Below are 288,358 nucleotides of genomic sequence, written 5' to 3' on the forward strand. Positions count from 1 at the left end.
GATGAAAAAAGTAATTTTAACATCACAGATTTCAGAAACTATTGCACATAAAAGACAGCTGTACAAGCCACTGCAACGAAAGTTGGAAAAATTAGGCAAGATTGTCTTGAGAAATGGATAGCAGTAATCCAAGAATTGCATACCAACTGTATGATACAACACTCAGGGCAGTGAAGAGAGAAAAAAAAAAAAGCTGGGGTAATTATGCAGTCAGACAGGCTGCCATAACAGCCATACAAGAATAATGAGGTCTAGGAGCCTCATTTTTGGGAGGACAACAAAAGGGTACAAAGAAGTTCAGTTATGCAAATTGCAGTGACTGGAGATCCGATTAAGGAATGCATTGAGTAAACTTAATCCTGATTGGATCCTTCCCCTGGATCGAAAACACTCACGCAGCAGGGGCGGGAATTAATTGTCAGATCAAACTTCCCACAGCACCACCTGTGCAGTTTTTTATTTTTTGGTCTTATGGTGTATAAGCATGCTTTCATCGTTTTTCCACTAATATTAAATCGTAAAAGTAAGAATAACCAAATAGTTTAATCTTAATTAAATTTTGGAGATTTATTTTAGATTAACAAAATGAAAATGTTCGTGAATGCAGTTTTTATTAAAAAGTTCCAATTATCACATACACACGCGAGAAATTTTATACCGATTTTTAACAATCCTTTCTTAATTTATTACGAATATATTGGATGACAGAATTTTACTCAATGATGTTGTTTATTTATACATATTGGGAATGGGTTTGCCTGAATGCAGTAACTAATTTCTCCATCTCAGAAAAGGTATCAATTTTAGCACATTGGGCTTGGGGGATACTAATGTTCTAATCTTACATATTTAGCGGTTTTTAAAGTTTTCTGATGACGGAGTGAGTTGAAACAAGAAATACTTTATCGCTTACAAACATTTATGAAAGTAGATACTTTCTAATGTAAATTTCCACGCACTTATTCTATAGAATTATATATTACATTGATGCTCAAATAAAACTAAATAGTATTCATTAATATTTGTTACCAAAACTTCTGTTTATGGCTTTTATCATTCTATTGATTTCAAGATATCTATCATTGTGAAGACATCACAGCAACACTGAGAATTGCAAAGTTGTAAGAAGACTGGAGATCCAAACTCTGACTCCATCTGTATTGGTGAATAGACGGGATTCAGGCGCAATGGGTCACGGTGCTTCACTGATAGCTAATATAGCATAACACGTTTAAAAGCGCGCTTCACTTTCACCGATTTTACATATCTACGAAGAACTCCCACTGCTGTAAGGCGTACAAGTGAGATCCTTGATTTTGTATTCAGTTTTTTTTTTTTTAATGGACGACAATGAGCTGGGAATTAAGTCTCTCGTTCTCAGAATGAGGAGGCGATGTTGTACCTGTATTGCTAACCACACTCCGTCAGCAGGGAGTCTCTACTGATTACCCGTGCGGCGTTTTTGGTTGCTATTTCTGTAACTTTAGATCAAAAGGTATCATTAAGACAGTTTGAAACGAAGTTTATGCTAATCAAGTAAAAGGTTTCCGATTTATATATTGAAGACAATGTAAATGGTTCAATGTTATTTTACAGAAGAATTAATGCAAATCTTAAGAAAAGAACACATTTCTCTTAGGTTTCCACCAGTTTTAAACAAAACCTGAATGTGACTTGTTACCGATCTCATCATATATAACACACACAAATTTTTACATGAACAAAGAACCTGCTAGATTAATGAGATTCAGTTCCGCAGTTAATGACAGCGAAGATTAGTTGGAAACCTTTTAAAATCTCTTCATAATCGAGACGAACACCAGAACTTATAAAAGTTGGCGCTACTTTACTTCAAATACCATTTATTCAACTGTTTTCTTTAGGAATAAACTACATTTTATTTTTCTTGGCTTTATAATCATAACAAATTATCCAGTCGCGTATAGCACTAATGCTGTTCGACGAAACTCACGCGAGAAACTACGGCGCTAACCCCTGCACAATATACCGAACTCCTGCATTTATTTTCGTCATTACAGTACGTTTCGCTGCACACATAACGTGCAGCATGTTGTAACCATAGCGATAGGCTTTAATGACCACTCAATGAGATATGAGGAACCAAATATTCAGATAAAACCATTACATTGGTTTCGAGTGCTTTCGTTCTGCCCCTCAAATGGAAGATCACTTTGATCGAAAGTTATTCGAGAGTATAATTTGTGTTTTGGCTTTACGTTTTTTATTTCGCATTAGTTTCTACTGTTACCTGCAACCCTGGGTTGTCCACAAAGATGTCTGTTATTACTGATGGTATCGGTTGCAGTCGTCATCCCACATTACCAGCAGATTTCGGTTCGTTGCCAGCAAAACACGCAAATTATGAAATATGTAAACAAGCAGTTTCTAATGCTTCTAGATGAGTGGAGTAAGATAAACTCAAGAAATCGATCGTGGTGGCTAGCTTACAATACAAGGGGGGTTTAAAAAGTTTTGTATTCACTGAGCAATAGCTGTGATAAAAGGTTGAAACAAACACCGTGTATTACACTTTTTGAACAGTCACCAGACGATGTGATGCAAGTTTGTAGAAGTCCTGTAACTGTCCTTCAAACCGCCTCATCGTCATCAGCAGCAAAGGAAGAAATCCGAGAGTGGAGGGGGGGGGGAGATAAGCAGGATGCGTCAATATTTCAAATCCACATTTATGGGCACACTTCACTGCGGCATGCAAGGAATGCGCAGGCATCATACTGAGCCCAAAAAAACTGACATCACGTTGTTAGCGCCTTTGCCTTTTTTTGGGGGGGGGGGTTTGATTCCGCGTATTTCCATTGTTTAGTTTCGGGATCATAGGGGTGGATCCAAGTTTCATCCATGGTGACTAACCGTGAAAAAACTTCCCTTTCTTTTCCTGGCAAATCGATATTTCATTTACACATTGTACCCTTTCCTTCTTCTGGTAAGGGAACATTTAGCAGACACTTTATTCATATGCAACTGTTGATGGATGATATTTTCCACGGACTTTACACTAATTTGGAGCTCTGCAACTATTCCTTTGACGCTAATACGGCGATCTTCCAGGATTAATGCCCAATTATTGCAATACTCTCTTCTGTTACAGCAGATGCTGGGCGTCCTGGGATTTCTTCACTTTGAATTGCTTATACTAATATTCAACAATAATTAATCTGCGTAGTCTTCTCCATAAACAGTGACTATTTCTTCGTGGATCGTTTTGGGTGTTTTCCCCTTGTAGAAAATGCAATTCCACTTTATCCATCTGCAAAGGGAGGAAAAAAAGTCAATTATCAGATCGAAACCAAAATTGATCTTCACAACTACTTCTGGGTGAATACAAATCTCTTTTTGAACCCACCCTCGTATAGGAAGGGAATGCATAATTGTCTATTCAGCGTACTTTATCTAACAGCATTGGTCATATAAATTGGGTCTTGTCAGACCAACAACTTTATTACCGGATACTCTGCCAAGTCCTGGAAATACCCTCTCTTTGGGGAAGCGGCCTTCAGATTCGCAAAATCAAAAAAAGACTGTTGATATTAAACTGTTATGACACGTTAAAAGCATGATTAAGAGCCAAACCTCAGTGGATACTCTTAAGGACTACGGTACGTTTTTTTAACCTTAAAGATGTTAAACCACTTATCACACTCTTTCCTTCTTCTGGGTGTGATATTTTTTCATACAATATGCCATCTAATTTATGCCAATCAGTTTTGTTTCTCTTGTTATTTTCAATCTGTGGTATATGACCCTTTGTTTTTTATAGGTGCAAATTTTGAAAAAGAAAATATTGACCCCGCCAGACTTTGTATATCTCTTTCATCATTACTTCTCGAATGTTTTTTTTTTTTTTTTTTACTGTCTCAGATCAGTACAAGGTCTTTGTGGTCGTCAACCCTTATTTTTTCTTAACACCCACTATCTTTTCGTATTTAAAATGGCAGTATTAACTAGGTCTTGAAGGTTCTTTCCGAACATTAATAATAAGGAACAGTTTTCTTTGATAAAAAGGCATAAGATTGCTTTGTCACGTTCGGCAAGCTTCTCCGGAAGAACAAAACAGTTTTTTCTTTCTCTCTTGAAATTCAGAAAGCCTTGAGAGCTGTGCACCAATGTAGGAGGTAAAAATTTATCACCATCAGCTTCCAATTAGAATTCTGGAAATAACTGCCATAAAGATGTTGAAGACAATGTTGAAAGCATCTCCAATTGTTTTTGACTTATTTGAAAACAGATTTCCTTCTGAATGTCATAACATCGCTCTTCGTATCGTTTCGATTTTAAGTCAACAAAAAATAAGCCATAGTGAGGTTTGTCACAAATCAGATAGTTGAAGAATCTTCAGTGAGAGGGAGGGCCGCATGCTTGAGACTTTTTAGATCTAACTTATATTTCTCTACAAAAAGACAGATAATTTTTATTAATTAAACAGAGTAGCGAATAATTTACACACCAATCCAAAAGTAATTTGCTGGAAAAAAACCAATGAAATATTCATTATAGTTAGAGAAAAACGTGTCGGTTTAAGCAACTGAAAATCCATAATCGCAAGAACTAACGTTACCATTAGATGTTTAGAAAACGTTCGATATACATCAACTTTGTGACGTTCATCACGTCTTTGAGAAAAATATGTAAATCACTATTACATTAGTTGCAACCTTATATTGTCCCACAAATGGGTAACTCCGGTGGACGACACCATTTCATCGTTTTCCTCTAAGCTCCTACAACTCAGTAGCTAACCACTTTCTCACTCCATGTCTGGCCCTCGTGGGTAGCACATTTGGTAAATCTCTGTCCTCCCCCACCGGGTGGAAAAAACCTGAGTTCGAATTCTGTCGATGAAGTGAGGGAATTTTTACGGGCCTTCTGATTTAGTCGGTCTCAGGCGAGGGTAGCATGTTTTTTTTTCTCTCTTGGAAACTGGGGTTTTCGACCAGAAAACCGGCCTCGGGACACAAGTAGTTTACACAGTATATAAGAAGCAATATAGCCTTAGGCGCCGATTCTCCTAAAACCCAATAACAACAACTCTGTCTGAATTAGAGGAATCACATTTCCCTTCCACAAAAGTGGGCAATTGTTTTCATTATCCTCCACATTCTGTGGTAAAAAGCACAAGAAAAGGTAACTATAATTCGAGAGATTAGAATCCCATACGATTCCTTCTCTTCATTCAAATTGGTGAAGAAAAGGAAAAACTTCTTTGATCCGCTACAGTTGTCGAATGCACAAATTTGCTTTTTCAACCCTTTCTCCTCACATCAAGGGATGAAAATAAATTCAAAAATAACTCGCAGATCAGTGTTTTCTGTATTCTTATGAAGTACACGATGTCCAATTTAGCCTATAAATTTAAATGTTGCACTGCAAGGTCAATAAAACAGAAACATTATCAATTATAATCATAAAAAATGCCCCGTTTCAATTTTTAAATATTTGTGGAAATAACGTATTACCCTCTTTCCACAAATGTTTATTTTCATCCTGTTGGGAAGTGATCTAGTAACAAAGACAAACGTAGTGAACTCCATTGCAGTCATGCGTTAACATAAATAGCCACCAATCACCATCAAAGTGGTACCAAATTTCTGAAGGTGGAAAGTATCGCTTGTATGCGATAAGAATTTGAGTCAGTGTATTCAATCAAAATTTCAAACAATAAAAATCGATAGGGATCCAAATTGCGTTTGGCTGGTTTCGTTGCACCTTAGACGAAATGGACGTAGCTTAGCTAGTAAAGAAAAATTTCTTTGAAACTAAAGGTGTCTGACGACGTGTATAAAACTCTGCTCTGTTAAATCATTCCAAAATAGTGCTGAACATTGAATGGAAAAAGATCAGATAACAGCATAATACAATCTATAATTTTATTGTCGTATTTTTTTTTCTGTGTACAAGAAGATATGACCGAGGCATTGTCTACAAAACATTGTACATTGACTTGAGGAGGTAATGCTGTTTGCTTCTCGAAGCTGCTTTTTTATATATATTTTTTTCGATTTCCCTGCCACAGAAACAGCATGATTCAAATGTCAATTGGTCTTTACCAGCTTGATTCGAAACTCTGGGTGGAAACTGCTGAACAAGGGACGATGTTTCACAGTGCATTTCTACTCACTTTAATATCAATCGCAGTACTCGGCCATTACAGCGCTTACTTGCTGTACAAATCGGTGAAATTCTTCAGATGGTTTATTTGGGCTCACGAGATTCAATGAGTAGAAACGGAACAAGTTGTGATGGTTGTATCAAGATGGCAGAAATGAAATCATGCGGTTCTTTTCTATTATTTCTTAGAAAAGTGAGTGCGAAGCACACATAAGTATGTATTTGTGCATTTGTGTTGTGCTTCGAAGGTTCCTCGTTTTTGTTTGTTTATTTACTCTATTTATTAATCTCTTCTTTTTATTTACATCGAAATCGACCCTTCGGTACAGGAACTGACGTTACCAGTAACGTCTGCTGCTGCTGATCATTAGACGAAGACAAACTACGGATACTATTACCATAGATGTCGCCACAGTTGCATCCACACAAAAAAAAAAAAAGAAAACCCTCACATCGACAATGAATACGCCTAGGAAATTTCACACGTGACGAACACGGTTGACTGCGATTGGTCGAATAAAACTCTTCGCTTTTTTATCGAACTTATTTTGTATGGACAAGCCGTTTTCCAATGCGATGTTTTGCGGATCCTTTTATTCCACAACCCTGAAAGATATTTTTGTTCGAGGTTCTTTGAGCACATAAATACGGATAACCAAAATCTGTGTTGTTCGCATTTTATTATGATTATTTTCAATCGGGAGTGAAGATTACATCTTCTTATGAGTCCAGTGTACAGTTATTAAAAAAAAAAACTACCAGTCAATGAAATCAGGGTTACGTTTACTTGAATTCAAGCGGATGTTGCAGTTAGGCCCATCACATCTCTAGGTCTATGACAAGGTGCCGGAGGATAGTCGGGGTGAGAAAAAAAAAAGCTCATTATAAAACAGATCGTCCTTTCGACAGCTTTGACTTAGATATTTAATCATCGTAGGAAGTTCATTGTCGCCACTTCCTTCCAAAAGATGTCCCGCTACGTCACGTGTCAGACTTAACCCTCGACGGTGGAACTTTCGTCCTTTTCCAGACTTGCGTTTCTTCTTCGTCCGCGTATCGATGAAACTCCTCCGACGGCAGAGAAGGAAACGCCAAGGGCACGAGCAGAGGAATGGTGGATACCGTGGTGTTGTCAAACGAGAGACACGTCACATGGCGACGGCGGCCGCGTCCGCTGGCGGCAGCGGCTCCGCGGGGTGGTCGACCACGTCTCGAGCGGACGGGCCGACACGGAGGCTGGCATCATTCGCTCGTCGGACTCGAAAGCTCGGAAGGCGTACCGGGCAGGTGGGAGGACAAGTTGCTGGGAGGCTGGTGGAGAGGATCTTCGGCTCCGCCTAAGTACGGCGGCAATTGATGCGGCGGTCCATGAACTGCCGCTGGAACGGAAACGGTAACGTGATGGTTGGGATCAGGGCCGGAGTCTCCGTAGCCATGCATCTACAAAAAAAGAATAAAAACATAAATAAAACACCCTGCATCTGCATAGCAAATTAATTAAACTAAATATATTCAGCAACTTGTTTTATCATTCTCTTTACAGTTAGTAGGTAAATTAGATACATTGTCTTACTTTCCTTAGCAGAAGAGATGATTTATACTATTATAGATTAGTCTGATCCTTAAATTTAGAGCTCTCATTTTTTTTTTTTTTTTTTTTTTTACAAATGCAGTCTTCCTTGATAAAATCTTTATCATAAATTATCACTCGAAAGGCAGACGCAACTGGAGTGAATAAGCAAGATTATCTCTAGTTACTTTTCTTTCTTCCAGGTGATTACCACAGATATTCTGCAGCTTTATTTCGAACGTAGTCGAATTTCATTTTGTCAAAATGAACAGAACCAGGAATGTACCTTCTTACCAGAAGCAAGTTTACAGACGGAAAAAGTAAATAAAATAACACGTTGAGGAGTGTTTTTTAAAGGTGGCAAAGTACTGTCGAATTTACTCGGGTAGATGCGAGGAAAATCTGGTACCAGGACTGCCAAATAGAATTAAGACTCTCACGGATTATGAAAACGGAATTCGCCATCGTTGAGTCTTGCTTTGATTGGCATCATTTTTTTTTTTTTTTTGACTGACGAGAGAAAAAAACCCACATTTTTCAAGATGAACGAACAACTGTAAACAATGTTACCGGGGGGTAGCAGTATATCTGCCAAATGCATGATCATTGGAAGAAATGAATTGTCGAATAGTGATCACTCAGCTTTGCAGAAAAAGAGATCCAACAAGATGGTGCAACATAAGATGTGTGATTGCTTTACTGTGCAACGTTTGTTCAAATTCCTCCTCCTGCGTGATGAAGACTTCCTTTTGTAAAACTATTTTTACAAAAAGCAAATGAAACAGTTCAAGGGAATTTAAGCATAACTCCGATTTAGAAATACCGATTACCACAGCGAACAACTGTATTCACTTCGAACAGGCCATTTTCCACCATTTGTCTTTTGTACAGAATTTGGAACTTATAGCAGAATTGCCTTTAATTTATTGAGGAATCAACGATTAGCCGCTGGCAGTTTAGGGGTACGTTGCAATATATATTTCCTAACGTTTTCATAACTTGAATACAAAACATTATCAATAAACATCAGTATTCATATTTAACTTTATATTATCAATAACAACTCTTAACCCTCAAGGCCATCTACCTGTGCTGCCACTTTCTTAGGTACACCCCTGCTGTGCACATAAATGGTTTGTCCCACAACGTTGCAAGTCACATGACCACAGTTGTGGATATAAATGCAGCAGAACAACTTTTGTAGTATCATTTAAGCATACAAACCGTAGCAAGAATGGGGAAAAGGAGTGATCTAACGGACTTCGAACGTAGCATGGTAGTAGGTGCAAGACGTGCTGGATAAAGCATCTCTGACACAACAGTTCTCCTGAACTTTTCACGCACCACAGTTTCAAGGGTGTATCGAGAATGGTGCAACGAACAGAAAACATCCTCTCAACGGCACTCCTGTGGAAAAAAATCGCCTGTTGATGAGAGAGGTCAGAGGAGGATGGCTAGAATTGTGGAAGCAAACAGACGGGCCACAATGTCGCGCACATCACGTCAGAATACAACCTTGGTGCGCAGAACAAAATATCGCAATGGACTACAACAGCCGACGATCACATCGCGTACCTTTATTATCAATGAAGAACAAGAGAGCACGCCTCCTATGGGCACAGCAACACTAGCACTGGACTATCGAGGATTGGAAAACAGTTGCTTGGTCTGACGAGTCGAAGTTCCTGGTGCATCATGTTGATGGAAGGCTCAGAATTTGGCGGAAACAACATGAATCCATGGACCCCTCATATCTGACGACTACTGTGCAAGGTGGTGGAGAATGTTTTCTTGGCACACGTTGGGTCCATAGATTCACGTCTGAATGCCACATCGTTGTTGACCAAGTGCATCCGTTCATGTTGACAGTTTATCCTCAGTAAGATGGTTATTCCAGCAGGATAATGCGTCGGTACACAAAGCCCGAATCACTATGGAATGGTTCCAGGAACATGACAATGACTTTTCTTTGCTGCAGTGGCCCGCTCAATCCGCAGATATGAATCCTATTGAACATTTTTGGGATGAGCTGGAAAGGGCTGTTCGCTGCAGGCTTACATCTCCGTCGAATCTCAAAGAATTGCGTGACACACTCATGTCTGCACAACGTTTTCAGCATCTTGTTCAATCCTTGCCTAGACGAATTCAGGCTGTTTTGAAGGCTCAACACGCTACTAGGTATGTGTACCTAATAAAGTGGCAGCACAGTGTATCTTGGCAGGGTCTGGAGCCTTAACCCCTCGGCCACCCTGGCAACATACAATAACCATCTCCCAGGTTCAATTACGTATCATATTAAAAATACAAAATATTTGTTAAGCAATCAGCAACTTTAACCTTACCGGAAGGAAAGTTCTATCACTCTTGTCACATCGTGTGATAACAGAATGAGGCTTAGAGGATCTTTTCAAATTGAAAGGTAATTGTTGCAAATATATCGGTTTTAGAAAACCGGTTCAAACCGCAAGGCAGTATACTTTATTATGAAAATTATTTACATTTTCATAACTTAAATTCCTTTTTTGTAAATTTACTAAAGATGGAAATTCAAAATAGTAAGTAAAAACGTAAAATTTCATCAGGACAACTCCAAGTCAAATACGTATGAACAACAGTGAAAACAAATGGAACTGGTTTCCTTTTATAAAAGTTAAACCTCCAGAAATACTGTGGGGATCAGCTTTTAGTGAAAACAAAAGTAAGGAATGTACAACTGTCCAATAATTTCATCCAACGAATGGTTTATCTCGTTTCCTCTAAAGTAGTTGCAGAAATGGGATTTATGCATATAATGATTCGTCGTGATACAAAGTCACTAAAATAGATTTACAGTAAAAATTATGCTGGTTTTATTATATTGTTTACGATAGAAACAGGATAACAGGTGCTATACTTCAAAAGTAAGTTGGGAAGGATGGATGAGCGGCCAGGAACACTTAATACACGAATTAAAATTAATGTTTTCTCTGGGATTCATTTTGTTAAAGCGTAGTGATTATTTTTTAACGTTAAACCCTGTGCTTCTCCACTTTTCTACAATGACATGAAAGAAAGTAGTTCCTAATGATGGGGGAAATCTTGCAACTTATTTGCATGAGTGTTCGAATCAGTCTATTCTTAAGTGAGCAAAATTACTCAAATGGTCCACTTCTGTTTTGAATCCTGGTTAAAATAAATTTAATCCTCGCAGCGAGAATAGATGTGCATCTATTCTGTTGTTAAAATTTGACTGGTTTGTTAGCCAAATAAAAACAGCACTTTCTGAAAAACTGTGTTGTTAAAAGCAATTCATTAATATGACCATACAATAGCCCTCTTTTGAGTTTCGTTTTAACAGCAGTGACTACTGGACACAAACAATATCTTCCATAGTGTATATTTGAAGTCTTCATAAATTAGCATGCAGCATTGCAGAAATTATATGTCAATGGTAATTTGTCTGATGCGCAACGCGAATTTTGTTGGGGTGCTGATGTTTAACCCTTGCCCTACTTTAAGAATGCAAAACGCAATATACAGACAGAATATTCAACCTGACCTTACAAAATCCATACTTAGCAAAGTTTCCACATCTTCAGATGTCTTGCTATTAGCTTTGTCTCATTATGAACTCTATTTCTCCTCATCTTTAATCATTTTAAACGGCACTTGCATTGAACAGACAAGTACTTGTATTTTCTATATTTCTCTTTCTGGACCCTCCCTTTATTTATTTTATGAACTAACACCTTCTCTACCCTATCAAATTGATATCTTGATTACATTCAAATTATTTGAAACCCAACTCAACCTTCTACGGGTGTTTTTTTCTCAGCGCAAAGCTAATTATTCCGTATCCATCCTATACAGGAGGGCAAGAAAGTAAGGTTCTCTAAACGAATCTTGCTATGATCTAGAATCGAAGTATTTCTTCAATTACCCGGATGCAATTTTGAGACAGATTTCCACCTGATATAGACAGACAAACTACTGGTCTTTCAGTATATCCTTCAACAGACCAATTATCCACCAATTCATAATTTCTGTTAGTCTTTCCCATGGTTCCGATATTTTTTTTTCCCCTAAGAACAAACAAAAATTATATATCCCCGCCCGCACTGACCAGTGGTGAATCTTACAATTTATTTTATTCCTAATCTAAACAGAATTAGAATTATCCAAATTAATTAAATATTCACACTTATTATTTTCTAATGAGCTTAAGTAGTGTGGAATCATACGATATGATAGTAATAGGTATATATATTATATTATAATATGCATAATAACCTATTGCTATCATATCACAGGCCAAGTACTGAAGTTTCTGACATCCCTTCTTCAGAATCCATCAAAATGTCCAGTGGAAAGCAGACGTATACTAGGCAAATATAGGCAGGCGTGCCACAAGGGGAGCCCTGTCTGGAATTCTTTTCACAGCTACAATTTACCCGCTAGTACAGACCAGATATGTCACCATATGCGGATGATTTCAAGCTCTTAAAAAATAAAATCAAACAATGAAGACACAACAGCAACCATCAACAAGACTTTATCAGAAATAAGGCAGTACCTCATGAGATTTGACCTGCAAATCCACCATCATGGTCTTCTCACTGAAACCCACACCAACCATAATTCAGCCGAAGTCTTGATCCCCTGCATCGAAAAGCAGAAAGACCTGGGTGTGACCTTTGATCGAAAATTAAGATTCCATCATCACATTAAAGAACTCTGTGCTAAATTCATCAGGAAACGGTGGATTGCCAAGCAGCACTTGCTACATATTCATAACACAAATCTGATAAGGACGATGATCTTCGGAGGTGTACTGTATGGGGTAAAGTTGTGGGGCTCGTCCGCAGACATAACAATCAAACCAATGAACACCGCAGAATACTAGCTCCTGAAGTGGGCTACCTGGAAGTGTCACCTCCCACCACAACTTTACACAACACAGATGGCCAAAGCACTGAATTTAACCAGATTCACAGCCTTAATGAACGAAAAAAAGACTAATCCTCACCATCAAAATGATCGCTGGAAGAATCTCAGCACCCAACATTTGGGACACCGTGTGCTGGCGGATCCTCCAACCAGCGCTCCACTCCAAAGCTTCTTGCTCTTCCGTCGAGGTTGCATTTTGAAGATCAGAAGCTCCATCTAGCTAAGTCCTTTGACGCCAATCTGTGCAAAATCGTTGATGACAAAAATTACGGAAGGCGCAACCTAGATCTGCACGTGTGTTCCTCAACCATCAACTCATGTCTGCACAACGTTTTCAGCATCTTGTTCAATCCTTGCCTAGACGAATTCAATGACGTTCAATCCTTGCCTAGACTGATGTGAGGTCGCTCCGACTAGGCAAGAATTTCAGGGAAACTGTCCTGTGTTATTTTAATTTGATGTATTATTGTATTTTATTTTCAACTAAATTCAATCTGCTGTATGCTATTTATTTATTACATTTCCTGCGAGATAATATCTCTGCCGCTTGTTAATCCCTGGCTTAGGGCCGTGAAGGGTTTGTAAGGGTCGGGTATCTGCGTGTACCTAGGAACCTTACAATAAAGATCATATTTATATACACTACATTCAATGAATCTAACAATCTGTATGCAAATTTCCGATAATTCTTAGGGTGTTATAAATTCATTATTCACTATCAATCCACTTTATACTAAAAAAAACAAACTATACTGGAATGAATTTTGCTTCGAGACCCACTAACACAATCATCCAAATTATTACAAGATGACTATTTTTTATATCCTCAAAATATACAAATTTTCGTCACTTCCTAGACTGTGGCTTCTCTGATAATTAGCAACTCATCAATGGAAAGCCAGACATTTCAAAATTTTGCAATACGAAGATTCATTACTTATCAGAAATCGAATTAATGTGAATTAGAGCCTTCGGCTAATATTCATACTAATTCATTCTTTCACTCGCTTGCGCCATCCATACTTCCTGTTTCAAGTACTGATTTAGTTTCTTCCACAACCGTACAACCTTTCAATTCGGAGAATTTAGATTTTTCAGGTTATGGGAAGAGAAATACAGAGACCAAGTTTCGTATCTCAAAATTTATATCCGCTCTGTTTAATCATAATTATCCAAATACCATTTTTGAAACTCTAGTGCTGCAATATTAACTCTCTCTCTCTCTCCATCACTTCCCCCCTCCCCTTCCAGACTAGCTCAAAACACACCACCTTGAGAAGCAGCAGTCAGTGTCTTTAACTGGCAAGAAGAAGTAAAAACGACCACTCACATTTGAGCCACGGACCCCACCAACGCGCATGTTTATACATTAGATGATGCGCAGATAAAGAAGTTGTCATTTCTCCTCGTGGAACGCTGCTGGCTTTTAAAACTGCTAAACACCACTGCGGCCTAACACCACGTCAACATCCCGAGATGCGAATGACGAACAAAACACGAATGACTTTTCTCACTTGCTCCCGGCAGTACTTGTCAGAATAGACACATTGTTGGTCCCTTGGGATGTCTTCGTAAGGGCTGGACCTCCTGGTTTTTAAACGTACAGGCGAGACCTCCATAAAATAATGCTACGGATGATAGACAGCAGACGAAGGTAGGAAGATTACAGAGCGGAACATAAGGCATCAAAGACTAGCCGAACGGCTTTTGTAAGCAGTGAGGAGGCTTTATTGTATGTGTGTGTTGAAAATAAAATGTACTAAAAAATAAAATAAAAAACAGCATTACCCTATACCGGAAGGGATGAAGAACTGAAAGAAAGAATGGAGAAAGAAAAAAAAAAAAAAACTGTCTTAATGGTACATATGCAGAGGTAATAACCCCAAAGTCCTAAATCGAGCACATAAGCTCAGTAACCTGACTGTAGAACAACGCTAGTGTCAGAATTGTGTTCAGTAATTACGCATCAACGAGATTTCTAAATTAATTTCCGCGTTAGTTCAGAAAAACAGTTTTATTTTAAATGCGAGTGAAGTTATTTCCTAATAGTCAAAGCCAATATATAATCGAACTTAAAACAGTTCTATTTATTTTCAGTTTAATGACACAAACGGTTGAAGTACGATGTTGTTATTGATGGAAAAGAGAAATATTGAGAACGGTTGCGTTTCTCAATTTGGTGTGCAACAATAGAAATACGCGCGCACGAGTGCGCATGATAGGCAAGCTCGTTGAAGCGCATGCCTTATTTACTAATACGACATAAAAGCTTTGTGATCACAACATATCCATAGCTATAACGTCGCGTGACAAAGCAACATGCTGCTAATGCACGCACTCACTTTGCTTTGCAGCAGGTACCGAATATGTATTGCTGCCGTTAGCGCTTCGTTTTACTGTTCTGCTAAATGACTCGCACAATTTTTTTTTTTTTTACCTAGCTGAGTATTTCAAAAGTTTTTTTTTTTTTTTGCGTTATGATAAAATGGTTGTTTGCTCCCACAGCATCAAGCTGTTTCTAAGAAATCTTTGCAGGTTTGATAGCATTTCTATATATTGAGCGCCAAGAGAAACAGAATCGGAGAAAGCGCTACTTAAAATAGCAAAGCCATAAAATTTAGACATTGTCACTTTTTAAATCAACATATCTATATTCATTTCGGCAGTATCTCAATAACGGCCTATAAACTAATAAATTTCGCGGTATTATGGAGACCAGTGTGGTTACAAAAACTGACACTGGGAATGCCTACATAACGTACAATTTGATACCTTCGAAGTTCAGTTACGTGTGATGCATTGCGAAGATTAAAAAAAAAACGGCATTCTGGCAGAAGCCATAAATTTCCTTTGTGTCTTTATATTTCTCCGCGTTTACACAACATTGAACTAAGCATTAGTAACTGTGGGTTAGGCAGCGACTATAAGACAACATTAAGATGAAAGAGGACAAAATATTCCAGCGAAATTATCAACAAAAAGTCCCTCCATCATAGGTCCCATTAGGTGTTCCTTTATTTTTTTTTTTTTGAAAGTGCAGTAAATTTAGAAATATCTTTGATGTTTGAAGTTCGCCATTTGGAATAATCTGTAAAAATTACAGAGAGGTCAATTACATTCTCAATAGTGGTTTCTGTTCCTGACGTATGTCACAATTAGGAACTCAGTGAGGTACCTCCCTTCCCCTTCTTTCTGTTTCCCTTTATTAGGAGGTGCATTTATTGATACTGTCCATTTAACGGTACGAGAAGTAAAAACAGAAAAATAAATTAAATTGCCCCTCATTATTTATAATATATTTCTTCCACGTTTGCAGAAAATAGTCTGATCTCTCTTTAACAGCCAGTAATCTTATGTAAACAAGTAGGAAGGGTTATTAATTAATAATTTCTAACATTAAATTATTAAATCAAATAGCTGTTGCAACAACTTCTCTTTTTGCTTCTACGTTTCGTTATAGTGAGGTCGACAACAGGACTGTTTCTTCAAAAGATTATTCGTGTTGTTTTCTAATTTCGCGTGCGTGATTTCTTTAGGAAACCGAGATCCAATCTTAAGCTGATGAATATTAAATTCAGAGTTGATGGTTGTGCGCGCAATCGGCAGTAAAAATTAATTTCAAGGCACAGAAGGGCAGCGTTATCATTTGATGACAACCTTGCCCTTCTGTGTCAATTAGCATCACAGAGAACTGAGTAGTGTTATATCCATGGACATCGCCAGAGAGAGGAAAATCCCCACAGATAAAAATCCGGCGATATTCTTGATCAACAGATATAGATCCATTGTAATGTTCTACATACATAAAACAGAATGAGAAAAATTCGCACAATTCTACTCACCTTCTTATATGGGACAATTCGACATTTGCATGTTGTTTATTTGTTTCATATGAAACTGGAAGAGCACTCATTCTGTGTTCCTCATACAGAAAGTTAGTCCGCATCCGCAAGGTAGTATAATTTATATTCTTTCTTCTCTTTTTTTTTATCCATCTAAGAGACAACTTTTTTCTTTATTCTTTTATCATTTTTTCCGCTTTTCATGCACGCCATTATTTTTTCCTCTCTCTCTTCCTCTGCTAGTTTAAAGCGATCTGCAGTTACACACTAAAAGAGGTGGACTGGCTGCTCGTGTCTGGACTTCGTTACCCGGTGGCTGACAAGGCGTGGGAAGAGACAATAAGCCGACTGCCGACAAAATGGAAGCGGGGTACATGGAAGGATACTGCCCGTCAGGTCTGCTTTCTGTCATCCACAAATCAATGGTCGCTGAATATCCTCTACCTCCCTCTTCTTTTTTCCTCTCCTTTTGGCACAAAAGAAAATCACCCCCCCCCCGCCATCCGAGATGTGATATCCAACCACAACGTCAGTTAGGGATATTTTAGTCCCACGGAATGCATCCAGTCCGCGAAATAGAAAGCAGCGTTCACGTCCTTGTCAAAGCACATAAAATAAGCTACACTGAATCAGTGCCTCACAATGCATCTTTTTGTTAGGAAAATAGAATATAAGCCGAACCTCTGTGGTGGTTACATCATTGTGGATGACCCTTAAAAAAAGGGCAATGATTGACAATTCAGTCGAAACTCATCATTTATCTGCAATCTGATTATTATAGAGTCACTGGTACTGAAAGGCATAATATCAACTGTCCTTCTCTCATACCAAAGAATAAACTTTATTTTTGATGTCTGCTCGGTATTGCAACTGGCAGCCATCCTCCCAAACCTTCCTGGTTTAAATCAGTACGAGTAACTCTTAAAGTTGATAATCCGTGTTATATTTTTCTACATGATTAAATGGGTTTTATCTAACCAAGGCCGATGCAGCGAAGTGGTCAAGCAAGAGCGAGGATGCATAAGTACCCTTGGTTCAAGCAAGCATGAGTACTAAACAGGGTGCTGCTTCTTGTATTCTCTCAATCTTGTCAATTCCCCTGTGCGGTCGTCCCAGAATATAAACAAAAAATTTATTTATATATCTGTGTGCGCGTATATATTTTGTGAATTATTTCTTTCAGTTTGATTATCTTTGTGAATACTGGTTTTGTAGAAACAAGTTGAAAGGATGGCACTCTATACTGTGGTCAACGGGCAACGTTTTATTGAACAAACCTGCCATGGTCATTTCTGAACGCAACACTTCTTGTTTTAGGAAGAGACTTTGTCAGATAATAGTCTTCACCACACTTTAATGAAACTGCGTATCCTATTTTTGTACTTCTCTTTAAGTACAAAAGATGGTTCTTGATCATCAATGGATTTCACTACTGATGAACAAGAAATCTTTAATTGCATCCTAATCAATGAAATACTACTTCAGCTTCTTTGAAAAGGTTGTATTTCGTGGGAGTCTTCCCTGGTTGCTTGGCACCATATCGCCACCCGTTCGGTGAGGACTGGGTTCGATTCCTATAGAAATTATTCAGGTTTCTTTGATGAGGGTTGCAGTTAGTGAATATCAGGCGGAGGGAGAACTCCCGAATAACAAGCAAATCAACCCACGAACACACACGTGTACAGCGTAAGACATGCAGATGTAGTATAACTGTGGACTGACATTGCACGATTTCTTCGAGCCTTATACACCATAGTTATTATATAACCTGGATATATTTCGGCGATTAGTGAACCATCTTGATTAGTTTTATTTATTTTGCCAGTTCTAATCCTATCTTCATATATGAAGAGGAGAAATCTATATTCTCACTGCCGTGTTTAACACAAAAATATTAGTGAATAAAGCATGATAACTTCCTAGCTTAAACATTAACATATCAGTAGGATTTTATAAGCATCTCCTTATCGACCCATCAAATAACTTTTATAAGTAGCAAAGAAGGGGTGACAAAGCATCATATTAGGAAACTGGTCGGCGGGTTGCCAAGTAGTACTGGGCGTTAACCAAACGCACGAACTTGAACTAATGCTTTTTTCACCGTAAGATTTTAGTTAACGTGGTTGAATCTTCGTGTTTCGTCCCTTCTTCAAGTTTTACTTATTACTGAATAAGACGGAATTATTTTTGTGCGGTTTCTTGCAGTATTTCACAAATTTGCCACAGTTTTAGTGGGAAGTACTGGATTTCTAGTGCTGAACTAAAGATTCCAAATTAAAATAAATATATTTTTTAACCTGTACAGAGAATATTCCATATTCTGCAAACCTTGCTAATTGAGCGAGCAGACAAGTTATTAATCAGCAACTGTAGTGTATAATTCCCCCACCCCACGAGGAGTCTCCCAATTTTTCATTCCGCAATATAACTTTCCGGTGAGCACACGCTTCTGATGGCATGAAATACATCTCAATCTCTAGGCCTGTGGAACTTGGGCAATGAGTAAACGATGGCTTAAGATTTTCATATTCCAATTTGGTTACTGTTAAGAATGAACTTCGGATTAAAGTAAATGCTTAACTAAAGTAATAATATTGCATAATGACCAAGAAAACTTGCATTCGTTTTGGATTCCCAGCAGGGATTTGAACCCTCCCACTACCGCTCTCCAAAAACTGCTATTAATAATATCACTGGCCGAAATAATTAGCGCATAAAATAACTAGTTGACAGAACGATAAATTACAAATGAGGAGAGTGGTATTTTTCTTAGGAAGAAGTAAAAAAGAAATTCTAAGCCGTCCAACTGTTATTCATCAGCTGTATTTAAATGTGCGCCAGCAAAAGACTTTCATTAAATACCGAATCGATAGTTACAATTCTAGTGAAAATCAATTGTTGGGTTTATCTGGTTAGTACAGTCAAGACAGGGCAACGATCCCGAACTAGGGAAATCACGGTCATCGCTCCCTTACGCCTTTTCTCATTCGTTTTCCGTGTGGTGTTATGCGCAGTGAATCTCCCGGAGAGAAAGAGAGAGTGCTTGGATCATTGCCAAATTTCAACCCGGTGATTCATTCACTGAAATCTTTTCTCTTAATACGGAATATAACATTCATAAATTGTCAGGATTCGTAACTGGAATGCACATGCCGTGTGGATGTGGGTCGGAGGAAGACTGGATAAACAGAAGAGATGTGCGGATTGCCCGAATGTGCTGTAGAAGCCAGACAGACGGGAAGGATCGGTGACTGAGCCGAAGAAGAAAAGAACCGAATGATTGATGAATAGATATCTCGAGCTTCTTGTACACACTATCGTCGTTATATACCGCTTGCCGCACATCTCGAGATATCAAGTGAGAAATGATAAATTAACCGCGAATTAGCTAAAAGGAGAGGTAGTTTCTCTAGAGGAAATTCTCCCTCCGTTAAGCAATGGTGATTTAGAAATGCATAATTATGAGTGAGTGGGGGCGCAGTGCCGTCGTCCATCTACACCATATTCAACAAGTGGATGCAATGTTATGAAGTTCGATAATCACAAACCTAAAAAGGAATAACCGTTGACATTAAAGGCTACAGTCTGCGTGTCTCTCAAGTACAATTCCAATAATAATTTTCAAGATCAAAGAGGCTTTAACAGCTCCCCTGGCCATCTTGTTGTACCTCAATACCTTGCAACCTCGACATCTGAAATTCCAAGGTAACTACCGAAATTTATGTTCTGTATTTCATGGTCGATTTTCCAGTACCGCTGGAAGGAATACCTCTGCTCAAGGCAAATTAACTCGACCACCACTTTCTGCTTCATTAGCTCGGATCGAATCCAGGCCTTCCAAAACGTAAAATAAGTGGTACAGTATAATTGCACAAGACCAAGGAAAAATTCCACAAGTTGTACATAAGAAATGGGTGGAGCTTCCGATAAGTGTACATTTTTCATTGGTTTTGGAACCAAAGATCACGAATGCTATTAGTATTTCAAAAGCCAAGAAATAATTTTGTAATATTTAAAATTCCAGTATGGCTGTTGCAAACGTGGATTGTTTTATTCTGATAACAATCAGGTAAATCTGCTGCACTGAATTTGTTGAAAATACAAAGTAGCCTTATTTGCCCCCCCCCCCTTTTATTTATCTGTTTATTAGTAAAATTAATACCCAATCTTGTGAGAAGTGCCACTCGCTATGCAGTTTTATTCCACTGTGACCCTTTTTGCACAACCTTTTTTGACACACTTTCAACGTTGCTATAATTTAATATTGTTGTTATAAATAAAATCCTCCTTACCACAGTCTCTATCAAACTACCGAGCAGTAATTTTATAGCATTCGAAAGATATTTGGATCTCCTCTCAAACACAGTCTTTAAAGTTCACCTTAAGCCTATCTGTAATTACAAATAGATTACTGATTAACTGGGATTTCTACGATTAGATTCTTATAAAATTTAAGTGGACTTTGCTCTATAAAATACGTTACTTGTATTTCCACACAAGAAAATATCTTAAATTCAACGACTGCCCCTCCCCTCTCTAGTGATGCAATACATACTTGTTTCTTTATGAAGCATTAATCCAAGAGAAAAATCACGTTAAATGGGATGGAATTTGTTTTTTTTTTTTTTAACTATGCTGAGGACACTTGCTGCCTCAAGAAATAAACTGATATCATTTTGGGATACTGCGGTGAGCTGCTATTTCAAATTGCACAAACGTCTGGCCTATATTTCTCAACTTATTTTCCCTTCATATATCGGTGTGACTTACTCCCAGACATGTGCAAATCCAAAAAAACTTCTGCTTTATTTTTGTAGTTGGCATAATGCCAAAAGTAACACACTTATAAAATTACGTGAAGCATGCATCCATTTTTTATCAACAATGCTTTTTGTTGTTTTTTTTTTTTTTTGTTTTTTAGAAGCGCATGCTAATCTTATTTAGAACTTTTCAAATTTATAGCAATTTATAACTTCTATTATACTTATAATTATTTAGACTAATTCAGGCAAATAGAATGTCCATTACAATTTACAGAAAAAAAACTAACCCAGTTCTTTTGGGAGTAGTATAGTGAGGTTAGGGTTATTTTGTTTTAGGTTGTTAGTATTTTAGTTCTACAATCTCACTTACTTGGGAGGTCACGACGTCACTGACAATAAATTTCAGCTGTAATAAATGTAACCAAAAAACAAATCAGTGTTATCTGGTGTCCAATTCTGATCTAATTAAACTAAATTACAAAAAAAAAATTCACTAAACGGATCAACAACGTCCGATTATAATTTATATTTTTATCAGGTTTTAGAGAATTGATCGAAAAATAAGTTCCATCTTTTCTACTGGAGGAGTGCTGACCATTACAGCCAGTGCCAAATGAAAATTTGAAACTCAGTTCTACGAAAGATGTTGGCAGGCCATTATAACTACATGAAAAGGCACTGAAGGAACAGGTAAAATTAACGTTACGCATTTCATCATGGGTAAATGAGTTCATCGTTAGGTGATAGATAGGAACATAAGGTTATGCCCACAACCAATGATTTCTGGCCTTATTTTTCGATTAATTCTTGTATAACACGGATTTGCTCAGCCATTAGATCAAATAATTGCACAATGTTATTCAGAGTAGACATCAAGCCACTTGGGTATTTTAAATCGCAGCCATTTATTGGCACGAGGACATTTCATTGTAAAATGTACACCAGATGCAAAAAATTTAGTGAGTTCTTTTAATAAGACGAATTGGCTGCTTATCAGAATTTACACCAATATTTTTTATAAAGTTTAAAAATAAATCCCAAGTACATTAATGTCCATTCTGCAAAGATGTAAGTAGTATTGATACTAAAATTTAAAACATGTTAACAGTAGATATAGTCGTTTTTGTTGTGAATTGAAAAATGCAAGGTAGAGATGGGAATAAATCATCTACGTCATTAACTTTGATTAAACAATATTATATTTAGACCACTTGACTCAGAAACAAAAATAAAACGCAATAATTCCCTTTTCAGATACCAAGGGTGTCTGATATGAAGGAAAAAAGGATGTTTAAAGGTTTATCCCTATTTACTATACAGTGTAAAATAGTAATTGTAAAGAAATCATTCAACAAAGATATTACCAGTCTGTGTGCGTTCACTCGCATACACACACAACCCAAGGGAAAGAAAGGGCAGAGCAGAAGTGTGTGTGATCAATTTTGTTGATACCTCGAGCGTTCAGGGTGCATTTTATGAGGTGACGAAGCAATGTCAACAAACCCGTGGAAGTAGATGTGCAGTTTTGTGTAAACACTTAAAGCAAGCGGCGTGATGAGATACAACATTACTTAATCAAGTGATGAACACGTGACCCTCGCTAGATTTAATTCTGATGACTGTCTCGTTCGGGTGGACACAACAATCTCGCTCTTCCGCTGTGCGATTTCTTTTCGACATCAGTGTCCGCCATAAAAGCGGTCGTCTTTGCCCTCCTCCCGTCTGGTGAAGCGCACGCTTGCGTGGCGTTCGTGTTTCTGTAGGCCCTCGTGACGTGAGTCAAAACGAAACATATTCAAGAGATAATCCCATAGCCCAAGGCACTGGTGATTGAAATAACTCCTTAATCCTCTTACTGCCACTTCAGTACCGTAAACTCAACCCGGCGTTCATGTCGATGGGTGAAGTCATGTTTATGTAACAATTCTGTATCTTGTTGCCAAGAGCCATTCGTAGGCGTTCCCTCCCGTTCTGTCCCTGGCCATCTTCATATCTTTTGGCACTTTTTCCACATCGGAATACATAATCACGCCCTCTTCTTATTATTAAACCTAGCGCCTTTTATTATTAAAAGGCGCACAGATTGAGAACGCCAGAACAGTTCCGTGAGTGATTTCAAACCAAGTTTGGTCTAAAGTAAACGGAAGCGGATTCTTGGTGAGTTACGATACGAGTCCGCTTTCTCCGCTAACCTAGTGGCACTCATTTTGAGAGTTGCATGCTGAGAAAAGACTTTTTTAAATAGAATGTTACAGGAGGATAATATCTTAGTCGAATATACTGAAATTATATTTACGAATTAAGCAATTTTTTTGCCCCGATTATTAAAAAAAAAAAAAAAAAAAAAAAAGACTTTACCGATTCTATTCTATTGTTTTATACATATTTATTGTTATAATTGCTCGTACAATTCTGAAAACCTTTGAAATTTCTTGTCAGCACCTACTCAGAACCAGAAATTATCAACCTTTATAAAACTTATATTTGGCAGCCCTAGATAAAAACTTCAAGCAGTTTATGTAGTAGGTGTGGCTATCTTTATTAATCACCAGTCGGATATTTGAAAGGATAAGATGGCGTATATTTCACATAACAGCTTTATAAAAACTAAAAATAACAAAGCGTCTGATATAGATGATCAACGAGTCTGGAGTCATGCTTCTTGCAAAGTTAATTACTTCTGCAACCAGTTCACCAAACCTAACCAACATAATAGCTCCCACCAACAGTTCAAATCCAAACTCTCCAGACTAAAACAAATGGACAGGATGTTCCCCAATGCATCCCTTCACCTCAAATTATCACAACATTGATTGTAAGAGGTTGCTCAACTCTGAAGCCTACAGGAGTCTCATTTCCAAACAAATTATGACAAATACAAACAAGTGCCTGCCTGCAACCCAGTAACTACATCCGAGAGCCAAATCTGATGTTCTGCAATATATATTTTTGATCATTATAATTCATATTCGTTGTTAATGTATATATAGAATATGCTATGTATTTTTTGTTATATATATATGTGTCTCCTTTGTACTGAATTTTTGCCCCTAGCCTAGTGCTGTGATGGGCTTGCTGTAGTTGCAATAAATGAAATTTATTATTATTATAAGCGAGTTACAAAAAGATAGTTTGCTGACGAGATCTCAATGATTCAGGTATCATCCCTTTTCACCATTGATGTCTAAAACCTCACCGTTTTATTAGTTATCTGTGGTCAAATTAGCGCATAGTTAATTCATGAAATTTTTACTTTTCTCTCTAATGTTCCGCGCTTTATGGTCTGCCGACTAGAATTAAATTCCATGGAAATGTGTCTGTGGCTAAAAGAAGAATAGTTGTTGAATACCTGTCACCAATCTCATTTTAATGATCGTTTTTGGCACGGTTTTCTTTCTTGAAAGGCTACCTCTCTGATAGGGACTGGACTAGCTGCTGAGCAGAACAAAAGATAGATAGAAACAAACAAACAAACAAAGAGAACCAACCACAGTCCACTGGCTCAACAAGCAGATGTGATCATCACAACAGCACACTTATCATTGGCATTGTCTTATATGAAGTGGGATAATTATAATAAATTCGAGTAACACACTTATGTACAGGTTATACGAAGTTAATGAGGAACCGATATCTCAGAGGAAAAATATAAATGAAAGATTACACGTGTTTTCCGACACAAAAAAATTCTCCAATATGCATTCGTAATATCTCTTTTTGCAAAGTGCGTGCATAAATTTTTCAGATAAATAAAATGGCCATTTGGAACCCATCTTGCAAATAAATTTTGAGGAGGGTAGGGGAGGATTCTGCCCCGAAGTGTGCGTGCACGTGTAATACAAAACTTTCCGACTATGGTCAATTCAAATATGCGCAACGTATTACAAGCAGAACTGGGCGGGGGTTAGATAGCCAGCAGTTTACATCCGGTAGATCTGATAGAATATCTTCCGGATCCTGAGTGCCAGAGCTGCATGCCTTGGTCGCCCTCCCATCGTCTCGCCCAACGCTGACAAGACACCCCAGACTGTTAATCGGCCGCAATAAAGTCACCGGGGCGCCAGTTTCATGAGCAGACCAATGCCACCAACAACCTCCGCCGGCGGCAGTAGATTTGGCCGGCCGTACTGGAGAGGTCGCCGGGGAAAGAGAAGGTCGATCGACGAACTGCGATATGTTTGAACGGCTCTCCACCTAATAGTTCTGGCGCCGGGAAGAACATTCGGTTGTTGTTGTTTCTGTTTTTCAGCACAGGGAAGGAAGCGTGTCTGCTTCTTCGTTACTATGATAAAGTTGCGTACATCTTAAGAAGCCAGGTAGCAACGAAATGAGAGGGGGAGAGAAAGAAGGAAAAAAAACAGAGCCGAATTTAACAGGCAATTAGATATACTTTTAAAATCAGCATGAAGATATGCATGGCATGCTATCAACTCAATAGTAACTCCATAGACGAATTTTGGTTGCACTATAATCGGTGAGAATATTCTCCCGGGAAGTGGCAATTACCCATTTTACAAATAACCAAATAAAGTAACCAGATTTTCTCTTATACAGGAAAAGCTTCTAGACGAGCGAAGTATTTGTGCGCATTATATTACTAATGAGGTTCTGGTCTTTCACTGTGTGTACGCGGACAGATGCGAACTTGTATTTGATTTCCTTGAGCCAAAAATTTATATAGTTGGCTTTAGGGCATTTATGATTAATATGCCATGGAACCCGATACGAACCATACACAACTTTCCTATTAAAGAGCCCACAAAATATTGGAGAGACTGGTTGCTGAATGGACTGTTTTTTTGCTCTAAAAACCAGCTTTACCCAACAAGAGTCCCGACCCGGCCCTTCCAGCTATCAACGATTGGGTTTTCATCACAGAAAGAAACTTTTTATACACAGACATAAACAATCTTTTATTGCACCAGGATGAGGACTGAAAAGTAATATAAATCATGTCACAATATACAGCAAAACTAACAAAGCTGAGTTTTGTGGGGCAAAAAACCTAATCCTCCTTTCTCATTGGAAAGGAACTTTTGTCATTATATTAGTTTTATTACAATCGAGGAAAATTCTGCGATCCCTTCTTCTCTCTCTCTTAAACTACTCTGATCTCGAAGTATACACAGGAAATTCATTTTATAATGTAAAATGGTGAGACCGCTGATGAAGATCCTGTGTGAGTAATAATTCAAGTTTCGTTGAATGCCTAATTTATGTTTTTACTACCCTGCAAGTGACAAAAATCATAAAACAGCCAGAAAGTTGCTGAATGTAAACACTGTGAATAATGAGTACTCATTATTCACAGTGTTCAGAATTATTCCATGAATAGAATACATCGCTCATTAAACTACCACGCAGTTTAAAGTTGCAATAGTTTCGAATAAATTCACATACCGAAACTTAGTGCAGTTTCATCTCCAGATGATATTGATGCAGAAAGATATTACGAGGAGGCCCTGAGGGTGAAAGACGTTTACTACACACACAGTATAACGCGTTGTCGTTGCCTTTATATCTAAAGACATCAGTGTCAGAAAGTACGATGACAAACTGCATCATTTCACGAAACAAAATAGAATATACTGAAAGGTACTGGTGCAGCCTCGATTAATCTGTGCAGTAGATTAAACACTCTTCAATGAAACGTTGGAAACCGTTGTAGTAGGTGAAAGGCGAGGTTCGCATATCTCAAACTAAGACTCCTTGAATAGCAGAAAAATACGTATAAAAAAAGATAGTGAGGAAGGAGGAAAATTTCTATAGGAACGGGTCACATGTAATTTATGAAATGTCTTCGAGGATTTTTCCCCCCTTTAATGTATGAAAAGGTGGTCTTCGAATAGTACCGTTTCTTTGAACAACTCCACCAAACCAACCATATCCCTGCCCATCTGTGCGACAGATCTAGGATTGTGGTAGTTTCGTCACTAAGATATACCCTAGTTCAAGATGAAACAGTGGATAACTGGCTTTCCTACTTTCATTGCACTCCACAGATTAGGCCTACTGCAAGATGCAAGTCGCTGCATCTTCGGCGCCACTCCCGACTGTACAGAAAAGAGTACCAAGACTTGCCCAGTACACAAGGAGTGAGAGTTGTCATGGACACACTCTCTCTCTCGTTCACATGCATTCATACATAAACACACACCCAGGAGAAATGGCTACTGCTGATACCTGCTTTACATTGATCACAGAAAACAGCACGTGCAACTCCATCGTTTTGCCCAGATCGTCGTATACGAGGTAGCTTCTAACATACGCAAGAAGCACGGACGGTTTATTCCCTCATCAACGACTCCGAACAAAGCTCGAAGTGGAATTCGCTCAGAAAGCTGTAAACAGAACTTGTTCGGATTCCACCGCCTCCTCAAATCGAAAAGGGCTTTAGCCCATTTTGGCACAGCAATAACAGAGAATCTTCGTCAACTGTGAGAACTGCAAGTTTAAATATATGAATCATGATAACGGCGCTGGTATTAAAAAGGAGTAATATACCACTTTAAAATGTGTTGTCTTCGTTCATCAATTCATGTTTTCCTACTCAGTCCTGTTATGCTGATAATAATGGATTTGTTGATCCCGATAAAAAAAAATTTAATACTTCATCACGGTGTAGTGAATAGCGTATGTAACTTGTATATTATGCCCAATCCAGTAGACGAGACAAATACTGGTGAGAAATCTGCTTTAAAGGTGGATGTTTATTCCAATTAAAGGATCTGTTTAACCAATAAGGATTGCTGGCTTCTGTCTCTCCAATCTTAGAAACTCCTATAATTATTATCTAATGATTATAAAATTGTTTCCTCAACTGTATTAAACACAGCAGTCTAAAAATAAATCTGCTTCCAATTAATTCATTTGATCGTTGGACTTCTGAAATGGCTATTTGAATTCGTATTTCTATATCCCTGAATCGTTTCGGCCAATTTCACTCATGGGTATGGATGAACAGATTACAAACTTTGTTCTCTAAAGTTTATGCAAACAACCAAAAGATAACAGGACTTGAGCTTGACATTTAGAATAAAACTGAGTATTCTGATTATTATTAATTCCCATCTAGAAACAGATGCCGACTCAACAAATGCTGATAGTCGCGCAGTACAAAGCGCAAACAGTTCTTCTCGAATAAAAACTACCGCCGAAACTCTTGGACGTATGCGCTAGAATTAAGACATTTCATCCCATCTATAGGGGACTAGTCAGCACAAAAAACCATTTCCACAGTTAGGCCTCTCATCATTTTTTTGACAAGCATGGTTCCCCCTCCTTTTAGGCGCACAGCGACTAGAGGAGGATCGGAACCCTTCTCCAAACGAAGGACGAAACCACTATACTGTCGAGGTTGGTTTTTTTTTTTTTAATCTGGGAATAGTTGCTATTTAAAAAAAAAATTCAATTAATTTATACATAATGAATAATCAGTTGGAAAACCGCGACAAACCTTTGTAAAACTCTGGTGCCACGAACTTTTAAGTATGAACTATAAACTAAGAATAAGTTCCAATTGGGTTGTCAACTCTTATACCCCTGGGTATTTATCCACTCATTGATGAGAAGCCAAATAGCTTCGAAATAGTGCTGTCACTCAACTGAAAATAAGTAACAATAATCTTCTCTAATGGGGAAGTGGTACTTATTTGAAGTAGAAAGAGGGCAACAACTCGTTGTGAACGATTTCACGATATGTGATGTTTAATAATGATGCTAATCTACAAACTTGGATTTATCTAAAATATTCAGCTATGTAGTAATGATCGAATGCACTAACTAATGCCATCGTATGAACTATAATGAACTTTATAAATAGGGAGAAGAACCGATCATCAACGGGCCAGTTGCTTCTGCAAGAGTGAAGTCTTGTTTTGTAGATAACAGTGGATAAACTTGGTTTGTTACGGATTACATTGATACACAGTTGTTCAAGTGATATACACTTCAAATAAAGAGCATTTATATTTCTCCCTTGGAGCAGTGCATTTTCATTAAGAGTTGTGAAATACCCAGGCAACAAGTGAGGGGCCTGAACATTATGAGATCAATGAATTTAATAGCAAATTTGTTATTTCCACGTACAAAATGAATCGGTGGCCCAAAATTATGTTCTATAGCTTTCGTTGCATTTGACTTTTTGCCATAAAAGTCCGACTGCTAATTGCTGTTTATTCATGGGCCCCTATACCAGGGTTGAGCAGTAAGAGAGCGTTAGAAAGAGATTTTTCCTAGAATTTCGCCTTCCAGTCAGAATATACGTATTACGATAAGCTAACAAATTATAAAGGGATGGGGTTCCACGAAAAAATGTCTTATTTGGGGGTTTCCAGTATTGAATCTAGGAGCAAAAGAAGTGGGCTCAGTAATCTGTTTCAGTAGGTGAAATTCAATCAAAAGGTTAAACGACGATTTCTTTAAATAGAAATGACATTGAAATCATATTTTCAGAGTATTACATGATCTCAATACAAACTAAGTCTCAATTTCGATATGGTTTTCCTACCCAAAGAAACGAGTGGTAATAGCAAGTGCTGAAGGCTCCAGCTAGTATACAAAGGGTACTAGGAAAGTTTTGCAATACAGCTTTATTTAATTTTTTCAAAGTAATTTCCTCTACATTCAATACACCTCTCCATCCTCCGAAACCAATCTTTAAACCAGTTCAGCCAAGTTTCACTAGGGAGTAAAGCACACTCGTTGTCCCTAGCCCGTAGAAGGTCCTCATCACTGGAAAACCGCCTCCCTTTTAGCTTCATTTTCACATGCGGGAACAGTGCAAAGTCGCAGGGAGCAAGGTCTGGACTGTAGGGAGGGTGCTCGAGAAGTTTCAGTCCTGTCGTGGTCAAATATTCGGTGCAGGCTTTGGCGCGGTGAGCTGGAGCACTATCGTGATGGAGGTACCAGGTGTCCATTCTTGACTTTGGCCGCAGGTTCTTCATAGATCCAATGACTTTAGGCAGGCATTGTTCAGTATACCACTTAGCTGTGACTGTCTTCTGCGTGTCCAAAACGACACGTTCCACAATTCCACTCGATTTGAAAAATACAGCTATCATTTTCTTCTTTACAGATCGGGATTTTCTGACAATTACGGGTGTGTCGTCATCATCAAAGACCCAAACTTTGTTTTGAGCCTTGGTCGGCAGATCGTAATAGTACAGCCAAGTCTCGTCACCTGTCACGATGTTGTTCGTGACAGGTAAACCTTTATTAGAAATTAAAACTGTTCTTGAAATAACACCCCGCTAACCAAGCTTTCTTGTTTGACTTCTACACCCACCGGAAAGCTAAATTTTTTTCAATTTTCTTAGGTTCTCGCAGTGGTAAACAACGTTCGTTTCAACTTGAAATTCTTGAAACACAATACTGTTTCCCTAAAGAACTCATCTGATTCTTAGATGACTTATGGCCTAGAAACGTTTTTCTTTCTGGCGAAAAGAACTTTGGGCAATTTCTTCCAAACCTCCTCGTTTCATCGATGTTCGACCCTTGTTCATGCCCATATCCAAGCATCTTAAGAATTTGCTCGCGCAACTCCCTGCCAACTGATCAACAGTCTGCATCGCAACCAAATGGTAAAAAAAATTGCAAGATGTCAGACTTTTGCTGTTTTCAAAAATAATCTTTGTTTATTACAATCTGTATGCATCAACAATACTCTTCCTGCCTCCACAAGGTGCCTATCCAACCGTACTTTAAATTTCAGACTGTCCACCAGGATCACTCAAAGACAGTTTATTGAAGTGGTCAACGTGTTGGATAACTGTAAACTTCGAGGTGCAATCTATTAGTTTTTATTTATTTCTATCCTCAAATTGCAATTTATATACATGAGACATTTGGCGACAGAAAAAAATAATAATGATGTTAAATAGTAAGGCGATGTATATGATAAACGAGCATTTATTGTATACAATAGCCCTCGTTCTATCTGACGAGGGTCCACTGTATACAGTAAATGCAGCCAGAACGATTGCTTAGTTTCAAGATATACGATATCTTCAAACTAGCAATGTACGACTTTCAGAGAAGAGTCTGTTCTCAAGTGTTCATCAATAACTGATGTTTCAGTCAACAGTGTCATATATCTACTGAAATGGCAACAGAAATAAAAATAATTCGGATCGATACTGTGTGTCCAGAGAGTAGGATCGCCATCAGATTCTTGTTAATGAATCAATAAAGTAACGCAGTACACGAATAGATCACAGCATTAGACATCACTTGGGACAGGAGTAACAAATTTCAACAGAAATATAGATCTAGAATGGCACTTCCAAGGACTGCTTAGAATAGGTGCCCGTCTGTAAATCCCTTACCATTCCAAAACAAGAAACGACATCTTCAGTTGTGCTAGGTGCATAAAACATTGGGCTGTGGATTTTAAAGGTGTTCATGCACCTGGCGCAATTTCTACTCAACCTATAATTTCCCAATGAATGCAAAGTGTTTGGATGAGTTCACGTTCTTCAGAATATGAAGAAATACAACCATGGCAGACTGCACTCTGTAGGTACTCATAACATCTTCCTCGGGCGACTTAACAGACATCTTTCGGTGTACAAACTTTCATGGATTGTTCGAATGCAAGTGACATTATCTCAAGTTACCATTGAATGCTTCACATATTGATTGTTTACTTCAATAACGGGGTATAAAAGTCCATTTATCAAATAACGTGTGTAAATAAGGAATAATTTACGACATGCAGGGTTTATTAGAGGATGAATGAGCCAGAATCCTGATAAATCTAATCTCCATAGTCACTTAATCGTCAACGAGCTGGATATCAACAATGCTGAAGATACTGAAAGGACTTACCGACTGGCTCTAATTGACAGACTCATCAGATGCTATGACTTTGTGACCTGCTATTACTTAAATATCCCAGTGATGCATCAAACTGACAGAAATAGTAATGTGACTAAATGGGCAAAACAATTCAACAGTTGTTTATAAGTCAGACTATAATGATACCGCCAAAACTGCGAAGTTGATTCTTATTCCAATAAGACGAAGGTGTCTGTCTGTATTTTGTGAAGTAATCGCTCCTTGAATTGTGAGAACGGATGAAGCAGGCAGGTGTACCTTCAGTAATTTTATCCGTCTTAGCTGTGGTATTTTCCGTTTTATAGTAGGTACTTGTTAAATAATTACTGCTAAACATGGATAAGTTATAATGCACATCGGTGCAGCATTGAATGAAAAGGACTTCTTTATTTCATGGGACAGATCATATTCACATGATCTGCCCCATTAAATGAATAAGTCCTCTTCACAATTTTTGTTGAAACGTCTCGCCTTTGGTTGATAAATGAAAGATCAGAATCAGTCCATGTTTTTAGGTGATGGGAGAAAGTGACAGGGACAAATTCAACCTTCATAATTTGCAAATGTGAGGAGGAGTATAGAAAAATTGTACATAAGGGTAACGCAGAACAATCTTTTGTAATAATCTTTGGAGGGGGAGATATAACTTCATTCTTCCACCCTTGGATGAGTACCGTGAAGGTAGAAAAGTGATATAACCACTGTACTGTCCAGACAAGGACGGATGTTATAGAACCGTTTCAAATTCGCAAACCAATAAAAACTTTAAGCCAATAAAAATCTACATTTCCTTACAGGTTTTTCCTCCCTCTTCATTATTCAGTGCCTTTCCGACAACAGAAATCCAGCATACCTTAATGAATACAAGCTTAATATTTAAAACAAAGAACAACAGACATAAAAATGTTAAAAAAGCGGCATAAAAAAGTAAATTACCTGACTAACAAGCTGCTGGAAGTGCGGTGTGGTGGGATCGATATCAGATTGCATAGCATATTCTGTTAGGGCTTTCCACGGTGGCTGGTATGTTTGGACTTCGACAGGATTGAGCTGGATAGGACTTTCGTGACGCACCGGACTGGACGCAACCATCGGTACCCCTCTCATAGAACCAAGGTTTAGTTGCCGTCCATCCTTAATAAAGAAAACAAATGACAAATCGTTTATATTTTCAAACATCAGATAAAAATGTAATATACGTTCAGAAACAGTCAGCAAATGAAACTTTAAAAAAAAAAAAAAATCTAAGAAGTGATTTAACAATATTGATGTAGATTTTGTTTTTCCCAAGGGCTAAAGAGTTTTAATTCGTTTCTTTGGCAAAGGTTCAGTTTGGAATCGGACATACGATGTAAATGGTGAGTGCACATTCAATTCGCGAGTATACACTTTGCAACTGCACCGTGAGCAGTCGTTATTTAAACTTTCCTTACTAATTTCTCGTCAGCCTAATTTTACGTTCTTCTAACTTAACAGCGCCTACTAGATATCGTTGATAGTGGGAATCTGCACTTTTATCGTTGCGCGACTAATCTCCATTTTAACTCAAGAATGTGTATGCGCTCGTTGGCACCCAAATGGGGTCGGTTTAGAAGAGTAAATTTACTGGAAAAGGGGTGACAGTCACATGACTCCAGTTCATCTTTTCGTTCGGACATTAGGCAAGAGATCCGACAGTGACGGCGAAAGGATGCTACTGTGCCAACCCTTCCATTAAAGTACTTGTCATCAACACGACGAGGGCAACGCCCCAAGAAACGGAACTGCCTCCATCGGCAGCGTCCATTAGTCTTTCTCCCGTAGTAATGACTGTAGGAAACATTTCGCCAGTTAATTATGTGTCAACTCAATGTAGTCTGGTGAATGTGCAATACTGGGAAGATGCGGTTGTTCTGTGTGTATGTGCGGTGTGCGTGAGAGCGCGTTCGCTGTGTGTGTAAACCCCTTCTTACCTCCCCTCCTTAGGAAGTTTCTTCTACCAACTACACTCGGGGGGCAGTTAAAAATGAAGCCAAAATTAGTCATTTTCCATACGAACACATTAATATTACAGTCGTAAGCTGGGGTTCTTAAAAAAAAGGTACAGCGAGACAAAGTAATGCCCGCGCAAGTCGGTGGGATAATTTAATAACAAGCTCATCATTACAAAAAGTCTCTTACCACGCGACTTCATTAGACAAGTCTTTCTTTCGGAGTTGACGACTTCAAGGGATTCGTTAAGAATTCATTAAAGATTATGCCAAACATAAATGTATGTTGCCATGCGCGCAATTTTTCTTATCTTCTTCGTGATTTATACGCAAGTTGGACGCTTAATTTTAGTGATGTTTTCTATGTACATTATGTATTTTTGGTGGCGCTAATTAGCAGTGATTTGTTAACACGACTTGCTCATTTAGTACGGTTGTTAGTGTCTTAGAGAAAGAGGCTGCTGGACGTTGGGTTAATTACTTATTTTCTTCTCCTTCGATAAGGGGAGGGAGGAAATAAAAGACTTCGCGGTTATGCGAATGAAAGATTTTATGTTACTCAAAAAACCGATAAGACAGAAATAATTTTCTTCCCTTTTATTTGTCTTTCAAAGAAGTTTCTTTTTTCTTCATAATCCATATTAATCACGACCGCTCGTTACGAGTTAACTTCCAGGCTATGTGCACTCTCCTGTGACGAAGAAGATAAGAAAGTTTCGTTCTTTTTTCCGAATTTATTTAGACTTTTTTGTGCAGAGAATACACCACTAATATCTAAACATATTTTAAGGTTTTTAGTCATCTGATCGCTACTAACTTGGAGTTGGATTATATATGCATCTCTACGTTTAGAGTGCATTATTATTTTGTGAATGACCTTTGTGACGGTATTTTCCAACACGATGAATATCACAGGGATTAAAAAATAAAAGCTAAGTGCAAGATTAAAATAGTAGTATGAGAGAAAACTAAGCTAAAATTAAGAACAGGATAAGAATTAAAGAATAAAAATATAAAATACTACGCGTGGATTATCATAAAAATAGCTGCGGTATTGTCATGTCCTAAGTCAAAAGGAAATCAAGAAATGAACACTTTAAAAGGAGCCAATGCTCAGACTTAGTCCTTGTAAATTCGCAGTAGCAAACAGTAGGAATATGAAGGGAAGATTGAAGTTCTGGAGACGACCAGGGATTTCAATGGTTGATCACATTCGCAACACTGCACGTTAGTGAAAGAACTAAAATCGGTGGTTTAATCTTATCCTGTTGAAAAATAACTGTAAATGGAACCAGTCCTGTATTTGTATTTTTTTTTTTTTTTTTTTATTTATTAATTTATTTTATTGTCTCTGATTGGCCTGTGTAGGTCAGCGTCAATGATTTTGTTCCCTTGCGATTTTAGTGCAGGAAGAAAACAATCAGCGATCCTTAGCCGATGACAGGAAAGAGACTGCAACATCAAGAATAACTGCAAATACTCTTAAGCAGAATTCCACATGGGTTCCAGTAACGTTGTCCCATAATTTGTTCGTTTAGTTGGTGGGTAGTGCTTAATATTAATACTAATATTTTACTTTTTATTAATTTTCTGAATAAATTTAGTTTTTCAAAATCATTGCACTGTCTTTAAATTCGAATTTGGGGCTTTTGGCGCACATTACTTCGGTGTCAACGGAACATTCAGTGAGCTCCTCAAATGAATGAATATCTCTTAAGAACATAGCAGAAGAACCTCGAAAGTGAATGAATCGAAATCTCTTTATTTTTGATTTCAATGGAAGTGGTTGAAGCCACTTCCATTGGGATTGACGATTTAAGAATATGGTTGCTTTAAATTTCCCGAAAGGTAAACTAAGGCGGTGAGGCCTCAGTTTATTGCGTGTATTCTGTAATGATTTGGTTATTTTGTGAGAAGAAAGAAATCCGAGTTTCTGGAAAAGAAAACCACACAACGCCTGCATGAAATTCCCTCGCGCCCTGAAACCAAGTAATTTGGCCCACTCTAAAAAACCAAACTCTTCTACACTATGGAAATACAGAAATCATGACCACCGTGTCAGCAGCGAGAAATTGATCAGAAGCGTCTTTTCACAAATACGCATGAAGAATGTTACTGTTTTTGTTATGGAGAGCAATTTAAATTAAATTATTATTCTGATAACAAGGTTTGAGTGTTCAGCAGTCATTACAGGAAGAAAAATGTAGAATATCGTCGTTTTTTTTTTTTTTTTTTTTTTTTTTCGCATGGAAAGCATGGATGATTTAAAGGTCAGGAGGCCAATAGAAACTGAAAGTTTTCTTTTTCTTCCTCTCATTGTTTGACTATTGATGTCTACATTACTCCAAAAAGTACGGATGGGTTGAAAAGTCTTTTCCGAACCCATCCATACCAACCATAAAAAAAAAAAAAACCTAATATTCTTTATTCCTGGTTATGTTAAGGAGTTACTTCTCAACCTGTCGATGGTTAAAAGCGTACGCTAGCTCTAATAGCTTCCCATAAGTATAACGCGAACTGCTAAAGAACGTCCGAACTCCACCGAATCCAGTCACTTATTCTTTCTATTTCTGGTCCTGAGACAACTCTGCTCCACACACAATTCCTGAAAATTGTGCCCATTGTGAACAGTTATTCTTGTTTCCAAACCTTCAAACCCATCCACGGTAGTTTTCAGATGACTGAAAAAGTAGAATGAATTTAAATTGAGGTGTCGGCTTAATAAAATACGTCCAAAACAAAACAAAATTTACACGGTGACATTCTAAAGGTTTTCATTATTGGTCTAGCACTCTCATTTAAATATGCGCTCCTGTAAATTAACATCTCTCTCGCAATGAATATTGAACGTTAAGAAAGAAATAAATAGTTTAAATTAAAAAAAAAAAAAAAAGTTTAATTTCAGCGCACGATCAATGACTATTCGTATAGCCTCCCCCACTTTCACAGTCTCACTATTCGGAACATTTTCTGCATGAAATTATATATATATTTTCCATTACTGTTGCCAATATAAAATAATTTAGAACTTTAAAATTCGTTTTTATGAATGCGCGAGGAGCTAATCATTTGCTATCAAATGATTAGCTCCTCAATTTGAGTTCTTGCGTACGGCTCGCTCATCGAATGATTAATACATAATAAATCACCCTCCCCATCCCACAGAAACGTCCGATCTGAGTATTTGATGTGTTAACGACAAAATGATTGGGATGACACTGATAAATGAAATTCTAAGGTAATGCTCCTTCTCTTAAAAAGGATAATCAAAAAAACGAAATAATACTGTAAATAATCCAGGCTGTATTTTAATTAGGGAAAAGTCATCTTTCAGATGGGTCACCAACCTTAAAAAAGGTTTTTTTACAGACGTGTTTTTAATTATTTATTTTTTGTGAGCAAACCTGCACCCAATTCTCTCTTGGCAGAGACACGTCGTGCTATCAAATACGACGTGTATCTGCCCATAGATTGCCGTCCTCATAGGTTGGTTATTATTTCAAACAAAAAGTTTAAACAAAAAGTTCCCCGGTGAAATTCACCTTGGACTCATTCAGCTTTAAGCTTTCCTGACCCTGTTTGGAAGCTGCAAGATTGGATGATGATGATGCACGAAACCGATCAATTCGAACAGATCTGCATGTGTAAAACAGTATGTGTTCTAAAACATCGGCTGGTTTAGCTTATATAACGAAAAACCAGTTTCTGTGTGGAAAACTCTTCAAACCGGCTAATCTACCCCTGACAAAATCTCCATAAATATTATTGTTTTTTATACTCGGGCACGACCACCAGGTTAAAGGAATTTACAATAAATCATGAATACAATCGTTAATCGTATTTAGTACTCACGGGCTTGCACCACGGGCCACTCAAAGAGCCCGTGCTACTGAACTCTCGCTTCTGACCATTCGGCTACGTCGTCAACAGATGTCAATCCAAAACCTCTCCATTAAGCATGCGAAATCACTGACAGAACCCTGACGAACAACAACTCCAATTTCAGCGTTAGTTGTTCAACGGACAGCTACAATAAAAACTCATTAAACACCACCCTATTTTTTCATAGTCCTTTTTCGAATACCTGGATACTGCAGTAGTGGTACTGCAGTGTTACAAGCCATTTATGCTTTTTATTGGGCTGTTGATAGGACTTTTTATAATGACCTGTACAAGTTTCGTAGAAGCAGAACTTTATTCTTTTATGTGCCAAGAATATTTAGAATTCTAAAGAGCAAATACTAGCAACGTTGCAGATGGAGTTGAAGAGTTCCTTGCAGACCAAATCTCTATAAATAAAACTGATGCAATGCAATAGGGAGTGTTCTGAATTTGAACTGCCTACACAACTTTCGTTGAATTGTTAAGAAGGGACCTTGCGTACCTTAACACGTCAAACCGGGGTCATAATGGAATGCATCGGCGTGAGTGAAAGTGTAATATCCACTGCACATTTTCATAACCCCCCACATTTCCTATACATTTTGGTTTACTTGATATGATTCGAAATATCCGCTGTATTCATCTATTTTTAGACAAACGTTTTCGATTGTTTCCAAACCAGTCATCAACTGTAATTAGGAGATTACCTCAGCACTGTACAAGCAATATTTCAAAATAACAACTGACCATTGTGACTGACCCACTGTTTTCCGTCCTTTGGAAATTAATTAATGGTGTTAAAAGGAATGTAGGCTGAAAACAGTTCACTAAAATCAGACAGCTTTTGTCCAATGATTTAATGCTTCGTGCCAGTAAATGTGCCACATCTGATATTCTATTAGGCCATTCAACAAAGCAATGTCGTAGGAATGTTGCACAGAGCCCTTTTATTTCGGGAAACAGAGAACATGTTGATCAACTCGCCCAGTAAACAAATCAAATTATTCTAGACTTAAAATTAATCTTAATGGGAATTCGATTCATCTAGTAATTTTAAAATAATTAGCATCTCAATATCTTTTATTTGAAACTCTAGAAGAGCCTGCGTGTAGTAACATAACATGACTCCACTCAATCTGTACAATCATGGCTCATTATTTGAGTCTGAAAATATAACACAAATAATGAGCAATGGAAGTAAAATAACAGTTCCCATTGCATCTATTTAATGATTTCCTAAATGCGATTTACTGGCATTCCGGGCTTACGTCCGAACCTCGTTTATTAAAATCGTTAGTGGATCATCAGGAGATCGATATACGGAATCCAAACAATACGTCCACAACTCAACTCAACAGGTGGAATAGTTAATACGTAACAAGACTGAGAACTCACTACGTTGTCATATTGAGTTATGCTATGCGAACAAGAAGGAAATAGTCTGAAACATCTTAGGTAATTCCCTCTGTTCGCGCAGTTTAAAGAAAACTCATACAAAAATTTGTCTATCCGAAAGCGAGTGTGTTGAATAAAATTGTTGTAAATCAGCAACAGATGAATGCATGGTGGTTTCTTTTCAGTAAGAAAAAAAATATTAAGATGATTATATACCCTTCTTGATTAGGAGTCTAAAATGACTGTTACAAGAAAAATTGTTGTAACTTATACAGTTTGATTCTTAATTAAATAGGAAATGGAAACGAACAAATGGGACGAAATACATAATCATGATAAGACTTCTTCCGTTACAGCTATACCGAATCTTAAATACATTTTTGATTGTATTTTGACGGTTCCTTCATACCAATCTTTGTCAACACCGCTCTTTTATACAGATAATTTATATCATTTTATTCTAATGTATTCCCTCCCCCGTTTTTGCCCAATTACATGGCAGGAAAGACCTTCTAAGACGATACAAAAATAGATACGTACAAAAAAACTTACAGTCCAAAGTTCAGGTTTTAATTAACTGTCAGCTCATTTCCAACTCCGCAACGTCATTAATTAAAATGACCATCGTAAAACATACCAATTAATAGGAAAGACAAATAATAGAATCTTCCAACGCCGGCATGGGCTTCAGTCGACCTTATCTTAGCAGCACAAGGAACTGCTTCCCACAGACGCCAAAATCTTTGAATTTGGAGGTACCAGGAACTCCGCTGGGAAAATCCTGGACAGCAACCGAATATTAAATACAGTCGGAATGAGTTTAGTCTACGTGCACCCTTCCACTTCAACAACAGTGGGATGGGGTATATAGTATGACTGACTGGCTCTTATACTCCCCCCCCCCCCAATTGCAATTACGGATGTATATACATTTCTGTAGTTAAACAGATCATGAAATACACCATGTTACGTCCTTGTACATGTATCAAAGTTTTATGATGACAGCTGAATCTCATCGGGAGTATGCAAAAAATTACGCAATCAACGTACAGTCAAATTTGTAAATATTGTAGCCCACATTGGGAAATATTTGCAGGTTTCGTGCAGTCTATTGCTGCTAATCCTGCTACGACTACGTGACAGAAGAATTGGCATTACAGCCACTGTTGATTGCACTCTTCGCATAAACTGCAAAAGCAGCAGACCATTAAACAGGGTCTCGATCCACATGAACGATGATATAAGCAGTGCCCACATTGAGGTTCGCACTGTCTCCTGGACGATGAATATTTTATGGCAATTCTCTCTATCCAAGCGATGTGTAGAGGGAGCAACCACCGTCGACAACTGCTAATCTTTCACGGCAAGTCTGCCACCAGTGACTGGTTCATCACTGTGTCCAAAGCAAAGTTTTTGACTACAACCTTTTCATGGACAAGAAACTTTTTTCTTTCGGCATAGAAAAAGACAACTATGGGCGCTACAAGTTTCTTGCAGCAATTCTCCAATATGTGGGTTTTCTTTCCATGGCGCTCATCTCGCTGCCTTACAGTAATGTATATCAACTCGTACATTTCCTCCACACACTGCTACGCGAGCTCATATAAGAGGATCGTACGTGATTGGCCACACTTCACCTCACCGAGTCCATTCTGCAACAATGGTTTTGGGAAAAGGACATTTAGCATGGCTGGAACACTCACCTGGCTATTGTGGCCCACTGGATGGTAATGTACACCCAAAAAGTGCGCACCTCAACGTTATTTTCTTCCACGGGTATGTTTAGCGATAGACCAGTTCATGTGCACTTAATGACGGTGAGCTCCTGCTGTAACACTTTTGTGAAGTCAAAATGTGAATAAAATTCACAATTACAAGGTACCAATTCTTACCGCATGCGTTCGTCTTCCATGGTAAATAGTAGCCGTCACTTTTTTATTCAAATGAAAAGGTCTGAGTTTATTTAACGTCAAAGAATTTTGGGTGGTTGAGGTCGAGTTAGTTGATACGAGGCGGAACTGCAGATTCTCGCGACTTCTTTTTAATTAAACAAAAAAACTCACACCACAGAACATGTGCTTTCACAGACATACTTTCCTGTTTCTCCACAGATTCTCTTACAGAAACTTAAGAATTCTCTCTCCGCCATGTTGGTTATTATTATAGTGTGACAGATGATACTTTCAAACTAGCAGAGGTGTTCTCCATGAACTGCAAATGCACTGTTATTTGGTTTGCATTTTAATGATGCTATTGTTGCTGGTGTAATACAGATTCATTCATAAACACGCCGTGTAATAGATTCATTGGAGTGAAGTCAGGCGATGAAGAATGCCAGAACGCTGCTAAACCTGAACGATTAAACAAAAAGGCATATTATTCACTTTCTGGCGGATTATGAAAACTACATGAGGAACTGTAGCATCCATTCGGAACCCGATCCTCTAGTCTATATTCAATGGAAACAGTGGTGTCTAACATTTACCCAAATGGATGTTGCGCACCTACCCTGAAATTTGTTAAAAAATGTGGTCCACAATGATGTCACAAAGCAGACCCACACCGAACCAGGAGTGTTCGATTGGCGTATCTAAGTAAGAGTAGTCTGGGTCCAGCAATGGGCATGGCCATCAAAGAACAGACAACTACAAACCAGGATTTGTCTGGAGAATGTTTGTCCTGATCTCAAGTGGCATCTGAGTCAAACTGCTTGTTATTGCACAAACTATGCAACGCCAGTCTGGAATCCTCCTAATAAAATATTCAAGAGTTAGTCAAACGGGCTCATGATGACTCGCCACGAATACCAATCGTATCTTCCATCTTAGAGGTTAAAGATAGGACTGCGTTTTTTTATTTTTTTTTTATGTAGTCCATTTAATAATGCTAACTATTACAGTTAATTAAAATCGGGATCGCTTCCCACCTAGTAGCATCAGGCAAGTTCGGGAATTTTTAAAAAGTATCGCCTTAGTTGTATTTCTCAGGAGGAATTTAAATAAAGAAATTGTAACATGCATTTAGTTGATCATAAAAATGAATGGTTTATTTCAGGCCGTATTTCGTGCTCCGCAAATATTTGTTAGATACATTTGAAGGCGTCCGTTGATCAGAGATTTTTCAGTAATTTGTAGAGCTCACCTCCAACGTCAAATACTCGTACTTCATCAAGAAATACATATAATTTTAAATAGTAACTATGAATAAAACTGGTCCAGCCTAATAACATGCTACTACTTGTACAGGAAATATATATATATATATATATATATATATATATTTCTTCCCTATTTTTTGAAATAATGCAGAATATAAATACAGTTTATTACATAACTATCGGACTGCCTTAAAACCTGCTACGAATTCGCAAAATATAAATTTTGAAAGTGATCTAATCTCGTGCGCTCTGCTCTGGATTTACAGAACGTACAATATTCGATATTTACCAGAGATTGTTCCATGCTGAAGATGTCGAACTTTTCATTTTATCGATAAAAAGCATCCTCAGATTACAGAAACAGAAGTAAATAAAAAGGGCGAGAGCCACGTGCTGACATTTCTAAACATGGAACAGCGCCATTTGTAATCTAGGTAGCGATTTCAGCAATCGTGGTAGTGCCGGCCGAGTCTGATAGGTTTTGAATCAAATGTGGATTACGCTATTGCAACAACCCGATTTAACTTTTATAGTTCTTTTTATGCATATCGGAATATTTGTAGCCCAATTCTCTGCTACTCGGGCTTCAGTTTCTATCAACTTTGTATTTATTATTATCTGTCTGCGTGAGATTTCATTCACCAGAAAGGAGTTCCACGAAGAAGAACAAAATGCGCAAAACCCAGAAAGAATTTCCAAAATTAGATCTTGCAGAGTGTACAACAAACGTAAGGTCATTTATCCATACAATGTACTTATCTTTCCGCTTTTATAAGTTTAGAAAAATATTGAGTCACTTTGCAACCCGAATTTGTGCATTCCGGCCTGGCTTAAATTATCATTGTGGCGAGGCGAAAAGAAGTGAGGGAAAAAAAGAAAAAATTCCCTTCCGTGTACATCCATTTAGGTCTGATCCGACCTTAAGCTTCCGAACTCACGCCATGAACCACCGCTAAATAAGCTTATAGACCTATTAACTGATCAATAAGCGTATGGCTTAATAGAACGTCGATCCTGTACCCAGCACGCCTGTCCATTACCCGCCATTGACGTTGATGTATCCTGGGGCATTAAGTCGCATTTTTAAGTAGCTCTGTGCTTACTACCGTCTGTCCGTGTGTGTATGTGCGTGCGTGTGTGTGTGGCTGGCTAGCTAGCTGCTCGACCAACACCGTCAATATGCCCACTTTCGCCACGGGTGAAAAGAGCGCGCGCGCGCTAGCGTCTCTCTCGCTAAAGCCACTTGGAAGTGCTGCCGCACACAAATGGAAGGAGCGCTACTGTTGGGGGAAGCGCGGAGAGATGGGGGGAGGGAGGGAGGAGAGAGAGAGAGAGAGAGAGAGAGAGAGAGAGAGAATAGACTAACCATCTCTGGGCATAGTTAATGGCCGTGTTCACTGGCGTCGGCTGTCTAGTGATTTATGGAATTAGAGTAATATTAATCCAGCCAGGAAGGCATTATTGTCGGCAGAAAAACTTTAGTCACTGTCATTCGCACGGCTCCTTCCCCCCCCCACAAGAAGTCACACAGAGATGGAGGGATAAGATTAATACGTAAAGACACCGAATCGAAAGAACCGCAATTAATCACGAATGTATCAGTTATTAAAAATAATAAATGAGTATCGCGTCTTAATTCCTAACACGATACCGGTCTTTGATGTAAAATAATGTTTACAGATTAAGATGGCGAACGCTGAACTCTTAAGGATGCACCAACTTCGCGCTTAAGCTTCAACCTTCATCCACGCCTTCATATTTTTATAAATTTGAAAAACTCTACGAGTTTGACCAGTGATGAGTTAAGACAAATAATCCGAAATGAAATCCTCTTTATATAACGTAAAAAAAAAAAAAAAAACACCTCTTCCCTCCTCAAAACTATAAGGAAGTAACCGGGCTGAGATTTCCCCCCACCCACACACTCAATGTGGCAGAATTTGTCCAATTTTGCAGTGCCCGTTATAGGTTGCTTATATTCAAGCGTTTAGGGCATAAGCCTCAAGCTATGAAGGAGTCTAGACTATGTATAAATATAGTGCAAATGCATCAGGAATACATAGCTATATCTGAATAAATCAGATTATTAATAAAACGGCATCGTTTTAAGTTATATCTCATATTGTGAATACCTTCACAACGAGTTGCCATGATATGAGATATAACTTAAAACGATGCCGTTTTATTAATAATCTGATTTATTCAGATATAGCTATGTATTCCTGATGCATTTGCACTATATTTATACATAGTCTAGACTCCTTCATAGCTTGAGGCTTATGCCCTAAACGCTTGAGTCTAAATACATGATACACCATCAGGCATCTCTCATATTGTGGAGTTATACTTCATAACTGTTTTGCCATCATTGCATCACTCGGGTACCTACCCACCCACCGAAGAAGGGCCAAATAGCCCTGAAACGGTGCCGTCTGGGTGGTGGTATCCATCTGAGAATAAGTAACATTAGTCTTCTCCTTAGGTGAAGCGTTACTTATTCGAAGTAGTGCAATATCATGGCAACTCGTTGTGAAGGTATTCACAATATGAGATATAACTTAAAACGATGCCGTTTTATTAATAATCTGATTTATTCAGATATAGCTATGTATTCCTGATGCATTTGCACTATATTTATACATAGGTTGCTTATATTTATTATTATTAATTATACTTATATATTTTAATCATTTGAGAGACTGTTAGAATGCATTAATGTCATTTTATTATTGCAAAATTCTTAACTTTGTTAAACTGCATTGTTCTTTGAATAAATTCAAATTAGTTTTAATGCATTAAAACGATAAGAGAATATCCCAGTGCCCTTGATAAGGAATTACATTCGTCATTCACTTTCACTCGTGATTTCTGATTGTAATTTTGTAAAGTTGCACTGATTTAGTGCATACCCGCCCTTTGATGACACGGAAACCCTAAAATTGTTTATACAAAACCCAGAATAGCTGTCAGATTAGTGACACCTTTAAAAAAATCGCAATAGCGAGGCAACTTGTTGTGCGGGTGTTGCACATATGACAGAACTGATGTCATGGGAAAAAGTCCAAGTTTTTCTTAAGACAGACTTCTTGCGTGTGATATGAAAAACACTTTTCCTGCTTTTCTTAATGAGTGCTCTTATATTTTCAAAAATCGTACAAGACACATTTACAGACAACAAAACTGAAATGCGCCCGAAACCTATTCAAGTAGGATTAAGATAGAGTGGATGGGGCTACCGACGCTGCACCACCACCCGAGTGTTAGTGCTGTTGGAGACGAATCAACTTCAAAGGAGTTCATATATCCATTTTTAAACTGCATTATTCTTTGAATTTGTTCAGTAAAGAGGCAGTCTTCTTGTTTTCTGCTGTATTTAAAGACAGAGCCTAACTTTTGTCGTCAATCCCCCGGAGGAGACATGTAACTTGTCATCTATATTTTGCGACAGGATATAACACCGAAGTAAGCCTCCGTAGCCAGGCAGGCAGGAGCAGCAGTGCGTAGCACACGCTTCTTGATTAGACCGTGACCACCAACAAACAAACAAACAAACTGAAGTAACTACTGTACACGACAGAAAATTTCGCAAACAAATTCAAGTTAGGTGAACTGGAATCATGTTCCCTTCATACCATCTGACCACAGCCCTGGAAGCTTCTATGCAGATACTCCAATTCAAGTTCTAATTGGACAAATCTCATCGCCCTCAATATTGGGCATTTGCTGCTGGCGAATCCCACCTCCTGGACCAAGCTAGACCTCATCACTAGTGCAGGTGTTCACCTGCACTCGTCTAAATTTCGATGTCGAGTCATACCATATCAGGCGCTGCATGTCATGCATAACCTTGATGCGGATCTCAGGAAATTTGTCGCACCTACATAAATAGAATGTACACGAGGCGCACCACACCTGTAGTAGTAGACGTCCAATTAATGATTGACACCAACGATCTCGCCACAACCACTTCTAAATAAGATGATTGTGTTCAACTAGCCAGGGCTATAAACGTTGAGAGCCGAATCCAATGAAGCGTAAACTCTACTCTGTCAAAAAAAAAAAAAAAAAAAAAATGGTTTTAATGATAGTGGAAGTTGAGAGGACAGCTACCAAAAATTCCAAGTAGCGTCGAATAAATTTTCGTTACCTTGAGATTCGCCTTATTAAATTTGCCAGAATTTAATTAACTTTATTTTAATTGTACTATTGTTTACTTATTGTATATGCATCACATGTCAAATAACTTGTTAGAAATTAACTTTATTTGTTAAATTTAATCTAATTGCGAGCCCCTGGCCGTGATTAATGGCATGGACTCATCTAAATGTCGAAAGCGCGTGCTACAGGAATTCTGGTCTATCTTGACTCAATTTATTTCCACAGGTACTCAAACTGGTTCTAGATCTAGTGACCAGGGAAGCCACTCCAGCAGCAGAGTTCTCTTGTGTTCCTTCCAGTTCTGTACAATCCTGATCTTGGGACATGGCGTATTATTCTGTGGGAGAAGAACCCATTCGCAGATGAATACACTGTAGCCGAAGGGTTGGTTGATTTTTAGGGATTTTACTGGGTCAAGTCAAATAGTATAAAATATATAATTAATTAATATAAGAATAATAAAATTGATATAAAGTAATAAGAGAAAACTGTAGAGAGTTCTAAATGAAATTATAAAAATTAATAAGTTGTAAATACTTGAATATAATATCTGACACGCTCTCATCCAATAAAATCGGAACGTATATGTATGGCTCTGTTAGAGTGGTGAAACACAAACGGCGATCATCACTAAAAGATGAAGATTCGATTAAAATGTGCCAATCTGTTAAAATGACGTCGCAGTATCTACAGATACGATGATCATCTGCCCTGCAGATAGGAATACATGAGATGACAATGTCCTGTGCACAGCCGAGCAAAGACTACTCTTGCGCTGAGTAGATTGCCAAGTCGTAATTACAGGCTTCATTTGAAAGTTTATTTGTAGTGCCCTTGCGAAAGTCATCTGTTATAAATTACTCACATGCAGTCTGTATACAGGACTAAAGAGCGGTCGTTCTGAGGCACCGCTGGTTTGATTGCTATATCATGACTTGTGATCCCAATGTGTTTAGGAATTCGGCAAAAGCGAATATCAAAGTCTGACTCTGAAGGAAAGTGTAACTTTTGTTGTATCGAACACAACACTGGATGAGGAGTGAATTTCATTTGATAGATCATTAGAGTCAGTGTATACCATACACCTTTCGTATTGGTGGCCTTTTTCTATGCTCCATATCAGACTATTTCACGCAGCTCTTCTGTGTATACATGTATACCATAATGGGGAACTGTCTGCAATTAGATTCCCACTATTAATGGGGAGTTTAATTGTTGAGTGTTTCTCGGAAAGCGCACAAGCAGGCCTCATGGATACTTCACACTTTGAGCCATCTGTATACATTGACAAGAAGTCAGAATATTCAGCTGTGTGTGTCAAATAATCATAGCATATTGCACTGATAGCTAGTGACATCTAAGCATCGATAGGAATCCACTGATTTTGACAAAAATTTCGCAGCCATGCGACCCCTAGTCCGTCAACCAACCACTTGCCTGAGTTGTTCACGCTACCCGGGGTGAATCCATTGACTCGTGCTGTTTTCGCAATAATCTGATCCGAATCAACGTGAAATAGCCAGCGGCGGGATTCATTGGACCAGACAACGCTTTTTCCATTCTCTACTGTCCAGTGTGTTCATGTTCTTGAGCAATGTGTTAACAGAAGTGGAGCCCTATTTGGCCATTAGCTGCAATACCCAATCCTTGACAACGTATGACATTTCCAGGGATGGGGTATTGTTGTGCATTCTGAGATGCTTCTTTGGGTACCGCTGGTGGATTGTTATTTGACTCACTGTAGCCTTTTTGTGGATATCAACGAGCTGTCTCCGACCACAGGATCGTTTGGCTGGATGCTATTTCATTATTGGAGAAATCTCGATACACCAGAGAGACAATCACACTTAAAAGATCCCAACAGGTTTTCAGCATCCGACCATGCAATATTCATGTACTGATTGGGAACAGTATTCCAAGCGCGGTTTTATAATTGCCTTAATACAGTGGGAGTATGATCTCCCTCTCTCTACAAGCTCAGAGAACTCGTAAGGTTCGACAGTAGCGTAACTTCCAAATCCTCTTCTTCTTCCGCATGTTTTAATTCAACTCCACCAAGTCAATAAGTGATTTTTGGGTTGCTGTTCCCTAAGTGTAAGGAACAGCGATCGTTGAAGCTGTCCAAGCCATCCTGAAGGAGCGTTGATTATTAACCACTCTTCAGATCTTATCATATACAAAGATATCGCCCTTCGCCAATGTCACGTGTGAAAAATCACAGAGTAGTGGTTCTAGAACCGATCCTTCAGCTACCCCACTTCTAATGCTCGCCAGTTTAAAGAGAAACCATTCATCACAACCCTCTGCATCATGACCTGCATCCACCTTACAATTTCAAAATTTTACTCGTCATTTCAACATGTTACAGCTTATACAGTAGCTTCACATGAAAGACTGACTCAAATTAAAGAATTAAAACGCATGAAACAAGATTATAAGGAAAAACACCTTGCTAACTTATATTCTGATTCTGAATTAAATGGACAAAAAAAAAAAAAAAAACTCGGAGCAGATGGGAGGTGCTTGAAACAACTTTTAAAAGTCTCTCCACTTTCTTGATTTGTCCACTTGAACTTTTACTGTGACATGCCTTAAAGGTAGTGAATAAATGCGCAAACTGCTAACGCAGTGCAAAAGTTATACATTAAGGACAAAATGTCTCAAAGTGTATAAAGAATTGGAAATTGGTGAAATAATGAGACCTTCAGCATGTAATCTGCTTTTATTTTCTTAAAGAATTATAGATTATTCTCGGATGTTTCGTTGTATTTCCTGTATCACTTCTTCATTAAATTTCTATAATGATGGTGTTCAAAAAGGACCGCGTTACAGAAATTCGCTGTAAAACCTGTTACAATAAGTACGAAGAAACGTCTGAAAATAATCTGAATTCTTTAATAAATTAAATGCGGATTACACTCCACGCAGGCTGAAGTGCTCATTATTTCACCAATTTCCATTTCTTGATATACCTGTGTCCCATTCCGGTAAAAAAATATTTAAGAAAAAAATTCAAATTTGAAATCCCGGTTAAATCAACAAATACCGACTAAGTATATTAGAAACAAGATTCCATTCTCATATACGAGATCCAGGACTTTAATATTAGTAAATACAATATATACAGGAAGGGCAGAATATCAGAAGGTGAGAATGGGATTATGCTTTTGATGAGAGGGGTAAATGGATTCAGGAAGAACATGTCCATTGGATGAGGAAAATCAGGACTCTGAATCAGTTTGGAGTGAATAACCAAACTTGTAGAGAGGTGCCAAAGACCTAATGAACATACTGGGTATGAGGATCAGCTATATGCGTGTGCACATCAGAACGTCTTATTACAGGGGGGAAATTATTCAGACAAACATTTCCTCTTTTTTTTTTTTTTTTTTTTTTTTTTTGAGTAGGACTTTACCTAGAACGGACCGACTACCCCGCTAGGTTACTCCCTCATCTTTACTAAAATTTCTATCTAAATTTCTTGATGGAGAAAGGAAATTCTGTACCGAGTATACAATGAACCCAAAATGCTGAGCATTGTTTCTTATAAGAAAAAGACAAGAAGACTGCTATTGTTTTCAAACCGTAAAGTAGTGAGAATCTTTGAGAGTGAATGAGAATATTCGCTGCACCTTATAATTAATGGGTATCCTCCTTGTTGCTCTCATCTTACGTTATCTGCACTCCAATACGCTCCAATGGATTCTCGTACAAAATCTCGTACAAAATGCACTCTGATCACAAAGAAACGCTATGAGGTCTCGCAAACGATGAATCTCATTCAATGTTTATTTATTTAAAAGATGCTCGTATAGCAGGAATAATTCTAAATTCGTATTAAGAGTCATCGGCAATTTAGCATCACGCACAGACCAACACGGAACTGGACTGGTGCAACCAAAGCTGGTCTGAGATTTACGGTTTTCCAAGGTTGCCTTAGAAGTCCTTCTGCAAACAGCGTTCTCCAGACAAGAGAAAACAGCTGGCGGGTGGCATCTGTTCGATTCCATCCATTGGAAATGCTTTTTCAATAAAATGGGATTCAGTTGATCACGAGGTCTTCGTGGAAGCACAGTTCGTTGAATCGCCGTCCTCCCCACACAGGATGGAAAAGAACCGAGTGCGAAACCAGTCGATGTCGCGAGGAATTTTTATGGGCCTTTTTTCACAACACGTCTGAGTTTGAGGGTCTCGGGCGAGGGTAGCATGGTTTCTCCTCCTGGAAACTCGGGTTTTTCGTCCAGCGAATAAAAGACATGCAATTTACAGACAGTATATACGGAGCATTATAGCCTTAGTCGCTGTTCTCCTAAAAAAAAAATCCAACAACGATTGATATTCGGCATGAATGTGGTCACTCACAAACAAATTTTTTATACAGGCAGATTTGAGAAATCTGCATATTATATTATTATTATTTACAGTGTCTGAAAGTTAGCATATTGCAAAAGCAATCCTCTAACAGAATAATTTGTGAGATCTCTTGCGGGATCATAATTCATTAAATCGTCCATTCTCTGACTTGTGTGTACATGCGCGGATATGTTTGTTAATGACTGAAAAAAATCTGAATCTCTCGTACTAAAACCTACCATGAGAATTGAAAATGTTAAGGATTTCAAATCTGAAATCTTTAACATTTTTGTCACATGATAAGGGACAAAATACGGTAATTTGATTACTGCTACGATTTAGGTTTCTAGCTTATGATACTTGTATTTAAGTAGTCACTGATCACAGAATTTTCCTATTAGACTTTGTTAAAAAAGATATTAAAAATACCGCCATGAAAGGTACCATACGTTCCATCACTTAGTTTGTCTTGGAATTCATGGCATATAGAAAAATTCGCCTTTAAATAACGCTGTGCTGCAAATGAAATAGTACTGTTCGAGCTCCAAGATTATCTAGTACGTCTGGGACTTAAACTGAATTCTCAAAAAGCAGCTCAGATGACTTTCACAAAAAGGACTATTAATGAAATTATGATGGAGGCTTACTTTAAAAGACCACCTCAAGATGGCCAGTCTAAAAACGCTTGCGGCGTACTGGGCAACCGTCAGGAGTTGGTCGATCTTAGGCCTCGGGAGTTCCTCTTGGAATACGTCCGAAGAAATTTAACATCCGTACCGCTCTACGCTTCGGTACTCTGGTCAGGAGCTTCCTCTACTCAACTGAAGAGATTCCTGGGGATTGAATATTGGCGCCTGAGATGGCTAAACAGGGAGATTGGCTACCCTTCCACAATTTCTAGAAGTGTGCGCTATATAAACCTTGGCATGAAACCCTGGGAAACCATAGGAATCTACACACCTTGGCACAACTTCTATGCGGCCAAATGGATTCGCCTGATATCTAGGATGTTTCTGCAAATCCTCGGACCTCACAAAGAACCCGGTGCAGTTCAACACTTTGTCTACAATCTTGTCTGCAAAATGTGCAATACCTTAGGTCAGTGTTCCCGGCAAATACGTCCGGAATGTACAACTCCCTGGGAATTGATGCCTCATCTTTCTGCAGCTCGAAGTGCTATAGACAGGACATAGTGAAAGAACTCTATAAACACGAACAATAAGCGCTATGTGAGAAGAATTCCTTTTCTGGATTAACCACTGTTTTTTTATTGTTTGGTATTTATTTTATTGTTTAATGTTTTGATTTTTACCTTACGTTTTTGCAATCTGTTTTGATCCCTTGCAATTCCAATGAATGCATTCAACTGGAATTTGCATAATGTACACCCTTCTAGCAGAACCAGGCTGTTCCAGAGATGCCCATTGATGTGGAAATAAAATGATATTCAAGTTTCGTACATGTAGAAAAACGCCTACATGTACAGAGAGAAATTGTCGATGCATGATTTTTATCGTTTTGCAGGCAAGTCTGTTGTTTTTTCCCGAAAATCAAAATAATGCAGGAAAATTAGAGTATCAAAATCTTCCCCACACAATATGGAGATCTTCAAAGCATGCCATTGACATACTCGTCGCAGAGCGCGTTGATCTTAGATCAGTAGTTATGTGAAAGCGTTTATTTCTACTGCCAGACCGTTTTTTTTTTTTTTTTTTAATAGGCCTGTACCTTTGGAAACATGAAGCAAAAACAACTGCAAAGATTCTATAAGATATGAACACTACCCGAAAGCCTGCAGAATATTTGTAGACTAAATATCCAAGTGACACCGATCTGTCATTAATTCACATACTCGTGTTTATTAAATAATGTCTTATATCCGACTTATGGTATTGCATATTATCATTAATGAGATCTAATTAGATTGCCTGACCACATTGGGATTTTATTTGGCACTAACGGTAAAATTAATGCTTCTGCGAGTAGATGCACATGCCAATTTCAAATGGCGATTATGTATGAACACTGAAAATGGTTATTGCTATCTAACATCAAAGGGCCATATTTAGATAATCAGTTTTGGTATCTGGAATGAGCCGAGCATTTGGAGTTATTATAAATATATAAACATACATCGAACATTTTTATTTAAAAATAAAAATCTTTAAAAATGCAATGATAAAGGACAAATCAACATTATTCTTCATCACCAGAATTGCTTGGGTTTCATTGATAACGCTACACCCAACCACGATTCATGGTTGATATTCCGGCGTTTGCTCATACTCCCTGCGTTTCACTGAACTTTGAACATACGGCCGATGAAGATGTAAGGTTTTTATTGGAAACGTCTGGCGTGCATATTTAAAATAAATTTCGACTTCGAACTTGGTTTGGTATCTTATGATTGATCGTATATGTCATTGAATATTACTAGATGTCCTTCCATTGAGGGAAACAAAAAATCTAATTCATCAGATAATATTTTGAGTAAAATTAAAGATTTTTTTTAAAGGCCAGCGTATGTATCTAAGTACAAATGCATTGCACTACTGACACTGCGTTTAATTTTTTGTTCTTAGTATACTACTGGGACGAACAATAATTAGGATTCCTTATAAATAGCGAATAAAACAAACCTCAAAAATATATAATGCGCTGCCACGATTTTAAAACTAGTAAAGGTTGTTAACTGAGGAACATACAACAAGGTCTTTGAGGAGCACAAGAGTTGCACTTCCAAAGAGACTGTCACGTCAAACCTAAATGAAATTATCAGCCTCAACAGTAGGCAACAGAATCTGAAAACGTGACGTCGGACATGGTGTCAGTAGTGGTGGTAACAAATATCACCTGTCTGATAACTTCCTAATAATTCTCCGAGGGACAACTGAAGTCTATCTTCCTGGTTGATAACTATGCATGGCAGAATTAATGACATGAGGGAGGGCTAAGAGATAAATTACTGAAAAGTGTATCGCGAATGTGACACATTAGAAACATTTCTATAATTCCCCACTTATTTCCAGTTTTACTTTAAAATTGTGCACTATATAAAGTAAACTTGCATAAACATTTTTAAAACATACAAAATAATCATCATTTTATACAAAAAATAAAAACAAAATACTAATTACAAACAAAACAAAACAAAAGATTGTTTTACCAAGTTCCCAATGTTTCTTAATACCAAATCTGCACTTTTGAAAGGAAAAGCAATTAAAAATCTTTTTTTTTTTTTAATTACTGGTTTCGACTTATTTTTAAGTATTTTTTTCTTTTTCTTTTCCCGCGGTAGGGTCACTTAGTAAAACAAACTTATTTTAATATTTTTAGGAAGAGAACAAAGTGAGGCCCTACCGGGGAGGCTTGCGGGGAGGAATCGGACTCGGACATCGAGACCAGCAAAAACTGCGAATGACAAGAGAGCAGTGTCAGTGTCAATGCATTCGTTACTGTTTTTACAAATATATAGCAAGAATAAAAAAATTAATAAATTTATTATTAATGATCTGTATGTATTTTAACTAATTGGTTAATTATTGATTATCAATAATAGCATAATAAATCAGTGTCCAGTTTCATATCAATGGATTTAGGTTTTAAAAAAAAAAATTCTACAATTCTGATAGGTTTCTCTCCTTGGATTACTATTGCACAGTTAACAGTTGGAATAGAAAAACATTTTATGAATTGAATAAATGCTTCAGAGTATATTAATTGAAACTCAAATTAAACTCCCTTCGTCGATGGTAATGCATAGAGTTGTGCAAGATCACTCCCCTCATGGAAATACGAGGAAGAGGTCCAAAAAACATTTCTATTCGCCAAGAAGTAGTTGTGATAACTTGAAATCCATACAGCAACCACACAAATTTTGGTTTCTATCTGACAATTCATTTTGTAATCACAGCGCTGGATAAAGTGGAATACAGATCAATGATTCAGTCCCTCTTTCTACAATGGAAAAACACCCAAAACAATCCCGGAAGAAATGGTCGCTGTTTATGGAGAAGACTGCCCAGGTTACGATGTTGTTGCATTTGTAACATCAAGAAGAAATCCCTGGACGCCCAGCAACTATGTAAAAGAAGAGTGTTGCAAAAATTGAGGCATTAGTCCTCGAAGACCGCTGTATTAGCCTCAAAGAACTAGCTGCAGAGCTCCAAATTCGTGTAGGGTCTGTGGAGAACAGCATCCTTCAACAATGGATATTCTCCACAGACTTCTACAAAACTGGCCTGTGGAAGTGTATTGAGAAGTGGTAAGAATGTGTCACTTTGTTGGGTGACTAAGTTGAAAAAATGTAATGCATGGTGTTTGTTTCAATCTTCTGTTAGAACTACTTCTGGGTGAATACAAATCCATTTTGAACCCCCCACCCTCGTACAGAGCTAAATCTGCTTTCTCCTACACAGGACGGCATCACTGTTGCAACCCAGATTTTACAGTTTAGCCTTGTTTTTATGTTGTGATGTAGCATACGAACTATGTATGATTGGAGACAAAATCCTTCACCGATAAATAATATGAGGGTCACTATTACAAAATAAAACGTCTTATTTCGTATAATACCCGAAATGACAAATTTATCTATTTGTCATAAATTCAAATAAAGATTGTGAATGACTAAAACATTAGTAATAAAAGAAACGTTTATGAACAAATGAATATTTAATTGATGATCCTGACACATTTAAGATCATTTCAAGAATGCACAGTTCACAATAGCATTTCAAATATCAAAGTATGGAATTGAGTTTACTTGAAAATAGAAAACCTGCATACTCTGAAGTTGCAGCACTAAACGAATTCGCTGGTTTTAAAAAGATGCTGTTAAGAAGCCAATTCATATATCAGAACAGGCGAATATTTTTAAATTATTTGTTTGTATTGGTTAAATCTTAAAAATCTGTTGTGGGAAATCAGCAGTTATGAGGATTATCCATAACAGTCTGCAGTTTCACAGATAACGTCCATTGAGCAATTTCCAGCTGGACCAAAATTTGACAACTCACTCATTTCTGTAGCATTTTCGTGGTACAACTATCGCAACAAATTAATTTTAATAATAAATAAATCTTTAATAACAAATAATTTTTTAAGTCCTGTTTTCTGTTAATAAAAGTAGGTTTCCTGTACCTATCTAACCGACAAGGGACGTCCTCCGATACCAGAAAGAAATAATTGTTAAATATATTCGACGAAAATTTGTCACTGGTATTGCTAATCGAATTAGTTTTATAAGAATTGAACAACAAAAGTATACAATGCTCACTGAAACTGAAGATATATTATTCCTAAATTTTGCATTAGATGGATAAAACCAAGTAAAAAAGATTTTAAGAATGCATTCCATGCTGCAAAAACTGGTCGAATATGTTCAGAAAAAAATAAATGACAATTAATTAATTAAAATGAAAAATGGTTAGCTGTAAAAATATTGTCGATTTCTTTAATAATAAACAGTAAAGCCAATTAAACTCTCGGAACGAAATAATTAAGTATTTAAATACCTATATTAAATATTTAATGATTTATTTTACTTTGTTGGTTCATTTATTTATTTTGCTTTTCTCTCTCAGGTGCCAGCTGTGGAAGTTGGAACTACTGAAGAAATTTCAGAAATGCTTAAAACGAAACCATAAGAATGGGACGAATAGAAACAGATTGTGAAGACGGTCTAATAATTGACCACATGCACTGTGCTGCCACTTTATTAGGTACACCTACCTAGTAGCGTGTTGAGCCTCATTTGGCCTTCAAAACAGCCTGAATTCGTCTAGACTTGGATTGAACAAGATGCCGAAAACGTTGTGCAGGAATGGAGTACCATGCAGACATGAGCGTGCCACGCAGTTCCTTGAGATTCGACGGAGGTGTAGGCCTGCAGTGAACAGCCCTTTCCAGCTCATCCCAAAGATGTTCAATAGGATTGAGATCGCGGGGCACTGTAGCAAAGAAAAGTCGTTGTCGTGTTCCTGGAACCATTCCATAGTGATTCGGGCTTTGTGCACCGGCGCATTATCCTGCTGGAAGTAACCATCTGACTGAGGATAGATTGCCAACATGAACGGATGTACTTGGTCAACAACGATGTTTAGTATTAGTAATGGCTGCATGGTACAAGAAAGTCTATGGCTTATGCTGCACAAGCCAAAAAAAAAAAAAAAAAAACCGAATAAAACAATGATAAAAATAATAATAATAATAATTAACCCTATCATCCTATACGTTTCCCTCACCCGAAGGTACTATCCAGATGACCTTTGAATTTCCCCAAACTGTCAGCCTCTACCACCCATGTAGTAAACTTATTCCAGTAATTTATAACTCGCTGGCTAAAATAAAACTTCCTGCAGTCCAATCTAGGCACGATGTGGCATTCAGACGTGAATCTATGGATATCAATGGAACCAACGTGTGCCAAGAAAACATTCCCAACATAATGCTGCCCCCACCACCTTGCACAATAGTCGTCAGACATGATAGGTCCATGGATTCATGTTGTTTTCGCCAAATTCTGAGCCTTCCATCAACATGATGCACCAGGAACTTCGACTCGTCAAATCAAGCAAATGTTTTCCCTCGATAGTCCAGCGCTGGTGTTGCTGTGCCTACAGGAAGCGTGCTCTCTTGTTCTTCGTTGATAACAAAGATGCGTGATATGGCCGTCGGCTGTATTCTGACGTGATGTGCGACATTGTTGCCCGTCTGTTTGCTTGCACAATTCTAGCCATCCTCCTCTGACCTCTCTCATCAACAAGCGATTTTCTTCCACAGGAGTTCTGTTGAGAGGATGTTTTCTGTTCGTTGCACCATTCTCGATACACCCTTGAAACTGTGGTGCGTGAAAAGTTCAGAACTGTCGTGTCAGAGATGCTTTGTCTCCAGCACGTCTTGCACCTACTACCATGCTACGTTATAAGTCCGTTAGATCACTCCTTTTCCACATTATTGCTACGGTTTGTTCGCTTAACTGATACTGGAAAGGTTGTTCTGTTGCATTTATATCCACAGTTGTGGATATGTGACTTGCAATGTTGTGGGACAAACCATTTGTGTGCACAGCAGGGGCGTACCTAATAAAGTGGCAGCATAGTGTATAAGAGGTCGAAATACTGTAAATATTTTTAACATGATTTTACAGTCAGTTCGAATTGCTGCGACATCATAATTTCAAAGGTTTCGTGTGGGTTACATCAACTGACACCGAAGACATTCTATATGAAACCTCTGGGGACCATTAGTAATGCATATATACACACATACTGGCCAAAAAAATACGTACCTTTGTATTAAGACAGCACAAACAAAAGAGACGAATATATGCAAAGAAAACTGGCGTGGAGTGATGGCATGTTGCCTCGTTGAGTACAAAGACTGCAACAGGCTGTTCAACTGCAATAATCTAAACCCAGAATGGGGAAAACGCGTGATCTATCAGACTATGAAAAAGGTCTTATCGAGGGTACACGTTTAGTAGGAGCTAAACTTGAAGAAACGAAAGACATTTCTCAAAAGCAAAGGTTTTTAATGACTGGAAAACAGTCGATTTTTCCACATCTGAAAGCCGCAAATGTGACAGAAAAATAATACTTCAAGAGCGAAGCTGCGTACTCTACCGAGGACTATATGGAAAAATAGGACATCCAAATAACATCTGAATTCAACCAATCCCAGAACTGCCCTATTTCAACCCGTACCATGCACGGGGAATAATGGTACTATAATTGAAGAAACTGGGTATCGACAGTCACCTGCTTATTCAGAAGCCTCGTTTCAGAGGAAAACAGAAAATTCCGATTGCAGTGGTGCCGAGAACGTCGTGATTGGACAGTGGAACAATGGAAAAAAGTCATGAGGTCAAATGAATTACACTACATTTTGTTTTGAACTAATGGTATGTAGGCAGAGTGTGGGGTGAACCTCCTGAAGATACGGACCCTCATGCCTTGTTAAGACAACCCAAGCGTCTGCGGGTGGTATCATGGTATGGGGATGTTTCGTTGGCGCAGACTGGGTCCATTGCTACCGGTGGAGGGTCGAAATGTCATCCAGAGAGTAGCTGTAGTTTGTATCAGATCTACTGCACCCTGCAATGTTACACCTTCATTCCGAATGACAATGCAAGAGCGCATCGTGCCAGAATGGTTCGGAGAATATGACACCGATTTCCACCATCTTCCCTGGCCCCATTTATATTTATAATTTTAAAATAAATAACATTTTATTCTGTTTGTTTCATAAAAACAGGATACTATTTGCCTTCTACAAAAACTTAAGGATGGCATAGACTTCTTCCTATATTAAGAATTAAAAATACATGATAAAGGTAGAAAAATTATTGGGACCACTGTGGATACTAAATTTTCTTAATTTCTTTAAATGATACTTGAGAAATTTACTTCCTTCTAATACATTTAAATCATACCTGTGCATAATCATTATTAACTAAGTTCATTTAAAACTGTAACGTTAGTATGTTCCAAGTGAGCTCCTCTATGTGATGTGGCATTCAATTATAATTTTGGGCAGATCTGGGCATTTTTCAATGATGCGCCGTGTAATTAACATTATAATTGTAAACTACATCATAAAGTTAGCGATCTGAAAAATTTTAAAATAAATGTACATAAACAATTTGTAAATTCAAATACAGCTGTGGAATTTCTTAACATTTGTATTGACCAGTGGAATATAACCAATGAGGAAAGCTCTGAAAATCCAGTTTTTTACCTAAAAAACCGGGTGTGCGTGTGTATGTTTGTATATATAATTAATCCAAAGATATCTTTCCCCATAATCCCAATTAATATTGGGAGATATACGAGCCATTCTTTGTTTTAGAGACAACACATTCGTTTTATGTTTTTTCTAGTAATTGTGGGAGTTGCAAGTTGATATTTAAGACTAAAAACAAGAGCATCCAGAGGAAACCCTCGCCTCCTCCCCATTACTCGTGCAGTAAGAAGGGAAACAAAAAATCCATCACTTGTATAATTGTATGGCGTCCATGTTCAATTCCTCTCCTCCCCAGAGAGATTGAACATGGTCACTTCTCTGCAGACAGGCTTACCCAACAACGCTATTTTTGCCCTTTCCAGTGAGTAATTGCCTCTCATTAAATATTAAATGTCTTTATGGATTTTAATCTCGAAGTGCTTCAGAAAATAAATAAATAATATCTTCCTCTTTTCAGTCGAAACTTACTCGGTTTCTCCAGACCAAATCCTAATTTAAAAAAACGGACTTCAAAATAAGAGTCTTAGCGAATAAGCTATGTCGATCAACGAAGTGCACGCGCTTGGCTACATCAGTGTGGCATAGCAAAAACAAAGATCCGTTCCTGAAATATTTAAATTAGAGGAAAAGCTTTAAAAACTACGCACGGGATAATTTAAAATATCGTTGCAGCGCTTGATAAAGAAAAATGCAAGAAAACCTGGTGCAGAACGGATCATTCTGAAGAGCAATTTTTCAGGTAAAATAATCATCCCGAAGTTAGTGGTGGTGGGAAATGATTTATAGATAACTCCTTATCTAAGATTTCGCGTGAACTCTGCGGCCACCTGTAACATGCAATCCTCAGCGGATGCTGACGTGGTTTAATGCTTTAAGGAAGATGGGCAATTTTAAAAAGAGTCAATAACTTTCTGTTCTCTAACTTTTAGCGGTACGAACATGTACAATTGAAATCAATTGCCTTTAATCCAAACGGTTTTGCCGATATAGTACAAAGACAATGATTGTAATCATTAGGAATTAATTTTCTGCTTATTTACTTTAATATTTTTTGGCCTAACAACAGAAAGACGAAATAATGCAAGGAATCCATTCCCCGAGTAAGATGGAACCATTTTTAATGTAATTTCATACTCAGTTTTGGTGATATATATATATGTATTGATTCAATTATAATACTAAAGTGAATTTTAAACATGTAACAATATTAATCAAATTAAATAATGAATTTTAACTTAACAGAAGACTTATTACTTAAAAAATAACCTTCATTAGCATAATCTTTAAATAATAATTTTCATGAACAACACACAATCGTTCATATGAAAAAAAAATTACAAAAATATAAGCATCTTTTGGTGGTTTAAGTATAGTCAAAATCACATCCACAGATGCCAATTCTAGTCATCTGGATTTCAAGCTACCAGAATTGATGTCTGCATGTAGTTCTTTTGTTATGAAAATTTATATAATTAGCTACGATTAAAAAAAAAAAAAATAGTCTGTTTAGAAGCTTACTCCATATGACATGAAATCTCCGAAGAATCGCTGTAACACAGCTAGAGTACCCCTATAGCACTACTAAGATAATTTAAAGATGGAGAGAAATCATTAACAAAGGTCCATGGTTGAATCATTTGATAACCAATTAAAACATTAATACTGCTACAGAGAGCGAACACGGCTGCATGACTGAGGAATTGTGTTGACATCATGCGTGTCTATCACTGGGTTCAAATCAAAATACTTGTATCTACACGAGCACTTACACCAGGGAACCATCTTCGTGTTTGGGTATATCGAGTCCTATGAGTGCTCTCATCAGAACAAAAAACATGATATGCGCATTGATATCTCTTTAGAGATAAAGAAATTTGTCCCTGAAGATGAGGATTCCTTGGATAAGATAAAAGCAGATGAGCCCGGGCTACGATCTGGAGAAGAAACAGTAGAGCCCCCCATGTAGAAACGACCAACTTCTTCAACACCAAAGAAAGCAAAGGTAATGCTACCCGCTGGATAGAGTAGTGGTCCTGACTTTGACATTACTGAGATGGTGTACCAGCATGTCGTACCACTCAGTACAACAATCATTCTATGCACTATATTTGTTTAAAATCCTGCTTGCACATATCCGTCCAAAACGTCCTAATCACCTATCGATAGTTGAATGCCCCATCATAACAATATTCTCTCAATAAATTATACATAGATATTTATTAGAACAACATAAGGGGCTCTATATTCCATTTACATCATGGCACATTCACGTAAGTCGAGTTCACAACGAATGATTTTTGACAAGCATGTTGCCATTAACATTATCTGACGATCACTTACGCCTGAACCAAGGTCAGCTCAAACGCTTGTACTGCAACCCCCGTTGACCACGTAAATCGTCATTGTTTCATCAAGGGAAACTATTCCATGCAACCACTGACTGGAGCCTTGACCGACTTTTTCCTACATTAAAAAAAGCGTTAAAGAATGCGTTACATCAAACAGGGATTCTTTCTAAGTGTGGGGGGGGCAACAAAGTTTGGATGTACACTAAAAGTAAATAATTTAAATTTAATCCTTCCGATTTGAATTGTTCTTGCAGAGAAGATGAGAGTAAATTAGAATTTAAGAAGATGGATTAGTCTATCGAGGAGTGGTAATGAAGCTTTGCTAAATATTAGTCATATACGCATTTTATTTATTTAAAGGCTGAAATCCAGTCGATTAAATCTCAGCAGCTTTATATTTATTTGAAATTGGGTATGATGCTTAAGACTAAATTTTGTACAGGACGTACAATTAAGTAACAATTTTGTTTTCACATTCACCCTTCAAGACGATATCTTAGAGCTCACTTGTTGTCTCCATTTTGCTGTCATCATCATCATCTGGAACAGTGTTCAGCGATAAACAGAAATTTAAAATTTATAGAAATTAGAAGAAAAGTTTAACGGTCACCGTTGAAGAACAAATAAGTATAATAATACTCAACATAGTTTTTTTTTTTTTTTTTTAGAAAATTACATTGAGTTTATAGATACAGTAATACGATTGCAGTCTAAAAGAACTGTGTAGTAGATTTAAAGAGAGTAGTCTTCCTTTTTTCCTCCCACTCTCCCACATAGACATACCGACCGTACTTAGGGAAAATGAAATGGGGAAATTGCTCGCAAGCCTCGAAATATTTCAACCCAGTAGCCAAACAAAGAGTTATCAGTTATCAAATTTTCTGAAATGGATGGATTCCTTTCGCTAAGATACGGGCATCCGCATCAGTCTATATGGGTCCCAAAGGAAAAATTCTTCACTAGCAGTCACATAGAAGATGACCTCTCACATGTTTGTCATTTACTTGGGAAAGTGGATCCTACGCAACAACAGAAATGCTTTTCCCCCAAGGGATCCTTTACGTACCTTTTGCTCCTTTGGTCGAAGTGTCGCCACAAGATATACCACTATTGACCAGCTTATGGGTCTGATGGCCATCTACGTCACCGTACAAACAACACACGTGAGTCTAGAGGCGAAGGCATCATTAGTCACGATGTGGTCTGAAAATCGTGCGATCGCGTGTCAGACAGAACTGGGAAGTCGCACGCGATCTCAGTGCAGGCATGAAGAGATGTGGTGCGGGGGAAGTTGCAGAAAAGCAAAAACGGGGGAAGGAGAGCGGAATATGGGGGAGATAGAAGTAGATGGATGAGAAAACAGGGACGCAGGTAGCTTGTTTTGTCAACGCATTGTCTCCCTCCCACCGGGCTCCGATGTCCAAGGGTAGCATTAAGGAACACGCCATATTTGTCGGAGTCAAGAATTACCCGATAATTATGACTCCCTTCCACACGATCGAGCCTCTGCATTGAGGTTCACTGAAACAAGTAGGATGCCACATACGTGGGTAGAAATGATTCAGCACTCACTTGTATAGCGCAGTGTACATCGAGAGAATTCTACTTGTATTATACAGCAGGAAATCACACAAACATTGAAGAAATAGGAACAGACAGAAATGAAATTTTTTTATCATTTTGATCAAAAGTTCAAAATATATATAACTTCAAAATGATTGAATCTTAACCATTCGTTTCTCAGTACATCTGCAACATTTAATAAACCTTCATCGAGAAATAAATAAAATAGTTCTATAAAATTTCCTGTTAATTAAGTGACTTCAAAATAAAAATTTATTGAAACTTCATTCGCGAATGAGAATTCAGTTAAAACTAAAACTTAGTAGGTATACAAGCAACAAGTTTTCACCTCTTTAAGACAATGGCATCCTTCACACTTGGCGTCATCGATGAGTTATAATTTCCCCTCGAAGGTTACAAATTATCAATCCGAATAGTGTTGTTGTTGTTGTTATTTGGTTTTTAGGAGCATTAGCAACTAAGGCCATATTGCTCCGGGATATGCGGTGGTCATTCCCTGACCTTTCCGCATCCTCCGTATTTGGTGGTGACGGGCTCGAACCCCGGTCTAATCAAGAAGCGTGTGCTACGCACTGCTGCTCCTTCCCACCTGGCTACGGAGGCGCCTCCGAATATTGTATTACTCAATAACGCCGTTTTAACTTTTCCGTGAAGTCAGAACGCCATTATTGAGTAATACAATATTTGGATTGATAATTTGTAACCTTCGAGGGGAAGTTATTTATAACTCATCGATGACGCCAAGTCACCCAATGCTCGTAAGTAACTTTACGCCAAGAAACAAACCAGGTGGGGCCTAGTTGTAACGTGCAGGCCAGTGCCCTCAAGTTGCGAGTTTCAGCTCGCACTACCCAAAATATGTAGGTTATGCTTTAAAATGATGGACAAACATTTCAAGATTAAAAGAGTGGTGCCTACTTTATGGCAGGCATCCCTGACTATCTGGTGCCAAATAAAGTCGGCCAAACCTTTGAGGGTTCATGTCCGTTTAGCACAGTGGAACACAATTTTGTGTGCTCATAAATGGGTTGCAATTTTTTGCAACCCATTATTTTACACTTCAACTCCTTTCTAGACTGTGTTATTAAGGTTTTCAACAGAAGGAGATTCTCCTACGGTTAAATTTGAACGCTTTGAATAACTGATTCACATTCTTTGCCGAGTTGATCTTGATGACAAAACCTGGATGCGCTATGGAAATTCTTTTCGCTAGTTTCTTTCAAACCATTTCCTGTTACCATACTGGAACTCATATAGGAAAAACTAAATTTGTATAGATTTGAAGAGGAAACTAATTTGAACCTTAATGAAACTAAAGTGGATTTCTGTTAACGTATGTACCCATATTATCCTTATCCTTAATACTCAATCTAGACTTTCACTACTGGAGCCTGATCAACTTTAACTCTTATAGAGTTAAATTAATTTAAGAATTTTCTAACATATGCGTCGCTAAATTTTCCACTTTTCATTATGGTACTACTCATCGACTATTACTATTAATTTTCGTCATACTGAAAATAGGATGGTGACCATTCGGAATTCTGTAAATAAATTATCGAGGATTGTAACAGATTGCAATGAACGTCTTCTATAGGATGTGACTTCGATGTCTTGAAGACGGACCTGTATTATGTTGTGTCCCCATTCCTATTTTTTCCCTGCGGGTGTCCCTGACCTAGACTCCCCATGAACTCAGGATCGTGCTGGCGCTAGCTGGTTTTGCAATGCCTTCGTGGGTGCGGGATTGCTGGCGTCTACTGGTCCTGGACTCTACCAGTGTATGTAGAATTTTGTTTATTTTTTTAAATGTATTTTATTTTTCCTTATATATTATAATGGTCAAGTGGCGGGGTCTGAATTTAGAGGCTTACTTTATTTATTTATTTATTTATTTTATTTATTTTTTTTTTTTTTTTGGTAGTTGTTGGCGCATCAGCTTCTGTGGCCATAATGCACTTCCCAAGGTTTTTGCAGTACTTTGATCCAAGCCCGAGGCGGAATTCGAACCCGCGACCTTTGGGTTGCCAGGCAGGCAGTTTACCCACCCTGCTAGCCAGGTCAGCTACAAAACTCTTAGATACCTATTCCTTCCACTCGCCTATTTCTACTTCTGACTTCGTTGTTTATTCGCTCATTTTCGTGGCGTTTTACTGAGTTCTGTTTCGTACTGCAGCGTGGTTGAATTAACGTTCTGGAACAGCCCAGTTATTTATAATTTCCAAAGTCAGTGATGATATTCGCAAAGTTATCAACGATGCGAATTTACAGATTTGTGAAATCATCAAGTATCTGAAAGATCTCAATCTAACTATAAATGCAAGCAAATCTGCTCAAATTACTTATACCCAACCACATAGAAATAAGTCGCAGATGTCCCAGGCGCCTCCGTAGCCAGGTGGGCAGGAGCAGCAGTGCGTAGCACACGCATCTTGATTAGACCGGGTTCGAGCCCGTGACCCACGAAATACGGAGGATGCGGAAAGGTCAGGGAATGACCACTGCATATCCCCGGAGCAATATGGCCTTAGTTGCTAATGCTCCTAAAAACCAAAAAACAAACAACAGATGTCCCAAATGTTTATGCTCGCAAAGACCTTGGAGTTGTTTTTGATAAAAATCTCTCCTTTAATGCCCACTATTTATATGTTACTCAAAAATTCAAAAAGCAAAATGGTTAATCAAACAAGAAACAGCAGCAATTCAAGCAGAAAAACAGTCATTAAGCATGTTCAAATATGCATCTTTTCCATTTTGTCCTATGCTCCCGAAAACTGGTCTGATGCTCCTCAAGTAACCGTCAAGATTTTCCTTGCCATAGAATATTGGGTTCTTAGATGGCTCAATAGTAAGCTTCGTTTTCCCCATACAATATCCAGGCAACAGCTTTATGAAAACTAAAAAAACAAAGCCTCGGCAACAGACGATCAACGAGTCTGGAGTCATGCTTCTTGCAAAGTTAATCACTTCTGCATGCGATTCACCAAACTTAGCCAATATAATAGTTATCCCCAACAGGAAAAATTCAAGAAACCAGCAATTTAAATCCAACCTCTCCAGGCTCAAACAAATGGACAGAATGTTCCCCAATGCATCCCTTCACCTCATAAATCATCACAACATTGATTGCAACAGGTTAATCAACTCTGAAGCCTACAGGAGTCAGATCTCCGATAAAATGAAGAAAAATAATCCAACCCAGTAATTGCAACTGAAAGCCAAATGTCCTATTCTGCAAATTCTTTAATTCATAACTATAATTCCTAGTCACTGTTAATGTCTATATGAAATCTGCTTTGTACATATACTCGACTATTTTATGTTATTTCCTTTGTATTATTATCTGCCCCTAGCCATGTGCTGTGATGGGCTTGCAGTATTTGCAATAAATGAATATTTATTTATTTATTTACATAAGATACTATAGATGTCTAGCTACCGCATACAACCCTTGAGTAGCAGATCACGAAGTCAGCCTGGAGTTTCCTCCGGGAAAGTGATGATCATGGACTTTCAATATTTTCAGCATATAGATGGAGATACCGAAAGTCCATGATGCAACAAAAGCTTTCCTATAGGAAAATAAATCTAAGAATATTTTATAAAATATTCTTAGATTTATAGCTGGGGCACGCAGTTTCAATGGTACAGGACCTTGTCAACTAATAAAAATTGCCGTCCAAGAAAAAATAAAATAACAATCATTAATGTTGTATTCGTGTAGACAGAAAAAAAAAAATAAATATTCAGTGGTTTATGATAACTGAACAAAGTACGAATTAAATATCTCGAAGTAACGCTTCCTTTTCTTTCCTTCTTAAAGGATATTGCACCGATACAGTCTGTTGTTTAAGAAAGCCTCTTCCCTTTAGCATCTTACTTTCATACCCCCAACCTTTCTTCATTTATCTTCGTTAAAAATGTGCGGAAAGCCTATTTAATTGAAACTTTCGACAATAGCCACATGCGAAGGGTTTTGAAATGTTAAAAGCAATTACTCTCACACTACTGATAATTTGAAACATCTGAGCATGCGCACAGGGGTTATTGGACTGCCACAATGTAAACCATGTGATCAAACTGCTGCAAAAAAGTGCCCTTTGATTGAGCAGCCCAATGAATGATGACGAATTTAATTCTAAACATTGTAAATTTTATTAAAAAGAAAAATCTCTGATTGGATTCCGGAATAAGGTTGGGTTTTTTGAACAAAGTTACAACCCATGAGTTCCTTCATTCTTTTTTATGATCATTTAACCGATCAGATAGTAAAATGAGGTACCTAAAAAGAATCTCTTATTTTTAGTAATAAATTAATAAAGCGCACTAACTAGCAGCCATTGGGCTTTAATTATGGGTATTCGTGGCAAATAATGGAAACTAAAATCCATTGGATCCAAGACCAAACTTTAGAAGCATGGATGGATTGTTAATAAGTAATGCAGGAGAGGTCGCCAACCCTTTTTCACCATATGAGCTACTTTACAAAATAAGTTTTGTAGAATCATTATAAAATAGACAGATTCATAAAAATTTTAAGTAAATTTAAAAAAACAATCAGTATTTAAGGATATTTCTGACATTTGGTTTTCGCCAGAAAATATTTTAATTTATGTATGACGATAGAATATTTTCCTGTGCAAGTTGGATTCTGGACGGTCTAAGAGTAGAAAGCTTGCTTCTTGTCCAAACGGTAATCGAGCATTCTGATCGCTTGTCAAAGTTACTGGCCGCAACTTTTGCCCGCCTCTGTTATCTTTCTATTGCTATCTCAGCTAGAAACAAAGCAGACCCGCTAGCATCCTACTTTTCTAACTCTTCTATTGATAATCTAGGTAAACCATCTCCTATCATTCCTGACACACCCCATTCAATGCCTCCTGTGGTCCTCCGTCAAAAGGATGTCAGAAGAATTTTGAATAGTCTTGATGCTAATGTAGCGCCAGTTCCTGATGGTATTTCTCCACTTGTTCTCAAAACCTGCACTCCTTGAGCTTATTCCTGTTCTCTGTCGCTTCTTACACTTTCTTATGCCAAAGGTGTTTTTCCATCTGCTTGGAAATTTGCTCCTATCCAACCAGTTCCTAAAAAAGGGTGACAAATCCCTCCCATTCAATTATCCCATTGCACTTCTATTCTATCTAAAATAATGGACAAATTAATTTAACTGACAACTCTTTAAGCTATCTAGAAATCTTCCATCTGATCAATGATCGCCAATATGGACTCTGTCAGCGTCGATCCATTGGTGATATACTGGCCTATGTTACCCATCTATGGAAAGGTTTGCTGAACTCAAGCAGTTGCTCTTGACATTTCAAATACTTTTGATCATGTCTGGCATAAAGGTCTTCTAAATGAGCTTCCATCTCATGGATGGCCAATTTTCTGCAACTGGATATCCAGTTTTCTCTCTGACCGCGCACTGCAGGTGATGGTAGATGGTCCGTCTTCTAACTTATCCATTAATACTGGTGTTCAAGTTTCAGTTCTTTCTCTAACTTTTTCCCTCTTGTATATTAATGACCTCGCATTGACTGGAAACCTTATTATAGTTGTGTTGATGATAGCCACCTTCCAGTTTAAGAAACCTTTCCCTGCAAACAGCTTAAACTTCTCGAATATCTACTACCATATTCCATAAATGCTTATCTCTACTAATTCTCCAGTGGGGCAAAGACAACTTAGTTCATTTCAATCCTACTAAAACTCAGTCCTGTCGTATCTCGAAAAAAGGATTCTGCTGCTATGCTTATCTTAGACGACATAGATTTCTAAAAACTATCACATATCTCTATTAGGGATTACCGTGACCCTCTAATATCCCTTGGCACATCACAGATATTGCTTCCTCTGCATTTAAAAAACTGGGTTGTCTCTTTCGCTCTCGATGTTACTTTTCTTTTGAACAGCTACTCACTCTGTACAAATCTCAAATCCGCCCTACCATGAAATATTGTTTCCACTTCTGGGGCGGTGCACCATAACCTGTCTCAGGCTTCTAAATTCCATTCAAAAAAGAGGAGTTTAGTTAACTAAATCACCCATCTCTTACAAAGTCTCTTGCCCAAGTCTTGGTGCCGGACGCAGTTATGGCAAACCCCCATCTACCATTACGTTCTGCGCTATACAACCTCTCCTAAAGAATTATTTTGCAAGGAAATAATATTCAACCTATTAAATTCGCTGAAAATAGAGCCAGCGAAATACTGGCAGAGCAGGCAATATGGAGCGATGATCTATCCGAAGCCCTCAACTTACTTCAGTTATAAAAGGGGAAACACCCGAAGGAAACTCATTATCTTTTTCGGCTTTGTCCCACCCCACTCCTAGGATTAAAAGACAGATGTAGTAAATGTGTAACAGGAATTATAATACATAATAACAGCCTATTCAAATCGTATTGAAATCAGGTAACATAAGATTAATGTCTAACCACGATTTTTGTAAAATATCGTAAATAATTCAGTGAATATTATTATAAATATTGTGAATAATTGTGATTATTCCTTTTTGTATATGCTTCAACCCGGTCGGTTCTGGGGGATGAAACCAAACCTATGCAGAAATAAACAGATGGAATGAATAATTTCTGTTTCTGCTGATGCTTTTTCTATAGATACTACCATGGGCACTGTTCTTCTGAATTGGATTCTATAATTTCCCCTCCACCTGCCAAACCAGTCAGCATTCTTTTTACAGTCCAACTTCAAACTCACAGAACCAACTTTTCCTCATTTATTCCTTTAATTCCAGTTTTCTGCAACAACCTCCCTTGGCACATTCCTGAAACTTAAACTACAGAAATTCAAGTCTGATGTCAACAAGTTGATGGTGGTTATTGTTATTTGGAGCATTAGCAACTAAGGCCATATTGCTCCGGGGATATGCAGTGGTCATTTCCTGACCTTTCCGCATCCTCCGTATTTGGTGGTCACGGGCTCGAACCCCGGTCTGATCAAGAAGCGTGTGCTACGCACTGTTGCTCCTGCCCACCTGGCTACAGAGGCACCGATGTCAACAAGTATCCTCTCTCTCATCTTCTTAACCTCGAAACGAAGTTTTTAATGAATTTTGGAAAATTTCAGTAAATCATTTTAAACGAGTTAGATATAAAATTTCATTAAAACTCAAAACCGGAGTCAGGTTATTACCAAGGACGAACGAACAAAGAAATAATAATGGCGGATTTCTATTGGCCCGATTTTAACGAAATTTGGGACGGCTCGATATTTTATTTATCTCCTAAAAGTCCCAAACAAAATCTTAAGAAACTCAATCTATTAGGAGTCGAGTTATTACACGTGGGCGGACAGACGGATAATAAGAAAAGATTAAGAAATTTTCCATTATAAAAATATTTATGAGCTATTTTTAAAATAACACCATTTCTTTCGCTAGTTTTATTGTCGGTAGCAGTAGCCGTAGTTGATTTGATCACACTGCACCCAGTTTCATACAAAAATGAAAGCTATTAAAATTACACAAGTCTACGGGCGCGAGACGCCACCTAACTCCCAACAAAGATAAGTTCGTCCTAAAAGTTCCTCCTATATCACTTAATATCACGCATGGTGCTTGTTTTTTTTAATGTACGCATTTTCCAATTGCATATTATTTGGTACAAAGTGTGCTTTGATTTTCTTTAAGGTGGTCCTTCAGTGAATTCTGGATTCAATGATGAGTGATTTGTATCCACTCAAAAAAAAAAAAAAAAAAAAAACCGACAGCAATAATAATATTTAAAATCGATTCCATAATTTCCAAAATGTATTCAAAGTAAGCATTTAATGGCTGGTGTATCCGTAAACTTAAATGTAGAGCAAATAATTCAAAGTGAGAAAAAAAAGAGGAAATTGAAGTGACAGAGACAAAATAAACAAAACTGGAAAGTGGCTAAAATCGATAATACAAAGCAGACTAGATTGAACCAAAGAAAAATAAATACTAATAAAATAGGAATAACGAAGAAAAACCAACGGTTGGATTCGGTCTTTTAAAAACTTCCAGAGTGAAAAGTCAAAAGGATACGGAAACCTTAATTGAAAAGAATCCTCCTCCACACGATCTATCATTATCCGACACTTTAAACAGTCATTTGTATTACTGGACATTGCATTAACAAAGAAGAGGAGAATTTCGTCCAAAGTTCCATTTGGACAACAAAAACAGCCAGATGTGATTCATGCAGAGGATTCCACACCGAATATGGGTGGAGACAAGTGCCGAGGACAGACGGGTGTGTGGGGGGGGGACGAGGCGAGGGATACCGTAGCCATCGTCGACAGTCTTCACAGGTGAAAGAATATCAATTTGGCCTTATGCATCAGCGGACGCGCAAGTACACAAAACTATTTCCTCTACCCCGCAGAACAATCCCATCTTTAGCGACGTGTTCTGCATGTGAGGTTGCCAGAGTCCCACGCCCCCTGGCGCACGGGAAAAGTGATTTATGCATCGACCGGTGGAGTCAAGCGAATCGTCTCCACCTCTTCCTCCACGTGCGCTGTCGCGCGAGCGATAATAATAATCACGTGCCAGGGACGTGCACGAGAGGAAATCGACATGAAAGAAAATATGACATTTCGAGGATCAAAATATTAGGGCTTTCGTGGCACTGCAGATCGATGCGTGTGGAGGGGAATGGGGGGGGAGGAAACAGGTATGACGGAGTAATTCGTGCTTCCCCCCTGGTCATTTCTGCGGATAGACCTCTACCTTGCCCTAGCAGATGCATCATCGCAGCAGCACCGACTCCCGAGTGTAGTTTGGGGCAGTACGTTTCAGAGTTTTATAGTTGGTTCTTGTTGCTCCCTCTCCAGCTCTACTTTATGCGCACTTTTATCGATATTGTATCGCGCATACAGCCCGCTATTAGATAAGAACACTTTGGCCAGGAAATGATATCCCTCTTCATATGCATCGTGGGTTATGAGCCTTTTGTTGTGCCTCTCCATAACGACCGGTAGTTTAGAAGTAAAATGGTGGCGATTCATTGTTGACTCGATGCCCATGCGCTGTTCCATTCTGAGCACGTGACCAGCGCGTACGTGGTCCATGATGAATACGTGGAAATTGTCGCAAATCTTTTTGATAGGAGCATCGTAACAAGCAAAAGGCATACACCCATAAGGGAAAAAGGAGATCAGTGAATACGATGTTCTCATAGTGATAGTGAAACTTCTCGAAATAAAATGGCAGACAGCTTGTACCCTGAGTAAATGTTGCGCAACTATCTCGCCATGCGTAACCTTTAAAACTGAATTTGTTTGAGGATTTAATAGCTGGCGGATATCACTGAATAACTTTATCTGTGTATGTACTAAAGGACAACTAGATCTGACACATCGGCTATTGTTATGTATAATACAGTGTGAATTACTGCTGGAAAGAATAGAAAGGTGGAGAAACAGTTCGATCTCGTGGCTTTTTACAAAGTGACAGCTATATGCAGCTCAAAGAAGATAAAAAAGCAGCAGGGACATTGCCAATTCTTGATAACGCTTAGAGTGAGCTGATTTATGTTGTATATGAACAGCACTTCATGCTGAGGAAGGCCAACGTATCCAGTATTGCAGGTTTCATCGCCCTTGTAGTGACATCTTCCGATTGTCAAATAGGCTGCTTCCAGTCCGAATAGCAAGCTGTCCCACTATGTCATCCATATCATACCCGACAAATGAAAGTTTTGACTCCGTATTTATACAGTGCTAGCTCGAACTCGCGATATACTGAAATCATCTATCGTTGTAACTGGCTCATTGGTAGCTCATATTTTTATAATGGTTTATATTTTAAAGGTCGATTTGCCTGTTTAACAGGTTATAAAATCATGGTTCGAGAAAATCGGATTTTAGACAAGTTCCATTTTTTATTTATTTTTCATTTTTTGTGGTTAATAAAAGTGAAAATCAAACCGTTATCTTCTCATCAATTACTAAGGTTACAGCTTTTAGAACACTTAATAAAACTTTACAGTTTTACGTTCTCTAAACTTAAAACAGTTCAGTATAATTACAAAATGTACATATATATATTTTTAAAGAGAGTTTCTTCTCCCTATACATATTTACCTCCTCACAAGAGACACCACGTTCGCGAGTCTTACGTAACAGTACACGCGAAGCGTGCACGGGCTGTTTAAAGTTAACAACACTATTAAAACTACATTTAATCTAGGAATTTCTCTTTTCCATACAATCTGTATGGAAAAAGAAATAATTGCCGGATTTCTGTTTGAACAATTTTGATTAAATCTGAGATGGCTCCAGAGTTATTTCCGAAGGAAGTAAACATAAAATTTCATCCACTGAAAGTGGAATTATTACATGAGGGCGGGCAGACGGACAGACATGAAGACAATAGGAATTTAGCATATATATAGGCGAAAGCGCCCAAAAATAGGTAAACAACAGTTGGTTAATTATTTTAATAAATTAATTTCTTGATTTGCTTTCAGCAGTGGGTTAAAATTCACAGAACAAGAGGAACAATTTCAAAGCAGAAAGAATGCATTCCAAGAAGTTCATAGTTTTTTTTTTTTTGTTGCTGTTTGTTTTAATAAGGTTCATATTTAAAAAAAATGAACTTTCTGGATAATATTTTGTAGGGGAGGAAATATCTTATAAACGGGTTTAAAGAAGGTCAACAAATCCGCATTACTTGATAATTTGGTCCAGTGTCGCAGTTTTCGGGCAATCACTCGCTCTGGACCCCTTTGTTCGCTTCGAAATTCGCTGTACATACACCGGTCCATTAGCCCAAACAATACCTGGAAGTAGTTGTTGCATAGCCTAAAGAGCATTAGGTGCAAATGATGCACCTTCAGAAAATTGCCAGTTTGTGGCTGGAAAGAATTCTTCTCCAACTGGCCGCCTGGATTTAAAGGGTCCCATTTGACGATTACAAGGATAGAATTACACTGCTTTTTGCAACATGCAAAGCGGTTTCGGTACATTAACTTCCACTCTCGTAAGATGGCGCTGTGCGACTCACAGCGCCATCTTATAAGAGGAACAGGAAATACTAAACAGTCGCCAGAAATTTTGACTCGTAAAATGCATTAGGGTGATTCACCTGGCTCTGCGCTCCCATTAAACCGGGCTAATTCTGGGGTTTTTTTTGTACGCATCTCTTCTCTCGACACCTGTTTGTGTAACGAAAGGTCTATTTGTATTCCAACTGCATAAATATTGAACGGTTTCGATTTCTTTTCTAGAGTAAACTTAATAGCTCGCAGCAAGATTATCTTCTTATTGTCATTAAACCTAAAGTGCATCCCGCCAAAGCGTTTTCTGTATATCTAATGCACACTACCTTGTCATGCAAGGCATTCCTATTGTGTCCATACAGTAATAAGAAGTCGTACTTCGCATTAGTTACAAAATTATTTGCTTCGCAAACATTTTTTTCAGATACAATTAATGTAAAAATACTGTTATAAAACACGAAACTGGTTTTAAGTGGCCTCTTAAATTTTGAGCCCCCGAGTCATAATGCACATAGCTTACTAAGAACAAGATGCTGGGAGGTAAAAAAAAAAAGAAGGTAAAATAACTCTTTCTTTAAAAATAAAAATTGATTATTGAGACGTTAACAGCCAGAATGTTCAGAGAGAGTCAATGAACGTTGAAAAGAAGGGAAGAGAAGTGGGTTTTAAGCTACGAGGATGCCGTTTGAATCTTTGAAACTGTTTTTGTTTCTTCACAGCAGGATCCAGATCACAAAGAGCACTTAACCATCTTTCTCTCTCTGTGTCTGCGTGTGTGTGTTCATCACCTCATTGCAGTAGTTAATCATTTCTAGTGCAGCAGCTGCACGAGCTGATGTGGGTCAGAATTACGCTGAAGTGGTCTCCAAGTCCACTTGACACACGTCCCCTGCCGTGAGAAAAGTGACCGAGATCCTTTCCTGGTGGAGAACAAAACACCATCCCAGCAGGATGGTGATGGTTGAAGAGGTATTTCCCTCCCCCCCCTCCGAAATCTCACAAACCCGAAGAAAGACTGGTATTTTCGGTATAACAACAGCTCGCTGCTTTCGAGGGTACACCAAAATAAAAGCCAATAATGAACTGTCCGTGGTGTTCGGAACAAAGCCCATCATATAGATCGGAGACGGGCGGCGGTCCGCACACGTGCCTACTGCACCGATTGCGTCCGATAATCGCCGCCGTGGGGAGAGTCCTCACTTGCGAGGGAGGCCGCCGTCGGTTCTCCTCCTGCCCAAAACGCCCCCGACAGAGAAACTCGGGAATGCTGCTGAACGTTCGGAGGGTGTTCCGCGAAAGAGAAAACCCGTCGATCGGTTTCGCGTGAGGTGGGGGTGCTACTACATGAAGTGGACTTTCAATCGTGGCCCGGTGCCAATTCCGGACGCCGGAAAAGAGTGGGTGATCGAAACGGGGCACGTGCAACACGCGTACATGCAGGGGTTTTTCCCGCCGCCACGGTACGCGAGGCCATCTGCCGTGGTTGCAAATGAGCGTGGACAGGAAATCGTATCTGCTCACACCCCCGCTGATACAACGTGTGACACAAAGGGACGATGGTGACGGTTTATAGAACGCAGAAACAACGGCTTTGCAGCAAAACAGAGTTTTTCATTATTTCCGAGATGCATTTGGCCGCGGTTTGCATACGGGCACATGCGGGGCATCACTTATTCATTAACTGCGGGAACAGATCACACCCACACTGATTATACGGCCTTTGCTTACGAAATAAAAGCTTTCCATTCATTAACGGCCGTGAGCCGTTACCCCTGAAATAAACTCTACCACACTGCTCTGCTGTTCTCTTGGGAAATACAACCAGCCTTCAAAAAGTTGCGATCTGCAAAATTTCGCCGAGACGTTCTTTAAGTCAGCAAGGTCCTTGCGAGGAAAAATCTGCTCGACCGAAATCTCCTTGGGATCCCAGAAAAATAGGTTAGACAGCTACTTGTTCAATCATTTCTTTGTTTTCTTAAAGCTGAACACCATCCCAGATGGCGTTTGGTTTCCATCGATTTCTTTCATCTCGTCCATTAATTTCAATCCTCAACTTGCACTCTCCCTCCTTCTCTCATTCGTTTCTTCCACGACAAAACGATGAATATTTTTTCGGTATCAGCGCAGGTTTTCTGAATGGGATACGCGCGAGAGTATTCGCTTTGAACATTTTATTTCGGTATTCATAAGCCATCATTCACGTGTTGAATCAGCTGTAAGCCCGTAGACAGGGGCAAGCCTGCAGACAGGATGTTTACTTTATGGTAGATATAAAGCAGACAACTGCGGTCGCTCATGCGTATATACACGCAATCACACGTGCATACGGTTACAACGTGTTTGACATCTGTCGATTTCATAGTCCCTTGCATAGGAAGCAGTGCTACGCCAGATTGACCCAGTAAAGAAACTGAAGGGAAAACAATCACCAAAAATGCTTTTCTTAGCATCTGAAGAAAAGAACTGATGGTGTCGTGCAGGTGAGGGAAAATAAATGGATCAACTAACTTCATGAACATTGAGGGAAGCGTTAAAAAGCAGGAACTTGCCCTGCTTTTTAAGGTGAAATTCGAGACCAAGGGCTGTTTTTAGCTTTTTTATTAATCGAAATGTCGAAACAATTTACATAAGCCTACAGTTTTCTTAAATAAGAGATTAGAATCGTTTACTTAAAAGCATCTCCCTTTTTGAGAAACTAATCATGACGCCCGATTCTCATTCATCAATCTGTTTCACTTCAGTTTAACATTGACAGGCTTCGGATGAAGTCCGAGTGCCCAAAGGATAATAAAACCATCGCTTAATCAAAAGAAAAACTCCAACATTCCTAAAAAAAGTGGCTTTCAAGGACTACTCAACATGCTTAACTTTTCCAATGCACAGCCTGTTGTAAATAAGTATCCTTTCCAAATCCGCATGGTCCTTTTGGACCATACGTAAATGTTTAAGGTTTATTTTTTCAAATGTGCAGTCTGTTGTAAATAAATATCCTTTCCAAATCCACATGGTCCTTTCGGACCATAAAGAAATGTTTAAGATTTAGTGGGAAGGCTTCTTAAGAATAAACCTATATTTAGAATGGTAAAATGCCCGATTTTATATTTTACGTAATATCAGGAGCATTATTGCATTTTTTAAGATCTGTAAACGCCTAATGTTCTACCTTAACGAGTGGTGAAGGCCCACTTATGACAAGTAGGCCGGTTCCTTAATGAAGCAGGCAATAAAAGAACGGAAAGAATTTTATTCACATAGAACAGATGCCCAACTCGTGCATCTTCATCAGAGACATTAAAGCATGGTTTGGCACCAATAACCCCTCAAAAGGATAAAATCCTCAGAAGGAATTTAACTTGAACAACCTGCATTTATTTGACGAAGCCTTTTTTCCTTTCTTCTTCTTAACTAAGTTATCTGGTCTTTCCTACTCTCAGATTTATAGTCAAGGACACCGTGGTGGAATTACGACTTATTAACCTCCGGTGCGGTGCAACACAAAAATCCGTGTTTAACATTTCTAAACAGAAGCCTCGTAAAAAGTGAAAAGGCCAATCCATTGTCCATTACCCTTTCATCATTTCTCATCCGACTCATATAAAACCTTTGAGAAGTTTTAAACTTCTTTTAAGGTGATTAATGATGTCATAAAATTAAGAAAAATTTTAATTTTCTTGCAAATTAACTCGCGATTTCTTTCAAACAATCTGCTGCAAGAAGCTTTTTTTCTATCTTTTGTTCAGAAATAACTTTTTTCCCCGCATAATTGAACTCATGCCAACTTATCCTAATTGTTCTGTGACTGCTGTCACTTCACGTAAAATAAAGTAGTAAAAACATGGCGCAGTGAAGCCCACGTGTCCTCCGATTTAATTTTCGTTTCTTCATTAATGTAACATCATTTTAAAATAATTTCTCAATTGGGATCAACCACTACTTTGAGGACCGCGATAAATAACTTTGTTTTTAATAAAGGTAAATATTAATCGAAATCCGTGTCTCATTTATATTAACAATAAGTTTTTGTTGTCATAACTGTGACAGCGTGACTTCTACTGTCAAACAACTCATTAAATTCCTCGGTTAACGCAATTTCGCACTACGTAGTTTTTCTATTAGAGATTTTCACAGCACAGAACGCGCATTACTGCGACTTTCCAGGCGTCCACAACACACTAATTTCTCTGGAGCTGTTCTTCGGAGAGTGCAATAAATTATGGTAAGTTGTATTCAACTCTGGAGCTTGTTTTTTTTTATTTTTTTTTTTTTTTAAAGTCTCCATTAAAATTAAGGGAGCAAATTTCCTAATTAGAGTACGATTCTGTTTTTTGGGGGCAGGAAATTGACTCGAAATATGTCGTCTCCCTTTCAGCATCCCATAATAAATCCACTTCTAGGGCTAACATGTCTAGAATACATGAATTCACTTAAAGATCTGCGCTCTAACTTGCTATCCTTTCTATATCGATGCCATTATTTCTGCGCATCAAGGCCAGTTTGATATTTTTTTTGCTCATGCGTTTGGTTCAGATAAAGTACTTTTAATGATATTTAGGCTTTTTGACCATATCTCACAAAGCATTTTAATAAATTCCCATAGAATTATTTTATAATTTAAACAGAAATCGCAAATTAATGCAACCAAATAAGATATTTATTCAATAAGAATGCGCGACCAAATATTGATTACCATTCACAGGACATCAGTTACAAATTTATTTTAGAACACTGCAGAGTTAAGTAAGGCGGTAAATACAAACTCTTCTGGCTTCGATCGTCTAGAACAGCGTTTCCAAACATTTGTGACGCTGACACACCATGTATGTGAAAACATGCAATTCAGCACCCCACCTTTTTTGTTCCTTGTCTTTAAGTAAGCTGGTCAATGCAACGATACGCAACTTCCTTTGTTTCGGGATACAAAACAATTTGACAAAAGTAAGACCGGGGAAAGATTTTCTGAAATTAAACATAATCCGAAATCGGCATCGTTGAAAGGGCAAGAACATGCCAGAACTTACCAAACCGAGCGGATAACAGAAATTTATTTATTTTCAAAACTTTCTCCATTTGACAGTATCAAAAAAAGTCTTTCAAAGGAATTTTTCTGATAAAGATAAATCTATTCTATATATACTGTCTTATAATCAGTTGCTGCTCCCTTGTAGAATAATTCGAAATGAGGTTATGAACTTTGTTCTTTTCTGGCCTATTTCCTGATACATCTCGCAATCAGCTTTCCCTCGCAGCCTTAAATTGCCGAATACCCCTGCGTGAATATATAAAAAACAAAACACTTGCTTCCTTTGAAGATAACTTATCACCGCCACAGACTGTTCCCGTTAGAGCGCACTATTTTCTCTACAACGCCTCGCCCTTCCTTCGACATCCTCCATCACGATTATGGTATCAAATATGCGGACGCGTGTACGGCAGGGCAAATCCGTCCATGTGCGGCATCGCGCTAGCTTAACTATACGGAAAATTAGCAACAACCGTGGCAAGATGCGAGTTTCATTTGTCAGGCTTATGCCATGGCCCACCACGTGCGCGTCCGCTACCATGCGTCGCTCCACAACAGATGGTTAGAAGTCAGGACGGTGGAGGTGCACATGTTCTGCCGATCCTATCTCTTAACGGCAGGACAGCCGCTCCCGCAGCGGAGGTTATCAGACTACGATCTCAGAAGATCCGGCTAGGGTGGTTGGCCGTGGTCGTTTGTGCCACGCATGACGTGGACAGCGATCTGTTCCACGAGCAATAGGTTATCCTAAACAGACTCCGTGGTATGGGGAATTATCAATAAGCACAGTGCCTCGAACCTGTTCCTCTGTAAAGAAACAGATGTACGATTTTAAACGCATGCAAGCACGTACACACCCGAATATACAACAGAACGAAGATAAGGACCCCCCCCCTCCCCACCACACCAAAAGAAAGAAAAAAAATCAGCGTTGAAATATACTGTACATTAATTCTCCCAAAGCCCTTTTTAACGCATCGCGTGCCAGACTTTTTGCGGAACACGTGGGAGTCATTTCTCAGAGCTTGCTTGTTACTGGACTACCTAATTTGGTGCTTAAAACGAGAGCTATTTGAAACCGAAGTAATATGTTTTCCTCTTGGTTATTTGTTTCGATGATTGTGGAATTCCTTTTGCACGTAAATCAGGGAACCATTTCTGGAATCGACGAGGGCCGTTGATATGTTAATACGTTTACGTGGAACCCATGTATAATTAGAATAACTCAAAAGGTGAGCGTTCCCTCAGTGGTGTACAGGAGACCGAAGAATGTGTTAAAGCGAATGCATTACCTCTGGCTCCTCCTCCCGAATGAAAGAACTGCGCCCCTTTTAACATTAAAAGTAGTTTGTGTACTTGGAAATTCATCGCATAATTTTTTTTTTTTTCCTACTTTTGCTCCATACTGAAAGAGAATAAGCGATTTCTAGAGCTTTATCTCATTTTTACCAGTTTTATAAAAAGGTCCGTTGATAAACGACATTTATCTCAATTATATAAATTAAGAAGCTATTTTTTTGAAGTCCTTACAACTTCCAAACAAGGATCAGCAATTTCATTTAGTTTACTAAATGAATAAAAGGTTGTTGTTTTTTTGAGTCAAAATTTTCAAATTTCGTGCAAACTGGAGGCTAAATTGTTTAAATTGCATGCGGTTTATTTTTAATAGATTTAGAAATAAGGACCGATTTTTTAAATCTTCAATATTTATAGTTTTAAATACTTCGAGCTAATCGATGCTTATTTTTTGTTGTTGTTGATTTAAATAATGTCAACTGCTAGTTAAACACTGAAAAGGAAAAAAGGAATTTTCATTTTTTTGTATCAAACTTTGAAGAACACCTACAAAGTATAAATTAATAACAATTATCCAAAGTTATTATTTTACTATTAGTAAAGCTGTTGAAATGATTATTAAGTGACTAATTCATATTTGCTTAACTGTATTTTTCTATACATACGCAACAGATAATTTAATAAACTAAAATAGTAATTATTAATTAAGTAATAATACATAAAGGTATCTGTTTTCACTTTACTGCACATTTTTCCTATATTATTTTTAATAAAAATTTAAAAAACGCAACGTGTTTTGCGATCTTCTGTAGTTTAATAAATAAACAAATAGTAGCGTATCTGAGATCGTAGTATGCAGTCAACATTTTTGTAATATGCTTCACTTATTTTCTTCTGAGTTTTAATAACAATTGAAGAATAACGTTTTACTGTGATTAATATACTAATAAAATAGAGATAGTCACGATTTATATATGTTTAGTAAACTAATATACGGGCACTGATTAAACCGAGAATATTTCTTTTCTGTGGGTCTGTCCTATTGCCGATTTAATCCGCCAGATAGCGCTTGGCAACAAACATAATATACAGTGCAAAAATTACAGTGTACGTTAAGTGGTGGCCTATTGAGAGGGGGAAGGCGATTACCTGATTTCTACTTAAGTGAAATTTAGGGTGACTTAAACCTTTCTGCAAGAACCAAACTATAAAATTTCATGAACATTCGTCCACTGGGAGTCGCTCGCTGTTACATGTGGACGGACGCACAAGACAGCGAGGATAATAGGGCTTTAATGCAAAGCAAACGACTGAAAATAGAATCAATTTTAGAATTTGCTTCCGAATTGATCAAGCCCAATTAGTATTAGTCAGATGGTGCAAGAGAGGTTCAGACTTTAGCTGCACCAGTCAAAATAAATACTTATGTGATTCCATCCACAAGTAGGTACCTATCCAACTGACCTTGAAACTCCCCCAATCTTAAGTCTAAACCACTCATGGAAGCAACTTACTCCAATAATTAATAACTCGCCGTTTATTCGAAATTAACTCTAATAACCGACCCCCCCCCATACATATTTAAATGAAGGCGTAATCCTCTGAAATTGCACTTCAAAAATTGAGAGCTTTTCAATATTTTAGATTTACGATGTAATTTCTAGAAGTTCATGAAAATAAACAAACAATATAACTAATAATCTCGCTTGTCTATAATGTCTTTATCTTTTCAAATTAAAAAAATAAATAAATAAAATAAAAAGCTATTAAAGGTCAGCAAATTTTCATGGGCTTTTAGCTGATTTCGTTGTTTATTATTACCTTCAAAAGCACTGAATTAATTCATTAGTAACGAAGTCGTGCCCAATATTCTATGTATATTTGATTATTTAATTAACAGCAGCATTTATAATTCATGCACTCACAGTATACAACAAAATCAACAATGATGAAAGTGGACAATGTAAGATGTGATAAGGCCACCCCTCGGGAGTTCTCACTCACGAAATCGCAACCACCGTTTACTTGCTTATATTTGTTATCATCGCTTTTCCCCTTCCGTTATATGCAACCCCCGATTAGTTATGTCATGCACCCCAAGGGATATACGTATCACACCTTGATGAACACTGCTTCAACTCCTAAATGCCAGTGGAGACTAGTTAGGTGTAGTAGTCCTCATTCATCCATAACGTTTGTGTGACAACTTTCATGATTGTTATTAGAGAGGTCATGGAACACACCATGAATGTTAATTAGTTCAATGTGTGTACTTGGTTATTACATTCTGAAATCGAGTTTTCGCGGATTTTTCACTCCATGGCCGAGTTAAGTCGGTCTCAGTTGAAAGATACATGGTCTTCCTCTCGGATTTTTCATCCAGAAATTCAGGATGAACCAACACAGACTTTCTTGCTTTAGTGTAAAAACGGTCACTAGATTCGGCTTGTCCTAATGTCGATCTATATCAGGAATTCCCAACTTTCAAGATGGTATAGATCAAACAGTAACATACGTCAATAAAAATCCATTTTATTTTTTTAGCCATGGATCAATTTAATTTTAAGAAACTCCCGTTTTAAAACTTTTTCTAACAAATTGGTTTTCTCATTTTTGTTTATCAAATCTCCTAATTCATTTCGGTGAGTATAATACTGGATAAATACATAGATAATCTGGCAACTTGTACAGGAGAGGAGTCAGTGTTTTAGTCTCTTGAGATTTTTCTCTAGAGCCTCTCTAAAGGTATTTTTAGATGAAATCTCCTGTTTATGGAAGAACTGGGGAAACTTTGTGTAGTTGCCACGTGTTCAACGCATACATGTTTCATTTATAGTCCAAGGCTGGAGGTAACAATACCATCGAAAATCTTTCTGCTCATCTGGTGTTGCCTAATAAACGCAACATAAAGCTGTATTTGCGTGTAATATCCAGTGGATGAGTGTGTGCTCGCACGCGTGCGTGAACAATATTAGAGCAGTAGACAAGGTCGCGCAGAGAGACCGACGCATGGTTTCAAAAATTAATAAAATAATAACGGTAGATGATGATAGTGAGTAATGAGAGAGTAATGGGTCTCCAGGGATGTGTTTAGACGGCGGAACTGAACCAAAAGTGTGCATGTGTGTGCCTGCCGGAGTTGCGTAACAACCGCACAAAATTACGCAAGCCTCTGAGGCTCCCTTGGTTGCACCGATGCCCATGTTAGGATGATTAACATGTCTCGCCCCACCAGGGAACAAGCACATGGCTTAGGTGTAAGTAGATTAAGGCGGGAGGGAGGACACTGTTTGGTGCTTCTGAGTTACGGATGCGCTCACGTTACAGTTTATGTGTATCTGGATGGAACCACCGAGGGTTAATCCCCAAAACGACCTTGGGGAAAAAAAGAGAAGTCACCTGATTTCCCCCCGAAAACTTTGGGCCGAAGATGACTGGAATACGATAATCTTTTGCCCCGCAGTGAGTTATGAAGTTACTTGATTACAAGGGTTGCCGGGAAGTGGGGGAGGAGAAGTTGTGATTTCCCTGGAGTATCTCCATTTTTAGAACATCTGGCGCGTAAGTTTGCGGTGAGGAAATTGGAACCTGTTAGATAATTTGTATAAACACCGTTATGTAGGTTACATCGCGCTGCGTTTCGTATCACGTGTTGTGTGTCATTCGTTTTAAGGCTATTGCCATTGAGAAAACATCAGTACATGGATTAAAAAATGCTTCGATATAATTCGCGAATTTAATATCATTAAAACTAGTGCCCCATTTAATTTGCGATTGCGAATTAAATGTCGAATAATAAAGCCACACACAAACAAACCCCGGCTGGAGCGGACTCCTTTATTTAGAAAGAATTCTAAGGCAATTAAGAGTCACTATAAATCTAAAGATTAGAGAGGCTGATTGATAAATGGAAAGCCCTGACTGTATGCTAGCCATGGTTAAAATTGGTTCTACATTCCGCCTTTGCATAAATACGAGCACCTTGGCAGTCAATAATGCAACGTGCCAGAATTATAAAGCACAAATACCCAACACAAGGCAGAATTTACGTATAAACAGACATTAAGAATTGCGTGTTGTGAGGTGCGGTATCCACGAATAAATACTTATTTAATGGATTTGAAAAGGTGCATGATCGTGGAAGGACAGAAAAAGCACCTAAGAGAATTGAGGGCGAACTTCTTGCATGGATCCTTTGCACAAGGAATCTAGCAAAAAATAGCTTCTGTAAGTCGAATTTGATACACTACTGGATGACTAACTGATAGTCTGCGCCGAAATGCATTTATGGCACTTAGTGAATCAGTGTGTAAGATGCAGTTTGGGAGAGGTTGTGGGTTCAGTGCAATACGTATAGTCGTTAACTGGGCGGTAACAACTGGATTCAAAAGGCAGTACTTCAGACTTTGAAAATTAGAAAAGCGTACTGCAGCACCTACCTTAGATATTTATGAGTAATGAGGAATACTGCAATGAATAGGCTACATGTTGGAATATTTCGGTTGGGTAGATTGTTTTTCTCCAATTGCTGGAAGTAGTTATCACATTACAGTGAACATGTTTGCGATGATGGTCGTATCATAGTGATCTCTTGGAATATGCTATCAAGGTTCAACCCCCATTCTGCTATAACATTTTGTAACCTAATTCCGGCTGGTTTATTCATCCTAGGTTTATTTCTATATAGAATATTCTATTGTGGACTGAAAAGATATTGCTACGTGGGGTAGTTAGGAAGAATTTTTGCAGGATGGGTTTCTAATAGCATGTCTCCGAAGGTGAGGTTCATATGCTTCTGCATACAAGCTCTGCACAGGTGATTTGTCTGTAGGTTCCTAAGGTGTGTATGGGATCTAGTTTCTGCTAACGCTGGTTCTGCCAAAGCTGTAGACAGGGACCCCATAATGTAGTCTACATCTGATCAGTGTTTGGTACAGGTATAATGATATGCGACGATCAGCTCCCCATGCCATTGCGGATATAACTCTGAGAGTGTTGTGGTTTTTAAACAGACTGCGGAGATATTTTGACGTCATCCAGAAAGTTAAACTTACTGTAAAGAAGTAAGCCGAGGAATCTAACACTATATGCAAGATGGATCATGTTGTTTTCTAATCTGATTTCAGCTTCAGGGTTGATTTTGTGTTTTCTGAAGAAGTGGATTGCAGTTCTTCTGATATTATGTGACCATTGTTCTTGAGCCATTTTTCTTAGTTATTATTATTATTATTATTTTTTGTTATTATTCCTTGCAGCTGTTGTTCAATCATATACATATTCTGTAAGTGGCACGATATGGCAAGGTTGTCTACGTAATGATACGTTTCAACTGCGTCTGATATATATATTTTTGTTCAAGTGTTGCTACTAATCGTAAACAAAATTGTGCTGAGGACCGATCTCTATGAGACTACCTCTTCTTGCGTATATGTTTAGGATATAGCGTTTTGATATCTGACCGCAAAGGTTTTATGGCTTAGAAAGTTTTGAATAAATTTCGGAAGATGGCCTCTCAGATCATAACAAGACGTTCATTCCGAACGAAGGCATTTCGGATGTTGGCCTCCGCTTTTATCATAAGATCAAAAGGTGATCTGGCTTTACTAAAGCCATTTTGATGTACACTTAATTGCTGTGTGTCCAAGGGCCATGATAGTTATTACCTTTTTTTTTTTTTTTTTTTCCCCCCCTATACAACTGGTAAGAGAAATTAGACGGTAGTGGGCTGGGTTTAAAATATCATTCCCTGGTTTGGTAAAAACTACTGTGTCGCCACGTAATTGGATAAGAGTTTCAATTAAAAATTTTGCTGTACAGTGCCAGTAAGGTGTGTAGAGATTTTGCAATAAGCTGTTGGATCATCTGTTCTTAGCTAGTGCTTTCTAAGCTTGGGTGGTGAAATGCTGATTATAGGGGCATTGTTGGGTAGAATCAAAGCTTAGTTTGCGTTTTTCTATCGCCGCTTTGGGTCTCTGATAGGATTGCACATACGAGGATGTTACTGATAATTTGGCGAAAGTCTCCCCCAAGAGTAATTGCAATTAGATCGGGTGTTGTAATATTTTGTCCATTCTAGTGTATTATTACAGATGGTATAGAATGGAGTACTTGCGAAAAAGGTTCCACGCTTCACTTTTCGCACCCCCCCCCCCTCCTTGTGTTTCTACATCATTCCACCAATATGTACTATCTTTTTATTGTTCCTCAGATGCCTGTGGGATTGCAGTTTCTGCTGCCATTAGCATCTGACTCGTTATGTATGCTACAACATCGTCTGTGGATTGGGAAATGGCAGTCAGTTTATTTAATACAGCCAAAGATGTATATTCGCCCAATTAGCTTTTTGAAATTTTCGCTTTGTTCGTGTGTTAAGCTGTGGAGCCTAATCTGTTAATATTCTGCGTACCAAGGAAAATTACTTTTTTAGTAGGTTTTCAGTAATTGCTCATTCAAAAAGTGGATACAGGATTGGTGAACAGAAGGATAATGAAGCCTCCATATGAACCCATATGGAATCGTGGCATTTACGTCCCCTGAAAATGTAAAAATCGTGGGAGTATATTTTTTTTATTTTTTTTTATTTCTTTTCTGTTGAAGTACTGCTGCATGTGATCTTGTTATAGTATGTAATGGGAACTGTTATTTGCTTGCAAATATGTGATTTTATGTTCAGTTTTGCATTTCTTCTCCTTTTTCTGTTTCATAGTACATACTGAGTATAGTGAGTTACCTTTACTATTTGGACACCATAGAATTTGTACACGACAAGCAGTATGGACATGTTCTTTTAATACACAGTTGCCATCCCTCGGCATACTGTCTGCGAAGGCCCAAAATTTTGACATTCAAAACATCTCATTAGTTCGGAATATATGAAAGAATTTAACAATTCAGACATCCTGCCTCTTCATTAGCTGGAGGATTTGTCTTCCATGACATTTTGGTCTTTTAGCTTTTGGGCAATTTCCTCGTCTCTTAGGTGAATGAGATCCGCCCCCCCCCCTCCTGCTCTGACACCGTTTTAAGTGTTTAATGGTAGAGTGCGGGGAGACTTGAACAGCAAAGCTTTGCTCCAAAGGTTATTGGAAAAAGCAGTTGAGTGCCTATTATTAAATGTTTCAATGAGGATGTCTCCTGATTTTAAACATCACACCGTTTTCGATGTGACATTTAAAAGCAGGGGACCACATTGAGGAAACTTCCTCAATGTGGTTCTGCGGATGGTATGTATAAATTGTGTACATCCAACTATTTATCAAGATAATCATTTGTATATCCCGTCTGATAACTTCCGTTGGAACGTATATATTCACCAGCTACGAAAAAAGTGTGTGAAAAAAAATAGCATATTTGACAGTGATGTGAACTTGAACTGAGAAGCCCCACAGCTATACCCTAGAATTCAACTTTGCACGTTCTTCTTGGAGGAAAAAATGAAAATAAATGCTTCTGGAAATATAAACTAAATAAATATTACATCTTTCCCATTGTCGTATTCTTCACGAAACAAAGACTTGGAAATTTCCTGTACCACGCTTGTCCTAAATACAGTAACATCCAGCAGCGCAAAGTGGCCTATGGCTTTCTCAAATCAGCAATGACAATGGCTGGCAAAATGGGAACGTCAAATTGAGCATTTTAAAACAACAACAAACCTCACCTAATACGAATTAGTCCCCCCTCCCCCATACGAATGGTAGGGCATTTTTGGGGGGAAAAAGTTATTGAACTTTATGCATGGATATCATACAAGGCTGCAGACATCATGGTAATTGGGGTTATCTACTAGAAATTCCTTGAAAGACAAGATGCATGTGGAAATATGCCTAACAGCTGTGACTATCTGGCCATCATGGCAAAACAGGTGAGTCCTTTGATACTTATGTTAATACAATACAATATACAAGGTGAGTAAAATACAAGTACGTATTAATAAGGAAATGTTCAGAAGATTTTGCCCATATTTATAATACACGATAAGGGATTAAAAGATATTTTGACCGGTCATTTTTAAACGAAATGCTGGATGAGGGAGTCGAGACATGTGCGCCTGCTTAAGGCGCAAAAATAATTGAATGCTCATATGATATAATTGTTTGGGGGGGGGAGAAGAATACTCAGCAAAACAGTCCTCTTCAATCGAGTCAACCAGTATCAGGCAGGGGTTTCCCCCGGTTTTTCAGTTAGCCCAACAAACAAATCGGCCCATGAACACATACTTCTGCAAGTAAATGCACGATATGAGGGACCAGGCTCCAGTGCAGTTAAAATAATTCGTACTTCCGAGTAACTGCCTGGACGCAGAGATACATCGGTTTGGCATGAAATCAAAATGCACCAACATTTTGATCGTGCATATTTCCATATACCTGCGGATGTCCTTATGTCGATTTGATCAAATCTGCAATGTCATGTATATTGTATTAAAGGAAAAAAACTTGAATTGAGATAATATATCCAAGGTTCATGAAAAAAGGTACAATATATATATATGTGAAAAAGCCAGTGGAAAATTCGAGCCTGAAACCTATTCAAATGACAACAGGCATCAATATTTTTCTTCTATAAAAAAAAAATATTTTAAGGTAGTTCAAAAACCTGAGAGGAAAAAAAAGGTAGAACACTCACTGTTCAGGAGCGCTATCTTATACTTTCAAGTGAACTTGCTTATATCTAAATAAACAATCTTCATTGAAAAAAGGGACTCGCTCATCCGTTGTTGAATCTTTTAATAATTCAATGCCAATATTTCGAATATTCTATTTTGAGAACTACAGAGTTATATTTAAATAGCCTGAAAAAGGAATTAAAATTACATGCTATGTATATAATCATATAAATCTACTGAGTAACAAGTTTAATCATCTGAACTAGCAGGCTAAACCGCACCAGGTAGCAATGTGAATCAAGGTAATAAAACAAGCATCCATTTTGTACTTCAGCCTGATGATCCAATCAAACACAAAATGGTGCGCACTATTTTCTGTTTTTGCATATTCCATTTTGCAAGCTCAGCTCTGAATGACAGATTTAATTATTAAATTTATTACCGTTACTCGCAATGAGCATACTTTTACTACTGTGTAAGTGGACTGGAGAAAGGACCACCATAGTTGTTTCTTACAGTTTAAGATGTGGCAAACTCCAATTCTTTCTGATATTATATGCAGTTCGGTGATATTTTATTATGTTATCGTTAATAATTGAATGAATCGCCTTCGTGTACTGATAATCAGCTGATCAGTCACACGCGTATCAAAATATAAAAAGACAGAAAGTGTTTTAAATACAGGTTTTTCAATTATAATACGTATTCTAAAAGTATATTACATAACCATCATAAGATAATATAAAAAGGTAGATCTTTTATGATCTAGTCCACGGATGGCAAAATTTGTTCCGCCGCAAATCGGTTGAAACTTTTATAAATTGCTGCAGATTAGTGCAATATATAAATGGGGGAAGCACGCGCACACACTTCTCTTTACATAGATTTTTTAAACATAGTTAACCGAAAGAACTACAAAAGAGTGACAAATTCCCATGTAACAGAAGAAATAAAATACCGTATTAACGTGACTTTTGGGGGTTATTTGGGGGTCGAGGTCAGTCAGACGCCACGCATGTCATGGAATTAAATTTTTATTCCTGAATACGAAATAAAGACGTAAAACTAATACTTCATGAGCCATAGGTTGCCTAACCCTAATCTAGTCACTGGTGAATCCGAGGATGCATAGGGGCAGAAAATTCCAACAGCGATATTCCATATCCTTGCGCAATTAACGCACTTGATTAATTTCCTAGAAAAACACTCTTCCTCCCCCTAGTTTCATAAATTCCCCCAATATAACATTTCTTGAAGAAAACCACACAAAAAAGGAAATGGAATCTAGCGATTTCTTCAATGTCACTTCCACAGAACACTTCCTTACCTTTTCTTGTGCTTGCATTTGCTTCATCATTATACTCTTCTTCTTGTCTTTGCATCTTTTGTTCTGAAACCACACCCTAATCACACGGGGAGACAGTCCTGTCATTTCTACTAACTGTTCTTTCATAAGAGCGTCCGGTCGAGGATTGGCGGCATAACACGTACGTAACGTGTGAAGCTGTTTCTCGTTCAGGACAGTCCTTACACGTGTAGGTTTGTGGTCTGAGTTCTGTTTGTGAACTTGTGGCCTCACCGAATCCCGATTCCTGTTCGACTGCATCGGCTCCGCATTCGCTGTATTTGGAGAGAAGAAAATGCAAAAGCGTTTTAAAAACGAGAAAAAATACATGACAAATACATCAAAATGATTCTATGAATTCTAGATTTCATAATGATACATATAAAAATCAAGGGTTTTTCAATTATCACTGTGTTAGCTTTACTGGAAAAATGTGATGTCAGAACAAAATGTGTCTTTCCACCCCAGCAGAGAAATTTCCAGTGAGTCCATGGTTCCGACCATGCAAATTTATACCGATCAACTAGGTTAAAACCTTAATTCAACATCACTAAAGTGAAATACGAGTACGTGGCAAGGTGATACGAACAGTTTTAACAAAGAAGTGGTTGTCACCTTAAACGCGAAAATCGTTACTCCTGGTTTGAACTATCTTAAAAGTATTCTTCCATTCCCCAAAAGGCAGCGAATCCTTTGGAAAACTTTACAAAACGAATTTATCAAAAAAATTTTCTATTAATTTATTTATTTCCATCGATTTTCACGTTAAAGTTTCACATTAGTTTAATTGTCAAAACCAAATTCAATCTGATTTCTCTTCATGGTTTGGACTTTATGATCTAACACCTTAAAAATCAAGCGTTAAATTGCAGAAATATTGTATTGTTTCTTTATCAAAATAATCCAGTTTCATCTATTATTTTTTGTGAGGATTCCAATCTTTCTCTCTCAGGCCAGATATTATTTTAGCAGTATCTGTCCTCAGATATTACTATATATTATTGTAATAAAGTTCTTTAAAGCTATTGTAGATATACTGTACTGTTTATTTTAAAGCATTTTCAGGTAATCTTTGATATCGAGCCATGGAAATAACATTTCCACTTTCTATAAAAAAATTTAAGTAACTCATTGAGTCGAATACAATTAAACAATTCCTTCTATCTAACTAGGGAAGGAATTAGAAACCCAAACAGTGAAACAAGTGGATTCGAAAAGGAAAAATTCTTGAAAAGAATGAAACCGAATCCAACTGAAAAGAAATGGAGCAGGCATCCTCAAGAGGTATAGCAGCCCTGAACACAGTTTACCTGAAAAGAATCTGACATTGATTTATTATAAGACTCTCATTTGGGAATCTCGACAATGAAAATGAAATTTTATTGACCGCCGGTGTACACTGAGCAGTAATCATGAGTAAAGGATTCACCATTCAATAAGAACTACTGCAGTGGAAAATGTATTGATACCTCAATAAAACTCGCTATCTGAAACCTTAACTGCTGTTTTAGTGTGGGTCGAAAGTTAGGACACTTACACTAATTAGGACGAGCCCGGTGGATTGGCATCCAAACACGTTTCTAGAAATCGAAGACACTGAAACTGTGTGTGTGCGTGTGTTGTGCACGAGAGAGAGACTATTCATGACGTAGTAAGACGAAGAGTAGAGTACTAGTAATCCGACCGAGCCGCTAAACTACCTCCGCATCCGTTTTAATTAACCGGGAGAACGCACAACGCGTCAAGATCGGATTTCTCTTCTTTCTAAGCTCAGCATGAGAACCAATCAGGTGTGTAAATAGAGACAATGTAGACGCAGCCGGTTAGCCTCCACGGACAGGACGCTGGTCTAGGATACTGGCGAACACTGGGCCTGTGTGCTAACGTTTTGGCGTCTTGTCACACACGGAATAGCAAAAGACTGCTGTCCCGTCACTTTCTATCAACCCAACAACAAAGAATCCCCTTGAACACGTGACTCAGCCCCGCAAGGATGAGTGAGAAACAAACGAGAACCAATAGAGAGGGAGCGAAATGCACACACAAGACAGACAATTCGATTGACAGAGAGACGACACAAGTGAAAGAAAAGCACGCATGTACAGAGAGAAAGAAGACCTAAAAAAATAGTGGTTAGTTCTTGCATTACGTCCTGCCTAACTACGAGAGTATATTAAAAACGCTTTCCTTTTAATTCATATTCTAATAATTTTTCCCAAGAAATTGTCGCATCTAATGATAAATTATGAAACAGCTGCAAGCGAGAAAATAAAATACATTGAAATAAATTTAAAAAGTGTGGAGTGGACCGGAAAGAAATATCCCTCACCCTCAGGGGTTGGGGACTTTAGTAACCGTACCAAGGGCTTCAACGTCTGCCCACCCCCCTCGAGATTTTTATTCGATATGTTCCTGTTCTACCCTGAAGAATAACTATTTGATTGTATTTAAGTCAAGTACTCCAGATTGTGAAATACTTGGATCCATATCTTTGTAAACACTCTTCTGAAATGATTCAGTTCCCTCGAAAATTCGCCAACTTACATGATAAACTACTATTTCTGTTATGTAACATTCAATAGATAGAAATGGTGTGCAGCAGTCTATTAAATGTTTCCTACAGGACACGGTGAAGTAAGATCTGTTCATGGTCTGATGCGAGTTAAAACTAGTGATGGGCATATTTAAATCGATCCATTCGATTATACAAATATCATTCGATTGCTTAATAGTACGTAATATTCAGTTTACGCGATTATACTCATATCATTCGATTGACGTATGCGTAGTCAAAAAGTACCCTCTCGACTTCACACACCGATCCCGGTGTTTCTCCAAGACCAGAATTTTTAACTTTCCAACAAACGATCAACCAACCATTCTACCTTCAAGTCTTGGAAGGTTTAAGACAATGCATTCGACGAAGAAAGGTGTGAATGTAGCAGTGATGGCAGCAAAAACTGAAGAAATAATAATTCAACAATAAATATATCGCGATTTCAAAATCTCTCTATTGAGATGTAAAGGAGCTGATTATATACGGCATCTTGACAAAACTAGACGTTGCAAGAAATGTTCCCAAGCAGGTGCTTGGGAACATTTCTTGCCTGTACAAATTATAAATCGGTAATTTGGATATCTAACTATCGAGGAGAGGCTGAAGTGGGGTTTTTATTTAAAGTGACGATGGACTATTTGGAGTGAAAGTACGTTCGACTGAAATTCATATCTCCAACGATTTTCCATCAAAGTACACACATAATGGCCAATACCGGAAGTCGTGTTCGTTCCGGTAAGGGACTTCGGTTGAAACCCGTTACTATGGGAACCAGCGTGTGTGCGCATCGTCACGGTCCGATTCTGTAAAGGCTCTACTTTTAGCTCGTCCATCAGCGTCGGCGCAATTTGTCCTGCCTGTCAGAACCCGCCCAAATTTACAGTTCTCGATTGTCCTCGTCTTGGTCATCTGAAATAGAGGCCTCTGCTGGTGTGAACCGTACCTAACTGAGGTTCGCGTGCCCTACTCGCTGCCCGTGCGAATTTCGCTTGCCCTCGTATCCAAATGGGAGCTATTCGCGTGTGGGAAAGGTGCCAGAGGCTGAAGTAGAACAGAAAAGATGTGTGTGTGTATAATTAACCATAGACAATCTGTTTTGTTCTATAATTGGCCTTTTTTTTAGTCTGTCATACAGTTCCCGAGGGAAATCTATTGAGAGACTTCACTCACCCTCCTACCTACACAGTTCATGCCTAATCCTCACCCTCCAAATTTTTTGTTGTTCGCGAATTAATCTTCAATGTCAAATTCTGTTCCAGTTTAATTTACCCAAAGTGCCTCGTAAATATCTATTTCGTGAGAATGCCAATTCTTACCATCTTATTTAATGTCTTATTATACTACGGAAACTTCAGGCAGCTGACATCCCAAGCACTAATTATCTCATTAATTCAGCAGGGAATGCTATGCGTAATTAGTCTATTTTGTCTATACATATGAAAGTATTATCAAGAAGTGAAATAAGAAATAAAAAGGTTAAATCTTTAAAATTCATGTCACGCGCATGCACACACATTCTTCTTGATCCGATTCTCGGATCGAGAAGAATCCCTTCACTCTAGGAGAAGGGTCCACGCCCTTTAACGACCCTAATGTGCATCATTATGATTTTATGCAGAATGGGAACCACTGGAAAATGTACAATAAATACTTCCACACTTATGAGCAACAATCTTGGTCTCAAAATATACAGAGCAGAACTAAACAAAAGTGAGATTTGTATTTCTGTTTCCTGAACCGAAAATTTGCCCAATCATGAAGATTCATACATCCACCTACATAACTACAACTCCCCCGTTTGCTAGCACTCCAGCGAAAATCGCTTTCTGTGTGAGAGAGTGAATGAGAGAGAGAATACACTGTGTATGGTAATCCTGCTGCATAGCACATAAGATTATGTAAATTATTGGCTTTACTTAGCCAACCCACTGATTGGCAATTAAAGTAAGTGGGCGCATTAACAGATAACCTAAAGGTAGATTGATTTAGGCAACCCATTATTCAGGTAGCGGACGTCAATCCCAAAGGAATTCACATACGTTTGGTGATCTCAAATATTCCTTCATCCATTCAGTTACGTACTATGTTGTGGCATGAACGAAATAAAAGTCTAATAAAAGGCTTACCTAAAAATTGGGTAAAAATACCCTCCGAGTCTTTTTGGTTTCTTATTTGTACGCTACCACTGTATCCACTGCGGAATGGTAGTAAAGTAAAACTGCTTTAATTAGGAACAATGAAATGTTTGCGATTCTCAAACTCTGTGCAACATTCCTTTTGTTCAGTAAGGGTTTGATTGATCCCAGGATTCATACTAAAAGTATATTTTAATACAGGACGTTTTCCACACTATGGATAATTGAACACTTCGTTTCCTCCGATGCTTTTCCTGATTGTTTCAGTTTCTTTTAGGTGACTCACTTCAGTCTCAGACTTCACATGTTTACTTGCCCATAAAATTTAAATCTTGCTCTTCTTCTATGTATTTCAGCAAAGCTAGACATCATCGGTTGACCTGTCAACGCTCAGATGAAGGCGATGCAAGTCGTGGATTCACTCAGTATTTACAGGAGACGATGCATTCCTAAGATCATTAGGATACAGAAAGCAAAATATGAGCCGATGATGCCATCTTCCTGGTTTATTTCAGCGGAGGAAAATCTGCGAATTGTTTCCTCCGATGAGAGAAAACTGTTGAGTACGGAAGGACCACCTAATCTTACAGACATTGTGAGCCGAGTGCAAAATACAATTTACAGTCCTCTTATACCAAAGAACCTTTTTGCTGGAAGTTTGCCAAATCCTCTGGATGAAAAATATATTTTAAAACACAGCCACTCTATTTCAGATTAGATCAATGAAAGTACAGAGTTGCTAGCGATCAGCATCGTCGCCAACAATATTCCGTGTTGATTTAATGTATTTCTCTCCCGCTAACCCATATCGGATTGATGTTACGTGTTAAAACAGCAAACTGTGGGTGGATGAGGTGGGGGGGGGGATAAGTTTCTGCGCAGGAGCATATTTGGATAATGAATGCTGATAGCAATCTTTTGCTAGAACGTTTTATCTCAGCACAGTTTACTCTCCAGTATCAGCAACATGAAAAATTATTGCATCTACCACACAACGAAGTGTGCACTTAGCCTTCATATCAGAGATGGATATCTCTCTTAAACGATAGATCAACAACCGTTCTAGATAGTGAATAAACATCGCTCTGTGAATAAAAATTTTTCAGCTTTGATAAACAGCTTCTATTTCCTTCTTCATTCGATCCTAGACTTTCTTTAGATCTGTCCGCCTAGTTCTTTTTTTTTTTTTCCTTAATATTTCTTACTTCCTCTCCATTTTCACACAGAACCACTATCGGCATCTCTCACTTGTGTATCTTCGAGCACAATGCACTACGTAATATTTCTTAGTCCTGTTCAACGCGTCTAAGTCTCGTCTAGAAAGAAAGGAAGCGAAAAAGATGCTGCGAAGATGATAAATACAATCGGATGCAAACAGAAAGGAAAGAGATGGAAATGGTATAGCAAATGAAGAAAGCGCCTAGCAAAAATAGACTGAAACGGATAGAAGCTTTTGATCTGTCTCATTTATGTAGCCTGCACTTTCGTAGTGGTTACTAAATAGAGATAAACAGAGTTTTGTCATTTCGTAAAGTGTGAAACTGGCATTAACCTTCGCAATCCGCTTTATTTTCTAAACAGAAATCAGATTAAAATCTAGTTTAATTAGCGAGTACTGCAACAGAGACAAACAGAAGGTGAAAATAAATTTCTTTTGCAGTTTTGATTAAAATCTAAACTGAAAATTAGTAACAATACTGGAACTTAAACAGCTTTCATGTGTTTTTAAATTACAGGATGATTACAATTACAATGTGTAATGTCATCTCAGTTATGCGAAATTCATATAAAAATAAAACACAAGTTTCCATAATAAAAACTTGAAATATTGAAACCACATTTTTTTTGTTATTTAACATACAGTATTATAGGAGATTTAACTTTCAATATTTAAATATAATGAATATTTTGTTAAAATAACTGGCGGCAGCCACAGCAAATGGTCTGTACAGAGGAAAGTGTAACAATATATATGAAAATAAACATAATCAAATTAATGGTGGTTTGCAATTCCAATTGTATCACATCACTGATCACATTTGGAGTACGCAAATATGAGCTTGTCAAGGAACTCGAGGTCTGTTAATTATCATTAATTAATTATCCATCCTTATGCCATTTCTCGTGTCCTTGAGAAAAGGCACAAGGATGAATTCTCTGCCGTAACGATTATTCACACCGAAATGCTTCGGGTATTTTTGTAACGAAAGAGATATGCCATCTCTATGAAGGAGATCGCGAGTCCCAGTTCTTTTCCTGTCGTGGGTGCTTCTTCTGTAGCTGTTCTTCACCTATATCAAGTTTATTCTTTAACACGATGTAGGTATAATTGCGGTTGTCTATCGACACATTTACACAGCTGAAACATTTCAGAAGTTGCTTGAAATAGCAATGCAGAGTTTAATTGAGCAAGTGAGCTCCCGTTAGGTTTAGCACTGATGTTAACTGTCCATTTTATGTAAATGCAGGGAAAGCTAGCACTTAAAGTGCTTTTAATGATCTATAGATGGGGCGTGAGTTTTTATACGCTACCTCTGCTTTACAGAAAATTTCCGATTTCTCCCTCATAACGTTTATCAACAATCTTGCATACAGATATTTATTTAAAGTATACCCAGTAAAATAAAATAAAATAAAATATTTCCAGAAGCTTTCGGAACTCGTGTCCCTTTCTCAACTGACAGAATTTTTAAATACATTACAAGCAAACTGTGGCACGTTACTCATTCGTCATTGTTGTAGCACGGACGTGTGCTGCCTTGCGCCAGTGATCATCCATCAATAAAACGGTTGTCTCCAGGATTGGATGTATACGCATGCCTTTCTGGCGATTTAATGCCTTAGGGTTGTTCATTATGTTTAGTGACTCTAGCCATAGGCGGTGGCGAAAGTGTCGCGCGTGGTCCACTATCTCAAAGTCGCGCTTGGGGTCAAGATCGTGGTTGGTAGCCCAAAAATGTTCTGCAAGCGCGGACTGGTCAGTTTCGGCAAGCCGGATTGCTCTGTCGTGTTCCGTGAGGCGATCCTGGAGACGTCTCGATGTCTCACCTACGTAGCAACTGTTACAGGCCCTACAGGTGATACGGTACACTACATTGCTGCGTAAGACAGGTGTGACAGGGGTCTTCACACTGGAGACAAGTGAACGTAGGTTCCTACCTGGTAATTGTACACATTTTATGTTGTAACTTCTCAGGATCTTCGAGATACGTCCTGACACTCCTGGATAGTACGGAATGTAGGCGGATGATATGCCGACTTGCTTCGGAGGTCTTGGGTTGGAAGTAAGCTCTTGTGCCTGTAACAAGCATCTGTTTAGTACATGGGATGGATAACCGCATCTGGTTAAGTCCGCCTTCACACGGGAGATCTCGTTACGTCTAATTGTGTCGGTGCTGGAATGGCTCCAGGCCCTGGAGAACAGGGTGCGGGCAGTGCTATTGAGATGGCTTGGAGCGTGGCCGGACCCGTAGTTGGTGAATTGACCGCACCACATGGGTTTGCGGTATACTGAGGTCTCTAGATGTGGGCCTACGCGATGCACTAGCACGTCCAGAAACGGGAGCGAACCGTCCACCTCTGATTCTACGGTAAACTTGATGAAATTGGATAGAGAGTTGAGGTATTCTAGTAGTACCGTTTCAGAACCACGTGGTATTATGGTAAAAATATCGTCGACATATCTACACCACGTTGTAATAGGTGTAGGTGGGTTCTGGTGTATCTGCTTCTCCAGATCTTCCATGGCGATGTTAGCTACTACGGAACTGACAGGGGCACCCATAGCAGTGCCATGTACTTGTTTGTAGAGTGAGTCTTCAAAGGTGAAGATGCTGCTAGAGAGGCATAGGTTGAGGGCGGTACAGATGTCATCAGTGGATAGTGACGTCCTGGATTGGAGGCTTAAGTCGCTCTCAAGGAGCCTTCTGGCGCAGTGCACGGCCTGTTGGACGGGAATCGAGGTGAATAAAGAAACCACGTCAAATGATGCCATGACAGAGTTATCAGGGATTGAAATGTCCTTAATGGTGTTAATGAATTCACTGCTGTTTTTAACGGTGTGAGATGTATTACCTATAAGAGGCGAGAGGAGGCTCGCGATGTGTTTGGACAGTTCATACGTTGGGGCACTGCAGCAAGACACTATAGGTCTGAGAGGAATACCCGGTTTATGGATCTTTGGTAATCCGTAGAATTGTGGTAGTTGACAGCCAGTACCACGCAGAAGATGGTGAGTCGCGGTCGGGATCTTCTTATCTTTAAGCCATGCGTGGACAAGTTTATTAACATTTGCTTCCAGACGTTTCAAGACTTTAACGGGAGGATCAGGTAGAGGTTCATATACGTTAGAATCGAGTAATAGGGCCAAGGCTTTCTCTCGGTAGGCTGATCGGTCCAGCACAACAGTCCGGCGCCCTTTATCCGCAGGAAGTACAACGATGGAGTTGTCTTTTCTTATAGATGACAGGGCGGCACGTTGGCGGTGGTTGAGGTTTGAGCACGTTTTTCGAGTGTTGCGGAGGACTGCGGCAGTCTTGAATCGGATCTCGTTGGCAGTTTCTTCGGGAAGGTTGGTAATACTGGCTTCTATGCCCATAGCGAGCTGTGTGATGGGAGGTTTCGATGGTATAACGGCGAATTTCATACCGTTTGATAAAACACTCAGCTGCTCGTTGGACAGTTGTTTGTTACTTAGATTCAAGACGAAAGAAGTCGTGTCGTCTGAACGAGTGTTCGTCTTTAAGGAGTTAGTTTCTATGCTCAAGTTTATGAACTTGCGCTGTTGGCGTAAACGGTAGGTATCCGAGGTCTGACTAGCCCGATGGCAGATGGTATGTATAAGGTTTGTAAATACAATAGGCGAGACCTTACCTTGTATATGTTGTAACAGTCTGGACTTGTTGTAGTCAGCGTTCCTGATTTCATGGTGGAGATGGGATATCCATAAATTTAACGTGCGCAGGCTGAAGTTAAAGCAGGCACGATCCATATGAGAGTTGTGGAACGGGGCTTTGTATCGGAACCCTTTAGGTATAATTCGATTGCTTTTGCATCTGTGGGCGAAGCGTAAATGTTGCCTGTAGCGAGCTATTGAGAGGAAGCATTTTTGCAACTGTGCACAATCGTTGTAGGTATTATGGCCATAAAGTGATCGAATAGTGACAAATGGGCCTGGAGTACTGGGGTCCATAGTTTAACAGATATTTATTTAAAGTATACCCAGTAAAATAAAATAAAATAAAATATTTCCAGAAGCTTTCGGAACTCGTGTCCCTTTCTCAACTGACAGAATTTTTTAAATACATTACAAGCAAACTGTGGCACGTTACTCATTCGTCATTGTTGTAGCACGGACGTGTGCTGCCTTGCGCCAGTGATCATCCATCAATAAAACGGTTGTCTCCAGGATTGGATGTATACGCATGCCTTTCTGGCGATTTAATGCCTTAGGGTTGTTCATTATGTTTAGTGACTCTAGCCATAGGCGGTGGCGAAAGTGTCGCGCGTGGTCCACTATCTCAAAGTCGCGCTTGGGGTCAAGATCGTGGTTGGTAGCCCAAAAATGTTCTGCAAGCGCGGACTGGTCAGTTTCGGCAAGCCGGATTGCTCTGTCGTGTTCCGTGAGGCGATCCTGGAGACGTCTCGATGTCTCACCTACGTAGCAACTGTTACAGGCCCTACAGGTGATACGGTACACTACATTGCTGCGTAAGACAGGTGTGACAGGGGTCTTCACACTGGAGACAAGTGAACGTAGGTTCCTACCTGGTAATTGTACACATTTTATGTTGTAACTTCTCAGGATCTTCGAGATACGTCCTGACACTCCTGGATAGTACGGAATGTAGGCGGATGATATGCCGACTTGCTTCGGAGGTCTTGGGTTGGAAGTAAGCTCTTGTGCCTGTAACAAGCATCTGTTTAGTACATGGGATGGATAACCGCATCTGGTTAAGTCCGCCTTCACACGGGAGATCTCGTTACGTCTAATTGTGTCGGTGCTGGAATGGCTCCAGGCCCTGGAGAACAGGGTGCGGGCAGTGCTATTGAGATGGCTTGGAGCGTGGCCGGACCCGTAGTTGGTGAATTGACCGCACCACATGGGTTTGCGGTATACTGAGGTCTCTAGATGTGGGCCTACGCGATGCACTAGCACGTCCAGAAACGGGAGCGAACCGTCCACCTCTGATTCTACGGTAAACTTGATGAAATTGGATAGAGAGTTGAGGTATTCTAGTAGTACCGTTTCAGAACCACGTGGTATTATGGTAAAAATATCGTCGACATATCTACACCACGTTGTAATAGGTGTAGGTGGGTTCTGGTGTATCTGCTTCTCCAGATCTTCCATGGCGATGTTAGCTACTACGGAACTGACAGGGGCACCCATAGCAGTGCCATGTACTTGTTTGTAGAGTGAGTCTTCAAAGGTGAAGATGCTGCTAGAGAGGCATAGGTTGAGGGCGGTACAGATGTCATCAGTGGATAGTGACGTCCTGGATTGGAGGCTTAAGTCGCTCTCAAGGAGCCTTCTGGCGCAGTGCACGGCCTGTTGGACGGGAATCGAGGTGAATAAAGAAACCACGTCAAATGATGCCATGACAGAGTTATCAGGGATTGAAATGTCCTTAATGGTGTTAATGAATTCACTGCTGTTTTTAACGGTGTGAGATGTATTACCTATAAGAGGCGAGAGGAGGCTCGCGATGTGTTTGGACAGTTCATACGTTGGGGCACTGCAGCAAGACACTATAGGTCTGAGAGGAATACCCGGTTTATGGATCTTTGGTAATCCGTAGAATTGTGGTAGTTGACAGCCAGTACCACGCAGAAGATGGTGAGTCGCGGTCGGGATCTTCTTATCTTTAAGCCATGCGTGGACAAGTTTATTAACATTTGCTTCCAGACGTTTCAAGACTTTAACGGGAGGATCAGGTAGAGGTTCATATACGTTAGAATCGAGTAATAGGGCCAAGGCTTTCTCTCGGTAGGCTGATCGGTCCAGCACAACAGTCCGGCGCCCTTTATCCGCAGGAAGTACAACGATGGAGTTGTCTTTTCTTATAGATGACAGGGCGGCACGTTGGCGGTGGTTGAGGTTTGAGCACGTTTTTCGAGTGTTGCGGAGGACTGCGGCAGTCTTGAATCGGATCTCGTTGGCAGTTTCTTCGGGAAGGTTGGTAATACTGGCTTCTATGCCCATAGCGAGCTGTGTGATGGGAGGTTTCGATGGTATAACGGCGAATTTCATACCGTTTGATAAAACACTCAGCTGCTCGTTGGACAGTTGTTTGTTACTTAGATTCAAGACGAAAGAAGTCGTGTCGTCTGAACGAGTGTTCGTCTTTAAGGAGTTAGTTCATAAACTTGAGCATAGAAACTAACTCCTTAAAGACGAACACTCGTTCAGACGACACGACTTCTTTCGTCTTGAATCTAAGTAACAAACAACTGTCCAACGAGCAGCTGAGTGTTTTATCAAACGGTATGAAATTCGCCGTTATACCATCGAAACCTCCCATCACACAGCTCGCTATGGGCATAGAAGCCAGTATTACCAACCTTCCCGAAGAAACTGCCAACGAGATCCGATTCAAGACTGCCGCAGTCCTCCGCAACACTCGAAAAACGTGCTCAAACCTCAACCACCGCCAACGTGCCGCCCTGTCATCTATAAGAAAAGACAACTCCATCGTTGTACTTCCTGCGGATAAAGGGCGCCGGACTGTTGTGCTGGACCGATCAGCCTACCGAGAGAAAGCCTTGGCCCTATTACTCGATTCTAACGTATATGAACCTCTACCTGATCCTCCCGTTAAAGTCTTGAAACGTCTGGAAGCAAATGTTAATAAACTTGTCCACGCATGGCTTAAAGATAAGAAGATCCCGACCGCGACTCACCATCTTCTGCGTGGTACTGGCTGTCAACTACCACAATTCTACGGATTACCAAAGATCCATAAACCGGGTATTCCTCTCAGACCTATAGTGTCTTGCTGCAGTGCCCCAACGTATGAACTGTCCAAACACATCGCGAGCCTCCTCTCGCCTCTTATAGGTAATACATCTCACACCGTTAAAAACAGCAGTGAATTCATTAACACCATTAAGGACATTTCAATCCCTGATAACTCTGTCATGGCATCATTTGACGTGGTTTCTTTATTCACCTCGATTCCCGTCCAACAGGCCGTGCACTGCGCCAGAAGGCTCCTTGAGAGCGACTTAAGCCTCCAATCCAGGACGTCACTATCCACTGATGACATCTGTACCGCCCTCAACCTATGCCTCTCTAGCAGCATCTTCACCTTTGAAGACTCACTCTACAAACAAGTACATGGCACTGCTATGGGTGCCCCTGTCAGTTCCGTAGTAGCTAACATCGCCATGGAAGATCTGGAGAAGCAGATACACCAGAACCCACCTACACCTATTACAACGTGGTGTAGATATGTCGACGATATTTTTACCATAATACCACGTGGTTCTGAAACGGTACTACTAGAATACCTCAACTCTCTATCCAATTTCATCAAGTTTACCGTAGAATCAGAGGTGGACGGTTCGCTCCCGTTTCTGGACGTGCTAGTGCATCGCGTAGGCCCACATCTAGAGACCTCAGTATACCGCAAACCCATGTGGTGCGGTCAATTCACCAACTACGGGTCCGGCCACGCTCCAAGCCATCTCAATAGCACTGCCCGCACCCTGTTCTCCAGGGCCTGGAGCCATTCCAGCACCGACACAATTAGACGTAACGAGATCTCCCGTGTGAAGGCGGACTTAACCAGATGCGGTTATCCATCCCATGTACTAAACAGATGCTTGTTACAGGCACAAGAGCTTACTTCCAACCCAAGACCTCCGAAGCAAGTCGGCATATCATCCGCCTACATTCCGTACTATCCAGGAGTGTCAGGACGTATCTCGAAGATCCTGAGAAGTTACAACATAAAATGTGTACAATTACCAGGTAGGAACCTACGTTCACTTGTCTCCAGTGTGAAGACCCCTGTCACACCTGTCTTACGCAGCAATGTAGTGTACCGTATCACCTGTAGGGCCTGTAACAGTTGCTACGTAGGTGAGACATCGAGACGTCTCCAGGATCGCCTCACGGAACACGACAGAGCAATCCGGCTTGCCGAAACTGACCAGTCCGCGCTTGCAGAACATTTTGGGCTACCAACCACGATCTTGACCCCAAGCGCGACTTTGAGATAGTGGACCACGCGCGACACTTTCGCCACCGCCTATGGCTAGAGTCACTAAACATAATGAACAACCCTAAGGCATTAAATCGCCAGAAAGGCATGCGTATACATCCAATCCTGGAGACAACCGTTTTATTGATGGATGATCACTGGCGCAAGGCAGCACACGTCCGTGCTACAACAATGACGAATGAGTAACGTGCCACAGTTTGCTTGTAATGTATTTAAAAATTCTGTCAGTTGAGAAAGGGACACGAGTTCCGAAAGCTTCTGGAAATATTTTATTTTATTTTATTTTACTGGGTATACTTTAAATAAATATCTGTTAAACTATGGACCCCAGTACTCCAGGCCCATTTGTCACTAATCTTGCATACAGCAACGAGAACATAACGGGTAAATGGAAGAACTAAGTATTATGGCGAGTCTTTCCTAAGTAGATTAAAAATAGCAAGGGGTGAAATCGGTGTTCTTTAAATCTGCTACTGTAAATGTTTATATTATTTTGATGCTTTACTTATCAAAATTATTCTTCTAAACAGGACTAACTCTGGACTTGAATTCCAAAGTGCGAGTACTACTACATACTGTACTCGCAAAGCCAGTTTTGTTCACAAGCTGTCTGCCAAAATGTAGGAAATGTCATCGGCCTGCACGTTTTTAATCAGAACTATAAATAAAATAGCGTTTGAATTAAAAATAAGTGCCACAGATTCCGTCATAAAAATTGTATTAAGTACAACGTAATTCCTATAACAATCATAAAATATGGATTTTTATGAATATGTTAATTTATGCGCTTAAAAGAAGACCCTTAAAAAGATGGTTTTGCTCGTGTTTCTCCTAAGTACAGCGAATCACGTACGACATTAGGGTGAAAAAAAATTTGGACCCTATATTGCCACGTCTTGATATTAATACCTTCATTTCTTTTTAAGGGACTTTGTTAGGTTAATATGAACTTGTTGAGTGATGCTGTGGGTTCACGTTATGGTGTTCAAGTTCGCATGCAGCGATATCAAGTTCAGCCAGGTCAGAAGTAAATATTTTTCATTAGCCGATATTATGGAATTGAACAGAACTTAAAACCAACAAAAAGTAATGACAAAATAAACTTAAAATACAGTCATAACAACATGCTTAATTTATCCGCTGTCTATATGACATGCAATAATTAGTTAACGCAGTACGAACGTTCCGGATCCGAAATGGAACACCCACTGTCATTGCAAGAAGTGCAATAGAAGAAATGTAGCCATGATTTTTGTGAAGTTTAATGAACCATCTCAATGACAACTTTGTTGGAGATGTTTCTTAACTTAGTTTCGCCATCCCCTCCAATGAGAGAGAGGGCACTGCGGTCTCAGAAAAATCCTTAGAGCGAACGGAAGAGCAATTTGACTTTCTTGCTCAAAATAGGTCAATTGAAGGGTGAGTCGGCGTGTTGTTTCATAAATATTTTGGCTGTCAAGTCGGTTGAAAACTTGAAGTTACGTTTTTCATATCAAACCTTCATTTCACACCAATCAAAAATGGAATGGGAATATTATTGAACCTGGATGTTTCAGGAAAACTAAGATTGATTTATTTATATTATCATTACGATTTGAACAGGTAATGGAAAGGAGTAACAAAAGCGAAGGGCATTCCACAGAAGTATATATCGTTTCAAATATCGTATCCAATATTGTAATAAACTAAATCCCAAAAATTCAATTGCAGATTCTACGCATGCTTTTTTGTAAAATGTCTGAAATCATGTCATGAGTTAGATGTAGTTTCCCAACCTGAAATTCAGTATTGTCCTACATCCTCGCCTAACCAATATATCAAAAAAATAATAATAATAAATAAATAAATAAATAAAAATAATCTTGTTACTGTTAAGCAATCGCTGATAAATTGGAATATCACCTCCAAAATCTCCTTCAATATTAATACACATCTTACCGTAAAGAACTAACTCACCTATGCTGACCATTTCTAGCATCTTTGAAAGTATTAACTTGAAAAAAAAAAAATTAGGAACATGGTGGGGGGACTTGCAGAGTGACCAATTCAGCAACACTTTTACATTTGTTTCTCACTAACGTCTGAGTCAATTCAGGATTATTTCGTCGATTGTAAAACGTCTTCAAAACAGTTCAGAGGTCAAAACAAAATGCGAAACGTGCTTTTTTTTTTTTTTTTTTTTTTTTTAATTCTTTACCAACCGCTATTCTTACCTGCCATTTGTAACCCCGACTTGCCATTGCTATTGCCATTCGTAGCTCCATTGCCTCCGGTGCCATTTCCCATGCCATTTCCGTTAGTATGGCCGTTTGGTGTGCTAGTTGTTTTTTCTACGACCTCGTGATCCGCTTTGCAGAAGAGGCCGTCTTCCCGAAGAGCGAATTCATCCCCGGGTATGAGCTGCCGGGAACAGGCAATGCAGCGGAAACAGTCGATGTGGTATATCTTACTTCTGGCCCTCATGACGAAATCGTTTTTACTAAAACTAAGGCTACATTTGGCACACTTGGCCCCAAACAACCTGCAACGAGAAAACAAAAACGGTCACTGCCTGAAAGAAACCCAAATGTCACATTAACTTAAATGTGTCAATTCTCCATTTTTTGAAACAAACCGAGACATTAATGCTACTCAAATATGAACTTAAAAATACTGTGCCGGTCTGAATCTGTTACATCAAACATATCTAACTACATAAAAATTGAAACAATATAATTTTTAACCGTGGAAAGAGGCTGTCTGAGGCTACGCCATTGAAACTAATCTCAAAATTCTAAGGTTGAATTAAAACGAATAACCAATTAAACGATAGCAGCTTTGGTTGAAAATTATACATTATGTTATTCTTTTGTGATGTAGTTTGAAAATTTTTACGCTGAGAATCAATCAGACAATGAATATTTGAATCACAGAAACCTGTCCTTTATAAAGGGGAGAGGGGGAAGACACAATTTAAGCCTGGCCTTAGCTTATGACGTATACACTTTAAGCGGAAAAACAAGCGTACAACATAATTCTAAATCTGGCGCAGCATCTGCGACTACAGGTCAATCACAGATGTTGCAATTGCTACAGCTTGTATAACTGTCCTTGAAGATTGACGAATACCTGCAAAATGCTTGTTCATAATGTACGCATATGTTAATTCAGTAAATCGGAATATTATTATTTATTTATATTATTATTATTTTTTTTTTTTTTTCTGTTTATACTCCGGGACGACCAAATGATTAAAGGTCATTTGTCTTATGAGGCCTGTTAGTTTTCGTTGGATCCTTAGGCGCTGTAATTTTCCAGAGAAGCAGGGCAGTTGGCATTTGCAGTGAATATCTGAGGCATCCAACTAATTTCCGTACTAAAGCAATTACTGGTATTAAACCAAGATTTTACAATCCCGAAAGCAAATCGAAATTCTTCATTCAAGAAAACTTCGGTGTTCCGCAATTAGAAGAAAGTGGCCATCAGAATTGATGGCTATACCTGAAGAGAGGATTGATATCTTTGATATTGAAAGGCTAGCATACTCCAGGGTTAATAAAACGGAATCGCTGTATAATAAAAAGTATCACAGTGGCAAAGTTCTGAAAGTGAAAAAGAAATTATCCCTTGAAAGAGCTGAATTAAAATCCAAAGCTCTCTTCCCAATCATCAAAAATAAAGTACTTTTGGAATATACTGTACATTAAAAAGAAAGCATATTACTTATTGAAAAATGTTTATTCTATAATCAACTCTATGCTAGGCATAACACTACATAAATAGATTAGCAAAATAACTAAAATGTATTAAGTATAGAAGAAACAGCAAATACTGTGCAATATAACAGTAATGGATCCTTTCCCAACAGAATGGTAAAATATCAAAAAATAAATAAGCACATTCGCTTTCCATTCACAAAGTCAAAGTAAACAAACATAAATAAAAGACCAGCGTGGACCTTACATTGTAGACCCCTTCCAGAGATGGTTATTTAAATAAATCTTAGCAATTTAGTCGTCCATGAACACGAGCTAAGTACCTTCCAGAGGAAAACGTGCAAGCAATAATAAAATGCGAATTATCTCGGATGAAGTTCCACATAAATAGATACTGCGGAACGAGTAATTTCTTCAGCAAAACAGACATTTATTATATCATGTTTAGAGTCAGAATAGTTCGTGGAAGTGCTCCCATTACAGTTTTCTGATGTAGTTGAGGTTGCTTTATCACCATCATTATTAGTGCACTAACTATCAGCACAGATAAGCAGATTAGAGCATGTTAAATGGCAGTCTCCTGCAAGCACAATTCGGGCACTCAGAATGCAATTAGTCCGATTGTTTTAGCTCATTGCAAAGTTTTATTAAAGAGGTAGTTTCAGGGGCAATAGATACAGACCCATTTTCGATCGAAAGTCCCTGAATGAACGAGTATTTTTTATTGAGAGAATTAGCTACGGATGCCACTATACTGTGGTAGCTTGAAATTCTCGTACACATTTCCTTGGAAGAAAATATTTCCATAATTATTCAACTGGATTTGAGATTTCTACTAAGAGCGTCTAAGGACTTTATAAAGTTTTTCTTTACATAGAAACCAACAACACAAAAATATTTTTAGTAAAGACGGAATTATATAAACTGAAATATTAAACATTTCTCTGAACAGTGGACACTGCGTTCAGTAGTTGCGCGAATTGCGCAAATTCTCTCAAAGAACTTTGACGACCGAGCTCCTTTAAGAAGTTAATAATTTGCGTTAACAATTCGCCCCATATCTTATTAAAGGTGGCCTACCTTATGCCCCGCTTACAGTAATAACATGCCGAAGCATCTGGAGATAGGTAAGGCTCCCTTAAGCTCATACATATTTCTTTGAAGGTGAGTATCTCAGTTTAATAAGTAAATACCAACAATTTGTTGTCTGGTATGGCATGGGACTTATAAGGAGAAAAAGAATGTTATTTTCAGCGTTCAAACCGAATTCCATTTTTAAAAATTTTATACTTTAGTTAACTTTAATGCTTAGTAAAGCGCCTTGCAAGACAGAATTTCTCTCTGTGCAATCCACGAAATAGCATTACTAGGTGGAGAGCAATGATGTACTGGAAGTCATCAGATTTTGCGAATTCAGTGTGATATTAGCATTTTTATGTGTGTAAGTGCAATAAAGATAAGTAGCCAGAGGAGGGAGATTCCGAAAAGAAAATTCTGCCTGGAGTTGTTCTTTGTGGTGCAGAAGTAGGACAGGCGCTGTATTTGCAAGCGGTACAACTTGTGAAACTCAAAAGAAGAAAAACAAATTAAATTACAAATTTTCACGCGCACTAACACACACAAATGATTAAGGAATATCTCTAAAATTTGGAAGTTCCTTTGATGGTCTCACCACAATTCGTTTATCAAATGGAATCAGTCTGATCTCCGTCTCTGGACCGGTGTATCTATAAGTAGACCTTTATAAAGGAATTTAACAACCTAACCGAGGATTGGACGGTTTTGCTTTTCAATAATACATTAAACGTAAGATCTTAGTAAGAAAATATTTAAGTATTTGCATTCATTTCATTTAATTTTCTAAATAATTTTAAATATAAATAAACCAAAGACACTCCTGTCAGCATTATCCAGATGGCGCAACCAACACATATCGACAAGTTTATTAGTGTGTCGTGTAAGAGATAAGGGAGTGGCTTCTCTTTATTTTCTGATTCTTAATTGGGTAAAAGAAATTACATTTATACCCATTATTAAAATAATTATTATAAACTCTTATACGGAAGCATAAATACATTTTTTTAGCTGATAGTGGGGTCGGCCTTTGGGACGCGGCACGAAACAACATCCTTCCGGTCCCCAAAGGTCTTATTACAAGAACTGCTATTATTTTTCCATCATTATTTTGTTTGTTTTCTTTCAGGTAGTTATTCTAATTTTGGCTTAGATTTTACCCATTATAAATAAATTTTCTGTTTATAGTTGGGGAAGGACGTTACGTGGTTGTTTTCCATTAAGATTATTACTATATTTAATACCACTCATAACCAAGTGAAATTAATAATAGTTTATTAAGCTATTCGCATAAACATTAAGGTGACGTTTCAGGCATCGTTCCGATACCCATCATCAGACCATGCTGCTAATAAAAGATATTAATTTCACTTGGTATTAAATATAATAATAATCTTTCTGTTTATATTCCGGGACGGCCACATTAGGCAGAAATTTAAAGAAAAGGGCATTACCGTATTTAGTAGTCACGGCACTAGAATAACGGTTAAACGTGTGCACTATTATACCATCGTGTTTGATGGTATAGTAGGGCACACGTTTGCTATTGACTCTCTTCAGAGTATTTGGACCTATATTGCATAGTATTACCCACAATCCTCTGCTATGCCACTTTTGATTATTCATTTCGTACACTGTAAATAAGCAAATGATAGAAATCAGTAGTGGTGTCAAAAATCCTACGTTACTAAGTTTGTAGACAGAAGTTACTGTAAGAGAAAAAAAAACATAAATCCACTTTTATTTAAAAAAAAAAAAAAGAGAGAAGTGGGGGGAAAAAAAAAAAACTTTTCCACTGACATTCAGTAAAACTGTCTGCTTTTATTGGAAAGAAACGAAGTTCCTTTTATAGTTGGTATTTTATCCGTGGATTGAGTTTGTAATTTCCAGTCATCTGTATTTGGGTTGGCTTTCTCTAGATATCAGAAAAACGTTTGAAACTGGGGGCCAATGGGATTCTTCAGCTTCGAGCCGAAAATGAGAGAGAGAGAGAGAGAGAGAGAGAGAGAGAGAGAGAGAGAGAGAGAGAGAGAAGCTCATCACGTAAAAAGCACCCAGCAAGGATTTTGCTGTTTTATCGCTTCGCCTTATGACTGAGCGAAGGGAATACGAGGACTAAACCGGAGATGTTTCAACTTCTGAGTTGGCGAGATGTACATATGGAGTTTTACATACGAACGCCACCACCGACACCGCAGCGCTGGCGCATTATCCCTCATTATCGGCTTTACGGCCTCTGGGTCTCTCCACGTACGGCTATACCGAGGGGAAAGGAGTGTGCCGCTGCAGCCAGTATGTTTGGCATTCTCTCTCTCCGCTGTCTGCATACCGAATGGCAGAGTGTAGTTAAAGAAGAAGGCAAACAGAAGCTGCAGAATTACATCAAACTCTTGCAACATTAAATCTGCCGTGTTGGTGGAGTAGGCACACTGAATTATTCAACAGTTTGTTTAACATCACCGGTAGAGGGAGAACAAACTGTTCCCCAGCAATCTAAGTCTCCGCTCCTATTAAAGGCTGACATTATGCCGAGAGCAAATGATAGCGCTCAGCCACTCTCATCTTGGTGATGTCATTATAGAGAGCCAGCCAATCAAGAAATTAGCTGCCGTAGGTGCGCTCTCTCTCTCTCTCTCTCTCTCTCTCTCTCTCTCTCCGTTTTTGGGAACAAAGCAGCAAGTTAGTCGACATTCACTAGCACAAGTTTCAATTCATGATGCGGACTGCATGCATTATTTACAGGTAATCTCATTTTCGTACCTTTACGAGGAAGATTCAAAAAGAGAAAGAAAAAAAAGATGTAAAAATGAAGATGTAAAAAATAAAACGGAAATGAAGATGACAAATTTTTGGACACCGTCGTGATTTGCATATAACAAAAAACGCAGCGTTTGTAATATTTTAATCGACGCAGTCTTTGTTATGCCAGTTGTTTTTCTGTTTAGAAAATTCGTATATATATTGTTCAAAATTAATAAACATCAATACGATTAATTTATAAACGAAATGATAAATAAAAACAAGCCATGTGACTGTGCAGTGAATTTTACTAACCATTAGAATGATTACTAAAAGTTTTTTTTTTTTAATTATTGTAAATAACTAATTAAATATTGCATAGAAATAGGCCTAATCACCGTTAACGGATTACCTCTGTAACAACAATGGCTGTACTGTACTGTACTTTGTAATAACATAAAACTGTCTGTATTTGGGTTTTAGTGCAAACGTGTATTTTCATGTGCAGTGCGGATTTAGGTATAAGTCATGGCTTGGGCCTCACCATTTCCTTTTGTAGGGATCAAAATCTATAATGTATTTTGTAGCCTCTTCACGTGCTTTGGCTTTGAGTGTCACGTCCAAATCCAGCCGTTCTTGTGAGATTTTTTTACAGTAGTTCGGAGAACTTCGCTAATTAAATTATGGATTGTCCAAAAGAATTTTTACAAAAAAAACTCAAGGGCCTCTTTTCACTAAATTTTGAGGTGCCTTACACACGTTCATTTCCCTAATTCACTTTAATTATCAACAGATAATTATTAAAAATTGTCACTTGTTTTATTTCCTCACAAAAAGGTACAAACAGTTGCCTAACAACTATTTTGTTAGGCCACTGTCTGAATGTACAGCAACTTGTTTTGTCCGAACAAGTTACTCTACGTTCCCTAAGAGGAAATGTAAGAAATTCCACTACGATTATTTTAATGGTCTCCAGATTAAAAACGTGGAACGATATAAGGATCTGTGCTGAGGACAAAATATATTGCTGCAATTGGACCATCAGGCAGATTGCAGGATTCTGCGACCCTAAGTTCATCACCCAATACACACGACGATGTATCATTCCAGTTACGATGTATGCCTCAGTGATCGGTTCCACCCTCACACATAAAACATCACCTCGCATTGGAATACTGGTTCTTGCTGTGGCTAAGTTGGGCTGCACTGAATCCCTTCACAATCTCCAGAGCGGAACTATATTCGAATCCTGACATGAACACCACGGACACGTTTTAACGAATAAAATCACGATCCTGAGCCAGTTCATGACGCAAGAGTGCTCCGAAATGGAGAAGAGGAACCTACAATTCGTCTGTGACCAACTATCAATGTAAATTACCGAATCTTGCTTCAATTGCTTATATCCTAATCCAATGATATAAAAGTATTCAACGTTCTTCAACTTGATCTTCATAAGCTGAGTGTAGACAGAAGCTACAGAACGCAAGTCTTTGCTGAAGATTGCAGTGCAGAACCGCTTTTGATGCAGTTCTGACACCGTTGAAGGTATAAACTAAAGAGATGCTACTTCGGGCGCAGATGACTGTAGTCTCATTATAAATTGCTGTTCTGATCACTTCAGTCTGCAATTTGTAAAGTTCTTATTTTAAAAAGCGTTTACTGCTTAATATTAACTACATTAACTATTTTTATGTGTATAACTTATTGTTTTTATACTAATACCACAACAACAACGCGATGTAAGACCATGGCATCTCAAACTTAAAGGAATATACAGGACTGGAGTGTCAAACAACAATAGTGTAACCAAATAGACTTCATGTAATGATTCTAAATATGCAGATACTGGACATTTAGACATAAAAGGAACATTTTAATTCTGGCTTTCTTAGCTCAGATTCGTTTCCTGTTCTCTTCCTTTTGTCTTACATGGCAAAGTAAACTTATTTATTCACCATCCACTGACAACCAAGGTCATCGCTATTTGGTTTCCTGTTTTCAAAAATCACAAAAAGAACAGAGTCCACTTCCTAACCTCACGCTAAGTCAGTCACATGCTCACTGAGTATAAAACAGAGAAAAAGAAATACAAAAGGTAGCAGTCTTGAAAATACAAGGATATATCAAGAATGGAAAAAGAGAAAATAAAAGGTTACAGAGTAAAGCAAACAATAATGAAAGAGCCTTCACCTTTGAGCTCAGCTGGAGCTGCAGTTGCTCATTAAGAATTTCCCAATTCATGATAACGTCGCTGTCACAGAGTGACAGGATAATCTTTCTATAGTTGCTGCTTTATTTATGCTGTGTGTCGAGCAACCATCGCCTTGGTTAATAGTGGAATTACTGTGTTTCGTTTCTGATAAGAATATGGCTTCCGCTATGAATATTCTTGCAGAATTAAGTTTTTCTCTTCTGAGAAAGTAGAGAGAAAAACAGACAAAAAGATGCAAAGGTGGTTGTGTCTGTTTCGAGTTCATCTCAAAATGAGCGTGCATGCAAACAAAAATAAACAATTCTTCAGTAAACTGACGTCAGAATATAACTTTCAATTCATCGAAATAAAGGTCAATCAGGGATAGGGGCCAAAACAAATTCTACCCTTCTCACACAATACTTGCTTTTAATGAATACGAACGGTTCCTTGCAAGAATCTTTGCCCGAAAGGATCCCCTTCAACCTTCAGAACGGATCGTCGTAAATATGGATTATTCCAGACGTAAACCTGTCTAACCTCCAATACTTATATCTCTCCATTCATTTCTTGGCTGGTATTAAAGAGAATCAGTAGTCACCTCGAAATCTCAGCCAAGTAACTGAGCTATCAATTATTTTCTGCTTGTTATTTCTGTTCTCTAATAGGACTTTAGAGGTACTACATTTACTGCTATTTGTACGTAATGATGTCACTACTTTTTACTATTTTCACTGTACATATTACCATCACTGTTAATTAATAACAGTGATGGTAATATGTACAGTGGAAATAGATTATTAATTATGAAATGCAACCGTGGACAGAATTTTATTTGCTCCTATTTTTAAGGAAAAATGTTGACACTAAAATATTGCTTACAGTCTAATAACCAAATTACTCGAAGAATTCCGGAAATTCTGTGATCTACAGTTACTATTGCACGTTCGAAATTACCTTCGGATAAGTCGAAGCAGGGGCAAGACACAGAGAGAAAATCATTTATTGCTAATGAAAAATTTACAGTAAACCTGGAAAATGAAGTAAAGCAGAAAACAATATCAAGTGCATGGAGTCAGCTATTACACGAACGATGTTCTAATTGATTTCGATGGAATCAGAGATGAAGAGTGTCAAAATGTGTTGCACAAACAGGCACGAAAAGGATACTAACTCAACATGATTAGGAGCAGATAAATGTAAGACTGGGTGTCACGTGGTGAGGAAGAAATAGCCCACCATTTCAAGGGGTAAAATTTGTAGATGACGTGAAGAAAATAAGAAAGCAAAGTTAAATTGCACAAAAGGTAGAAGCTGCGTCGATATTCGATTTGCTAATTCTGGAGAGATGTTCGAAAATATTTTTTGCACTCGAAGAGAAATGAGGAACGACATTATGAAACCTGAATACAACAGGACCTTTGCTCAACTGAACATTTCCGACTGAAAGGGGACTGTTTGCATCTCTTTAAAGTTTAGTTATTAACGTCTAACATGTTAATTAAAACTTATTGTTTAAAAGAATCGTATCTTGTTCTATTTGATTCGCACTCTTTGTACAGTATAAGTTCCGTTTTGAATATAAACATTTTGATAAAATTTCCTTTTCGTCATATTCATATTTCCTGCAATTTAAATATTTACGTTAAATTATATTCCGTAATTCGGACCTTTCTTACTATTTAGTGCGAATTATCGTACAATTGAAATAGTGATTTGACCTTTCACGGCAGCAACACCTAAAAATTGGTTAACCCTTGTGGTCAGCCAATTTCCAGGTCATTTTGAAAATGCCAGTTCACACGAGATTTATATTCTCATCTGCATTCGAATCCCAGAAAGGCGAAGGAATAGCAATGAGGTCTACGGTAACTAACCTGTGATGCGTCAATGGATTTAGCACTAAAATTCATTTAGTGTCCTCATAAGAACTGGCAATTACTAAATCCCACAGGGACAGACATCCCACAAAGTTGGAATTTATCTGTCCAACTCAGTATTCGTTCATGGCCAACTTTCCGTTGCATTTTCTAGGGCCATTTTAATAACTGGTATCAGAGTTTTGATTGAAAGCAGCCCATTACAACGAAGATTCAGAATCCTTCAAGAAAATATACACCGGAAAACTTAAAAATTCAATAGCAAAATAATTTTGAAAAATGGATTCAATGCAAGTATATTTAGAATGTATGATAAATGTTAAGCGTTAGTACTATGATTATAAGTTTAACCTTGCTCTTCAGACATTCAGAACAGACCATGAGGATATCCAATTACAGCCCATGCTTAAAAAGGAATCAGTCGCCAAGCATTTTACAGCGGCTTTTTTTTTTTTTTTTTCCCTTTAAATCTGATGAAAAAGGTTAAATTTTTAATATTTACGAGTCAGTCAGGTTTACAAGTGATTAATAATCAAATTCGATAATCACTGTGATTAAAGGAAAGCAGGAAGTTTGACTACAGAAGAAAGGGAAAACAATTACAGTTACTGCTTATAATGGCAAGGAATTTTTTTTTTATGTACTTTAAAGGTGTCACAAAAAGAAAAAAAAAGAATTTGAAGAAGGAATGCGTCCAGAAGCTGAAATTAATAAAGAATTAGTATGTACAATTTCAAATTTATTCGTAAAATGCCTGGAAAAGTTTTTTTTTAATTCAATGGCTGGTTTGTGGCTAACAAAGAAGAATTGCTACTATATCTGCCACTAGAAGAAAATTTGCATAGAGCTCATTCAGATTGCATCACTGGAATAAGCCGAGCATTACTGAAATTAATCCAATTGAACAAAATATTCATACATTCCTGAACCTAATTCGTTCCTACTGAACTTTAAGGAGGAACAATTGCTGGTCCAAGCTATTGTTGGTCTGTCACAGTACACCACACAGACTAGGAAAACTCAACGAAAAATTTTCAGCTCTAGCTACGCTGCTGACAAACAAGGAAAGAACGGGTATAACAAGTTCTACAGGATGAATCCGGACATCAAACTCAATTGAGAAGAAAAGGACGCAAGCATGTTGAGGCTAAGAAAAAGCGAACCACAAAAAAATAAAAACGGCTTATAAATGCAAAGGAAAGAAAACTTTGATTTATCCTTACAGGATTTAGAATCAACAAAAGATGCATCCGATGATATCAGTGTGAGCAAAGAATGAAATATGAAATGACTGGATACAGCGTGTTATTTTTAAAGTGGCTCCATGAAGGTAGAACAGTCATTAAAGAATATTGTACTGAGTGTAGATGGGATCCAAAAACAAATTCTATAATAGTTTGTAGTGGCTTTCGACACATTATATTACTGTAAAATATTTTAATTTTGCGTTTTTTTAATTTAAATTGAAGGGCATGTTTATGCAATATTGTCAAAAATAGTTGAGGAAAAAAGACAACCGGATTTACAGACAATTTTATTTATAAATATCAAACTTTGCACTTTTTTTTTTTTTTTTTTTTTTGCAGTAAGTTTTAAAAATAATTATCTATTTCTTTTTGTTGTTTTTAGGTGTATACACACGAATTGGTGATTGTTGGATAAAAATAGTACCCTGCTGAGGAAGTACACGAGTGCGGTCAGAATTCGTGTCTACAATTGTGTTTAGGCAGGATAAGAGGGATTATAAGTTGAAAACCCAAGAACTTAGGGACTCGGGGCTTTTGGGAGAAAATTTTTATCAGCTGGCCTGCACTTGTATGAAAGAATCTGTTTTGTAGAAGACGGGATTCGTTTGAACAGAGGTGATGCAACGGTTCTTGCAGGTATCTTTGTGAATACCTGAAGGGCCCTGGGATTGTGCTGTTTGGAGGGAAATAGAGGTCATACAGATGCACGTTGATTCGATGAGTCACAGTAATCGCTTGCAAACATATGAAGATGTCGTTTCTTGCCGCAACAGCAGATATTGGCAAGATATGTCGAGGATAGTGATGTTTCAAACGAAGGGTAAGCTGATGCCATCTGTGCACATTGGTATGCTCTCAAGAAGAACTATCTTTGCTGGACTTATAAACAGCATCAACTTGAAGCAAGCTCAAGGGATGTGTCAGGAATTGAATTCACTCAATTAGATGAGTGAATTCAATTCCTGGTTAGGACAGATAACGCTGATATAATTGGGCTAACGGAAACGTAGTTCACTAGGAAATAGAAGATGAAGAGTTTTATTCTGATTGATATGTACAATGTATTCATACATGATAGAAACGGGTTGGGGGAGGGTTACGCTTCGTATCAAAGGCAGCCTGAACAAGACTAGAGCTTTCCCAGATTTCCAACTTATGCATGCCGGCATAAAGGTAGTTGTATAGAGATAAAATGACAGTGGACGTATGCTACAGACCAGAAGATTATGACGAGAGCTTCTACATGCAGATGGAATGGGCGAGCAGGTGTGGATGTTTATTATGGACCGTTTCGTTACCTCTCACAGAGATCGTGAAGTCATCCTCGGTGAAAAACTTACGTTCTCTGTGCACATTGATATACTTTCGAGAAGGAGAACTATCATTGCTCGACTTATAAACAGCATCATCTACTATAAAAGAAGGAAAGACGGCTGTTCGGTACCTAAAAACAATATGCAACGAAAATTAGGACCTCTGGCCACCCCTACCGAACTAAAGCCAACCTTTGCTATGGTGTGTTCGGTCTTGATAGATCAACAATAAATATTACTTCTATGTCCAGCGACGCATTATAGAATTAGCAAATAATGCTCCGCATACAAAAACTTCTTGCTTTAATTAGTTATAAACTTTTAGTGACAACTGTTAAGATGTTAATAGGGAAAACATCCTCTCCCTACTTCTGGGAAACGTGCTATCCCAGAGTGAGTAGACCTCACCGCCAACGCTGAGGTCTACTCACTCTGGGGATATTATCTAATCTGCTAAAAAAGGTCGAGAGATTTTTGCCAACAAAGTTGCTCCCATCAATTTAAGTATTACTAACTCAAGCCATTGAACTAGAAAGGTTGCGGTTGATTCTAGCTAGGTGTGTGGAGAACAGTAGCTTCTCCCGAGTTCGCAGCGCCTTCACTTTGGTTGCGTCTCATAGATAAACTATTAAGATATTCATTTCTCCCTGATGAAGAAAAGCATAGCTGCTTGCTCCTCATTTATTTACAATATTGCAAGACTGATAAGACAGCCTGATGTATTTGGATGAACCGTTTTTCATTCATGAGAGTGATATAAATAGTGATGTTTAATGTTACTGAATAATGTTATAAAAACAGTTGCCTTGGGTGTCACTCATGCTCCTAATGATTAACGCAGTATGAAACTGAACAGACTTTATTTCTCCTCTGAACTCTCATGACAGCTGATATCTAATGTGTAGGTAGTTAATACCCCGTTCTTGTAGTCACATTTTAGTTAGCGTTACGAGTCCAAGTTGTCTGTCTTAAAAATCCCGTATGATGATTATGAATAATAATTTTAAATAAAAAAAAAAAAGGTAAACTGCAGCCATCATCAACCCACGCTGAGAAGGCTTCCACCACAGATGGAAGCCTTCTCAACGATTCATGTTAAGCGAAATGGACCATAATCTGCCACGCTGGTCCAGTGCGGGTTGGCAGATCGACCGTATTCAGTAGGCTTGAACCCAGTCTACTCAAAGAGCGTGTGCTATTGCACTCCCGCTCCTGACCACTCGGCTACGGAGTAGCATAGTTGAAAATATTTAATATTGAGTTTTAAATATTGTAATTTAAATAAATAATTCCTATATGCTTATGCACACCCAAAAATCACCCTAAATGTAAAACCCCTTTCATTATATACGTGTTCTCTAACAAAATTGCAACATATGGTAAAGAAAATATTTTTTATTAAAATTACACGAGGCTGCACTTAAGCAATTGCCTTTTTGCGGACAACCTCGCTAAAATGTCAATACAAGGACACACGAGATTATATACAAAACATTAACTTCATTAATTAGAAATAATGAAATATTAAATTTATTTAAGATAAACAAATACTGTACATTACTTTGGCACTTTTTTTCTATCTATTGTTTTCATAATCTGTATAAAGCGCAACAAGCTACAATTCTTTATTTGTTATATTAAATTTTAACGTTCACAATTATCAACTAAATTCTTCAAAAATTAAAATAAACCACCATATCAGCACAAAGTTCGACCACTATAATAGATGTTCCAAATGCATCATCACCGACCCCCTGGGGAACGTTTCAGAAATTTGAAGCATCTGGATCGTGATCCCGGTAAACTTGTTTTGTATAGGTTATAAAAGAATATCGAATAGCTTGTTTTATTTGGAAAGGAAAATATCAAATTCGTGGTTACACCATCAAAATACTTAAGTTTGTATGGACGGTAAATATTTTTTAAACTTGCTTGTTACAGGAAAAAAAGTATTTTGATTTATATGAAAGGGAGCGCTAGAAGATACTGGCAAAAGGATGGTGGCAAAAGTAAAAATGGACACACTACACCATTCGCGCAAAACTGATAAGACCATATCGAGATCTAATGCTCGACAACCCCACGACAGTGAAGCGCTGAATTTCAAAATTGTCAGGAGGATCGTACTTCTGATTTAATTAATTTATTTAATTCTCGTTAATACCAGACATTCCTGGTGATAAGGCTCCGAATCATGTATCATTCTTCCTACTAAGGTTATGAATTTCAGACAGAGAATGCAGAAACAACAACCTGGAGTACAATAATACTAATATAATAGATGGAAATTTGATGTGTCTTCATTGGCTGAGAATCAAATCCGACTAACACCGGTGGTTTATTATCAGCTGTCCAGGGATTGCAGGTTATTCCACAATTCCAACTATTACTGATTCTAAAACGAATCACGAATAGTTCTGAAATCTGCGTGGCGACCAGTTTTAAGTTGGTGGAGTCACAATGATTAAGGGAAAATAAATAATGCTAAAGTATCAGGGCTCTCTCTCCCGGTGGCCCATTTGTCTCTCGTTCCGTTCACTGTAATGTAGACATTTAAACTTTATAATGGTCTCATATTTTTTCAACGGTTGCTACTGGATATCGATATCCAAAGGATTATTATTAGCAATAAAGTGTCTTAGGGACACGAGCCCACTAAATAAATAACGCCGTGTCGTTACGCCATATTTTTGCTGCTTATGCAGTCATGCAGATCGCTGCAGTATTACCCGAGGGCTTTACATATTTCTGGAGAATATTCAAAGCTTCACTTGAGAGAACACTGCTAGCCAATTAAAACCCAGGTCATGCTTGACGGTTATGAAAGTTAGTGTAACACTTAACAACGCTATTTTTCCCCCAAGTGTGCTGTGGCAAACATCAAAAACAGCGAAAAGCATTTTTTATACATATTTTTTACGGAGTTCGTTTCAAGTTCCGTAGCGTAGAGCACTGGACCCTTGAGGAACGTTGGACTCGGAATTTGGCTTATGACGTCACGTCCGAATTATTTAAGCTAATAAAGCGAGAAGTGCTGAAGGTGGTGTTGTTACCTCTCGGAGATAAAAAGGGTTTAATAAAAGTTTAATGCTTTATAGTGGCAGATGGTGCGCTCATGGTCGTTCAAGAATTCTTTATTGTGAAGGAAAACGTTCAAAAGGTCAAAAATTGAGTCACGTCGCGGCGATCATTACCGTTCGTCTCAGACGGTGATGTTTTCGGGTTTTTTTATGTTCTAATGAAGCTATGTTTTATCGAAACATTCTTCGAGCGTTCAAAATGTTTCTTTTCTTCTTTTTCTAATTTTACAACTCTATTTATACACACTTTTATAAAAACAGCTGCTTGAATTTTAAAACATTTGAAGTATTCCTCAAGTGATTGTTTTGGACTAGTTTGGAATTAACGAGATGGTCGTTGAACAAACTAAATAATGACTGAAGAGAGAAAAAGAAAGAAAGAAGCGTCGTAGTATGTCGAACCATTCAAATTGATCGCATAATTACTGAAGTGTCGATTTGAGTCCTGTTTAACAGTGATTAAACAACTTAATTTCTAAAAGAATCTTAATTTTTAACTCTCTATGGTGCGCGAACAGATGCACGAATCAATAATGAAATATAGGATTTTACTTTACAATTTCGAGAAACTTCGTGCATGTTGTTGCTGAACAAGAAACATAAAATTCAGATTAACCCTTGGCATGATGCTGTGAAGGGTATTGTACGGTCGTGGTACCTGCGTGTACCGATGAACTTTACAATAAAGATCATTTATTTTGGTAATGGTCCGAAATACTAATAAAATACAAAAAAAACATCATAGATTCTCCTATAGTATTTGGAGAAAGAGTTAATTCTTCTATGCTGGTATATTTAAAGCTTAAACAAGCAGTGAATCCGAAAATATTGCTTTCACTTGTTACTTTTACTTAGTTAACGTAATGTAGTGGGTTACAATGCAAAGAGTAAGAACAGCATTATGTATCCTAATATTCCATCTGCCATTAGACCAGTCCCACATGGAGATAACTTGTCGATTCCGTGCCCTCCACCGATATTGAAGAACGTAGCAGCACAGAGAGAGTGTGTGAGTTTTGTGAGTGGGACAGTCTAGCAAAGAGTAAACATAGTATGTCAAGGCCTAGCCAAAGCGGGGCAGTCTGTTGCCTGGATCAAAGATCATAAACCACTGGTAGACCCCAAAACTGTCCTCCTTGCACCCTTGCCCATCAAACTGGATTTGATGAAATAATTTGTGAAAGGTTTACCTCAGAACGTTTCTGCTTCAACCGCCTTTGTGCTAAATTCACATCAATCACCCAAGAAAAGCTAAAACAAGGTATTTTTGTTAGATCTCAAATTCTGGGGGACCGAGATTTTGAGAGAACTATGAATAAAAGAGAAAAATGGGCATGGGATCTGTCTGTTGTTGAGAACTTCTTAGGGAACAACAAGGATCCAAACTACAAGAGTATAGTTGAAAATATATTGGCAAACTTCAAAAAGCTGGGCTGCAACGTGAGTGTCAAGGTACAGTTTTTACACCCCCACATAGGCTACTTCCCAGGAAATCTCGGAAGTGTGAGCGAAGAACAGGATGAGAGTTTCACCAGGACATTAAAGACATGGAAATGAGGTACCGTGAGAGGTGGAATGTCAACGTTTTTGCTGGATGCTGAAGAGGGACTTTAAAGTAGAAGTATCTGCAAGAAAATCAAAGAAATGAAAATTTCACCCATCGTAGATCAGTTTTTAAAATGAGAGGTGTGCGTTTAGTTTCTTACCACACTGCCCTTTTTAATAGTGTTTTCAACATGCACTTAAATAGAAAAGTCTGGTAAAAGTAGCATTTTGTTATAATTTCAGTGCATAAATTCTGGAAAAATTAATAGTAATTTGTGAAAAATCAAATTTTCTTTCGTGATTTTGGAAAAATCTAAAGTGATGGAAACAAACGGAATCCCCCCCCCCCCTTTTTTTAAATCAGCATTAGAATATGATTCAGAAACTCTTTTCTCAGAAAACATAAGTGAATTTTTTTAAAAATGCGGAATGGTGTAATATTTTAACAAAAGAAAGAGGTGCCCCATGACTAACCATGCACCCCAGTCCGTCCTCGATACCAATGTCAGGCCCTAGTTGAAGAATGTAAGATACCCTGAAAGCTTCAGACTGCATTCTTGCAAGTCTTACATAAAACAGTCCACGTCACTGGAACTTAAAAAAAAAAAAAATCAAACAAGTACTTAGGCCATTTGTCGTTCTTCATATCACTAGTTTTGTATCTAAATATAAGCTAAGAATTTATACTTTTTCGGAACCAAGCTTCGGTTTAAGGAAGTGGCAACCGCTTCCATATATCCGACTCTTGTCCATGTATCTCCTACAAATGTGAGAACTTCTTTTTCAATTTTGGGGCTGCTGTCTTTAGAATGAGATTCGGGTTTCTTACACTCGCTTCTCAATATTTCCAGTAAGTTCTTATATGTGGTTTGCTGCTTGTTTTTGGCAATAACCAAAAGGCCAAGGGCATATCACGTCCGTCGTTCAAAAGACAGCGTAAATAGCTGTTAAAAATTATTTTTGTAAAAATTAAAGGTATCCTTTTCTTTCTCTCTCTCTCTCGTTTTTTTTTTTTTTTTTTTCGGATCGTTGATTAACAAGAAATTTTCCCCTTTAACAGTACAGTGAGAATTTTTATATTTTGGAACAGATAACTTCGTCAGTGTTTTTCGAGAGTGAAGGGTGAGGTTTATCCATTATATTAAAATATTTCGAACGTGTGACATTTCTAGTGGACAGGGGATGTCCAATTTAACTGGATATTGTTTAACTGCGTAATTAATTTTGAGGTTCTCTTAGTAGGTTCTTCCACAGCTTTTCTTTTGGAAGCGTTTCTTACTATTTGGCAGTTTAAGTTTGCATTTTCTTTTTCTTGGTTGTGCTGTTGCAGATCACGTTTTATGCTTGAATCACCGATGATAAACACTAAATAGTCAAAATTTATCCAATTTCGACTAACACCTATAATTTTTAAAACGTAGTGATTCCACGACAAGATTCTTTATCAAGATGGCTAATAATTTTAGAAAATTCTATGATTTTTTCCAACTTGCACTAACACCAAACAAGGATTATATATATATATATATATATATATATATTAATAGTTATATTAGTGATAAAAGGAAAGCAAGAAATAAAGCAAAGCAAGAAAGTTAAAAGACAATAACTAATATTTATGGGTTAATGCAGTTGCAAGCAATCATGCAATACACCCACAATGTCTACAGAATATCATTAGAAAAAGTAAATCAATCCAATAATAAGAATACCATCAAGGACTTATGAAAACGCAAAAAAAAAAAAAAAAAAAAAAAAATTATTATTATTATTATCGCTTTTTACCGACAATCTAGATGACTTCAACTGGGGCCAACCACCCAGAATGAAGGCAAAAAACGATAAGAAGTTCTCTGTTTCTGTGATGATCAATATATGCTAAGTAATTTAAATCTAAACCAAATATAAACCATTATAGGCCGAACATAAATCGAATATAAATAAATCGAATGAAGATAATTAATTAAGAAAAGATTTTGAAATATTAGAATCAAAGGTAAGAAATATAAGTAAAATATAAAAATGTAAGCATATATTAATCATCGTTGACCCGACAGAGAACGTAATTTAAGGATTAAAACAAGATTAAATATATAATACATACTACATTTGACCGTATCTAGGACATAATGCAATAGTCGTCAAAATAATATGTGGTGCCCCCTATGTGATGGATACGGTAAAAATAAATAATTAAATTAAATTAACGCAAAGAGAAACATGCAGATAGTAAGAAGAAAAACTAAAGGAGTAGGAAAAATAGAACCTGAACTCCACAAAGGCGAAAAATAGTGGTATAGATAAGAAATAGTTTCTCCTACGTCCTCGGATTGCCCTAATAATTTCGGAGAAATAAAAATAAAGAGTGTAGGACAGCTTAAAGGCATTACAAGATATAAGTTGTGGCTCGGGTATGCCCGGGATCGCAAACCCGTTCCTATAGTAGGACCCTGAGCTGAATTTGCATGTTATCTCAGCGTGAATTTAAGTAAATTTAAATGAAATTAACTATATGTATTAAAAAAAAAAAAAAAAAAAATGATACACTGTAATTTGCAAGCCGGTGGGTACAAGTTTTCTACGCCGTAAGACACCAAGAATGCAAAGTGTATCCTATTTACATATATACATGGCACTAAATATAACGATTTTATTGAAAATTATATTGAAACGATAGGTTCAGAAAACAAATTTTTGAAATTAATTATGCTAATTGCTTTCCTGAAGTGATATTTCAGGTAAGCGATAGGGAAATTATTATTAATCAACTTGCCGTACAACGCTGTTAAGCCTGTTGAACAATTTTTATTACTATTGCAGATATAAGCAATCCTTAAACATTGCGATAAAATTATATTAGCATGCACTAATTTTGATACATTTGATTTCCAGTTTGTAAGGCTGACTACGTTAAAATTAAATGCATCTCTTTTATTATATACGTTTTTTCTTAATTAAAAAAAAAAAAAAATTTCTATAGACATTGTGGGTGTATTGCATGATTGCTTGCAACTGCATTAACCCATAAATATTAGTTCTTGTCTTTTAACTTTCTTGCTTTCCTTTTATCACTAATATAACTATTAAAATATATATATATATATATATATATATATATATAGAATATCATTAGAAAAAGTAAATCAATCCAATAATAAGAATACCATCAAGGACTTAAGAAAACGCAAAAAAAAAAAAAAAAAAAAAATTATTATTATCGCTTTTTACCGACAATCTAGATGACTTCAACTGGGCCCAACCACCCAGAATGAAGGCAAAAAACGACAAGAAGTTTTCTGTTTCTGTGATGATCAATATATGCTAAGTAATTTAAATCTAAACCAAATATAAACCAGTATAGGCTGAATATAAATCGAATATAAATAAATCGAATGAAGATAATTAATTAAGAAAATTTTTTTTTTTTTGAAATATTAGAATCAAAGGTTTTGAAATATTAGAATCAAAGGTAAGAAATATAAGTAAAATATAAATGTAAGCATATGTTAATCATCGTTGACCCGACAGAGAACGTAATTTAAGGATTAAAACAAGATTAAATATATAATACATACTACATTTGACCGTATCTAGGACATAATGCAATAGTCGTCAAAATAATATGTGGTGCCCCCTATGTGATGGATACGGTAAAAATAAATAAATAATTAAATTAAATTAACGCAAAGAGAAACATGCAGATAGTAAGAAGAAAAACTAAAGGAGTAGGAAAAATAGAACCTGAACTCCACAAAGGCGAAAAATAGTGGTATAGATAAGAAATAGTTTCTCCTACGTCCTCGGATTGCCCTAATAATTTCGGAGAAATAAAAATAAAGAGTGTAGGACAGCTTAAAGGCATTACAAGATATAAGTTGTGGCTCGGGTATGCCCGGGATCGCAAACCCGTTCCTATAGTAGGACCCTGAGCTGAATTTGCATGTTATCTCAGCGTGAATTTAAGTAAATTAAATGAATTTAACTATATGTATTAAAAAAAAAAAAAAAAAAAAAAAATGATACACTGTAATTTGCAAGCCGGTGGGTACAAGTTTTCTACGCCGTAAGACACCAAGAATGCAAAGTGTATCCTATTTACATATATACATGGCACTAAATATAACGATTTTATTGAAAATCGTTATTGCTATTCTTTAGGTTCTATCATATATATATATATATATATATATATATTCAACGAGAGAGAGAGAGAGAGAGAGGAACAATACCTCAATTCCATGCAACTTCAGAAAATAAACTACTTTTACAGTTATTAACCGATTTGCCCTAAGATTTTCAGATGGTATTTAACTCTAAACTTCAAACTGTTCTCAATAAGGGAGAAGGATTACTGTTAAAAATAATTCAGTGACGAATTCGTGTACGCCGGGATACTGTTTTCCCCTAATCCAAGGGTATCTAACTAGGTAGATGGCGTTGGATTAGGAGAAAACGCTGCTCAATGTATTGCGTTTTATTTTCATTAGTTTATTTATTATTTTTTTTATGATAACCTACATAACGTACGGTTGCAAGCATTGGAAATTATTACAATATTCTTCCCCCAAATAGTTTAAAAGCTAAAGTATATGAAATCTTATAATGTAATAATTATATACTGGTTGTTGTTCTGAAACCTTCTGGCGATCTCCTTTTGAAGCAGATGAAATCAGCCACAATCTCGAGAGCGGAACTATATTTGAATCTTCGCATAACTCCGTGAAAACATCTCATTGTAACAGATAACATCATAATCCTGATCCAGCACATAACATATCAGCATGATGCCCCGGAAATTAACAGTTCTCGTGCTCCAGATGGAAAAAAAAACAGCAATTCTGCGTCCATCAACTATCGGTGCAAACTACAAAATCTTGGTTCTGTTTCATGCATGTTTCCCTCCAATACCATCAACGTCTAAAAAGTTCACATCGATCTCCGTACGTTGTGAGTGGACAGAAATTATAGAACACAAAACTATGCAGAAACTTTTGCTTTAACGTAATACTAATACTTTTTGGGATTAAAGACTGTCCCTACATCTATCGTCTCCTGATTGTGGACTCATGCACAGATGACTATACCTGATGAAGCAATATAACTTGTTCTAACGGCACTGCAAGTTGTAATGTCTGTTTATCTCAAACTGCACGTCGCAATTGTGAATTAAGTTCTTGTCTATTATTGTTATGTGTTCTTCTAGCAGTCATGTTTTGTATATGTACAAAAGTGGACAAAATAATGGAAACACCTGATATGAAAGTAGCAGTTTTTGTAATGGCTATTAGGACGTATTTTGAACGATTTATTTTTTTTTTTTGTTTGTTTGTTTCTTGCAAATGGTACTGTAAAGGAAATACGATAAAGACATACTTATTTAGAGGTGATATAAAAAGGTACATGAAGAACATGAACATCCTGTCTGAATTCCAAAGCGGCCAAACTGCTTGTGCACGTTTAGGAAGGGATCGGGACTAAAGCTGCTGATTTGTTTAATGTATCCAGAGCAACTGTATTGAAAGGTGTAAGGTGTAAGGTGTATTTAGTGTCAGACGGCACCAGGGGTTTCCCCCATCTCCGTGTTGCTTTCATTGTGGGTGTACCAGTTCACTGGGAAATGCCAGAGATTTAAAAGTGTGTGGGCTTTGTATCTGTGTGATGTCGTGTACCGTTGTTCATCTGGTCGTTTAGCCGCTGGACCCCTGCTGAGGCCCAACGTTGCCCCACCTTCGCCCCGTGGAGGCAGACCAGGAACCCAGTAGTTTTAGTTTCACTCTGGCAGGTCCTGCCACCTAATTTCCTGAGATTTCAGAGGCTAGGACCTTAAAATCTTAAAGTGACGTCTGCATTCATCAAGTATGGAAAAACAAAATCTGATAGGACGAATTTTAGTAGAAAATTGAAGCTGGCTGAAAGAGCCGCCGGGCACTGAAAAAGATAAAAAAAAAAAAAAACTACTGCCTCAAAAATAAATTCAGAATTTAATGTAAATCTCAGCAATCCAGTTTCTAGCAGAACAGTTCAGTAAGAACTCCATAAAGCTGAAATTTATGGTAGAGCCGCTATTGCCAAGCCATTCGTTACTGATGGTAATGCTAGAAATAGAATTCAATGGGAAGGATCAACAATGGTTTGGGCAGCACTGTATTGCTATTCTTTAGGTTCTATCATCTCCCCTGAACGGGCGAATCACGACTACTGATTACCTTGATATTCTGAGTGACCTGGTTCAAATTCCAATGGTGCAAAAATTGTTTTCTACGTTTCAGGATAATGTTCCAACACATACAGCCATATGTGTCTAATCTTGGTTTATGGAGAATGAAACTGGGGCTAAGCAACTCCCATGGCCAGCACACTCACCAGACTTAAACGTTATTGAGCTACTTTGGACGTATTTGAAGTGGAAAGTAAGAAGCACATTCGCTCAATCTTCATCACTCAAGGAGTTTGAAACGTTCGTCCATGAAGAATTGTTCAATATTCCTCTTAAGACTATTTCGGGGTTTATTTGAATCTATTCCAATACAGGCTGTTTTAAAAGCAAAGTGACCCAACATCAAAATAGTGCATATTTGTAAATGTGTTTCCATTATTTTGTTCACCCCTGTATGTAGTATATAAACTATTTTTGTCTGTTTAACGTTTGTTTGTATACTAATATGCACCTGACTAGCACTGCGCTGTTTTGAGATGAGATCATGGTCTCAAATTGAATTAGCAATATTAATTCTTGCACTTGTACCCAAGCTTGAGTTAACTGCAATTATCAACACACTCTACGATACAAAAGATAAAAATTATTTGATAAAAAAAAAAAAAAAACTAATCTTCTTATTGTGGAGTGAACGTGTTGGTTGCTCTAAACAGAAATAACCAGAAAAAAAGAAAAAAGACTTCCTTAAGGTCATGACTAAAGAATAGCAAGCTTAGTTTCCTTCTTCGTTTGAAACTACCTGTGTTTTCGAGCTTTTAATTTATTAAATATCACGATCCCCAGCAGGGAAAGTTTCGAGCGACTATCCTAAATCACATAATGAAATTTATCACTGCAAGAGTGGCATGCTTGACATGGAAAGCAGAGACGAGAATTTCTACATTCTTAATGCAGTATTTGAGTATGGATATTATATATATACATATATATATATTTGCATTTCTATTAAAGTTAATCTTCGGATACGATTGCACTGCGTAAATGGATGAACGCAGTTTAATTAAGTTTCCAACAGCTAAGTTCACTATTCACAATAACAAGAAATTCAAATTCCTTATCAATACCCACCCCCAATCCTAAAAAAATATCAGTGCAGTAAGGATACGTACACTTTAATAATTCTGATGCATACTAATAGAATTTATCAGAGCCAACAAGTTCCAGTTCTTCAGCGATATAATGTCAACAAGTTCCTCAATTTATTTAGCGTTATTGAAATAGTAGATTACAGGTGGGACCCGATAGCGTCATTTGGAGAGCAAAGGTTAAATGTGCATTTGCACGATCTTTGCTATCAAAGGATGTTGCAAATGATGCCACATCGGAATTCAGAGATGTAACAGTTTCTTAATTCAAGAAAAAATGATAAACAAGCGAAATGCAATAAAAGAGTGAGTTATGAATGCTTGACACATCTTTGGAGATTCGTCCGTAGAGGAATCTCCAAAGATGTCAGCTCTCCAACAACCATTTCTTTAATTAATGTGACTGGAGATTGTATAAGTGAGTTTTCGCAAGGGTGGGGGGAAGCTCGGGAAATAATGAAGTGACGAGTATATATTTATGGGTTGGGATAAGCCTATTTTAGGGTGCAGTGACTGCCAAGGTGGACAATAAAAAGTCGCCATTCCTTTTCTGAATGGAGGAGGAGAAGAACAGCCATTTAAGCTTAATAGCTTCGTCTTTCTTAGTATCTCAATACTTAATTCAAAAAAAGTAAATATATTTTTTTGTTTTTAACAAATCGGTCATTTTAATTGCCCAGTACTTTACTTAATGAAATATGTTTTATTTGAGGAAAAGAATTATTGATATATTTTTTGTTTTGAGAGTCACAAGGTATTAATGCAACGAAAGATTGATTGCCCACTCTAGAACAGAGTAATATTTTAAGCGATGCAATTACACTAATTATCACTACGTCGATTCTTTAATAGATGTTCCTATATATTATCATGTTCAGATATCGCGCTGGATGTTTCTAATCCTAATTAGAGACGTCTAACGTACATCTCTAAAAACTGCCAAATAGCATCGCACGTAATGGTTCCGAAAATATCAGCACACAGCGAGATCGCTGCAGCCAGTTTTTTTTCTTCTTTTTCTTTTAATGAAATGAAATATTCCTAATCTTATTTTCATATTACCTGGATTTTGTTATGCCGCTTAAACTTTCTAAATGATCACCGATATAAAAGTTGACACGAATTATTCTTCTATTTTAAAATCACAAGTGATGAAAAATTCGATATTGTTTTTCTCTTGAGTGCCATCATCTTGAAAAATTCCTCATTCTCATTAATTTCGGATATAAAGTAGTTACAAAGTAACGGAAAGAGCTATAGATTAATGTTATTAGTCTGGCCCAGAACTTGGTATCTTGTATCAAGAAAATCAACTCGGTATGATGGAGTAGAATGCTCTTCAACAAATGTGCCAAGAATTGTGCGGGCTGCTGCCTTTACAGATGCTTATCACAAAGATGTTTTCCTTTTACAATAACTTGTTCAATCTCAGGAGTACGTGGAAAGTTATACGAGGTTGTTTTGTTAGCACAGTTAGCCAAGTTGATGATGGACCACGTATTAAATGTTTACTATTGCTGTATTGATAAGCATTTGCTAACAAGGCGATAGGTATCAATGGACTTTTCTGTCCAGTTTTAAAATTCATTTTCCCTATGACTCACAGTGATCACGTACAGACTTTTTCTTGTTCTTGGGAGATTGTGGTGCACTGGAGGGAGGAAGAGAGAAAAATGGACTATTCCCTTCGTCAGTGCAGACGCGTTTAAAGAATTCCTGCATTCTTCGACCAGAGCTTCTGGTCTAAGTGGAGAAACCACTTCACTGTCATGGAGATACATATGCAGAAGAATCCAAAGAGAAGGGGGCAGGAATAGAAATGAAAATAAATGTATACAAAATGCAAATAAGAAAAATACAATGCCTAGAAATACGCAAGCCAGTCTAAATTTGGATCAAGAAACCTATATTTCCCATTTTTTAAACAACGCTCGTATTTTCGAAAATATTATAATTTAGTGTTTATTCTCGATTTTTAAACATGGGCATATCTCTGCCTCAAAAGATTTTTTCTAACTCAGTTTTTCCTCTGAAACTCTAGCTTAAATTTAACAGTTGGGGGGGGGGGGTCATCTTAAAGAATGTTCATTATTCCCAAAGAAGCAGTGGCATATAATATTACTGTCTTTCAACTATTCAGATTTAATTTTTATTCCTAATCATTAAGAATCTTGAACTTCCTAAGTACAATGTAATGGAATTCTTGAACTAATTCCTGTTGTAAATAGTTAAGTTTGTTTCTGGTGCAAGGTCACATCCCATCACGGTATGTTTAAGAAGTAAACAAATACACACAGTTATTCAATAGCTGGCGCAAGATATAAATGTCGTTAGCGTGAAATTTTTATGTGTACGTGTTTGATATATAGTTGGAAACTGGGTCTTTATCAAGCAACGAGACCTGACCTTTTGTGTTCGGCGCATTTTGATGGTCGATCTCAAAATAAAGTATCCCTAAGGTCAAGGGACTGGCGTTGTTTATTTATATTCTCTCCCCTCTCACACAAGCGCGAAACCGTAGATTTTGGGAACAGCCTAAACCAAGGTTTCCATTTCATCACACAAAAAAAAAAACAACCATGATTCTCTATGCCCAATGGAGATCATAGTTTTCCGTGAATAAAATCTGAAGAACGTCCAGAAAATCTGAAGTTTTTATGAAACCTTTTAAATCAGAAATAAAAATAAGAGGGAAAAATCATGTTCCATAATGAAGTTTTACAAAAGGATTATCTGGAAGACCTTTGTATATTATTCTAAGCTTATAAACTGAGATTTGCATTAGTTATGTTGGATGAGTGTGGGAATATCCACCTTAACGGTATTGATCATTTATGAAAAGGGTGCACGTGATGTTATTAATGCATTTATACTTTTCCTGGATATCAAGCTTTTTAAACGTTCGATATTGTATTTACTTTGCGAAGGAAAGAGGACATGCTAAAGATTTAGTTTGGCGTTTGCTTAAGCAATTTGAAGAATAACTTTCTCAACCAGCGGAAAGATCATACTGAATGCGCATCCATATGCAACTTGACAGCCATCCAAGAGACTTCTCCCTAAAGTTTCCAGCTTTCATGTGCATAACAGCTGAATAATAAATACAGTGATATAAAATCAAAACATTCAGAATTGTCAATATTTTGACATGAGATTTACTTCAACCTAAGATGACATCGGAAAAAAGAGTAGAGTATTTTATTGTTGCTAATGGCCTTTTACACGAAAATTTCTGACTATCCTGTTTATAATCCAGTACGGTCAGTGGAGTTTATAATTAATCATTTCGACAATTAATAACATCGTTAACTGTATTTAGTAGTCGGGTGGGATTGAACCACGATCCAAAAGTAACTCTTAATTAAGAAGAGCTTTACAAATTATTGCTCCAATTCTCCCTTAATGAAAATTAGGATGACTTTCCCTATATAAATCTAACTAAAAAAATATTTGCTCTCCAAATATTTTGGAAAGGTCAGGGTTCCAGTCCCGTCTGTGATTGGCGGAGTTTTTATATCTCTTCAGTCGTGAATGTAGTTAGCCGATCTCAGGCTGAGATTGCAGGATATTTCAGCTAGTGAATTTGCTAATCGCTTTGTGAAAGAACGTTCCGTATTCGGATTGGTCACCGAATATGAGAAAAGGAAAGGGTGCGGGTGTAGGGAAAAACTACGAAAGGAAGTGACTCGTTCACCCATCCCACAGTTGCGGTTGTGTGGTAATCTTCTCATTTGATATAAATTTTAGTTTTATAACACTGGCCAATATCTAAATGTTTCTGTAACAAAATTAAAGACAGGAATATGACACTTAAAATGGATTATTAGCTTTAGTTTCGATAATACTATACATGGCACTTTCAGCGCGTTGGTTTTTTTCCCTTGATTTTTGGGGAAATTTGGCATCGGGAGAAGTTGTATGGCAACACTGTAGCCATTGGTGCTAAGTCACACTATTTCTTGTCTAGATGGGTTGGTCAGTTCGAGCCAGACTACACTTCTCAGAGCTACACTTGTTTCTGACTGATCAAAATATTAAAATTTAGCATGCCACGAAAGTGCGTAAATTTTTGTTATGTTTGTGTTGAAGTGACATTTGCATCACTGAAGCGTGCCATTGCTCCGATAATGAAAAAAAAAATAAATAAATAAAAAGCACAACTGTTATTTTGGCTGTAAGGTTTGGGGACCAAGACAAAAGCCGGCGCCTCATGTTTGCTGCAATACTTGTGCTTCTAATCTCCGCAGCTGGTAAAATCATAAAGGCCGCTCAATGCCTTTCCCCGTGCATATGATATGGAGAGAGCCTTCAGATCACATAATGTACTTATTTTTGTATGATATCACCTCTTCAGTAGGGGATTTCCAAGAAGAAATAAATGGACCTTAAGCTAACCGAATAAACCATCTGCTATTCTCCTATGGAGGAGGACTTCACGTTCGTGAGCCACTAGCTGAATACGTTTTAGAATCTGATGAAGGGTCAGGTGACGGTTGAGATGAATCACCTGAACCCTTCAGATCAACAGATCCTGATTGTATTTCCGATTTCCCCTCTGCAGAGCCACACAAAAATTACGAAAAATGAATTAAGTGATCTTATCAGAGATCCTGATTTACCAAAAAATATGGCAGAACTTTTAGGCTCAAGAGTGCAACAGCGGAACATCCTTCAAGATAATGTTAGTATCTGAATACCGGTGCGGCAAAAATGATTTAATCCAGTTTTTATGAAAAATGCCCTTATTGCCTGCTGAGATGTTAATATTGACCACAACCATCAAGACTGGAGACTCTTCATAGATTCTTCTAAATTGAATTTAAAAGCTGTACATAATGGCAATATACTACCATCAATTCCAATAGGCCATGCAGTTCATATGCAAGAATCATCGATAATATCAAGCTTCTTATGAATCCATCAACTACAAAGAGTACCAATCGCAGCTTTGCAGTGACATAAAAGTTATTGTCATCTTGTTAGAAATGCAGCAGGGGAACAGGATTTTGCATTTTCTTTGCAAATGGGACAGTAGAGCGCGGTCTTCTCATTGCAAAAGAAAATTACTGGCCTTCAAGACAATCATTCGATCCATGGACAAAAGAAAAAAAAATGTCTATTACAGTTTACTAGCAAAATCCTGTTATCTCCCCTACACACAAAAATGGGACTTATGACAATTTGTTAAGGCCACGGATCAAGATGGCTCAGCTTTCAAATACCTCAAGGAAAAAAAAAAAATCCAAGACTTAATGATGGAAGGCGTGTTCAATGACAAACAGATACGGGCCTTCAAGAACGAACACTTTGGCCAGATCTTCCATGGTGATGAGAAAGCGACCTGGGATGCTTTCCAACTTGTAGCAACAAACTTTCTGGGAAACAACAAAGCGTAAACAGCTTGTGAGAAACCTTCTGTCATCAGGCGATAAATTAGGCTGTAACTTGTCATTAAAAATACACTTTCTTCACTCCATTTAGATTTTTTTCCTGACAACTATATATATATAGTATATATATAGTTGTCAGGGAAATAAGTGATGAGCATGGCGAGAGATCCCATCAGGACATCTCGGCGATGAAGACGCGATACCAAGGCAAATGGAACTCTGCAATGCCAGCTGACTATTGCTGGACTGCGATAAGAGACGCCCCAGATGTCGGATACAAACGAGAGGAGAAGCTTAAAATGGGAATCGAGCGATTTTATGTATTTTGCTGATCAATGTCTTTTATTATTTTTTTTTTTCAATAACTAAAAGTATCAGTTATTATTTAAACTTTTGTAAAGTTTATTCATAACGTAACCTGTTTTTCAATATAAGATTTATTACAGTACAGTGGATGTTCTTTATCCCATTTTAGGCCTACGTAGCGTATTTTATAGAATACAAGACATAGCAGGTATTTTCAAAACTTGAGCAAAATAATTTTTTAATGCTCATTTCCCAACTCCGCACATGCAAAACAATACAAAAAAAATAATAAATATTGAAGAAACAAAAAAAAAAAAAAAAATTGAAATTTTGTTGATCGGTGTAATGCATCCACGAATTTAATATCTTTCTGTCTAAGAAGTACTTGATAGCCATTTAAATCTATTTCTATCAAAAACAAAAAAACAAAAAAGCATATTAGACTTAATTACGTCTATATAATAAGTACAGAGGAACCAATTCGTAGATAAATAAATATAAAAATGTACTCGTAATAATGTATTATGTAATTATAACGTGTACTTATGTGGGTGCATAAGTATATATATATATATATATATATATATATATACACACACACACACACCCCGCTTATGAAAACTTCGACACATGGTCTTCTTAGCGCTGCCAGTATACCTCGCCAGTGAAAGGTCGGTCCATACGCACCAGCAGTCCTAGTCCAATAAGGGGGGCCAGCAAAACATGCCCCATATTAAGCAACCACCGCCATCTGCCTGGATAGGGGTACCGTTCATGATGGGTCCATGGACTCGTGTTGCTTGCGTAATCCTTTACAGTTTTGTAGGCGGGAGGTAGTTTGACTCGTTCAACACCATTTTTTGCACACCTCAACCACAGTGGGCTTTGAGCAAACAAATAGACGTGCCGTTTCCGATGCACGAGCCTCCACAACCATGCCCGTTTGAAATTCCGTGATAACTACTACTTTATCACTTTGAATTGCACGATCATATTCGATAACTCTGAAAATTAACAGAAATGCTATATATTGTAATTCCAACTTCCTCCAACAAGATGGTGGTACACAGATTGTCCAGTAGCCTAACAACCACTTTCGTTTGTAGCGTTAACATTCCGTGTCACAATTTTGCAATGGAGCAACAAACGAATATCAAATTTTAATTTTAAGTGGAAAAACCTGCAAGAGAAACGTATGAAATCTTAAATACTGTTTATGGTGATGAAACGTTAAGTCGTACCAGTGTGTTTCAATGGTATAAGCGGTTCAAAGAGGGACGCGAGAACGTTTGTGATGACCGAACAAGTGGGCTTCCGTCAACCTCTAGAAATGAGGACAGGATCGCAAAGTTCGGGGAATCGTAGAAAGAGATCGTCACCCTACAAATGATGGCTGAGTAGGATATGAATAAAGAGACGATTCGTTAAATTCTGCATGAAGACGTAGGGAAAAGGAAGGACTGTGCAAAATTTGTGCCGCACAGCCTCACAGAAGCTTCGAAGAGTGTCATGCGAAGACTTCATCCAGACATGTCAAGACAATCGTAATTCTCGACTGTATTTTCACGGGAGATGAGTACTGCGTGTTTCAATACGACCCAGAGACGAATCGTCAGAGCATGCAGTGGACTTCATAATCATCACCAAGATCCAAAAATTTCGTTTAGGAAGTCCATGTACATATTTTCGACAAACAGGATCTTATCAAATGGAATTTGTACTTGAAGGGTCCAAAGTCAATGTTGCGCTCTACATACAGATGCTTCAAAACACATTCCCGAGGAAATGACCTAGTTTTTAGGGCGTCCTCGCGGATTTTACCCTTGCGTCCAAGTCTTTTGTTTAAAAAAAAATTCTCATTATAAAATGAATTTTCATTAAATATTCTGGGCGTTGCACCTTCGGTCAATATAATCGAATGAAAAAAAAAAAAACAATGGACTGTATTATCCCCAAATTACGCAAGTGGACTGTATCATCATTTTGTCTAATTGAAAATCGATGATAGTAGAGTATTTGAACAATTTATGAATTTTACGGACTTTGTTTCTGACAAAAAGAAACGATAATTGGGAAAACTTATTAATCCATAGAAAGTGGGCTGAATATTTTAATCACGCAAGAGTTCCGAAGAATATTCCCAGCTTTTAAAAATTGCTCAATATACATTTTCTATTTTTACCCACAATGGGAACGTAGGGCTGTATTTTCATTAATCAGCAATCAATGGAGCAACATTCAGAAATAAAATTGAAACAAATACTGTGAATAGTGTTTTGTTGCTTACTTATAATTTAAAATGGATTGTAAAACATTTTATAAATTCTACCTTTGTAATTAAAACTTGCTGAAAACGATGGGCAGTAACGATAAATATGTATTGTAATTTTTTTAGGATTAAATATAATTTTTAAAATATCCTGTTTTTTCCTATTTTGCCCTAGTCTTTGAATTTTAGATCTGGTAACCCTAGCCAAGGACTGATCCTAAATTAACAAACAACACCTTCAAAGAACAACACGAAATATTCGTTTTTATAGTGCTGATGAGGAATATAGTTGAACAGCATCGCCACTGCTCGTCATCGTGATGGTTTACACCGGAGAAGTTCGAACAGAACAGTTCAATTAGGAATGAAAAGTCTGATCAGATTCATTTCGAAAGGCTATCGGACATAAATTAAGATTTATGTCCAAACAAAAAACACGAGACCATCTAATGGCACTATCCACACAGCGTCAGATGAGATTGTCAGTTACGATTCTGCAAAATTTAGCGACCGACCATGTTTATGTACCAATGTGTAATATAAGAGCTTAATCTTTAAAAAAAAAAAAAAAAACTGGTAATTGAATTGACAGATCCGAAGAAAAACCCCTCTACCAAAATAAAAAAAATAAGTTAAACTGTTCTGACTGTATAAAATCAGCTTAATTCTTTTAAAATGAGTACTTCAAGGATGTCAGTTTTATCAAGAAATCAAATATTAAAAGAATTTTGTTTGTTAAACTTTGAATACTTTTATATCCGGCCGTGTGCCTTTCTACTGTTCCTATTTTCAGTGCTTCCTTTCATCAATTGCCCAAGTAAACATATATTCATTCCATTGTGGTTGAGTCCTATACAGGTTCTATGTGAGATGTATATGTGTACAAGAAGGGGGAAAATACCGTTAACAATCGTTGGATTTCGCCGTTAAATCTCTTCCAAGAAAGCTACGGGAGGGGTAATTAATCCCCCTTTTGTTTGACTGTTACTTGGTTATCTGAACACCTGTTGTCACTGGCCTACATCTTCCCCTGCGGGATCCCTGCTATAATTAACTTCGTGACCCACTTCACTCCGGTAAGCCACTTCGGATTAGTGAAGGTCGATTAAAATTTCGAGCTCTGAAGAATGACACAGGAGGTGTAGGGGCGGGGAACTACATTTTTCAGGTGTTCGTCTTCACCCCATCATTCCTGTACTGGTTTAGGAGAAGGAGGGCAGCCAATAATATAAAGCGGATGATTTCCCAGGTTTTCAAAGAAGACAACAAACAAGACCTTTACTGAAAACAAAGCAGAGGATTTTTCTTGAACTTGCCTTCAAGCAAATGGGGTCTGACCGAAGTCTAAAACTAAGAAGTAACAATTTATTGACTTCAATAATGGGTCCAAGTTGGTCACATAAGTACTGAACATTAACGAACATAAGCACAATGACAAAATTGTGTAGTTTATTTTAAACAGATAAAAAACAGCAAACAAACATGCCTAGTTACAATAAACATACGTGAACTGGCCTACAAGAAATGATAGAAAAGATTGTGTTCATAAATATCTATTCAACATTTAATGAACGTCTTAATAGCCCAAGATTTTCGCTGTCTACTGCAACAGTTCTCAACCAGTGGTAAGAAAACTCTACATATAAAGACGTTTCAGAAATGTTGTTGGTTTGTGTGTAACACTGAGGTCATTCTTAGCGTTGATCTTAAAGGTGAGAAATCTGTGCTTTTATGGAAAGATTTCTTGCAGGAATTTTTTAGAGTGGAAAGATTTCTTGCAGTGCAGTTCACGACATTATACCCAATATCTTCTTCAGTTCAAGGGCACTGAAGAAGATATTAGTGCATCCCATTAGTGCGTAAACTCCACTCACTGACTGTGGATACTGTAAACTCCTGTTTGCAATTGTCGTGAATTAATATAAACAGAACATTTTAAATTACAAAAACAATAAATAAATCTTAAGATCTGAAATATTGGTTACATTCATTAACATAGCGTCCAGTGAGAAATGGGGGCCGAGGTACTCGGTCAAAATTTCAAATATAACTAAGCTCGAAATGGTTGAGAGACTTATCTACCTATTTAATGCTTCTGTAATTCGGGTGAAATTACAATTACAGAAGAATGCCCGTTACCTCGGGAAAACAATGTACTGAGGGGACTGTACTTACGGTCTATTTTTAAACTCCGAGTTTGAATTCCCTCAGAGCACAGAAACTTTAGTGGCTTTCACTAAGCTGATTTAGTCGGTCACAAGCATGGTTTTCCACCACTATTCTGTCTTGACAGCATAGCAACTACCTGATTTACCAACTGTCTGGTTTAGCTCCCATTGTCTGATGGATGGATTAATTCCTGCTACCGCAAACTTTCTTTTAGACAGAGTCGTTCATTACTGGAACAAGTTACCTCCGCAGTAGTTCAGGTTGAGAGTTAAGAAACTCTCAGCCTGAACTATCCAACTGAAGGTCAGTTGGAAAATTACCTACAAGAGGAGAGAAATTCATAAGTATTTTCTTATCTACTTTTGTTTTTCTGCCGGAGCAGCAAAATCCTGTGGCTTCCTTGCACCTATATATCTATACTAACTGCAAGAACTGCTGAAAGGTTTAATCTAATTAGTGGCTAAATTCATATCAGTTGGCAAAAGTCGCACTCCCTCCCGGAGAAATGATTTTTCATCCCACAAAACAGCTGGCTACTAAGCAAGGGCAATTTACAAACAAAAAACTAGTAATAGAACATAATATTGGTAATATATAAACGCAAAATCTATATTTAGGGAGAACAGTAAAAGGAGAAAAATAATTTTAAAAAGAATTCAATAAACAGCTACACCATACTGTATAATCTTTGAATCTGGAACCATACTGTATAATCTTTGAATTTTGGGGCTGATTTTGATGGACAGCGGGTTTGTATTTGTTGCATGTTTTTATATAACTAAGTTTATGAATTATTACTATTCGCTTTTATAATACTTATGGTATTACTGACCAGACTGCGAAATTCAAACCAGGAATTTATTATAATACGGCAGTGCAGTACAAGCGATTAAAATTTTGTTGTGCCCTTGAGATGACATAATTACTGAAATTTTTATTAAGTCGGGATAAGCGAATATAACTGAAATAACTAAGGAAAAAATAAGTTACAAAATGTCATAAACAGCTGCTCTCCATAAAGGATCTGAATTTTGAGGGTAGTGTAACTCCTTAAGCGTATAAATCCAGTTTTATTTTTCTTCGGAGTTATTTAAAAATATGGTTAACGATTATATTCATTGTCGAAATGAATAACTGTAAACTCTTGCGACCTAGAAATCGTGCCGAATACGAACAGAATTTTTTAGTCACTTCAGTTTATACAGCAATTCTGAAATTTAGGTCTCAGTAGCTACCTCTGACATGAAAAAATTCTACGCCGCAGAATACCGGCTAATTAAGTGAGCCAGTGCCAAACTCTATCTCAATCCCGGGATGATTACTACCACTGAAATGGCAGCTGCCCTGCTAGTCAGAAGGATGTCATTCTTAATGAAAGAACAATAGTATTCTACGCCAAAATGATAATTAGGAATGTTACTGTTTATACTCTGGCACGACCACCAGCGGAGTCAGTCTCCAATAAATCATAGACGTTAGTTATATTTGACAGTCATGCGAGCTTGAACCACGGTCCACTCAAGGAACGTGTACTAATGCACTCGCTTGACCACTCGGCCTAAAATCTCGGACACGTGCTCCTGCGGGATCCCACAACCTCTGTTTGGATCCTTTCCAGTGCTCGACACCTTAACTAAAATAGGTGCGACTTAATCCCGACTGCATAAATCAACTTGACCCAGCCCGCATCACAAAACCTTAGGATTTCCTGCACCCTTCCACTTCGGACAGTAAAGTATTTGTGGAACCATACTGTAGCTCTTCTGCGTCTGGTGCTCATCAGATGCAGAGAGCCCCTACGTGCCCCTACTCCAAGGGATTGTAAAAAGCTGTCCATATCCATCTTTGGTTTACTTCTATTTTAAGTTAGAAGCTAATGTAATTATTCCCACATGTTTTATTGTCCTATCAAAGTAATTGTTATTAATGCTTAATGAAATACAAAACTGTAGTTCGTATCGATGCTTATAAATGTCGCCATTTTAAGTGACAGAAAAGAAATTATATTTTAGTGTTTGTCTAATTTACAATGTGTTTAATTCAGCGGGCAATATTTACTGCACTGGATAAAACATTTGAATATTCCTACTTTTATTATTTTGCTAAGTTTCCTCAACGCACAGAAAAATTAATGGGACTCTTACCTAATAAATTTGAATGAACAATATTACAACCTTTCTAATCGTTTCATAGAGTACAGATGCCACAGATACTGTTAAATTTTATAAAAACATTAGATAATATTATTATGTCATTACAGATTATGTCTCTCAACTTCACCCCCCCATCTATTTTCTCCTCTACACCCAAATAGAATATTCCGCAATGTTGTACAATCTCCATGGCGTCATTAAAAATAAATTAACAATGCATTGTATCGTTTTTCATCCTTTGCACACGCTGGCATCATTAAATGCACCTCTTGCTTGTTTAAATCCTGTGAGCATAATCAATGATTATGCTCACAGGATTTTACATTTATAAGCATTTCTGTGGTTTTCTTAACCTCAGCAATCTGTCCCTTTTTGTTCTCGGTATAGGTTGCTGATGTCCGGATTCATTCTGTAGAACTACACCTGTTCTTTTCTTGTCTGACGCGTTGAGTAGGGATGAAGTTTTCTTAAAATCTTTTGCTAGTCTGTGGTGTGTTGTGATGGTTAGAATTCACTGTCAGTTCTACTACTGAGGTTGATGGTCCCAGTTAATGTTTCTTCTTGAAATTCAGCAAAAGCGAATTAATTCGAAATTGCAACAATATCTTGTTCAATGGATTTGATTTCGTTAATGTCTGTGTCTTTATTTAGACTTACGACAAATACAGTTTCTGGGATGCAATGTGAATGACAACCACACGGAAATACTCCTCTGGTCTGGATAGCGCATATACAATTCCCTATCGTAGCTCAAATTCAATCTTCTCTATTAATCCTCCAAATTATATACTGTACTTTGATTTCAGGAAAGCTTTTAACACTGTTGCACATGGACAACTACTGTACAAATTGGAGCAGAATGGTATTAAGGATAAGTTGCTACAATGGATAAAAGGCTGTTGAGTGGGAGAAGACAGAATGGTAATCAATGGATGCTGCTCTTCGTGGACTAATGTTATAAGTGGAGTCCCACAGGGTTCGGTGTTGCACCCACTGTTGTGTTGTGTATTTATCAATGATATTGATGAAGGTATATCAGGCTTAGTATCGAAGTTTGCAGATAATACAAAGGTTGGTAGGGTTGGGAATGACAGTAATGGCAGTGTGCTACTGCAACAGGATCTAGAAAATTTGGGTAGATGGGCTGAGAAGTAGCAACTGAAGTTTAACATTGACAAATGAAAAGTACCACATATGGGTATAAGTAATCCCAAAGGAACGTACGAACTGTATGGTACTACACTTAGGGTGGTAGAAAATGAAAAAGGCCTGGGAGTGATTGTGCAGTCACATATGAAGTTTTCTAAGCAATTGGTTATTGTCAATGATATATAGGAATTTTGCTGGCACGGAAGTAATTATCCCTTTGTATAAGGAAATGGTCAGGCCATGCCCTAAGTACTGCGTATAGGTCTGGAGCCTCATTTTAGAAAGGATGTAGATTTGCTTGAGCATGTACAGGGAAGAGCAATAAGATTGGTGAGGTGAAAGAAGGGGTCCTCTTACCAAGAAACGCTTTAATTCTGCAAATTGCAGCGGCTGGAGACTAGGCACCTGCGAGGTGATTTGATTGAAGTGTATAAGGCCTTGAATGGGTTGAGTAGGCTCAATTCTGATAGGATTCTTCCTCTTGCTCAGATTACGAATCTGAGGGGGCATAAATTCAAATTGAGGAAAGATGTTGTAGAATAGATGTGCGGTAATTTGTTTTTAGACAGCGGGTGGTTAATTTCTGGAACAAACTTCCATCTGTCGTTGTGGAAGTTGATAGGTTGAATAAATTTAAGGAGGAGTTGGACAAACTTTTAGGGAATGGATGTGTGATTTTTTTTTTTTTTTTTTTTTTTTTTTGATGCTATATAAGCTCATACGCTTGCTTTCTTGTATCACATGCCTCTATTACTACTACTACTACTGGTTTTTGATTTTTTCCTCTATTAGCCACAAATCACTTAGGTGAAAAAATCAGATTTAAAAAAAAAAAAAAATCAATTATATCCAGCTTTCTGTTCAATTAAATGAAGCTTTTACATAAAAAAGTATGAACGGCTATTATGAAAGCCATTCTTGCATACCTGGAGTATGCAAAGTGGTTAAAGGAGCAACATATTACACGCGTTTTAGTTGACCTTGGTTCGAGTTAACATGATCACTTAGCGTTGACATTCTTGTCGAACGACTAGGAAAGTAACCACCCAGCGGTAGGTACAGGCCTGACGTAGCCGAGTGGTCAAGAGCGGGACTGCATAGCACGCATGCCTTGGGTGGAACCGTGTTCAAACCCGTGACTACTAAATACGATAAATATTTGTATTGACGATTTATTGTAAAAACTCTACTGCCGGAGTATAAACAGAAAAATTTATTTTAGTTTTGCCACTTTTTTTTTTTTTTTTTTTTCCCAAATGGAAATACTGTATAATACAGAATGTAAAATATATTATTTCAAGCAAAAGTACAGTACGCTCTGTTGAAGTATTAATATCTAAACAGTAACACATTTTATTTTGTGTATCAGCTGCCGATAACTTTTTTTTTAAGAGCTCTTACTTTGAATACTTGACCACATTAATGAACGAATTTTTATTAATTTGCTATTTTTGGAAGGTCATATATACTGACTTCGGACATGAGAAGAGCAGATATATTTGCATAATCTCAAAAATGTTATCAGAAGTGCAACACGTTTCTGAAATTAATATTAAATTAAATCACTGTGAAATTATTACACGTTGGGCCTGCAGTGCATTTTCACCTGTAAGACGTATGTCGAAGTATTTTTGGTGACAACTTCCTCGTGGCTATGGGGGCTGAAATGCCGAACTTTAGCTTTTGCCAGGGTTCATTCTGAAGGATGTATCGAAGCTTGATCTGTTTCCTCATTGTTGGGTATCCGTTGATGAGAATATATTGGAATTCAGGCGAAGACAACTGTTTGCGATTTTGGTGAGCGTTACTTCAACCAGATGGGATCAGAGAAGATGAAGAACACGTCATCGTATTCAGTGGTTATTGAGCTGCAACCACGAACTCAAAAGCGTGTGCTACTGTATCCCCGCGTTAACCACTCTGCCAGACACTGTCTTCTGCTTTCGCAAATGGGAGTATGTAAATACTCTCATTTGCTCTCTATATTTAAACTAATCTTCGAAATGGCAATGCGTAGTCGCTTCAGTACAATAACCCATTTTAAGCCAAACAATTTTTAACATTGCAAAAATTATCACTATTGAAAATTTCGAGTTTGGAAACTGATGCTGCAATATCAGTTTCTCAGTAGTTAAATACCATTAAAGATGTTCTGGTAAAACATCACTTTTTTTTTAAATACTGAAATAAGTGTAACAAAATACTGTTTTCATAAAGATTGCTGCATACTTTCAAAGTTGCTGTTGTTATTCGATTTTTAGGAGCATTAGCAACTAAGGCCATCTTGCTCCGGAGATGTACGGTGGTCATTCCCTGACCTTTCCGCATCCTCCGTATTTAGTGGTCACGGGCTCGAACCCCTGTGTAATCAAGAAGCGTGTGCTATGCACTGCTGCTCCTGCCCACGCAGCTACGAAGGCGCCTATCCTTTCAAAGAAGGAAAAATAGTTTCCCAACTTTTCAAAAGCATTTTTCAGCTTCTGTTCAAAAAATTATCCTCTTTCGGGTTAGCGTTATTCATTACTGATATCCCTTTCAGGTAAAATGAATCTAGTCTAAAATATTTCCAAATTTAGAACAATTACTTTGTATAGAATTAAATTATATTAATATTGTTTAAAACTCGTCTTAAATGTCTTACCTGACATAATCTCTTTTGCAATAGGTCTTTCCTTCTCGAACGAAACACGTGCAAGTTTCATCCAGAAACTGGTGACAGTCTGCACACTTAAGACATGCCGCGTGCCACTCCAAATCCGGAGACACCCGGAGGATGTATTGGTCATGGATCTGAGATCCGCATCCAACGCACATGGAGATGCGCCGCTTTTCTGAAATAAAGAAGTAAGGTCAGGCACATCTCAACATGCTGTACACTTTGCACATTACATAAAATAATGTAAGTTGGTTAACAACACCGATTCTTGAATAGAAGTCTCATTTATTTCAAAAATACTGTCTAAACATTGTTGAATAGACAAAGGAAATCCGGGAAGGTCTCTTTAAAGATTCCAAACAAAGAATATATTTTATTATTAGTGTAAATATCAGTGTTTTCTGACACCTAACGGTAAAATGAATTCTCATATAACTCATTTATCAAGAATATTTACTCAAAATAAACATCTTCTATGTTTATACAGAATGTCATTGGTCATATTGCTCGTAAACATACCTGGTTGAAAAACACAAAACATATTTTCAGTCTAATTTCGATTTTAACCATAAATATTTCGAGTGACCTCAATTTATGACTTGATTTCTCATTGTCTTTAGAGCGAATAAGATGAACTTAGATGAGAAATTCAATTTTCGGACGTTCCCGAGAAACATGAATAACTATGAATATTTTTTTAAAGTTCTTAATGTATAGTGCCTGGCCACTTTATTGGACCCCAGTTGGCTTTTATCGCTGCTCACGATACGAAGCATGTAGTTATGGTTATTCAACACATGAATTGCATAAACATCTTGAAACCCAAGATAAATTTCCAAGTTAAGCAATTCCTTAAGTCCTTGAATCCAGTCCTCTGAAACAGCTTATTGGGTTGGTGCTTCTTGCTTGGAGAAGTCTGGATTCGAATCCAGGAACAGCCCAGACGACTTCTTAAATGTCTTTTCAATCGGGTTGTAGCCAGGCGGAAAGAATAGCCCTCCACCCCGTGACAACCTGAAAATCGGTCCATGAACGTACACTTGCAAAATACGACGAAGGCCAAGGGATCCGACGCACTTATGAGCAAAAGTAGTCTATTCACAAAATACCCTGACATCATCAACGGCTTAAATCTAGTACTGAAATCCATATAGAAGCGCGCGTCTAATCTGATGAGTATGATATATGTAAAAAGAACAAGACTGTATCTACACTCGTCTACAGTACTGCACTTTAACAATTGAGTACCAGAAGAAGAAGAGGAGAAAGGATAACACTCTAGTTGCAAAGAAGAAAGAAAGAAAAAATAAATAAAAATCAAGAGACTGTAGAATTACAGTTCTACTTCACATGTACTTTTATCACTACACCGGCTTGCTGAGGTACTGGAATACTTCGATCTAAGTTAATTACTTAGCAATAGCTGCGCTGGGCAGCTGTTTATAAGCTTCACCTAATTGACTGTCGCACGCAATAAGGCGGACTGTGTATACACAAATAGAGATGATTTTTTTCACATATTCCGTTACACGAACATGGATAACAGGGATTGTGGCTAATTGTTTACACAATATGTCACACAGCTATCACCGCTTTGCTCATCTCACGTCATAATATAGCTCCCCCACCCCCACCCGTTTCTCTCTGATATTATGGTTTAAATCAAGCAGAAGGGAAGAGTAGGTAAGAAAAATAAGAACAGACGCTAACGGCAAAATGAACTGCCTTTGTTGATCTACGAGTCCAGGTCAATGGCAGTGTTAAAGTAACTGGATCCGCGGATGTTATTTTCTAGACTTACTCCCCTTTTATATGCTGATAGAAGTGATGAGAGAAGTGTGATGCTGATGACAGCAATTAACAGCGCTTGTATGTCTGATGTTCTCAGACAGAACACGGTTTCCTTAGATAATGACATGGTTAAAGTTGCCGACAAAGGGACCGTATTAAGGCGTCATTAAAAAGGAAGGAGCAGGCAACATTCTATTGCAGATAAAATTTAAAATTTCGAAATTCCGTTTGCAACAGAATTTTAAATTTGATGATGTAAATACACAACTGCCTGAACGGATAAGGATCCACGCTGCAATCTGCTTTAACTAGATTCCAGCGTGGATCCTTCTACAACTGACGTATACAATTAATACGGACATTTCGGACTTTGAATTGGCAGGTCCAGTTTTTTGGCATTGATTACTAACTTTCCATTCCAATTATCTCCTGTTGGGGTCAGCCCCTCACTTTTGATAGCAATGTTCCTAATAATTTGATTTTTCTGATGCTTACCCACTACCAGATACAGAAGGAAATAAATCGCCAACAGGAAATGTTCAATCTGCTCATAGAACACTATGATGCTTCTAATACTATTTTTTTTAAAGACCAGATCTTCTAGATTAGCGTCAAATCGTGAAGAAAAAAAAAGTACATGCAAAAATAATATTCTAACAGTTTTAATATTGCCAACATGACAGAAAAATTAGAAAAACTTTCTGCATTAGTCATTAACAGATAATTAACGTACGGTACGTAAATACCAGTTGCCACAAGTTCCTTGGTGTTGGATAAATACTGTACCCAGCTTCTTCTTAGATGAACCAGTCTTGGAGGAGGGGGACAAGCTGTCTTTCCGATTTTCAGAAAGGTGCTATTATTGCGCCTTTATCAAGAGCCACAATTGTGAGAAAACAGAGAAATAACTGACGTAGCGAAAGTAACCATCTCAAATGACTTTGGGATAGTTGCATTGGAAATGCAGCCATAGTTTTAAGTTGGGAACGAAGATAAACATTCTCAAGATTTCCATGCACTCTGGCCACTTAATTCACCAGGGTTGAGACCAATTTAGAATGTCTGGGATATATTGGAAAGGACAGTTCGGCTTCGTAGTTCTCTACCGACCACAATACAGGATCTGAGAAATATGCTGATGAAAGAATGGTCAGATATGAAAGTAGACTCCCTCAGACTTAGTGGAACCCACGGATTACCTTACTGGATTACCTTACTCTGCCACGGATTACCTTACTCTGCAACGCCTATACAGTGGACGGTAATTACATAGGAATACTAGAAAATGTTTTTTTTTTTTAAATTAAAAAAATAATAATAATAAATACAATTCAGAGCATCACATCGAAGTAATTGCTCTGATACTTATCACCCCACCTTTCAAAATAAAAAATCCCGGTTGCCGCTACTACATTTCGAATATCCCAAGCAATTTGAGTTTTGGGGACTGGCACTGATTAAATTAAAATCATACTAAAACGCTTTTTATCCTTTGTATTATTAATACTTTTTTTAATCCCCCAATCATTGTGGCTCCATTGTCGATTACACAATAATCAATAGATTGCACATTTCTGAATAAAAAATCCTGTCAAAGTAAGATACCCACAGAACTGGAACATTTCGATCATCGGAGTAATCTCATGAAATTAAATTTGAACCTCCTGCGATACTTAGTTCACAGAATCGGATAAATCATGTAGTCACTTTTATCCTGAAGACCAGTTATTTATTTCTCACTCGCCTCCAGATTCCTGATAAATCTATAAGAAACTTCGCCTCCTGCAGCATATTACAAGCAATACAATGCCATATAACAAAGTTCAGTTGGGCTTGTTTGTCCAATTCTCGGTAGATTCCATTTTAATTTTGGCCACAGTTCCTGCAAACTTGAAAACACCATCAGGAGAGTTATGTTGACCTAAGACGTTTACCGATCTGTCTGCATGTATATGTCTATACAGACCTCCGTTTGAAAGGGCTTCGTATATACTCCAAACACCTCCGGATTAACTTAACGACCATAGTCTCTCACTCACACACGCCCTATCTACTCTGTTCGGCCTTCACGCTCGACGTCCGCCACGGACCAAATGGCGTGACAACTGCGATCGGCGAGCGCATCTGCCGGTATTTGTCCACCGAGCCGAGCCGACACGTTTGAAATAAGCTTGATTTGTTGACCGAAGAATGGTCGTTTACCTGCAAATCATAAGAGAGAAAAGGACGCCGACATTGAGGTAAACTGTAAACACAGAGAAGGCTTTGCGAAGAGCGATGCTGTTAAATAAAAGAACTGAAGTTTTGCTTTTCCCTCTTACATTTTTAATACGTCAGAGTATGTGATGGCCAGTATAAAGACTACGCACAATTTACAAACTAATAACTCTTCATTTCAGAAGTCCCTTTTACCAAAGCCTGGAAATATCCACAATAACAAGCAGTTAGTGGTCTAATCGTAAGGGCGAAGTTAGCACTTCTCGAATTCAATTCTCCTACTAAACTATAAATACGTACTCCAAATTTTAAGCCAGTAAACGGCATTAATGGACTATTATATTATACAATACCGCCTATAGTCTCTGCCAATTATGTGAGGTTTTATGGAAAATTTCGATCTGGTTTGGCCCTTCCAGTCCAATCTGTTTTGATCCAACAAGCAATTGGGACTATACTCCGTCTGACAGATAGCGATGCCATTGACCAGCTACCTTTCTTCTGATCACCGATTCAGAATTAACTTGAAGAAGAAATCGAGTCTTTGGGGTCTGACCTAAAATAGCTTAGCCCTCGAGCAACGAAGTGCTGTCTAGAGTCTAAACAAAATCGTTTCTCCGCCACCACAATAATGAAATCTTTCTTGGGTGTTGCCAAAGTATTTCTTTGGCTTTCTTTCATAAAGATTACAATTCCCTATGTCAGAAGAGTGTATTTTACTTATTTCTTAGGAAATTATTTTAAATTTTGAACCATTATGGATTTTTTCCAGAGTACGGTTACTTATCTTTGCAACTATACGGTTTTGTACAGTACATAGTTGATTTTGAGCAAATCAGAATTTTTTTTTACATTTCTTAAACTTCGCTATTATGTAAAAACAAAGTTCTGTACACCAAAATTTTTCACAAATCTAAATAAAAATGATGTAGAGACGTATTGATCATCAGATCATTTAAATAACAATTAAAACCAAAACAGAAGAAACTGGTGTTTAAGAAGGTTGACACCATTAACGTAACAGGGATCAGAGCGGTTGAATTAAGTGGCAGAAAACTATTTCGCTTTTTATGTTGAATATTAATAAAAGAATATGTTCATTACCATAGTAATTATCCAGTAAAAGGAAACTAACCTGTGATTTTTTTTCCACATTGATCAAAGACTTTTTTTTATGACTATATTTAAAAGTAAACACACTTATCGAGCCATCAACCAGATAAACCGTGAGGTCTCTAGATACCGAGCGCCAAAATCTTTGATAACAAAATAAGAGCATACGAGCCCAGTTGAGCTGACACTGTTCTTTGAATTAAATAAAGGTGATAAAACCTTTCACGTTAGTCTGAAACTTTTCGAATATATCATTATCAAATGCAAGGACAATTTGAAGAAGCGCATTCATCCACTTCAGGGCAAGCTGGCTTTTTCCAAAAAGGAAATTACTTCTCGCATAGACCAGCATAGTTCCACGAATCAGACAAAGTGGTTAATAACTCTCGTGTATTTTTTTTATACGTGAATGTTTTAGAAATAATCTTTTACAAGAGTTCGGCTGGTACCTCAAGTTTGAAACTTAATGTTTGGACAAATCAAAATACACAAGGAGAATTATCCTGTCTTATCTTATCGCAGTTCTGAGCTGGCACCTTCATACTCCATCATTAGCCAATATTGTACCACTTTCAAATGCAGTATTTAAAAAGCACGGCTCATTTGCAATAATAAGATTAGGCAGTTACAATTAACAGATACTGAAAGATAGTTTGCATTGGATGTGGTCTCGTTTTATAGGAATGTCAACATCCCACACCGTTTGATGTACTAGCATTTACCTCATACAATGAAATAAATGCAGTCAAATTTAACAGATTGCAGGGAGTCAAAAATAAACAATCAGATTATATGATTAGTCCATCGCTCAATACAGAAAACTTGGAAGTTCCATGGAAAAATCAACAGGCAGTTAGATTTCCTTTGATGTTCAAATACAAACAGTTTTGGTTTTTAAAGATGTGGTTAAACAATGCTACTCATGCACAGTGAAAATGTTAGAATTTCTGTATGAATGCAGCTAAGATAAACAGTCTTTTACTTACTGTAAAGACCTATTCTTTCTGAGACATGGTATCGATGTTCAATGTTTATTTAAACACATTAAAAAAAAAAAAAAAAACAGGGATTATCCCAAGGTCGATCTGGGAAATCAAAGTTTGCACAACTTAAGCTATCTTTCTTAAGCTCATTCCTTCGCTAACTTCTACCCTCAGTAAAGTTTCACCTAAACTAAGACTGATCGGAAAGTTCTCTCTGGAGACAACATTCAATAACTGTTTTCATTTTACTTTGTCATAACTTTGGCTTGAAGTTGCAAACCGCTGTAAAGAATTTTTGCAAAGAGCATAAATTCGCCTTGATGTGATTGTTTGAACAAACCTTAAAAATGCAACAAAGTCTGAAGTCTCTTATTACTATAAATGTACACGATTATATTAAAAATTATGAGAAAGTATAAATGCTAAGGGACAATAAGATTTAAAAAAAAGTGATTCTTTACTTCAAGTTAATACAATGATTTAATTCAGTATTAGTTTAATATTTTAATTGTTAGTTTTAAAAAAAAAAAGCTAATATCAAAAGTAACACTAATGTTTACGAGAATATTTAGAATAACAAATGGAAATTAGCTAACAGAAAGCAGAAGTGTTTTACAAATACGACTTTTGAAAGGCTCTAACTTCGAGCACAAAATCTCGCCTCAGTTGTGACCAGTAAATAAATCGCAGCGAGTAAACATACATTTTGATATTCGTGTCTACTGGGAGTATTGCCGAGTTGTACCTTAGAGACAGAATGAATACGAGACAGTCTTTTTCTTTGAAATATGTCGAATTTTCAACGGGTTCCTAAATAACAGTAAAATATTAGAAGCAGCTCCGGGAGTAATCATATTACACACTTGTTGTCAGACTCACTTAATAGAATTGTGAAGCGAAAACAGAAGAAAGAGCGAGGATATGAAAGTAGCAGAGGGAAGGACGAAAGAAGACCGAGTACACTGCCATAAACGACAGAGTGCAGAGTTAAAATTACAAAGCCGGAAAGGAAACACTGAAGTTGAAAAGCAGTTAGAGAGAATGAAAGGGAAGGGAAAAATCAGAACTTTCTTGGAAAGAAAGGGAAGTATGGAACGAGGGAAAACAAGAAATAAAGAAAAAGCAATGCAAGGTAGTGCTGAAAGAAGTAAACTATACTAAACAGATGGAAAGCACCAGACTGGATGCAGAGGAATAAGACCGTCACCTTCAGAGAGAAAGAACAGTAAACAGAATTATGGGCAAAGCCGAAAGTTGGATTAAAGAGAAAAAAAGATGCTTGCAACTGAAGAATGACCGCAATATATTCCTAGCCTCGGCATACTATTTTTGCCGATTCAAGTTCACGTATTTCTCCCGGTAATGTATTATTAGGTAATACCTAACTCATATACACTAATGCAAGCCAATAAACAGGCGAATAGTCGCTTGTCACAGATGAGACAAGTCCATTATAGAAGAATATTGATGCTTATTATATATTACATGTATGAACATGCAATTTCTCGCGATATAAAATTTGCAATAATAACAATTACTTTTCAAAATAGTAAATGGTGTAGCAGCTGCACTGTTATTGAATGACAGTGTTCTTCGATTTTTATTATTGTCTCGTGGATTTAAGAGAAGTGAAACTTAAGAGTTTATCATCGAAAAAAAAAAACGTGCCCAAGTGGAACAAAATGGTCACTCAGTTGTGGTAAGTGTACATCGGCATGGTCGAACATAAAATGTGCTGATGAACCTATTTCAGAAGGGATGAAATTCGTAAAAAAATTGAAGATTGGTCAATAAAAGACAAGGTTTTCGAACACCCGAAAGTTCTGCAGAAGGACGGTAGGTGCTCTTCTCTGTTGCAAACAAATATTGAAATGCATGCAATAGTCGAAATGTATTATCACATCTGCCATGGTCCTGATCTGTACCTTCCGATTTACAGATGTCTAAATGATTTAAAGATGCGCTCTTTTCCCAAAGACTTTCTTCTCTGATGGAAATCACAAACCACGTCAATGGTTACAATGTGTGAATATGGGGTGTTAGGCCTACGTTGAAAAATAATATTCGTAGGAGTCGGGTATAAGCCATTCCGAATTTGTTATGCAAACAGGGAATTAAAGTGTGATATTTATTTGGAATTTGAAGGAAGGCGGGAGATTATGGTTGGTCAAACATAACAATACGACAGCTAAAACAGCCTTTGGCAATGCCACTTCAGAAGGGACTGCTGCAAGGAGTGTAGCAAATAGGGATACAACTTAACATACGTTTTAATCAATATCCATCAACAAGATCATAAATTCAAGTTTCTTCCAATTTCTGTAGCAGTTTCTACTGCTACAGCAACTGGGAAATTTTAATAGCAGAGTGACCAATTAAAGTATAGAGTAACCCCGTTGAATTTATGTGACACTACACAATACGGTATTGTTCCGGTACGTTCTTGTAAACTCCTCAAGCACTATTTGTTGCCCCATAGTATAAACACATTTCTTTAAAAATAAATCTCGAAACAAATTCGTTCTATTCAACAAAAAAAATTACAGAAATCAAGAGGTAAATTGATTAAATTAAAAAAAAAAAAAAAAAACTTACTTAACAGTAATGTTGTTTATGTAAACTGATCCATTTTAGTGATATTAGAAAAGCAGTATTGAGGGAGATTTAAGACATAATCGGAGCACGATTTGAAACATTCTAAAAAATCTGCTTAAAATGTCAGAGCAACCGGGCACAGAAAACACAGACAGGAAGTTAAACATGTCGCTCTACTCTCAACAACTCTTGAAAGAACTAGTTCTGTTCTCTAGACTCGCCCTTCGCCCACTACCTTATCTATCCCACCCTATGTTTTTAGGGTAAACAGGGCTCTCGTGAATGCACAAGTTTCATCCATTCGGCGTAAAATCTTTAAAAGTAAAAGAAATAATCGGAAGGCTTCCAAAATAAACAACCCGATTTTCGCATCGTCTCAGTAACGTCTCTAGACATTAATTAGTAATTTTTATTTTATTATTTGCCTCTCGTTTTAAGATGTGCCATGATCGTTTTCTATTTCATGCTCATATAAGATTACATATTCCGAGGGCCACTGCAGTGAGTAGTCTCTAACGAGACTTTCGCTGATCACTGATGAAGATCCCCAGTACATGTATAGTTTTGTTACCCTTCAACACGAATTGGTGTACCCATAATTAAAAGCAAAAATAAATAAAATTATAAACAGGATATCAGCAAATATTCCTAAACAAACATAAGTTTGACAACACAGCAGCTAGTGACTGCTGTCATTTAACGCTGTATGCAAAGGGCCTGGATTCGGTTCCTGCCTGCAAAAGTTCAGATTCTTCCTTTTGGGAAGGAAGATGTCTTATAGCCAAGGCAGTTGGCATTAAATGAGAGTTGGATTTTTTTTTTTTTTTTTCTCGCGGAAACAGGCATCTTGATTCCGTAAACAAGTGACAAGAACACAGCAATGTTAGAGAACGTTTCTGGGACATAAGGGTTCAGATAAGTAGCAGAGCCCTTTTCTTTCCATAGTTAAAAACATCAGATGCAAGATGGGAAATAATTTATCCTCATAACCCTAATAAAAGGAGTTCCTATCCCAGCAGTTTAGAAAGGAACTTAAATAACAAACGTTATTCGAGAAGAAAGTATTTAAAACAAAAAAATTCTAAATTCAACTCAACTCCCACCCAGAACTTCTATCCATCAGTATAAGTTAATAAGCCTTTCCCGGATTCTAAATTAATACTTGGTCTTACTTGGCATTAAATAACAACCAAAACATCACAACTCAGTGAATTATCTCTTATTTTGACAGTCGTATGAAGCGCCCTATATTTTTGTCCCTCCGTTTCTCCCCACCTCTTATACCTTCCTTCATTCTACTGTCAATAAGGCAAGCCTGCTTCTTGACACAGGTCCAACGTTTCTTCTTTTTCTATCCTGGCCGTCAGCCAACATCTTTCCCAATTCCGTGCTGCGGTGGAAATGTTCTCTAGCAACAGACCACCCACCCACTCTGTTATTATATATTTAGGACCCGGTACCTGCATAATATTTGATTTCGGGCTACTACTTAATCATCTCGTTGTATTATTATTATTTCTTTTTTGTACTCCTTATATTTTGAAGAAATCGAAATGATTTTTAAAGAAGAGGCTAATTTTAAAGTTTCATACAACGACAGTTAATAATTTATCGGTTTACCAGAACCTAATCAAACGAGGTGATCGTATTGTGAATTATTAAACAGGAAGACTCCCGTTTTCATCTTACTCGATACTGTTTCCTCAAATAAGGCCTTTTAATGTACGCAGACGACTGGATTTCCCATTTAAGAAAAACTCTTTCGAAAGAGTTTTTTGCCCATTTTAATTAGCCTTTTTATCTCTGTGGAGTGGTTTATGTTTCTCAGCCGACGACATCCAAATTCGATCGGAGTTACGACAGAAAACTGTTCTCAAAAATGCATCCAATATTTTAGCTCAGATTTCGTTTTGTGACGTATTTCAGACAGCCTGTGCATATTTGAAGTGGAGGAGATGTTAACATCTAAAAGGAATGAACGATGGACGATTTGGCTTCTTTTTTGCTGTTATTTTATCGAGCATCGTGATGTATGGCATGTTATATTATTACATTTAAAATAGCGTAATAATATTCCTCCCATCAGTTATAATTAATAACGTGAATACTCTTTCATATTATTTTATTACGAAGATCATTTGTTGAAAATCCACCGAATGAGTTCATCATTAAAAGTATTTATTAATATTCGATTTGAATTTCCGAATATTCTAATTTTTGATAAATTACAAGTTTGGTTGATGAGTTTTGAATTGATTTCTGGATTGACTTAAGCTTAGGAAAATATGGCGGAGTTGGGGATGCTCAGAAAACTATTGGAATTTCTGTATGAACGAAACGTGCGATCACAGGGCGGAATTTAACTAACATAAGGCAACACACACTTAAACAGAAGGAAGGGTGTTCGGGGATATCACCAAGGCCGCGATTGGGTGGGGTTCGAATGATGAGAATCACTCAGGGCAAGACACAACAGGGGTTATGAGAATAATTAACTTCAGAGCAGTCCTAAGAACCGCATGGTTTACAATTATTTAGAGATGTAATTATGCAAGACTAGATTAACATTTGTTATTTATATCTGTGGACGGAAAGTTAAGATTTAAAAACATGCATCAGCACTCACAATTGAATATGTTTTTTCCAAGTCCATGCTTTGAAGAAAATGTCCTTGAAATTTGCGAGGACTTCCTGCTTGTCGGCCTCAGTTTATGACAACACTTTTTTTCTTTTTTTAATGGCAAGAGAAATGTGCGCATCTCACTCGGGTCAGGAAGTGATTTCGCATGATGGCAGTTACAATTTATGGTATTTTTACAGATTTGTCATTTCGATACGAGTATTGAGAAAAGTTCACTTTCCACCACGCAATTTAATTTCAACCAGTTTTTAATATCCACACCTCTTTAATCAATCCCATTCATTAACACATAAGCAATTGAGAGGCAAGTTGCATTATTTTAGGTTTCCAATCTTTTTTTATTGTCATATAGCATTCATTCCAATATTATTTTCACGCTGATGACAGTGAATTGTGTTCTTTGAGAACGCCAAATAATCGGAGTAATTTAATTAGTAAGTCCGTTTAACAGTAACCGATTTGGAAAGCATTCTTGACTACAAAAATTTATGGAAAGAAAAATTCACTCGTATCATTTGAACAGGTAAAACATACTTGAAGGCGATAATAAAATAAGCAGAGTTTCCTCTATACAAATCAGAGCAGCTGATGAAATGGAAACTTGACCATCCAGAGAAAATGAAGAATCCAAGTGTTTAACGACTAAAGAAATTCACTTCTACCAAGAAAAGCTGTGGATTTTTTTCTCCTCCCAAAGATAAACCATTTCTATCCTTCACTAATGTAACACACTAATAAGTCCATGCGAGTTGCCAAGCAATCTCCGAGACTAAACTGTATAGTCATTAGATAAGAAGCGATTGTATCTAAGGCGTTATATAAATGATGCTTATCATGGACATAAGACTTGGACTAAAAGGATAAAACAAATTATCAAGGAGAGTAATTAACTCGGGGTGTTTAGGACATTTATAGTCCGCAATGCCACGAAAATAATGGATACAAAAAATATATGGAAATACTATTTCACTGAACAGTACTCAACCATTCAGAAAAACGATATGGAGTAATGAATCTTTTCCCTTATTCATTTGTTAGCCAGTCGAGTGAACGTTCAAAAATATAGATTGCTTTGTGGTCAAAGGTTAATGATTTCCTTAATCACGTATAACTAATATTTATTCGTACATTTAATTGTCAGAAACTGTTTCAACTGTACATTTAAGCGAGAAATTCTCATTTCTGAAAATGTTCATTCAACTGTCTTTCTAATGAAAATGTTAGGAAATTAGATTTTGTCCATCAATGACGAGACAGTTTAACTCCATAAACTTATCCAGTTCTGTAGTCGAAATAACGAAGACAAGGGTAGTCGAGGTTATCCAAACACTAAGTGTTCCATAGCTACTACGTGCAAATTTTTAACGTCATAATAAATCGTATAAAAATTACAAATCAGATGAAAAAGCTTATGTTGTTTTTCATAAAATATTACAGTCCATCTGATTAGCAATTATCTCAAAGAAAGTGGCAAGGAAACTCGAATTTATTGCAGGTAATTTCAGAAAAACAACAAAAATGTTCATCAGATATGGAGCCCGATCCATTCAGTCAATACGCCAGTTGGAGCTGGAAATTTGAAAGACAGGCATAATTTGTATTATCAACCCACATTGCAAATTCATTTATTCCACTGAAACCTGTTATTAACTTCCCAATTTGATTTAAATCTTTCTAAGCTTGCGAGAAAACGTTTTCTTTCTCAGAAATGGCAGTAACATCTGACATTCTTCGACAATCGCTGATTAAGATAAAACGTCAAGTTGCAATGAAAACCGTGCATTCCCTAAAACTGTAATTATATTCCTTATGTAGCATACAAGAAGCCGTTGAATATAAGCCAATAATTTCTAGAGTTCAAATTAAGAACAAACATGGTCACCAACCACAAGAGGAATTGATTTTTAAATCAATATCAATAACAAAATTGATATTGAAAAGAAATGCATTGTGTACACGAACATATTCTGTATTTTAAAATGATTTTACACTATTTTCACTGCGGAAAGGAAAACAGCAAAGCAATGATATGTTTTCCGTGTTTACTGAATTTCACGCATGGCAAATTCTACGGGGAAGCCATTTTAATGCATTTTTTTATCCATCAGTACTACATTTAATTTAGAATGCTGCATTCTCTGGCGAGTTACTATGCTTTTTATCATCTTTACAAAGCACTTCAGGTTCGAAACCAACTTTCACCGCTCTCTCCCTCCTTTGGTTCATTATCGAATTAGTCTCAGGCTGCAAGCGTGAGATTTTTCAACTGGAATTCCTGTTTTCACACTTAAACAGAGGTAACCGACCTGAGAAAACGCGCATGTGCAGTTCTAAGGTCGCTCTCAAACAATAACCAACAGTAGGTAACAGAGCTGAGGTAGAAAGAGTATAAGGGAGATAATCGCCCCCTCAACAAACCGTGCAGGACGCAATAACAATGATAAATAAACAAGCATTGAAAATCAACCATCATGAGGCGTACTTTGTCTTAATTCTCAATGTTAACATGACATTCTGATTTCGTGTGTTGCTTCAGTCCAGTATATTAATTTCACCCCTGACAACACTTAATCCATCCATTAATATCGGATAAACACGTCACAGATGAAGCAAAATGTTAAATCCCTCCCCCTCAAGAAATGCGATTAGTTTGCATCTTGTTTCGCTCCAGAATTACTTTTTTTTTATTTAAGACATCCAAAGTTTACCATCATCATGTGACGAGAACTCCCCCTTAATCTCTGGATTAGCGCATGCAAAATTTTGCACAAAATTCATATTCTGAGGGTCAGTTTGTCTGTTCTGAAGGATGGAGAAAAACACCGAGTATCTCAACACAAGAAAACTTGCATTCCATAATTCTTTCTCGATGCTCCCAATACCGTGGTGAGCAACACTAGTGATGCACTGCGCCCATTACTACGTACATTCATAATAAAGATCTAAAAGAAAAAAGTTCTGCCAGTCAGCGAAGGGCATTCGAACCCTCAAGCTTCTCTGGAGATTAGAATCTACTCCTGCAGGCAAAACTCGTTACTAACTAACTCCAATGAGGCCGAACTGTTGTGAGAAAACCGCTACGATTATATTTGTCCATTCGTCGGTGATAAGTCGCACGAAAGAAATCTATCCATCTGTCTTAATCATAAGAAAAGAAAAAGGACGAAGCGATACAGACACTGCACTTCTGCCGAGTAATCAGGCTAACATAACTGCAAACAGACACAGAATTATACAGCAGCGCTAAACACAATGCCAAAACATGCGAAGTTACCTAGAACAACGAGAAGCAGCCGTCCAGATCTCGGCCGAAAGCTATTGAGGCCATGTACGTTGGCAACAAATCTATTCACGCAGGAATAAAAAAGTACTGCATTAATATAAACATTTCGTTTTCTGCTTGTCAGAGCAAACGAAAGAAATGTTAAAAGTAATGCATATAAAAAAGGAAAATAACCTGTAGAACTTGCTACACCCTTTTATAACCAGCTGTAGCCTATTTTATCCACTTGCAACTGAAACAGATTCGATGCAGAGTTCGGCCCAAAATAAGGATATCGAGCACAATAATACAATAAAATCGCTTACCGGTTAAACCCATATTTAAATCTAATTCTATTAGGAATAATCATTGTAAGGTTTTTGTTTGGAAAAGCATTAATTGGTCTCATGTCAAAATGGGACTCCTGGGTCCAGAGAAAACAACATCTAAACTAAATCTTGTTGAGAGTCATGAACTCCTTGTAGTGGTAGATATAGTTCAATAAGAACAAGACATGTTTCAGGTGAAGCTTAATATACTTCTATTAAGATCCTAAGAAAATTTCTTAGATTAGTCTAACTTTAAGCCAGTCGAATGAATTCATATTCGAACTTTTTACCCTTCTTTCCAAGTAATCGGCCACATAATAGATTTGATTTTCAATAGTCCCTGGTTATTGTACGACTTTTTATGCAAAGAAAGCTTCCTCGATATAATTTATAGAGAAGTTTATACTGCCACTGTATAACAAGGTTGTTTTTAGAATTTCATGGCGCATCAATTGCATATTGTCTCGAATTCATATTATTATAATTTGTGTTGAAGGACCGATTTGAAAGTTGTATGGCTAACAAAAATTGGAATAATTCCCAGAGGAAACCCTATTGCCTCTGTAGGGGGGGGGGGGGTTGGATAACTACTTCGACTGAGGAAGCTTCGAAAAATACCTCGGATCTCGAACCTAGGTCTATCCAGGAGACTGACATATATGGAGGGTGTATAAAAAAAGGCGTTGAACTAATTACCCCTTTGCCACACTTTGCATTATGCTTTTTATGATGAAATATTCCCCTCCCCTTCTTTTGACATTTCTTTTTTGAAATCTTAGGCTATATATCTTATTTTCCGGACGATAAGATGTACCCATCTTTTAGACAAGAAATTTAAAAATAATAATAATTGGGGAAACATTTTACAGAGTAAATTTTTAACAGATTTACAGATACTTATTAACCAAAACGTCGGTGTGAAACGAAGGTTTCATTCATCGCATAATGTACAGTCTACTAGAGTAGTCTGTCAGGTTATGCATATCAATAATGCGTCGTCAGTACTGTTAGTTAGTCATTAATGACGTTATGGTCTTAAGTTACTTTCTTCAAAGAGTGCATCATCCGGCCATCAAGAGCACTACCGATTCCATTTCTTGAATGACGTAGCAACAGTCTTGTTTTCCACTAACTCCCACTAAGTTTATCCCATTCCCCCACTGGGAAATGGTTGGTCGCTTCCTGTTGGTGTCGAATCTTAATTTGGTGCCTCCATCGATTTGGTACAGTCTTTTCACATGAAAAACTTTAAACATTTTGTTAATTATGATGTCCAATGAATGCAGTTGGACAAGGCCTCCCGAATTACAGCGAACTCCGTGTTCAATTCATCAACCGTCCTTTACTGATGCCTCTGTAACGGGATGGTCTGAAACATTCATATTAACAACTACCATAACATTTTTTATTAGGCAAGCTGAGAATTTGGACATACTTTCGCTAACAACGGACCATAAGACGCAGGGGAATTTTCAGCAACATTTTCCAGGAATTAAGAACATCTTATGGTTAGCAAAATACGGTAATTCATATACTATAAATGAAACTTCCTGAAAGAGTCATTACCCTCCACCTTCGTCTAAGTTTCTTGTTACACTGTGAATATATGCATCAGGAGGGAACTTACCGCCTGTTCCTTAGGGAAAACAAGACTTCTTTGCAATTAAGATTAGTGCCTTAATTATATTGTAGCCAGCCATTCAGTGTGTGTATAAAATCACGTAGGGATGCACGGTGTATGATGGGTTAATTCACATTTTTTCTTGGCACTTTGTATCAACAAAGTTTGTAAATATCGGATATTTACAAACTTCGCTAATAAACCCCATTTTCGTTGCATGTGAGGGGTGACTGGCCCGTAATTTATTTAAATAAAGTAACTCGAACGAAAGGTATAGCATGCACGTTTTCCATTAATGCAATAACCGAAAATATTAAATTTAAATTAACTGTAGTTGGAACAATAAATATGGAAGAGAAGATAATATTGTTTTGAGTCAGCTAATATTCACTTTGTTTTTTCAAAAAAACTTTTCACACGAACGTAAACATTTTCCTATACATAAATGCCCCTGTGCCAATTAATAAATACATACGGATTTACTTCATTCAGTTCAAAAGAAGTCAACAACTGCTTTAGATAAGAAATTTGATGAATGACGCATGAAAACTGACAACGCCATCATATTTTAAGAAGTTCTATTCTCAATTAGCATCTTGAACAGCTACACAGACGGGGAATTACTTCGTAATTCCAATATGTTAGTTAGTTACCTAAGTGGATGCTGACTGAGCTTGATGGCAATAGCCTCAGACAAGTCTGTCCCGCACGTGCAAATATTACTTTCAGCCTCAAAGATCTAACAACACGTTTAATTTGAATACGCTCTCTGCTGGAATGCATCGGTCAGCTAAATAAGACTGACTACAAGACCTTCTTACGGGTAGCTTGGTTTATTATAGTCGGAGATGACACCAACGTCCGGCAGCTGGCGCCGAGAATGTGCGTCTAGCTTATTCGTACCGTTGAGCAGATTCCGACGATGGTCAGTAATCGCGACTGGCAACTGTGGCTTCAAGTTAACGCTAATGAATAACTTTGCTTCGGTGGAAGCAAGCATAAGATAAGTCGACTCACAAGCAAACTTATCTAGCTCGATAAGATACTGTAGGGAACAGAATTCAGGAATATGTGGCAGAAAAATGAAAGGATGTGGAGGAAACTGTGCATTTTGGGAGTTATCCAAACAAACCACTTCTGATTTGTCATTTACGTGTAAATGACAAATCAGAAGTAGCTTTCACTAAGGAATCTGATTTTTCGCACTGGTTATCTTCATTACATGATACCATTGCTTCTTATTATTTTGAAGAGACGTCATGAGAACTGCTGATGCGTTTACATTCATGTAGGATTACTTCAATGATGGTCGATCGGATGCTGTAAAAACAATTATACTGCATTCATGGAAAAATGCATCCAAATGAAAATATAAATGAATTATAAAAGTTCCTTTAAGCTATTAAGATGTAATTTTCAAATCTTTAAACCGAATGTAGTTCAGTATACAAATAACATCATCTCACTTAATGTACAATATGTTTACACGCAAGGTTTCAGTCGCACGTATTTGAAGAATAAACTGAAAATAGGGCTGTACGTAAGCCGAACTTTTTCCTACGTATTATTCCTGTCGAAATCCAATTTAGCGCAGTAATTACCACAAATTAATTGTTAAAATTTATGTAAGATAAGCTCTTGACCATATTTTTCATTACATCATGGCTTTAGAGGTGCAATTTGATATCTTCGGAAGAGAAATGCACAACCACTCAGTAATTGGAACTTCATCCATGAGGAGTAATAATCAATTCTAGAGCTCTGCGGATTTTCTTTGAGAGAGGCTGTATTTGTATCAGCAAGACAACGCTCCATCTCACAAAGCAAGGTCAGTTCAACGGCTTCAGGAAAATAAAGTGGTGAACCTGCCATTTCCATCCGATTTCTGAATCCTCATGAATATCTTTGGGACGTTCTGGAAGAGATGAAATCCAGAGCAAGACGTTCCAGGTCAAGCCGAGCATTAGTCACATCCTGAACAGGTGTAAAGCAAGATTCTAGTCTCCCATCTACCAAAAACTTGTCGAACTGTCCTCCGGTTTAAAACTGGGATACAAATAATGGTTTAAAACGTCAAACTGGTACTAAGTCACGTTCTCGAGACGCACTCTGACCCGATTTGAAGGGGTGATGATTTAATGAATTGCCTGTACAATCTAACTAAAATCCTATAAAGTAAATTCTATTGCAACTGACACATGCTCATAGTGTGTCTGAAATTTAAACCTATTATAAAGACCAGCAACAAAGGTAGTAAAATCTCTGAATAAGTAGTAACAGTAACCAGCAATTCCAGTATCAGAGCGACTCATATGCTAATGACGTGTTTGTAATTTTGAGATTCCAAAGCATCGGAAAATAAGGGAATTTCTCAGATTTACGGACTAGTGAGGTCTGGGCAGTAAATAATTTGGTGGGGGAGGGGGGGATTAAATGTTGCATTTAGAAAATTATGGATGCAATCAGGGCCATTCTTAAGGGAGTGTAGAGGAGAGGAATAGTGCGAGAATTAGCGTTGGGGATAAGGACAGTAAAGAGGAGTTCATGCGTAGATTGAAGGGGCTGGCCTTTGTTTGGATTTGGGGCCCTTTTTCACTGCGGGGCTCAGATGCATTGCACCCATCTCAACTCCCCCTTAAGGACCAGCGATTATAAATAACAACGTGCCAACTCAGACGTACAATCCCTGTTTCTATCAACGAATTGCAGATGCTGTTTAATTCTATCGCTGGACAAACGCGAGATAAAAATGTCTCATAGGCTTAAAGGGTACTTAATGCCGATATTTGAATAATAAATAGTTATTAACGACAATGTCAGTACTACATCAAAATTATTACAATTCTCTGAGCTATTTTTAGGTTATTTCATGCAATACAATAAGACTAATGAGTTTAGTTATCTGACATACAATGCGCACTTTTGTGACATTAATTTTTGATTGGCATTTACAGCTTAAGTGATTCACTTCCCTCTGCTTGCTTATCCTAATGTTCAGAAGGAGAATCATCTCAGAAAACAGCACCTACGTGTTAAGAGCTACTGCTATATTTAATAAGGAGAAATTTATTTTAGCAAAGATGTTTATTAGTAAAAATGCTGAATATTTTAACAAAAGAGCGATACATTTTTTCCCCTCGAATTGTTTCGTCATAACAGGTTCAATTAAGTTTACTTTTTATTACAAGACAAATTAAGGAATTAAAATCCTCCCCACTGCATGTTTTTGTTGACAGTATTGCAGCAGCTCGGCGTGCACCACCGGCTTATTTGACTTCATTTCGGTGGTTGAAATGTTTACCAACAGTTGGTAACGAGGACATTGTACGAGAATGGTAATTATTAGAACTGCCTTATCTTAATTCTCATTCCAGCTAAGGAAGTAGTTAAGATATGCATTCTCAGAGAGGTCATTTAAAGAAACTGGTATTATTTTGTGCGAGGTGTTTAATATGCATTCCAGGACACAGTTAACAGTGACACTTTCAATTAAAAGGCGCGTTAAGGGACAATTAAGGAAACCCTTATCAAATATCTCTTCCTGATTTCGGCTTTGACAGCCGCAGACGAAGGAAGTCATGTCATGTGCACATTCGTGTGACATCGGGAAGCAAGAAGAGATGTTCGCTCTAAAAGAAGGGAGGGTCAACCATGTGGAGAATTATTACCGTAATTTTCAGAGTGGGCTGGAACTTTAACAATCCTTCTTCCGGTACGGGAATCATTATCAGTAATCATTATACTTTTCGTATTTTGACGACGAAAACGGACGGTAATAGTAGGAAAGGCTGCCAAGTTCTTCCCTGTTAACAGATATGTTTAATGTAAGGAAGCGCTTATTAGCAGTTAATCTTTGGCGGCTCGGTAGATTTTTAAATATTTTTTAATGTCCACAGTCAGAAATGGTTTTGTAATTGAAAAGTCAGTAAAACCGATATAATCCTACTAATATTTCTTTTTTTATCGATGCATTTGAGAGGTAGAGGGCAGTTGGACATGATAGCGCTGTGTTGTCGATGTGCAAACCATAATCATCGAAATTAGCTCAGTGCATCTCGTCTGGAAGCGAAATCTTAAACGGGAAAATGCCAAATAATTGTAACTTCTGAGAAGAAAGCAACGCACGTAAAAATAAATAAAATGACTGATATTAATATTCTGTTCGCTAGCATAAACTATAGGCATTTAAATATTTTTTACTTTAAAAATTAAGAAACCGGTTTAATTCATTCAAATAAAAGTTAAACCAACTCTGAAAATCTCTACAGGAACATTCCTTTTGTGGGGAAAGGAGCATTCGCTCAAATGATGTATGAATCATAAAAATATATTAAAGTTATCTGAAGCAGACATTGCAATTCACGGTCTTGAAGTCTTGACTGCGAAACTTCACTAGTGCGTGCGCTGAAACTTGTTTTTTTACTTCTTAGGGATTACTGCGTATTAGAATTAGATGTCCCAGTGGACTCCCCAGTATGCATCACTTACCCTAATCATAAAAATATACATTAAAGTTTTGTTTAGCTTTACCTCTACGCCAAACGCTATGGAATTATATTTATGACCGCCAAAGATTTTATAAAACAAAAAGCACGTAGGGTAATGTCCAGGTGTTTACCTTTCTCAGTTGTACAGTCGCGGCTTGAACCACGGTCCTCCCAAAAGGAATTGGCTATTGTATTCCCGCTCCTGACCACTCCAGGTTTATTATCTGAAATCCAATGGTGCAAGTTCCAACCCCTGTTTATTCCTTATGGATATGGCACAGTTAAAATCCTTATAACTGCAGATGTCAGCTGCAACAGAATGGATTCGTCTGACATCTGCAGTTATAAGGATTTCTTAGCATTGCACTTCTCAAAAATATTAGATCTAATTAAAATTTAGATGCAATATCAAACTATCTTTTCAATTTAAAACCTTCCTTAAAAGCATGCTCGATATTCAAGAGTAGACACTTGCTTTTGTGTGCGTTCCGCCCTCGTTATTTTCGGAAATCTTATATTTACAAGGAATTGCGAGAAATATTTCCATTGTTTCGGGGATTTCTTTTAAAATAATCCAAACACATTGACCTTTATAAAATATGCAAATTATTCAATGGCATCTCTTAAGCTGAATGTACACTAGTACGCAATATTCCTGTTGGTTGGTAAGTGGTTGCTAAATCATAAAAGCAAATCTTTGGAAGGGGGAATAAAATATAGAACTGCGCCTTTTCAACGAGGTTTGGCCATTCCCGTGGAGCAGATTTCCTGAATATACAATTTCCACTGCATCGTAGAAGATAAGATTGTTTTTGGTAACGCACACTGGCACAATGTTGGTCGCCTGTGACAGAAAACAAATGCACGAGGCCACATATTTCATCCGTGTTCGGATATATTAATAATCGTACGCATGACCTGGGTGACAGAGCAAGTTCACAGTTGGAGCCAGCTTTTTGCAAATCGCAGTCCAAAACGAACCCCTGCTAAGATTACTGAGAATGAAGGAAGGGTGTGTGTGCTTTGACATGCCCAGGAGGCAAACCGCAGTCTCCGGAAGCCTGTAAAGTTCCATGGTTGTCCATGGAAAGAAACTCGAGCCTTTCTGTGTTTCTGTATTAACTCGTATACCTTTCTCCAATTACGAAGGTCATTTGGCTGATTACACACTTCGATCTCCATCGCATACTGCCAGAGTAATCACAATTTGACGGAGATGGAAGTATGCGATTAATATGCTGTTAGCATTGGAAGGAAACAGACTGCTACAACCAAAGCACATGAGTTTACTTATATAAGCAATGAAAGTTAAAAATGTGAAACAGCGTATTAGCAAAATCGCTATTCATTGAAAGCTGTCAACTTTTAAGCGTGAATTATATTTTCCGAATTCAATTTATAATTAGATTAGTTATATATTTTATTTCTAATGACAGTACTATTTTTGTATTCTTTCTGCTAAAGAATCGCAGCATATTTTTTTTGTACCGAGATTTTAGAACAAATATGGAGCGTCCCTTTTTTGGATTGAACAATGAACATACAAAAGGCGCAAACAAATACTCCCGATATGTCATGTGTTCGCAATCTAGGCAACTGCTGTTGTTTATAACCATACTCAACTGAAATTAGCATTCATGTATTTCCAGATATGCCAGAAAATTCACCCGACGTAATGCGAAAAGCCATCTACCGGAATCAAATGTCACTCATGTTAAGAACACAACCACGCATACGAGTTTTACTACGACTACTCAAATCCACATGTTCACCATGCTTTTATATTTAGTAATGAGAATATCGTGGTTTTCCCACACCGTCATAACTGCTGTATGCATTGAAACAGTTCACTCTTCTTTCATCCTTCGAGAGATAATATTGTACCAGTAAAACTCGAAAATGTAATCGCCCAACTCCACAAGGGATTCTATAATGCTGTGTCAGTTCTGCATAAATACACAACTGCAATGAATTACATAAAGAACAGTTACCCTTATAGCCAATTAAATCACAAATCCAATGTGCATATCTTCACTCTAATCAGCTCCAATTAACTGAACACATTAGTTTGGTAAAGGACGTGAAAAAATCTGGGGTAGGGAAGTCTGAATAATCAGCTCCAATTAACTGAACACATTAGTTTGGTAAAGGACGTGAAAAAATCTGGGGTAGGGAAGTCTGAAGAGTGGATCATGCTTTGCTGAAATCACTAAAATTCTCTTATTCCTGGCCGTACGCTCTCGATGGACCTTTCACCTGCAAGGTCATTTGATTAGGTCCAGGACCCCAATTAGAATACTCTGGAGAGAAGACAACTCATTGTTTCTATCTACTGCAAAAGAACCACATTCCCTGTTCCCTTACTGTCTCTGTCGTTAATATTATATTGTAAACCAACACTAAGATGCCAGGTATAATGAAAACTCTTCGTAACGTATTCCTGCAGATGAGATTGTGTGATTTTCACGTTAGGAGGAGACAATCTTCAGAAATCTAGAGTATCACACATGACAGAATATAAAAATCATTACGTTTCACAGCGTTGAACAACATCAAGTTAAAATCTTTATAGTAATGCGTTATGTTTTTTTGGAAAATTACTGTAGGGTATCCATCTTGGAGAAGAGGCGAGTTAACAACCACCTTTGTAACTGTTTGTCAGAATAATCAAATTTTAAAGTGTATCGAGGCATCTTTCTAGCAGCTACAGAGTATCACGTTTATGAATTTTAAAAATATTGGTTGCACCGAAGAGCTAGCCAATAAAGTATGGGGTATTTGACGATCGTAAGATGAAATCAAGTATATTTACCTGAAGCTTCGTTCACACGCTCGTTTTGGGGTAAGTGAAAAGTTTCTTACATCACCGTTTAAATTGTTATCAGAAAACTAAAGAACAGTGTCGCTATTAACCATAAAAACTTTGTCGACAAATGGAATGCGATATCGTGCCTGAACGTTAAAGAGCAATACATCTGACACTTAAATCGAAAGCGCCCAACGTTCTTAGCGATAGCACTTTCTGAAGCTGACCGCTTCAACATCGATTCGAAATGTAGGAAAAACTTGGAAGTAACAAAGAATCGAATTTCAATAAATCAAGTATTCCACAAAATGCGAATAACCCTCATTCACCGCTTCTAAAACACGGCATTTGTTCTACGGATTACGATTGCCGACTAGCGGACAAGAACGGCGATGGGCCCACGTCCGCGGCAAACACACGTTGCCCATGCATATCGAGCCTAGCGTTCCCTCCCCAGAACACACCTTTCCTCCTTGTCGGCGTTCAACCTATGGTTATGACCGGAGACGAAAATGCCGCAACGTATCGGCGGAGAAACCTCGCGATATGGACGGATATTCAGTTTGTCTGTAGCAAACCACTTATTTTCCTACTTCTTCATCTTCCTCCTCCCTATTTGTTGCCGAACCACGAACTTCATGAGAATTAGGAGAAAAAAATGGTAATGAATAAGAATCACAAGGTCAAATTCCGCTTATGCCTGTCACTATTCTTTACAAGATACACCACGTACTTCCGAATATCCAAGATTTTTCTGGCTTGTGGGCAACCTTCCATCAACGTTACTATTTCGATTAACGTCTCCTTTGATTGATTATGGAACCGTGAACAAATCAACTTCATCGGTTAACTTGGAGTTCGAGAATGCAGTTATCGCACTCAAAGCAAAAACTAGAAATGTTTTTGGGATGAAAAACCACTACTGGTGTATTTAGGACAGTTCGACGTTGAGTAAACATGAATTAAAACGTAATATGAAAAACCTGGCCCTAAGGTGAGAAGTAAAACCGTATGAATGCAATATAATAATAGATAGCGGTGTATTTATTTCAAATACAAACGAATCTAATTCGACTTCGAAAATAGTAGTATTCCAGTTAGATTTATTTCTTTGAAGAACACAATGAAATTACAGATGCTGTTAAGTATGGATATATATTTTTTCCTTTTGAAACTTATTGTCCAGTATGATGAGATCACGTGATAAAAAAAGCTATGGTTAGTTTTAATGCTGAGCATATTTGATCGTAGGCCAAAATTTCGTGATTGGAAGTGATTTACTGGAAGCGTAAAAATAACTAATCGTACTATTACACATTCGTAATACGTTTATCTGAAACAGAATCCTAAAGAGGAAATCCGTATGGGATATTGAGTTTTATCATTTTACTATTCCACTGATGTTTTCTCCGATTCATCATCATAATTTACCACAACCCAAACATTTCAAATGAGATAGCATGGGCAAAACTTAGATCGCGATGCATTGACTGACTAATGACTGAAAAGATGTGGCTTCAGAGTAAAAGCTGAGCTTTCAAGTATATTTTGTTACTGTGGCTCATATTGTCAACGGAGGCACCGGGGGGGAGGGGGGTCCCAAATCCGCTACAAGTTCGTATACTCAAATTTAAGAACACAACGAGGGATCCTTCCCATTGCAGATTGATATTTACATTTTAACCAAATACGTCCGGCATAAAGTTCGTCAACTGATATTATCCTATAACATCAGAATACATCTACAGTCTGTATTAGAACAAATGAGGACCTATCATTAACTGCGCCAAAAATATCAAAAGTTCTTCTGGAAATCAGCACTACGATCAATTTAATACGTACTACTGCCATGTTTTTCTTGGGATAAACTCGGATTATCAAGGGCTGTATATCCATAAAACGACTATTGTCTTAATATTTAATGACGTGTAATTGTCTCTGTTAATTACATCTTAAAAGGCAAACAATTAAGAAAAACCTCTTTCTTGATTTGGCTGTACTATAGGAGAGATATGTTAATTCAATGTTGTCGCATGTTTTCGAGGCAGGATGGATATTCATTTCATGAGAGCATTTGAAACGAGACTTGACCCCATCGTCCATCATCAGGAAACAAGCAAAGAAATGCATTGTTATTTATTAATTAAATACAGTGGAATGCACATGACAGGAATCATCAATATTAAGAGTGGGTTACTGCAAGGGGCACCTAGATGTAAACAAACAGTTGACAACGCTTAAGTGGAATGGCTGAACTAGTCAAACTGAACTGAATGCAGAGTTCACTAGCCTCTTGTGTTATGAGCTGTGTGAGCAAATAATTTTTCCCTCCTTACGTAGAATTAGAAAAAAATCCGTTTAAAATGCCAGGATATACGAAAGTACTATAGTAGAGTTCGATCTGACGATTCGTAAAGAATGAAAAACCTAAGGGTGCAAACAACTTATCGCTTCAACATCCTCTTAATCCATTGTCCAATCTTGTAGAAGGAGATCGTACAGCGAATTACTGATATAAACCAGGACACGCAAACAAACATCAAGTAATTTGATAAAATTACTAAGATCAGCCCTGGTTAAATGTATTTTCTAAATCTGTTGGTCATTATACATTTTTCTTCATTTGATACCTGAAATATCTTCCATTAGTAAATAAATATTTGAAGGCGCCATGTGTAAAATTATATTCATGGAAAGGGTTTCACTATCACTTGAAACTGGTCAAACAATCACGGCGCTGGCCAAACTAAACAATTTTTGTGCACGCGTGTACATAAAGTCAAAAAATTTAGTGAACTAATAATGTGGAGAATTAGCCACCGAAGGGAGAGAACCAATTAACGAGGAATGAAAAGAACACAGTTAATTCAGTGTAACTTAAGTGAAGGAAAGGCGACTTTGTTTACAATGGGAATTCCTAATGAAACAGCGGGCGTCTGGTGTGTTCTAACATCACATAAGATGGAAGGAGGGGATGGAGGGCAAAGAGTTCATGGCATTTACAAATGAAATAATACGAATACATTAACCCTTCCTAAGAAGAACCGTCCCGAGAGTTCAGTAGCGAAACTGGGCAAACAGCAACCGGCACTACCAAAGATAACTCACCGCTTATCACCTAATAATAAACCAAAACTAGAAAAAATGTTTATACTTACTTTGCGGCTGTGCCTCATCCATGTTCGCGGTATCTTCTATCTTTGAGGGCGAAATTTTGCTGGTTCGTGGGGTCACAACACAAGTAAAGTAAAAGAGCTTCTAAGCTACTCTTCTTCTTCTTTATTTTAATTTTTAAAGCCTTGTGGGGCTTCCAAATTAGGCTTAAAAACCTTTCTCTGACGATCGTGTAACCGGACGGTAGTCAACAGCGTAAAGGGGGTTGTTTCGGGCAGAACAGTGCTGGGGGAGCTCAGTGTCAGCTGTCTGAGACAGAGACCGTCACGCATTCCATGCGGGGCAGCTACCACTTACCAGATTGCTTGTCATACGGCGTCGTCACGGCGCGAGGTCGGTAGCGGCAACCGGCGGGAGCATAACTGTGCAACCCACGAGAGCTTTAACGCGAGTAGAAACGCCTACCTCGGTTCTATTGGAGGACAATATGCCTGTTCCGTTATCACGTGCAGATATGAATATCCCAAGTATATCTTAGCTCCCTCTCGTGGTGACAGGTTGCAACTGCAGCGGCTTCTGGGCTAGGACAGGAGGAACAGCGTTTATTTCTCCTCCCAGGGGGATCTACAGCAGTAGACAAGGGAAACGTCTCCGCCTCTTTGAACCGCCTAGATATTTAACCGTTCTAACTTTCACAGAGGGGTTGCGGTTGTTCTTTTAAGCGTCTCATTAACGTTGCAACCCCGGAAAACTTTTCGCAGGTTTTATTTAGTTCTTACGTACTGTCCCGCAAAGGTTGCGAAATGTAATTTCTGATAATACGTCTTAAGGCAGCCTGTGGAATCAAAAAATAACTGCTTTATCATTTATTTTTATATATTTCTTCTTTTCTGAGCAGTACTTCAACTAAATATTTTTTAAATAAAAGTAGTTCGGGGCGAGGGAAAGCCTTTTCCTGTGCAATAGCCAATTTGGCATCTTCGGTACCCAAACCCTATTTCGGCGTCCTATTCATTATCCACCAAAAAAAATAATAATAAATAAATAAACTTTGATTGGTCGATAGATATGCTGAACGTTTATTAACAATTATATTTTATACACCTAAAATCTCTTGACATTCTACCGTAGAAATAGTAATCTGAGAGAGGCTGAATCCGGGTCACTGCTTTCCGTATCATCAGTTTCCATCTTTACGCTTTTGGGGACCTTAATTAAAAGGGTCTTTTTTATTAATATTTATATGTTACAATACTTGGGAAAAGCCATTCTTCTAAAACGAATTATCGTCCATGTTCTATTATATCTCCCCTTTTATACTGCGGTTGATTATCAGTTGTCCATTCCTCCTTTTGTCCTTTTGACAAAAGGAGGAATCCTCTACAAAATGCTACAAGCCCAGATTAGTTCATTAAAACCCAACGAATAAAACATTTTTTTTCATTTTTTATTGAAAGCTTCTATCAAACTTCAACATTTAAAACTTTCAGTATAACTATCTAAATGCTATGAAATATTTTATGTAGACTGGATGCTCATATAAGAAATATTCAATTTAATATTTCCACTTACGCTCCACTTCACAATTCTGAAAATTCTGCTAATGAGCATTGCTGATCTGTTTTCTAACTTTGTAAAATGCATAACTAGGCTTAGATTCAAAGAACTCTTAAGGCAGAAAATGATACATGTGATTAAAAACTGTGGAAAGGAAGAGTTACATAAGAAATTATATAAGTTATACAAAAATTAAATTAAATCACAGCTAACAGGCTGTGATTTAATCTAATTTTCATTAGGTGTTGGTTGTTTCCGAATTGTAGCATGGCGTAGGTTTCTTCAAAAAAGTCTTTCTGTCTTTACAAATCCTCCTAAGATCAATGTCCATGTTGTTGTTGACACATTTGTGAGTGAGACACCTTTGTGTCTTCGCATTCTTTGTAATTTCACAAGGTACTGCGACCAAATGAAAGGTACATTAGTATATATGTACTGCCGAAGCAAGTACAGAAATTGATCTTATTATTTCGTTAAAGATGCTAGGTAAAATATCAACTATGAAAACGCTGCTGATTTTTAATGGGAGTCCATCCGGCCTGACAGTGGATTTATTTGCCAGCCCATTAATAACTTTAATGAGGTTCTCTTTGTTAAGTACAATGGAGAAAAGAAGATCAACGTTTCGAAAAGGGATGATATATGAGGTATCATCATCTGTCGTAGAGTCTGCAAAGGCAGCTTCTACCCATGAATAAAACAACTCTGTATCCATCTCAAATCTTTAGCTATGTTTTGCAAATGAACGCTTTGATTGCTGGAGTTTATTAGTTAAAATATGTTAGTGTGCTTGTCTCTTCAGTTTAAGAAAGTTTTTTGTAAAGAATAAAATCCTCAGGGGGCTTTGTGTTTTCCATTTCCTATATGCTCGTTGCTTGCTGATGATGGCTGTCTTCAGGTCGGTTTAAAAAAAAAATCAACAAATGGACGAAATCTGATTTTCGTCCATTTGTTGATTGGGATCTTTTTGGAAACGCCCTATAGTACTATAGCTTTGAGATGTATAGCGAGGTCGTTAGTAGCATCATCAATTGGTAGGGATGAAAAGTTTACTCAGTTTTTTCTAATATTGTTCATAACTACATCTTGAGAGAATTCATGACTATATCTTGATTTAAGAATTTAATAGAAAACACAATTTTTTTCTAATGTTTCTTTATGTTCATTTTGAGTAGGCCTGGCCAAAAATTCAAACGCCAACGGCTAGTAATCCGATGCAAATTGAAAGTTGGGTGCAACAGGAGTAAGGCCAGAAATGTTATGAAATACTATATCTAATGTTTTATTTCCTCTCGTGGGCTGTGTCTTAAGACATTCTAGCTGCACATTTTCGAGCGAGAGAATGAGGTCGCTCCTGGTATCTGCATATCTAGGGATAGGCATGTTGAAATCGCCTGTAAGAAAGACAGGGATGTTAGAGCAGAGACAACACGAAAGCCAAATTTGAACTTAATTTCTAGATTTTTGCGAATGGCTGGACGGTGGGTAAACGATGCAGATTTGAATTAGATGATTTCATCATCCAAAAATGGTGCACAGACTCAAAATGATCAGAGGAACCTTTCCTCACATTCCCCGAGCGATACGACTTACGGTGAAGAAGTATGGCACCACCACGCTTATTAGCACGATCATTTCTAATTGCAAGATATGAGGAGTTGGAAACAAGAGTGTCAAGTTGGCTATTTGAAGTCAGCCATGTTTTGACAAGGCACATGTCATATTCTTCAAAGAAATAACAGTGATTTAGGTTGTTGTTGTTATTTGGTTTTTAGGAGCATTAGCAACTAAGGCCATATTGCTCCGGAAATATGCGGTGGTCATTCCCTGACCTTTCCGCACCCTCCGTATTTGGTGGTCACGGGCTCGAACCCCGGTCTGATCAAGAAGCGTGTGCTACGCAGTGCCGCTCCTGTCCACCTGGCTACGGAGGCGCCAGCGATTTAGGAGAATGACGTTTATTACATATGCTTCTGACGTTCTGGGTGAAAATAATAAGAGAGCTTTGCACATCCAGTTTCTCGAGTTCCACATCCTAAGTATCTGCTCTTGACGTTAGCAAATACTCCTGGGTTCTCTCTAAATTCGCCGAAGACGAACCCTAGTGGGCAAAGATGTGGGTCAAGAATCACATCAACGTCAGCAGGTCTGCAAGAGACGTCGAAAAATGCATATGAAGGATGTTTGGTACTCATCCTGTGCACTTGGAGTTTAACACCAATAGTGTGGAAACTCAGATTTCCAATCTTAACAGTGGGCATGTTTGTGTCGATCCGTGTAAATAACGTGGTAATTCGGGAGCAGATTCAATTTGAGACTAGTTATTGACTCCATGGATAAACCCATCAACAGCAAGGAAATTCTGTAGTCTCCGCCCCGAGCCTAATGGAGAGCCTAGGCGCCAAACTTTCGTTCACCTCAACTGTCAAGTTGTGAGGTGCTCCATGCCCAAGGAAATTTGGCTTGGAGGGTTACGGCGTTTCAGGGCAACTGCTCCTTGGAAGAGGATGACTACGAGATCTGCTGGATCCTTTGTTCCTATCGATCCATTTTTGTTGATTAGGATCTGCACTCACTCCTGCAAAGCTCCCAAATTCAGGAACAGGATTTAGAAGACAAACTAAACATGTAGAGTTTTTCCAGTCTCTATTCCAGTAACAAAACGGTTGTCCACGTACTCAAGTGATGGGAAAGCAGGATCGTGATTATCTGGAATAAGGTTTGACTCAGAATTACCGTAAGAGACAGTTCTAGAAAAATGAAACTGCCTTTTGTGTATTCCGGGTGGGCGACCATCACTGTATCCTTATTAAAATGCGACAAAGTATGACTGTTATTGAGGACGCGGTCGGATTGGATCGCTTCATGCAGCTGTTTATCAGCCCGTTTCATTCTGCTCTCAATTCTCTATCGATTTCAGGAACTGGCAATAGCCTGTTTCCTTCAGGAGTGCTTCCAGGGCACTTCCATTTGCCGTAGATTTCTTGGTAGGATTATCAACACGCTTCTTATCGGTGTGAATGGTTAGTTGATTCCTCCAGAGAGTGTCGTCTGAGTAACTGCATTTCGCTTTTCAACTATGCTACAGTCATGAGGGTTGGAACAGCGTTCCTTATGAATTTCCTGTAGGGTGCTATCAATGGTCTTAAAGAACATCGCACAGCTCTAATCGCTTGCCCTAGTGACATTGTGTTTCTTTTCTGCATCTTCTGAATCTATGTTGCGAATTCCTTTCCTTTTTTAGCACATGGTCTTTCATCAGCCCTAGTTCCATACGCATCATTACAAACCATTCATATTCTGCAGTTGGATGTTGATAACGTTTTAATAATTCTGTTTCGGCTGTGACTACCTAAATTATTACCATTAAGAAGCAAGGGGGATCTTGCAATCTTAGCTTTAATTGTGGCTTCGCAGCAGACACTATTGAGTATGCGATCCCTTCTCGTGCGTTTACCACAATTTACAGGTCTTACCAAAACTTCGTTATTTCGGGAAGACGTCACTGCATCCTTATGGCATGCGTTAGTTTTGCTCTCCCCACCGAAGGTACACTTGCTTCCAGGCGGTTCTCAGTAATCATATTTGACCTCTCTGCAATGCATGTGTTGTATAGACCCTTCGCTGTTTTTTTCATATTGACAAAACAGAACAGGGATATCGATAACTAACCATTGAAGCTCGTAGCAGTACGAAGGAATTTTACTCGAACGAGTAACGACCTCGAGGCCAAATGCAGAGGGTTTCACTAAAATCACCCACGACCTTGAGAAGGGATTGCGGCGGGGAAACAAAGCAACACTTTGGTTTTCCAGAAGGGTTATTATTAAAAATCATATTCATATTACCCTATATTTCCTCTTCTGATCCACTTGCAGAACAGAGAAGTAGACATCTACCTGCGCTGAACGATATCAAAGTCGCTCTTATAATTTTATGGTTGCACTGTACTCTTTATGGAGCACCACAGACGTATACACTTATGTCTCCAGTCTTTGACGGTATTCAAACCCGGACTTTTTTGTGCGAGTGATAGCATAATGGCTAGCCTGGGACATAAGTGGCGAAACATTTTAATTCACGCACAAATTGTAGTAGTCATTGAAGTTTCCTTTCGAAAGCCGTGCGAGGTAGTCTCTCCAGTTCTGCGAAATTTTCACGATTATTATTAATGTCAAAACATTGGAAAAAACGTGGCAATGTGAGTGTACCTCTGTCCATCCTCTCTTGGTGCGTCTTTACAAACGTTATATGTCGTTATATGAATCTTAATAGAAAAAGCGCGATTATTTCTTGTTCGTCTGTTTCGAAAATAAACCTCAATAAAAGAAAATAAAAAATAATACAGTATACTGCAACAAAACACATCATTAAGATTGTAAGGCAATTTTAAAGATCCCACTTGGAATACTGTTCAAGTATGGAGGCCGCACCTAAGAAGAAGATCGAGTTTCTTGAAAGGGTCCAAAGACAGGCAATGGGTCCAAGATTTCTACAAAAGAGTACTCGTGTACGAGGAAACACGTGAGCTACAGAGTTTGCCACCTTAGAGACTTAATTGAGGTCTTCAGAAGAAAAAGTAAAATGAATGAGAGTGGAATTTTCGCTGTCAAAATTATTTCAGAAGTAGTGACCATAAATTAAAATTACGGAGGGAAAGGTTTAAGCTGAATTAGGTGAAGATTTCTTTTTAGCCAGCGAATTGTTAATTACCGGAATAAATTGCCTCCATGGATAGTTGAGGCTGAGAGCTTGGGGAAATTCAAATGTCAGCTGTATAGGTACTATGTGAGGAGGGCGTAATTTATTATTTATTTTATTGGCTGGCGCAACAAAAGCCTCTGGCCTCCATGTGACTAATAATTAGTGCTATTACGAATAGGTTTACTATTCAAATCTCGAAACCGGAACACTCCGTGGAATCCTGGGAAATCTGCCTACATTAAGGAAGTGCCTTCATACCTGCGTCTCATCAATATGTGTATTTGCCATATCTTGTAAGACTGATTTACTAATTTAGAAAATGAACAACGAAATAAAAGCATATTAACAAAAGAATATGTATATATGAACAACTCAATATCAAAATAAAATGATATGATACGCCGCTCTGAAGCATTCAGAATAATCACTTATTTATTACTATTTTAAATAAAAAGAAGCAATCCAAAATGCAAAAAATTAACCTGAATCAAGCTCCTATTTGGAGCGATTTTAACTCTTACAATATCTTTGAAAAATTTTTGGAGAAAAAAAGTTTGAATTTTCTCCAAAAGAAATTCTTGGTAATAATCCACCGTGACTTATTACCTACTTGTATGTAACAAGATGTCGTACAGGAATCGTTCTAAAAAGACTGTGTGAAGATACACTAGAATAATTTCGGCAATAGCTACAACCCAGTTTTAAAGGCAATAAAATGACGCCTTTTGAAAGATAATTTGCTGCGAAAGAGGGCTGTCCGAACTTCGGTTATTTTATATGGAGTGTGAGGTTCGTTTGCTTGCCTCCGTGTGACAGCAGTAAATCGCCTGTGGCATCAGGACCAATTACCTCAATAAACATGTCCTGTGTTCCATTGAAAAAAAAAAAAAAACTTTATTGTGCCCTCAGTAGTAGACGGTCCCTTAAACACAACGAAGAATATAAGCGTGTATGTGTGTGGAGTTAATTACAGTTAGGTCACAAGCGAATTCAACCATAACTCGAGAAGTGCAGTTCCTCGACCTCAATGGTCGTATGAGAGTTTTATAGTCCTCAGGTCAACACCACATTACCGTTTATTTTATATGCTATGAAACAACGTACACAATCCTCTCAAAATTCTCGGAAGGCGAGCAATATGCAGTTAAAAAAAAGCACGTATTTAAAAGATATTTCTTGGATAAACGCCTAAGAGTATGAAGGAGTTTGTTTATATTGTGCATTACCCATGCATAAACAAACTCCTTCAAAGCGTGTATTTATGCAAACAAATAAATACCGTGCATTTATTTGTTTGGCCTCAATGACTGCTCCAGTGCGTCGTGCAAGAGTTTCTGATTTCTGGTAGAAGGCTGGTGATGGTATGCATCACTCCTTTGAAGCCTACGTCAGCTACACTAACGCAGTAATTTGTTTTTCAAATATATGCAATAAAATATGTGCCAAAATTTGCCTTCTAAAACTACGTTATGTCTTATCGTCTGGAAATACGGTATTTAATTTTACAGTCAAGGGGGAAAGGCACTATAATCGACGTTTCTACCATATTGAGTAACTAAATATATTGTGGTGTGGGCGAGAATAATGTAAGATGAAGCTGCTATTCGGGCCTTGGTTAGCACTTCGTCCACTCTGGATCAACAGGACAGTTCTGATAGCAGCATCATCTAACATTTGTTAGCATTTCACAACATATTTTGGCAAGTTAAAACATGTAAAATGAGAACCAAGCTTTACCATTGATGTGATGCAAATTTGAAATCATCTTATTCACGCAGGTTGTACAATAGAAATACAAAGTAATAATCACAACACCCGACCAAAATTAATCAAAGTGGATCCAGCTTGTTTAAAAACCTCAATACAGGTTTTCAAACAAGCTGGGGCCACTTTTGAACAATTAGATATGATTTTCCCTCGAGCGTGTACCTTAAAAATGCTCAACGAAGAGACAAAGTAATGTTCATTAGAAATGTACACAATCTTCTTGAGTTGGCTCTGGTAACAAGAGGGTGACATGCGACATTACGGTTTCAATGAACATTTGAGCAACTCTTAAAAACAACTACAACAACTGGGCAAAATTCCAAGACCGTTACCATAGCTACGTTAACACCCTGCAATCTGTTGGTATTCTTAACCACCCCACCCACTACGTTCAGTCTTATTTCATGGCCAGTTAGCAACCCTATTAAGGAATTCTCCTTGGGCTGATTAGTTAGAATAAGCACTCGACTGGCTTCCCCCGTCGCGCAGACGACAGTAAACCAGTGGGGGAAATGAGGAGGGGGGACGACGGAAGATGTCACCAGCACGTGCACAACTCGAATGTTTTCTGCAACTGACCTGCCCTGAGGGGGAAAGAGGCGTTTCTCCAGCCGGGACAGTCATTTCAGAGCAATATACAGGTTGTTTGGAGGGGTGGATATTTCCATCCTTAGATACTGTCAGTAATGGTTGGATTCCCGTAGCGATCTGAAACACCGGCCACCAACCTTCGGACTTTAATAGGGTCATAACGGTTGCCCGCAGTCAGCGGATGTGATTTGATCGTTCTCGAATTGCAAGGGTTGCTCTGAAGATCGGGAAATCTTTACTGCTTAGTCACCTTAATTGTTTTGTGGTGTAGTAATGCAAATGCGCAAGCGTAAATCGTCTCTTCACAGGATTTATTTATTTTAACTGCACATATACTGTCAATAGATTATATCATTAATGAAACGTTTAATGTTTAGATGCAATCAGTTCTTGTAAACTGAATAATATTATTTTTTGAAATATGTAAAAATACTAATGCAGGACCAAATATACAATGCGTATTTTTAGACTTATTTAAAGTTCTTTCCCACTTTTACAAATTACTAGCTCGAAAAATAGTTTCCTTTCTTATTCTTTTTTTCTGCACTGTAATCAGTGCGTGGATTTTCTAAACAGAATTAGTTCAAAATTTGACCACCATGAGTGCACAGAGTGATTGATTAAAAATAACACAAAAGAAAAATATTCACCAGTCTTTACTGACAATCAAATTTACACCTTTATTTTGTAATAAGCGATCAAAATGGTGCATTATATTCTCCACAGTTGCCTTCAAAATTCGCTTTTCAGTGAAGATTTATCTAGGAGCTGTTTAACATTATTGTAAATATGGGAGGAAGTAGCACCTTCCTGCATAAAAATTATGCATCCATTTAAATCACGGTTCATTAAGCTCTGGGATAAGTTTGGTCCGAAATAGAGTAAGACACCATATGCCGTTTACTGTGTATGTCTCAAAATGCCCTCTATTGTTGATGGTTTCAAACAAAAACGGGACCAATAATGGCTGTGCCGAAATCCACACTACACTGCAATTTTTAGTGAGTACATTAATTATTCAACGTGCGCGTGAGGAGTTTACTCTGCCCCTATCACATATCCATCAAGGTGAAAATGCGCTTCATCTGTCCATATAACCAATTTGGATCCTGGGCACAACCACGTCACTTTCGACCTTCTGCTGGGCGAAATCATGATGGCTTTGATAGTCTTGTGGCTCCAATCGATGCAGAAGCTTGATTTTATAGGGAAACAGGTGGATGCAAATCTTTAAGGCTTTAAAGGGATGCCTCGAATTTGATCAGGCTTGTGGTTATTGCACCTCATGAATTCTTGAATCATTTCTTGTGAAACGAGCGGATGACCGCTTCTTGGCGTAGGAGTTATTATTATGTCTACGGTGGCACCTAGACTTCCATTATCTTCAACTGAATTTGTGCAGAATCTCTGCAAAATAGGCCTATATAGCATGCCTCTTCACCACCAGGGAGCAGCCGTCACCTGGACAGCTGCTCCCTGACGGCCATCCCTAGGCATGTAGTAATGGGCCTGGGTGACAGTGCCTCATGCGCTAAGTTCCGCAACAACCGGAAGTAGTGCTATACCGGTAGGTGCCAGAGATCCCGCTCCCAGGCTGCCCAATCCTGGGAGCCAGAAAAAAATAAAATAAAATAATAATAATAAATAAATAAAAATATAAAAAAAAAACAGTGTGAGCTAAGTGATCAGAATGTATATAACAAAATCTTAATTAGTAAGCAATAAATTATTCCAATGTCTCCTTTGAAAAACAGTTACACAAAACTCTTGTAGTGTTTGAAATTTAACCTAATTAGCAATAAGATCACTTTCACTGCCTATAACTATACTACCAATATGCACTTTAACCTTTCTCTATGTTCGACATACAAACTACACTCATATAATAAATGACTCCAAGTCTCAGGTTGACCACAAGTATATAAAGGAGAGCTGACCAGACCAAAGTAATGCAGTTTATAATTTAATGATCCATGGCCAGCTAAAATAAAAGACGTTTTCCACAGAACCATTTGTTCTTACAATGAAAAGTAAATGTAACCCGGGGAATGAACAATCTAGTCACCACCCAAGATAGACTAAGATCCATCTCTGCTGCCATATAGCAATCAACTGTGTTACAACATTTTTCTTAGCTTTAGATATATCTATAGTGACATCAGAAGTAATGTTCACGAAAGAAACAACTATGCCTTTTTTAATGTAATAACAAAAGGCCCGATACATAATATACAAAAATCTGCATGGCATTCGTTGAGCCTGTTCTGCACAAACTAGAAATAACATAAAGCATTAAGCGCTGAATCAATAACAATTTCTGTTTAAATTTAATATCTCCGAAGTACCATGCTGATGCTCCGTACGCATCAATAGGTAAGAAAACTGCCTTATAGTATAAATTTAAACCGTTCTTTTCAACCCCCAACTGACCGAGTTAATCGAACTATTGCTGACTACATATTTTAACTTTTTCGTGTAAGTAATTTAAATGTTGATAATCTATCACCAATTATTATCTATCATCAATTATACCTAGATATTTCACCTCAGGTACTAGGGGAATCTGCCTCCCCTTAATTAAAGCTTTTGGCGGTCATGCATAATTTAGTTTCCCCTTAAGCAGAATCATAACAGTTTTAGTTATAGATATAAATAGCTTATGCAGATCAGCCCATAACACTAGACTTTTCGATTCACACTGCAAAACCAGGAACAGCTCATCCTAGAAGAAGACAGCTACAAAGCGCTAACAAAATTCGCTCAGGGCCTCTTCAACAGAAGACGGACCTTCCCCCAGCCGCAACCACCGCAATGAAGAGAATGCAAGTACCCATCAAAGCTTCCCATAATCTGAAAAACAATGACGCCACTAAGGACCACCAGAACAAATCAAACCCGCAGGGATCCGACTTCATAGCAGAAGGAACAAAATAAAATCACAAATGCACATCCAAACTGACTGGACTAAATAACCTCGGATGGGATCCTAACAAATGAATGGCTACAAAATAAACTGGACTTTTGTAAACCTCGGACGGGACAATGTCCCAGAAATCACATTCCACCGACTGAAGAAACTGCAGAGCCTCTCTGCACACTAGCCTTGTTGGCGATCTGGCCTGGCCCACTTTTCTTTCCTTTCCCTGGCCGGGGGGGGAGGTGACGGTCCCTCTGTCTCCTTCCCTCCTTGCCACCCACACTTTCCCTTCTGGAGGGCATGGGCATATCCCACCAAATCTTGGAGTCACCCTCCCTATCGACTCCATTCTTCTATCTGTCACCACCCCCCAGCCTTCAGTCTCCCTCCCACTCTACCTGCACGCAAGCGAAAGCCCCACACATCCAAACTTAATTACAGCCAAATTAGATTCGCCCACAATTTTCGGCCTCACAATTCTAGCACAACCACCACACGATAACCTCTCAATTTTTTATTTTTATTTATTTATTTTATTTTTTTAGGTCCTAGCCACTGAAATCTCAGGAAACTAGGTGGCAGGACCTGCCAGAGTACTTATTTAAAATATTGGTGTACCTGGTCTGCCTCCACGGGGCGAAGTGTGGGCAACGTCTGGCCTCAGCAGAGGCCTGGCGGCTAAATGGCCAGAAGAACAACGGTACACAACACTACTCATGTACAAAATCCATACACTTTTAAATCTCTGGCCTTTACAGCGTACTGTAACACACGACAATGTAAACTACGCGGAGATGGGGAAACCCCTGGTGCCGTTTGACCCCAAACACACTTTACTTTACTAACACTAGACTTTCTAACACCTGGGCCACTCTTATTTCAAGCACAGACCTGGATTTACCGGTAACACACAAAACCAAATCATATGCATAAGCAATCTTATGCGGATTTTCAGCTGATTGTTCTAGCCATAAATTAAGTACTAAATTCCAAAAAAAGTGGGTCCAATACAGACCCTTGAGGACACCTGCCCGAAAGAATTCTATTAAACTGTAGATGCTTAGATTTAAGTATAATTTACCTACCATACAAATAACTCTGTATAGTTCTATACAATAAGTCTGGATATTACATACCCCTTAATGCAGACAGAATACTATCATGCCACACCATGTCCAAAGCTCCAATAAAATCTATAAAGATGGCTAACACATACTTATCCTCTGCTTGGTTGGTGAAATTCATAAGATCATTGATGGCATCCTCCGCAGAATGTCCTCTCTTGAAACCATACTGATAAGGCAGGATCAAACCATTCTAATCCATGGCTTGGTTCAGTCTTGAAAATCACAATCTTTCAAAAATTTTGCCAAGATTAGCCAATAACGAAATTGGTCTATACCCTCCTTGGGTAATTCGATTTTTTACCCAGCTTAATCAAACCAACTTTCCAGATTCCAAGAAAGGAACCTTTGAAGTAAGCATTTATTACATAAGTTAACAGGATGTTAGGATAAAGTTCAATCACGTTAAGAACAGCAACATTCTCTACTAAATCAATCCCCGGAGCTTCAGAAATGTTAATTTGCTTAGAAACGGCTCTCAGTTCCTCTAAATTAAATAAATCAATATCGACTGACCCAAGGTATGTTACATTAGACTCTCCTTCCTCATGAGGAAACAACTCAGATGTTATTGCCTGCACTGTTGTAATCCAGTCAGTTGTTTCCACACCATTAACGATCGCTGCATTCGTTATCTCTCCAGATCTTAATTTATTCATACTTAGTTTATAAATTAATCCCCAAGGATCTGTATTGCCCACACTAGTAACTAGACTTCTCCAAGCCCTTAATTTACTCTCATAAATAGCCTTATAATAAATTTTCTTTTTATTACTATAACATGCATGATACAATTGAGCCTCATTCAGCCCACACTGCCTATACCTCTGCTATGCCTTCCTACTCCTAAATACTTCTTTCCTTAACCTGGATAATTCCGTATTCCATCAATTAACAACTCGCCTCTTAACTTGTCTTCTCGAGGCACAACTGAGGGCTCCAAGCAATGAAGACTCAGCGAAAGCAGCATCACATCCTAAGCATTTTAGAAATTCAAGTTAACCTTGAATTCTACAATTTATCTAATTCAAGTTAACCATATTGTCTCCTGAAAAATCTAAAGCCACTGACCGTGCAAAACTAGACCATTTAATCTTCTTATAAATAAATCTAGTTAACTGAAAATTATCAGAATCTAAAGTGGTGTTTAAATCAGACAAAGTAATATGTAAAACAAAAGATCTATGATCACTATTCGTATAGTCTGTTTTCACAAGCCAATGACAAATTCGCCTGGATAACCCCTTAGTCACTAAAGTCAATGTTTGACCTGCCATGAACATTGTTAAAAGTAAGGTTGTCCTAATATATTAACTACACACAAGTTATTCATCAAAATAGTCCTCCATTAAACGACCTCTCTGATCAGTCATGCCACTAAACCATAAATTAGACTTTGAATTGGAATCCAATGAAATAATTAAATTACTGAAACCAATTACACTAAATACTGTTTCCATATAATGGATGGAGTTGACAATTTCCTGGCTTGGAGGACAATAAAGAGATACAAAAAGACAGTCTAGGAGTACTAATGTTTACACACGTTGAGTTCTGACTACATAGTCCGGAGTAGGGCTTACAATACCGGTAGTTCGGTATTTTTAATTTATGAAACCGGGATACCGGTATTCCAAAAACAAACATTTTTCTCCATAAATTTCGATAACAGATAGGTGCAATAAAGTATAAAAAAAACAAAACAAGAACTCTAATTACTTGGATTCATGTTTATTTAAAACTTTTATTACAATAATAAATATTCTGAAAAAATATATATATATTAAAAGCACAGTTACTCTAAAACTAAAAACAAAAAATATCGCGTGTTTACTCTGTACGCACGAAAGATGTTTTACGTGTAAAACACCTTTGACGGCACCACTAAATTTTGAACAGCTAGAACCGAAATTATGAACGATGCAATTTATGCTCACGCCCGCTACTTACTCTACCGAATCAATGTTAGTGATAAATAGGATACATACGCCTGCTGCTTACTCTACCGATTCAACGTTCGGAAGAGGTTAGGCCAATAGCCTAATTCCCCGTTTGATTGTAGCCATTCGTTGAATAGTATGATTGCAACAATACAAGTTTGTATTGTTACAATCATACTTTCATGTTGAATCATGTTACTCTGTCGTGCTTTGTCGCAAATTACACATGCAGCGCTACGAGATCTGCAAGAAACAACAGTATCCACGCATAATACGCTATCGAATCTATGGCTTGGCTCAAGATCTCAACGAGTACAAGCGCGAGAAGGTAACGCATTCCATTTCGCAATGAGGAAACAGAGATATTGTCAGAGATTAAATATGTCAAGATCTACGATGACAATGAAGAGCTCATACTAGATCGTAAATTGTATGAATCGAAATTGGACATTCGCAAAACGATTGAAATAGGTAAGACGATGTGTCAAGACAACGACGACGGTTGACCCTGACGAAACATGCGGTAATGACCTGCATAGCCTTGTAACGCGACTGTGAGAAGAAAATCCCTTTCGAAACTTTTACAATCATCCAAACAGCGAAATGAATGAGGATCTAAAGCTCGTCACGCTCAACCGATTCAAATCAATTGCAAAGAAAGACGAAAACTTGATGACCAAGGAGGACTTCTGCAACTTAATGAGAATGGTCAATGGCAAACAAAAGATTCTACTCATACATGTAATTTGGAGTCTGTTATCTCCCAATCGCGAACCGATTGAAATATTCTTGACCGGTCCAGCTGGTTGCAGAACGCTTATGATTCGCCTCTTGGTGGAACTAAACAACCGCTTCAGTTATACTTCTGCCTTTGTTCCTATATGCTAGTAACCATTATCTTACTCTCACGGACATTAGTGCTTATATTTTTCCCTGGTTCCAAATAAAAACAATATATCAGAAACCGTAACCTCTTTACCTCCGTAACCGTAATATTGGGAAAATCAGCTATCTTAACATTTGTCAAATCTGTTACACCTTCTTCCTCAACCTGCAGCCAACATTAACTACGTTTTCCGCACCACGTACCTGAATATGAAAATCAACGTTGTCAGAAATCCCATTGTTAGTATTCACACTAATGGTACTCATTGCACCACTATCTACAACACTACTTGCTTTAATATTTTTACCTTTAGACGATTTCTCAGAAGCCTTCTTTACAGAATCAGTATTGTACAATGTGGGAACTCTAGAAGGAAGGGGAAGCTCCAATCTTCTTTTCCTTCCCCCTCCTTTACCAACATTCTTACTATGAATTCTGTCTGCCATTATCTGCCAATAACAGGCAATATAAGTGAACACAACACTGAATAACTCATGTATTCTAGAAGCAGAAGAAAACCAATCAACCTTGACTTAACTTCGTAAATCAACTTATCACACACGCTGATCCGTAGTTTAACCTTTACACTACACACAAACAGCAGTCACTTCTACAACCAACTATATCCAACCTGGCACAAACAGTAATTACTAAGAAACTTCTAGCAATAACTCAGCACACCTAATGACACTAAAACACTCAACAGCGATATACTGATCCAGAATGGCAGCCAACCAACAGAAGAACACAAAATTAACTTTTGTTAAAGTTATTAAACACTCTTAACACCAAATGAAAGAAATACTTAGCAAAAAAAGAAAAACAATGTTAATTCCCCCCAAAATTTTTGACGGACAAACTACACCTGATAAACCAAATACACAATCACTAATTCAAGATCTATAGCAACCAACTCTACACTCTTGACTCAGGTAGTCTTTTTACAAATGTTGTTCTCAAACTTGTGTACCCTCAACAAAATTCTTTCTGATTTTAATTATTTAAAAGAAATTTCGGTTATTATTCGCTGAACCCCCCTGGAGTATCTGTCAAGGCTCCCTGAGGGGGGGGGGGAACCACAGTGTGAGAAACTTAGCCTTATCTATATGGATCTTCTCAAACAATGAGTGATTGAGACATTTTTCTGTATTTGATACGCTCTATTACAAGGATGGCGATAAGATTTAATTGACGTGCTTTGTCTTTAGACAACATTTTTAAAAGCAAACTTCACCGTACTTGGCGGATTAAGTTTTCAAGCTTTTCATCTTGACGACGAAGAATGACATCACCACGTGCAAACACTGGAATTCTCCGATTCCAGAATCATTATTTTTGGTTTGAGTGATAATTTGACCACTAGGAGTAATGGTCGAATTTCGAACTCATTTATATCATAAAAAAAAAAAAAAAAAACTCGCACATATACAGACTGCAGTACAAAAATACTATATTTTACGAGTTAATTGGTAAATGACTTTATAACCACCCTGCAGAACAGCAATTCCAGATTGGGGCTGTAACCCCCCCTCCCTCTCATGATCAAACTAATATAATTTTATTTATTCCTACATGATTAAAGCGTAATGATTTTCCAAACATTTTAGAAAATTAAGTGATTGGCTTTTGCTAATCATTTAATAGCTAATATTGTTTGCAGATCACTAGAAGCTGTTTGTTTGTTTCGGGATTTATTGGGCGCATCGGCAACTATGACCATAGTGCGCCATACATATGATAATTATGCATGCTATTTCTTTTCACTTACAGAAAATGGAAAAAGAAATCAGAAAATAATTTTTTTCCCTAACTAAAGGAGGTGATATACTTTAATCATCTTCAGAAAGTTATATATGCTTGAGACATTTGTTTCATTGTTTAAAAGTGAGGTAAGTGTAAGATCTTTTGTCGTGGCTGAAGTGCAAAGAATCTGGCGTTCTCTTGTATATTTTGTGCATTCGACCAGAATGTGTTTCACTGAGAGCAGTGTATTACAGTGATGACATTGAGGGGGTATTTCTCCTCTTAAAAGATAACCATGAGTGATATTTGTGTGCCCTATTCGCAGTCGAGCCAATATTACCTCTTGATGTCGGATTGAATTAAAGCTGGAAGGCCATCGCTCAAGGTTTGGCTTGATACTTCGAAGTTTATTATTAGGTTGATTTTCCCATGATAACTGCCATTGGCACATGCATTTTTCCTGGATTATTGGTCGATAGTCTTGATGAGGCACTTTCCATTTTTTCTCGGGTGGTAGGTGAGCTGATTTGGCAGCATTGTCCGCTAGTTCGTTTCCAGGAATTCCAATATGTCCTGGGACCCAGCAGAAATGTATGTTTTTTCCAAGTTCTGATAAGCTATGTAAAGAGCTGACTATTCTTTTCACGACTGGGTGGGTGATGTTCATGGTGTTTTTTAGTGCTTGGAGTGCACTTAAAGAATCTGTGAAAATTATACTGTTGTTAATATCAGAGGACTCGATATGGTTCAGTGCAACCTGAATTGCTATTAGTTCTGCGGAAAATATACCGAACTCAGGTGATAACTGATAAGCTAATGTGATGTTTGGAAAAACTGCGGCGATTCCAACGTGGACATCATTCTTTGATCCATCCGTATGTACTATGGAAAAGCTGGGAAACTGGTCTACTACTGCATGGTATAGTTGCGAGAAGTTTTCTCTATGCAAAGTAGATTTATTCCATTCATGCAGATGTAAGTCACATGAGGGTGGAATGATATTCCAAGGAGCAAGAGAGGATGGGAGGCTATGTGCCACATTGTCTAAGGTTAGATTTAGTTCTTCTAAGAGGTGTTCTATTCTCATACCCAAAGGACGATTAGCATTAGGGCGGTTTTGGTATAACCTACTGTGCTGTGATGTGAAAAGTATAGGCCAGTTCGGGTGTTCTGGCATAGATCTAATTTTATAGGCATAACGTAGTATCAGTTGTTGTCGCCTGATTGAGAGAGGTGGTTCGTGTGCTTCAGCATATAAGCTATGTATTGGTGACGTGCGATATGCCCCTAAAGCAACGCGTATTCCACTATGATGGATAGGGTCAAGCCAGCGAAGGGCACTAGGTCTTGCTGAACTATAGACTGGTGCTCCGTAGTCAAGTTTCGATCTTATTAATGCTCTATATAACCGTAATAAAGTAAGGCGATCAGCTCCCCATTTGGTTGCAGAGAGAACCCGGATGATATTTAGTTTTTGTTGACATGATGTTCTTAGTCTTTTGATGTGCTCAACGAAAGTGAGTTTATGGTCTAAAGTGATTCCTAAGAACCGTATGCTGGGATGAACTGTTATTTGTTGGCGATTCAGTTGTAGCTCCGGATTGGGATGGAGTTTGCGTTGGCGGCAAAAATGGATGCAAAACGTTTTTTCTGGACAAAGTTGAAATCCATTAGTCTGAGCCCATGAACTGATCTTATTTATTGCCACTTGCAACTGTCTCTCAATAGTATTCATATTTTTAGCATGACACCAAATACTAAGATCGTCTACAAACAGTGCTTTATCAACAGTGTCTGGAATTTGTCCGGCAATGGAGTTTATTGCAATTATAAAAAGTGAAGCACTGAGTACAGAGCCTTGAGGAACTCCTTCTTCTTGGGAAAATACTTGGGACAGTGAGGTTTTGAATCGAACCTGGAATGTACGCTTGCATAGGAAATTCTGTATGAAAATCGGGAGGTGACCCCGAAGTCCATGACGATGTAATTCACGGAGTATTCCATACTTCCACGTGGAATCATAGGCCTTACTGATGTCAAAGCAGACTAACACATGGTGTTCCAATCTGAGGAATGCATTACGGATGGAATTCTCTAGTCTGACTAGTATATCTAGTGTAGATCTGTTTTGTCGGACACCGTATTGTGCAGAATGTAGCAGATTGAGATTTTCAAAGTACCAGATCAGTCGATGGTTCACCATCTTTTCGAGAATTTTGCAAATGCAACTGGTCAATTGTTGTTGTTATGTTGTTGTTATTTTGGTTTTTAGGAGCATTAGCAACTAAGACCATATTGCTCCGGGAATATGCGGTGGTCATTCCCTGACCTTTCCGCATCCTCCGTATTTGGTGGTGACGGGCTCGAACCCCGGTCTAATCAAGAAGCATGTGCTACGCACTGCTGCTCCTTCCCACCTGGCTACGGAGGCGCCTGCAACTGGTCAAGGCGATTGGTCTATAATGAGTGGGATTTGTAGGGTCTTTACCTGGTTTAGGGAAGGCAAGGACCGTAGCGTGATGCCATTGATTAGGAAATTTATCTTCCAGGAAGAGTCTGTTGAATAGATGAAGAAGTAACTGTAATGATTCGGTACTTAGTTCCTGAATCATGGAATAGTGAATGTTATCTGGTCCTACAGCACTGCGTCTAGATGTTGACAAAGCTCTATGTAATTCGTGAATGGTAAAAGGTAAATTATATTGTTCATCTCCTTTTGAAGAGAAGTTTAACTTATGTTTTTCTAAACTTGTTTTTAATCTTCTGAAGGTCGGTGTATAACTTTCTATTGCTGATGTTTTTGCAAAGGTTTCACCTAGTATATTGGCAATTCCAGCAGGATCATTTACATTCTGCCCTCTCCATTCCATGATGGGTAGGGGTATCGGTTTATATTTGCCACTCATTTTTCTGATTGCTTTCCAAATTTTATGTGTAGGCATTGCTTGATTAATAGTCGAAGTGAAGCGGATCCAAGCAGCCTTTTTATTGCAGCGTCTAACATATCTCGCTCTTGCTCTAGCACGCTTATATTGAATGAGATTGGTTGTAGTTGGACTCCGGCGAAAAGAATTCCAAGCTTTACTTTGCATTTTTTTAGCCACAAGGCATTCATCGCTCCACCAGGTTTTTGGATGAATCGGTAATTTTGATGAGGATTTCGGTACGGTTTGTTCTGCTGCATGTAATATCATTTTGGTGACATAGCCAACTGCTTCGTCAGTTGTGGAATTTTGGATTATTTCGGGATCAAGCTTGGTTAATTTTTTATAGGACTGCCAATCTGCTTTATCAGTAAGCCAGTGCGGAATTTTAATAGGATGATGAGGGGGCTTATTAAGTAATTCAATTATTATGGGGAAATGATCGCTATGTAGCGGATCGTTGTTTACCGTCCACTTTAGAATAGGATATAAGGTTGCAGAACAGATAGACAAATCTATTGCAGTGCTTGTTCCTGAAGGAAGGTGAACGTATGTAGGTGAACCGTCATTTAGAAGAAGGAGGTTGTTATTGTCAAGACACTGTTCAATTAGTTTTCCTCTTTGGTCGATGCTGTTGTTACCCCAAAGAGTGTTATGACCATTTAAGTCTCCCAGAATGAGGAAAGGTGTTGGGAGTTGAGCTATAAGATTGTTGAGATCATTTTGCTGGAAGGTATAGCTTGGTGGAATGTATAAGGAGCAGATTGTCATATGGATGTCAGCAGCTATACGGACTGCTATTGCCTCGAGGGGAGTGTTCAGTGAGACCTGTTTGGTAGGAATATGTGGGTTTGTTAAAATAGCTACGCCACCATGTGCGATATTCTGATTGGTTCTGTCTTTTCTAATAATGTTATAATGAGACAGTTTTGGTGTATTTTGGGGTTTTAAATAAGTTTCTTGAAGGCAGATACATATTGGTGAGTATTTACAGGAAAGATCGTATAGGTCATCGATATTGGCGCGGAATCCACGACAGTTCCATTGTATTATTCTGTTCATTGTTTATCTCTTATTAGACTTTCTGAGCGTTTTCGGGTTGTTGATGTTTTCTGTTTTTCACTTTTGTTTTTATCTTTTTTTGGGAAGGAAGGCCTTTCGGTGTCCATATCTTCTTCAACAAAGATTTGAAGAACAGGGTCATCTGCTGATTTTTCTTTAGTGTCCATTTGTTGTTGGTGACTAGAAGTTAGGATATGTTTTTCTTTAAATCCTTCGTCCGGAGTGTGTATGTTTTCTTGTGGTATGGTAATTGGTGTATTGACTGCTTGGGTTTGAGTTGCACTGTACAAAGATTTTACGTAATTTGAGAAAGACTGCTTTGGAGATACTGTTATTTCAGTTTGCGATCCGGTTGATTGGAATTTTTTGGTGGCTTGGGCATACGTAGGTCTGTCTGAATGAATTGGTGGTGAGATGATTCTTTTTGCTTCTTGGTAAGAAACATTATGCTCAGTTTTATATTTTTGGATAAGTTTCTCACTTTTCCAGCGCTCGCATATTCTGGCATAAGCGGGATGATCCTTTTTGCAATTTGGACATACTGATTGAGGAGCATTACAGTTTTCGCAATCGTGTTCGATTGAACCACACTTTGCGCAAGTAGGGGTTCCCCGGCAAGCTGTTTGGGAATGTCCATACTTCTGGCATCGGAAACACCGTAGCGGGTTTGGGACGTATGGTCTCACATTACATACCAGATATCCGGCCTTAATGGATGATGGACGATTCGGTGTGTTAAAGGTCAAGATCAGATTGCGGGTAGGGATCAGATTACCATCTTTTCTCGTGGAGATTCTCTTGACATGAATAACTCCTTGTTCTTTCAGTTCTTCTAGCATTTCTTCTTCAGTTACATCTAGTAAGTCCCAGTTTGAGATCACTCCTTTAGAGGTGTTTAGTGATCTGTGGGGTGTTACAGTTACTGGGAGACCTGCAAAGAAATTTGTTTTCAGAAGTCGCTCAGAATGTTTGGTATTAGATGTCTCAATGAGAATATCTCCTGATCTGAGTCTTTTTACGGATTTCGGAGATCCTGCTTTACTTTCCAATTCCTTTTGAATTCTAAAGGGAGAGAGTTTGCCAACTGCATTCTCACCAGTTGAATGGATGATTAGATAGGTTGGAATTGGATATGTCTCTGGCTCAGTTTTTTGGCGCTTTGCCGTTCCTGCTGTGGAACTGTCTTTCTTTTTTGATATCTGGGTTGCGTCTGGCAGCCCAGATAAGTCTGAGTTTGATTTACTCATGGTATGCTCTTTTTGGCCCCGGGAGATTGTCTTTTTCTCCCAGGTTACCAGCCCCGCCACGTGGAGGCAAGAGCGGTGCCGCCTAGTGACCCAAGCGAAGAAAAGGGTTAGTAATAACTAAAAATAAAAAGAGGGATTAAAGAAAGGTGGCTTTCCTTTCTAGGTTATAGTATTTGAATATATCTATTTAATTATAATCTTCAGGAGTTATCGGACTTTCGAAACTCAGGAGAAACGTATTTACAATTAAGCGTACTAGATAATCACTCTGGAAAGGCGCTGTGGTCACTAATATCGCTTGGCACTCGGGGCCTCACTAGAAGCAAAAATGAAAACATTTTAAAATTTCCTTTCCGAAATCAATCGTAAAATCATGCAGCTGAAAGAAACATTTCTAATTTAAAAGGAGAAAGGTGCTCTTTCGAATGGATCACGCCACGCATTCAAAACAATACAACGTCTGAGTAGACCAACTGGATAGCGGTCCACGGTTGCAAGTGCGTAGCGTGCTTGTTCGCCGAGTGGAAGGACCTGGGTTCGAACCCAGCCGTAGGGCGTTTGGAAGATTTTCCTGCCTCCTTCCACTCGGCCTGAGTTAGTCGATCTCAGGCCGTGGACGTGGGGTTTTTTCCGCCGGGAACTCCGGTTTTTCCCCACCAGCAGGCAAATCGACCTTAGAACACACATTGTTACAGACACCTACACAACTTCTTGAAATTCAATGCACCCGTTTTTGGGTGTGTTGAATTCTCAAGAAATTCAAGGAATTTCCCTCGCCCGGGAGAGGGAACTTCCTTGCTCCCCAGGAAAATATTTAACCAGAAAATGGCATTTATTCAGTACACCAGAAATTGGTCAGTAAGTCTGAAAAAGATTCTATTGAAAGAAATAAAATTATTAGTATTAGTAAAGGCATGTTGCAAGAAAGCCTATGGCTTATGCTACACAAGCCAAAAAATAAAAATAAATAAATAAATGATAAAAAAAATATAATAATAAATAAATAATAATAATTAATAAAAGAAAAGGAAATTAAGCCTATCATCCTATGCACTTCCCTGACTCGAAGGTACTATCCAGACGACATTTGAATTTCCCCAAACTGTCAGCCTCTACCCCCCTTGTAGGCAACTTATTCCAGTAATTTATAACTCGCTGGCTAAAATAAAACTTCCTGCAGTCCAAAATCTAAACATTTCCCCGCGTAACTTGAATTTATGTCCCCTAGTTCTAGCATCATTTATAATCTTGAAAATTTTGTCCTCATTCATTTTACTGATGCCTCTCAGAGCCTTAAACACCTCAATCAAATCTCCTCTAAGGTGTCTAGTTTCCAAACTCTCCACATATTCGAAGCCTTTCTTCATAAGGACGCCCTTTTGCCGATCTCTCCAGGCGAGTTACCCGTCTTTGCACCCTTTGAAGAAGCTCGATGTCTTTCTTTGGGTGCGATCTCCATATTTGAACAAAGTATTCCAAGTGTGGTCTAACAAAAGCCTTATATAATGGGATTATCACGTCCCTATCTTTACTTGCAAAAGTTCGATAGATCGTCGATAGGACACCATGGACTTCCCTGCAACCTTTTACAATGCTCAGAGAATTTCATGTCTGACCGTATCGTAACACCCAAGTCCCTTTCCTCCAGTACTGGGTTTAGTTGAACTCCACCAAGTGAATAAGTTATTTTGGGATTACTGTTTCCTAGGTGTAATACTTTACACTTTGTTGGATTAAAGCATAGCTGCCATTTTTCTGACCATTCCTGAAGTCTATCTAGGTCTCTCTGAAGAAGCTCAGCTTGACAGTGATCATTAACTATTCTACAAATTTAGACATCACGCCATCCATCCCTTCATCGATGTTGTTTATGAATATTAAAAACAACAGTGGTCCTAATACTGATCCTTGGGGAACCCCACTTCTTACATCAACAGATTGTGTTGGAACAGCCATTTGTCACAACCCTCTGCCTCCTGCCCTGAAGCCATCCTGCTATCCATCTAAGGATTTTCCCAGTGATTCCAACCTGTTCCAGCTTATAAAGCAACCGCTCATGTGGAACTGAGTCAAAAGCTTTGCTAAAATCCAAATAAACAATGTCGAAATTATTCCCTAAATCCAGCTCGTGAGTGACCCTTTCAAGATAGCGAACCAGATTTGTTAAACATGATTTTCCCTTTACAAAACCATACTGAGTATCCTTAAGAATTTCAATTCTATCCAAATGATCCTGAATTCCACCCTTGATCATTGCCTCCATGATTTTCCCTACCACTGAAGTCAGACTGACAGGTCGATAATTTCCCACTTCACTCTTTGAACCGCCCTTATGTATGGGAGATACATTGGCACTTTTCCAATTCAACGGAATCTCCCCAGAATCTAATGATGCTCGCTCAATGGTTCAATGCACTCACTTGCCGCCTCCCTTAAGATTATAGGGTATATTCCATCAACTCCAGGAGTCTTACTGGCCTGCAGGCTCGAAAGTTTTTTCATTAAATAATCTTGCGAAATTTCAATATCATTAATTACATATTTTTCAACTTCGCTCCCACAATTTCCCATTGCCACAAAATATTCTTCATTTGTAAATATCGATACAAAATAACTATTGAGTTTATTTGCAACGGAAGCCGGTGTATTTAATACTATCCCCTTTCCGTTACGTAAAGGTCCGATCTGGTTTGTCCTGCTCTTCTTGGCATTTATATGTGTGAAGAATTCCTTATCCTCCCTCTTTGCTCTGTTTGCTAGTGATTTCTCATAAATTTCCTTTGCCTGTCGAACCTTTTCGGTGGCTCTATTACACATCACCTTGTAGCTGTTATAGGCTTCAGTACTTTTTATTGCTCTGTAACCTTTCCATGCCACCTTTTTCTGCTCAAGTAATGCGGCAACTTCACTATTCATCCAACTTGGAACCCTCCTCGTGGAGTATTTTTTTAATGGTATATACACATTCAAGGCATCTGTGATTAATGTTTTAAAAGCGTACCACAGTTCAAATGTATTCATTTTCTGCACGATATCTACCCAGTTAATAGAGGCCATGTAGTATCTTAAGGCATCGTAATTTCCTTTTCTGAAATTGTCCACCGTAGAACTCCGTGATCACTTCGTGCTACTGGTTCCTCTATTGTCAGCCCTGTTATGCCATATGATTCATGGGTGATGACGAGGTCTGGGATATTCTTTTCTCTAGTACTTTCCCTGACATGTTGATACAAATAACAGTCATCTAGTTGATTTAAAAATTTTGTTCCCCATGTCGAGTTTCCTTCCCATTTACTCCAATCAATTAGAGGCAAATTGAAATCACGCATAATAAGACATTGACGGTTACTTGCCCATATCATTTGCATGTAAAGGCTTTCGTCATAATCTTCGCAATCACCTGGTCTGTAGATTACTCCTACTCGCATTATACCTTTGTTTCCAACTATCTCACACCATACCGATTCTATATTAACATGTGAAACATCTGAATCCGGGAAAGCTATCGTCGCACTCAGGCTGCTTCTGATAAGAAGCATTACCCCACCACCCCTTCTATCTACCCTATCCTTCCTAAATACATTATACAAGCCGTACTGAAACTCATCATCCCCAATTTCCGGTGGCACCACGTTTCCGTAAGCCCTATTATGGCCGCGTTAGTTGTTTTAACCAGCAGTTCGAATTCGCTCATTTTATTGACGACACTTCTAACATTACTATATAAACAATTTAGACTTACTGTTCTTGTATATTTAACAACCCTAACACAACCCTTGAAGTTTTTTAGGCTCTCTTCCCTGGCATTAGCTACCCGCTCTCTTGAAACGTTTCTGCCCCCAGAACATCTAGATAATACGTCCAGTTGGGGTTACAGATAAGAACTCTTGAGTTATGTGCAAGAGTTACTTTTACCAATATTATCAGATAAACGCGTGTCAGTATTACCCACATCCCCCCAAACTAGCAGTTTCCCTGAACCTGTAAGGTATCCTCAATAATACTGGCAAAAACATTTGCACCACCTTTGTTTAAGTCTATCCCGTCTCTACAAAACAAATCCTTCTACCTACAAGCGTGGGCCATGCTGATAGAAATTTCCCCCCTAAAGCCTTGCAGAGTCCTTCAAATCTTGAGTTAATCCACAAGGCTTTTAACATATAATTCCTCCTATCCTGTCTGGGCAGAATTGCGGACACATAGACATTGTGGCCTAGCTCGCGGCATTTCCTCAGCATGGCCCTGTATTTTTCCAACAAATCGTGAGATCGTGTACGTTTAAAGTCATTTGTCCCAACATCAATAATAATATTCTCTTTAACCCCCCCCCCTTAAAATCTGACAATCTGTTGGTGACATCATTAATAGTTGCTCCTTGCAGACATATCCTGGTTCTACTACACCTATCCTTATTACAAAAAATATTCCCCGTTTCCCTGACAATGGAGTCTCCTAATAAAACAATGTCCTTTTTAACCAGAGTAGTTTGCACTTCGTTTTTCTGCTTTGAGGCCCGAATCGGGTGTGCATCACTTGGTATATTGCTGGAGTCTTGAGTCCCAAGGACTCAAAATGTTCATTTGTTCTTTTTTCAGGGACTCAAATTGTTCCATCAGTGTACCATTTTGTAATTTAAGATCGTACACTCCTTACATCGATCACAAAGAAAAGAATCCCAAGATGAGCTATGATTAGTCACCAGGTCGGCCTTGGAAAACATTCCACAGGTTCCGCAACGGATTAAATCATGACTCACCCGTAAACCGCCATCGGCTATTTCCGTGTGAGTCACGATACCCTGTGACGTGTTTAAGGCAGTTCTCGTAACTAACATTATAAAATTAGCCAAATATCAATGAAAATTAACTTTAAAAAATTATATCTATAATATTATAAAAATCAAACTGTTACAGGAAAACCTATAACAAAATAATCCAACAATATCTAAATAAATCAAATATTACAAATCTAAGCCGTTAGTGTGATAGTTAAATTTAACAATTCTTTTCTTTCACCAACATCCTGAATTGTACGCAAGAAAAAAAAAAATAATAATATTAAAAAATAAATAACCGCAGACTGGACAATCTCGACTCTCCCAATTTAAGTCTGTATATGCGATTGGTACTTCCACTGAAGGAAACCACTCTAGTAATGGATTTACAATCTCACATTGAAATAAGCTTTGCAAACTCTGACAGATATGGATTCATTTTTCAGCCGATAATCGATCTGGCATTAAAACCAAAGCAAACCAAAAGTCTTTGAAGCTGCGCTAGGTTTTAAAGCCTTACGAATTATTCAACTGGTGATAATACAGACTAGTGTCATTAATCAAAATTTAAGGAGTGAAAAAAAAAGTTTTAGATTTCAATACAGACACATACACTGTGTGTTTCCCAAGTCCGGGGACCGGCTATCAACGGATAATTCTACCGGGCCAAATCGGGGTGTACGCAATCTGACAGCTGTCGTATATGAAGGCACCCTCCAATCAAACGCAAGCTGAGAAAGGGTGCGAGTAATTTCCCTACAGCTGTTTTGGTTGGGATCACGTCTAAGGTTTCCCAACCACAAAAAGCCTTTCTGCACTAATTTCGTTTGTCAATGAAATTTAGAAGTTTCTATATTACAGCAGGCTTTCTGTTCCATCTAATTGTGATCTTCTCATCGCCCTAATATAACATAATGTTGATGTAAATGTAGCGCAAAAAAAAAAAAAATCACAGAATGATTGGCCAATATCAACTCTCTCTCCCAAGTCATGTCCAATATGTGTCGACAATAAAGGAATTCGCTTCAGAAGCGGATTTACAGTCACTAATATTACATACGTCAACATCATGCGACGCTAGGGCAACGGACTCTACAACAACAGAGATGTAAAGTTTTAAGCTCATCGGTGACTCAAACCATATTGTGCCCTTGCGTATTATGTCTGTATAATTGTGTGTTCCCCGGCTGATTTGAAAGTTGTGCAGGGTCATCACTGCGCTGAACGATTCGGTCGATATAACATGAGGTACGTATATTGTCACCTAAGTATTTGGGGTCCGATTGCAGGGTTAGGTCTTTTTGGAAGGAAACCTTTCTTTGGTTATAATCAATTAAAGGCTTTGAGGTCCCTAATGCGTTAAGGGCCGAATGCATCAGATTCAGTTCTCTCCCCAACTTTAAGCCCTGACTGTACCAGTTTTCGATCCAAAGAAATATTTTTGTGAAGCAAACCTTAGCGTCAATTTATCCTACTGTCATTTTTCATTAAAATTTGCATGCCTAACTTCGAATTTAAACCATTTTTCTGTAAATTATACAAAGATTTACAAATATATGGCTAAAAATGTTATGCAGTGTCAAAAGGAAAAAAAAAGATTATGATGGGAAGAATCTAGGTGTTCGTTAGAGAAATGTGTAAAAAATTACGCAGCTAATGAAAAGTTAATTTGCACCGGTGAACTAAAGGTTGTAAATGGATCATTGTATATACGATTCCATTTTATAACTTTTAAGAGGACGATACTCAAATCCATTTCTGGCCAAATGATTACTGGAGATAGATACGATACCACCTTCTATATTGTGAAGGTGATATCGTACTCCAATAATCGTGATTCATTAGAGACGATCTACAAGGTTCCATTCCTGGAGCAGACCGGAGAAATTGCGTATCATAATTTTTTTTTTTTTTTTTTATTAAAACCCCAAACACGAGAGGTATTAGAACCTATAGTACTTAGTACTGTGCTTGGGTTGGAAGTTGAGAAGACGAAAGAAAATATTTGTTGACATTAGACGAACTTCTGTAGATTAATTTTCAAGAAATACGTATGAAGGAAGGTTGTTGCAGAAAACGGCAGTTGAATGAATAAACGAGGAAGATGTAAAGTTGGTTCTGTGAGTTTGAAGATGAACAGTAAATGGGTGGTGGCTGCATGTGTTCGGACTGTTTTGACAGAGAGAGAGAGCGGGATTATAGATGCCAATTCAGAAGAACAGTGCCCATGGAAGTATCTGTAGAAGAGGCATGCTGCAGAAACAGTACGCCTATGAGACAGCGAGTGGAGAGACTCTGTTAGAGATGAATCATTAATCAACCTAACTGCCCTCTTCAGAATGGAATCAAGAAGCCTGAGAGAGGTTTTGGGGGCACCACCCCAGAGGTAGGAACAATATTCCATGTTAGAGTGGATTTGCGATTTGTACAGAATGAACAGCTGTTTGGATGAAAAGTAACGCAGATAGCGAAAGAGAAAACCAAGTTTTTAGATGCAGAGGAAGCAATATTTGTAATGTGCTTGTGCCAAGAGAGATTAGACGTCAGGGTAATCCCCAAAAGAGATATATCATCTTGCCTAGAAATCGGAGTGTCACTAAAGATGAGCATAGGAGCAGAAGAATCATTTTTGCGAGATATAAGACAAGACTGAGTTTTAGAAGGATTGAAATCAACTACGTTGTCTTTTCCCCACAGGAGAAATACCTGGAGATCGGCATTTAAGGAATTGGTAGCGAATATTCGAGAAGTTGAAGCTGATTGAACAGGGCAAGGGTTATCAAACTGGAAAGTGGAATGCAATGTGTTATCATCAGCAAAACTATGGATAGGATTTCCGGTCAATGAAAAAAGGTCATTAGTATACAAGAGGAAAAGAGTGGGGGAAAGAGCCGAACCTTGGGGGACACCAGCATTAGCGGAGAAGTTAGAAGACAGAGAGCCATCTACCATCACCCTCAGTGAGCGATCAGAGAGAAAACCGGACAACCAATTACAAAAAAAGTTGGTAAACCATAAAATGGAAGCTTGTTTAGAGGAAGCACTTTATGCCAAACACGATCGAAAGCCTATGAGATGTCAAGAGCAACTGCTTGTGTTTCACCGAACTTTTACATTGAACTTGTCCATAAATGGGTAACGTAAGCCGATATATCACCAGTGGATCGACACTGACGGAATCCCTACTGGCGATCGTTGATGAGACGGAAGGTTTCTAGGTAGTTTAAGAGTTGGCGGTTAATTGATTTCTCCATTAGTTTAGAAAGAGTAGAAGTAATTGCAATGGGAGGATAATTGGATGGGAGAGATTTGTCACCCTTATTAGGAACTGGCTGGATATGAGAAAATTTCCAAGCAGAAAGAAAAGCACATTTGGAATAAGAAAGTGAAAAAAGGCGGCAAAGGACAGCAGTAAATTCATGACCGCAGGTTTCGAGAACAAGTGGAAAAATACCATCAGGACCTGGAACTTTCCTAGGATCAAGATTCATCAAAATCCTTCTGACATTCTTTTGACGGAAGACCACAGGAGGCATTGAATGGAGCGTGTTGGGAATGGTGGGAGGTGTTTTACCAAGATCATTAATACATGGGTTGGAAGAAAAATGGGATGCTAGCAGGTCAGCTTTATCCTTGGCTGAAGTGACAACAGAACCATCTGGTTTGGACAGAGGTGGGAGCAGAGATGGGCAAAAGTTGCGTCCAATAGCTCTGGCAAGAGACCAGAATGCTAGGCTACCATTAGGGCAAGAAGCAAGTTTTCTAGTCTTAGCCTGTTCAAAATCCAATTCGGACTGATTAATAACTACTTTACAATTGTTGCGAACTTTGGTGTAGGCAGAAAATGAAACTGAAAAATTGGAAACAAGCCAATTACGATATGCAACATTCTTCTCTTGAACAGCCTTAGCACATTTATTGGAAAACCAAGGTTTAGATAAAGAATGAGATTGTGAAGTGTGGTGTGGAATAAAGGATTTCATTCCTACAAGAATAATATCACTGACACGATCTGAGCAAACGTTGACATCAAAAGTTTTGGAACAGTAATCAGACCAAGGAAAAGAAGAAAAGAAACCTCGCACGTCATCCCATTTTGCATTCTTGTAATGTCAAACAACATGAGGTTTGGAAAAGCCATGAGATAGAGACTCCATTGGAGAAAAGACAATCACCAAGTTGTGATCTGAGCTGCCTAAAGGACCATTCACTTAGAACTTGTACGTGTTTGTATAACCATACAGAGATAGGATTATCCTGTATAACTATGTAGGATTGTACGGTATTCTGGTAGGTAAATGAACAATCTGTGCGAGGTCATTAGTAATTACAAAAGCCTCAGCATCTCGAAGAGCTGGGACTGTGTGACTAGAGAATGGAAGCCAGCTGGAGTTGCGAACATTATAATCACCAAGGAAAATTACGTCAGTGGGACTGCAAAAAGTCAAGTTGCAAAGAGAGGAAGTCAAAGAGTTCCAAATGATTAGTGGAGTTGGAACAACGAATTTGACAGAATGAGGTAGAGAGATTTTAAGCCAGAGAAGATTGAAAAGAGGAGATTCCAAATTACAAGGAATATCGAAACGGACATATGCACAAGTAACACTTTTGAGGAGAAAGGAATCAGTGAATAATTTGGGCAACTGAGATGAGCAGTGGTCGAATCAACCAATAACTGAGATTCTCTCATAAAAAGTACATGGGGTTTCGTTGCAAGTGAAAATGAACATCGTTGAGATTAAAACTGAGACCACGTATATTTGTGAAATGTGAATTTGGGGGGTTTAGATCTTTTCGTAGATAAGCTTACTCTGTTAGTTTGACAATTGGTGTATTCAAAAGTAAGAAAAAGTAATGAAATTTTTGGATATGGTTGTTTGTTTGTTTGTTATTTGGTTTTTAGGAGCATTAGCAACTAAGGCCATATTGCTCCGGGATATGCTGTGGTCATTCCTTGACCTTTCCGCATCCTCCGTATTTGGTGGTGACGGGCTTGAACCCCGGTCTAATCAAGAAGCGTGTGCTACGCACTGCTGCTCCTTCCCACCTGGCTACGGAGGTGCCTTGGATATGGTGTACACTTGGTAAGCATATACCCAGATCCTTGATATAACGTGGCCCTGACAATGCCCCTGCACTACTTGGACTCCCTCCAGTCATTATCTGGCAGAGTAGAGGTAGCAAGATTATACACTAGCTGATCCGGAAGCTTCCTAGAGAGTTACCAATAGGTGTACTAACTAGCGGCCGTCCTGCGAACACCGTTTTAGAGCTGTACCCTCGAAATGTAAGGAAGTTTGGATGTCGCCATGATGTCCATCATAACCTCAAAAGACATCAGTCGTACTGCATGATGGAGGAGATGGGAAGCGTTGACCGGAACTCTGGAGACTAAACATGGATTCCACCACTTCAAGCCTCCAATAAGCAAAGTGGTGGTATTGCACCGGTTGATGAGAGTCATCTACCACCTAGCATTGCCTGATAACACAGAGGGGTGGCATTCCTCCATGTAGTGTGGGCGCCACACCTCGACTCCTGTTTAACTTGGTTCACACCTGGATGGTCACCCACAGCGTGCTTGCGCATGGAGGTTATACCCAGGATTACTAACAGTCCCACCATCGTGAACGTGCAAGCAGAGGATTTGGCTGTCACAGACCGTCCGGACTTCGACAAAATTAGGTTCACTTGACTTGAATGTCACCTGAATATCAGTTCCATCAGCGTTTTAGACTCCCAGGTAGCAAGTACAGCTTGTCTGGCAATATCTGAGAAAATGTCTGCAACAACCTCAAAGACAAAAAATTGGAAGATTTTCCTGTCTCCTTCCAATCGGTATGAGTTAGTCGGTCTCAGGCCGTTGTATGGGGTTTCCCCAGCCAGGAACTCTGGTTTCAGTCACGAACAGGAAAATTGACCATGAACAGACACCCACAATCTTGAAAATTCAATGCACCCGTTTTGGGTGTCTTGAATTCTCAAGAAATTCAAGGAATTTCGCTCACCCGGGAGAGGGAATTTGCTTGCTCCCAAGGGAAATATTACGCTGAAAATGATAGTATAAGCGAACGTATATGAAAACTTCATATTAATTTGGCCATCAAATAGAACCACGGAGTTAAAAATATATGAAAACACAAAAAATCGATGTTAAAATAAAAATTCAATACAAGAAAAGAGTGGGAAGAATAGGAAATATTCACGTGCGTTGATCATATTAGAAGCTTATACGTGGGTTTCCGCTTTAATCAATATGCATTTCATAATGATAAGATTATGTTCAAATTTCATTTAATGCAATAAAAAATGTAATTTAAAAATAAAGCAAAAAAAGAAAAAACTACACACACTGAAATTAAATGATTTAATTACCGACAAGTGAAAAAATTATCTTGAAGTTCATGGTAAATACAAAGCTACTTAACGGTCTTCTTGCCGAAGTGAATAATTCCCTTGCAAATAAAAAATCACATTACGTCATGGACGAAGTTCTTTTTATAGGCTTTGATCCTCCGAGTTGGGAGGTTGTAGTCCAAATAAACAGCTTTCTCGCAAGAGAAGTAGATATGATATCAATTATTTGAAGGCCGCGCCGCCCCTCAAGGCAGATGGACACTGAGATGGTTATGGTCAACGTCACAAATATGTGGTACACCATGAATGCAACACCAAACAAATATGTAACAATTACATCACAAAATTAGAAATGCATGCCAGATAAACTGATGGTACGATTTTGTTTCTTTAAAATATCACCTTGTTCTTTAAAGGGACCCCTCTCCTTTGGGCTAGATTCCTCAAGCATGCTGGTTAAAATTTATATAACTAATTTCTTTTTCGAAAATATTTCGCAAAATGAAGGTCATGGATTTATGACCACTCTGGTAGCAAGAATCCGAAAGTAATTGTTGAAATAAAAGATTTGATCTGTCCTCGCTTTCTTATCTTTTGAGAAGCACGTTCGTTCATCTCCAAATGCGTATAATTTTTCTACTAAAATGATACTCCTTTGGAGAACCTTACCTTGCTTAATGATACAATTATATTCTCATTGCTTGTGAACAGTTCAGGAACCTGTTAGATTCCACAAATAAGTGAGAAATAATTGAACTTACGATTTTAGCTCTCAAAGGCATATACGTACTCAAAATAGTATGCACATCTTTCTCTTCTGTTCTTCTCTTGCAATGGTCGCGAGCATATAAGAAGTATGAATATAAAGTTCACAAATGGCCACAGCGGGTTCTTGCGGACGAGGTCAATGAGAAAACTGACAAAATAAAATTTTCCGGAAAATTTATGGAACAATGCGTGAATCTGAAATTTCTGATAAACTGAGGGAGAAAACTCCCACAGTTAAGTTATGAACTGTTTCGCATTAAGTTGATGGAGAGTCCATGACGAGTTTGTCGAAGACAGTCAAAACGTCTAACAATGTCGGAAAAGTGCGGAAATGTGTTTGTATCTATAAAAATCAATCAAAGAATGATAGCCAAATAATTTGGGATGGATAAAGTGTTTTAACCGGCGTTACAATCTTGAACATCCATTTAAACCAACAGTTTTGAAAGGAAGGTGCTGGCTCCAACTGACATTTATCGGTGAAGCAATTTCTGATGTCAAAAACGGATCCTTCAAATGAGGCATCCTTCCGTTCTCACGTATCAAGATATCGCTGAAAGAGACACATTTTAGCAGACCAGCTTTCTGAGAGATTAGTTTTCTGGTGCACTTTGACCATTACTAGTTATATTATTAGGCTTGCTGCGGTACATTGTCTTTAATATATCCATGAGCTTGTTGGCTATTGTTGGACGGGCTAAAACACCTAAAGTAATTCACGGCACAGGAACCCAATCCTGCTCCTCTCCTGTTGAAGTCGATTAACTGCAACATCCACTGAATAGTCTAACTAGATTCGAACCCAGGCCAACCAACGTAGTCTCAAGGTAGACTCGGCACAGAAATTAAAACAAATGTATATGCAGTATACAACGCAGTGCCATAAAGGTTTCTTAAGATCTTTAATGCCTTATTTAATTGATTTTTAAATACGATAGTTAAGTTTATTGTTATTAATTACTACATTTAAATTTGGGCCAAAATCTCACCCGGATAAAAAATTGCTGGCAGGGCAATATTCCCTCTCCCCACTTAGTAGACCAATATTGTTTTTTTTTTTTTTTTTTTGTTAGTTAGTTGTTGGCGCATCGGCTTCTGTGGCCATAATGCACCTCCCCAAAGTTTTTGTATTTTTACTCCGATCCAAGCCCAAGGCGGGATTCGAACCCGAGACATTTGAGTTGCCAGGCAGGCACTTTACCCACCTGGCTAGCCCAGTCGGCATAAATATTGTATTAGTTATCAAATCAGTGTTATAATTAAATTAATCTTTAATCCCACTCCACTTTGTGATCGCCCCGATGCTTTTTAGACTACACTGCTTGCATTTAGAACTTCCTTCTTCGATCATTTCATTTCCAATTGCTGTTTCTGTTTCCTGTGATATCATTAATCTAATACAATTATAAAAGTACGAGAAACAAAACTTTTAACCCCCCCCTCCCCGGTTGACTTCTTTTCTAACGCTAAACAGTAAAAGTAAAGCTTCATCAACCCGGCATTTAATTTCTTTACATCAGAAGAAAGTAATTACATTTCTCCATATGCTATGCTAAATAAAGGACTGTTTTAAATATGGGTGGTAATAGTTGGGATGAATAGAGCGTCTTTGATAAAGATTTCTCTCCAGTTTGCATGGCCTGACACTGTGGACTTAATCTCCTTGTACCAGAATCAGATCACTGGAGCTGAAATTCAATTATCGAACGGCTTCGGGGTTTCCGTACCCACCTGTTTCCCCCCTTCGTCTTCCTCACTTTCCACCCTATTCCTAAAAAAAGAACCACCTCTACATGATTCGGACAAAGTTGACAAACCCACCACACTCCAGGCAGTGGGCGAAAACCACATTAACTTTTGCTATTAAGTTCTCTGCGTAAGCAAACAGAGCTCCGACACCGAACAGGACTCGGGCTGCAGCTTTTGTCGGCTGCAGTCGTAGAGAACGGAGTGTTTGCACACCAAACACTAACCGAGATCAGTTCCGTCCACGTTGTCTACTAGTGGCATATGTTCGGAATTCACGCGGCTAGGCTAGCATGGACACTCAATGAATTCTTTATTAGGCCAGGAGTCATCATCGTACGAGGCTGTGGTGTCTGTTTAATGTACGTGGGGAGAGAAGATTATCCATAATAGATTATCGGCCGTACACCATCTTCATTTTCCAGTTCATTCGCACGTGGTTCCAACCCGAGATTGATGTACTGTATTTGATAAAATTGTAGATTACTGATTATGGAGGAAGGGATAAAGATAGATATGCTTATACGCGATAAAAAAAAAAAAAGAAGAATACATATATACAGTATAGTCTTCTTTGCGTGTGCGTATATATATATATATATATATATATATATATATACACTCAGAAAGAGACAGATATTATATATTGGTGAAACTAAAATGCCAATATACAATTTTCCTTTGGATACCAACCGATGCGAAATATTTTTCCTATCTGATGTTTACTCTAGTTTTTCTTTTCGATTTCTGCAAACAGTGCAAATTAGACCTTCCATCTGAAGCATATACAAACACGTACATTCAAGATGTACCAGAATTTCTTCTGGGATCTCAAATTATAGATGGACATCAAATCAGATTTCACTTTTCAGGTATCAGTTTCGAAAACAGATAATCAGCACCACATCCGATTTCTTTTATAATTCAGGTTTCAGCAGTTTCTAAGTCTAAGCAAGAATACTTCTAGGATTTAACAAATAAAATTAGTTTATTTTTTCTTGTATTTTGATTAATTTACAGTGCTTTTCGTCAATGGTGAATAAACAGCATACATTTCTTACTGTCATGTTGGTTCGTAATCAGTATTAAAGCACAATAAGAGATTGGTCCGTTTCAAGGTCATGCATACTACACAATGCCTCTTTTTCCCCTCACAACATTCATTTGTGATTAAACATAAACAACAAGAGAATGCGTCATGGGCCTCATCAAGCTTCCCCTAAAAGGAATGAATCAGTTCATGCCCCCTTTCCCAGTTTGAGAAAGAAACCTCCCAAGAAAGATATTTAGAGAGCGGAGGAACTACATCGAAATCGAGCAAAAATTCTCTCAGAATGTTCATATATTCATGCCATGGTTACAGCATGAATATATAATAAATATTCGATTATACTATAATATTCGTGATTCTTTGTAATATAAGATTCATCTGTCATTATAATATAATATTTTTAATGAAGCATGAATAATATAATGAATTATTATAAATATGGGACTGAAACATTCTGAGCAAATTTGGAGGAGTTTCATCTTATACACTGGTGTGCAAAATTTAAGGACCAATCATGCTTTCACCTGTAGCTTCTCATAGGAGTGGCCTGGATATGGGAAAAGCAAACAAAAGGAACCTCGTGAGGTACAGAAATGATGACGGAAACAACACCGACACAACGATTTTGTGGTTGTAACGTTTAGAAATTAGTCCTTAAACGTTACAACCACAACTTATTGCACTGTGTGTATTATTACACTGGTGTGCAAAACAATCTGTCTTATCGGATAACAAACCTTATATTTCGAGAGCATTTCGTCCATACGAAAAATGAAATTTATACAGCATTCTGAACAATCCCCCAAATTCTTATTGGATGCCAACATCTAAACGACAAACTGTAAATATATATATATTTTTTTATTAATTGTACTAGGCGGTCCCAGCCAGCTTTCCTGGCATCCCCACCACTAATAACAATATTGTACAGATGTTTATAGACTAACAGCACTAATTCCCGCTCCATTACAAGATATTGAATTTCTGCGCTTAATGTTCCCGCACCATTATAAGACATTGAAGCGCTGCAGTTCATATAAAATGAATTTGGAGTCCCTGCTACAGAAAGTAGCTAGTGATAAATTGTCGTCAGTGCATACAGTTTCAATGTAATGTCCAGTCTGAGAAAAAAGAAGGCTTTTCAATAAATGAAATATAACCCGGAAAGCTGAATTCCACACCATGGAAGTATTCTCCAAAGTAAATTGCAGTCAAACCGGAGAAGTATTCTCATCAGTAAATTGTAGTCAGAAGATGAACACAGATCTATTACAAATGCATCATCTTCATAAGCGTTGAAATATGTTTAGTTAGAGGCTGACGTTCCAATGGACACGTCGAGTACACTGATTTAAAATACCAATTAGAGATGAAATGCACAACCTGAAGCACCTATCCTCGTCGAGCACTCAGGAAAGCACTGCCTTGAAAGAGCACTCAGTGATGAAATGTGGGCTAATTAGGGATGAACTGGCCTATTTGTACTAGTCCTCTTGAATCATTAGTGATTATCTAGAAGCTGCCAAAGCTCGTGCCTGCAGTATCAGGAACCGCATCACACACACAAAGAACCACCGTGCTGTAATCTAAAGATTGCCAAATGAAGCAGCTCACCTTAGGACATCGTGTTGTAGGAATTGGTGACACTTTGGAATTACAATTTCAGTATGATTTAGCCGGAGGATCTACTCATGCAGCAAGGATCATCTAGAAAATGTTATAGGAGCTTTTCACGACATCGTGGAAATTGTTTTCAATATGATGTTGTATGGTTCACGTTTTAAGGAAGAAATAGTCACCTCCCACTGAAGAGAATGTCGGTTTTTACCTCCATAAAAATAGAAGATGTTAGTTTGACACGAGTGTCACCTGTGGCCAAATCGCTTCTTCCATTTTGATTGCCGCAGCTGACAGAAACATTCTGCATGTATCAGTTTCAGTCACGAAACACTGGAATGTGCTGCATCCGTTTCACTCAAGAAAATTGGATGTGTATGGAGGTACATAGCTAATTTTATCAGCATTGTTGTTGCTCCATTTGCAGCAGGACTCGCCGTCTCTTGAAAACTTGTACAGCAAAAGTTTGGAAAGCACCAAAGTCTGTCATTGTCTTCAGTAGAAGGGCCTCACATCCAGAAGTCAGTGTTTGCATGCTGGGTGCTCCATCAATCAATTCCTTTCGTAGATCCTGGTATTCATGGCACCTATACAGAAGATGTACCCAGTCTTCTCTTTCTCCACAAGTACACGATGAATGTGCTGAAATACCTAAATCATTTAATTTTCCAAAGAAGGACCCGTCTCCTGTAAGCAGGTATTGAATATAGTTTTGGTTGTAGAAAACTTGGCATACCCCACCCAAACTGTTTGATGCTTGGAAGAAACTTTTTGGTTATTAAACCCTTGGTGCAGTTGTTCCATCTGTTTTTCCACCGTTCAATAAGAAGACTCCACAATCGTTTCCTCTCCTCATTACAAGCATCGAGACAATGAATTTCAATTGATATCTGCTCGTATGGCTGTCTACGCCGCAGATAGAAGCACATTGACTCGAACACTAAAATTAGATCCAGGCGGCAGCCGTCCTGTTATCACCTGCAAGGCCTCATTTGACAGTCCTACAGATCATACTAAGCTGTAACAACATTGTCCGTTGAATTCAAAATATTCTCCTAATATTTGCCCTTTGCAACGCACAACTAGTCAGACACGTGCACCATAGCGCGCAATTGGCAAGAAGATACAGTCGTAAAATAGATTCAATGCCTTGCCTTTTATCTCCCACTCCTTCCTAGTTACACGGCCAACCATACCAAACAATTTACGAATCTTCTAAGCGATGTAGTTGATGTGAGAAAAACAGTAGCTGTCTATCAACTTTAACTCCTAGGTATTTGATAGAGACTCTCAGAAAACTGGACTTGAGGAAAAGCTTTTGTTATCACAATTTATTTTTGTTATTTTGTATTAGTTTTCCTTTCAAGTCAATGTTATCTGCTATGAGTACTTTTTTTTTTTTTTTTTTTTTTATTATATAATTTGCTTATAATTAATCTTTACAATTCCTTTATTATCTCTGCCGTTTGTTAACCCCTGGCATGGTGCCGTGAAGGGTATTGTATGGTCGTGGTACCTGGGTGTACCGGTGAACTGTACAATAAAGATCTTATTTATTTATTTATTTTTACACACTGTAGACTCACTCCATCTATCTGACATTGTGGATTTCTCGTAATAGACAGGTATCCTTTTAACAACACAGTTTTGCTGTTTTCTGTTGAAACAACAAGCCTGTGCAATTTACACCAGGTACTCAGCTATGACAAAATGAAGTTTCATCGTTCCTCTAATTGGAGCCTCGAGTCACCGTCCATCAGCATACGCAATCATAACAACGTTGTTATAGTCCAGTTTTAACCAATCGTTTACGACTAAATTCTACATTAAAAGGCCAAGGACTGATCCTTTTGGGCAGCCTCTTGCAACTTGTCTGGTAATACTCCCACATGCTGATTTAACTGTAACTGTTCTGTCCCAGAAGTAATCTCTTATAACAAAGAATATGTGTGGTGTGCATTTTGCTTGACGTAATACCATAAGAACACTGCGCCAGTCTATGCTATCAAATGCCTCAGCGAAACCTACAAAGGTACCTAGACAATATTTTGATCTGCATTGGTGTACAGATTCCACCAACTTTCCCATGCTGTAAACCCATATTGGTTTTCAGACAACTCACAGTTTTCTTTAACGCACTCCATAATTCTACCTGCTAGCAATCTTTCATAAACTTTTCCGTTCAATAATGCAATTGGACGACATGAAGCTGCCCTTTCTTTCGGTTTCAATGGCGATTTCAGCAGAAGTTTTAAAATTGCTTCCTTCCATGGTGGTGGAAATACTCTACCTCTAAGATATGCGTTAAAAGTGCTTAGGAGATGCTCTAGTATCAATTTCAGACTACGTTTTATGACCTCTCCCCCAATGAGCTCCATTCTGGGAATTTGTTGTTCTTGATTCTTTCTACTGAGATTTCTAACTCGTTCATCTTGAAGCTGCGCTCTTCCCTACTGCCTCTGTAAATTTCATTTGAAAGTAATTGTTTTCGGCTCCCCATTTGCCTTCATGTCACTTACCAAATTATCTAAAATCAAATCAACACTTTCTTCTCACGTTCGAGAAGTACCATCACTAGCCTGAATTGAACATGTGATATATCCCGCTGGGCGTTTAATTTTACTAGTACATAATTTGTAAATTAGGCCCCAAGAGTTACTGTTACCACATATTCTCACAAGTTCTTTCCACGAATTAAATTTTTCTTTTGCGATCAGACGTGTGTATCTTCTTCTCAGTCGTTGATACTCATTCCTTAAATTCATTTGATCTTCTTCACCACGACGTTTACTTCTTTGGTATAACTTTCTAGCTTTATTGGTTTCCTTGCGTAGCGTTGTTAACTGTGGAGTCCACCACTTAACAGGCATAAGTTTAGTTTGACAACGCCTCATTGCAACTGCAGAGGCTTTATACAGGGTCTTTCAAAAGTGGTGGTCAATAATTTAAAGCTGAACTGTACAGACTACAATATGCAAAAAAAACCTAATAACCATGGGTCCTTAAGCGAATCGTTTTCGAGATATTGCACATTTCTAGTTGGGATCCACCACTGACTTGTTTGTTTAGGTTAGGTGAAGCCAAACAATAAAGTCAAAACACTCAGAAATATTATTGAAACTGACTACATTTGGTGGAATTCCCGTGAAAATAACGACCCATGACACTCTGAATACATCCAAAGGAGTTATAGCAGAGTGGGACCTCATTAACATCTCAGAGGATGAAATTGTGCAAGAATTGACAGTAAAAGTAAAGTAAAGTGCAGCCATTATCAACCCACTGCAGGATGGAAGCCTCCTCAACAATTCATGCTGAGGGAAATGGACCATAATCTGCCACGCTGGTCCAGTGCGGGTTGGCAGATCGACAATTGACAGATCAAAGAGTAATACACGCAAAAAGAATATTAATCCGGAAAGATGGAGAATTAAAGCCGACATGGAACATAATACTGACCTTTAGTACCCCAAACTTACCAACAATGGTTAAAGCAGGGTATCTGAATTGTCGTATACGTCCATATATACCGAATCCCATCAGGTGTTATAAGTGCCAGAAATATGGACACTTCCAGGTAGCATGCTGTGGCACTATAATTTGCCCAAACTCATGCTGATTGTACTGTAACCTCCTTCACCTGTCCCAGTTGCAAAGGTAACCATCCGGCATATTAAAAAAATTGTGAAATGTGGAAAGTGGGGAAAGAAATATAAAACAGAAAACAAAGTAACGTATCAGGAAGCCAAAAAGCATATTATACAGTTTATGTTGAAACGCACGTATGCACAATCAACCCAAAACAGTCATTCTATTGCTACTCAAACTGACATTACAGTCCCTCCAAATATTTATTTTTCAGATTGGGCCAGGTACGTGCTTAATGCTAAGCCACAACCTGCCAAACACAAGCAACTGGAACAAGGAATTAATACTCCAATTTCAGTTCCGCCCAACATGCCTGAAACTACGAAAAAAGCAGACAAAACAGTACCAACAGATCATGCTCAGACCAAGAAACAATTCCCTATACATATGGATGTTGTCAACAAAACTGACCCAGAAGAAACTATATTAGAACTTCATGCAGAAAAACACATGGATACAAAGCGACCGGTTTTCCCCAAAAAAAGACAGAAATAAAACAGATCGTTACAAATAAACTCTTCCAAAAAACAGACAGATCAAAACATAACTCCTAAAACCAAGTAATGCATCACATACTTCAATGGAACTGCTGAGACATACGAGCCAATACTGATGATATATATATGACCTGATCAATAAGTACAATCCAGTGAGTGTTTGTCTGCAAGAAACCAATTTAACACCTCAGGTAACTGTCCCAGTTAGAAACTTCACAATGTACAGAAAAGACAGGAATACTGCAAAATCCGCACATGGAGGAGTAGCAATACTAGTTAACTCTAAAATCCCAGCTCGACATATCTCTCTACAGACTGACTTAGAAGCTGTTGCTGTGCGTATTGCGCTTGGAATAACATTAACTCTTGTTTCAATATACCTCTCACCAAATAGAATTTTCATGCTAAAAGAATTAGAAGATCTTATAGTACAATTGCCAGCACCGTTGTCTTTTTGGAGATTTCAATGGGCATCACCCATTGTGGGGATCTTCACGCATGGATAAAAGAGTACACCTGATTGAGACATTACTGAATCAACAACAGTTAATCTTACTAAATACTGGCCATCACACTTATGTCCATCTACCCACAGGATCCACTTCAGCAATTGATCTGTCAATCTGTTCTCCCATACTGTTTCCCAATATGGAGTGGTCAACCTTATATGATCCACACAACAGCGATCATTTTCCAATTATATGTAAAATACAAACAAAACAATCCCAATGTCCAGATTACAGAGTAAAATGTAAATTCACAAAAGCAAATTGGAAAAAAATTCAGTGTGTTTATTTTGATGATCAATTTATTAAATCAAAACCAATAGATGAAGTTACTGAGCACATTACCACACAACTTTTGGCAGCAGCTTCTGAGGCAATTCCTCAATCCTCTGCAAACCAAAAAAGACTTGCAAACACTGATAGAATGAGGCCTGTAACAGTGCAAAACGAGAAAAGATAAAGCTTGGAACCTATTTCATAGGTTTCCTACGACAGCCAACCTCATTTTATATAAAAACAAAAGGCAAGGGCACGATAAATCAGAAGACAAGCTAAAAAAGAATCCTGGATAAGATTTGCCAGTACCATCACGAAGGACACCAGCAGTCGGCTAATATGGAAGAAAAATCCAACAATTAGTGCATTCCTTTTTCTACTCCAATCTTGATTAAGAATAGACGAGAACTGTCTTCCCCAAAGGAAATAGGCGATTTCCTTGGAGAGACTTTCAGTCAAATATCATCAGCATCTGCGTACGACAATTCTTTCCTGAATATAAAAACATCTGCAGAAAAAGATAAAATAAATTTCGACACCACCCAATCCCTTCCTTATAATCAGCCATTTATCCTAGCTAAACTCCAAGAAGCTCTGAACAGAACAGCAAACAGCGCAGCAGGACAAGACGAAATCTACTATACAATGCTTAAACATCTAAATAATATAGCTTTAAGATTATTACTACTTTTCTACAACCGGATATTTCTTGAATGTGTTTATCCTTCCTTATGGCATCATTCTGTAACTCTTGCCTTTCCAAAACCAGGAAAGATCAATCACTTCCACAAAACTACCGACCAATTTCCCTAACCAGCTATTTAAGTAAAACACAAAAAAAAAAATGATACATAGGAGATTAAAATGGATCCTAGAAAGTAACATGCTGCTAAATATCAACCAATATGGTTTCCGACAAAACAGATCCTGCTTGGACCTTATGGTAAGAGCCGAAACTAACATTCTCAATACATATGTTAAAAAGGAACATCTGGTAATGATGAGTCTAGATATCGAAAAGCCATTCGCTACCACATGGAGGTATGGCATTCTTCGAGAGCTGTATGCTCTAGGGTTGAGAGGACACATACCTCAATTCATCCACAACTTTCTTAAGTGCAGAACCTTTCAAGTTCGTCACCAGAATGTACAAAATGTACTTTCACAATACTTTATTCAAGAAGAAGGGGTGCCCCAAGGATCTATACTTAGTCCTACCCACTTTGCAATTAGGCTAAACACCATGACGTAGAATATTCACAAAACCGTAGAAATATGTATGTATGGCGACGATCTTGCTATATCATGCGGTTCACCAACCATTAACAGCATAGAGAGACAGTTACAACTTTCCATAAATAAGTTAGAGATATCGGCTGCACAAAATGGTTATCGCCTGTTAAAGCAAAATACAATTGCAGTTCATTTCTGTAAAAAGCGCAGATTATATCCACAGCCTGAACTTAAATTAAAAAACCAACCAATCCCTCTTGCCAGCAATATTCGCTTTTTAGGTTTAATATTAGATACTAAACTTAATTTTGTCATGCACATAACTTATCTCAGAACCCTTCTTGAAAAAACTCAATATACTCTGAGCCATCTCTGTCATGGCATGGGGTGCAGATAGATACACTGTCCTTCATTTGAATCGTTCACTCATCAGGTCACGTCTAGATTATGGTTCAATAGTCTACGACTCACCTAGGAAAACTGTAGTTACAAGATAATACCATACAGCACAGTGCTCTTCGCACCGCTCTTGGGGATTTTCGAACTTCCCCGGTCCAAAGTCTCTATATAGAGGCAAACAAACCACCACTCCACCTCAGAAGGAAAATGTTACTCCTCACTTATGCAGCCCGGCTTAAAAGTCTTCCAGATCATTCGAATCAATGGCTACTTTTCAATCCTGAAAGGATAACATTCTCTAAAAATAAACCCACTGAAAAGAGATCAAGTGGTATTAGACTACAAGAGTTGATGCATTCCTGGAATGTTCATTTTGAAAACACGCTGAAAGAAACCAAAATACCTGATCTGCCATGGTCCTCAAACCAACCTTACTGTGACACCTATTTCCAACAATGGGGGGAAAAGTCCCTGGAAAACTGTTACATCAAGCAACTGCACGAAGGACATGCTACTAGCAATGTGCAGAGCTGCTTAATATACAGTATACTGATGGCTCAAAATCAGATGCTGCCGTAGGTGCTGCAGCAGTCTTTCCCTCATGTACAATATCTGTATCTCTCCCGGCTGAATGTAGCAGTTATACTGCGGAACGTTATGCAATCCATCTAGCTATAGACAATATTAATATCTGTCTCAACACTAATAGTTTAACATATACAAACTGTATGAGTGCGCTTTCCGCAATAATTAACAATTTCTCAAACTGCACATCCCATAGTAAAAGAATTCCGGTCTCGTTTAAATCATTTGAGGAATCTTAATCATACTGTAAGTTTCTGTTGGATTCCAGGGCATGTTGGCATCACAGGGCATGCGGGCGAAACAGCAGACCAGGCAGCCAGCACCCAAAGAGCAGCGCACCACCATCTTACCAAGTATCCTATATAGATTTCCTAAAAGATATCCGAAGTATCTGTAGGGGCCAATGGTTAAATATTTGAAGACACATGCAAACAATAAATAATTTGAAATTAAAAATGAACCACAAATATGGAGCTCCAGCTTGAAGAAGTAATACTAGCAAGATTTCACATAGGGCACACACACACCTGACCCACTTGTTCCTGCTCATGGGCAATGACCCTCCTATATGCACGCATTGTTCATAACAACTTACAGTTCGACATATTCTGATAGACTGTTCGTATTATTCCCATATCAGAAATACTACCTTCCTCTCTCTGACTCAAATACAAGAACCTTTATCACTAACCCACCTATTGGGAAACAATGCCAATCTGGATGAGCTTTTCGTTTATCTCAAACAAATTAGACTTTATGAATATTTCTAATATCAAATAAGGCAAACTCTGGTACCGTTCCAAATATTTGAATAGGCACATTTTGGCCTCAGTTGCCCTTGTGCTGCAAAACCTCTACACCACCACAGTTTGTCTGGTCAAGTATACTTATGTACAGTCACGAAATTCACTAGTTCGGTTAGAAGTAATATGCAAGAATTCCTCTTAAGTGAAGACAACGACATAAACAGAACTGTGATAGCAGAAATTCTGTTGAGATGGGGTACAATAGAAAATGCGTCCATAGAGCTGGGTGTCCCAAATGAAATTTTGAAGGAGAGGGTCTCTTGTCTGCAAAGGATGGTTACGACGTACGAAGGACAGGTGCGTGACTTGCAAAAAATACCATTTCATAAGGCAATGGGAGTGAAAATTTGCAAGTAGGCAAAAGTCTGTAACAGCGATGTGGTTCAAGAAGAAGAAGTGAAGTATATGTTTCAAAAATGTAATGATAAACCTAAAGAAAGACGTGCAGGTGGAGGTCACGCGCTTATCATTAAAGCAAAAGAAGATTCGAGCCTAAAAAGCAGTAACGTTGTTCAACTGGCTGTTGGTAGGGCAATGTCAGGAATGCTGAAAACTGTAAGGGTTCGGAAGGTACGACAAATAGTGGAAAGAGGTATTGTACTAGAGTTGAAGACTGAAAAGGATGTCAATGGGATAAAGAAAAATGAACGGATTCGGCGTTTTTTGGGTGTTTCAGTTTCGAAGCCTAAAAAACCGAGTCCGTAAATAATTATCTATGATGTTGATGAAGGAATAAACAAAGAGAAGCTTTTGAATGATATATATATATATGAGAGAAACTTCAGCTATATAAATGTAGACAGAACAGAGATAGAGGCAGAACTTTTGGTTCGTTTTGGAAGTATAAACAAAAAAACCGATAGGAACTGGATAATTCAGATGTCCAGTCGCATGTATAAATATTTGATAAATCAGGGAAGAGTTTATACTGTATATAGGAATGATGCCCTATCGGCTAAATGCATTTCATTTGGTCACCAGATGTTACAGCTACCAGTCATTTGGCCACACTACAAAAACTTGCAGGCGGCAAGAGCCTGCTTGCAGCCACCGTGCAAAGAGTGGGCATACATATCGCCCTTGTCCGGATATTCATAAGCAAGTTATGTGTGTGAACTGTTTAAATCGAGGAAATAAAGCAGATCATTAAATTAAGGACAGGAGATGTCCAGAATTTGAAAGAGCACGGAAATTAATAATTGAAAGAACGGACATATCTGATATTCAGAATGGAACAAAACGGTAGCCAAAGAAGTTCAGATCAGAATTACTGTAAATATGGCTACGGTACACGTAGCAATCATAACGAACAGATTAATGGTAAAAGTAATATAAAAATTATCCAGCTGAATGCACAACGGTCAAAAGCTGTAGCAGCTGAGCTGAGAATAGCATGAAATCCTGAACAGGTTGATGTGGCGTGCATTCAGGAATCTTACGAAAGTGATGGAAAACTCATGGAATTCTCTCTGTGTACAAAAATTGTGTCGTGCAATGAGCGTAATCTGCGGGCCGTAATCATTATTTTCAATCATAATTTAGCGGCTGCATTTGTTTTGTAATTCTCACGCTGTATGTGTCTGTTGAAAGTGAGGGCGTAAAATTTTACTTAGCGTCGATATACTTCCAGCATGGTGCAGATTTTGAACCACACTTACATTACATGGAACGCCTGTTGGAACACCTGAAAAGACAAACAGTAATTTTGTGCTTGGACTCCGATTCCAAAAATACTTCGTGGTATATCAAGTATACTGATAACAGAGGACGTTTATTGGAGGAAACAATCGATCCGAAATAATCTTGTAATCCATAATCAGAGGTCGGACCATAGCACATTTTGGACAGTTACTGGGATCTCGAATATTGATATCACACTTTCAACAATAAGAGGGTCCAAGCACATAACGAGCTGGAATGTTGGGCCTGACTGGGTCTCCAGTGATCATAGAGTGATAAGGTTTTAGATTACTGAAAAGGTTACTCGTCAAACTCGGTATATGCAGGGTCAATTGCGACGATTCTCTGTGAATCACACTTTCAACAATATACTACACTACTGTTAACTGGAGTCTGTTTGATGAAGAAATAAGCAAACAGACGGCTGCAGTGTCAGCACATGTGTTAAGCGATTTGGGTGGCCCTGCAGCAGAACAGCTGGTGCAAGCTAAGTAATATTTGACAGATTCTCTCAAAATATTCCAACATGAGCATTTGAAACCTTTATACAACAGTTTTGGAAAACACGACAATTATGGCTGAAATGTTATCAGAAGACCTCAGTTTGCTTCATTTTAAATGGAAAACAAAATGAAAAGTTAACCAGGTGCAAACTAATATTTAGTTGAACGGCCTTTGGTCCGGCTAAACACCCAGTACAGCACAGGAGTAGCAAAGACCAATATCCATATGGATTATGCGCTCGGACATTGTCTCTTATAGGCTATGGCATTCAACGGCTCTCATGGGTTCCCAAGCGCAGTGCAAAATACAATAAACTGCGCCTTGCATTGGCACGTCAGCTCCAACACTGGAGCACCTAAATGCCAAAATCTGACGCCTGGTCTCATGAATCCGGTTTTAAACTCTATCATGCTGATAGGCGTATCCACATTTGGAGAAAGCAACGGGAGGCCATGGCACCTGGATGTACTGCAGGCTGAAAATGGTAGTGTTATGGTTTGGGGACTGTTTTTTGGAACGACGTGGGTATTCCGATCCAGGTAAGTATGGTTTAATGCAGAAAAATACAAGGTTATACAATTGTGGAACAGCAGTCCCAAAATTTCTTATACACTTGGTAGGGTTGAATTAAAAACAGTAACGGAAGAAAGGGATCTAGCGATTACGATACGGTCAGATATGAACTTCAATGAACAATGTAAACAGGGTCAGGAAAGCCCATGGTGTCCTATCAATGATTTATCGAACAATATCCTATAGTTATAGGGAGGTCATAATACCATTGTATAATGACAATTGCAAGACCGCATTTGGAATACCGTGGAGATAACATCTAAAAAAAGACATTGAGCTTCATGAAAGGTCCAAAGTCGGGCTACTCACATTGTGAGATCGGCAAAAGGGCGAAAATGCGAGGAAGGAATTCGATAATGTGGGTTGCAGAGCTTGTCAACCAAGCACCTGAGGGGATCTGATTGAGGTTTAAGGCTCAGTCAGGTCCACTCTAAGATTTATAAAGCTGAGAGGTGGTTAGTAAAATGATCACGGCGGAATTTTCACTGTAATAAAGAATTCAACAACTTAGATGGTTTCATCTGGGATGGTCATTGCTTGTTCCATATGTCACACCTCTTTGATTTCCTGTCTTAGGTCTGTGTACTTCCTGATATTTCAGGTAGTACACAGAATCTGTGAGAATAAAGGTGGCAAACATGCCACCTTTATTCTCACAGGCCTCAACGCCAAGCTTGTTAGATCTCTCAACTATACTATTATGTCACTGTGCCGAAACAGAAACATCACAACATGTCCTCTTTGCTGCCCACTATATGCTGATCTCTGGCTGGAACTTTTCACTGGTATTATTTCTATGGATTATGCGCGTTTGTTACCAACAGAAAAACTTCCAAGCGCTCTCACAATTCGCCAGCAGAGCATTTAAGAAGAGATGAAGACTGCAGTCCCAGGCATAAATTAGCTATGCCTCTTTACTTTAGGATGAACACCTGATACGACAAAACATCTATTGAGTACTTTTCGAACATACCGCATGCCAGAAGATACCACACAGACTCCACTGTTTCGTCTTCGTCCATGGCTCTGACATGCTGAACACCGATATCCTGACAAATTACCCCAAATATCAAGAACCCCAATTGAGTCTCATCTGAACTTGACAAACTGAACTGTCTGCAGTTCCAGTTGCTCCGTTCTCGAACTGCTGCTGAAACCCCTTTGTCCAGTAAGTTTCCGGTAAAGAAAATTGTTCAAACGTACCATTATAAACCTACCATGCTGCTGAAACCCCTTTGTCCAGTAAGTTTCCGGTAAAGAAAATTGTTCAAACGTACCATTATAAACCTACCATGAGGGTTGGATTCCTCCGCCTCAGTAGCCCAACTGCTGTGTCAGGAATACACCTAGAAAGGATTCCACTGTACACACGGGAACGCTCCAGAACTGCTCATCCTTGGGGGGGGTTTGGTACTCCGGTCAAGTAATTCAATTTGATGACCCAGGTATTAACTGAATGGGACCTATTCACAGATCTGACTGCCGATCATGGACTTGACCTTTGCTGACTCAAGTTTTAACTGGGTGGGATTTAAAACTCATGATCCTTGCCTACTGACCTAGGATTCCTTCTGGATGGGACTAATAGACAGTGGACCCAATTCAGGGTACGATCACTGCCGGCTTGGGATTTGCCAAGGTAGGCTGTCGAATATGCCACCATCTACTCTTCTCCTTCTACCTTTGCTTTTATTTCTATCTTATATCTTCCTACCTCTGAGGGTGTGCCTTTCTCTCCTAACCCCGACTATTCTATACACTATTCCCAACCAACAATTACTCCCCAGTTACCACCTTTTTTTCCACAAAAAATTTGGGATTTTTGGGACTTGTGTCCATAAAGCCCAGTACAGTGCCCTGATAGCAGAAAATGTCTACCTCCTTGTGGCTAAGGACGAGGGGAGGCAGGAGGCGATCAACCTGGTGTTTTTCACCCCCTGGCTACTAAATGCTAATGTGGCCACAACATAACAACAAAACAATACGCTAAACGGACACACTATAGTACATCCACAAGACCGGCGCATGACGTACGCAAGTACAGAACATCCCGAGGCTAATGGGGGTAACCCGAGTTCGCAACAAAGTACACAATGTAATATAGAATTCAAAACTAGGGCCATAAATTCAAATTACAGGGGATTAGAGAGAGAGAGAGAGAGAGAGAGAGAGAGAGAGAGAGAGAGAGAGAGAGAGAGAGAGAGAGAGAGCGCATTAACACGCACAGGCTTAACCAAGTTATTATTTCAAATACACTAAGTTAGTTGTCAGCTTTAATGGAGATTATTAGCATCTGCCATGGCGTGCCTTCTTCGCCCATCTTTCTGTCTTTGTTTTTTCTGCCTGGGCGAATGGAGTCTCCTTATTAAGGTTGAGCGATGTGTACCGTTTGTCCATCTTCCTTAAGGGATGGCAGTTAATTCTGTGTTTTCCTGGAAGTAATTCCGTAGGGCAGAATCTATGGGCCAATCTATGATCTCGAAGGACTGGGAATGCCTAGGTGTTTATGGCTCTGACCATGTTCCAGCCATTCATTGCTATTATTATAAATCCGTTTAATGAAATAAAATATCCACTTCTTGAACAGCCAATTGAGCTAGGAGGGTATACAGGTAATATATACTATAATTAGAAACACTTCACAGAGCTGTTAAAATTACAATATTCAATTTTAAATATATTTGAACAAAAAGATGCATATTAAATATACTATCAACAAAAGCACAACACTGGGTGAACTTGAATAAAGATAAATAACTGAAATCGCAACAAACACGCATATATTTTTCAGCTTTGGATTGTTTGTTGTATTAAATACAAGTTCGAGGACGATATCTTGAAAAACAGTTGCGGATCGCAAGGGTAGCAGTAAGAACTGGTTCATGAAAAGGGTATTACCCTTCATAATAAGTCACTCTTAATTAATAAGTCAGGGTAATGAGAAGAGTCTGGGAAGAAGATTATTTCTTTAACTTAATGAGAGAGAGAGAGAGACAGACAGAGAGAGAGCTATGGATGTGGTTCACTCGTATTACAAACAAAGGTCGTACAAATAGCACATGAAAATAAACAAAGAACAGCAGGCGGGACTTCACGAAAAGACGCTCGAAGCCGAAGGCCAGTCCGCCCTAAAATATGTACGGACAATTGACCTTGAAGCATTTGCCTTGTCAATAGGGACGAGAAGCAGAGGGTGATATGTCTGGACAAAGGAATTCGGCCTGTCTTTCAAACCAGGAAGTTTACAACACTTTATCCCCAACAAGCAATTGGCATTTCTTCGATAGGAGGCTATTAGCATGCTGATTGAGCCACTGGTGACATTTTGAACCGTTTAGCTCTTCAAGGAATCGAATAAGGCTGGCTATAGGGTTTCCAGGGTCGAGTGTGAAATAACTCCATGATGGCAAGTAGTACGTTTTTTTTTTTAAATAAAAAACAACAATAATAATAATGGAATGTCTTATATCATGGCAAGGACACATTAGATAGAATAACAGCACATTACATTTTCAAACCAAACTTAAAATGCAGCTTTCTTTAGAGCCCCTCTGCCATCTGAACGTGCTGCATTTACAAGGAGCTTCAGAACAGAATAAAATAAATGCCCCGTTAATATTTCGGCACGACCACCGGGTCAGTGGAATTTACAATTAACCATTTCGAAAATGAATACAATCGTTAACCGTATTTAGCAGACACGTACGCTTGAACCGCGGTTCAATCACTATCGTCCTTAATCACTGGACAACGTTGGACCTTAAAAAATTCTTGAGCGCGAGCGATCAGGCAGTCCCAACCAATGATTTTGTCGTCGGCAATGAATAAGGAAGCTGTTAGTCGACAAGCAGGGCCGTGGCAAGGCACGAGTTAACAAGGCACTTGCCCGTAACACATTTTTGCTTACTCCATTCGTTAATGGGGCCACCTTGGCGCATTCTGGCATAAGCTGCCGACGTGCCAAGGACCTTATTTACAGGCCTTGTTTATAAACGAGCAAAAAACCTTATTTACAGGTTTGTATTTCTCTTACATTTGGAAATAATATTCAAATAAATGTATCACCTTTTAATTTGAAATAAAAAAAAATTAAATTGGAAAATAAATAAAACTATAGTCTCTTTCAGCCAATGAGAAAGAGGCATGGTCTCCTCACACAACAAAAATTAAAAATCAAATAAAGGAAATCAAGCCATGAGCATATCACAGTCTGCTCTTTTTTGTTTTTTTGGCCGATAGAAGTATAAAAATAAAACTATATATCGATATATGTTTAGAAAATAAATATTAAAATGTTATCACGAGCAGTACTAAATTTAGAAACAAAAATAATAATAATAATTCGCCTGGTGGTTTTGAACACACTGCTGCACTCTGTCCCAAGGTCAATAATCACGGAAGTGACATCATTTTTGCACAAGAATGGATTTAATAAAATTGATGGGAAAAACAGTGTAATGTTCATTGCGCCAATTCTTTCTTAAAAATGTATAGATCCAAATTTATGAAGATAAATGCTATTAATACCATTAAAAATAAATATTATGTATTGCTTCAACATCAAAGTTGAAGCATTACATAAAAAAAGTATAAACTGGTTAAGACAGGCTTTCCTTTGGTGTCAACTAAGGGTGAAAGAGTATTAAGAGTATTATTTTAGTACTGTATTAGCCATATAATGCAAGGAAGCCGCAGGCTTTTGCTGCACCAGAAAAAAAAAAAAAAAAAAAAAACTAGATAAGAATAAAAATTATGCGCTTCCCTCCTAATACAGATAACTATCCAGTTGACCTTTCAATTTCTTCGAACTATCAGCCTCATGTACCTGAGAAGCCAACTTGTTCCAGCAATCAAATCAACAACTCGCTGGCTAAAAGAAAACTCCCTACAATTTATGGCCCATAGTTCTGGCATTTTTTATAACAGTGAAAATTCCGCTCTCATTAAGTTTACTAATCCTTCTCAGAGCCTTATTTAACTCAGCCATGTCTTCTCTAAGGTTGCCAAATTCTGTAGCCCACCCACTTAATAGAAGTCTTTTCTCCAACGGATGCCCTTTCTCCGATCTCACCATGCCAGTCTTTCAAGAAGGTCAATGTCTTTTTCTCAGATGAGATCTCCATACTGGAACACAGTAAGTAGTTAGCATGCTTACAGTGGTCTAGTGAGGTGGTGCAGAGAGTCACTTGTGTGGTTGGTGTCTATCATATCATAACCCGCAAGAAGAGTACAACAACAACAAAATTATAGATGGTCTGGAACTTTTTTCTTTTTTAGTTGTAATCGAAGGCGTTTATCGGAATAAAAGATGTCCATATCATATAGCACGCACCCAGAATTTTACTTTCGATGGGACTTCTCTTCTTCGTTTATCCCTTCTGTCTTCTGGAACAACTTTCCTTCAGATGTACGTATTTCCAAAATTGCAAGCTACAGAAAAACTTTACTTTCTCCGTTTGAGATCAGCTAACTACAAGTATAACCCGGGTGGGTCTTTAGTGGGAGGGGTGTAGCGGGTTCAATGCACTCAGGTCCCAGGAAAGGGGAGGTGCAATCCACGCAAGAACTCATCCTTGCTATTAAGTTACCAAAGAGTAATTCCAACATACGGGTACCCAAACCTCCAGGACTGCCCCCGATTTATTAGTTTTCATTTCACTTATAATGCTACCTGGCTTGACAATGCGCTGGCCTCTTCACGAAATCTGCCAGAGGGCATCAGATTTCTCTAAAGTGGCAAGTGAAGTGACTAATACATAATCAAGGCCATGTTAAGATGAGGCCTGGACGCGAGACCATCTGGGATTCACTCAGGCCGTGTGTTTACCTTAGCAACTCAGGTCACGTTTATACTCCAGTAATATTTATTTTGTATTCGGGCACTCGAAATATTGACACTGCCCTGACCTAATTGTATATATCTTTACGGATCTAGACCTTATTGTTTTTTCGGGTACTGCTGTTTGTCCTGCAAGTTTAAATATACAAATACTGTGGTATACTTGGCTGTCCTCCCTCGGAGAAAGAAAAAAAAAAGTTTCCTCTTTCCCTCAGTGCATAGAAACCTTTCTGCGAATATCTTCATAGTACCATTCTCTTTAGATTATCTTTCGCATATAATTATGGGTAAAGAACTTCGATACTTTTTCTCAAGCTATTTGCGCCCAGAAATTCTTGTAATTACCCTTTTCTAGCAGTTACGAGAAGACAAGAAAAGGACCACCACAAGATATGAAGTGCTCGAATCGCCTTTCATCACTCCATTTGCATTATAAGGATCTGATAGTTTGCCTCGAGGATTTCTCACCTGCTTCACCAAATCTGACAAAAATAACTTTACAGACGCGTTATTCAATTATAAAGTTGGGCTATTAGGGCGACACCGGCTCACTGTACGGTAACACTGCGATTACTTCCGCAACAGAGTGTCAAACTGGTGTCTTCGAAACGTGTGCAGCGTAATGCATCATGGGACAGTGTAGAATTGTGAAATGCGGCATTCCCTCACACGTCAGTGGAAACCGTTGTAAGGAATTCATTGCAGCATTATGACTCGACGCTCTTCGCATGAATTTAAGATGGAAGAGAGCTAAATAAAGATGCCGAGGGCCCCCATTCAATTAAAGTGAGCATGCTCGGTAGAAAACAGTTGCAGGACGCTTGTTTACTCTTTTACAGCGCATGAAATCGAAACGATCGCGCGCAAAACAGTTGCTATACTCGCGCCGACAATCGACAACGAAACAAGCGGGCAGGTGACAACAAAGAAAAGGAAATGCTCTAATTTCTTTCCGTTCAAGACAGACGCTTTTCTTGGCGAGCTAAAGACCCTAGTGGCAGAAAAGCGAAACTTCAAAGACACCCGTAACGACGTCGGTTTACCTAAGGAACTCAGGTCACTTTTGGTTGAAAATAACACAATGATCGTGTATGGAGTGCGGGCCCGTGCTTCTTTTGTTCGTCTTGCCTACTACTCGTACAAGGACGGGGACCGGGGAGAGTTAAGCCTAATCCGATCATCTTCGGTCGTCTGCATTGCTAGAATAAGGTGTCCCTGGCGACGACTAGGGGCGTTGAGCGATGAAGACGCGAATTTACAAATTACCTCCCGGCTGTCAAGTCGTATTACCGCCCGCCTCGTGCGCATCCGCTGGAGTGTGCGAGTCGCTGTTGTCCGCCCTGAAGCGACCACTGGCCGGGACACAGACTCTCAGGCCATGGAAGACAGCGAGCACTCGACACCGGTCACAAGCCCTCCTGGGACGCTACAGGTTCTCGAGAAGACATTTTAGCCGATACTAGGGGGAGGCCTTTGTGTGTCTGACTGAAGGGTAGGCTATCGACCGTACAGTTCCTGTCGTGTTGCGTTCGTCATTCGGTTTGGATGTCTTCATTGCTTGAAACCCGAAGCTTTTTCAGTGGACAGAGTTCGGAGAACGTTTATTGGGGTTGAATATAGCGAGACCATTGGTAACCCAAGTAGGATCAAATCATCCGGTGCCATTCGTGGTGTCCTTTCTTTATCGTCCCTTTTCAAGACGCATGCATTAGTTTCCCGCTTGGACAGTGAAGTCTAGACAACTTCCTAACCGACAATTGCTGGCAGCTAAACAAAGCCGTTTCGCAATAAGATGCTCAACATAAACGATCCATAATATTCACCCGGTGACCGAAGAAAACAAGATGGAAGTCTTTCCTCAACGTCGGCAGCACGCCTCATGCTAGTCGCCTACCCCTCACTTCTCGATTGCTTCACTGATTGCCTAAGCCGTGCTGGGGAGGAATTTACGCGATCTTCAACCACCGTAGTGTTCCTCATTAAGAAGAATAAAAAATAATTCTCTTTATACTCCAACACGACCAATAATGACAGAGGAGTTTTCAACTAATTATTATGAAAATGAATACAACTATTAATCGTATTTATCAGTCGCATGACCTTGAAGCGGGGTAAAGAAAGGCGTATACTACTGCACTTATGCAGCCCGCTTATTTTCCTAGCATCCTTAATTCGCATAATGCCACGTAGTACTTTAGATTTCGATCCGTCCGTTCATATTATTTGGATTGCTGATTGAGAAGTTCTGGAGTCAGGCATTGTTTCTAGATATTTCTGTAGTGGTCAGTTTTCTGCAACTTCTAGTTTATTCTACCCCTACCTGCATGTCACGTATATATAAAGAAAGCCTCCCATATAGGCCAATCAGTCGGAGTTATCAAACAGAGATAACCCAGACTAATAAATCAGTTAACTCGTGCTCTTTTTTTGCAATTGCAGTTGAAAGTGATATCGAAATGGTACGTGCGTTAATTCACTGATAATGTTTCTTATGCGTGCTATGATTTCACAATTAAATCTAACAAACAGTCTGTAACCACCCCATTAAAGAAAGCGTGTGAATTTTATTTTTGCTACAAATCGGGTGATCAGGAAAAGAAGAACCTTTCATATATGTTGTTCAATCAGTGCAGCACATGAGTAAATGGAAGCTTGGAAGGCCTTCAAAAATTTTTGGCCAACAGCAGATCAGAAACTATATTTACAAACCTACCAAAAACTTCGGTTGCAATATGTCCCTAAAAGTGCACTTCCTGCATTCCCTTTTTCTCGGATAACTCTGGACACATCAGTGAGGAACAACGAAATCACGCATTACGTAATTCCCTAGGATAACTCCTGAGCAACTTTCGGCACAGTTTTCCCGTCCAAAATGATTAACTGTTCAGAGATCTCTCGTTACCAAATTACGTGGTCGCTCTGCTCGATCTTCAACTTGGGCATCGCCAACTGCCTGCCACTTTTGGAAGGTTCCTTTTGAAATCCCATAGCCTTCAAATTCTCCAAGCTAGTTTCTTATATTTGAATAAAATATGCTTATTCATTAGCATCTCAATATTTTTGGCAGCAGTATAAAGCGCGTGACCATTAGAAACGAGGCAGCTGAAGAGGATGCGACAAATGATGTGATCAAAACAGTGCCCGATCCAAACCTGTCAATCCTTTTTTTAATCGAAATATCCGTCTGCATCCTCACACTTCAATCATAAATCATTTTGTTTTGTTTTATAAATAATTAAATTGATTTTAATCACGCTTTCTTTTTTGTATCTGTACGATTAAAACGTTTGAGACTTTTGTGATCTCTACATTTAATTTTGGGATAATTAACTCTGAAATAAGCTTATCCTCATGTGAGAAGACTGCTGCTCGACTTTAATTTGACTTGATTACCAAGTTGCCTCAAGTACACACAGGAAGATTTACTCACGTGAGAAACAGCACTTTGATGTTATTTTGTAATCGTGTCATCATTGTAATGCAAATATTTAGACTGAATTAAGCGAATGTCGAAAAATATTCAACGGATGGTGAGATAGATTATTAACCGGAAAAGAGTTTTATATGTTCATTTTAAGTTACTGTTGTAGAGTTTTAGCCGCATCAGCGACTTAGACCATACTGGGACCACTTATATATTATGCTTGAGTTGCGCGTGTGTGATCGATTTGTGTTTGTTGGACGAAAAACCCGAGTTTCTGGGAGAACAAGTCATCGCCTGAGACCGACTAACTCGGTCACGTTGCGAAAAAAGCCCACAAATGTTCCTCCTATCATTGACAGGATTTGAACCCGCTTTTCCACTCAGTGTTTGGAAAATGGTGCTTATATGTGCTGCGGGCTCATTTTAAGCGCATATAGCATATATGCGCTTAAAATATATAGCATAATTGTCTATGGTACAGTATTTTCAATAAATTTCATTCTTATTTTAAAGAAGGATAGTTTCTGTACAATCTGATAAGATTAATAACCATAGTTGTCTAATCAGAAAAGGCCATCAAGTTCAATCGATAATAATTCTCCATGGGAAGGGTAGGATAGAAAATGATTCCTTCTACAACGACTCTATTGGCTAATTAACAGCAGAAACTATGTAAAATTCTGATAAAGCTATATAAAATTATGTTAACTACTATCTGGCTCACAGTGGATGGACCCTTCCATCCACTGTGATGGAAAGGTCTGTCAATATTACAAAAAATTATACTAAGGAATGGATGCTTAAGTATCCGTTTCAAAAAGTGTTCAAATTCTAAATCGCAATTTCAGAATATTACATGTAAGTGGTACATTGCAATGAATGGTGAAGAAAGTAGATCTCAATAAATCCTTCACCGAAAACGGTTTTATTCAGATGTGTACCCATCCACTAATAAAACTTCTGTCTTTTTCAGATATACATGAATCTGATTGTACAACAGCGGTCATAAAGGATGCAGTGTCCTGCATCCTTTATGAGCGCTCGGCACAGTTCGGCACAGTTGTCAATTCATCTTCAATGCAGTGAATGAATGCCTCCATCACAATTATGGCTATTAGAATCGTATTTCCACATTAAAGGAGGCATCCTTTGTCCACGTCGCCATCAGCTGTTACTGTGCTTTTCGTCCAAAATGAGGTCCATCTTCAACTCCACTTCTTCATGTCGAAGGATCGTGATTTCTGATAAAACTGCATCACCGAACTTTGTCATTTTCAATCATCAAAAAAAATCATCGCACATTTCTCAGAGCCCACCACTTTCAACAACAACATTAAGCTAAGAATGTCATTGGCAGCACCCCGTCATATTTTTGAGCAAATCAGCGTCATAATCAAAGTTAGTGATTACCACTTTCTGAACGCACTTCCTAAAACACCAAATGATCCAAAGAGGTTTTTCTCTGTCGTTGTCATAGTACCCTGAGATCGAGCATTCTTTTTTAGGATTGGTTTGCAGTCTTCAGTAACTATATTACTTGGAATGCTATAAACAACATCACTGAATAACTGAATAGTACATGAGAGAGAGAGAGAGAGAGAGAGAGAGAGAGAGAGACTTCTCGGACCTCGGCATGAAATGCAAACCACTATTCCCTTTTCCCTCAAGACGGATAACCGATTTTGCATCTCTGTAAAAGCATTGGGTAAGAACATGCTTGCCAGTCTCTTATATAAACAGAAAGTATCTTTCGAATTCTTTCCCTCCAAACAGAGTCGTGTGGATGGCTAAAAATCTCTAAAGAATAAAATATATATATATTTCCTCTACCATTCGTTTCATGGTACATTGACTAGATGCTTCTCAATTTTTTTTGAAACCGCTTTAGTTTTCCCGAAATTGCTCTTGCAATTTCAAATAACGGCGGAAAAAAGTACGAACTTTAGTGGGCTATTTCCTTCAGATATAAGAATAATTTCTCTGGTTGCTTTTCACGAAATGATGTGATGATTTTATCTCTATGTTTGCGCGCTACTTGTGAGTGTAAGATTTATTCAAACTCCATACTACATTCTGCCTACTTCTCACCTTTAAATATTTTGAAATCTTTCGTTAAAAAAAAAAAACATACTAAAGCAAGTTTTGGCAATCAGAAATTTAAAAAATTATTCACGGGTCCACGTTATGCAATTTGAACAGTTTCTTTTGACTCTCTGAAGTAGAAATCATATAAAAGACCAATCTACTTCCAACCAAAGGACGAGCCCAATATAATAAATAAAACTGCATTCTTGTTGACATTTTGGACCCAACTTTTGGACAACCTAATCAAGACTAAGAGAAGGAACAGTATAAAGTAACTAAATTAAGAAAAACACTTGGAACACCTTCAATTCATCTTCAATGCAGTGAATGAATGCCTCCATCACAATTATGGCTATTAGAATCGTATTTCGTATTTCCACATTAAAGGAGGCACCCTTTGCCCTTTGTAATCCCCAGAAATACAATGTTGCAGCTGGACACAAAAGGCAAACACTATAAGAGTGTAGTCGCAGTTAAGATTCCCAAGATGGCGTCCTCTCAGGATTGTTATTCATCGGCAGGGCCAGGACTCCCACTCACAAATTTAAAAAAAAACTTAGATTGCAACTTAAATAAACCCAAAAAAAACCTAGTTTTCATCATATAGTATAGCAACACAAATAAGATAAAACTTACCATGCAAAAATATCTTTTATTTAATTGTAATCAGAATTTTCATCCCATTCAGTTGCCTCCACATTTATTTTTTGAAGTTCTTTCATTTTTTTCAAACGTTCTTCGTATCTTTTATGACAAGTTCCGTGTATGACTTCTTTTTCCAATTCTGATTTAGGTTTCCATGTATAGCAATTTTGATTAGATCTATTTATCGCCTGTTTTGCCATTAGTCGATTTTTCACAGTTTCTGGTTTAAGGGAGTTTGTGGCTTTTGTTTTTATATGGTTTACTTGGGAGAAGATTCTTTCTACGCTTGCCGAAGAGTGAGGTAAAATAATTAGACTGGTCATAAAGTTAGATAAAATCTCATATTTAGAATTATTAAAGCCATCTTTTACATTACGTAACAGATACCAAAACTCAGGGATGGTTTTGTAAGAGAAATCTAAATCTTGATTTAAACGAAATGATCTCCATTCATCATCTAGAAGATCTAGTTTGTCTTCAGAAACAAGGTGAGGGAACTGCATTGCTAAATGGAAAATTGAGCATGGCGAATTGGCACAATCATGTATCACTGCTGGGTCAAGAACATTGAGACTGGCGATAATTCCATCATTTAGAGGAAATCTTTTTCTGATTTCCATACAAAGTTCAACAAGAAATTTTAAACAATCATTTTTAAACCTGCTTTCACTGTCACCAAGTGGTGTTGAATTTAATAAGGCCATACAACGCCCTCCCAAATATATTTTATCCAGGGGTTTATGATTTATTGCATTGCTTGGATCAATTTCAACCAGCTTGCACGAAGTAATAACTTCTTTTATGAAAAATCTAAGAATATTTTTATACTCAATTGAAACCATTGAATGAAGTGCAATCTGAAATGCTCAGATTGAAATTCAATATTCAGGCAGTTTATTTTCTCCAGTACATATCCTAAAAACAACAACATTTGCTTAGTTCCTTTGGTGATCATAGTATTGTAAATATTCCATGCACCATCGATTTTATCAATTTTTGATTGAGACTGAAAATAAAGAACTAACGCATCCCTCTGCTCAATAATAATTTTTATTACATTGGCACGGGATAACCAACGTGTTTGTGCTAATTTGGGGATTTTATGCTTAGCAGTATCTACAACATCTTGAATCATTTTGAACTCGTTTAATCTTTTACTACTACGGGAAAAATAACAAGAGATATCTTTTATAAATATTTCTAGATATGATGGTAGTACCATGACTGAATGACTAGCACATAATGCAAAAGAATGGCAAACACATCCCATTATAAATACTGATGGTACATCCTTTTTTAGCAATGACTGGAACCCACTCTTAGTACCCATCATAGTGGCACAATTATCACTATCAAAGCCAACGAGATTACTTATTTGAATGTTTTTTTCTATGAAAAGATCTTTTACAGCTTGATAAAGCCCTTCTGAAATACCATTTTCAACACAAACAGTGTCAAGTAACACATCTACAACATCAAGTTTTTGAATACCAAAATATCTAACAACAACAGCTAGAACTTGTGATAAAGATAAATCTGTACTTTCATCTATTATCATTGAAAACTTGTTGTTTCTGCATATGTTAGAAATGTATATTTTTGGATTAAAGGAGACTTTAGTCGCCTTCATCTGAACTTGTTTTGCAATATTGCTGTTATGAAATGCTTTCTTACATGCTTCTATAAGGTGATCACATTGCACAAATGGAACATTATGCTCAGAAATGAGTGCAGCAATTGTTAACTCTGCCTTTGCTACTTCTTCATTCTCCGTAGGTTTACGTTTTGTGAAGAACGTGTCTAACGTTGAACTTGTCTTAGCAATACAGTGAAACTTCTCCTAACGGACACCTCTCGTTAATGGACATCTCTCTACAACGGACATTTTCAAATTCCCCAAGTCACCTCCATTGGTTTTAACGTGTTTGCAGCTTCTGTCTAGGGGACATTCTCTGTAACGGACGCGGACAGGCAATCTGCACTGTTTCGTTTAGATTAGCACTTAATTTGATCTCCCCATAACGGACTGCGGGAGAGCTCACGGCCCTTTTTCTAGGAACTTTTCTTCCACATATTGCCTCAATCTATTTTCTATTTCCGATTCTCTGAATTTTATCAAGGTTTACGTCGCGGTTTTAAACCGTTTTTCAAGAATTTTTAAGGCACGTGTAAAACTTCTGATGAATTCGGTGTGTGCAGGGGGCGGGGTGAATTTGGTCAGCCTTTCGTCTTTTGAGTTTCAGTTTTCAGTTTTGTTCAGTGTCGTGTGAAGTGCACAATGTCTTCTCGTAAACATTTAACTTTAAAAGATAAAGTCGAACTCATTAATGCATATGATCGGCAAAAAAATAGTGTTCGCAATCTCGCTGCAAAATTCAAAATTGGGAAGGCGCAGGTAAGCGACATCCTAAAGAAAAAAATGAACTGCTCAAACAATTTTGGCAACACAGAAATGATCAGGTTCAAAAACCATTTCCGAAAACTGTTGGACTTCAAATTGACAATGTTACGTATGAGTGGTTTTGTCGCGAACGTGCTAAAAAAATTCCCATTAATGGGCCTATTATTAGGGAAAAGGCTTTGGAGGTTGCGAAAGCTATGGGAGTAAATGAGTTCAAAGCTTCTGTGGGATGGTTAGACAAGTTCAAAACTCGGCATAAAATTTCTTGGAAAACCGTAAGTGGTTTTCTGTTGATACTGGGGTTGTAACAGAGTGGACCGTCAAACTGGAAGAGTTATGTCGTGATTTTGAAGCTAAGGATATTTACAACTGTGAAGAAACAGGGTTGTTTTTTAAAGCTATTCCTGAAAAAACAATGAGTCTAAAAAACGAAAAGTGCCAGGGCGGAAAAATTTCTAAGGAACGCTTGACTGTACTATTGTGTACAAATATGCTGGGAGACTTTGAACAACCTCTTGTTATAGGAAAACCACAAAATCCTCGTTGTTTCAAGGGCATAAAGTTGAATCTTTTGAATGTTGATTGGAAGTCTAATAAAAAAGCGTGGATGACACGAGATATCATGAGCGAATGGATAAGTCACTTTAACCAAAACATGATTCGTCAAAACAGAAAAATTATTCTTTTCATGGATAATGCTGCATCTCACCCGCACATTGAATTGTCCAACATTCAAATCGTTTTTCTGCCACAAAACACATCTGCAGAGTGTCAGCCCTTGGATCAAGGGATAATAAAAAAATTTAAACTTCACTACAGAAAACGTGTTTTAAGACATCTCATTGCAAACATGAACGATGTAACATGTGCGAGTGACCTTGCAAAGAAAATCCATCCTAGATGCGATTCAGTGGATTTCCTCTTCAGTAAACGCAATTAGAAAACAAACTGTTGTGAACTGTTTTGTAAAGTCTGGCTTCTCAAACCCAAAAATTGAAGTTGTGAACAGCAATGTGGAGCACCAAGAATAACAAGAACTTCAACATCTATTGATAATGTACGATACTTCAGCTACAAGTGACCCTGGCTACAAAGATATAGACTCGAACCTCACTACAGAAGATGGTGTTCTAGATATCAACGACATTATCATCGATATTTTTCAAGAAGTTCCTCATGAGGATGAAGAAATGGAAGGAGGTCATTATGTCGAAGAGCATATTAACGACGAACCACCGATGAAAATAGAAGAAGCGCTCATACAAATCAATCGTTTAAAAATGTTTTCCGCCGCTGAAGTATCTTACTGAAGGACTTTCGATGGTTTCTTCACTCCAAACAAATGTTGAAAACAAAATTATCAGCCAGAAGAAAATAAGTGATTACTGTATGTATTTTGCTTAAGATAAAGTCATAATATGCATAGCACAATTGTATGTATATTATTTACAAAAATATTGTGCAAAATCTGTATATAATTTAATTTAATTTTACATTAAACGTTTAACGATTTTTCTTTCTTTCTTTTTTTTTTCTCCCTCAGACTTCTTGTTAGCGGACACCTCTCTCTAACGGCCGCATTTTCGTTCCCCATGGCTGTCCGTTAAAGGGAAGTTTCACTGTATTTGCACTTTTTTTATGTTTAACTATATTTTTATGCGCTAGTAACATCGATTTATTGGCATTCTTTAATTTCATATCACAACAAATACAGTAAGAGGCACCTTTTTCATTACTGTCTTCTTTCAACCAATCCTTTAATTGCAGATCTTCTAACCATTAATTTCTAAAATTTTGAGTATACCACAGTTTACTCATCTTTCTCTGTGGGGAACAAGTTTCAGACGTTGTGGGCAATTTGTGGGAATGGCTAATTAGCAGTTATCTTATTTAAAATGTTCTATAAAATAAAAAATAAATCACTAATCCATTAACATAAAATAGAAATAGTCACTACAATTTAAATTTATTATATCACTGTATGTAGTATACGCATAAATGTAAAAATCACCCCAAATAATGCAATAATACCACGAACGATCACAAAAGACTGTGCAGTAAAGACCGCCTTCCGCCTGCTCAATAGGCTGCGCATACATGTTAGTAACACGAACATGTATGCTTACATGTATGAACATGTAAGCGTAATTTCATAGTGTAGAACCCTGCGAAAACTTTGAAATCATTTTACATTTGTAGTATTTTGTACAAGCACTTGAGATATTACAAATTATGATTAGAATATAAAATTAAGAAAATTGTAAACTGTTATTAAATGTATTAAATTTTATTGTATTTACAAGAAATAAAAATAAATTTTGACTTAAAATTAAAAATTACCGAAAAAACCCAGATAATGAGATATTTTTTGTGAAAAAAAACCTATCAACCCAGATGACAATCAAAAAACCCAGATCTGGGTGGAAAAACCCAGGAGTGGGAGCCCTGGGCAGGGCTGCCGTGTGCAGGTTATGTACATCCCAATGGCATCTAAATCAAGGGGGTTTACTAGTTAAATTTTAAAATAAGTAAAAAATAAAAACGAGAATGATTTCGCTCGTTTTTGTTTATACTTTACTATAAACATTACTAAAGGGTTAAAAGCTCATTACATTATCATCTCAAATTTGTTTTCAGCCGTAAATTATAAGAGATAGAATGACAAACATTCTGATAAAAGAACATTTTTTATTTGTCAAGTGTTACAACAGACGCTTCTTGACAACATTAACAGAACACGTAGAAAACGTATTTGTAACTCGTGAAGCTTGCCATGAAGCTGGACAAAATTTGGTATGATGGTATACCATAGAATAACGATGAAATGAGGAGACAGCGAGAAACTTCGGATAGGTATCATGGACATTTACTGGGGTTGTATAAGAAATACCAAAAAAGTCACATTACAGAAGTCGATACAAGATGGTCGAAAATATAGACAGGACATCGAAGGATTCTGTCTTACTCTTAGAGCCGGATAGCGGTCTGTTCTGGTTGCGTAGCCCTTGGGCAACCTTGGCCAGCTCTTCTTGTAATGGTATCTGTCTCCTGAAACTGCTTCCATAGTGCCGAGACAACACTGGGTGGCCCTTCAGCCAATGTGCCACCTCCGTTGTCGAGTTTAACAACACATAGGCTGCTAGGGCCATATTGTGCCTTTCTAATGGTGAATATTAAATACCAGCGTCATTGTAATAACTATATTTTATGATATATTCCTATGCGATTTAGGAAAGTAAATAGTTCTTTTTTATTAGGATTATCTCCCAGAATCTGCAATAAACTTATTGATGACTCTGTATTAGTAATTCATTTAAAGGTGTTTAAGCCGATATTTTGAAAGTGGGGACAATCCACTAACAAATGGCGAATGGTCAGTTGTACTTGATATAATGTAAAATTGGGGAGCGCTGGTTAATAGATACAGGTGAGTGAGGTAAGTATGCCCAATCCGTAGCCTTCCTAAAATTGTTTCTTCTTATCTGCTTTTCCGGAAGCTGGAGAGCCACAGTTTTGGTTCTGGTTTTATTCGGTATAATTTGTTTCCTGGATAACCTCTCCAGATTATTGACCAGCTATTGTAACATGCTTTAAGGATGATGGGTTTGAAATTGGTATATGGAACTTGAGAAGTTTGTAAAATAGAAGTATCTGGTTGTTTGGCTGCAAGATCTGCTTTTTCATTTCCTGCTATCCCAGAAAGCCCTGGGATCCAGCAGAATGTCACAGTTTGGTTTGACTCAGTATACGCAAATAATTTAGAATGGATTTGTTTTATTACAGGGTGAGAGGAGTTGGTATTACTATTTATAGCAATAGCACTGAGTGAGTCAGTGTATATTAAAGCAACAGAATTAAATGTTCAATAATGTGATCCAGAGTTAAGTTTATAGCACAAAGCTCAACAGTTAAGATACTACATTCTACTGGTAATGAGACAGAAGTGGTGAATGACGGGAAGATGGCTGCAGCACCTACTTGGATCTCAGTTTTTGATCCATCTGTATAGATTTAACAGGCGCTTGAATTAGAGAGTAAGTTGCATGTAACTGTGCGATATTGGAAAGAGACAGCGTGTTCTTTCCCCACTGTTGAAAGTAGTCATCATATACACTGAGTGATCACTAAATTATAACCACCCTTATGAAAACTAAAGCCGACCGGGCTAGCCGGGTGGGTAAAGTGCCTGCCTAGCAACCCAAAGGTCGCGAGTTCGAATCCCGCCTCGGATCAAAGTACTACAAAAACCTTGGGAGGTGCATTATGGCCACAGAAGCCGATGCGCCAACAACTACCAAATAAAATAAAAAAAAAAATGAAACTAAATGCGACCCGTTGACCACGTGAGGTACTAGAGTGGGGAATTGGTAAAATTCCGACCGTGCTGAGTAAAAGGAAGGATTTATCGGACTTTGATGAAGGATTGATTGTGGGTGCTCAACAAGCTGGTGCTTCGATTTCCCAAACGGCTGAACTGGTGGGGTGTTCGAGAGCCGCCGTAGTTAAAGTGTACCGGAACTGGCGTCAACATGGTCAAACAACGACCCGACGTCAAAACTGCAAAGGTCAGCGAAAAGTTGATGTTAGAGGTGAGAGCCAGGTCCGACGACTCGTACAGGCGAAGAATTGACCACCGAATACAACACTAGTACACTGTTGAAGAGTTGACTACCTAATACAACATGGGCCAACCCGAAACAATATCCGTCATGACCATGCGTCGCACGCTCCTGCGTATAGGCTATACCAGCAGACGATCCCTACGGCATCCTCTCCTAACCAAGGTTCATCGGAGTAAAAGACTCGCCTTGTGCAAAGAGCATGCAAGTTGGATGTTAGAAGACTGCAAGAAAGCGTGTTGGTCGGACGAGTCAAGTTATTTACTCCACACCGTCGATGGTCGTGTATAGATTTGGCGTCAACAACATGAGGCTCTTGATTCAATATGCATGGTATCAAAAGTGCAGGCCGGTGGAGGCGGTTGTATGGTTTGGGGCATGATTCACTGACAGGAACTTGAACCCCTGGTGCATGTGGAACAACGTATCACTGTCTCCGCTATCGTCAACTGCTTGCTGACTGTGTACACCCCGCTATGTTACCCTTTTTCCCGAATGGCGATGCTGTCTTCCAAGATGACAATGCGCCGAGCCATCGGGCACTTGTTATGCAGGAATGGTTTAAGGAACACAGTTTTGACTTCCAGCATATCGATTGTCCTCGGAACTCCCCCCGATATCAATCCCATAGAGCACTTGTGGGACACTAGGGAAAGGCATATGAGGGTCTGGATACACCAATCGCCCCCATACCTGCATTGCTGGGCGCATTACACACAGCTTGGTTGGCCATACCTCCCAAACGCTTCCGACATCTTGTTCAATCAATGCCATGTCGGATAGCTGCTGTACTGAGGGCAAAAAAGAGGACCTACGAAGTATTAAGGTAGGTGTCATAATTCAGTGTATTGCACAAATATTTGTCCAGGGTGGATCTGGTGGTGTCATGTCCTGAAATATATTACCTATTTCTATATTTCAATGATTGAGCCAGTTCCTTAAATCTAAGTGGAACAGGTCGGTTTTCATTAGGTTTACTGTTGTAAAATGACTCGCATTCGGTATTGTACAGACATCTCCAACAAGGATGAGAGGGAAGACTGCGGAATTTTTGCTGCTTACATCAGCAGTAATGTTTCTCTGCGAAGATGTAAGGGAGGTTCATGGTCTTCGATGTAAAGGCTCTGAACCGGGGAGGTCCTGAAAGCCCCTAAAGCAACTCTCAGAGCACTGTGCTCGATGGTGTTTAATCGTTCTAAAGTACTTTTCCCCGCAGAATCATACACTGGAGAGCCAAACTCCAAGTAAGCCCTAATGGGAGCTCTATAAAGATGGATGAGGGTATGTCGACAACGCCCCATGACATGGATGACATGCACCGGAGGATGTTTAATTTCTTCAACCAGATGGGTCAAAGATAGGCCACGTGTGCTTGAAATTTCAGTTTCCTATCTAGTACCAGGCCAAGAAATCGAACAGTGTGAGCAAGAGGAACTGGCACGTTATTTATCTTTAGCTCTGGATCAGGATGAAGTGACCGAAGTTTGCAGAAATGAGTGGTAGTGGATTTCTGTTCAGCGAAATGATATCCATTGTCCAGGATTGAATTCTCGTTAAAGCAATTTGTAGTTGTCTTTCAATAGTATTCATACTTTGCAATTGGCAGGATATGGTGAGGTCGTCAGCATACATGTATACTTCAATCGTTTTTGGAAGATCTTCCAAAATATTGTTGACCCTAATTGCAAATAGAGTTGGACTCAATATGGAACCGTGTGGGACACCCTCTTCTTGAATGTGAAATGCTGACAGCATGTTTTTATATCGGACTTGAAATGTACGTCATTTTAAAAATGTCTGAATTATTAAAGGGAGGTAGCCTTCCAGCCCCAACTGATGCATATCTTTAATAACACCATGACGCTGTATGGTGTCAAATGCTTTATGAATATTCAGGTTGACCATCACTAGATGTCTCATGACGAAGGCATTACGAACGTTGGATTCAAAATTTTAAAAGTAAATCTACGGTGGACCTGATTTTACGGAAGCCATATTGGTGATCAGACAGTAGAATTTGGAAGTATAGAATCTAGGTGAGCCTCTTATGCACCATAGTTTCAAAGATTTTGTTCATACAGCTTGTCAATAATATTGTTCTGTAATTCTGAACTAGAAAAGGATCTTTGCCTGGTTTTGGAAAAGCACAAATATAGGAATGGCGACATGACGCAGGATATCTATTTTCGGAGAAGATCTGGTTATAAAAGAGTAATAGTATTTAGAGATCGTCTTCACATAGATGCTTCAGCATACTGTAGTGAATGCTGTCTGGTCCTTGCTGCGCTGTTCAGAGATTTGCTCAAAGACTCTTTGAGCTCAGCTAGAGTAAGCGGCTGGTTATACGGAAGTGAGATAGTTAAAAAATTAAATTTATGACGTTCTTCATCAGTTTTAATGCGTTGAAAGGAGGTCACATAAGAGGAACAGGCGGAAATGTTATAAAAAGATTCTGCTAAAGCATTTGCAATGTCAGTAGGAGAGGATAAGTCCTGCCCATTGTATTGTATTATCGGAGATTGAAGGTAGAAATTTCTCATTGAGAGCTTGTATATTTTTTTCCAAATAATTCGAATTTTCAGTATTTTTGTTATTGGTTGAGGCGAAGTTAATCCAGGAGTCACATTTTGCTTTCTTCCTAATTTGTCTTGCTTTGGCTCTGAGTTTTTTGTAAATAATTAGGTTGGCGGTAGTTGGAAATTTGCGAAACTGGTTACAGGCACGGTTTTTTTCTCGTTTCGATTTGGAGCATTTTTCATTCCACCATTGATTTTGGAATGGAAATTTCTGCTGCATATAATATATGGCTGGTAATGTGATCAGTTACGTCATCTTACGTCATATGCTGCTTCTGCACATAAAGGTTGTCAAGTAGGACACAAGTTGAAAAGTTGGTTGATCCTGATCCAAACAGAGGACTGACAGTGCAAGTCGGGATAGATCCTTATCAGTTCCTAGAGGTGTAGCTGATCCTCAGAATCTAATTATTTTTAGGCCTACTGAGGACTCTTCCTTGAGTTCGAGTCAGGATATAAAGCAGGTGACACAAGTCATTAAGCGTGACCACAAGGAGATGAAAATAAAAGGTATCCGTTTCTTTAGGAATAGGGGGGGATCCTTGTGGAGACCACAAATTCGGTGAATGCTAATAGGATCTATTCTGCTTCTGCTTTGAAAGAGATAGGTCTTACAATGGAGAAACCTCGGTTATCTGATCCAACAGTGTTAATATATGGTATCCCTCGTGAATATGCTAAGGAGGAAATACTTGATGATCTTTTCATTAAAAACTTAGACTATAGTTTCTCGCAGGATGAAGTTAAAGACGAGGTGACTTTCAGATTTAGTTCTGGATCGGGTGCAAAGGTGGTTAATTGGGTGGTTGGATTCAGTCCTCGCATGATGTGGCATATTTTAGATAGCGATAGAATCTATCTAGGATTTAGATCACACAGATTCCATAAGTTTACGATTGTAAGCAAGTGTTTCCGTTGTTTGGGGGTATGGCCACTCGGTACAATTTTGTTCGCAAAAGGCAGTTTCTTGTGGACACTGTGCAGAGGGTGGTCATGTCTACAGAGATTGTCCCAATAAAGAAGACTCTCCAAAATATATCAACTAAAAGAGACGTGGTAGAGATTACAATCATTTTGTAAGGGATGCTAAGTGTCCAGAATACTTAAAAGGAGTACAACTTGCGGACAGCAGAACCAAACATGAGTGATAATGGTTCAAATTCAGCAACAGCGTTGGCCGATAAGAATCCAATTTTAGGTAATATTATATATGAGGGGATAAAAGTTCTTCAGATAAATGGTCAGCGCTGCAGAGTGGCAAAGGATGAGATTAGAATAACAGCATTTGAAAATAATTTTGATATTATTTGCATACAGGAACCCTTTCATTGTTTGCAGGTAGGGTGGGGCCAACAAAGTTATGGATTTTCCCACCTCAGCAAGAATTATTCATTCGCTTGACAAACCTCCAAAAAGTGCCATAGTTGTTACCAACATTACAGGTCTGTGCACGGACACTGTGACCTGTTTAATGTTTCTACACCTTTCATAAATTTTTACATTGCATCTGTTTACTGTCCGCCTTGTGAAGACGTATCAATTGACTCTCCATCGTTTGGACAATATATGTACTAATTTCGCTTCTAAAAATCTTATAATAATAGCGGATCTAAATGCCAAATCCAACTTCTGGCACAGTGGTTTTACCGACCCTAGAGGATTAGCTCTCGAGGATTTAATTTCATCCTACAACTTAAGTGTGCAAAACTTGTCTGACAAGCCGTTCACATTCTGTACTGTGAATGGCGAATCAAACATAGATGTCACTCTTACCACGATTAAAATAGATGAAATTCTAACTGACTGGGATGTTATTCCAAACTTTGTGAATAGTGACCACTGCACTATTGTATTTGGTTTGAAGTCTCGACAGCAATATAATGATTCACAGCCAAACGAACTTAAACGTTTCTCAATGAATACCATTAAATGGAACAAATTCAGAGATTACCTCCTCAATATTTTCTCTCCAGAGGTTGTAGATAGTTTAAACGCTATGACGGCAATGGAATTTACAAATTTCATCCAGACCCACCTGTATTTTGCAATGGAGTACTTAGCCGAAAGAAAGCAGACAAGAAGAACTTCTGTTCCTTGGTGGTCTTCAGACTTAAGTAACCTGCGAAAGCAAATTCAACTGGCTAGAAAAGAATTCCAGCGACATAGGCATCTTTCTGCCGAGGATGTTCGGACCTTCAGGGAAGCTTACAGTACTCTAAGGAAAAACTATCAAAAGGCAATTTCCAACTCAAAAGAAAGTTTTGTTGGAAAATGTTTGTAACAGATATAGGAAATAAAGAACCGTGGGACTTGGTTAACCAGATATCAAAGAACAAAATGGCTTGCGGAGATGTTTATAACACAGTTAAAGTAGATGGTCAAGAGACTCAAGACTGGATGTATACGGTGGATTCCATAATTAACAACCTATTCCCCAAAGATATATCGGATCTAGATTCACCTGAACAAATGCAAATACAGTACGTCATTATAATGAAAAGTATGAAGGACCATCAGACATTGAACCCTTTTCACTCCTGGATTTGAGCTCTGCCGTGGCAAAGCTCAATGGTAAGAAATGCTCCGGTATTGATCTGATTGAGAACACAGTCATAGTTAAATTTTTTTTGAATTTTTTCCACACATTCTTTTAAATTTGATGAATAAGTGTTTACTAGAAGGAATATTTCCTCGTCAATGGAAAATAGCTCTACTAAAGATACTGCACAAGCCTGAGAAATTAATATCAGATCCATGGGGCTACAGACTTATTTCGCTTTTAGCAAACTTGGGGAAATTGTTTGAGCGAATGTTAGCCCCAAAAATCCAAAAAATGCTAGATTATCAGTTATGTTCAGAAGCACAATACGGCTTCAAGAAAGGACGGTCGACTGAAGACACTATAAATCTTCTGACAAACTATGTGTCCAACTCACCTGCTAAATATGTGTTCGCTGTGTTTGTGGACGTTCAGGGCGCGTTTTACACTTTATGGTGGGAAAGTGCCCTCAGGAGCTTGAGATCCGCAGAGTGTGATGCGTATATCGACAGAATTATGCGATCGTACTTTAGCGACAGACATATTAAGGTGGTGGCAAAACATCTTACGTACTGGGCTCAGATTTCAAGAAGATGCCCCCAAGGATCAGTGTTGGGACCTCTACTCTGGAACGCTGTGCTGGATCAATAGTTAACGCGGGAACACAATGGTATCAGTAAGATACCATTGTGTTCCCGCGTTAATTTGGTTGATTTGGTGATCGTCGCTGATGGAAACACAAGAAGAATAACTGAAGAGAAAATACAGCCTACCTTGGCTGTCTTGATGTCATGGGCTACGGTCAACAAACTGAAAATATCCCACAGTAAAACCAGTTTTATGACTTTTAAGAACCATTTTAGCCACAACAGACCGCCCAGAATCCGACTAAATAATACCCAAATACCATATGTATCCCAAACTAAGTATTTGGGAATCATCTTAGATGATAAACTCAGTTTTCTGCCTCGTGTGTCAAAACACAGGGACAAAATCGTTTTTTCACAGTCACAGTTATCAGAGTCTCAAGGAAAGAGTGGGGATTATCAAAGAAAACCTTGAACCTTTACTATAAAACCATATTTTTGCCTATTATATCATACGCAGCAAGTGTTTGGTACCAAAAAGTATCAAAGGTAAAAGTGAAACAGAAACATATTTCCACACAAAAATCAGTTCTTTTGACGATCAATAATATTCCAAGGACTGTTTCAAACAACGCACTCCAAATACTTGGCAGTACGATTCCTGCTTTTCGGGGTTTGATTTACTACCTAAAAAAGGACAGTCTAAGACAATGCTTGGAATAACGACTGATCCAGCCAGCGACTTTAAAAGGGAGAAGAAAAGGCTTTAGAAGGAATTTACTGTTGTCTGGCAAAAAAGATGGGATGTGAGCGAATTTGGGCTTGTAACAAGTGGAATTCTCAACAACCCCTGGAGTTATTTCGTGGTTTAGACCTTCTATGACAAATTCTTATCTGCTAACAGGGCATGTGTCTCTCCGGGCTAAGTTATTTGAGCGGTGGCCTGGAGCCTGATCCGTACTGCACATGCCGGGAATATGAAACGTGGATTCATGTACTTCTGAACTGTCCATTGTACTCTCAACTTAGAACGGATGTCTGTGGTTCCAAACTTATAGAACAACAATGAACAATGTAAATATCTTAGTTGAAGACCATAATAACTTTACTGCTCTGAAAACCTTCTCAAGATCAGTTTTCATATTGAGGACTCAGCTAAGAACTTCAACTTCTTCTGGGAATTGACTTCACAAATGACCAAAAGACAAAAGGTTTAAGGGTAAATAGAAGATAAGTTAATTGTTATTGTGTTGACTTATATGGATTGCTATTGTGTTGACTTATATGGATTGCTATTGTGTTGACTTATATGGATTGCTATTGTGTTGATTTATGTTAATTAATGTTGCATTGATTTTGGCCAATCGTTATTGACAAGATTTATGTCAATTGTTATTGTAAAGATGTATGTTATATATTGTTTTCTTGGTTCTCAGTAATTCAGAGACTCTGAGCATATTTCAAAAAAAAAAGTATTGTATATATCTGTTTAATATAATAATTAGTGGGTGTAAGTGAAGATAATTTGTGGAAGTTCTCCAATAGTAATTCATTTGTTGACACTCATCGGTATTGCACTACATCCGGTGGGTGCGGGACTTGTGCATTCGGCACAAAATACATAACGTCAACCTGGGCATAGAGAAGGGCACCGGGCAACAGCTGTCTTATATTGGCGGTGGTAAAATACCTCGCACATGTTTTTAGGCTAGATTTGTTGAGGTTCTATGCCAAAACAGATGAACTATTGTGCAGATGGGCTTTTGCCTATGAGCCACCCCTTGACTCTGGGATACACGCACGCACGAGTCTGCTTTTTGAAAATTCCAAGAAGAACGGCCTTTAGGATATGACACCTTCTGTATTTGAATTGAACTGATGATAGGAAAATGGTGACTGTGGAATGGATCACTTAGCATTAATCATTCCATTCTTGGAAAAAGAGATGCTGAACATATGGATAAGTTTATGACTGATGTAGTACCTGTAGGTAGTTGGATATGTGTTGGAAAGCCAGAATTTAACACAGTCGGGTTATGGTTATCCAGGAATGTTTCTGTTAATTGGCCTCTCCTATCCATGGTGGAAGATCCCTACAATGGATGATGACCGTTGAAATCACCCAGTAAACAGACCGGAGGTGGCAGTTGTGTGATAAGATTGTCGAATTCAGTCTGGGAGCAATAATAATTTGGTGGGGTATAAATGGATGCAAGGGTTAACGATATTCCCATTGCTATCCGTCCGCTGCAACTTCTAGAGGTTTGCAGTTCGAAATCTTGACGGTATGGTAGTTTTGACAAGAATAGCCACCCCACTACGAGCAGGAGTGTTAGAATCCCTGTCTCGCCTAAACATGTATAATTTTTAGGGAAACCTTGTGGCAATAAAAAAGGTTTCCTGTAAACATACACCTATTGCATTAGTTTGTATGAGTAATTCATTCAGGTCATCTATATTACATAGTGTAAAAAAATTATGGAGGTCCTATAGTCTCAAAACTTTATTGGACAGACAACTTGAGTAATCGAGACCCGCTAATTTTCGTAAAGTCGGACAAATGCTACTAATTTATTGTGATTTTTCCTTGTAGTGGATCTGCGTTCTCATTAAGGATTTAAAATAAACTTTGTGGATTTTTTTCCAAAATGGATAGTGGAGGCTATTTTTGGAATATTATGTTTTATGGCAGAAGATTTTTCTTACATGGGGTTTTCTTCAGGAACGACTGCATCCGGGTGAGATGTAATTCGAAAGGTATTGAAATGGCCTACATCTAGTAGGGGGACGAAGGAAAAAGCAAGCTTTTGTCCTAAACCCTTGCATGGGGAGTAATTATAAGTATAAAAGGAGATGATGTCCTGTTTGAAATCTATTGTTTTTTTTGTTGTTAGCTGAGTTTTTTTTTAGGTATACCCATAGTTTCTTGGAGCTGCCAAAGGCTATGAATCTTTGAAGATTTTTTTAACGGTTGTTGGTAAGTTTCAATATACGGGAAACCTGTCCACTGTTTTAGTTTTTTTTTGGCAGTATTTAAGGCCCCGTTTATGAGCCACTTTGAGTAACCGCGGTTGGAAAATCTGTCCTTAAGTGTTTCGATTTCCAGTTTACGTTCATCCTCTGTAGATGAATACCTGAAAGCATTGTTGAACTGGGCTATTAAGATTGATGTTTTGTGAGAGGGGGGACGTAGCTGTCAAAATGTAAATAATAACCCTTATTTGTAGGTTTACGGTAAATTTTAGTGTTGATTTTGGTGGCATCTCTTATTTACATTAAATTTAGGAAGTTTATCCTGTTATTTTCTTCATTTTCAATTGCAGCCGATCATCTACATTATTAAACTTATGGAAGATGATATTTACGGTGTCTGCTTTTTCTATAAGCAGACAATTTTCTACGTACCTTCCATAAAATTTAAGGGATGGGGAAGAGTACTTGGAAATTATGTGGTTTTCTATTTCCAGGAGGTAAAATTCGGAGAGACGTCTACTTATGGAACCGCCCATTGGCACCCATATACTTTTCGTAAAAATCTCCTTCATGGGTGAAATAATTAGCTGATAACAGTATATTTAGTAAGTTTGTTATATCCGAAATATCTAATTTTGTTCTGTTTTTAAGTGTGGGATCATTGCGTAACATGTCCCGAGTGGCTTTCACAACTTTGGGGGCGTACGTTTGTGTATAGTGATGTTATATCGAAGGAATATAATTTTCATCGGGTTTTAGGTTTATATTTTTGAATGATGAAAATAGGTGTTCCGTGTTTTTAATGCGATATTTGGAATAATTCATTAGGGGTTTTAGTATGTCAACCATAAATTTTGCTGTTGATGTATTTTTGAAGCATACTATGGGCCTCAGTGGTTTGTCTGGTTTATGCAACTTGGTGATTCCGAATATGTAGGGTGAACGTGTTGTATGGGCTAAGAGGTCTGTGTGAAAATTGTTTGTAATCTGTTCTTCGAAGTGTAATCTTTTTAGTTCTTTTTCGAATTTTGATCTGATGGTGGGGATAGGATTTTTACCTAGTTTCTGGTATGTGTTTGTATCTTGTAGGAGGTTTGTCAATTTTTTGTCATAATCAGATTTGTTTATTAATACTATTGAGTCGCCTTTGTCAGCCTTTTGGATGATGATGTTTTTATTTGTGGCTAATTTTTTTGATGCACTGAAATTCCTCTTTTGAAAGGTTAGGAGGGAGATTTGGTTTTTTGTTTATCACATTATTTTTTTGTTTAATTAGATTTTTTCCTATTGCTGTGGCTATATAGGCCTGTTTGATCTTTCATTACATATTCGTCGTATGAAGTCTTTTTTGGCGTCACGCTGTAATTGAGGCCTTTATAGAGAAGATTGTGTTCGTCTTTTAATAAGTTATAGTTGGATACGAATTCACTGTTCGCGTAATCTATTACGTGCATACCTCCAGTTTGCGGTCTCTGATTTTAAAAGGGAGTTCCATTTTTTGTCATGTCTTGTAGTATTTCGGTATGAAATTTGATTCTATCCTGTACGTGTAGGCAGAAGGTATTCCATAGGTCCTTTTTAGTCGATTTTTTACCCTCTGGATGTAGTGTAGAAGGTTTTCCTTTGCGTGGGTCCTTTGTTTTAGTGCACATTTTGCTATGGATATGGCAGCTCTTTTGAATTCTCTTCTAAAATATCTATGATTTGCTTGTATTTTTATTTGCTCGAATTTTGGGATAATTTGCGAACGTATACATTTTTTTTATTTAAATCAATGTGCGTTTTTTGTTGGAAATATGTTCACGTAATGGGGGTTGTACGCCTTTGAAATAGAACATTGGATTATTTACTGAAGCATTTGTCCGACACATTTTAGCGGTTATGAAACATCAGTTAGATTTTGATACATGACATAGTGTAAAAAAATTCTGGAGGTCCTAAAGTCGCGAAACTTTATTAGACAGTTGGACAGATAACTTGAGTGGTCGAGAAATCTAGCTATTTGAAATAGAAACACTTAAGGACAGATTTTCCAACCGCGGTTACCTAAATTGGCTCATAAAAGGCGCCTTAAATACTGCCGAAAAACAGCAGTAAAGAAAAACCAAAACGAGAAGCGCTAAAAAAACAATGGATAGGTTTCCTGTATATTGAAATACCAACAACCGTTGAAAAATCTTCAAAGATTCCTCAGTAAACTTAGCCTTTGGCAGCTTCAAGAAACTAAGGACATACCTAAAAAACTCAGCTAACAACAGCAAAAAAAAAACAAAAACAATAGATTTCAAACAGGACATCATCTTCTTTTATACTTATAATTACTCCCCATGCAAGGTTTAGGACAAAAGCTTGCTTTTTCCTTCGTCCCCCCTACTAGATATATGCCATTTCAATACCTTTCGAATTACATCTCACCCGGTTGCAACCGTTCCTGAAGAAAACCACAGGTAAGAAAAATCTTCTGCCTTAAAATATAATATTTCTAAAATTTAATATTCCAAAAATAGCCTACACTGTCCATATTGGAAAAAATCCACAAAGTTTATTTTAATGAGAACGCAAATCCACTACAAGGAAAAATCACAATAAATTAGTAGCATTTGTCCGACTTTACGAAAATTATCGGGTCTCGACGGCAAGTTGTCTATCCAACTGTCATCTATATTACTGCGTAATCCTCTACAGTTCCATCGAAGGAATTTATTGATTGGTTGGATTTATTTGAGGAAGATTGATCTGATTGTTTTTTTATGGGAAGGTTTGGTTTCTGTCTACTTAGTTTTGATTTTTAATTTCTGGGAAAGGTTGGGCGTCCCGTAACCATGGTATCATTAGCATGTAACTAGTACTGTGTCGTCATCTGATTGAACCTCCATTTCCATGTTGATATTTCGTGGTTTCACTCTTTTTTTTTTTTTTTTTTCAACAGTAGTTGATTTTGTTGTTTCAGGCAACGTTGATATAGCATCAGTTAGGATACTGATCGGCGTGTTGCTGGTTTCATTTATTGTAGATTTCTTATTGTAAGTTAGCACAGTTTTGACCCAGGTGGCAAAGGAAATATTGGTTCTATTGAGACCAAACACGCGTGTTCTTTCAGCAAGGCGGGGCACTCTCAAATGGAGCTCGCATATGCGCAATTTCCTAACTGATGGATCGGCCGGGATGGTCGATATTTTGGTCACTGCTGCCCCAGTGACCAAAATTATTTTCATGGCAACTGAATATTGGCTACTTAAATGTGGGAATTGGAAGTTCAGCCTCAAAACGCAACATCAGCACAATACAACAGGGTTTCCATACCTTGCAACCTTATTGACTCTCAAAGGCTAGTCATCACTTAGAAAACTGTTAATCTCGGCGCCATCCATAAGGGATACCTGCTGCTGGAGAATTACTCTTCCTGATTTGAGGACTTATTCAAGATTAAGCCCCCAGGCACACTAGGCTATACTTGACTGGCTCAAATGTTGTCTCAAGTCTAGATTCCAAATTAAATCTGACCCCCCTCTCTAGACTATAAAACCTCCCTCACATCCTCTTCGTGTGAATACTTGGAGACCTGTTACCTGCTCAGGTGAGTATTGATTTTATTATGTTTCCATGGGGATAGTCGGAGTTCGTCCCACGGTCAGAATAATTATATGTCCTGAAAATTAAGCGAGTCCCAGTTCATTTAGTGTTATCCCAGGAAAGTAGGCTTAAACACGAAAATCCGTGTGTTACCTGCTGAACTAGTTTGCTTTGATATTGCACTCCAACGATGAATGAACCAGATGTTCAGCTTTCCTAATAAGTTGCTGGTTTGGTTCTAATCGAATCCCCCCCCCTACAACCACACTCATCTCGTCAGAATGGCTACTCGGTGGATAAAATGCTTAGTTTTTGGTTTTCAGTTTTTTAAATAGAGTTTTTTTTATTAAGTATATAAAAAATGAAATTTATTTATTTTCGAAAAAATGTTCTTAAAAAAGAGTCTACCATTTTCCTCAAAAAAAAAAACAAAAAACAATTCGGCCATAATTATTCACTGCACGCAAAATCTCATATAAAAAAGCTAATGCATTACCATTTCAATTTTATGGGCAGAAAGGTAGGAAGAATTCCTCGAAGCATGCGCAGTTCTCATTATTATTTTACTTTTTATATTTTTTTATTATTGCTACTTTTGTTTCCCTAATATAGAACGGCGTATAACACGAAGGTAACGCATTTAATTTTCATAAACCGAAGCGAAACTAATTTGGGCTTTTGGACCCTTCCCTGAACCCGTACTACGTACTTATTAATATTGCTTTTTAATGTTATCACGGAGTTATATTTAAACTCTGGAGTTTTCGGAAAAACCCGTTTAACGTAAAAACTTATCTTCGTAATGTTTCAAGCAATTAATACATCGGAGATGTCTATATATAGAGAAGAAGTAAACAAGCAAATAAAACAGAAGTCTAATTTAAAATCCATTTTACTCACGAAATGGTAGCAATGTTCAAGAAGTGCGCGCTCTTTAATCGGATCAAAAAGTGCAGGGAAATGGAAAATACTTTCTAGCTGTCTCGGTGGTAATGCGCGCGCAAGAGGTTCATTTTGCGTGCATTTTTTGTTTCTTTCTTTATTTTTTCCCCCTCTTTTCTTCAGCATTGATGTTATTACGATTCAAAAAAAGATTAAAAAAACATGAATGTAGTTTTCGGAACAAAACACAGATGAAGTAATTACACGAAATCTGAACCTAATGGAAAGGAATTTTCTGTACCACTGAGTAGATGCGTGTTTTATTAATCCTATGTGATTTGCATTTCTCTTTCTTTCAACTAATTTCTGCGTATTCATCGAGTAATATAACAACCCGTGCATTACGAAAAAAATATATAAATAAAAAATTAGGACATTTCAATAAAAGAAGGAAATAATTTTCCTTTCTTTGTTCACCTCTCGAATTCATTTACGAAATAAAGAAAAAAAGATCAAATGGTCGACTAAAGAGAGTTTTTTTTTTAAAGAAAAAAAAATGAAGTAAAAAATCCTCAGTGGCAAATTATGTACAGACATTGTCACAAAGTCCGGGAACAAAAAACTGCTTTGGATTTTGATTATTAAGCACCAATTCCCTGTTTTTTGAATTCATTCTCCTTCCCAGTGAGGTCCCGGTCGAATATTGAAACAATATTCCAGCCACTATTTTTAGAAAAGGTTACCAAAAACCAATATGAAAACAAATCTGTCTTAGATTAAACAATCCATTGTGAGAAAACCAGAACTGCTGCTTTTACTTCTTTAAGAACACCCATATTTAACTAACCACGTGCTACAAGATGGCGTACTTTCTTTTGTCTACTTTCGTTTGAAATTTCAACCGGCTTTCTGTACATCTGAGATCATAACCTATCTATCTCTTTAGTCACCAGGACGTCCAATAAAGGCAAGCTATTATTGGCTTCCTCTCAAGCTTAAACTTAATGACCTGACGAATGCTGCTTAGATATTCTTTGAATTCATGTAATTCTTCCTGTCTATGTTCCCAAATTATGAAAACACCATCCAGGAGACGAACCCACAGCAAAAGCTATAAAGTGACACGCCGGAACTGTCCCTCAAAGTTCTTCACGAACAGATCCCCGGTAATCGTAGATAACAGGGCCTGTCTTTTCTATATATATTTTAGTTTAAAAGTTAAAACAACAAGCTAAAGATGTTTCCGGATGACAGGGAAATAGAAGATACGAATGAGCAGAGTAACATAATTAATTATTTATTTATATACAGACTTTTCGCCCACAGGGCGCACAGACCCTAAATAATGGTGAGAAATAAGATTACTGAATAGCAGCTACCATAGTACAGACTACAGTAATCTGTTTCAGCTGGAAGGATTAAAAATGGTTGCAAAGAAAATTAATATAAACAAAACTCCTGGCCCTAATTTAGTTGAGATTAATGGTAGTTTAAAACTATTGTAAATATGTCCGATGGTAGTGCTCAACACGTATAAGAAATGTTTGGTTCAGGAAGTGTTTCCAGGTTTTTGGAAATTAGCTCTTGTAAAGTTGTTACAGGAGCCAGGTAAGGATTTACGAAGCCCAAGAAGTTATAGGCCTATTTTACCAAATGTATGTAAATTGTTTGAGTGAATCCTTTAAGGTTGAGTGAGTTGCTAGGCAGTAGTCAAATGATATCGTCTTGTCAGTATGGATTTAAAACATAAACTGATGGTGAGAAATAAACTTATCTTATCCGAGAAATAAGATTATTATCGACTGAAGATGCTATAAATGATTTACTAGACTATATGAAAAATTCTAACAGTAAATAGAAACTTGCATTATTTATTGATTTTGAAGGAGCTTGGTATTCAAATATCCTTTTCTCTTTAAGGATAACAAATGTCCTAACAATCTTTAGAAGGTGATACAGAGTTATTAACATGCCAGGTCTTTAATCATTATATCCAAACACCGTTTATATAGGAAGATAGTCAGTAGGGGATGCCCGCAGGGATCTGTTTGAGGACCGCTGTTCTGGAACCTTGTATTAAATCAATGGCTTGAAATAAATTTGGAGTATTGTCATAAGGAAGCCTTTGCAGACGATCTGGTGTTGCGTATAACTGGAAATTCAAGAAGAATTGAGGACAGAGCCGAAGAAGTACTTTTGAGTTTGCAGATATGGGTTGGCACTAATAAATCGAAGATGTTCGCTATTAAAACTAACAGGGTCAGTTAAGCGTCTATACAGCATATGCCTGGCGTCAGATTCTTATTTAATACACGCAAAAATAGATGTTTTTTTCCTAGTATGGAATTGTCGTATTTAGTTACAGGTCATGGTTCACTTAATGATAAGTTTTATTATTTTGGATTGAAATCTAATTCGTTTTGTTTATGCAGTGTTGAAGAAACCTGGCATCATGGATTGTAGGACTGCCCCCTGTAGAATGAATACTGATTTAATTTAAAGTTGGTTTTACCCGAACTATACAGGGGTAATGAATCACAATATTTGTTGAATAGAAACCGTTAATTGCATTCGAGAAATTTGCTAACGTTTTCTTTGCCAAAAGAAGAAGGTTGTTTGTAATGGTGATGATTGAATGAATCTTACTGTATGCCAGTGGCGGATCCAGAAAAAAATGACAGCAGGCGCACCATTTTGTGCACTAGGATGTCGATCACATTAGCATTAGTGTTGCCAACTGTAGTCAGTTGAAAAATGCTGACCACAATGCAAAAATAGATAAAATCCTATGTTAACAATGAAAAAAAGAAGAAAACGTTTTTGTAGGTAAAGGGAATTTAAACGACTGGAGTATATTTTCCGAAAAATGACAGGGTGGACACGTGTCCCTATCATGAATCCGCCAGTGCTGTCTGTTTTTTTTTTTTTTTTTTTTTCCCTGTATGTGATCTGACTGGTGTTCAGCATGGTTTTCTAACACGGAATTAACGCATATCAGTCTGCATGTTTTTTCTTTTCTTTTTTTTTATTTTGTTACTAGTGGTGTTAGCATAGTTTGCTGCTGCGAGATTATTGTAAGCTGATGTGCATTTTTTTTTTAACCCTTTCAGATTGGGCAACTTGAGTATGTGGGGGGCGGGTGTGGCATTCACCTGTATAGCACCGCCTCAGATGAGTGCAGAGTTGATGTAGATCACAAAGACTGTAGAACTATAACCATATACACAGTTTGCGTGATAGTAGACGTTGATATTAGGATATTTCAGGAGGCAGAGGGTTGTGATGAATGATTATCCCTCATTTGAGTTAATGTAAGAAGTGGGGTTCCCCAAGGATCAATATTAGGAACACTGTTGGTTTTGATTTTCATAAACGACATCGATGAAGAGATAGAGGGAGTGATATCTAAATTTGCAAATGGTGTAAAGATTGGCAGAGTAGTTAATGATCACCGCCAAGCAGAGCTTCTTCAGAGTGACCTAGATAGACTTCAGGGATGGTCAGAAAAATGGCAGCTATGCTTTAATGCAGCAAAGTGTGAGGAATTACACCTGGGAAACAGTAATCCCAAAATAACTTATTCACTTGGTGGAGTTCAACTAAACCCAGTACTGGAGGAAAGGGACTTGGGTGTTACAATACGGTCAGACATGAAATTCTCTGAGCATTGTAAACAGGTTGCAAGGAAGGCCCATGGTGTCTTATCGATGATCTATCGAACTTTTGCAAGTATAGATAGGGACGTGATAATCCCATTATATAAGGCTTATGTTAGACCACACTTGGAATACTGTGTTCAAGTATGGAGACCGCACCAAAAGAAAGACATCGAGCTTCTTGAAAGAGTGCAAAGAAGGGTAACTCGCCTGGTGAGATCGGCAAAAGGGCGTCCTTATGAGGAAAGACTCTGAATATGTGGGTTGCAGAACTTGGAAACTAGGCACCTTAGAGGAGACTTCATTGAAGTGTTTAAGGCTCTGAGAGGCATATTCAAAATGAATGAGGACGAATTTTTCACGGTTATAAATGATTCTAGACTAGGGGCCATAATTTCAAGTTACGGGGGGGGAGATGTTTAGACCGGATTGCAGGAATTTTTATTTTAGCCAGCGAGTTATAAATTACTGGAATAAGTTGCCTATATGGGTGGTAGAGGCTGACAGGAAATTCAAAGGCCAGCTGGATAATTAATTATCTACGGGAGGAGCGAAACGCATAGCCTGTCTATTTCCCTTTCTTTTATTAATTATTTATTTTTTAAAATTTTCTTCTTACATAATACGTTTAGGGCAATAGTCTCATGTTACGTAGAAGTTAACTAGCGTATAAGTTAGTGCTAGAGCATTATGTCTATACGTGGCCAACTACTAAGTACAGTAGTTGAAAAATGGCATCATTTAAGTACTGTATATCTCATATTGTGAAAACCTTCACAACAAGTTGCGATGATATTGCACTACCTCGAACAAGTAACGCTTCACCAATGGAGAAAACTATTGTTACTTATTCTCGGCGGATACCACCCCCCATACGGCACCGGTCAGAGCTTGTTGGCTCTTCATCGGTGGGTGGGCAGGTACCCTGGTGTTGCAATGATGACAACCCAGTTGAGAAGTATAACTTCACAATATGGTAGATGCCTGATTGCGTACAAGTAATTAAGATTACGTAATATATTTAGGGCAAGAGACTCAGGTTACGTAGAAGTGAACTAACGTTACTTATTCGAGGTAGTGTAATACATGGTAACTCGTTGTGAAGGTAGTCACAATATGAGATATACGGTACTTAAATGATGCCATTTTTTAATTTCTTAGTAGTTGGACACGTATAGACATGATGCTCTACCACTAACGTATACGTTAATTTTCTTCTTGTTGTTATTATTTTATTTATTTTGTTTTATTTTATTATTATTATTTTATTTATTTATTTATTTTATTTTTTTTTTTTTTGGCTGGCACAGCACAATCTATATGCTTCCTTGCACCATGTGGCCATTACTAATACTAAATACTAAGGGGATTTGGACGTACGTCTAGGGGTCAACTGAAGAACGTATACATCTCATCAGAGATGTATAAAGATACATGGCCAAGATGCATTACACCAATGCAAGAGAAAGGCTACATTGTCGTAATGCATTATTTAGATAAAGGAACTGAGATGATGTGATTACAATATAAGGTTTGTTGTATTCATTGTATTGTTATACTCTTTTTATTCATTGTTCGTTACGTTAATAATGCATTACTGACAAACAGGATAATACTACTTTGTCCGATCAACTGGTAATGAAGTCCAGCTACATGTTCTGGACTTCACCTATTGCCGTTGAAGTCGTTCTTCATGTAAGTTTTATATCGACATGATTGATCTTGGTTGGTGGAGTTTTTATTGTGCTCTGCTTTATTATTATTATGTTGTAATTGTCTGCGCTTTGGTCTATAGAAAACAGTTCTTTACGTGCGAATAGAAGGAAGAAGAAGTTAGGAAGGATGTTTAAAATAAGGGCAATCTGCGGAGGAAGAGGAGAGGGGGTCGGATACGTTTGCTCTCTGATTAAGGGAACACACTGGAGTGCAACACTGCAGTTCATCTTACGTCGAATGCTAACAAAGCGCACCACGAGATGCCTATTTCTGCGTTTATTCAAACTGCAAACACCTAATAAGGCACCAAAGAAGGGCTGCTTAGCTTTGGGATATTCGTGTTAACGTGTTTACATAAGGCAGTGAGAAATGTTGTCGATAGTTGAGAAGAATGCTGGAGATAAACAACGTCCACCCTTTATTGTGATTTTACAATCTCGAGATTTCAACCCCTTTTCATTTTGATGCCAAACGAGCTTATCTTGGACAGCGGACTCCTTTAACAGCGCCTACTAAAAGAATTTAGTGGCGATTGTGTACGCTTCTGTGTTTGGAAAGCAGATGTGCAGCGCGCTCTATTATCTGTACGCCGCGAACGTTAAGTATCTTTTTTACGTCTTCTTCCAAACCTGTCTGAAGTCCTTCGGTGGAAGGAGAGGTTAACTTAACAACTGAAAATGCCCTCGAATATCTGACCATATGCGGTCATAAATTTCTGGACGTGTAAATCAGTGTATTCGAGAGACCTCGCTATATATCATTTTACGACCTGTTTCTTTTTACACATTCTTCTACGACATCGTTCCGCTTAGCTGGCGAACATCCTAATGTCTCGTGGCCTATCTCATCTCCTTGTTACACCTCGATTTCGGAAAACTTGTTTTTCTCGTCTGTTTGCCATCACTCAAAGTCGTGCGGAAGTTCCTCGCAAAGAAACAGCGCAGACGTGAGCAGCTTACTTAGGCGAGCGCAGCGCGCGAAGACACGCACTAATTGTTGCCGCACGTTCTTTTATTGGGCACGCGGCGTCTTTGTCGTCTGTCATGACTAGCATCGTCGAACAGGAGACCGGAGATACCAAAGGAAAGTCTCTCTCTCTCTTTTTTTCTTTCTTCTTTTTTTTTCCCTGCTTAGGTAGCTGTGGTTGTTGGCTTAAAGTAAGAAATAGGTAAAGTAGCAGCATTCTTAAATATTGGATGTTATTTCTTGCCGTCCTTTGTGCATGCAACGAAGAAAGAACGCAACTCCTATTAAAACCTTTGCAAGAATTCCCATGCTGCGTTGTACAGTGATAAGTTATTTGTGGCTCTTATGTCCAAAGAAGGAAATAATGAGCCCCATTATAAAAGTATATTCAGAATTCAAGTCTCTCTCTTTCCCTCTCTCTCGACGTACAGAAAGCAGTTTGCCTTTTTCTATCTCCCGCCTTAAAAGTTAGAAAATTATTCAGAATTTTAGAGGAAATTCTTTGTAATGTGGACTCCGACATATTCCGAAATAAGCTTTTATGGATTATCTTCAAGTTTCTCATTGCTTCTTCGACTGCTATCCTGGGCTTTTTTTATTATTATTTTTTCCTCTGCTTTCGGAGAGGCTTTTCAATGACTGAAAATAAGCGAGTTTTCTAAGAATTCTTTTATCCCACCTTGCTTATTATTAAGATTTTTTTTTCATTTATTTATTTTTCAATAATTTTAAGCATATTTTCAGTAATAAGTAGTGACGAGCATAATCGAAAGGTCATAATCGATTATGGAAAATCATTCCATTTTTTCATCCGAATTATATCATTCGATTATGTCACAGATAGATTTTTCAAATCTCTCTATCATTCAGTTATGCCCATCACAATCGAATGAAGACGATGTAAATATTACTGCTCATCGGACCCCCCCCACCAAGGAATTTCCATCAGACATAAAACATTAAATTATTATTTGCCACGTTATAACTGCAATGATTGATGGAAGCAACAAACAGACGGTTTGAGCGTTTGTGGGATGAAAAACTCCGAATAACTGAAGGTAATAACAATTTACCACCGGCTGAGACCAACCAGCTCGAGAGAGAAAACAATCCTCTATGGGATTTGAACCCACATTTTCCAAACGTCTATTGGACTTTCCACCCCTAAATCCCACCTTGCTTACCTGCAATGGACGGACGTGTTTTCAAAGAGCTCAAGTGCATCGTATATTAAAATGCGACCTACTGACCAGTTTTAGTGGAGCAGTAATTAATTTTTCCATTGTAGATTTCGTATTCTCTTCTCCTCTCCTGGGCTGGAGAAGTGTTATAACTCATTCGGATGCGGATGGAGTAAGATTATCCCACGAACACGTATTTACGGTTCTCTCATCCCTCCCTCTCCCCTTTCTTCCATTGAAAGTCTTTGATAAGCAGCTCTTCACCGGGTTATACAGAAAGTATCACTCTGTACCAGCTATCACCACACTTAAAGTAGTTCAGAGTGGGTTTAATGAGCAAAGGAAGGATCCCCGCTGAGTTCGTACATAGCAGCGCAGCTAACGTTTCACGTCTCTCTCGAGCGTATTAGACTAACCTGTCACGATCATTGGAGCGTCACTCAGAGATGTTCATCACTCGCCACAGAATGCTGTTTACATCTGATGAAACAAGAATATCTACGAGGTCAACATTGTAACAGCTAATTTACGAGTCAGGCGTCTCTGGAATTCTACCTTCACTCGTGCTTCCAAGTCACCCTTCCCATGACCCTCCCTCCTTCTTCTATCGTCAACTTACAGACCACTACAGTCGAAGGCCCGTGTTTTCTATCGTCAACGGCCTATTCACCCTTTGGTTATTTATCTAGCAGAAGCGGAAGCTGGCGCAGACGAACAAAAAATAAACAAACCTTTTCAACGGATAATTAGTTTTTCTTCTCCCAACAATCTTTCGCTTCTTGCAGCTCAATCTTCTGCTTTAAAAGCGTTCAGTTTCGCAGCTGGATACTGTAGAAACATTCCTCACGTGATAGCTTCATAGAACAGTTGTGTCAGGAGAAATCTCGAAGGTTAATACGACTGCGATTGACCTTTGAAGGGTCAAAAGAATTGATGAAATTGTTACATTGTTGTTAATATTAGAAGATGCAGTTGATAAAGGGATGAAATACAACCAGAGTTCAATCGATTTCCTTTCTTATATATAATGTGTGCGTGTTTTTTTTTTTGTCAGGCCAACGTACCCTTCCTGTTTCGACACTCGTCTCAGCACCGTGGCTGAGAATGTTCCACACTGGCAATACGACAACTCGAACCCTTTTGAATAACTCCCCCCCACACACCCGCCTTTCCGTTATTGGAGCTTCTCCAGTAATGGAAGCGAATACTTAATTTCAAATTCATTTCCCTTTTTCTTTTCTCTCGGTCCACGAGGAGATTTTAATGTCATCGCGTTCCACTCCATTGCGTGCCTTCCATTTATATCCCCAGGTCGTATTCTCGACCGCTGTTTGTGTTGCTGGATATTCTTGCTGATTTCTCTGTGTCTAGACAGCATCTTCCCATGAAACTGCCCAGTTTGTTGATGCTAAGTTTTATATTTTTCCTGATCTTAATTGTTATGGTGTTTTGGTTACCGGCTTATTCGATGGTTTTGAAATAACAGGTAAATTACCCAATCCCCAGCTTCCATTATCTTGCCTCCCTGTTTATTTTCTGCAAAATGTAACGATCTGTCTGCCTTTCTGTTCTTACCATTTCGAAAGTCTGTGTTTGTTCTTTGGGCGGTAACATCTTTAGATGTTAGGAATGATTTATGCGATCAATTTGTATTCATAATGCACCCAATGAAAAGCACACTGTATTTATCTGTTCTGTCCTCCCTGTTTACCCTCAAAGCACACGGAACTACACCCTTCATATGGACTCTGAGTTGGCGGAAAATACAGCTTTTGACGTTGTTTGCTCCATTGGTTTTATGTATGTAGCATTTCTACTTTCAACTTTGTTACTCCAATTCAAATAAAAAACCCAATTTAAGGTAGTTCGAACGTGAACCAGACAATTTTACACGGATTAGGGGACCTGCTTTACATAGCTAACAATATTATTCTAATGTTACAATAACATTATTTTCTATCGATTATTTTATTCCTTTCTTTTTTGATAAATCGTTATCAAAAGATAAACACAGAAATACGGATGGAAAATGCAATAAAAAATGTCGAAGCTTCTAAAGAAAATTCTGGCTTCCTCTTCAGGTTAATTCGATTTCATTATGCAAATTATTTTTACGGTTTTTAAGCTCTGAAATAATGTGTCAAATTTCGTACAAGAGGACCCACTTTTTGTGTTGAAGAGGGAGTTGGTGATCTCGTTTAAGTAGCTTTCTTCAGAGAGATTAGAAAGGACAGGCAACGCAATCAATCAAAGAGACAAATCCAGTCGTTTGCAAATGGGCATCTGTCACTTTCTTCGGAATTTGTTCTTAATAAGCTTCAGGGACGAAGGAGTTAAGGCAACACCTTTCTAACAAAGCGGGTCAGCATCAAGAGCGTCATGCTGAGATCGACCTGAGAAGTCATGGTGATCAACGGGTTGATGACCCCCCGTCTTTGTAAAGCATTATAAGACTAGCTACCTTATTTTATTAAACTGCACGATAAATTGAGACTTTATTTCTACAATAATTACGAATGGGGAGGGGGAGGAGGAGGAACACAGCTTTCACACTCACCGAAACTGGGAGGAAAGGCCTATTAGCCCGACAATATCTGATATTAAACTCTCCGCAGTGGGATGTCTAATCTTATGATCAATCTCGGCAGGGATCATCGTCAAAGGCACTACTTAAAGAGTGCGAAATTACGACAGTTTTAGGTTACAAGCGACACTAACGCTGTCAAACATCGCGATGGCCAATTTCGGAAGATCTGGTGGCGGCACGTGCTGGCTGCCTTCGGTAGCGGCGACGACCCTACGGGAGACTGTCGGAGTTTCGGACAGACCACCCATATCGAGTGGGCCTCCTTGTTGTTTTAGGAGACAAGGAGCATACTGGTCGTGAGTGGCGGAGGACATCCCAATGGCAGTCTTTATATAGTGGTTCGTACGAAGGCAGAGTTCCGGGCCGCGACACGGAAATCTTATATCGGAGTCACTTTTGGACAGTCAGACATTTTGGCGACAAATCACTTGCTCCACGTCCCGCCAACTGTCAAAATATGCGCCTCAGACGCCATCTCTGATGCTGCCCAGAAGGAAGAGAGATGGAAGTGGCGGAAACAAGGCCCGAGGTTAGCAGGAAGCGTTCTGTTGCGCCATGCTTAGTGTTTGGACGACCCTTTTCCGTTATCTGCTCTTCCCCCATGGAAACCCCTGCACGATCAGAAGAGTTAAGTAGTAGTAGTGAACTCACGTATTTATGTCTTCGTTCTCAAATCGAGTAGGAAAATAAATATTTCGGAAACAATAAAGAAAAATTTAATTTAAATACGGAACACTTGGCTGATTGTGGGTTTTTCGTTCGTGTATTTGATTATTCTCGGAATTTTGTTATTATTTTATTTATTTATTTATTTATTATTATTTATTTTTTCAGTTATATCTCGTCCATTGCGGACAAAGCTTGCGATCTTTCGCGGTTGAACTCGATATAAATAAGCTGCGTTATTTTAATTACACGCGTTTTAATTAATAATTTTCATTTAAAAACACATTCCGCAGAAAGCTGGCTTGTAATAATTTGATGCGCATGCTAGGTAATGAAATGAAATTTAAAATAATACTTCATCGATAGTTATATAACAATCATCAAAAACAAAATTATTATTAAAAACAATAATTATTAAAAGCATAAATATAAACCCGTATCGTAATAAATAACAAACAATTTAATATCCGCGAATAAAAACACGCGTGAAGGGAAATGTAACGATCAATTAGGGAAAAAACATTTTTTAAAAATATATTCTGAATTGCAGTTCCGTTACAGTACAGCCTTTCAGAATGCTCAGCTATCAAATATGACAAGTAATGCAGGACACGGAGCGAAAGACAGAAAATCTTTTTCTTTTTTTGATTCTGAAATAGGCTATAATGGAAGTCTACTAATATTCTCCCACATCCAGCCACTCACGTGCAAAAGATCTGAACAGCGTGCTGCCTTTTACTCCACCATGGGCCAATGGTTCACGTAGCACGAGACAACAACAGTTTAATTCGCTCACGCTATGACCAGAAACGTGTACTTCGAGAAATATTCACGAACTCACATAATTCCGAGAAAAACAAATTATTTCGGCCTGTCCCGTTAGTCACTCTGACACGAACATTAGTTGTATGGCTGCGCAATATAACTGACCCTTGAAGTCCGCATTGCTGAAATTGAAATGGGCAGAAATAGTTTTCCCCCAGTTTGTTCCCTCCTCCTTGCTTTCCCATAAATAACAGATTTCCTAGAAACTTACGAATAGATTGAAAGTTCACCGTTAACCTACAGTGGTAATAGGACAGCAGAAATCGAATGCAATGAGAACTCATATCAAGTCGAATTAGTATTCTAAGAAGCCTAAAAGGTAATTGAGTAATCCTGACGACACGCAATACCAGCTGAAACGTTTTTATCAATCAGAGAGACAGAGGTCGATGAAGTAGAGAGAGAATAAGAGGGAGAAAGGTGGCACCGAATTCCTGGGGTCCTTCCCAACATCCAAGCAGTACCACGTTTTCTCTCTGTGTCTTCTCGACAAGCATGATTTATTATTGAGGCAATAGAAATTCCCATGATTGCGCCCCACACTTCCCTCCTTTCTCACCTCCTCCCTAATCATGCCACCACCCACTTCACATTCTGCAGACCTCAAGAGCAGGGTCCGGTGACGTCCTGCAGCCAAACTACAAGGATGCCGACGCAGCTAAAGACAACAGGGCGTACCCAAGTCGCGACTCCCGTCTTTCCGTGTTTATTTTACGGCCCAGATTTACTTATTCCAAGCCGACGGAGGTACACAGCAAGGTCACGACGGAAGCACTTCTTCGGCTAAACCAGATAAGCCACCAGAAAAGAAATTCGTACACAGACGCCATCTTAGCGTTTCAATTGTCATACATCCCTAGTGAACTCACAGGGAATTTTTTTTTTCTGGAGGGGGGGGGGGTGGATAAGGATGTCTTGGAACAAAGAAAATTCTAGCAACAAATGTGGAAAAATATAGATTTTTCCTTCAGCGGACATTCCAAGGACATTTTAATCAAGACAAAAGCAATCCCAACGTATGAATCAGGAAAGACAACTTGAACTACACTCATATTGCATGTAAAAATCTCCCTTTATTACTGCAGAAATTTTTATGTTATTATCCTACAGCCCACTGAACACGTCGAAGCACGCGAGATGCTTACCATGCGAAAAATAATACCTCACAAGTCTCTTACATTATGAACCGCATACCTCATTTCCTGCATTTTGTTACACTTGTTTAAAAAAAATGGCAAGAATTACTCTATGGATTTAAATGTAAATTCTAATCCCAAAAGAAAGGTACCCGGCCAATATATCTTGTTAAAAACCATCTATCGTGCGAGGCTTGGAAGATTTTCATTTCTCTGCGACACATCTACAGTATACTCGCTTGCCCTCAAGGGAGGGGGAAAAATCCTCTCGATCACTCTGCAATCTCCCTGAGAACAACAGCTTTCTCAAATATGCCGAATTTACAATAATGCTATTCTTCGGTGGCAGGGGATGTCCAGTATACAGACCAATAATGAAGCCCACTCCTATGCTGGCTAAGGCACTCGACCAGAAATAAGACACTGACCTATGAACTCACCAGGACAGACACTAATTCTTCAATAGGTCCCTCCCTCATGGATCAGAAATTGCAGGAAGCTCCAACCTTTCAATACACATTTAATCGCACATAATCACCAACTGAAATGTGGGATCGTCAACTTAAATGTGCGAAGTAAAGGTGTTCCACTCGATACTGTGTCGGGAAAGCTCCCCGAGGTGATCTGATAAAATCACGCTATTCGCAGTAATCTCATGGATACACCCACAAAATATTCCTTCACCTTAAAGGAAAAACAGCACCAGGTGTCACGCTTGTCTGCTATTAGATTACAGGACACAAGACTGATGGAGAATCCGCAAGGGATTTTCCAGTTGATGGAATATGTAGTTGACTCTGGGAGGCTCAAGGCAAGCTGACCATGCAGAGGGAGGCCTTGTTAAAGTGGTTTCCGATATTGCTTTCAGCAGACTAAAGGGCTTTTTAAATTATTTTATTAAATTTCTTACAAAGATGAAGAAAGGTTATTTGAATTTTTTCAGAACTGTCCAGGGTGTCATCTAAACACGTGACGTGTTACAAATGAGGGAAAGTAGACCTCAATACCAGTTTTATCTCACGATTACTCTTACAGCATCGTTGAATATCAAGTGAAGCGAAGACACTTTCTTCTGATCACTGCTGATGGCTGTCATAACAGTTATGCCAGACTACCGTTGCAGACGCACTTGTGTCCAGCTCGGATGAAAGGGAGCGGACAAAAGTCAGCACGATATTAGGAAAGTTCGCAGATGAGTAGACGGGTGGTTAAAACGAGAAGGAAAGGGTGCATTCACAGGCTATATAGCGCGCACGCTTTCCTAATAAGATTTTGATGACAAATGAATATTTCGTTGTTGACTACACCAGCGATGCACAAAGGGTAATTGACTCTCTCCCCTTTGCTCTCTGGCTTCCCACAACTGGACAACTCATCCGATGGTCACTCGGAACGAGAGAAGAAATTAAATCAACTGTGAACGCTCTCAATTACGCTTTTGTGTTAAGAGGTAGCGCCGTCGGAGGCGACTTTTCCTGAGTCGGTTCACCGATCCGTCCTCTGCGCCAAGCTCTGAATGAGAGGGGGGGAGGGGGTCATCAGGATGATCTTCATCCCTCTTCCAAGAACCGACTGCAGTCGGAGTAAAGAAGCCCGATTGACCTATCATTCGTAACGTCGGAATTGAGGGAAGGCGCCGTTTAATCACTGTCACAAAACCGATTGAACCCTGGTCCCGAGAGAGAGGGACTGATTCGCCAGCCCCCTGTCAACGCAGAATTCACCCCTCTGTCTAACGCATCTCCGGGTCGCTGTTAATATTCATTTGCGAGATTAGGTTGCCGAGAGTTCAATCGGCCGAATGCACTCGGGAAGCCAGATTTTTTCGCTTGTTTGCACCAGATGGGGTGGTTACGACATCGGTGGAATGGCATACATTTCCTGCCCCTGTTTGTCCACTGTCTGCCCGGTAGCGAGGCAGTTACTGTAACTGTAAACGTTGCCTGCAGTTTGTATCAGTGAATCGATGTTACTCTTTGAATGGCAGATTAATTTCTGTATACCACTAGGAAAGTTTGAAAAGCTTGGATAACTTTTAAGTTGACTACTACTGAGCTTTTCTCAAGGTTTATATAATTCTATACACAGAAATAAATTTAGAAACAATAAAGAGGCAATACTTTTCTGCCGAAGTCGGCAAACCATCATATACGTATCAGCAAAAAAATATTTTTATTGGTAAACCACGATGCTCATGATACAATATCGCGCGTCTATCAGAGGCGTGGCTACCACAGTGAAAAAATTGATAAGGAGCCCATGAAGACGGGGCCAGCGGGTCTGTCTCGATAATTTTTTTTATAAATATCACAGAAAGAAAACTATATAAAATAATATCGCTATGATAATAATAGAGCCATCATATGTTAATTCTCTCTCATTGACAAAGGTGGAGCAAAGGACGAAATGAGAAACAACACCTTTGTACAAAAGTTTGACTTTTGTGCCAAGGAAGATTATGGACTCAGTTAAGTATGCAACACAGCGTAATCTAGAAAAGGATGGGATTGCAGTGGAATCAAAGACTATGAACTCTTCACAAAAGAACTGGAAGCAAAGAATAATTTCGACATCATATATTTCTGTTAATCTTTTGATATGGCCCACATGAACGATAATTGTATAAGTTGTAGGAATGCATTTGGAACAAGTTACTACTAGGAATAAAGGAATGGTTCGGTAGTTGCAAGCAGAGAGTAGTTATATTATAGGCACGCTGCTGTTCATGAACGAATTTTTAGAATGGGGTCTAGCAAGATTCAATACTCGACTACTTACTGTTTATAATATTTCTTACTAATACTCATATTAATAAGAAATATTTGAAGTTTAATATGTTTAAATCAGTTAATGATATAAAAAATGGACAGAGTGGTTAATCAGGACATGCTACTTCATTCACAGCAATGAAGTACTGTTGAATTACTTGGATAAGGTGGCTCAGTGGGAATAAAATTATTTGTAGAGCTGAGAAATAACACTGGAAAATGCAAGGTCTTGCATCCCTGAAGACCAAACCTATAATGATTGCGCCGACAGTTTTGCGAAAACAAGATCCCAGTTGTTAAATCTCTCACTTGGGTGTAGTCGTCAACCCAAACTGTGGTTTATTATTCAGCTAGATAAACTCAATTCACAGGCTACGTACTGTACTGGAAAATAAACGAAATCTCTTACATAATAAATAAAAAAAAACACGGCTGAAAATTATGAGGGAATATATCACACCTAGTTTTATCCACCATTAATGTGCGTATCGGAAGTATGGGCATCTGTCCTCCCCCTCACCAACGGCCAAAAGGGCTCTAACAGCATCTAATTATCGGCTACCGAAGCGAGCATGCTGGAAATTCAATCTGGCCGTCCCCTCAAAAGAGATCATCAGCCATAGCAAATGCAACAGGACTTCTACACCTTTCAATTACAAGGTTAACTGAGAGAGTAGTCGCCACTATGAAAGCAGTTGTGGAGTTGATCTCTGCACTATCCATATGAGATAACTGCTGATAGGGAATTTCTTACAGCTTTCAGGCCTATACCAAGAATGAGCTCCAACAGATTATACCTGACTTTTCCTTTCCATTCAAATGTTTACCCAGATCTACAAACTCGATGCTGACCTGAACAAATTTGCGATTATGAAAAACCACAGAAAGATCGTTTTACCTACACAGCGACCACAAACGAATTAGTGAAGTTTATGCTTTCCACACACTTCTAAACGTCTTTGGAATGGAGCTCTAGAACCATGGCGCTAGCATCGTAGTAGATCTAATTTGTGATCATTCAATATTTCGCATATATATATATATATATATATATATATATACAGTATCTTTACTTAAAACATATCATTTTATTGAAATTTCAATGTACATTGAGTTTCCTTTATTGTTTGTTCTATTTAGGTTCTTTTAATGCAGCTATTTTAAATGTAAGCCACTCATCGGTATTATGCAAAAGCCTAATATTTACTCCAAACCATTATACAACATAAATTTTGTCGTATTCTTTTCATTGTATCGTGGTTGAATGTGATCTCTGGGCATGAAGCCGCGATGGGTTGACGTTGTAACATAAAGTGTATATAGATTTATATTACCTTTTGATGTCGAAAAAAAAAAAAGATTTTTATTCCCTCTCACTTCAAAACAAGGAAAACTTTGGGTAAAGCCAAACTCCACGTGGTCGAAATGTAGAGAATTTGAGAGTAAATATACAATCTGATAAATTCTCTGAAGTAGCAACAGTATAGACAAGTTGCTAGGTCTTGCTCATTGGATTCTATCAATGGTACTAGGGGGAACTTGGGCAGTAGAGCCCCCTGTCTAAGTTCCTCGGAATACTTGAAAAGAGTGTACTGTATGTTCTTAAAGAAATGTGCTTGATATGCAAGTCGTTGATTTTTGAGAAGTAAAGTTATTTTATTATCAATTTACGAAATACCTAAATCACGAATTTTTACTGTTTTTCTCAAATTACAAACGTGAAATTAAGATATCTGCAGTGAAGCTAAAACAATTAATGTTATATATTAATTAATTAGTAAAGTAAATAATCAGTAATTAATGGTAACAATATAATCAGTTATTTGCCTTTCATTTTCATAAATTACAGAAAAAATTTAAAAACTCACTGCGTACAATACGTTACTGGTTTCAGTATTAATAAAATAAAAAAAAAAATTCACCGAGTAAATGCACTTGTCAAGTGCATTTGACAAGTGCATATGAAGTGTATATGAACTTGTCAAGTATTATTCATTTAACATCGATGTACCTAGCTCCTGAAGTAATCGAAATCAGAAGCGCAGTTACCACAACCCACTGCAAAAACTCCCTACACTTGTTCTTGAACACAACCGTCTGAAACTGTGACCGTTCCTTACCTGTTCCACATCACTTCCAAGAATAGATTTGCAGAAGTTGACCATTGAAAACATGTTTTCAATGGTCATCTTCTGCAAATCTGTAGATGACCAAAGATGACCATCAGCGACTAAGGCCATATTGCTGCGTGTATGCAGGCTGCAAATTGTTGGGTTCTGTGGTCGACCTTCTGTTTACTAGACTAAAGACTCGAGTTCCCATAAGAAATAACCATGCTACCCTCGCCTGAGACCGATTAACTCACCCACGTTGTGAAAAAGGCCCATAAAAATTCCTCACGTCATCGACAGAACTCGAACTCAGGTATTTTCCACCCGGTGTGAGGAAGACAGCGATTCTACCAATCTGCTACACACGAGAGCCCACTGAAAAGAAATATGTCGTATGCTCTTTAAGCGGATCATTCATGAATAAAGCTGTAATGACGCCTAACCCAGACACCAACTATTTTATTCTGATTACAGTCAGGTTGATATCCTTCAGATGGAATAAAATCTTTGATGATGAATCAAATGTACTACTCCTCAATAATATTTCTTCCAGTTCTACAGGTACCAGGCTCAGCAATAACACAGATAATTTAATTTTTTTTTATAATACATGCATAAGATAAGAATTGCAATTCAGCAGTGATATCTTTGTTTTTATATAACCTTTACCCAATTTGCATCATCATGGTTATAGTTTAACTTTTGCTAAACAAAAAGCGTGAAGTTGTATCGAAAAAAACCTTCTAATCATCACCCCCCCTCTACTTTGTGAAATACAATTCTTCCTTTCTGGATACTCGTGATACCTTTTTAAGTGCAAGTTGTTAGAGCTGCATTCCTTTTTCAAAATGAATACATTGTAATATTTAAAACCACAGTTAGAAGTCGTTGGACCACTTTTTTTCCCCCACAGTATTTTTTAGGGTGTGCGCGACTACGTTGATTCACACCTATCCCCTCCCCCTTTTAGGTAAGGCTTCAAACCTCTAAACAAAAGACTCGCTTATTTCAATGTTACATGTGGTGAATTCATCTGCAGCATCTTAACTTCTTTGACCCCATGTGGCCATCCCGGAGTACAAACAGATTTTTTTTTTTTTTTTTTTTACACACACCCCATCATGTACCGGTACTTCATGCGACCGCTTTATTTATTTTTTAATTGCTAACAATAAAATTCATTCAAAATATACATTTGATTTATATTTTTCTTTCTAATTACGGTTTCCAATATTTTCTAAAAACAACTACAGAAATTAAAATAATCCAGAAAATAATTTATGTTCCTTTAAAGGAAACACGCGTTCGTGGGTAACACATTAAAGTATAATCCAATGTCAAAAAAACTTCTGATACTTCGCTGATTATCTCAAGTTCGCGATTTATATGCGAGTTAAGGTGGAACTGCATATTTCTCCAACCTAAAAAAATTATCGCCTGGAATTAATTGGGGACAATTAATTTATTTCTTCTGCAAAGTATGGAGTATGCATGCGTTTCAAACAACCCATGAGAGCCGAACTCGCAGAGAAACGTCTAAAGAATTATTTTAATAGTCTCCTGAATTAAGAATTTTTGAGGTAATAGGAAAAAAATTTCCTTTAGTAAGGCAACCCGATGGAGCAGAGAAGTCTATTAATTTAAAGAACCATCCCAGTTACAATTGTCCTTTGAGCATGATGGAGAAACTGCAAGTGACTCTGACATTAACCTTCCTTAGATTCAGTTCTTATTGTTATAAAAACAAACTGTTATCATGGTCACACATCGATGGCACCCCAGATGACCTGACCCTACCGACACGGTTCTCCGGCGTGAATCACGGGGCCACACGTCCCGCGGCGAAGGGACACACTCGGGCGTGTGGACAGACAACTAGCTTTGCATCTCGAGCGCCGGGAAATTCATTAGCTCGTTCATTGTAGCTGCTCACTGAAGCAAAGAGGCAAATGAATAGTTCCGAGTCCGCGTCCTCTTGTTGGCGGAACGCGTTAAATCCTGCGGCCACCGCTTCAAGGCAGTCCGAACAACGACAAGCCCAGACGGTGCAGGCTAGGGACACATGTTTCATAGATGTCACCGCTACCACGTGAACAGGGAATGGATAGGGCCTACACCTCCGCAGAACACGAACTATAATGCGTCTACCACCGTGGCCGGCGTACACCAGACTGTCACAGAGCCAACCCTGATCCTACAACAGATGGCCAACCCTTGTTCGGCTTCTGGAGTCACTTTAGCGTATCAAACTTTGATCGCTTCATCAAGACTAGATGCCCGTTTCTTCCCCCTCCCCACGGCGTTTTTTCACGGGTCGATATTAATTATTACATCGTCACCTGCCGGCCCTTTCTGCGACAGGTTTGGAGACCGCTGTCGAACAATGCGTGCCAGCTTTGAAACATGCCTCATTTAATAATCAAGCGTTCCTAACACGCGGCAACTAGGACGCAACGGACCTAATTGATTCATGAAGGTGGAGGACATCTCTGTTTCCTAATAATGACGCACTGGCAGGCAGCCTGCGCTGCAACCCACTGGTCAGTGTGTTTATCGCACCTTCTCATTAGAGGCAGTTGTGTTGGTGTAGAGAGAAAATTACTTTTCGTTTACTACACTGTGGACACACAGTAATGAAGTAGAATGGCGAGGTGTGGGACCGTTTCATATTTTAATCTTAATGAACGTAATTACCCAAGTGTCTGATCAATAAATAATTTTCCATCTAAATTACATCACGAATTATTTCCTTCTCCTACTTCAATCTTTTTTGTTTTCAGTACAGTACTGCCATTTTTAGTTGATTCTGTATCAGCACGAAGCGCACTGATACAGAATCAGTCCGTTTTGTACTGATTTTAAAATTACTAGTTTATTGGTATGTTAGAGATATTTCTGCTATAATGTCCTTTTCAACATATAAAAGGAAGCTGTTTCAGTCATTGATAATGCTAAGTAATTATTGAGTAGAACGCTAGGTTTAGAATACCCAACTTGCTACATAACTGTTCTCCCCCTTTTAAGGAATTAATTAAATTTAAAATGCATTTCAAACGAATATCTCCATGACAATTGTGTAGATCAAGTTGCAAAATTCTGGGCATCTGCTGGCCTCACCCATGGTCGTTGTTGTTATTTGGTTTTTAGGAGCATTAACAACTAAGGCCATACTGCTCAGGGATATGCGGTGGTCATTCCCTGACCTTTCCGCATCCTCCGTATTTGGTAGTCACGGGCTCGAACCCCGGTCTATCAAGAAGCGTGTGCTACGCACTGCTGCTCCTGCCCACCTGGCTACGGAGGCGCCTCACCCATGGTCAAAAGAGTTTTTGCTTACTTTGAAGTGGGCCACATACAAACTTAATACCCATCTCGGAGCCATGGCCGAAAAGGAGCCACTGCACACAAGGAGGCTTCCCATCCTCATTGCCAAGAGGAGGCTTGTCTTCACAGCCAAAAGGAAAGTAAGTATTATCTAAGAGACAAAATCTGGACCCTTGTTTTGGCGAACCTAGCAACTGGGATTGAGATCGGTACAGACGCTGATCATACACCACACAGGCTTGCATTATCAGATTGATTGCTATCAACGCAGATGCTTGGCTGTATCCTAGAACTAGGCTGCAATCGCCATTCCTCGCTCCAAACGCAGAGGCAGCTTAACTACAAAACAAAATGCTATCTCAATAGCAAAACCATCGTGCCTCTGCGTATTCTGTATCATAATTGATTTGGGAGATAAACACATCATGGATATTCTTTATCTGGGATGTGCAAAATACCTTCGCTGCTCGTTTCATGCTGGACCATGACTGGTCTTGATAGGCACATGGATTCAATGATCCTGGCAAGTGTTTAATAATAATTATCTCTCCGGCGGCTCAAACAGGTTTTTGATGCCTCTTTTGATCACCATGGACATCTACTACAGTGAACGGGTATTTCAGTTTGTTGGAACTCGGTAGAATACGGACTGTCCACTTACCTTGTTAATTTTTCGGCCCAAATAACATTCATTACCCTTCTAATAATTACCATTTCATGTTGCTTTTTGTATTAACCACATTGCATGGTGTAATGATAACATCGTTTTTAATCCTCTCCCCCTACAACCATGATGAGAATTGTGCACATGTCTCTCCCTCCTCCTCTTAATAACTTGGTTGACTCCGAAATCCAAAGCGTCCGCTCGCTGTTGCTTAAATAGGCCATAACACAATACTGCATAACCTAATGTAAGGGAGATGAACATATGTATTTTTGCATACAATGATGTCTAAAATGTATTCTGATTAGGACCCATAACGTGAAAAATCCGGTAATGTTTTTGGTTTACCTAACCACAACATAATATATCTTAACCCCTGTAAGCAAAACCACAGAAAGCCCATGAACTCTACTAAAAATCCGTTTTTCCCTCCATCATTAGAAAATTGAACAATCTCTGTAAGCTGAATTTCCCCGAGGCATTTAACTTTATCACAGTTGTTCCTGCTCTTAAAATGATAGAAGTCCGACAACGCAGTGAAATACCGATTACCTTGCATGACAAATTCTTTGATATGATTATCCATGAAAATTAACATCATTAACCCCAACTCTCATATATGCAATTAGCAACACAGATGGCGTCATCAAAATATAACCTCAACTCTTCTGTTGCAGCATATTTCAGGCAAAGCAATGTGCAATAATTTACAAGGACTTGAGATTCTCGGATTTGAGATGTTCATGACCTTCATTAGGGTTAGATCACCTGACCATTGAGGATCGCAAAATCAAGATTCTTCTTCTCACTCTCAAAAAGGCAACAAAAAATAGTAAAATGTAGTGTATCTCTGAATTTTACTACCCGCTTTGGAGCTTCGGTTTCTTTGTGAGAAACTCTTCCCTACGCACTTGATGAAACCGTAAATTGAAAAATTGCAAGTTTCTTGTAGAATATTTAACATACTTGTATTGAGCAACGTTTGCAGCTCTACAACCAACCATCCAATATTCCATTTCAGTCTCAATGTTACTGGAGCTTTTTTTGTTTGTTTTGTGAACTTGTCTTAACGCTATCTGCGAGACGTACTTATCTGGAATAAATTTGATGACAAGCAAGTTCATCACCCATCCCTGGAGTGCATTCTGTAGGATAAATATCAGTATCCAAAAAATGTATACTATAGTAAGGAAAAATATTATATGCAATACTAGTGGGGACTTCTAAAAAGGAAAAACATACATGTCTTAAATTAATCCGGTCCTCATTCTTCAATACCTCGTTATATCTCGGTTGGAATATGCCTCGACTGTAGAAGTGTCTCATTAAGTTTGAAGGGGCAATTAAAAAACAGAAAAAGTTGTTCAAGAACTTGTGCTTAAAAACAATCTTCACCAACTAGGCTGGGAGTCAGGAGAGCTTCAGCATCTTCTCATGCACTGAAAGAAAGCAGAGAAATTACGTTTTATTTCCTTTCAAAGTGCTCAAAGCGAAGATCGAATGCCCGGAACTTCGAGTCTATAAACCTCCCTACCTTCACTCTATGGTCGATGTGCTCTACTCGCAAGAATCATGTGGGAAGGCGAACTGCTCAGTTGTAGACTTTTATTGGCGAGGCCTCGTTTAGAGCCCTCTACACCCTCAGGCCTCCACAGTGTCTGCCACTGGCAATGAGCCCATGTTTGCGACCTGCTCTGATTTACCGTTACCCACGAATTTGTAGAGTCGATGCTACAAACAGCGATCATACAGTTTTATTTCCCACACTTATTGCGCAGCTGTTCGTAAAATGAGTAGGATTATTTTATCAAAACAAGTGAGCTTCGAAATTGTCGTTTTTTAACAGTAGATTAAACAAAATATGCAGAAATCTCAGAAAATAATCGTTGTGCAACACAGATTACAATCTTGAAAACTTCCCATTCGATTTACTAATATGGTTTGTAGGTGAAGTGACTAAAGTTTCTGAGGAGACAAAGTATGGCTCACTATGCTTATCCAGAAGTACGCAAATACAAGTTTTGAAATGTTTAAAAGTTGACGGATAGCTGGAAATCATAATCTATGTTCAAGCTTGTAAGGCAGTAATCCAATTTTGCTTTAAACGTAGTCAGATTCACTGCCATAGCAATGGGAGACAACGTATTCCAATGTTCCGACAACCCGCAGCTCATCAGTGAACTTCATGAGATCCAATGAACAGATCTCCTCATTGATTTTATTCAATCCTTTCAGTATCTTATAAGTCTCAATAAAATCTCCCCTTAGATGTGTGGTTGCCGCTCTTCGCAGTCTACACTTTCTAAGCCGTTCTTCATACGTGCATCGCTTTGCATTCGTCACCAATCTTGCCGCTCCTTCCTTGAACCCACTTCAGAAGTTCTCTGTCTCGATTTTTAGGTACGGCCTCTGGAGCTGAATTTATTTATTTTGAATGCATTTCTAGTCAGGATCCTTGGATTTGACTTGCTAAAAGCACGCGGCCTTGAGGAGGCTGACTAACTCAAGATACTAAGGAGGAAATCCACGACTACCGACAGCTGGTCTCGAACCTCACACACTCCCCTCAGTACAACCTTGCGCTCTTGTTAACATGGCCCTCCGGAGCTGAATACAAAATATTACTAATCGGATCATCTAAAAACAAGTCAGAATTACCGAGAGAACCCAGCGGTGATTCCATCCGGATATGAAACTTGCCTTTAGACGTAAGCAGAAGGCATATAGAAAATGGGTAAGATCGAGAAGCATTACACCCCACGAAACACTGCTAAACCTCTTCAACCATTGCCTGCTAAAGGGATGGTTCCCAACTGATTGGAAAATTGCGTACATTCGGCTCATACTCAAAAATTCAACTAAACCGCACGATCCACACTACTCGTACAGACCTATTGCTCTCCTCTCTCTACTGAGTAAGGTCTTTGAGCAGCTCCTTAGACGAAGACTGGAAAACCACTACAATACTGCACAGCTGCCTGCACGAAATCAATTCGCATTCAAGCCGGGCATGTCTACGGTCGATGCACGGTTTTTAGAAGCATTAGCAACTAAGGCCAACGGTCGATGCACTGGAGACCATTACCAATGCGGCCAGCAACTGCACGCAGAAGTACCTCCTCCTCATCTCGATTGACTTTGCTGGGGCGTTCGAAACCTTATGGTGGCCAAGTGTACTCGGACGGCTGAGACGCGCTGAGCTCCCAGGAAATCTCTACAACTACATTGGCAGCTATCTCAGTGAGAGGAGCATTGTGATTCAGGCTCCCTTCTCCAGTGTGGAACGTCGTGTCCACCCAGGTTGCCCTCAGGGCTCTGTCCTGGGCCTCATTTTCTGGAACTCTGTACTCGACGAGCTTCTCAGTACTGACTTAGGCGATGTCCAGACCTTGGCATACGCTGATGATCTCTCCCTGATCCTGGCAGGGGACTCCAGGGCTCAACTTGAAGTATCTGCCAACAGAGCTCTTACTACCCTGCAAGAGTGGGTTCGGAAAAACCATCTGAGCATCTCATCCACAAAACCCCAATCCATTCTCCTGAAGGGCTGTCGTGATCCACGGAGGCCGCCTCAAATCAAGATACATGGCACAACCATCAAGCTTGTTACCCAGCTGAAACTCCTTGGCATTATCATCGACAGCAAACTAACATTTCTCCCACACCTTAACTATCTACAGAGGAAATTAAGAAACTACACTGCACTAGTTGGCAGGGTGACCCGCCGAGATTGGGGGGCTCAAATAATGCACCCTAGCATTATTCTATAAAGCCATATTCATACTGGCTATCACCTACACTTCTGGCATATGGTTCACCAAAGCCTACACTGTGGTAGGACGAAGAAAGCTGAACATCATTCAACGGCCAATTCTCCTTTCGATAACCAGAGCATGCTGCACCTCCAGCACGCACGCACTCACGCTCTCTACAGGTCCTCGCCGGTGTACTGCCCCTGGACCTTGAGGTGGCCCATGTAGGGATGCTATATCAGCTCAGCAGAGGAAAGTCTACCACCTTTATTGATTTTACCACAGATCCTGCTAACACTTATTCCAGTAAAAAAAGCAGACTCCTAACCTACTTACAACAGACCTGGCAAGCTGGATGGTCTGAATCCACCAAAGGGGCCATCACCCGCAAATTTATACCGGACATATGCAAAGTATATCCCAAATCACCATCCTGTTTCTCCCCAGGCCTTCTAACCACGTACCTCCTAACAGGGCATAGTGCCTTTCGCAGCAAACTGAACCTTCTTGAAGTTTCCAACAGCTCCCTTTGCACCTCTGGTACCCAGGATCACTTGATGCTGACTGCCTACTATATGATGACCTCAGATCTTCTCGTATCATACAAATCCATTTCATCCCGAGAGACCAGGACCAACGTCTCCTGGAAGACCACCATACCTATACAGCCTTTTCTAACTTTGCTCAAGGCCTCTTTACGAGGCGGAAAACTATACCACAACCTCAGAATCAGACCCAACCAGACAATCTCTGGTTGGGGCTGATTCTGGCCAATGGCGCTATCAGCTATGTGTCAAGACCACTACTTGCTTCAGCAGACTGCAATCCCCGTGAAGACTTTCAACCTGCACAATAATCGTGCCTTTACAATGCAGCCTCAATATAACCTCGATCTTCCATGACTGCTGTTCCGGCTTTGCCTCCACAAAGTTGACTCACCACTGAAATGACTCCACTACCTGGACGGGACTTGTCTGTCCCAGGATTGACACTACCTGGATTTGACCCTCTCGGACTGGACTACCAACTATGACTTCACGCAGCATTGCTGCCAATGCCACGTGGCGATCCTGAACCCGTGCTCCCTTGCACTGAGGCACCTCCGTAGCCAGGTGGGAAGGAGCAGCAGTGCGTAGCACACGCTTCTTGATTAGAACGGGGTTCGAGCCCGTCACCACCAAATACGGAGGATGCGGAAAGGTCAGGGAATGACCACCGCATATCCCGGAGCAATATGGCCTTAGTTGCTAATGCTCCTAAAAACCAAATAACAACAACCCTTACACTGCCCTGTTTCTCTCCTGTCTCCCCCCTCTTTCCTTCTGGTGGGCATGGGCCTACCCCACTGATTTTGGGGTCGTCTACTCTATCGACCCTATACTTCTGTCTCTCACCCCCCCAGCCTTCAGTCTCCCCTCCCCTTCTAACTTTCCAACTAGCGTTAATCCCGTGTCAAAATTATCCTAGTCATACAACCAAAATTCTTAATTCCACACTTTATAACTTAAAACTCCTTTGACCTGACCCAACCTTTGGCGTACCCCACTCTTTTTTTTTAAGGTCCTACCCACTGAAATCCCAGGAAATTAGATGGTAGGACCTGCCAGAGTACTTATTTAAAAATACTGGTGTACCTGGCTTGCCTCCACAGGACTAAGTGTGGGCAACGTTGGGCCTCAGTAGGGTTTCAGAGGCTAAATGGCCAGATGAACAACGATACACTACACCCAACAATATCCAGATACTTTTAAATCTCTAGCCTTTACAGTGTTCCGTAACACACGACAATGTAGACTACGCGGAGATGGGGGGGACCCCTGGTGCTGTTAGACCCTAAACACACTTTAGCACGAAACCTTTAAAAGAGAGAGCTTGTTTCTTTGGTCTCAAGAGAGGAGCACATCAACAGTATATCTTATCTCAAATTACCAAATCCCGGAGAATTTTCTCGAACTGCAACAAACACTGGAACATGGATGGAAAGCTATTTGAGGAGTGGACTGGCATATCTTTTGATCATCAAGATGCGACCACCAAAATTTCAACCCTACGTAGTGTAAACCAGAAGAGCCTGTCTACCATGGATGGTGTAATTATCTCTAAGCAGCAGCACATTGATGTGATAAATGGCCTGCCCAACAAATCTAATACGGGTCCTGTGTACATTGTGGATCTCCTCCTAAACATCTTCCAGAATATTCTAAAGACAGGCACCATACCTGAACCCTGGAAATCTTATTAAGTCAAACCGAACCTAAAATTGGAAACCCCAAGACTCCCGCCAATCTCCATAGGATGCACATTATTAAAGATTTTTGAAAAACTTATACACCCAGTAATTATTCAACACTGTTTTGCTCGCTGATTACCCTACCTCCACATAGTCCTACACCACAGGTCCACGACCTGTAATCTCCTCGATACTCTCTTGAGCTCAACTGGGCATAACCTTTTTCGATATCAAATCTGCTTTTGATACTGCCTCTATTCCTACCCTTAATAGGCATCCTAAAAGAATATTTCAATCGAACCAAATTGTCAGCATCCTGGAGTCCTTACTACAGCAGAGACGCTTAATTATAGCTAATGGATCTCACTGGAAAACCATCTATGCAACGAGAAGTGTGACTCAAGGAGGGATGATGTCGACAAGGCTCTTTGCAATCCTACTTGAACCATTCCTCGCAAAAAATCCAAATTTTAGCTTCTTCGCTGACGATCAAAAATTCTTTATCATTTCAAATGATCGCAAACAGATAAAAGAAATTAATGATGAAACCTCCAAGCAAATTCAACAGTTAATTGACTTCCTACAACGAGCTGGACTTCAATGGTTAGACAATCATTAAAGTTTCATCTACAGTGGTCTCAGTCAGTTTTTAAATTCTATACAGTCGGACCAACTGATGCTGTTACCAACAACAAATTCTAAATGGAAAGCATTCAAGGAATTAATCGTGGAAGCTACTAGGCTTTTCATACCGGTGAAGAAATACTGTTCAAGGTTTAGGCTTAAATGGATGCCAGATGAACTAATGGAACTCGTGGCAGAAAAAAAAGATGCATGGGATGCATTTAAATTATCAGGCGACACAGAAGCCTATGTCAGATATAAGGTAGTCTCTAATCAAGTCATAAAGGAGATTAGACAAGCGAAGACAGACTATGAGATATCTTTGGCAAATGATGCTAAGAAAAACAACAAGGACTTCTTTACTTATATAAACTTTAGACGGAAGATGGATGAATAGGATTGGTCAATTGATATCGATGGTTCGACTGTTGATGATCGTGCTCAGATAATTGACAAACTGAATGAGTATTATACATTCATTCACACATAAGGAATTCTGTAGGGAAGTTCAGGAGAGAAGCTTATTAAACTCTAGCAGGGAGCTTAATGATTTTGTAATAACTGAGAGCAAACTGGTGGAGAAATTGTTGAAGTTAAACATAAGAAAGGCACCTGGAGTGGATGGGATCTATCCACTTAGATATTTAAGGAAGCGGCAAAGGAAGTAATATAATGATGATGAGAGCATCCTTGAACTCAAGAGACTGGAGATATGTCTCTTGACACATCTCCAGTCCCCAAAGATGTGTCCCCAAAGACTGGAGATGTGCAAATGTATGCCTTATTCACAAAGGAGGATCTAAGGGTGACACGAGTAATTAATGACCTGTTAGTTTAACAGGAAAATAATGGAGTCACTTGGTTAAAGAAGCATTGCAGGATCATCTAGACAAGACTGCAGTAATAATTCAGACAGCATGAGTTTGTTAAGGGAAAGGCTGGTCTGACAAATTTGATTAGATATTATGATGTAGTCACAAAGGAACTGAATGCCAAAATAAATTTGATATCATATACTTGGATTTCAGGAAAGCTTTTGACACTGTTGCGCATGGAAGACTACTGTAGAAATTGAAGCAGTATGGTATTAAGAGTAAGTTGCTACAATGGATAAAAGGGTGATTGAGTGGGAGAAGTCAGAGAGTGGTAATTAATGGACGCTGCTCTTCGTGGACTAATTTTATTAGTGGAGTCTGCCAGGGTTCGGTGTTGGGTCCACCGTTATTTTATATATTTATCAATGATATTGATGAAGGTATAGCAGGCTTAGTGTCGAAGTTTGCAGATGATACAAAGGTTGGCAGGATTGTTAATGACAGTATGCTACTGCAACAGGATCTAGAACAGTTGGGCATTGGGCTGAGAAGTAGCAACTGAAGTTTAACATTGACAAAAATGCAAAGTACTGTATATAGGTAGAAGGAATCCCAGAGAAACGTATCAACCGTGTGGTACTACACTTAGGGTGGTAGAAAATGAAAAAGACCTGGGAGTAATTGTGCAGTCAGATATAAAGTTTTCTGAGCAATGCAGACAGGCTGCCAGAGCAGGTCATGGATGTTGTCAATGATATGTAGGAATTTTACTATCAGGAAAAGAAGGTGATTATCCCTTAGTATAAGGCAATGGTCAGGCCACGCCTTGAGTACTGCTTAGAGGTCTGGAGGCCTCAATTTAGGAAGGATGTAGAGTTGCTTGAGCGAGTACAGAGAAAAGCAACAAGATTGGTGAGGGGAACGAAATGGTGGTCTGACCAAGAAAGGGTAAAGTTCTGCAAATTGCAGCGTCTGAAGACTAGGCACCTGCTAGGTGATCTGATTAAGATGTATAAGGCCTTGAATGGGTTGAGTAGGCTAAATTCTGATAGATTCTTCCTCTTGCTCAGATTACGAATCTGAGGAGACATAAATTCAAATTGAGGAAAACAGTTGTTTGTTTGTTATTTGGTTTTTAGGAGCATTAGCAACTAAGGCCATATTGCTCCGGGGATGTGCGGTGGCCATTCCCTGACCGGAAAACAGTTGTAGAATAGATGTGTGGAAGTTTGCCTTTAGTCAGCAGGTAGTTGATTGCTGGAACAAACTGTCGCTGTGGAAGTTTATAGCTTCAATAAATTCAAGGAGAAACTGGACAAATGTTTAGAGGGAATGGATGTGTAAAATTGTTTTTCTTTTTTTTTTTTTTTTTTTTCTCTTTTCTTTTTGGCTGATGCTGTATAAGCTTGCTTTCTTCCATCATATATCTCTACTACTACTACTAAAGAAAGGATATATATAGGTCACCCTGTATATTATTTCTTTAATTTTTAAGATCAATTTTATTTTAAAGTGAATTGTAACTTGCTATTAAGTAAATATGATTATCTGTTTAATACCATTATTGTAAATATCTTGAAAATTTGTATAAAATTGTATGCTGTATATTTCAAACTATCTGTACACCCTCCTAGTACACTGGCTGTACAGAGTTTGTGTGCATATTGATATTGATGTATTTGGGTGGCCCCTAGGCAGTCGCCAATCTCCACCTTGAAAGCCTGTGATGATGTAAAAACTCTACATAGCGGGTCTACAAAAAGTATATACATGTAGAAAGAAAAACTTGGAAGTCTGAGTGTGTGTTCTGTGTGTCAGGCCACTTTGCCACCAGGGAGGAGCCAACACCTGGGTAGCTGCTTCTTAGTGCTCGTCCATCGGCATGAAGCACCGGACCTGGATCTACTATCTCTATTGAGTGCTCAATGTCCCGCATCAGCCGGAGGTAGTGCAATATCAGCGGGTGCCCGCAATCCCACTCCCCGGTTGCCCATACCATGGAGCTAGCAAAAAAAGTTGGTATTTAGACTGGAGATGGTATTTGGTATGTTGAGGGTCTAACGGTTCCTGGGATTTCTCCCATCTCCGCGTATGTTCTCTGTATCGGTCAAGCCAAAGATATAAAAGTGTATGGGATATGTACTATGTAGTGCCCATTGTTCATCAGGCCTGTTAGCCGCCGGGCCCCTAGTGGGGCCCGACGTTACCAATACCAGCCACGAGGAGGCTAGCCGGGTGTTACCAGTGATTGAAACAGTACTCTGGCAGGTCCTGCTACCTACTTTCCTGAGATTTCAGTGGCTAGGACCAAAATAAATAAAATAAAAATTAGAAAAATAAATAGTCGCGAGGATGCTTTATTGCGAATTTGGGTTTTTGCTTTAGGAGCACTGTTTGGGGTTTTACGCTGAAGGTCTTGATAAAGCCTAATTGGGTTGGGCAAGAATTTTTGTGTGGCTTAGAATTTTGATGTAGGTCTAATCGCTGTGTGAGATGACAGATTTGGGTGGGGAGACAAAAGGCTGGGGGGTGAAATAGGAAGCAGAGTGGTCGATAGGGAAGGTGACCCCCCGTTTTTCAGTGGGGCATGCCCATGCCTCACCAGAGGGAAATAGGGTTGGCAAGGGGGAAGGGAGTGTGTGTCTCCCCCACCAGGGATTAGAGTTTTAAAGAAATCCCGTAGGTGCGAGATTTGATAGCCAGATGGCACTCTAATTCTGATGTCATTCCAGTTTTCATCATTTTCAGGTACTTCGTTGTGGCGCATTTGTATCAAGTCAGAAATGGTTGGCCGCAGGATTCTTGCTTTGGTCTCTCCCAGGAGGAGTAGCCCTGCGCAGGTCTCTTGAGTGGAGATGTAGACCACACAAGAAAACAGTCGGGTTTGACACTCCAGAGTCCAGGAAGCTATTACAGTTAGTCCTCTGCCATTATCTGTCTTCGCCTACCAGTTCAAATGAGCACAGTTCATTTTGAGAAGACAGCCAGAGAAAAGTTCTGAAGAGCTCCAAATGTTAGCAGGACTGCCAACCAGAATAAGCACATTATCTTCCGTGAGATTCGGAACTCTATTCATAAGCGTTTGTCGTTCCACGTTAGATTGACCACAGCTAAGAACTACATGCGACTACGACTCCTCCTTTCCACAAGAACAGAAGGGATCGGGCTCCAATCACCGTTGAAATAACTTAGCTCGAAGCGAGCCATGTCCAGTCAGCAGATCGGTTGTCTACATAGTGAGAGAAAACAACGATAGAGTTGATTTAGTTGTCGCAAAATCTTCTTTAGGAATAAATTTCCTTGTGATTGCACCCGATTCATTTAAGTTTTAAATTATTATTGTAGCCTACTGGCTGTACATAATATTTAGGGTAAGGCGCCACTTTGCTACATAATAATATATTGCGGGGAGGACGTTACACTTCCATCGTTTTCGATTAGCGCCAAGGTACGCCGTGACGAGGCGCGACTGAATCGGATCTTTGAATTACGGCTTGTTCAACGGCCGATTCGTTTATTTGCGGGATGAAAAACAATTAACCACTGGGAATCCCAAACACTGTAAGCCAGCTTTTCTTGAAAACACACACCAAAAATTCATAACGCGCGTACATGAAGTTTATTACAAGCTCTCAAAAAGTGGCCGTTTGTGGAAGACAGCCAGAGAAATGAACGAAAATTGAACAAACATTTTATATGAAAAGTTGAAATGAATAGAAAAAAAAAAGATTAAATCAGAAT

General features: G+C 38.4%; 1 protein-coding gene across 1 annotated transcript; it reads right to left on the reverse strand.

Annotated features, from left to right (window-relative positions):
• Positions 1–7,386: 7,386 nt before the first annotated feature.
• Positions 7,387–189,903, reverse strand: tup (LIM1_Isl and LIM2_Isl domain-containing protein tup). The gene is made up of 9 exons (XM_090389947.1): positions 189,661–189,903; positions 173,966–173,975; positions 167,233–167,367; positions 146,998–147,187; positions 107,065–107,372; positions 90,915–91,207; positions 54,357–54,407; positions 33,018–33,215; positions 7,387–7,584 (listed from the first exon to the last, which is right to left on the reverse strand). Exons 1-9 carry the CDS (start codon positions 189,901–189,903, stop codon positions 7,387–7,389), a joined length of 1,626 nt encoding a protein of 541 aa, XP_090246073.1.
• Positions 189,904–288,358: the final 98,455 nt, after the last annotated feature.

This window comes from Mastigoproctus giganteus, chromosome 2, assembly GCF_048544385.1.
Source record: "Mastigoproctus giganteus isolate SK-2022 chromosome 2, ASM4854438v1, whole genome shotgun sequence".
Lineage (NCBI taxonomy): Eukaryota > Metazoa > Arthropoda > Arachnida > Uropygi > Thelyphonidae > Mastigoproctus > Mastigoproctus giganteus.

Bases quoted from the DNA above. Each gene is read 5' to 3' on its own strand.
- tup (XM_090389947.1), bottom strand. From the start codon at position 189,903: ATGGCAGACAGAATTCATAGTAAGAATGTTGGTAAAGGAGGGGGAAGG. The intron at 147,188-167,232 runs GTAATAATTCTC...TCTTTATTTCAG, and splicing joins AGCCCACTCTGAAAATTACG to AAAAGCGGCGCATCTCCATG. The intron at 33,216-54,356 runs GTAGGGCCTCAC...TTCTTTATTAAG, and splicing joins CCTCCCCGCAAGCCTCCCCG to GATGGACGGCAACTAAACCT.